Source organism: Xyrauchen texanus, chromosome 18, assembly GCF_025860055.1.
Source record: "Xyrauchen texanus isolate HMW12.3.18 chromosome 18, RBS_HiC_50CHRs, whole genome shotgun sequence".
In the NCBI taxonomy this organism is placed as follows: Eukaryota; Metazoa; Chordata; class Actinopteri; order Cypriniformes; family Catostomidae; genus Xyrauchen; species Xyrauchen texanus.
The window spans coordinates 34,689,090-34,933,673 of NC_068293.1; the positions used below are offsets into that span (position 1 = coordinate 34,689,090).

Sequence of the window (244,584 nt, forward strand, 5' to 3'; positions counted from 1 at the left end):
ATTTCCCTTGGCATTGTAATATAGTAATTGTAAAATTTATTTTGATTAATAGGATTTTGTTTAAAATACAAATTGTGTCTGGGCATCTGGGTGCCACATTCTTTAAGAATGTGGCACCCAGATTTTTTTTTTTTTTACAAAATTATAAACTGAAATCTAACAACGAACATGTCTGTGATTGGTTAATGCTCCAGTGCTGTAAAAATATGTAGTAATTAGAACTTTTTTTGCACGACAGGAGTAGACCTCAGCTTTTGACACTTTACACGATTAATTCATTGTGACAGCTGTAATTATAATCTCAATCATTTATTTGGTTAATTGTGCATCCCTATGCCACATTAGCTCTTTGCATGATTTATCAGTGAGTGGTGTCCTATTATCATCTTGGGGGATTCTTTTTTTTTTTGGCATTTGTAATCCAATTTTGTGTACTAATGTCTTAACATTTGGCAGTCTGTCACTGTCCAATTAAAAATGGGCCATGACATTACTGATATTGCAAACGGTTCATAAAAGGTAAATAAAAGGTCAAGTCAAGCGCATTGCTTGCAGTGTGTTCTGTTGTATGCACATTTTGTTAAATGTAGGAGGTCATCCGGGTATTCCATATGTACAGAAAATATGACTTTATAATGCACAAATATGGAATTGATGTGGAACCATAATAACAAAAATTATTTAATTCATCCCTCGTTTATTTAAAGAAAACAAAAATTGTGGTTACAATAAAGGCACTTATAATGGAAGTGAATAGGGCCAATATGGCGCCATAACAGCACCAACCTGCATCTCAGAATAGGATTCTTCTCACCACAATGAAGCCCATCTGGCACCAACAATCAATGATCCAAACTACTGAGATCCTATTTTTCCCCATTGTGATGGTTGATGTGAACATTAACTGAAGCAACTGACCCGTATCTGCATGAGTTTATGCACTGCGCTGCTGCCACATGATTGACTGATTAGATAATCGCATGGATGATTGTTAGTGCCAGACAGGCTGGTTTGAGTATTTCTGTAACTGCTGATCTCCTGGGATTTTCACACACAAAAAACATCCAGTGAGCGGCAGTTCTGTGGATGGAAATGCCTTGTTGATGATAGAGGTCAACAGAGAATGGCCAGACTGGTTCGAACTGACAGTCTACGGTAACTCAGATAACCACTCTGTACAATTGTGGTGAGAAGAATAGTATCTCTGGATTCATTACATTGTGTATTTTTCTGCAGATGTGGATGAGTGTATGAATAATCCGTGCCCACAGGGTTCAGTGTGTGTCAACACGGGTGGCTCTTTCAGCTGTGAATGTTCCTTGGGCTTTGACCTAGAGGATGGCCGCAGCTGTGTGCAAGGTAGGCTATCAGCTGTCTACAATCCTGAAAAGACATCTCAAACCAGCTTAATGTGGTTTGGACTGATCTGGTTTAATGGTTTTAGAGGGTTTTGGGGCCCTTGTTAGCTGGTCAGGATTGGAGATCAGCTTATACATACTTGGCCAAGCTGGGAAAACAGCTAGTCCAGCTAAAACCAAAAAAAAAACACCTTATGCTGGTTTAAGATAAAATATTTTTTTCATCATGGATGTCTATAATTAAAGAGTATCCAGAGCAGGAAAAAGAATATTTTGGTGGTAGCCTCACTGTTTGTACTTTTGCTTTTTCTGCAGTGAAGACATATTTGGGCACCTTCATTGTGAACAACTCTATGCACCTCAAGAGTTCAGGTCTGCATGAGCTCCACAAAGAGATCCTACAGCTGGTATGCAAAAAGATGCTCCATCTCACTCCTGAACTCTCCATCTAATCGAAATCAAGATACAGTTGGTTGAACGTGATAAAGTGATGTAATGAAAACTGTTTGATGTTTGTGTATTGGTTTTTCAGCTCAATGCCTCTCTATCAATTTTTCACGGTTACAGACGCTCAACTATGGGTAAAAGGTGAGTTTCTGTTTTGTTAAGTTTACAATTATTCTAAAATGTGGAAAACAGAGTGACATTGTTAACATTTAAATTGGTACATGGTCAAAAAGTTTAAATGAGGCTTTAAAAGGTTTCCTATCTGAGACTAAATCGAAGTATATTTCAGGACTTGATTTTTCATTGTTGTGTTTTTGTGAATGCGTAATTTCTGTGCAGAGATGGAGATGGTGTTCGGATTTCAGTGGTGAACATGTTTTCACTCTCTGCCAATGTTACCAGCACTGATGTCAATAACAGCATCCAGATGTCCCTGAGCAACTGCAGTCGGACGTACTCGCACTGCACCATTAAGCTTCAGCACCAGCTCTCCTATCACGGTACCACTCCGCACTCGCTGCCTGAATCCTCCTCTTATCTCAAAACCAGTCCCTCTTTCCTTATTCTCCAGTCTACCCCACCACTTCAGAGATATGATAATACCAATCACAATACACACAGATTACACAGTCTTGTGGAGGGCTCTTGCATGCGGCCTTTACAATAATATTTTGGAAAGCTCTTTGAATTTGAGTCTAGGCACTTATCTCTGGGAAAACAAATTCTTGTTCTGTATCGCCTCTTTCTGTTTAGTGGAGAGCCTGTGCTTGGCCCAGAAGACCAAGTGTGATTTACAGTACTCTGTGTGCGTGGATGCTAGCGGGACCCCATACTGCCAGTGCCACCCAGGGTACATTAAAAAGAACCCAGGGGACATGACCTGCAGAGGTATAGCATTCTCTTGTCTCTGTTGAATTGGATTGAAGCCATAACTGCAGGCCATTGATTAGAGCCCTTATACAAATGAACAGTGGCAAAGTTGGTTATTTAAATTCTATTTTTATAAATATTTTTTATTCTCTATATATTTTAGACTGTGGAGATGGACTCAAGCTTGTTAATGGCAACTGTGTTGAGTAAGTATGCAAGATTTATAAATCTATTTTAAGAAACTATCAGTCAATATTAGTATTGAAATTGGCCTATGCATTTTAGTACTAATTTTTCTTTTTAGTTCAATACAAGTTAATCTCAATCAACAACATTTTTGGCATAATGTTGATTAAGTAATAAATAATGGCAAAGTAGTTCTACTCGCAAGAGCTAAAACCCTTAATGACGTCTTAAAGTGTGGTAACTGTGGTATAAGCAGAATAATTGTCTCCTACCTGTTGAATTATTGATAAATAAAGCACTCCCGAGGTGGTAATGCAGCCACGACGTGCATGCATCATTTTTCAATAATTCAACAGGCGGTAGTCAATTATTTTGCTTATACCACAGTTACCACACTTTAAGACATCGTTCAGGGTTTTAGCTCGACACAATCACCCCTAAATGCTGTTGTGAGTGGAACTACTATCTGCTGCCACACATTCAGCATTGTTTTAGTACCACTAAAGCCTTTGTTACTAGTTAAAAAAAAATGTAATTTTAGAACTAGCAACAGAGGCTTGTGCTACTTTACTGGAGCATTTACTGAGTTAACACGGGTGTGCTTGCATGTGAGTGAGAAAGAGAGAAACTGAAAGAGATCGCGTGTGGGATTACCTCTGTTTGTTGCGGCTCTCATCATCAGTAACATCACTTCAAATCGCAAAGATGTAAAAGTATACTTCTCAGCAGCAGCGAGTGTCCCTATTCGTGTAGATAGCTTTTCCTTTTTTCCAAACAACTGTTTACATCCCCACTGACATGAAGGCTGTGTTGAGTATGTATTTGAGATAGAGACGCGCAAAGGTGCTTTCCACAGATATTAACATTATTTAGGATAATATAGAAACTGCTGTATTGATCAAGATGCAGAGGTTCATTTACATCAAGGCTCTGTTTGTTGGTCTCGACTCAGTGTGTGAGAGCGCAAAAACGTTTTTTTTAACAGAAATTGAAATAAATGTAGGAAATTGGAGACATTGTCATTCCTATCTGATGTACTTAGACGGTGTCTTTGTTTTATTTGGTTATTTTGTAGACTATACTGCTCTTTGAAATAACTGAAATCATTTGTCAAAGTGATATTGAACCATAATAACACAAATTATTTAATTCATCCCTTGTTTATTCAAAGAAAACTTGCGGTTACAATAAGGCACTTATAATGGAAAAAGTGAATGGGGCCAGTCAATAAACATTAAAATACACACTGTTCCAAAAGTCTGATGATAATATGTAAACATTATGTATTAAAATAATTTGACTGAAAAAAAAAAAAATAAAAATCACTTGTTAACCTCATCTGTATAAAGTTATGTCCAACATTTCAACTTCGCGTCATGACGATGTAACACCGGCAAACCCTGTAATCAGGTAAACACCATAATGCCAGTAAATCCCTGATTTTCTTAAACTAAAATCATGGTAACACAATGTTTGGCTTATGACCATACTTTTAAATCAGTGTTTATTTTAATGTTTATGCACTAGCCCATTTACTTACTGTAACATTTGCTGGAATGTTGGAAGTCCCAAGAGCTGGATATAGGTGTGGCTAAAATATCATTTTATTAAATAAACCAAGTACAAGGTAACAGTGTGAGCAGAGCGAAAGCAGAGGAAACCTCTATGATGGCCACTGTTACTACAAGGGAGGTCAAAACACATAACAACATACAAAGAACAAGCAAACAACAGTGCATTATATACACAAAGACTAACAAGTTAATGAAACACAGGTCTGGTCCACAATCAAGGACAGCTGGCAGTGATGAGGGCAGGGAATTATGGGAAGTGTAGTCCGGGAGGAACATATGTCAGGGGAGAAACACAAGGCAAACAACAGTGAATCATGACACAAATATATGTGTCAAAATTATTGTTTTGTGGTAAGCATGATTATGTCACAAATGCTGTTGATTGAACTTAACTTCTATAAAATCTGGAACATTTCTTTAAAACCCTCTAATATTCAAAGAATCTTTTTTTTTTTCTCCCCTTTTTTTTCACAGGTGCATGTTTGGATTTGGAGGTTTCAACTGCAACAATTGTAAGATTTTAATAACATGTATTTATATACTGTACCTGTAAAGGTAGATTTAAAGTGATGTAAAAAAAAAAACCATTAAAATATATAAAATGTAGATTGATAGTGTTTTTGAAAAACATAGCATTTATTTAAAGTGTATTTTTATATTTACTTAATAGAATATCTTTGTTGAAGTAATCTGTTTACATGCAGTCTATAAGCTGATAGCTGTGGTGGTCTCTCCAGCTGGGGGAGCTCTGCTGTTGATTGTCATCATTGCTCTTATAGTCACCTGCTGCAAGTAAGTTCATCAGACAAATGTGCAACATTCTCTTTATTTGTTTTTCCAATAAGAATATTAAGAATTTTCTTTGCTGCCTCCACAGAAAGGACAAAAATGACATCAACAAAATCATCTTCAAAAGCGGAGACCTTCAGATGTCACCCTACGCAGAGTTTCCGAAGAGTAACCGTGTGTCCATGGAGTGGGGCAGAGAGACCATAGAGATGCAGGAGAATGGCAGCACCAAAAATCTCCTGCAAATGACAGACATCTATTACTCAGTAAGTCTATACACTTATTGTAAGCTTTTAATTGAAGGTGCAATATGTAAAGTGTTTCATGTAATATTCGCCTTTTTTTTGCCAATGTGTGAACGGCTTGTAACGCATCTTAAAAAATGAGCCCTTCCCGGACTTCCTAGGTTGCCTATTAAAACCTGTAGACTGATTTTCATGCAAAAGGAGCAAGTCGCGTTTGCCGGGAAAATCCAAAGGATGTGATGTTTATGCACGCTCCCGAGAGCCTTGACTCGGTGAATCTTTTCCACTATTCAACAGTGACAACAAACTGCAACACTAGGGAACGTTATCTTAGAGATGGAATCCAGCAAGCGTCCGGCTCCCAGCACAACACTGACTCCTGCACAAACTCAGAGTAAGCCAAAAAAACAAACAAACAAAAATATATATATACTGAATCCCGTCTGGCTAAGCGGGAATGTGGTCGTGCGAAAACTAGAGTGAGCATCGGCAGGGCATTTGATTCTTTGAGGGACCTTCGTTTGGTTTTGGGGATCAAAACTGACCCTTAATTGGCATTCTTCTTATTGGACAGGTAAGCTTACATAATTGCAAAGCTTACATAATTACTAACTTGATCTTGTCTGCTAACGATGCCAAATTGCCAGCTACCTTGCTTCGTAAATTTAAAATAATTTAAACGATCTTCTCTTTATACTAAATTCAGCTTAATGTCAATGTTAATCTGTAATTATTCAGCAAGGTAAACTACAATAACACATTAAATTAATGCTAGACAATGTTCAAGATAATGAAAAAAGCTCCATTCATTAGTGTAATGTAACTTGGTTATACAAAAAAATATACATTCTATTATTATAAAACATATATATAATAGCTCATCGATATATCAAAATGATAGTTGTGATGGAATCACTTCAATACTGAATTGTGTCAACATAGTTATAATGTACAGTCTATTTTAAAAACCGCTACTGTCATCATCCACCAAATTTAGCTAACAGCTATTGATGAAGCTGGCTAGCTAGCTAACGCGACATCTTATAAATGCAGTCAATGTATCATGCAAAGAAAAGTAATTACTTCAAAATACAGTCTCACATAGTCAGACCTATAATCCACACTTTGTTTTAGCCCTGTTCCAGCACTGGAGAGTCAAATATATGCAGTCTCAAAGTCTGTTGTAAAACAATCATAAATGTGTGATTTTAATTATGCTACCTCATCTGTCAGCATGATGTCGGTGAATGACATTCAGCCTCTTTGTACGTTACGTGATTGTTTTGGTCGATGCTCGCTCATTTCCCTATGGAGTGTGTGCACAAGCACGAGCAACAGGTAGTTGGCTTCAGTTCACTTAACGGCCACAGGTGTCATTAATAACAAGGGTTTCTGAATCTTACATACTGCACCTTTAATAATATGATATCAAAATTAAACCTATTAAACATTTACTTAGCCTTGTGTGACTTTTTTCTTAAATAAACACAAAAGGAGACATTTTAAAGATCATGCTTTTTGGTCTTGTCTATGCAATTGCAATAAATAGGGACTGGTGCTTTCAATGTTCAAAAAGGATGCAAAAGCATCATAAACTTAATCCATGAAATATTTGCGCTATATTCCAAGTCTTCCAAAGCTATATGATAGCTTTGTTTGAGAAACACATCAAAAGTTACGTTGTTAAACATCCAGACCTGTAACCCAAATGTTGTAGGTTCATATCCAAGAAATGGTGTTTCATGATCTACCACCATTGTACACTTGAGCAAGGCACATAGGTTGCTCTAGGGGAGCAGTACTGTATTCTTAAGTTGCTTTGGGTAGAGAAATGTCTGCATCATGAAGAACAATAGCAGCTCAGGATCCCAAATTAAGCATCTTTTCCCACTTTCCTATAACTATGCATGATTAGTACTGCTTAATTATGGAATCTCTTTCCACATTATAAGATTATATGTGATTGCCATTGTCTCTTGTAGCCTGCATTGAGGAACTCCGACCTGGAGCGCAATGGGCTGTATCCCTTCTCCGGCCTCCCCGGTTCAAGGCATTCCTGTATCTACCCAGCTCAGTGGAACCCTTCTTTCACAAGTGATGATTCACGGCGAAGGGACTACTTCTGATGGCCTTATCCAGCAGGCCTGAAATAAGCTCTCTCTGCGTGGTTTGACCCAAGATGGATACTGACCACTAAAGGCATCTGATTGTGAAAATGAACTGGCAGAAGACAATTATCTGTAGAACTGGAAGAAAGCCACAGAGCTCTGTCGGGTCAGTTTAGCATTTTCTAGGCCATGCCTCAATGAAACTTCAGAGTTGAGGAGGACAACATGAAATGGTGAGATTTCATTGATCTGTGTTCTTATAGCTCCCAGCTGAGCGATTATTCTTCGGTGAAAGTCTGTTAATTTAGTCTAGATTGATGGAGAATAACAGAAAATGCCTGATCTACAGTATAACTTTTTACATTATAAAAGTTAGCACTATAAACTCCTCACACAGATCTTATCTCAAACAGCATAAGCCATAAATGTATCATATTTATAGTTTGGATACTGTGTTACATTTTCGAGTGTGTAAAGCAGGGCCGGCCCTGGCCAATTTGCTGCCCTAGGCAAGATTTCACCTGGTGCCCCTGGAATCACAGACAATTCCACCACTGATCATTGTGTTCATACACTCACACAGAAACAAACTGCGCAGCTTTGTCTTGTTTTTCTTTATTTTGAAAATATTTTGGAAACAAACACACACACACACACACACACACACACACACACACACACACACACACACACAACTAAATTATAAATATAATATAAATACATTTATATTATAAGATTATTGCGGAAAAAAAAATACAGAAACAAAAAGATACACAAAAAAATAAATAACTATACACAAACTGCAATGCAAAATGTAGCAAACGTTCTACAGCCTTACTCTCCTTGCCTTTCTAGCAGCAAAGTCATCTATGATATCATCATAATACAGCTGTTGGGAGACCACATGATTTATGCTAATGACTGAAAGTCCACTGAGACGTTCTTGAGCCATTGTAGATCTCAGGTAGTTTTTAATCAGTTTGAGCTTAGAGAAGCTCCTTTCAGCAGCAGCGACGGTAACAGGTAGAGTGGCAGAGATTCTCAGAGCGACCCACATATTGGGGTAAATTTCCGTCAGCTTCTTCTTGTGCAGGAAAGTCAGGAGCTCAATGTTTGTCATGTTTTTTGATGGCAGATTTGGAAAGTTTACATTTCCAATACAAGTTCCCTGCCATCAATATCTGGCTGTCCATCATGTCTTAAAGCTGTGCTCAGGGTCTGACAGTGCTCTACCAACTCTTCTTTGGACATGTTGGTAAAGTTGAGGAGCACTCCAAATTTAACAACAATAATATCTTAATAAAAACCTAAAGTAATATTGACAAACTATATATCATTTGAAACCTCATGTTTGTTTTCATGCCAAGAGTTCAAAAGATAACACCAATTCAATTTTATGAGGAAAAAAAGGTCTGAAAATGTTTTAAATATAAAGAAAGATATTATGGATTCTCGATTTGTGATGTGGTTATGAGCTATAACGCACATATGTGCTCTTTTATGCATTTATTAGAGGTTGAATTCAAATCAAATACTAAATACTACAATTAAACACACAAACAGCAAGAATAATTACATCTGGTATTCATGCACAAAACTGTATTGAGCACTTCTCTAGCATACATACAGTAGTTACATTTTCAAAAAATTAATTTTGAAAGTGTTTGTTTTCCAGTAACAGTTAGATGGTAGCAATGTCCTACTAACTACACATTACTAATTTAGCCAATTCAATTAAAAATACCTTAAAATAGTGCACAAGTTCAACTAACTGTCATGATAAGCTATTTCAAATTAGCAAACGTTACTAGCATCGATCGTCGAACTAACTGCTAACTTATGCATAATGCAACATAGATAAACAGATACATCACATTCATTACCTCTATCTTTATCCCGTTTTTCTTCCTCTTCTCTTCTTTTTTTTCTTCCCTGGGCACCAGAGGGCTTCGGTCTTTTTGACATAATGATAATTTATTTGTGAATTCGGCCATCCGTCACAATATCAAACAGGTAATGGATGTCTTTAAGTGCAGCAGGGCGGGGGGGGAGATTGATACGTCACTCGGACCGGGGTGGATCGGGATCAGGCGCCCCAAGGGGTGGGCGGCGCCCCTAGCATTTGCCTATTCCGCCTATGCCACGGGCCGGCCCTGGTGTAAAGGGTATCTGGATGTCCATTTGAGGACACTACCAGTGAAAAGTTTGGGCACACTCATTCTTTATAATTACGATTTCCCATTATATAGGACAAAAGTAATGTCATCAAGACCATGAAATAACATACATGGAAGTATGTGTGAAGTATTGTTTTGGTTCTACAATGTAGCTGCCCATTGCCTAGATTACAGTTCTGCACACTTTGAGCATTCTCTCAACCAACTTCATTGTTTATCCAGCAGGGATACTTTTTAAACAGTGTTGGCCCATGTATGAGGCATACTGTATATAGGCACTATTCATTTTTGTCTTCAAAACAAAGCTTGATCATGAGAAACATTTCAGTCAAGTCTGTCCAAACTTTTGACTGATTGTGTATTTTCATCATGAATGAACGCTTTGGAGTGGGGTAGTGTTAACAGAAGATAAGTGAAACATTTGCTGGAGATTTATCCTTGTGTAAATGATTGTGAAATGCAATATTAATGGGTGCAGTGGTTTTGAGAAATGTGTCACGTTTAAATGTGTTTTTGTTCATGTTTTGTTTTCATGCCTTTTGTTTTTAAATTAGTCATGCTTCCTATTCCTGTTTCATGTCATGTGACCCTCTTTTTTCACCATGTTTATTAGTCCTGTCTTTTCATTGGTTTATGTGTCTTGTTTTTTTATTATCAGTTCTGTTTTCTTATTGGTTCCTGTTTAATACTCTTGTTATCATGTTCATTAGTTTAATCATTGGTTGTCTATGTCATGTGGTTATCCATGTATTTGAGCCCTCATGTTTGCCATTGTCTTTTGTCAAGTATTGTGTTGGTGTAAAATTGTTTCATTTTCATGCTGTTAGTCAAGTAATTTATGTTTGTTTTCAGTATAGATTTACGTTTTGGATACCAGCACTTTGTAAATAAAGCTGCATTTTGGTTCTCACATCGTTGCCCTCGTCCGTTCAGCCCGCCCGCGAAGTGGTGGTGGTGGTGGTGTAGTGGACTAAAACACTAAACTGTTTATCAGAATGTTGCTGGTTCGATCCCCACTGCCACCACCATTGTGTCCTTGAGCAAGGCACTTAACTCCAGGTTGCTCCGGGGGGATTGTCCATGTAATAATGCATAAATGTCTGCCAGATGCCCTGCCTGCTCTGTAATGTTACAGAGCAGGCAGGGCAGGCTGAACACAGGAACGGAGGAGGAGGAGGAGGATGATGATCTGAGAATCCAAGTGCAGTTTTATTTACAAAGTGCTGGTATCCAAAAACTTGAATCCAAAGTGAAATCAAACATAAATTACTTGAATAACAGAATGAAAACTGACACAACGTTACACCAACACAATACTTGACAAAAGACAATGGCAAACATGAGGGCTCAAATACATGGATAACCACATGACATAGACAACCAATGATTAAACTAATGAACATGATAACAAGAGTAATAAACAGGAATCAATAATAATACAGAACTGATAATAAGATAACAAAATAACAAGACACATAAACCAATGAAAAAACAGGACTAATAAACATGGTGAAAACAAAAGGGTCACATGACATGAAACAGGAACAGAAAGCATGAATAATTTCAAAATAAAAGACATGAAAACAAAACATGAAGGAAAACACATTTAAATGTTACAAAATGTAGCAAGACAATTCCAATATTGTCATTTTTTTTTTACAACAGTAATAATCACAAAATGCAGTACTGCCTTGTTTTATTTTTTTTTTTCTAATTTATTATATTTAAGATGTCCTTTTCAGATAAAGATATTCTAGTATTACCTGAGGACCTCACACCAACCCTTAGTGAGTATGTATTTGTATGGATGCTTACTGGTGCATGAGAGAATGGACTTCACCTGGTGCCAGGTGTCCGTTTGATCTAAAGTGTGTTCTGATGAGGCATGCTTTATTTGTAATCGTTAATATCAGAGACATCTTTCCCAACTTATTTGTATTTTCCCTTCCTTTGAGGATGGTCACTTAAATCTGGCGTTGTAGTCAGACTTGTATTTTAAAATGAGAAATAAAGATTGGTTTCTTAAGTTTTGTGTTTGTTTCGTTTAATAGAAGTCTCTTTTTTTCTAGAAGCATTTGTGGAACAGATGTCAATATTCATGTTGCTGCATTTCAGCTTTCAAAATGCAAATAAAAGTATATTGATGAGGTTATGGTTCATAAGGTTTTACAATGAGCTGTGTATAAAATAACACATTAGAAAGGATGTGTCAACAGCAAATTGACCACAGTGAGTCACTGGATAAGGAGGAAATTATTAAAATCAAACTACTTTTTCCTTTTCAAATGAAAATACAATTGTAGTTGTATAGTAGTAAAATAGTATTTTATTAATTGTGCCTCTTTTATTTGCCGGAAATCTTTTTCTCTTTTTTAAATAGTTGTGATTGGCAATTTAGGACCATCTTAAATAATTAATGTTTTTTTAATTTTTTTTTTATTTTGTTTGTGAAAAGTCAATCGAAAGGATATGCCTATAATACATTATTTGTTAATAGAAAAAAGTGAGTTAGGAAATATATTCTTTGGGACAGGTACACTGGAGTTGTGTATGTTCTGTTGCTGGCCAAAAGCCTTTGGGTAGAGCTGCCAGATTCATAAAAAATCTTCTGGATTTTCTTTTTATTAGGATATATATTATTAGAAGTTTGTAAGAAATTCCTTAGTGCAATTCATTAAGAACATTCTTTAAGCTTGGTCACATTTACTTTCGCATGCCGAAATTCTGCAGGCAAAATAAAGTCATCTCGTTGGGGATCTCCACAATCAGCAATTTCGCCTAATGGACTACCGGTGGCGAAGACATTTCCTTTAGGGTTCGAGTTTAGTAAACTTTGACACATGAATTTACAGCCTTGACCAAAAGGTGCTTGGTTTATAACTGTATTTTCCCAGATTCTGAAGCAAATGCAGCATAAAAAAAAGGCTAAATGACTAGTTTTTGTAGGTTTCACACTTGCATAACATCTGCCTACACCTTCTTCACCTGAACTCAACTCTGAAAATCTGGTCATCAACTTGGGGCAGCAATGTCCATACCAGAAGATTTGCAGTGGTTAAAGGGATAGTTCACATTTGGTAGTAAATTTGTATGTGATCCCATTTCCATTGTAAATATGGAAACTGATCCAGTGAATTGCCCATAGTTTTCATAATTATACAAAAATGTCAGGTTTATTAATCACTGGGATGCATAAATAGATTAAGCGAGTGGGTTTATGAAAAGTACATTACATAATATAAAGGACAACAGAATGATCACACTGCAACAGTAGGTCATGTATTTTTAGTTGTAAACAAGGGTGTAGTCAGAACATTTATTTGGGTGTGGGGGGGGGCTTCAGTAAAAATGGAAGTTTGAATTGATGCAAAAATGTCAGATGGGGTTTGGCACTTCTTAGTAATTCAGCAGAATGGGGCTGATTGCAGGGTAGACAAACATAAAGTAAGTTAAAAAACTCCATACATAGCTCAAGCTAAATCACAATTTAAGTCATTTTTCCAATATTTTCAGAGGCCCCATTCTTTTGCCAGATGTAGACCACTGAGTTTTCAGGTCTAATGGCTTCTAATCACAATGCCATGGTCTACTGCACAGGATTTACATCAATCTATATCACACCTCTCTTATGGTCCCTGAAAGTCTTAATGAGATGTTGCTTTTGCCCATTCTATATGCATTCAAATTATGGGGTGGAGCCTCCAGTGTTCTTAAAAGAAAGTTGTTGCTCTTTGTGGCCAGCGGGAAAATAGAATCCTACAGCATTAACATGAACTTATTGGAATTTACCATACTGACTGTGCCTGTTTCTGGCGCTACCATTCTGATGAACATGTTTTTTGTGTACTGTATGTTTTTTCCAGAGAACGGAACAAAGAACAGGCTGAAGCCGCCTCTTAATGTTTTACTGGGATCACTTATTGGGTGCAATCTCACGCTTAACGTTTTTAACCTGTTGTTTGTGTTGTTTGACCATTTTCATCCAGCTGCGTTGCTGTACTCCATTTCATACGCTGTTACTCTGTTTGCCATGAGGACCAGTTTTAACTCCTCTCTTGGACTAAATGTGTTTTACTACTTTCAGATCGTTCCTGTCCAGAAGTCTTTTTTGGTTTGGGTGAAGACGCACATCAAAGTCATTATGTACTTGACATTGTTTTTTGATAGAATCTTCTTTTCTTTTGAATTTGTTCTAGAAATTATGTACCCATCGGAACATGCTGTGCCTGCAGCGGACTTGAATTTAACCAGTGTTCAAGTGAACATCACCAATGGAAACATGGATTTAAAATATTTACTGTTAACAACAAACTTTTGGCTTCTCTGTGGTTATTTTTTCCTATGTGTTTTCATTATGCTGGCATCAAGCAGTGCCACCGTTTTCTACTTGTGGAGTCACATGAAGAGCATGAAGGAGAACACAAGCTCTTTCTCTGCACTTCATCTTGAGAGGCAAATGAGAGTGACCATCATGGGTGTTATACAGACAGTCCTCTACTTTCTCTCCTCTGGATCGCTTGCAGCAGAAGATATTATTTTTTACTATTTTGTTGAAAATTTTGATGAAGGTGAATATTTGTGTGACTCTGTTGTGGCACTATACTCTCTTGGAACAACCATCATTTTAGGTTTTTGTCAGACAATATTCCGGCTTAGGGTGATAGATATCTGGAAAAAACTTCTGCAAACCCTGAAATTTTCATCTGACTGAAGACACAAACCTCTTTCCTCATAACTCACTTTAGGTCAATGGACTTCTGGCATCAGATGCATTTATAGGCATTGTTAAATGAGGTTTATTGGAAAGCAATACTGGGGTAGCACTCAAACTAATGTATGAAAACAAAAATATTATTATATAACATGAACATGAAAAATCACATTAAGATTCTATTCCATTTTGTTCTATTCTGGACATTAAATTAGAAAAGCTTATGTTTGTGCATTAAGTTTATGCATTGTATCCCAACCCTTGTGACTGAACTGATTAATGAAAAGAAACAATAGAAAAGGACATATGATTAATTATGTCAGCTGTCATAGTCTAGCATATATGAAATATATTTATATATATATTTCAGCCCATATTTCATTGGCTATATTTTGTTATTGTAACAGCCAAACAGTTTTCCTTGTAGGCTACTGTATTTTTATATTGCATGGGTCAAAAAGAGAGGGGAAGCTTGCACACAATGTGTAGAAATATATTTAATATATATTCATATGGATATTCATAATTAAAGAATAAGTTATTTTTTGAGAGGCCAAAACGTGCTCAGTGCAAAGTCATCAGTGTCCCATTAACAATAAAACACCTTATTCCATTTATAAAGAGGGAGTATTTACCATAGTTGTCCTAATAGAATAGACTTAAACTATACAAATGTTTGTTCAATGAACCATAAACAATTAATGTGCACCTGCACCTGTGGAACGGTCATTAAGACACTAACAGATTAAAGATGGTAGGCAATAAGGTCACAGTTATAAAAACCTAGGACACTAAAGAGACCGTTCTACTGACTTTGAAAAACACCAAAAGAAAGATGCCCAGTGTCCCTGCTCATCTGTGTGAATGTGCCTTAGACATGCTGCATGGAGGCAAGAGGACTGCAGATTTGGCCAGGGCTATAAATTGCAATGTCCATACTGCGAGACGCCTAAGACAGCGCTACAGGGAGACAAGAAGGACAGTTGATAGTCCTCGCAGTGGCAGACCATGTGTAACAACACCTGCACAGGATCGGTACATCCGAATAACACCCCTGCGGGACAGGTACAGGATGGCAACAACTGCCCGAGTTACACCAGGGACGCACAATCCCTCCATCAGTGCTCAAACTGTCCACAATAGGCTGAGAGAGGCTGGACTGAGGGCTTGTATGCCTGTTTGAAGGCAGGACCTTACTAGACTTCACCGCCAACAACGTCACCTATTTGCACAAACCCACCTTCGCTGGACAAGACAGGACTGGCAAAAAAGTGCTCTTCACTAACGAGACAAGGTTTTGTCTCATCAGGTGTGCTGGTCAGACTCTCGTTTATCTTCAAAGGAATGAGCGTTACACCGAGGCCTGTACTCTGGAGCGGGATCGATTGGGAGGTGGAGGGTCACAGCATCATCGAGCTTGTTGTCATTGCAGGCAATCTCAATGCTGTGTGTTACAGGGACGACATCCTTCTCCCTCATGTGGTACCCTTCCTGCAGGCTCATCCTGACATGACTCTCCAATACGACAATGCCATCAGCCATACTGCTCATTATGTGTGTGATTTCCTGCAAGACAGGAATGTCAGTGTTCTGCCATGGCCAGCAAAGAGTCCGGATCTCAATCCCATTGAGCATGTCTGGGACCTGTTGGATCGGAGGGTGAGGGCCAGAAATGCCCTCAGAAATGTCCAGGAACTTGCAAGTCCATTTCTGTTAGTCACATGTCTGTGAAACTTGTTCAGTTTATGTCTTAGTGGTTGAATCTTTTTATGTTCATACAAATATTTACACATGTTAAGTTTGCTGAAAATAAAAGCAGTTGAAAGTGAGATGTTTCTTTTTTTTTTTTTTTTTGCTGAGTTTGTTAGAGTAACAAAGACAAATTATCAAGAATATACGTGTATATATCAGGAGATAGAGAAGGACACAAATTACACATAGTATACATAAAAACATTTTTACCCATTATATCACAACCATGCCAGTAATATTCATTATTCAAAGAAGTGTTGTATGCACACAAATCAGTGAGGAATTATATTTTGTGTCATATACATTTTACTTCAAGAAATGTCAATACAAAAATTGATCATGCATAATCCAAAAACATGGGCATAGTATAACCATCACCCGAGATTCAAAAATGTCTACACGTATTTCCAAATGTAAACTGTACATAGTCATATTTGCAAATATAACTATGTTCAGTTATATTAAAGTGGCGTGCAATTGTGCTAAATCTTTCCTTCTCACGGCACTCATATGCTCAAGTATACGTGTTCTAATTTGTCTAATGGTTTTCCCACATATTTTTTGTTGCATGGACAAGAAATTAGATAAATGACATTCTCAGAACTACAAGTGACCAACTGTTTTGTACTGTACATGCTGTACTGTCAGTTATACAGCTCCGAAATGAGCAGATTTTCCTGTTGTTATTCTTGCATGCGATTCTTGCAATTAAAACATGGGGAAAAAACAATGGATTCATCCAACTGTCCATCATTCTTATTACGAGTGAAAGTGTCGCTTTAACCAAAAAAAAAAAAAAATCTCTAATATTTTTTGATCTATAATGTGCAAAGAGCGGAGGTTCCTGAAAAAGATTGGATTAAATAGGATCACTCTTTAAAACATATTAATGTTTATTTGAACATTTCTTTAATTTCTTGGCTGTGTCGAGAAAAGTTTTTTTTCTATTGCTTTTGGGCAAAGGAGGAATGGTACAAACCCTGTAAACTTAAAGGGCATAATCTAAGCCACTTTTTAGGATAGCCCCTGAGGCGAAATTGCTTATACATTTTTACTACCTCTGTCTCAAATTCCAAATCCATTGCACAGACAGTTTTCCTAAACTTGACCAATCAGTAGAGTGTGTAAAGATGATAGGAAGCTGTTGTGTGTGTGACAGAAGCAAGTAATTGTAGCATAGATGGAAATAATGTCCAGCGACGTCATTGGCTGTAGTGAAAAGCAAGGTTTAGATAGTTTTTTTTTTTTTTTATTCCTGACACATTCAGCGATAAACGGCTTAGAAAATACTTTCCAAAAATAGTGATACTGTAAAACATGTAAACCTTTTAATATTCTTCAAGCTTGTTTTTATTATTTTCATTCTATAGTTTCTATGTAAACAAGCGGGATGCCAGTGCATCACCTATCTTCTTGAATGGGGAAAGACCAAAATCTAATCTCCAAAACGATGGGTCTAGATTATGATCAAAGAATATTTCTTAAATCAGCAGTAAAATCTGACTATACTGGTCAGATATAATATATACTAAATTGTGCTTCTTTACCTCAATCTTGTTTAGTTAATATGCGTGCACGTTCTCGAGTTGATTGACAGGAGATATCTGTATTTAAAAGGGGATTGACTCTTTTATCTGAAGGTGGAACTTCCGTCCTACATATGTTGACCTTTGGGCATTCCAATTTCTCCCATTTATTTTAACAGAAGTGATTATTTTTTAATAGAAATTACTTTATATAGTCTCTGGGCTCACAAACCACACAAACCTAAACACCTCCTAAAGCAGAGTGCATGATATATATTCACTTGCTGGTAACTGTTGTGAAACAGTGGCTGCAGCGAGAAGATGCTCCTTTATCCCTTGCCTGCAAATGTGTCTGAAATTGTGGCATGTCAGCACTTTAAAATAAGCCAAAATTATACAAAATCTAAATCTAAAAATGTAGTTTAATAAATGTCTTTTCAAAATTTTCCTATGGAGAGCACACTCCAAAAACTTGCCTATATTTCAGATTTATGATTAATTTATGATTTCAGATTAACAAAACTCCATGAAATTTTAATCAAGAGTAAATGAATAAAATCTCAATATATTTAAATTTAATTAATTTTTTTATTAAAATAAATTACATTTGTAGGAATTTTGTTTGTTTAAGTGAATTAAATTCTGTCAATTTATCAACCTAAATAATGTTTAAGACAATTTAAATGATCCATTAAAGAAACACAGCAATAGGTAATAAACTGGTTTACTCACAATTAGAACAACTGAATGCATCAAGTGCTAGTGTCAAAACTCTTGTCTTGAGGACCGCATCTCTCCACATATGTATGCACTTTTTAGTTACATCATTCATTCATCCTTATCCTAGGTAAAATCCTTTTCTTAAATCCATTTCCTTCTTTTAGCCTTTGAGCCTCTGAGCTCCAACTGAATTACAAAGTAGAAAATATTTTTCTAATTTGGAAAAGAGAGCAGTAGGCCTAAATTGGCTAGACAGCATAACTCTGTCCCCATCTTCCATTTGAAATGTTCAATTACTCATTATAGTTTTTAGAAAAAGCATTAATTTGCTTTATTTATTTAAGAATGGTGAATGGTGTAATTTAGCTATTGCAAAAAGAAGGTTTATATTGGACATGCAGTTCACACACCAAGCTATTATGAAAGATGGGAAAATTGCACTTTCTCTACGGTCCCTTACTTACCACTGTGACAGGAGGACCTCTTCCTGGGGTTACTCACATTGCTACGGCTTTTGCAGACAAATGCTCATAATATCGAGTGAAAATAAAGAAAACAAGCTTGAAGAATATGATTAGGTTTCCATGTTTTACAGTATTACTATTTTGGAAGGTATTTTCTAAGCCGTTTATCGCCGATCGCTAAACTTGCTCTCTCTGAGTCCGTGTCAGGTGAACTGTCAAGAAACCAAGAGACTATCTGAACCTGCTCCTCCATCAGACTCAGCATCGCCAAAGCTTTGAAACAAGGCTAAAGCCTCTGTGGCAGTCAATCTCTTTCTTGCTGACATTTCAAATCTAAAGATAGCAATAGCTTAGCAATAGCATATAAAAACAACTAGAAAAATTAGTTGCTAAGCAACAGTTAATGCGCTTGTTAACATCTTCGCGTTTTGATTTGCGCATATCCAAAATTAAATCTTCTTTGCGAGACAATCAGGGCCGTCGGACTGGGGGGGTAAAGGGTACCGAGTACCCAGGGCCCGAGGCAGGGGGGGCCCCTTAGAAGTCAGTTTTCTATACATACATATTTGGTACGGGGGCCCAGCAAGATGGTTTGTACCCAGGGCCCAAAATTTGGTGCTACGCCCCTGGAGACAATAGCCTACTTTTCTCTACAAAACTAATTTTGTATGTGCGGAATAAAGGTCCAAATATAATTCCATACCAGAACATCACTGATGATTTTAGTGAGCATCACAAGATTTATGTAGCCAGGAAATAGGCTATCAGAAATAAGACATTTGGTAAATAATAATGTCAGTGATCCAATATTTCTATTGTAAATACAAATGGAAATTGACCCATTAAATTGCACATAGTTTTCATAATTAGGCCTATACTAACATGGTTATCAGATTTATTAAGCACTGGAATGGACACAGCGTGTTTTAACCCTCTTGTGATGTTCGGGTAATTTTTGACTCATTTTGATTTAGTTTCTTTAATAAAAATGGTGTCATTTATCTGAGTGGTACAATATTTTGTGACTTTTCCTCCATTAGCTATCTAAACCAGTGTTTCCCAACCTTTTTTCTACCAAGGCACACTTTTTACGACTAAAACATTCTATGGCACACCACTATCCCACATAGGCTAACCATCGTCAATATTTTTCCTTTTCAAGAACTTTTTCTGTCTTGTTGTAGCGTATTTACTTGTAATGTTTAATATTCGGCTATGCAAAAAAAAAAATAAAAAATTTGCTAGGCTGCGTGAGGTTACAGGTGGCAAGAGTGCTAAATGTGTAATGCATATTTTCTAATTTTTAGATTTGTTCTTGCAATGCCACAACAAATTACAGGGATGCAAACTCATGAGGGGCGAAAAAGAGAAAAAAAAATTCTGGGGATATATATAAAAGAATAAGCTAAAAGCATTAATTCCAGCTATTTTAGTGATTCAAATTTATTCAAGTTTACAATTGTGCAGAATTAGCTGCAAAATAACGATTATTTTGGCTTGATTGTGTTTCACAAATCTGTTCAATTTTATTAACTGATTAGTTGAGTGACCCCTTCTGGAAATGTCACTAGGTGGCGACAAATGAGCGTTTTAGGTGCTATAAAATCATTTTGAGTCATTCATGACTGAAATCTACCAAGAGACTTTACATGATATAAATATCCCTTCTAAATGTGTGCCCATATGTCAAAGGGGAGAAACTTGCAGGACTATATGATTTCCAAAAAATCACTGAACCCTTCAGACATGGGTTTTGTGGTTTGTAAATGTTAACACATTTCATTTCATATTTCTGTACCTTATGTTGTTGGATTATTTACATTGCTGATAAAATACATTTGAATTACAACATTTCAATCATAGCATTGAATAATGTTTTGAACCAATAAATAATTTCAATATTGTGGATTTGGGTAGTTGACATGAAATACTTTTGGAAGGTTCTCCTGCTCTGCTTGAACTCCCTTTAAAACTATTTCAGGCTGTTTTTTGTTTTGTTTTTGTCAGTTCTTTAAGAATTGGTATTCACCCAGTTTTAATGGCATAAGTGAGAGATTACACTGAATAGCTGTACTTAAAAAACACATCACTAATGATTGTAAAAATGTTATTAAAATGGTGAAAAATGTACTTTTATACTTTTATATACATGTTTAAATATCAACCTAAATTGTTGATATTATGTTACGTGTACTTCTGTGATTTTTGACAAAAAAAAGAAATTACTTCCTGTTCAATGATAATGAAATCTTCCATGTTTCTTTCACCAGCATACCGGCTATATCAGAAGATTTTTGCAGTTTGCAGCGCTTCTCCACAGTTCATTTGGATCTTTTGTCAGACAACAAATAACCTAAACTAAGTGATTATGAAAAAGGTTTGTGCCTTCAGTCAGATGAAAATTTCAGGGTTTCCAGAAGTTTTTTCCCAATATCTATCACCCTAAGCCAGAATGTTGACTGACCAACACATAAAATGATGGCTGATCCAAGAGAGTATAGTGCTGCAACAGAGCCACCTACATGGTTTTTCTGATCAAAACATATGCCAAAATAATAAATCATGAGATCTTCTATCATGAGCCACACTGAAGAGAGAAAGTAGAGGACCATCTTTATGATGCCCATGATGGTCACTCTCATCTGCCTCTGCTGATTAAGGGCAGATAAAGGGCTGGTATTCTCCTCCATGTTCTTCGTGTGAATCTGCAGGTAGAGAATGGTTGCAATGGTTGATGCCAGCATAATGACAAGACAAAGGAAAAAATAACCGCATCTAAGCCAAAAGTGTGCCATTGATAGGTTATATTGTACATCTATATTTCCTTTAATGATGTTCTCATGAATACAGGTTGAATTCAAGTCCACTTTAGAAATAGCCTCTTTCCATGGGTGCATAACTTGGAGAAAGAATTCAAATAAAAAGAAGATCCCGAGTACATAAAATGCTTGATGTGCATCTTCACCCAGACCAAAAAAGGCAGCCGGACAGGAACAATCTGAAAGTAGTAAAATATATTCATTCCAAGAGAGGTGGTAAAACTGGTCCTTGTGGCATACATTTTAACTGCTGATGCAATCGTGTACATCCATAGTTTGGGATAAAAACTGTCAAATGACACGAATAACAGGTTAAAAACATTAAGAGTGAGGCTGCACCCAATAAGTGATCCCAGTAAAACATTAAGAGGTGGTTTTATGCTGTTGTCTGGTCCTGTCTGTGGATAAGACAAACAGTACACAAAAAACATGTTCATCAGAATAGTGGCACCAGAAACAGGCCCATTCAGTATAGCAAATGCCAATGAGCTCATGTTAATAATGTAGGAATCCATTTTTCCATTTGCCACTAAGAGCAAAGTTTTCCACAGCTTTATGCACATTGGAGGCTCCACCCCCTCATTTAAATGAATCTTGAATGGGCATATCAGTAAGACTTTCAGGAACCACATTGGTGAGCTACAGGTTAATGTACTGTCGATACTCTGAAATGGAGCATGGCATTTGGAGCAGAAATCTGAAAAACTGATCCACAACAAGCAAATTAAGTAGTTAGTCTGAGCACTATGTAGGCTGGTTTTCGAGTTCTTTGCAAATCTTCTTAAACTAAAAGCCCATAGTTAAGTCTCCATCCCAAGTGTCATATAGTGATTGATACTGTAAATGATTTTATATCCGTGCTAGTATAATTATGAAAACTATGTGTAATTTACTGGATCAGTTTCCATTTGTATTCAAAAGGGAAATAGGATCACTCATTATTAAGTAATGACTCATGTTTTATTATATAAGCAAATAATGTCTTATAGGCATCTATGTCTGCTTTACACATTTCAGAATTCAGAAACAATTTCTATTCTTCTTATAGAAATTGTAACTTTAATAGAAAAATGTATGGCTCATTGTGGTCAGTTTTCTGATGACACATCCTCTTAAAGTAATTTTTACTTGCACACAGCTTACAACCATGACCTCATCATGCTTGTATATTTGTATTTTGAACTGAAGTGTAGCGATGACAGTGTGCATGAAATATTACGATCGTTGGAGTGAAATCTCTAAATTCCAACATGCACGAGTGAAATAATTAAATTCTTTGAACGTGAGGGAGTAGATAAATGTACTGCATCAATTAATCAATAAAATAAAAAATAAAAAAGCAATATTTTTGTTTCATATGAATGCACTTCTGAATATAAAGCAAAGACCTCACACCTCTAAAGAGTATATTTATATAATGTAAATCCAATGGCAATGACAGCATGACAACACTGATAAAAGAAAAACTGAGGCAAACGATCAAACAATATATTAATATTCTTTTAATGAATATAGACAAACACAACAGCAATTTGGGAATCTACATTCATACATATACAAAATGTATAGTCATGGTAATGTAATCATATGACAGTGTTCTTTACATGGTGGAAATTTAGTGAAAACTATTTGAAACATAAATATAACAAATATATTAAATATGATGCAATTTCCTAATTCAATGTATGCTCTTAATGTGGACAAACTAATTGGTTTGGTTCCTTGATTTGCAAAAATCACTGAACCCCTTGAACATAGGGGAAGAGTGATTATGTGGTTTGCAAATGTCAACACAATGATGCAAGCAAAATCCTGCAAAATATGTTCTCAATTATTTATATTGGTAAACTGACCTCGAATTACATCATTGCAATCACAGCACTGATATTCTGTGTTTTGAACAAAAGTTGGTATTTGACAGTATACTGTGATTTAAAAAAGAAGAAGAATGTCACGATAAAACGTTTATTCTTCTCTTACCCACGTTCACATTGCTTCCCTGCCAGAATTGCCTAAAGTGAGTTATGAGGAAAGAGGTTTGAGCTATTCAGTAAGATGACAATTTCAAGGTTTGCAGAAGTCTTTAGAGCAACAACTTTTGTATATGCACACTGAAGGCTCCTCCCCTCTAATTTAAATGCATTTTGAAAAGGCATCTTATTATGACCTTCAGGGATCTCATTGATTAATTGTGTGCTTCAGACTGATGTACTGTAGATGCTGTTTTACCACTTGAAGACTCAGTGGTCCACAACTGGCAAAATAATAAGGCCTTCAAAAATCTAAAAAGAAAACACTAATTCAGGATCTAATTTAATTTGAGCTGTCTTTAGGCTGGACTTGGAATGATTTGCTTTACTTTCTGTTGTGCAATGTTATTTTATTTAAACCACTCACTTGATTTATGTGTCAATCCCAGTGATTAATAAAACTGATGTGACCATTTTTGTATAATTATGAAAACTGTGGGCAATTTACTGGATCAGTTTCCATTAATATTTACAAGGGAAATAGGATTGCATACACTATCGTACCAACTGATTTTCTCTTTCTGATATTTCTGGACCACATGTAAAGAAAGCATCAGTGATGTTTTCATGAGGGGTGTTTCGGCTTCTTCAGATATCAAAAACCCTCACTTAGGGAGAAATGGTAATTTTTTTTATAATTACCACCTTATTGTATAACTTGTTGTGGTACATATGTTACATACATTCAGAGTTATTTTTTCAATGATTTGCAAAAAATTGCAAATTTGTACATATAGGGGAAGGTTGATTAAGTAGTTTGCAAATTTCAGCACAATGATCAATCAGAATTCCTGTAACATATTTTCTAAAATTATTTACATTGGTGATTTGACTAAGAATTACAATGAATCTGTTTTGAACAAAATTAGCATTTAACTTTTTTCAGTGTTTACTGTGACTCCAAATAAACCAATAAAAAGTCAAGAAAAGCATCCACTTCTCTGTCACCCATGTTCAGGTTACTTTAGAAATTTTTTTAGATCCATTTGGATTGAGTGATGCACCAACATTGCTTCCCAGTTAACCCTTCCAACAACACCTATGTACAAATTTCAGGGATTGAAGAACTTTTTTCCAAAAATATATTGCCCTAAGCCGGAATGTTCTCTGGCCAACACCTAAAAGTATGGTCGTTCCAAGAGAGTAGAGTGTTATAAAAGAGACGATCACATTATCATTCAATCTGTCCACAAAACAATAGATTAAAAGATCGTGTGCCATGAGCCAGCCTGAGATGAGAAAGAAGAGGACCATCTGTATAATTCCCATGATGGTCACTCTCATCTGCTTCTGGTGATGAAGGGCAGAGAAAGAGCTTGTGTTCTCCGTCATACTCTTCATGTGACTCCACAGGTAGAGAGCAGTCGCAGTGCTTGATGCCAGCATGATCACAACACATAGAAATAAATAGACAAATCTCAGCCAAAAGTCTACCCTTAATAGGTTAAAATGAAAAGCATTTCCATTGGTGACATTAACTTGAGCAATGCTTGAGTTCAAGTCCATTTCAGAAATAGCATCTTCCCCTGGGTTCATAACTTGAAGAATGAATTCAAATAAAAAGAAGATTCTGTCGAAAACCAATGCCAAGTACATAAAGATTTTGATGTGCGTCTTCACCCAGACCAAAAAAGGCAGCTGGGCAGGAACAATCTGAAAGTAATAAAACACATTCAGTCCAAGACAGGTGGTAAAACTGGTCCTTGTGGCATACAGCACAACTGCTGTTGAAACTGCATATATCCTCCAGGAAACTGTGAATAAATAATCATATGACACAAATAAAAGGTTACAAAAATTAAGAGTGAGATTGCACCCAATAAGTGATCCCAGTAAAACTTTAAGAGGTGGTTTTAGGCTGTTTTCTGATCCATTCTGTGGAGAAAACATGCAGTACACAAAAAACATGTTCATCATAATAGCAGCACAAGAAGTAGGTACATTCAGGATGGTAAATGCGAAAAGGCTCATGTCAATCAGGTATGAACCCATTTTTTCATTTGCCACTTATGAGCTATACGTTTCTTATATGCACACTGGACTGGAGGCTCCACCCCCTACTTTAAATGCATTTTGAATGGGCATCTCATAAAGACCACATTCTATCATAAAGTATTATATAATGGACCACATTTGTAAATGTTGTTCTACATACAGCAAATGCTGTGTAATGAATAATGGCTCATATACCTGACGACTCAGTGGTCCACATCTGGCAAAAGAATAGGGCCTCTGAAAAACTTGAAAACCACTTAAAATCAGGATCTAATTTTGTTTGAGCTGTATATAGACTGGATTTGGCGTTCTTAGTTATACTTTCTGCTTTTTTTTTTTTATTAAACCCTGTGCGGTGTTCATTTAAGAGTCACACTTGTGGCATTTGAGGGTAAAAAATGACCTGGTAATTTATTTGTAATATTTTCCTTTTTTTTTCCTTTTGAAAGATATGTAAAAAATAAATAAATAATAAACAAAATCATTATAAATACTAAATTACACCATTCACTTTCATAGAAAATAAGCACATTTTATGTTATCTTCACTTCAATTAAAAACTTTAATTTCATTAAATTGAAAAAAAAGGGGGCAGATCTTCAAAACTAGTGATGTGCACATGCTTCGGGATGGTTAGATTTAAGGGTAGAGTTTGGAAATAGAAAATGTCATTAGCTATGAGGTCTATGAGAGACCACTAATATAGCCAAACAAATCTGTATGTGCGTGGGTGTGATTGTGTGTGCATTTATTTTCGGCATTTTGCATGTTTTATAGTCTCACCCCTTCATTTATGTATGGTTGTGTTCTGAATTGTGTCTGATTTACTGATGTTATTTTTATTTTTTGAAAAATAATAAAAAATAAATAAAAAAACTCCAGTATTGCCCATTCATGGCGGGTTAATTCTGAACCGAACACCACAAGTGTCGCACAAGTGACCAGTTAGACTTTTTTGTGTGTATATTTAGATCAGTGCTTCCCAACCACTGTGTCGTGGCACACTAGTGTAAGATGAAAGATTGTCAGGTGTGCCATGGAAAATGATCTAAATTCCACAAAATAAATGCATGGAAAAAAAAAATAAATTCAGGGATCAAAACTCCTCACCTTTCAGAGAAATTTGCCGTTTTGAAACCATAATCGGTCACTTCTATGATTCTGAAGAACAATTATTAATATGTAAAAGTGACTGATATTTATACGTGTTAAGAGTCTTTCACATGACTCGCATCAGCGCTGCAGAATACATTGAAGTCTATGACATCAGCTGAAAAGAGTTTTTCACACACACGTTTTTGCTTCACCAGTAATGTCTTTGAGAGTATTAAGCAGCAAGAAATATTTAAAAACTGTCCAAATTTGTGAAGAGACATTGAATGTCTCATAATTTCTTTTAATTCATATTAATTTAATATTACCTTATCGTTTACGAATATCAGAGACCCCAGTTATTGAACTAATTTAAATTCACCAAGAAAACACTTAAACATAAACAAGTCCTTTTATTACTTTCTGCTATCAAAGCAATTGCAAGCTTCTTTTTTCTCTCTTCCAAATACAGTAGATGTTTTAAATGTTTATTGTGCACACCTTCCACTTTTTTACGTGGCAAACTCGTAAAATCGACCCTCTGTGACACTTTCTGCAACTCTTGTCATGTAGAGGTCAATGTGGCGCATGATGCTGGCGTTGAACGGAATGCACTTTACAATGACGAAAGAACATTATTGAAACTCAAAATTATTATTATTTGTCTATTATTGTGGTCTTTTCTGATAAAAGCCATGCTCAGCAGTTTAAATACTTTACTGCAGGAAAATTATACCTTGGTAGCCATGCAAGTTTTTGTAGATTGGTAGCCATGCAAGTTTTAATAAAGGAAAAGGTAGGGATGTAATTGAAACTCACTATTATTAGACTAATATTGTTGTCTTTTTGGATGAAAAATAATGCTCAGACTGCAGGAAGAATATAGATCTGCTTTGTTGTTTTAATGCTTAAAGCAGGGGCGATTCTAGGGTCAGAGCTTTAGGGATGCTGAGCACCCAATGAGCCCCACTGCCACCACCCACCCTCTTTTCACACAAAAACAAAAAATATGTCTATTGAAAAATAACTTTATCATTTTAACATTGGTTCAACTAACTCCAAAATCCAGATTTTTCTTTCTCTTTTTTTAAGACCTTTTCAGAGCACCAGCTTAAATGTGAGAGTTCACACAGTTCACACGCCTCCTGTAACAAACACAAAACCTTCTTCACTCAGCTGGTTTTCCTGACCGTTAACTCCATGTGCCTCCTTTTGTATCAACAGTCATCAGATTGGTTAGATTAGATTCAACTTTATTGTCATTGAACAAAGTAACAGGTACTTGGACAACAACATGTAATTCATCTTCTGTAAATTATTTACAAAAAATGGTTCTTGAAAGTCTCTTTTTTATGCCAAACTGAGTATGAGGGTATTGAGACAGCTTTAACTGTTTAGGACCAGTGTCCTTATCCCCTAAGTCTGAACTGCTCTCTTCTGTCTCTGCTGCTTTGGCTTGGTGGTCTCTATGTTGCACTCCCTCTGTCTCTTCATTTCTTTCACTAGTCAATTTCCTCTCATCCCTTATGGACTCTCCCTGTTGTTCTTCTCCTCCTTTATTATGAAAAAATGTGGTGTAAAATAATGTTACAAAAAGTAAATGTAATATAGGCTACTTAATGCCAATAAGTTAGTATAGGAGTATGAGTAGTTACTGTTTTGCTTGCCACTATTCACTATATGTCAATTTATTGTTGTTGTTTCCTCACCTAGTTCTTCCTGCATGCTCTCCCTTTCCCATTCTCCTTCTCCCTCTCTTTCCCTTGGCACTGACAATCATACACAAATATATTGTAGGCAGGAGAGTTGAGGTCAGTTTGTCATGTCACAAAAATGTTGTGGAGACCATTTACAGATTCTAAGGATATGATCAAAAGGCACACAGAGGCGTAGCCATTTTAAATGTCTTTATTATTATTATTATTGGGCTTAGAAACTTTTTAAATCACAAATTCCTTTCACAAGAGAAGCTGTATTCTCCATTGTGGGTTTGAAATAAATAAAAAAAAATATAAAAGCAGGGGACCATTGCCTAGATAATTAATTTGATACAACAACAGATAGCTGGTTTGCATTATCTGTTACTTTAGCTTAACACTTTTCAGAAGAACAAAAAAAAAAAAAAAAAACAAGACAGAGGTCATTATGGACTGTCTCTAGTCTCTCACCTGAATCTGTCTTTTTACTTTTAAAGAACTGTCGTATGTCCATTGCTCACTGGCAGGCCACACACACACACACACACACACACACACACACACACACACACACGCACACACACACACACACGCACACACACGCACACACACACAGCACACAGAGAGAGAGAGAGACTTTTGACTTTTAAAATCTCTTTATTTTACAAATAAATAATATAATCATAAGCAAAAACAAACACTTTCCTTCTTATCTTTAAAAGTGTTAATCCAACACTATATATATATATAAATATATATATTTTACACACATTAGTAAATAAAACTAAAATAAAAAACAACATTGATGTTACAATTAATATTACAAAATTTTCAAGTAACTCAGAACATTATTTGAAAACCTTGCTCTTCAATAGGCTGACACAGGACACCTTCAGTGCCCCACATTAAAAAGAAAGAATCAGTATCATTAACCATTTCATAATACGCATATTCCAGCATCAAACGGCCCTTTATAAAACCTTTTAACATGTATACTGGATCAACACCAATCAAATTAAGAGTCTTGTTTTTCCTGGTCAACCAAATTGCCATCTTTACTTTGCCAAAAATGAAATTCAGTAAAACCACTTTTTGTTTGTTTGTGGCACTATATTTTGGCCCAAAAACAAATAAACTGTTAGTAAACAAAAAACCTAAACGTTGGCTAACATCTTTTAACAGACAGAACAATTCTCTTAATCGTGAGCATTGAACAAAAAGGTGATTAACCGTTTCAGAGACCCCACAAAAAATGCAATCTTCTTTATGCAACGGATTCAGATGTGCCTTGTATCTGTTCATAGCTATTGCCCAATGTACAATCCGCCACTGAAGATCTGCTATTCTTTTTTCAATAGGCTTCTTGTAAATGGACCTCCAACTACCTTTCGGGGAAGAGCCTAGCTCGACTAAACCAGTCCATTTTGATTCTGAAAGTGCTCCAAGTGCTCTTAAATTAAGAGCCTTGACACAAATAATGTAAAGTGCTTTCTTTGAGACAAGTTAAAAATTTCCAAATTCTGGTGTTTTAAAAGTTTCCCTTCAGTCTCCTCCCAGTCTGCCACTTCTGCTGTCACATGAATTTCAGGGAAAAATCCTTCAGCGATCTCAAATTGTGATGACTGGACAGATAAAAAATGTTTAATTTCGTCCAGCAATCTTTGCAGAATCCGAAGAGATTGAATATCTACTTTTTTAGACAGTTCATCTGCTGTAAGCCACTGGTCATCTTTCTTGAGATGGCAAAATTTGCAAAAGCCTGCTCTTATCAAAGTAGAACGTAGAGTTTCTGAATTCAGCAATTCAATAGACAAAAATTTATTAAAAAACAATGGTTCTTCCAATGTCCAGACATTAACTCTTTCCACAGAAAAAATTTGCCACACTTGTAAAACTGAAGAATAAAAAGTTGTAAGTCCATTAAGGTCTATATTCTTCAAATTCATTAAAAATAGATGTCTGTCAAGACCAATGCGACCAACTCTCCTCAAGAGGGCACAAGCCACTTCCATCCAGTTCTGATCCTGATGATAAAGTAGTTTCTGGACAGACGAAAACCAGCAACTCTAGACTTGATGTCTATCAGTCCTTGACCTCCTTCGTAAACCGGTAAAAACAAAATTGCTTCCTTCAACCAGTGTAATCCAGACCAGAAAAAATTAACAAGCACTCTCTGGATGCTTACGAAAAAATTCATTGGTGGGTCCAAAACATTCAGCCTGTGTCACAGGGTGGAAGCGACCAAATTGTTAATAACCAGCACTCTTCCCCTATAAGATAGCTGAGGCAGCAACCATTTCCATTTAGACAACTTGGCACAAACTTTATCCTTTACATACTCCCAATTTTTTTGTTGAAACTCTTCACTTCCTAAATAAATCCCTAGAAGTTTTAAACCTGCCTTTCCCCATTGGACATTTTCAGGGATAATTGGTAAAACTTCAGTTGTTTTTTCATTACACCATAAGGCCTCCGTCTTACTCCAATTTAGCTTTGCCGATGATGCTTTTTCATACGTCCAAAAGCAATTCTTAATTATGTTTAAATCATTTTGATTTTTAACAAAAATAGTGATGTCATCAGCATATGTAGTCAACTTAATTGCATTATGAACACTGTCACCAACACATATACCAGACAAAGTTTTCCTTAATAAACACAACAAAGGTTCTACAGCTAGTGCATACAACTGACCAGACAGAGGACACCCCTGTATGATACCTCTTTGCATTTGTATTGGTTGACTTAAACCTCCACCAATTTTTACTAAACAAAAAGCATTTGTATACAATATCTTTATCCAAGAAAGAAAAACATTGCCACAACCAAAAGCTTTCAGTGTTTTGAAAAGATAATCATGATACTCGATCAAAAGACTTCTCCTGATCTAAAGATAGAAGACCTAAATTAATTCCATTTAGTTTGCAATAATCAAGTAAATCTCTAACAAGAAAAATGTTATCATATATAGTTCTATCTGGAATACAGTAAGATTGATCTTTATGTATGATATCTCCCAAAACACACTTCAACCTATTGACCAAAGTCTTTGCCAGCAGTTTATAGTCAGCTGTAAGAATGGAAACAGGCCTCCAATTCTTCAGGAAACGTAAATCTTCTTTTTTGGGGAGAAGTTCAAGAACAGCCCGCTGACAGCTCTTGGGAAGGATTTTTTCTTCATAACATTTAAGTAGAACCTCAAAAACATCTTTGCCTATAATTCCCCACATGGCTTTATAAAAGTCCACCGGTAGACCATCAATACCTGGTGCACGACCAGGTTTCATCTGTTGTACAGCTTCAGTCAATTCTTGAAAAGAAAGAGCATTGTCCAAACTTGCACGTTGTTTATCGGTAAGAGTTGGAATTTGCTCTAATAAGTCCGATGCACACTGAGAATCAGAGTACAAATCCACAGCAATTTTTCTCATCTTTTTTGGGTCAGAAGTTCTAGACCCATCTGGGGATCACAGACAATGCATGACACTTTGTTTTTTTTAAACTTTTTCAAGATTAAAAAAGTATGCAGTAGGTGCATCCATATCATGGACTGACAAAAACCGTGACCTTATAAGCGCCCCCTTAGCTTGTACCTGTAGTAGAGAGGAAAGAGTATTCTTTTTCTCATGTAGGGTCTCAGCCAATAAAGTATAGGCTTGCTGTACCATATTAGAAACAATCTGAGATATTTCCTTTTCTATTTTAATTATTTTTTGTTTAATCATAGTGGTAGAGAAAGAAGTAAACTGTTGACAAAAAATTCAAATTTGCATTTTACCTAATTCCCACCACTGTATTATGTTGTCATAGTCCTCTTTCTGAGAAACCTAAACTCCCCAAAAAAAGTTTGAATTTCTCATAGAAATCCTTATCCTGCAACATTTGTACATTAAATTTCCAATAAGGACTCCTCAACTGAGTCTGCGATAAAGAAAATTGAAAAGTGACAAAATGATGATCAGATAGACAACATGGTACAATGTTTGCAGCTAAAATCCTATTATTAATCGATTTATTTATATAAAATCTATCTAATCTGGCTGCACTAATTCTCCCTTGTGACATTTTTATCCAAGTATATTGTTTAACGTCCAAGTTCCTCTATCTCCACACATCTAGCAAATCATGTTGAGTCAGAAGGCTTTTTAAAAAAGCAGATGAAACATAATCTGGTTCAACATTATTTCTATCCATGGTGAAGTCAACTGTACAGTTCCAATCACCTCCTAAAATTAATAAATCATCTGAATGTATATTTTTCAAATAAATCTCTCAATTTTCCAAATAAAACAACTCTATCTGCACTTCTATTAGGGGCATAAATATTAACAAACATGAAAACATGATCGTTAATTTTAGCTTTTACAATAAGAAGACGACCTTTTTCCAATTCTAGCTTTGACATGATCTCTACATTGAGGTAGGGTGAAAAAAGAATAGCTACACCTGCACTTAAATTCGTTCCATGGCTAAGAGAGTATTTGCCCTCCCAACACAATCCCCAGTCTGTCTCATTTCTATCATCACTGTGGGTTTCTTGTAAAAATATTACATGTGTGTCTTTAAGTTTATGAAACTCTGATAATAAAACTTGTTTTCCTCTATCCCTTGCACCATTAACATTTAAAGAGCTTACTCTTAAAACTTGCATGAGAAAAGATTGAGAAAGAAACAAGAAAGAAAACAGACAGATAAAGAAATGGATGAAAGCAGGACCCATAACCATGTGAACTTATTTTTCTTTTTTTGACATTTTCATCTTTCCTTTTTGACTCTTACGTACAGCTGTAGAAAATTCTTTCAAACGATATCGCTTTTGTTTTGATATAACATCAAATCCCACACTTTTCTGTAAATTCATCACTGACTTCAAGAATTTTACAGCATCAGGGAAAAAATTTAAAACATCAACTTTCTGTTCTTTATTTTGATCCAGAAACCCATTGATTTCTTCCACAGTGTACAGATCTCCAAATGACTGACTAAAATCAAATTCAGAAGCATCTGAAAGACTGTCACTATCATTCCTCAAATCCTCACCGCAAATTCATCATCATTCAGTAGACTGGTTTACAGTCTACTTCCCACTTGCTTTTTCGATTTCCATTTCATTGCCATTTAAAACAAACTGACCTGCACCTTCCTTTGAACCGCCAAGCAAATTCAGAAAATAAAGATCACTCACCTCTGTTCTCGAAACTGACTCCATATCTGGCACAGCTTGCCCTTCTGAACCCTCAATCTGGGATATCCCATGGGCATGAGAAGTGCACTCGCTGTTAGGACTTTCATCTTCTATCCCTTCTTCTTGAACTTTTTTTTCTCAGTGGCAGGTGTTTCCTTTGCCAGCGTAGATCTTTTTTCCGATTTATCACTAGTTCCTCCTTGATCTAACTGATTAATCTTTTCAATGTCACAGGTCTCTGCATTTCCCTCTTCTGCTTGTTTTCTGTGCGGACAAGAAAACTTCTTGTGACCTACACTCACCTAAAGGATTATTAGGAACACCTGTTCAATTTCTCATTAATGCAATTATCTAATCAACCAATCACATGGCAGTTGCTTCAATGCATTTAGGGGTGTGGTCCTGGTCAAGACAATCTCCTGAACTCCAAACTGAATGTCAGAATGGGAAAGAAAGGTGATTTAAGCAATTTTGAGCGTGGCATGGTTGTTGGTGCCAAACGGGCCGGTCTGAGTAGTACACAATCTGCTCAGTTACTGGGATTTTCACGCACAACCATTTCTAGGGTTTACAAAGAATGGTGTGAAAAGGGAAAAACATCCAGTATGCGGCAGTCCTGTGGGCGAAAATGCCTTGTTGATGCTAGAGGTCAGAGGAGAATGGGTCAACTGATTCAAGCTGATAGAAGAGCAACTTTGCCTGAAATAACCACTCGTTACAACCGAGGTATGCAGCAAAGCATTTGTGAAGCCACAACCTTGAGGCAGATGGGCTACAACAGCAGAAGACCCCACCGGGTACCACTCATCTCCACTACAAATAGGAAAAAGAGGCTACAATTTGCAAGAGCTCACCAAAATTGGACAATTGAAGACTGGAAAAATGTTGCCTGGTCTGATGAGTCTCGATTTCTGTTGAGACATTCAGATGGTAGAGTCAGAATTTGGCATAAACAGAATGAGAACATGGATCCATCATGCCTTGTTACCACTGTGCAGGCTGGTGGTGGTGGTGTAATGGTGTGGGGGATGTTTTCTTGGCACACTTTAGGCCCCTTAGTGCCAATTGGGCATGGTTTAAATGCCACGGCCTACCTGAGCATTGTTTCTGACCATGTCCATCCCTTTATGGCCACCATGTACCCATCCTCTGATGGTGCAGGATAATGCACCATGTCACAAAGCTCGAATCATTTCAAATTGGTTTCTTGAACATGACAATGAGTTCACTGTACTAAAATGGCCCCCACAGTTACCAGATCTCAACCCAATAGAGCATCTTTGTGATGTGGTGGAACGGGAGCTTCGTGCCCTGGATGTGCATCCCACAAATCTCCATCAACTGCAAGATGCTATCCTATCAATATGGGCCAACATTTCTAAAGAATGCTTTCAGCACTTTGTTGACTCAATACCACGTAGAATTAAGGCAGTTCTGAAGGCGAAAGGGGGTCAAACACAGTATTAGTATGGTGTTCCTAATAATCCTTTAGGTGAGTGTATATCTCCACATATCTCAAAACATCGCATTCTGTCCGTTGTTGCGAAGATCATGAATGAACAAAAAATTTGATTGTGAGCTCAGAAACATGAAAACTTTTCTCCGAAAAGACATTACGTGTTTCAGCGCAATGTTCTTACAGCCAAGTGGGACCATTTTAATTGCACTTGCAAATTTTCCGAAGCGGCCAATTTCTTTTATGATCGCTTCATTTGTAATGAATGGAGGTACATTTGAAATCGTTACTCTTGTTGCAGGTGCACGCAAAGGTGTCACCTGCACAAAAGTGTCAGATATCACAACTCCATTCTCCACAAGAACGTTCACAAAATGTTCCTCCTTCAGAAATACAACAACCGCCTTATTCATTCTTGAAGCTGAAACGATTTTGTCGTGACCAACAGCATTTCCCATGGCTACAAGAACATCCTCCACAGTACAGGTTTGATCAGGAAAACATTTACATCCATTTCTAATAGAGAAACCCGGCGCTCTCTCATCAGAGAGTGACGCCATGTCCATCTATCACAAATGGATGCAAACTAAAAAATAAAATGTCAAAAAGTTGTAATAATTTACAAATAAATCCTCTGAGTAATGCTAGGAGTTCAGGAGTTAAGCCTGGTTCAGGTTAAATCCTCTGTGTGTGAGGAATTAATAAATACAGCAAAAGAAAAACAATAAACTTTCTTTTATTGTCTAGTTTGATAGTCAGCCACAACTGAAAAATAACAGATATAAATCTAGGAATGAATAACAATTCATTTAAAAAGCCACAGTGAGTGTTTTCACACATACTGGTGGTATACAGTGATATGTTTGTTTTCACTCTGGTCCAAACGCCAGGGCTTCATGTTTCCATGACGACTGACCAGAAAAGACGCACGTGATGTCATGTTTACATGACTCCCGATTATTAAAATGAGTATCAAATTAACGATAAAATTTAACAACAGAGACACACGTACGCACTACACAGGTACGCAGTTTATTTGTCACGCTGCTGTTTTTGTTTCACGCTCTAGCAGTTAATAAACGGAAGAACATTGTAACCGGCGCTACTTCTCTCCGTTTATGACTATGGACGAGTCACCCAGGTCCTGTGCTACTCCACAGCGGCGGCGACCCGCTGGACTAAAATAGTCCGAAAATAAAAACTTATTATAGCTGTACCATGGTGATTCAGGATACTGACTCCAGTACTCACCGATATGGTTTCGGAATCGGAACAACTCTAGGTAAAAGGAAAGAAGTGTGAGACACAGCTTTGGAGAAACTTAGTTGATTCACAACACTACATAACGGATTCTCCCTCTGCGTGTGTTTCGCGCTGGATGACGGTCGTGCTGAGCGGTGCAGGTACAGAGGAGAAGTAGAAGAAGAGAAGAGGATGACACCATTTGCTAAGCGGGGATGTTTTCATTTTCATTCTTAACACATACATTTTAAACCACAAACTACGGAGTATGTTTTGGATATTATTTAACCTTGTCAAAGACGAAGAAAAATTTTAGAATAACAACATTTCTTACTCCAAGTTTTAGGGCCCTTGATGTATTCATTTATTTGTTTGCATTTTAAATAGTTTTCACTGAATTGTTTTACCATGTGGCAAATACTTTATATCCAGTAAGATTTCATTCCTACATGACTATACGTACTGTGCATGCAGATTTGTAAAATGCTTAATGTTATGTTTTGTATGTTCTCTATATTTTTTGTGTGTCTATAACATGTTAATTTATTCTTTGACAATATGCTTAATTAATTGTTAATTTGAATTGGTTAAATGTATATGGTGTTTACATGCTCATCACTTTCTATTTGCCCATGCTGACATAGCTTGAAGTTTACATTATATAAAACATTACATAATTTTTTTTTTTTTTTTTAGATAATTATTTATTACATAAAGAATATTCTATAGGCCAAGGTCTTCAACATTTAGATTTGCAATTACATGAAAACTCGGAATGGAGAAAATATAAAAATGTGTGTTTAAATAAACACACTTTTGAAATGTTATATCACATGGTGGATCCATAGCAGTACTGTAAAATGTGCATAGCCTATTGAAATATTTGTGTTTGAAGAATGAATGACAGTAAACCCTTGGGCACTTATTGCATCAACGCCTAACACGAACTGATACAGTCCCATCTGGTGGGCTGAATGTATATTGCAACCAATTTATGTTTAGCATTACAGCACGTGAGTTTTTCAGAGCGTGTCAGGCATTTACAAACATGCACAGGGCAAGAAGTGAAGAGAACTGAGAACTGTTGAGGGACAACGGACAGGGGAAACCCTCCTTCTTTAGAATTCATGATTTGGACACATGAGAGGTACTTCACAAGGAATAGCAGACCACAAATCGTGTTTATTTACCTTTACAGAAAGCATCTGATAACCACGCATTCCAATCAGCGAGTTTGTTGTTTTTGTTTGTTTGTTTGTTTTTTTGGTCAATTTACTGTATAAGCAAAGGAAATTGGGCAAATTGCAATGGATTTTTCCCTGCCAGTAAAAGGTTTGTCACAAATGTGACACATTAAAAAAAAAAATATTTATTAGTATGTTGAAATTAACATTAACTAAGATTAGCGCAATAGCCTACATGCTGTGAAATAATTGTTAACTGTTACTTCATGTACTAATGTTGATAACTAAAGTTAACAAATCGAACTTTTTTTTAAATGAAAATTAATAGAACCGTAGGCTAATATTGAAACATATGACTACGTAACCAGTAGTGCAACTAACACTCTCTCTCTCTCTCTCTCTCTCTCTCTCTCTCTCTCTCTCTCTTTTTACTTGGAAGTTACGACGGATAAGTAAGGATATTAATTATATTGGATAGGTGACTTGAAAGTTTTCGTGAGGTGTTTGGAAAGTGGAACCTGGCGTAAATGTAGCGGAAAATTTGGTTAATCTTCTGATAAGCAACGGTGTTGTGGTAAGTGGTACTTATATTACTGTTTCACCGCTGGTTCCAGGGGCGTATCAAGCTTTTCAAAAGTGTGGGGGATGGATGTGGTTTGTTTATTAACAATAAAAACGATGAATACAATGACAGAAGGGTACAAAAGTTATAACATACAAGATTTAAAAAGCTTCCCTTTTAAATGAGTGATACTAGAAAAGTATAAAAACACACGCAGAACACGGAAAATAAGTCAAAACTCAATACAAAACAGTAGACTTTCTAAAGAATCAGAAATACTTTAATAATCCCAGGAGGAATTTATTATTTTTTTTTTTACAAACTCCAGATATACAAACAACATATATTATAGAAACAACATATATTAAGAACAATATATATATATATATATATATATATATATATATATATATATATATATATATATATATATATATAAATGCAGCCAACAACAACAACCAACTGACCAATGAACATATGACCCACTCAAAAAAATGATACGTTGACTTTAACTTTTGTATGTCAACAGGTCCCACATAACTGCCTTACGTTAAACAAACATAATTTGGTCATGCAACTTCAACATCATGGAATTAAGTAATTTGAAGCGACCCAATTAAACTCTGAGCAGAGTGTTAAATGAACACTGAAGCAGTGTTAAAGTTTGTAAAGTTAGTAAAGTGAGATAATTAAGTGAATAATTGAGTGATGATTGGGCATTATTGAAGACACCTGATGTTAATAAGCAGAATGATCATTTGGATTTCATTGAAAATGCTAAAAATGGTATGCTCTACAATGACAGTGCTGCTATAATCAATAAGGTAATCTTAACTCAGAAATTATGCTCTCAATGAGTTCAGTCAAATAATGATTATGTTAAAACACAACCAACACCATCAGATTACCTTTTCTATTTGTTCTTCTGGCTGTTATAACTCATGTACAGCCGCCAGACAAAATGTAAAGTTAATGATGTGAGGGTCAAGAGCCCAACAAAAACAAACACTCCGGTTTTCTCCTTCAGTGATTCTGCTTGTTACCATCAGGAGTCTTCAATAATGCTCAATCATCACTCAATAAATCACTTAATTATCTCATTAACTTTAACACTGCTTCAGTGTTCATTTTTCAATTGGGTCGCTTAAAATGACTTAATTCCATGATGTTGAAGTTACATGACCAAATTATGTTTGTTTAACGTAACCCAGTTATGTGGGACCTGTCGACATAAAAAAGTTAATTAAAGCCAACATATAATTTTTTTGAGTGCAACTACCTCTCATTTAAAAGAACCAAAAGTGCTCTTTCTGCCCTCCTTACAGGAGACAAACTGTTCTGCAATCTTTTTTCTGTTTACCCAGTCCAGCTTGTCTTTATGTACATGGCACACAGCAACACTGTTGGGGCGGGTTTGGGTCATGGTGCTGCGTAGCCATGTTTTCAGCCTCCTGAGGCTGCTGAAACTCCTTTCTGACTCTGCTGATGACACAGGTACAACTAGAAGGAGTTGGGCAACTGTTTCGACTTGGTCAAAGAGACCACGGACCTCTGGGGTCATCCCTTGAAGAACAGCAACAATTTCAGTACTAGACTGGAAGCTGTACTTCATTCTGAACAATGCAAGCTGAACTTTGAGGATGTCTGGGTTGATTTCTGGGTACTGTTGGACAACACCATGTATATTTCCAGTTAAGAGAACTTGTTCCAGGTGCCTTAATATTTGCATTCCCTCCTGCTCAAATCTTTCTCTAAACTGCATGTCAGCAACATCCAGAACTTTGTAGAACTCAGTCCTGTAGTAGTCAGAAGGGGACACGTGTACATGTGCAGGAGCACTACCTGTGAAGCGCTGAGGTGGGATACGGACACGAGGAGAGGCAATAGGAGTGAGATGGAGTGTCTCACACATCCTTGTTGCTTTCATGTAAAGAGCCTCAAAACTCTCTGTGTTTCTCTTTTTGCTGAAACTTTCCTTAACACAGGCAACAGCTGAAAGCATACCATCTAGGGTCTGTGTTCTGCTCTGGAGGGACATATTCAAAACCTCCAACTCCCCTGTGGTCTCCAAAGCACACACAAGACCAAGGACAACATTTCCCTGCTGAAATGTCTCATACAGCCCCTGTGCCTTACTAGCCGCATCAGACTCACTCACTGCCATCTCAGCCAAAGCCTTAATTATGCGCTCGTACTGGTTTAGCACAGTGCGGACCATCCACCTTGTTGGACACAGAGGTCTTATAGTGTGACATGGACCCTCACCCTCCTCAGACCTTGCAATTACCTTAAATATGTCCTTCAGTTTCCCTGACTGCCCAAACAACACTCCCAACTCATTGACCCAATCCAGAGAATTCCGGATAAATATTGAGGCAGTACAGGACCTCTGTGTAATTAGGTTAACACAGTGGGCAGCACAATGAACATAGGGAGCCAGAGGTTGTATTTTTCTTACAATGGCCTGTGCTCCATTGTATTTGCCAGCCATATTTGCGGCCCCATCGTATGCTTGGCCACGCAACCCAGTGATAGGCAAGTTTAGGCGCTGCAAAACATCCATGACTACTTTTGCTCGATTTTCTCCTGTTGTCAAAGAAACCTCATAAAGACCAATGAATTCTTCACGAGGGACTGAATCCTTGTCAACATATCTCAAACACACTGCCTCTTGCTCTTTTCCATACACGTCTCGTGTCCCATCCATCATCTCAGAGTACTGCAGGTGTGGAAGTGATCTGATGTTTTCAACTATTTTGCGTATGATCATGCTGCTGAACAAAGTCAGGATTTCATTTTGAACCATAGCTGAAGTATATACATCCTTTCTACCACCTGTCAACCACTTGGTTAGAGAGAGGTCATCCTCTGATTTGTACTTCAGAACTTGTTCAAAATTTCCCTCACCACATTCATGGCCCCTAAAAGGTAAGCCCTGCCTAGCCAACAACTGCACAGCACCAATGATTTTGAAAAGACATTCCCTTGCTTCCTCTTGCTGTTTCACACTCGCACTAGATAGTTGAACCTGTACTGATCGATCTTCATAGATGTGCGTTGTCATGGCTGTCTTATGACTATCAGATCTCTCATGCACAGTAAATCGCTCAAGGGCTTTTTTCCAATTTTTAAACCCAGATGAAATGAATGCTGAATCAGCATTTTTGGCAAGAGGTGATGTCTCGAGTTAAAGGCTTTGGAGCAGTAAAAGCACAATACACCCTCAACACCAGGACTCACATGGAGCCATGGAAATTTCTGGTACCACTGAGTTTGAAAACTCAGAGTATATTTGGGCAAGGACTGTTTAGCAATTAATTTTGGATCTGGTTGATTGGGCTTACTGAACTGGTGGTGAGTAACAGCCACGTCTGAGTTATCTGCTCCTCTCTCTACCAGTTCATTTTCATCCTTATCCTCTCTGACCTCTCCCTCACTCTGTTCTTCTTGTCTGTCTGCTTCTGGTCTGTTTGCTTCTTGTCTGCCTGCTTCTTGTCTGTCTGCTTCTGGTCTGCCTTTTCCTCCCTCTTCATCTCTGTCTTCCTCATCCCTGGCCACATCCTCACATATACCCTAATCAAAACGTTTGAAATGAAATTGTGAATTTGATATAAACACACCAGACACACGCGTGCACCTGGGATGGAAATAAGCACCACCCATGACACAAACACACTAGACATGTGCCGATATTCGGTAATGCGATAAACATGGCCTCTCTTCCTTCATACTGTAGACCTCTTTCACAAACGGTAACATTCATTTCACCTGTGAATTTTCCTGTGCTCTCTCTGAAACTGATGCCTCCAGCAACTTCATCTCCTAAACAAGGGTGCAGTGGTAAAGGAATAGGGTCAAACAGTTACAGCTGTGGCACTAGCAAACCTCAGTGAATATTGAATAGTAATATCATGAAATAAATGCAAACAATATCTAATGGTAATAGGCTAACATTTTTTAACTTTCACTTACAAGATTTCTCTTGAAAAAGGTGTCAATCTTCTCCTGCCTCTTTCTTTTGTGCATCTTAATGATTCTGCGTGACAAAAAGACTGGTAAGCTTGATAGTGACATGGGTCTGCCAGGACTGTGACTGAGACTGCTAAATTTTGCTTATTTGTGCCCTGAAAAGGGGAGATATAAAAAAAAAACGCCCACACAAAGCTTTTTCTCTGGTGGTATAAATAATGTAACAATTTACTGTTTTTAAACATAAAATAATATACACTTTTCTTTCATAGTTCTTCAAAAGGTATGCAAACAATGTCATCATTTCTCACTTTTTTTCTCAACAGGTACAATCAAACACAACAGGTAAGTATCCACAAAAGTATTCAGCTAATCAACAAACAATGCTCAATATTTCAAAATCAATTACACTGGCAATAAACCCACTGCTTATACACTGCTTAACAATGGCAATTTGTCCCTCCTCCTCGTCAATTCCCTACCTTCATCACAGTAACTTTATACATTGCATGCCACATACATAATCGAATTTAGCTAGCTGCTGAACAATATCCCAATTAGCATTAGTCTAAAAAACTAAATATAATACCGAAAACACTCGACATGTCAACAAAACATAAACAGAACATCTTCCCAAACACACATCAAGCTTATTTAAAAACCTCGAAAGCATAAACACTCATTCAAAGTACCTGGAAAAGGGAGATGCAAATAACCATAACCATAAGTTCCTGCCTCCTCAGCACGAGCTAACCGATAAATCTAACACACCAAGAGAGGCGGGACTTAAGGTAGAACAGCCAATCATCAGCCGGTCACACTCAAAGCCGGTGTCATATTTGAGAGGGAGGGGGAGAGGAGGCAGCCGCAGTGAGCGCAGACACAGAGCGACCAGAGACACAGAGGAGTGGCTGTAGTAAGGCGTTTGTGCAAAACTGCGGCAAAACTGCAGAAAAAGTGTGGGTGTTGAACCCTCTCATCGGGAAAAGTGTGGGTGTTAAAACACCCACATCCCCCACGGGTGCGACGCCCCTTGGTAACACCCACTACTAGAGTGACGATATCAAATGTGCCGCCATTCATTAAGAATAGTGAAATTGAACGGGTTCTTGCAAGTTACGGAAAGTTTGCTAGTCCAGTAAAAATGAGGCCTTGAAGCACGTGTTATCATTCAGAAGACAAGTTTTTATGTTTCTGAATGAACAAGATTTGAATGTTTCTTTTAGACTGTGGCATGAAGGAAAATCGTATTTGGTATATGCGAGTACAGGGAACAATAAATGCTTTGAATGTGGAGACATTGGGCATAAGAGGGCTGCATGTCCACATAAGGCTCAGAATGTTGAGAATACGCAGCAGAATGTTGATGATGGAGATTGTGAAATAGATCGAGAAATACAACCTCAGGCTGTGAGTGAAGTACCTGATAGTGGCGTTGCTGTGGGTGATATGAGGCCTAGTGAGGAGCCTACTGTTAATGTGAACCAAAGCAGGGATATTGAGGGAATGATGAGGGCTGATGAAGTTACAGTGACAGCAGAAGTAAGTGGAGTAGGTGTAGAAACGGTGATTGGTGAAGTTGGTGGAAGTGAAATTGAGCCACAACCTGATGTTCAAAACATCACAGGGTTTTGAAATGAGTAATGATGACAATGAGATGGTGGATGACGATGCTTGTTCAGAAATTTCTGAATTTGGTTCCCAAGTTATGGGAGATTTGTATACATTGCAGGAAATAAATAATTTCTTGGATGTAACTTTTGGTAAAATAGTTGAAGTAAATGATTTCTTCCCAGATGTGGATAAGTTTATTTCTTCGGTTATTATGCTACAGAGAACGGTAAGCTATGATGAACTAAGTAAGAAGAAGAGATTTCATTTGAAGAAACTCTTAACGAAATTACTTCAGGGTAAATCTCGTGCTTCAAATTATTAAAGTAATGATTAAGTTGCACAGGGTGTCTCTCTTACTATGGTTTTTTTTTCTTCTGTTCTGTCCTTTTATCCTTTCATTTTTCTATGGAGTGTCTGAGGGTTGGCTCCTTAAATATAAATGGGTGTAGAGACAGGAAGAAATTGGCAGTGGTTTCAGAATTTTTGAAAAAGAGAGATTAATGTTGCCTTTTTACAAGAAACGCACACTGATAATAATAATGAAATAGATTGTGGTATGTGGTGGGACGGAAAGCTCGTTCTAAGTCATGGGTCAAGTAATAGTGCTGGGGTTGCTATTTTATTTTCAAGGAGCATGAATGTCAATATTTTAAATGTTGAGGAAATTGAAAAGGGGAGGGCTATAATAACAAAAATAGAGTTTGGAGGTTTTTTGTTTGCTTTTGTTAATGTATATGCCCGAACAATGGGTCAGAAAGGGTGAGGTTTTTTATGAAATTGAATGAATCTCTTAAAAAAATTGATGATGGTGGGTGTATTATTGTAGGGGGAGACTGGAACTGTACAACAGATTTCACTGTTGATAGAAATGGTGAAGAACCACATAATCAATCTAGTTTAGTACTATCCAAAATAATGGGAAAAAGAGGTTTGGTAGATATATGGAGAGTAAGGAATGGAAGGGAAAGACAGTACTTATGGGTTAAAGTGACTGACAATATTGTCTGTGGGGCTAGATTGGACCGGTTTTATCTTGGAAAAATATGGAACAACAGAATAATGAATATTTTTCATTCACCAAATGCCTTTTCAGATCATCATATGGTTGGTTTAGATCTTAACATGAAAGAATTGTCGAGACGTACATATTACTGTCATTTTAATGTTAAATTGTTACAAGATGTTTTGTTTTGTGAAAGATTTTCAGTGTTTTGGAATCAGTGGAAAATGAAAAAGTTTTTTTTTTGAGAATATTAGCCAGTGGTGGGAAGTGGGAAAAGCCCAAATAAGAGTTTTGTGTCAGGATTATACCTTGCATTCTTCATCTCACATTAAAGTAATTGTACAAAGACTGGAAAGAGACATTTTGCAGTTAGAAAAAGAACTCAATAATTCTGGAACTGTGCAGAAAGACTTTTTGGAAAAGAAGAGAATGGAACTTGGATCTTATTTACAGGAACAGATTAAGGGAGCACTGATTAATAGAGCAAAACCTTGCTCTAAAGACATGGATGCCCCTAGTTCTTATTTTTTTAACCTGGAAAAGAAAAATGTTCAACAGAAACAGATGTATCATCTTCGTCGTGCAAATGGAACTATAACCTCTGATCCGGTGGAAATCAGAAAAATGGCAGTGAATGCTATATTAAAGAATCATGTGACTCTAAAAGTACAGAGGAATTACTACATGATTTACCAAATATACCAGATTGACATAAAAAATTGCTGGACAAAGAAATTACTTTTAAGGAACTCACAGAGGCAATGCAGCAATTGTCTTCAGGTCGGTCTCCAGGAATAGACGGATTACCAGTTGAATTTTATAAGCAATTTTGAAATGTAATTGGAGTGGATTTGTATGAAGTATTTTTTAATTGTTTTAAAGAAAAATCACTCCCGTTAAGTTGTCGACATGCAGTCCTCTCATTGTTACCAAAAAAAGGGGATTTATGTTTATTGAAAAATTGGAGACCAGTGTCCTTACTATGTCTGCATTATAAGATACTGTCAACATGTCTGGCTAATAGAATTAAGCATTGTCTAGAGTTTTTGATTGATAAAGAGCAGACGTATTGTGTCCCAGATAGGTCAATTATAGACAATATTTTTGTGTTACGAGATTTAGTTGACTTTATCCACTTTAATAATAGTGATCTTGGTATTTTATCATTGGACCAAGAAAAGGCATTTGACAGGGTGAATCATGGGTATCTGTTTAATGATTTAAAACACTTTGGTTTTGGCGAAGCTTTTTTATCAAATGTAAAATTGTTGTATTCCAATGTGTTTATCATGGTAAAGGCTGGTGGGGGTCTTAGTGCTCCAGTACCTCTTGGTAGAGGGATCAGACAAGGCTATCCACTGTCTGGGCAGCTATATAGCCTAATGATTGAACCTCTCTTACATAGAGACTAAAAAAAGATTTACAAGGTGTGCTATTTCAAAATAGAAATGAAAGTGTAAAATTGGTTTTGTCCGCTTATGCAGATGATATTACAGTGTTTATCACAAGGCAAGAGGATATTAGTTGGTTAAATGGGGACATTAAGCTTTATGAAAAAGCGTCCACTGCCAAAGTAAATTGGGAGAAAAGTGAGGGTTATATTATGGGTCAGTGGGATATCCAAAACTTCCAGGTGGCTTGAGATGGGGAAGGGAAGGTTTAAAAGTTTTGGGTGTTTTTATAGGCAGTAGACAATATCAAATGAAGAATTGGGAGGGTATGCTGGATAAGGTGTCTGCCCGATTGTCTAAGTGGGAATGGCTGTTACCACAGTTGTCTTATGGGGGAGAGTTCTGGTCGCCAGTAACCTGGCAGCTTCTACACTGTGGCACAGGTGTGTAGTCATGGATCCACCTGAGGACATTATATGTGAAATTCAGAGGAAATTGATCAACTTTTTCTGGAGTGGCGTGCACTGGGTCCGAGCATCAGTGATTCTTTTGCCAGTTTGCGAGGGAGGACATGGCTTGGTGGATGTTAAGAGTCGTATCCATGTATTCAGATTACAAGCAGCAAAAAGATTCCTTTATCAAAAAGACTTATTATGGACTCCTACAGCATGTGCCATCTTGCAGAGGGCAGGTGGGCTTGGTCTTCATAAACACCTGTTTTTAATGAGACTGGAAGATATGAATTTGTCTGAAATTACACCCTTTTATCGGACAATGTTTCACGTGTGGAGGAGTGTTTTAAAGATGGCCAGAGATAGAAGTTCTGTTCACTTTTTAATGACATGATCCAAACAAGACTTTTGTCCTCCGTGAGTGTGCGAGCATGTCTGCTCAGGAATGGTATCGTGAAGCTGGGTCACCTAATGGATAAAGATGGATGGAAATCTGTCGAAACTATTAAGGAAGTGACTGGTTTACGATCACAGAGACTTGTTTCAAAACTGATAGAGGACATTTCGCTGGCAATACAAAGAACTTATGGAGAAAGTATATTAATAGGACACATGTCAAACCAGAGTGACATGAAAGTTTTCCCAAGGATCAGTATTTCGTCACAAATGTGTGATGAGAATGAAGGGGAAGTTGCCGATTCAATTTTGAGATTTCCAGACACCACTACTGGAGTATCTGGATTGTGCTTCAAAGAGAGCACTTTACCACACAGCAGTTAAGGTGATACATCAGAAATCACTGAAGAGACAAAAAGCTTCCAGATGGCTAGGGTTGTTGGGACCAGACTTCCTTGTAAAAGACAGGTGGAGGACCCTGTACAAACTCCCTGTAGAAAAACAAACTGGTGATCTGCAGTGGAGGATCAAACACGGGGCGATAGCTACGGACAGGCATGTGGCACACCTGAACCCAGCAGTGGGGGGGCGGTGAAGGTTTTGTGGTGTGGGTGAAGATTTAGTGCATCTGTTTTTAAAATGTAATAGATTAAATCTTTTGTTTGAATTACTTGCAACTTGGTTTCAGGGGGTTGCAGAAGAATTTTCAGACAAAATATTTATTGGGGGTTTGAAATATAGTTTTTTATTAAGAAGGAGTGTATATTTATTGAATTATCTAATAGGAACAGCAAAATTGGCCATATGGAAGACAAGAAAGAATAAGGGCCTAGAGTTGGCAGCAACGAATTCTAATGCAATGTATATGAGTCTGGTGGCAGCAAGATTGAGAACGGAATTTGAATATTACAGTCTCACAAATAATGTACCTGTTTTTTGTGAAATTTGGTGTATTAATGAGGTTTTATGTGTTGTACATGATGATCAGTTGGTCTTCGGTTTTTAAAAAAATATGTTTTTTATTTTTTATTTTTATTCCATTTTCTCTCTCTCTCTCTCTCTCTCTACAGGGATCGGTCGATTTCTGCTCATTAAACTGATAGTATTTTTTTAAATTATCACTTAATAGACTATATGTCTTGATCATTTACAAACAATAATCTATTTCTGGTATTTGTTGTGCGATGTTGTGGTTGAAACGAGCTGCTGTTAAAAGTGAGACGCAATGTTAAATTTTTCCTATCATAATTAGACAGCTCATCTTCAATTTAAATTTTGTGATCGCATGTTATAGATAAAGTAAACCTCACAAACATTATTCACTTTCTAACGATCATATCGTTTCTTTATCTATCATAATGGCCTCTAATAAATGCCTCGATAACATTAAGGTCTTTTAACAGAACCTTTCTGTCATTCCACAGTACTGTGCAACTGGAGAAGCCTAAATATCCATCACTGTCATCTCACTGGACTGGAATGACTCTATCTATCCTCCAAACATCAGACCAGAGCCCATTAAATCCAGCTTTCATCCTCTGTTTTGAGGGGAAATATGGACTTTAGCAGTGTTTCACTGGATGTGGATGTGAAGAATACTTTTGCACAGAAGATTTGGCTGAACCTCCCTTCCTTGGTCTGTCTACATCTCCGTTCCTCTAAAGGTTCACCTCAGCCTCCAAATATGTTCCTGTCTCCTGTATTTCAGCAGAATCACAGTGAGTATGATGATCTGGGGCTAAACAACCTACTTAATGGACGCTTTACCACCTAATCAAGTTAAGTGCTAAGACTAGAAAATAGGCTACAGACAAACATACAGTATGTTTAGATAAATGCTTTCTTAAAATTTGGCAGAGATGGAGATACATGGAAGACATTAAAAGTGGTGTCTGTAAATTTTTAATATGCAAATACTTTCTCCAATCCCATCTCTAACTGTAATGGGTGTTTCTTCAACTTTGTGCACTTTGAGCACTGTGAACTTCTAGAAAGTAAAGTCCTGTTAAAACATCTTTTTACACTCTCACTAGTTTAATTTTTCTACTAACAATGCCCAACACTATACAGTATGTACATGCATGACAGAAGAGTTGTAATTTTTGTATTATGTTTTCTTTCAAAAAAGTTGATTTAATGTAAATTTTAGTCCATTGTCTTGCTAAGAATAATTTATATGTATTCTAAATACTCACAATTATTAATAAATAATAATATTTTTACACTTTTTGCATAATTTGGCAAAAGTACAAAAGTGATCGGCAGCCAATATTCTGCGCACAATGGATATCGGTATCATTTTCCTGCAGTAAAGTATTTAAACTGCTGAGCATGGCTTTTATCAGAAGACCACAATAATAGACAAATAATAATAATTTTGAGTTTCAATAATGTTCTTTCGTCATTGTAAAGTGCATTCCGTTCAACGCCAGCATCATGCGCCACATTGACCTCTACATGACAAGAGTTGCAGAAAGTGTCACAGAGGGTCGATTCCACGCTCAAAATTGCTTAAATCACCTTTCTTTCCCATTCTGACATTCAGTTTGGAGTTCAGGAGATTGTCTTGACCAGGACCACACCCCTAAATGCATTGAAGCAACTGCCATGTGATTGGTTGATTAGATAATTGCATTAATGAGAAATTGAACAGGTGTTCCTAATAATCCTTTAGGTGAGTGTATGTACCACAACAAGTTATTCAATAAGGTGGTAATTATAAAAATAAAACGACCATTTCTCCAACGACCAAGAGAAAATCAGTTGGTACGATAGTGTATGCGATCCTATTTCCCTTGTAAATATTAATGGAAACTGATCCAGTAAATTGGCCACAGTTTTCATAATTATACAAAAATGGTCACATCAGTTTTATTAATCACTGGGATTGACACATAAATCAAGTGAGTGGTTTAAATAAAATAACATTGCACAACAGAAAGTAAAGCAAATCATTCCAAGTCCAGCCTAAAGACAGCTCAAATTAAATTAGATCCTGAATTAGTGTTTTCTTTTTAGATTTTTGAAGGCCTTATTATTTTGCCAGTTGTGGACCACTGAGTCTTCAAGTGGTAAAACAGCATCTACAGTACATCAGTCTGAAGCACACAATTAATCAATGAGATCCCTGAAGGTCATAATAAGATGCCTTTTCAAAATGCATTTAAATTAGAGGGGAGGAGCCTTCAGTGTGCATATACAAAAGTTGTTGCTCTAAAGACTTCTGCAAACCTTGAAATTGTCATCTTACTGAATAGCTCAAACCTCTTTCCTCATAACTCACTTTAGGCAATTCTGGCAGGGAAGCAATGTGAACGTGGGTAAGAGAAGAATAAACGTTTTATCGTGACATTCTTCTTCTTTTTTAAATCACAGTATACTGTCAAATACCAACTTTTGTTCAAAACACAGAATATCAGTGCTGTGATTGCAATGATGTAATTCGAGGTCAGTTTACCAATATAAATAATTGAGAACATATTTTGCAGGATTTTGCTTGCATCATTGTGTTGACATTTGCAAACCACATAATCACTCTTCCCCTATGTTCAAGGGGTTCAGTGATTTTTGCAAATCAAGGAACCAAACCAATTAGTTTGTCCACATTAAGAGCATACATTGAAGTAGGAAATTGCATCATATTTAATATATTTGTTATATTTATGTTTCAAATAGTTTTCACTAAATTTCCACCATGTAAAGAACACTGTCATATGATTACATTACCATGACTATACATTTTGTATATGTATGAATGTAGATTCCCAAATTGCTGTTGTGTTTGTCTATATTCATTAAAAGAATATTAATATATTGTTTGATCGTTTGCCTCAGTTTTTCTTTTATCAGTGTTGTCATGCTGTCATTGCCATTGGACTTACATTATATAAATATACTCTTTAGAGGTGTGAGGTCTTTGCTTTATATTCAGAAGTGCATTCATATGAAACAAAAATATTGCTTTTTTATTTTTTATTTTATTGATTAATTGCTGCAGTACCTTTATCTACTCCCTCACATTCAAAGAATAGAGATTTCACTCCAATGATCGTAACATTTCATGCACACTGTCATCACTACGCTTCAGTTCAAAATACAAATATACAAGCTTGATGAGGTCATGGTTGTAAGCTGTGTGCAAGTAAAAATTACTTTAAGAGGATGAGTCATCAGAAAACTGACCACAATGAGTCATACAATTATGTGGAAATGAATTTAAACAAACTACCTTTTCATTTTTCTATTAAAGTTACAATTTCTATAAGATTTGTTTCTGAATTCTGAAATGTGTAAAGCAGACATAGATGCCTATAAGACATTATTTGCTTATATAATAAAACATGAGTCATTACTTAATAGTTTGAGTGATCCTATTTCCCTTTTGAATACAAATGGAAACTGATCCAGTAAATTACACATAGTTTTCATAATTATACTAGCACGGATATAAAATCATTTACAGTATCAATCACTATATGACACTTGGGATGGAGACTTAACTATGGGCTTTTAGTTTAAGAAGATTTGCAAAGAACTCGAAAACCAGCCTACATAGTGCTCAGACTAACTACTTAATTTGCTTGTTGTGGATCAGTTTTTCAGATTTCTGCTCCAAATGCCATGCTCCATTTCAGAGTATCTACAGTACATTAACCTTTAGCTCACCAATGTGGTTCCTGAAAGTCTTACTGATATGCCCATTCAAGATTCATTTAAATGAGGGGGTGGAGCCTCCAATGTGCATAAAGCTGTGGGAAACTTTGCTCTTAGTGGCAAATGGAAAAATGGATTCCTACATTATTAACATGAGCTCATTGGCATTTGCTATACTGAATGGGCCTGTTTCTGGTGCCACTATTCTGATGAACATGTTTTTTGTGTACTGTTTGTCTTATCCACAGACAGGACCAGACAACAGCATAAAACCACCTCTTAATGTTTTACTGGGATCACTTATTGGGTGCAGCCTCACTCTTAATGTTTTTAACCTGTTATTCGTGTCATTTGACAGTTTTTATCCCAAACAATGGATGTACACGATTGCATCAGCAGTTAAAATGTATGCCACAAGGACCAGTTTTACCACCTCTCTTGGAATGAATATATTTTACTACTTTCAGATTGTTCCTGTCCGGCTGCCTTTTTTGGTCTGGGTGAAGACGCACATCAAGCATTTTACGTACTCGGGATTGTTTTGTGACAGAATCTTCTTTTTATTTGAATTCTTTCTCCAAGTTACGCACCCATGGAAAGAGGCTATTTCTAAAGTGGACTTGAATTCAACCTGTATTCATGAGAACATCATTAAAGGAAATATAGATGTACAATATAACCTATCAATGGCACACTTTTGGCTTAGATGCGGTTATTTTTTCCTTTGTCTTGTCATTATGCTGGCATCAACCATTACAACCATTCTCTACCTGCAGATTCACACGAAGAACATGGAGGAGAATACCAGCCCTTTATCTGCCCTTAAACAGCAGAGGCAGATGAGAGTGACCATCATGGGCATCATAAAGATGGTCCTCTACTTTCTCTCTTCAGTGTGGCTCATGATAGAAGATCTCATGATTTATTATTTTGGCATATGTTTTGATCAGAAAAACCATGTAGGTGGCTCTGTTGCAGCACTATACTCTCTTGGATCAGCCATCATTTTATGTGTTGGTCAGTCAACATTCCGGCTTAGGGTGATAGATATTGGGAAAAACTCCTGGAAACCTTGAAATTTTCATCTGACTGAAGGCACAAACCTCTTTCATAATCACTTAATTTAGGTTATTTGTTGTCTGACAAAAGATCCAAATGAACTGTGGAGAAGCGCTGCAAACTGCAAAAATCTTCTGATATAGCCGGTATGCTGGTGAAAGAAACATGGAAGATTTCATTATCATTGAACAGGAAGTAATTTCTTTTTTTTGTCAAAAATCACAGTAGTACACGTAACATAATATCAACAATTTAGGTTGATATTTAAACGTGTATATAAAAGTATAAAAGTACATTTTTCACCATTTTAATAACATTTTTACAATCATTAGCGATGTGTTTTTTAAGTACAGCTATTCAGTGTAATCTCTCACTTATGCCATTAAAACTGGGTGAATACCAATTCTTAAAGAACTGACAAAAACAAAACAAAAAACAGCCTGAAATAGTTTTAAAGGGAGTTCAAGCAGAGCAGGAGAACCTTCCAAAAGTATTTCATGTCAACTACCCAAATCCACAATATTGAAATTATTTATTGGTTCAAAACATTATTCAATGCTATGATTGAAATGTTGTAATTCAAATGTATTTTATCAGCAATGTAAATAATCCAACAACATAAGGTACAGAAATATGAAATGAAATGTGTTAACATTTGCAAACCACAAAAACCCATGTCTGAAGGGTTCAGTGATTTTTTGGAAATCATATAGTCCTGCAAGTTTCTCCACTTTGACATATGGGCACACATTTAGAAGGGAAATTTATATCATGTATTCATTTATTTGTTTGCATTTTAAATAGTTTTCACTGAATTGTTTTACCATGTGGCAAATACTTTATATCCATGTAAGATTTCATTCCTACATGACTATACGTACTGTGCATGCAGATTTGTAAAATGCTTAATGTTATGTTTTGTATGTTCTCTATATTTATTGTGTGTCTATAACATGTTAATTTATTCTTTGACAATATGCTTAATTAATTTGAATTGGTTAAATGTATATGGTGTTTACATGCTCATCACTTTCTTTTTGGCCATGCTGACATTGCTTGAAGTTTACATTATATAAAACATTACATAATTTTTTTTAGATAATTATTTATTACATAAAGAATAATCTATAGGCCAAGGTCTTCAACATTTAGAATTGCAATTACATGAAAACTCGGAATGGAGAAAATATAAAAATGTGTTTGTTTAAATAAACACACTTTTGAAATGTTATATCACATGGTGGATCTATAGCAGTACTGTAAAATGTGCATAGCCTACTGAAATATTTGTGTTTGAAGAATGAATGACAGTAAACCCTTGGGCACTTATTGCATCAACGCCTAACACGAACTGATACAGTCCCATCTGGTGGGCTGAATGTATATTGCAACCAATTTATGTTTAGCATTACAGCACGTGAGTTTTTCAGAGCGTGTCAGGCATTTACAAACATGCACAGGGCAAGAAGTGAAGAGAACTGAGAACTGTTGAGGGACAACGGACAGGGGAAATCCTATAGCAAAATGAAAGAGGATGAAATCAGATCTCTCTTTCTTTCTCTCTCTCTCTCTCTCTCTCTCTCTCTCTCTCTCTCTCTCGATCTCGACAGGGATCGGTAGATTTCTGCTCATTAAACTGATAGTATTTTTTTTTTTATTATCACTTAATAGACTATATGTGTTGATCATTTACAAACAATAATCTATTTCTGGTATTTGTTGTGCGATTTTGTGGTTGAAACGAGCTGCTGTTAAAAGTGAGACGCAATGTTAAATTTTTCCTATCATAATTAGACAGCTCATCTTCAATTTCAATTTTGTGATCGCATGTTATAGATAAAGTAAACCTCACAAACATTATTCACTTTCTAACGATCATATCCTTTCTTTATCTATCATAATGGCCTCTAATAAATGCCTCGATAACATTAAGGTCTTTTAACAGAACCTTTCTGTCATTCCACAGTACTGTGCAACTGGAGAAGCCTAAATATCCATCACTCTCATCTCACTGGACTGGAATGACTCTATCTATCCTCCAAACATCAGACCAGAGCCCATTAAATCCAGCTTTCATCCTCTGTTTTGAGGGGAAATATGGACTTTAGCAGTGTTTCACTGGATGTGGATGTGAAGAATACTTTTGCACAGAAGATTTGGCTGAACCTCCCTTCCTTGGTCTGTCTACATCTCCGTTCCTCTAAAGGTTCACCTCAGCCTCCAAATATGTTCCTGTCTCTTGTATTTCAGCAGAATCACAGTGAGTATGATGATCTGGGGCTAAACGACCTACTTAATGGATGCTTTACCTCCTAATCAAGTTAAGTGCTAAGACTAGAAAATAGGCTACAGACAAACATACAGTATGTTTAGATAAATGCTTTCTTAAAATTTGGCAGAGATGGAGATACATGGAAGACATGAAAGGTGGTGTCTGTAAATTTTTAATACTCAAATACTTTCTCCAATCCCATCTCTTACTGTAATGGGTGTTTCTTCAACTTTGTGCACTTTGAGCACTGTGAACTTCTAGAAAGTAAAATCCTGTTAAAACATCTTTTTACACTCTCACTAGTTTAATTTGTCTACTAACAATGCCCAACACTATACAGTATGTACATGCATGACAGAAGATTTGTAATTTTTGTATTATGTTTTCTTTCAAAAAAGTTGATTTAATGTAAATTTTAGTCCATTGTCTTGCTAAGAATAATTTATATGTATTCTAAATACTCACAATTATTAATAAATAATAATATTTCCACACTTTTTGCATAATGTGGCAAAAGTACAAAAGTGATCGGAAATGGCGGCCAATATTCTGCGCACAATGGATACCCCCAATCTTGAAATGGAAAGATAATTAAAGCGTTATGCAATATATACTGTAGATGGAGATAGAGAGGTGAGGGATGCCAGAAGAATCATTGTCAGAGCGAGGGAAATAGCTGCTTATATATTCTTTAAATATGATTGGCAGGTCTAGATGAACAAGCACCTCCCGAATTTACGTTTGGAACTTCATTAAATGTTTGAATTTGCTAGTGCAGATAGCTTAGTAATTATAACTGAAACATACAAAATTGATTACTCAGTCTAGTAGGAGGGTAGAATTAATCCCTATATATACAGTATTTGCAAGGCAGCAAAAGAGGAGAGGGAGAGAATTTTCTATGACACATTGGCCATGACTCTTGGCAGGCAGAAATAGAGTGGAATGACAAGTTTTAGAAAACAAACAGCAACATAGAATATGGAGAGAGGAAACATTTGGTACGGGCAGTGCCATATGTTTCTGCAGGAGCTTTACTCTCATACGCACAGAAACACTCCATTTCATACACAGCTGTTGAGAAATTGTCACCATGTTTGATCCCCATGTTGAAGATTTTTATGCGGTGTGTTCATGTGCAGCTAGCTATTCATCCGATCCTGTCTCTGTTCAGCCACAGTGAAACAGACAGCTGCATTTTCCTTTCCCTGGGATCAGTATATAAATAGAGATATTTCCCAGCCTATAGATCAGAGCTTTCATGTCCTTCTTTGCTTGCTATCTCTGCACTTACACTGTGAGATTGCAACATATGGCCAGGAAAACAGCCATTTTCAAAAGACACATCTTTGAGGGGACTTTAACCTTCTGCCAGCTCCTAGAAAATATAGGAGTGATTTAAAAGTTGTCATTTTTTCTATTATTTTTGAAACGCTGGCTACGTTCTTCATGGTTTTCAAGGGGAATCACGAAACTACATCGTGTAGCCTTAAAACCCAGGACACCCCCGGGCAGTCAAGGACCCCCTGGTAGTCAAGGGCACCTGGGTACTGGCCCCATTCGCCCGGTCGGTAATCCGTCCCTGCTAATATCTTGGTGTTCTATGGAAGAAAGAAATTCATACAGGAAAGCAAGTGGCCATTACTCTACATTCTCTTCTAAAGGTGGATAGGAGAACATTGCTACAAGAGCTTCAGCAGCAGAATTGTTTAAGGATATTTTGCATGGACTGCGAGACGGCTCTCAGCCAAACAAGTGCAGCACATCTGATGTCAGTACTCTCATTTCACAGATGCTCACTGTTTTATGTGGTTAGGTTGTGGTCACTTAATTCTGAAAAATCCACAGGGCCCAAAGCTATTGCAGAGCTTCAATGTCTGCTTAGTTGTACATGTAAAACAAATGCTAAACCAATTGTGCTTAAAAGATAGAAAGGTATTTGACCACATAAAAGATCAGGTCTGTCTGGACGCAATCGAGGTGTTGAGACAAAAGTTGTTTCAGTTGTTTTGATACATTCATTAAGGTCTTAGGATGTTAAATCATAACTAAGGTCTCTGGATGCTCATAAACAATAAGTTTAAAACAATAAAAAAATTATACGATGTTTAATATCTCCATAAATGTTGACAGTTTTTAAATATTTCTTGTTGCTGTATACTCTAAAAGGCATCATAGCAAAAAATAACTTTTGTGTAAAGTTGGACCTGTCTTTGCAAAGACAGACTTTTACATTCAAGTTGCCTGGTATTGATTGGCTGCTAATTGATACGGCTCCGTCCCAGAGCCTTCCACGGCTCTGCCCCCAGAGACTATTCCTCCCTCCCGCGGCTCCGCCCACTCCCCCAGAGACTGTCCTGTGGCAACCTCCCAGGCCGCCTGACCCAGTCTCGGCCCTGCGGCTGCCTCCCAGACCTCCTGACCCGGTCCCCACCTTGAGGTCATTCCCTTGGACTCCTGGCAGTCCCCCGGATCTGCTCTGGTCTCCTGGCCATCCGTCTGATCTGCTCTGGTCTCCTGGCCATCCGCCTGATCTTCCCTGGTCTCGTAGCCGCCTGTCTGATCTGCTCTGGTCTCCTGGCTGCCCGCCTGATCTGCTCTGGTCTCCTGGCCACACTGCCTGATCTGCTTGGGTTTCTTTGGTCTCCTGGCCACCCACCTGATCTGCTCCCTGACATTGCCCTGTTCCTCTGCTCCCCTTGTGGCCCCTTTAACTGCCTGTTTGCCCCTGGTGCCCCCTTGAACTGCCTGTTTTCCCCTTGTGCCCCCCTGAACCACATGTTTTCCCCTACACTCCATGGACAATTTGCCTTTTTAATTTTTTTTGGAGCATCTGGAATCCTGTAACATATTCTGTAACTGGTAACTGGTTGCTCTGTAACATATTCCCTGTTGTCTTTTGTTTTTGTGCTTTTATGTTGAAATTCTTGTTTAGAAATTTTGTTTTTTTAGTCTTTTTGTAGTTTCATTTTATGATTGGTTTTCCCGTGATTGTTTCCACAGGCGTTCCTTGTTCTCTTGTTTGTTCCCTTGTATATTTAAGCCCTTGTTTCCCCTGGTTAGTTTGTCAGTTCTCATATGTGTTGTCATGTTCTGTGCCTGGTTTCTTGCATTTTATTATATTCTGAGTTACCTTGTTTATCTTTTGTTTCATTAAAGCTGCACTTGGATCCTCATTCTTTGCCTGCCTTATCACAGATACTTAGAATAAAATTATATATTTTTCCATAGGCTTGCTAAGTAAATTAAAATTAAATCTCAATTCAGATTGGAATGGAGCACAACCCTGGTTGTTAAACAAATACAAGCGATTATACTTTAATTTGTTTATATATATATATATATATATATATATATATATATATATATATATATATATATTCTCAGACTCTAACATGCCAAATAAATATATTTCATCCTTTCTTTCTCAATCACTTTTGTTTTTTTAAAACAGATTCCAGTCTTAATGAATCTACAAACAAATATAGAACAATGAAAAGTTCAGTCAGAATTTATTCCTTGATGCTTACAAGTGAAGTGTGACAACTGTTTCACAAATCGGCCAAAGCCAAGCTCATTGGCCGAAGCAGTGCATGAGTTTGAGCTCCACCCCCTCAGGCCTTCAGAATTTCCACAGAATCCCTCAACAGTGCAAATGATTGAGCAACTAAAGTCAGATTTTCAGATTTATCAGCCAATCAGATTTAATCAAATTTTAACTATTTGTGCTTTTTTGACCTTCAGTGTTCTAGCCAAAATTCACCTGCATTGAATGCATCAATAGAGTAGAAATATTCTTCATTGATGTTCTGTCTACACATCTGCGATGGCATGAGGGTTAGTAAATTATGAGAGAATTTACATTTTATCCCCAATTCTCACAATAATTTTTTAAACAAAATCAGCAAAAATTAAAGGCAATATGAATGGAGTAGCCTACCACCAGAGACTACGCAGAGACGGGCCACTTCTATTAAAATTAATGGACTGACTTGCTAAAAAGACTTTGCTACCACTCTGATGTATAAATACTTTACATACAATTAAAAATATGTCATATATTAATAACAGCAGATTTGTAGCAGTAAATAATGTCATTATATAAAAAATAGGCAAAATTATAATTTCTTTTTTGTTTCTTTTGATTTTGGAGTAAAATAGACCAGGACATTTTCTTAACAGGTCTATGACAGAACTTTCATTTTTGGCTGAACTAATCTTTTAATAAAGCTATTTGGTGTTATATGTGTGTGTGTGTGCCAGCCCTTCATACATTGTGCCAGGACTCACACGCCTGGTGAACTTCCTTTAACCTTGTTTTTAAAACTTATTTTATAGCGGTCTGATTTTGGTTACCACAGTTATCATGCATTGTTTATGTCATAATGGTTGCCCTAGAGCACAGTTTGTCATAGTTTTGGCATTAGTTTGGATTGAGTGTGTTTACGTCTCTTTATTTGTATTAATACTCAATAGGACACATCAGCACATGGCCATTTAGATGCAAATCAGGCCTTTATCATCAAGAGGATTTGAACTACAGCTATCTACCTATATCTTCCCATGCCCTGGTTTTGCACACATTCTCTCCAATTTTTCTCTCTCAATAGGTCCTGGAGTCTTCCCCCTCTCTCTGTCCCATTTTTGCATCATGTGACCCTGCGACTGTAAGCACAGTCCTTGCAAGCCACTGCAGAAAAGAAAGAACAGCCTACATAGGCAGCAATGTGGCATCCTAACTAAAATGGAACCTCCATAAGTGAGTGGCATAGCTCAACATAGGCAGCAACTATGTGTGTCATACAAATTGCGTTCCTCAAGTGATTTGCATGGGAGGCACAACTAACAGTTGATTTCAAAAGAGTTTTGTGTTAGCATGTTGCTAAGCTAATGAAGAAATAACCTAATATGCATTTAAGTAGTACATTGATAAACAAATATTTGGTTATTGTGCATTTCCAGTTAGAATATTTACTGATACTTTTCTACACTCACATAAAGGATTATTAGGAACACCATACTAATACTGTGTTTGACCCCTTTTCGCCTTCAGAACTGCCTTAATTCTACGTGGCATTGATTCAACAAGGTGCTGAAAGCATTCTTTAGAAATGTTGGCCCATATTGATAGGATAGCATCTTGCAGTTGATGGAGATTTGTGGGATGCACATCCATCCTATTGGGATGCGATCTGGTGATTTTGGGGGCCATTTTAGTACAGTGAACTCATTGTCATGTTCAAGAAACCAGTTTGAAATGATTCAAGCTTTGTGACATGGTGCATTATCCTGCTGGAAGTAGCCATCAGAGGATGGGTACATGGTGGCCATAAAGGGATGGACATGGTCAGAAACAATGCTCAGGTAGGCCGTGGCATTTAAACGATGCCCAATTGGCACTAAGGGGCCTAAAGTGTGCCAAGAAAACATCCCCCACACCATTACACCACCACCAGCAGCCTGCACAGTGGTAACAAGGTATGATGGATCCATGTTCTCATTCTGTTTACGCCAAATTCTGACTCTACCATCTGAATGTCTCAACAGAAATCGAGACTCATCAGACCAGGCAACATTTTTCCAGTCTTCAACTGTCCAATTTTGGTGAGCTCTTGCAAATTGTAGCCTCTTTTTCCTATTTGTAGTGGAGATGAGTGGTACCCGGTGGGGTCTTCTGCTGTTGTAGCCCATCCGCCTCAAGGTTGTGCGTGTTGTGGCTTCACAAATGCTTTGCTGCATACCTCGGTTGTAACGAGTGGTTATTTCAGGCAAAGTTGCTCTTCTATCAGCTTGAATCAGTCGGCCCATTCTCCTCTGACCTCTAGCATCAACAAGGCATTTTGGCCCACAGGACTGCCGCATGCTGGATGTTTTCCCTTTTCACACCATTCTTTGTAAACCCTAGAAATGGTTGTGCGTGAAAATCCCAGTAACTGAGCAGATTGTGAAATACTCAGACCGGCCCATCTGGTACCAACAACCATGCCATGCTCAAAATTGCTTAAATCACCTTTCTTTCCCATTCTGACATTCAGTTTGGAGTTCAGGAGATTGTCTTGACCAGGATCACACCCCTAAATGCATTGAAGCAACTGCCATGTGATTGGTTGATTAGATAATTGCATTAATGAGAAATTGAACAGGAGTTCCTAATAATCCTTTAGGTGAGTGTATATTAAATTAATTACATTTATATTCGAAATTTTTCTCACTTTGTCTGCCAAGCTGGTATGTAATTACTTTTATGATTGCCCTCTTGCAATTATTAATTTTCATGCTGATAGGCAGGGATCATAGAAGAGAGCATAATCATGCACCTGAGTTTTGGAGCAGCCTTCCATTTGGGAGCAAACCGTATGATGCCTGAAAATGCTGCCAGCTCACTAGAATTTGAAACAGAGCCTTAGTGTCTTGGATAGTAGAAGAGTGTTTTACTAAACGTATTCTTGCTGTGGTAATGGGATGCTATGATCTTAAAGGTGCATTCAGTATTTTCTTTCCTCATTTAAAAGGTTTTACTTTTCATTACTAAAGAAATAAATTGTAATTTTGAAACATATGTATAAAATCATGATCATGCATTTGAGACGAAAAGTTCAGTCATAATAGTAACCCTATAAAAGCTCTTTTAATCTACATGGAGCAAGGGTGCCTCATGGGTGCAGGCATGTTAGCATCACATAACAAATTTGGCCTTGGTTGTTAGTATAAAATGTAAACAATATAACATGGCGGTGTCCCATTGAGTCCAAAATTTTAGTTCTTTACAGGACAATAAAATAAATTGTTTAAATGTGCTGTAAGCGATTGTTTTTTGATTTTTTTAAGTAAATTAGGGAAGCATTTTCCTACTCCCTTAAAGATATTAATGAAATAAGTGTCCTGAGATATCTGACCAGTCTCTGCAGTCAGCTGTAGACTTTGTAGACTGCAAACAAAATTACATCTGCGGACCGAGTTGAGGGTGCTATTGTGCTACTAGTTGAATTTGACAGCCACAGGAACAAACAATGCTGCTCTTTTGCACCCGTTGTACAAAGGTGCCACAGTTAGGTCCTGGGAGGCAGCAGATATCCTAACACTGCCCCCTAATCCTAACCATATGGCACCTTTCGTATGGCACCTTTCACCCATCATACTCTTTTGCTCAGTTTTGGTCTCAAATTATCTTTGGAGGGCAGGGTTTTGGAATGAGCGGGCATGGCTAATTTAACGGCGTAGTCACGTGAAAGCTTCAGAATGCTAAAATTGAATTTAATCAGTTTTATTTTGTATCTGTCGCCACAATGTTTAAGTGTATACCAAGACAGCCATTATTTTCCGTTTGTGTGTGTGTGTGTTATGTGGGTTAAGTGGTGAGGTAGGTTTTACTGTGTCTATTCTACTTTGTCCCTCAGAGACCCCATAACTTCCCCCATAATCTGCAAAAAGATGCTATGGTGAGAATTTGCTCCAGCAATCTCTTTTCTGAAAGATGGATTGTCCCCAAGTCTCTCTCAGCTCTGGAGGCAGAGTTTCTCGTACAGTATATATATATGCATGTACTGTATGTATTCTTTGTATAAATTTGTAACAGCGCTATACAAAATATTTGGGAGCAGGAACATTGTCTTGAGGGAGGCGGAAAATTGTCATGGACCATGCTCGACACGGATGGGTTGAGCTCTTGCGCACCGGCTCTAGTATGCGAGCAGGCTCCTAGTTGGGGTGGCAATGCTCATGACCCTTCTGGCCATGCCCTGTCTTAAACATCTTCAGCAGATTGGACAGTTATTAATGTAGAAGTAAGAACTGATCACTGAATGGGAAACTGCTGCGTAAGTTTAATATACAGTTATGATAAGTTGGTTTTTGGACCAATGAGAGTTTACAGTGGGCGGGATTAGCTAGCGTGACGGCGCAAATATAGAAACTGAGCGATCGACAAAGTGCCCTGCTGCTCATCATTGTCAGTATCTCTTTCATGTTAATCCATTTTCTTTCCTAATCAGTTGCTGTTGCTTGTCGCTTTATCATGTCAGATCTGTTGTTAGGCTGTGTAAAGGGAGTTCAATGGAAAGGAGGAGGCGAGAACCGGCTTGACAATATAAATAATATTTTAATGAATAACTTAAGACACAAACATCAACAAACGAAGGTCAGCTGCCCATAAACGATCTCTCTCTATCGCACCACCATCCACAGTTGGCCTTGATCGCTCTCAGAGTCTTAATTAGCCTGATAAGGGACCGGGTGTGTAAAATCACAACCCGGCTCCACCCGGTCACAGGCTGGTTTACCCTTTTTAGGATTTGGTTTAGATCTGAATGTGATGATAAAGTATGTAGTTACTCTGCAGTCTTAGTGCTGAGCTGGGATTGAAGTGAGCTGACATGTCACTGGACTCACCCACTCTAATCATTTATGGTCTAGCACTCCTCTCTGTTCTGCAATTGTCTGTCTGGGGAGACTAGTAATCCCGAAACAGCAATGCTATTCTTACCAGAGAGAGACTGTCAGAGTGAGTGATTGGACTGGAATGGAAGTGTGTTACAGGTTTCTAAAATAAAAGCACACCTCATGCTGTTTAGTTGATTTTCTGTCAGTGCTTTGCAGCCCCCCTGGAGTCAGTGACCAGACTTAAAAAACAACTAAAGCACTAAATGGAAAATGAATGGCAGGAATATTTCCTTCACACTCACCTCTTGGCCCATAAATCCCTCTTTCCTCACATCTCTGGATGCACATGTTCTTGTAATGCCAGTTCTCTTGAAAACCAGTGTGTGGGATGCTGTAAGGTATTTGTAGGCAGCTGGGTGGGTTTAGTCATAATGTTGTAGTGTATTGTCTTTGTTTATATGCAGTTCTGTAGCTTTCAGACCATGAGTGGAGACCAACTCAAATCCAACCAGCAGTCATGCATCTACACACACTCAAACACATACACCAAGAAGCTTTCAATGGGGCAAATTAAATGTATGAACTTGTAGCCCACTTGACTTGAAAATAAGTCATATTTCACACCAAAATCAAATGAAAAAAAAAGATATTTCACTTTAGATTTTTTTTAAACCATGTTATTTTAAAATATTTATTTAATTAAAATATAATTTATTTAAAAAAAGAAAAATAATAATAATATTAATAATAGTAAAAAAGGGAGCCTGGATAGCTCAGGGAGTAAAGACGCTGACTACAGCCTAAGCAACCAACTTAGCCCGGTTGCTAAGGAGTGTAGAGTCACATGGGGTAACCTCCTCGTGGCCGCTATAATATGGTTCACATTCTCGGTGGGGTGCGTTGTGAGTTGTGCGTGGATGCCGCGGATAATAGCGTGAAACCTCCACACCCACAATATTTTTGCTGTAATGTGCTCAACAAGCGAGGTGATAGTCTGGATTGACAGTCTCAGATGCTGAGGCAGCTTGAGATTCGTACTCCGCCACCATGAGGACTTAGAGCACATTGGGAATTGGGCATTCCAAATTGGGGAGAAAAGAGGAGAAAAATTTAAAAATACAAATAATAATAATAAAAAAGTGAATTACAGGCAGTACAACAAATAATACCATGAGCATATATACCAAAGTCTTTCTAACAAGTCAGTCCACTGTCGGCCATCTTTGGAACGCTCCTGGGAGACTATATCCAGTCATGACAGTGCATCTCCTGTCTACTTGAATGGGGGAACACAGAAACCAGCTTGTATGGCTAATCTGCGTTCATATTCTTGAGGTGATGTCTGTATCTAAAAGGTGATTGGCTCTTTTACCTGTAAAGCGGGATTTCCTTTCTACACCTGACTGTTGGGTGCTAGAGCTTCTTATTTCTCCCATTAATTTTAATAGCAGTGGCCCATCTCTGCCAAATAGTCTCTGATAAATACTTAACACTTTAAATAATATATTATTATATTTATTTCTAGGTTTTTTTTTTTTACAATTATTTAATGCATTATGGGGGGTTATTAATCATGAAAGTAATTAATTATTCATGAAAATAATGCAAAACATCTTAAATTCTCTGAAAAGCAGCTTTTCTTTTATTCGAAATTCTTTATAGAAAATGTAATTATTGAATATTTACTTATGAATTGGAATATCTTATCAATATGCATGTTGATGAGTAAGAATATGTCCTTGGGGGAATTTTCGATTACAGATTGCGATCACCATCAGAAAAACTGCAGGCAAAGGAGTCACAGGAGTGAGAGCACACCCATACGATGGCCATGTACCTGTCGAGACCACCACAAGGAGGGCAAGATGAGGCAGCACTGCTCTGAGAGGCCAAAGAGTATATGTTATAAACACTTTGCTCTCCTAATTCATTTTTCCTGATGTGGCCAAACACTTTGATATTGCTAAGTTTAAAATACTAATTTGTTTTAGACAGTGTATAGGCTCGGGTTTTATGGCCCAGTCTGATCTGGTCTCCCACAGTGATATAGCCTCATAGAAGATGTGACCATTGCTTATGATACACCCATACAACAGAGAAACTCACAGGTCTTCCCACTACCTTCTATTTTAGTTAGACGGCACCTTTTTTAAGTAACTGCTATAATTTTTTAACATATTTTTTTAGTTCCCATTGCGCAGAAGAAACGGTGAGAGCATTTTCAGCATTGAAGATGACATTGTCATTCCTGTGTCTCTGGTCGCCTCTGTGAGAGTGGAAAGACTTCAGTATAAGGACATTTTGACACCCAGGTATTAAATATGTAACACCGCAAAAATAACTTTGATTTAATAAGTTTGTGTTCATTAAGTTCCAAATAAAAATTAAATAATCAAATGAGATATTAAGTATCTATAAAGAGATATTAGTATCTATATATATATATATATGAATTTTTTCCTGTAATAAAAAAACACATATCAAATCTTTTCCTGCATGCGGATGTGTTCTGCGATTCGACTGTTTTAAATTTCTGGTCTCAAGTTTTCACTTGCATCAGCGTATATTCTTAGCAGGTAATGTAATGCTTAAGGTTTTTTTTTTTACAGGCAGTGCCTCACCTGGGTGTGTAGATGACATGATGTAATGGTCTGATGTTAGTTACGTTGATATCATTAATTATGACAGCCAACAACTGCACAAGTTGAGCCTGAAATTCATTTTCACATCAAGTAACACTTCAATGGTTGTTGTTCTCCTCTGTATTGCTTGTTTTGGCAGTTTTTACTTGGCGTCTCGAGACCAGAAATATGAAACAGGCAATTAGAATCATCATGGCGCCGCCCAGTGCTTGTTTAAAAAGAATTTAAATTTTTGGGTGAACTATCCTTTTAAGGGCTCTTGTCAGATCTGGTTGAATTTGTCAACAAGAAGAGAGGTTTGGAAGCCTTTCTAGTAATTATTACAGTGAAACCGTGATCATGTCCAACAGGGAAATATAAACCAAAGCAAGATCATGTTTTATTAATGCTACTTTCGCTATTTCATAGTTTTTAGCTGTTAGTTCAGTACAGTTACTGTTTTCAGTTTCGAAAGAATTTAGATAATTTGTTCTGTACAGCGGTACCACCGCTCCCTAAATGCAGAGTATGCAGCCGGCGTAGGGCACCATGCACAGAAATGCTGTCTGTTCACGCTCCAGTTGTCAATAATGAGATCAGCAGAGCAAAAGGCATTAACTTGGATGTTTACATAGATTTATCCAGTTAATCAGCCCGAAGTAGCTGCGATAGTTTCCAGTATACCTGCGAGAGCGCAATGTAAATGCGTAAATACAGCTTATGACATGCAGGATGCGGGACAAAGCGCACTGATATATTGCTACAGATTTAAAAATGTACACTTAAAAACTGTCACAAGAGCCAAGTTACAGAATCCCACTGAAAATGGCCATCACCATGTCACAGAAAAGCCTGCATTATTATTAGAGCCAAAACTTACCTCAGCTTGCTGCCTTAATTTGGAGCTGCAATTTTAATCTTGAAATATCTGCTTATCTTGGTGTTCAATGAAGGTATTGCATGATGAAACTATCCTTTCTTTTTACTGTGCAGCGCGCAGAAAGTGTTCACTTAGTTAGAAGAGCATGATGCAGCAGTGATGGACTTGGCTTCAGTGACAGTCTGTGACAGCACGCATCTGTGTGAACTTCCGCTGTTGTAAAATTCCCATTCAATAATCTCTCAATAAATTACACATGAATTAAAAATAAACCCAGTAATGTAACGACAGGAATGCCGCCCATTGTAACGAAGTAAAAGTACAAAGATTTAATTAGAAATTTACTTGAGTGAGAGTAAAAAGTACTCACTTTTAAACCTACTCTGAAAGTAATTTTTTCCCACAAAAGTTACTCAAGCGAATGTTAATGGAGTAAATGTAGAGCGTTACTATCCACCTCTGGTTCCGGAAGTATTTTTCTAATTCATTTCTTCCATAGACTTTTCATAAAATCCTTCATTAAAGAGTTCTAAGCCATGAACAAAACCAACCAGCTCCAAGGTTTTGCTTTGAAGCAAAAAATTATTTTAAAAATCACACAAAAAGACAAAGTTACAAGCCTGTTTACTTGCCTTTTTTGAACTACAAATCCATGAAGCATTGCGAATGACGTAATCTATTATAAAACGGTGGAAATATATAAATCTATTGATTTCAAGTTGTTGATAATAACTATAGAAACAACATAGTTTACTTTTATAAAAAAAAATCTGCTATATAAAAATGTAAAAGTGGAGGGGCCTGGGTAGCTCAGCGAGTATTGACGCTGACTACGACCCCTGGAGTTGCGAATTTGAATCCAGGGCGTGCTGAGTGACTCCAGCCAGGTCTCCTAAGCAACCAAATTGGCCCGGTTGCTGGTTCCACGTGGGGCACGTGGTGAGTTGTGCGTGGATGCCATGGAGAATAGCGTGGGCCTCCACACGCACTACTTCTCCACGGTAATGTGCTCTTGCAAATTGGGTAGAAAAATGGAATGGACCAAGAAATTACACCCCCCACAAAAGTTGTCAGATCACAATGAGGCAGAATCTCAGCCATCATGATGGCATTCATACCACCTGTCATTATTAGAGTTTAATGTGATCTTGTGTTACGTTAAATGACACCAAACGACTATTCGACATTGACATTTTTTGTAGACAATTTTTTTATTGCTGACGATAAGGTCGACTAATCGTTTCAGCCCTAATTTGAAGCAATACAGTTAACATGGATACTCACAATTTTCTGTGACAATATTGTGGGGTCCAATATAGTTGGCACTGCATCAACTTAATTTAAGTCTCTCTGCAAACTCTGCGTCAAACTGTGTCTTATTTGAAAAAGAATCCAATATAAAATGAAGTGAACAAGCAAATACTGTCTTACTGACGTGATCCGGGACTTCATTAAAAATAAACGTCAGCCACTCTTTCCTAATGTTAGGATCATTAGGAATCCAATGAAAAGAGTCTGTTTTTCCACAACCTGGCACTGCACAACGTTTTGCAGGCATCTCCAACCTCTTGTTGCTCCAATAATCCCTGTGTTTCTCCCTGCCGTGCCGACTTTTATCACCGCTCTAACCGCGAACCTGTGGGCGGGCCAAAGAGGCGATGATGAAGAAGTAGGCGTTGACCTATTTATGCAGAGGCAGACTTGTGCTGATATTTTCATCTCTATTACGTAACAGAGTCAAGGAAGTAGAAAACGAGTCATTTAAGAATATTGGTTTCAATAAAGCCTTTTTTGTACTAACAAACATCTCGGTTTGTTAGAGTTCTGAATCTTACAGTATGTTTTTATAGTACTATGACCTCATATATATGTCAAAAGATCAAGGACAATTAGATTTCTCTATGTATACACCTTTAAAAGCCCCAAAACGCAACTGTATTATGCATTATATTATTGAAAATCCCTCCACCCCCACCACACAACCCGCAATAGTTGGGCATGCATCAAGCAGGTAATAAAATAAATCTAAATCAGTCACAAGTCTGGCGAGGCCACAATGATTTTTCCTGGTGCTTCCTATGGCTATTCCAGCCCTGCGGAACCCACTTTTGTGTTAAGAGCACAAAAATGTAATATTCATATCAACCATATAGAGGTGCTGATGTGTCACACAACTACTCCTGAAAATTGCATTTGCATACAAGCCGTCTGTTAATGTTGTTCTCAATGGTAACATAGCTTGAACACTGAAAACTGCTTGATGATTCTTCTCAACTTTGCCCAGATAGGCTTTTCAGATTACTGTTTTTTGGAGGTGTATTTTGCTGGCCTGTTTCAGAAATAAAGTTAAACAGTCTGGGTTTGCGCATGGCCACAGTATTGATCAGAACTGCTCTGAGAGCTCATTGATCTGCACATCTCTTTCTCTCACATTCTCTTTTGTTATGAACTCTTGGGGAATGAGGGATCATTATTTATAGCTCCACTGAGACATGTGCTGTGATTTACTTCTACCTGCAGAGGGAGCTTCACAGGGACTTTGATGCAGTTCAATGAAATACACAGTACACTGGTGCTGCTTCATTATCACTTTATGTGGCAAACCTTGAGGAGCATAAATGAGAAACCCATTCCTCTCAAAGTCATGCATTCATCTGCATTACAAATTAATTACTTTATCTGATAGATAGGATTAGGAGAAATAAATCAATGAAACAAGGTCATTCCTCTTGTATATCCAGATGGACTATGTTCAAATGTATTTCCTCAAATTCGCTTGTGTGTGTGTGTGTAACCATCGTGCCGAAATTAACCTTTTTCTTCAAGGGCTATACTTGCTCCCGAAATGTATTTTCAGATGCATTTTTACTGTTATTATGTCAATTATTTTCTTATTTTTTTCACAGGTTTGTTTAACGAGTTTAACCACAAACGAGTCCAACAAAATGAGGCATAGATAAATTAAGTCAGTAATGGATGACAACAAGTCTGAGCTATTCATAACATCCCTAATGCCACAATCAACACATAATAATTTCCTCCCTAACCAATCTTAGATGTCCTAGCCAGGAACGAGCAAACAACGAATCTCTTGAATGTACTGGAAGAATGGACCCCATAATTTCCTAAATTTGTGTGAACCATTCCTTATGTAAAGCCTTTTTATAACTTAAGAAAATAAAGAATATCTCTTAACCATGTGAAGATAGAGAATTTTTGATTTCCAGTTAGTCAATATTATTCTCCTAGCCAGTGACAAAAGTGATTTTTAAGAATAGATAGGGAGGTTACTGAGGGGCTTTTGGTTCAATTCTCTCCTCAGTAATGTGTGACAAAGTATTTAAAATATATGTTCATTATTCACATAAACAAATTCAATGCCGATCTGTCGGATCTGAAAGATTTGATGGGAGGAAGCTGCCTGGAGCGATTTACTGCCTTTATCAACATGTTCAAAGTTGGTAAACTTGGTTTGCAGAAATTCAGTAGTGTGGTGGAAAGAGTACTTAAAAATAATACTCAAGTAAAAATACTGTTACATCTTAAAAAAATTTGTATGAGTAGAGTAAAAGTATCTGTCTTAAAATCGATTCAAGTAAGAGTAAAAAAGTAGCTCATTTAAAAGTACTCATGAGTAGTGAGTATTGAGGACCAAGTTGCAAAAGCAATGCCCCTTTATAATAAAAATTCTATGCTGCAATGTAAAAATGTAGCACACATACGCTAATTTACATTCCCTTTTATGGCTGTTTGCCAGAAAGAATAAAAAAATAGGTATTGTACAGGTGTTTGTGATTGACAACTAAAATACATCACTTATCTATGATACTGTAAACACTACATTAATCTGATTTAAAAAAAATAAATAAAAGGGCGACATGATTACAGAAATGAAAGATGAAATGTATGAAACCATTACATTAAAATCAGCTTATGTGTAGGGTCTACATTTTTCTGAATGCAAACTGAGAGAGTTACTGTTGCACATAAAACATGTTCAAAACATTGCAAGGAATGAACCCCCCCCCCACACTAAAAAAGCAGTGTTATGTTCCATACAATAGAGGGTGTAGAGCAATGGTTTGGTACAGGGGCCACATCAGGCTTCAAAGGGATAATTCACACAAAAATAAAAATTCTCTCATCATTTACCCACCCTTATGCCATCCCGGATGTGTGTGACTTTCTGTCTTCAACAGAACACAAATTAAGATTTTTAGAAGAATATCTCAGCTCTTTTGGTTCATAAAATGCAAGTGAATAGGTGCCAAGATTTTGAAGCTCCAAAAATCACATAATTCAGCATAAAAGTAGCCTAATCATGTGCCTCCAGTGGTTAAATCCATGTGTTCAGAAGAGATATGATAGGTTGAGTGAGAAACAGATAAATATTTAAGTACATTTTTACTATACATTCTCCTCCCTGCTCAGTCAATCTCCACTTTAACTTTCACTTCCTTCATCTTTTATTTTTGGTGATTCACGTATATCGCCATCTACTGGGTAGGGAGAAGGATTTCTAGCAGAAATTGACTTCAATGTTGATCTGTTTCTCACCCACACCTGTCATATACCTTCTGAAAGCATGGATTTAACCACTGGAGTAATATTTATTACTTTTATTCTGCATTTATGTGCTTTTTGGAGTGTCAACCTTTTGGCAACCATTCACTTGTATTGAATGGGCCTACAGAGCTGTAATATTCTTCAAAAATCTTAATTTGTGTTCTTCTGAAGAAAGAAAGTCATTCACATCTGGGATGGCATGTGGGTGAGTAAATGATGAGAGAATTTTCATTTTTGAGTGAAATATGTCTTTAAGTAGCACATGGGGGGCCACATTGTTCTCCTTTTGAGAAACAATGGCTGTGTCTCATTTGGAAGGCTGCATGCTAGGCAGGACGCATCCTTTGAAGGCTGCAGTATACCGAGCGTCCTTCTTTAAACAAGTCTCATTTAAACGAGATGGCCTTCCTAGGACAAATGGAAACGAACGGAACATGGTTGCTATGACAGCACGTCATTCTAACAAGTGCAAGCGCTTTGAGTGATAAGTGAACAATGTCCATCTGGAAGAAAACGTATGAGGTATGATTTAGGAGATTTATAATGATGTAAAGTGAAAAGAAAATAGATTTTACAGGTGTACTTTTAGTCTAACACATTATTTTAATTAAATATTAATATAATTACACATATGATATACTCTGCACCCATCTACTGAGGTACTTCAACTTGGGAATTAACATAACTTGCATTTGAACATCATATTTATGGACAAATTGGCATCATTTTATTTGAGACATTTCCGTGGAAGCAAAGAATTGTGGGTTATGAGTACCTATAAGGATACATCCTCCGAATTCCTGTGAAAGAAGGTTGCATCCAAAGGCTGCATTCAAAGTGTCCTACTTGCTTTTATGAAATGAGACAGCCTTGATGCCGTATGGGGACGACAAATGCGACATCCGGAGGACGCATCCTTCCAAAGGAGACACAGTTGTCTCACATGTTCCACATTGATTTAGTTCTTGTATCTTTTAAGCCCAGCAATAGTTGTGTTCTAATTCTAATGCATGATGCACAATTTTCTGAAGTTTGTGACTGCAGAAATTTCTGCCTGAAGTATTGCTCTACAAAGGTTGATACTTTTCTAGCAGGCATTAGAAGAAACATGATAATGGCTGAGCATTATACGACATGTTGATGCAAATATGATTTTTGTCCCACTGTTTACACTCACTGTAGACCAAACCAACTGCATTTACATTAATGACTCATCAAGGTGGCGAAAATATGAAGTGTATTTGATCATTTAGGCTCGAACCTGCATTAGCGCTCAAACATTAGCCACCTATCAATCAAACAGCACGCAGCTACAAATATCAGGAAATAAAAAGTAAATCTTTTATATTTTATCTAGATCAACCAACCAGTGGTTTTCTTACTATTGCGATCGATGTATTGAACACCCCTGTTCTAGATGTAGAATATAGACTAAGTATAGAAAATGACTCAAAATCTTATCATCGATATCACGAACATCTCTCTCTTTTTTTTTCTTCAGACAAACATCAAGATTGTTTTATCGCCCAGCCCTATTGATAACATTGCCTTAATATCTCACATCAACCCAATAATCTTAGTGATAGATAGCTAATTTAAAGACAGAAATATGAAATTTACCTTGATATATTTCTTCAAATTAGAGGCAGGATTAATGCTGATATCTGGCTTGAGCAAGTTAAACTCACACGATACAATAATGCAATTGGCCTTTTTCACTGCAAAACGACTTTCAGAGAAAAGTATTTTTTCAGGTGCAGCTGTGATGTTCAGGTGTTGAACTGTGCTTGAGGCATCCTGCACAGTTGGCGCCAAATCTAAAGCTGCAGTTTCAAGATTTGACGGGAGTCACGAGACTCCCTAGCCAATCTTGTTGATAGATAAAAATTAAATCAGGATGGGTAAGTAGTGAACACAGACGGTGGGAAAATAGCGCAGTAAAAGTACAATTACACCACTTAAAAATTTACTCAAGTAAAAGTGTACAAATTTTAAACTACTTAAAAAAGTACAATTTCTGGGAAAAACTACTTAATTACAGGAATGTGAGTATTTGTACTTTGTTACTTTACACCCCTGGGCGTGACATAAGAATGTCAAACTCAGACTGTAAAGGCACACACTCTGTATTTTCCAGGGATAGGAAAGTGGCATTCAAATTATTAAGGTAAGATGTGTGCTGCACCAATGTAGACTTTTTTTTTTAAGTCATCAGCTTCCTTTCATACCCAGCATATGAGATTGTTGGCAATTGTTTTCTAACATATACCACACATAACTAGTGTTGGGAGTTCTTCAGTTCTGAGGTTTTGGGTCTCTAAATTAAATTCCAAAGCTTAGAATGAGGGTTCCAGAATGTTGTGTTTTCTGTTTGTCCACTAATCTGTAAATCAGAATCATCTGTCTGTTGATATAACCATGCAGAGATGACAGACGTGATACACTATGCCTCCTGAATCAAGTACCAATGCACGCCCAATTTTCACCCCTGTTTGACACTATTCGAAGCACTGGGGCTGTCTCCGTAGTGACAAGGGCTCCTGAGTCTACACTAGACCTTCACTCAGCTTTTCTAATTTAAGGAAGTGGAGAGGATGGAAGTGTCCCTTTTCTTTGAGTGTCTTTCACACCTTCCCCCCATTATATATTTGTCTCTATGACAATATGACTCAAATCAGCTTTTATTTACATACATATCCATATTTTCATTGAAAAGGAATTTTATGCTTTTCTAATGTGAGGTCTACACGGTGGTGTTTGTTTGCCAAGCTGAATTGAAATCCCAATGTGACCATTGATGCAAGTATGTCAATTTTTGTAACTGCCCTCACAAAGTTTATTCACAATTTATGGATCACTAATCTCTGCCCGGAAATGAATGTGGCAACAAAGCACGTGAGACTGTGTTGCCTAACTTTTGAGACATGTAGTGGAGAAAAGTACTCCTAAACCTATCAGGGTTTGTGTATATGTTCTATTTAAGGTCTCATCTGTATTCATTGGAATGGAAGGTATAATATGCCAATAGAGTTCTATATCGGTAAGATCCAGTCATTGCTATCCTGATACAGGTAGAATCCAGTTAAAGTTTGTAACCTTTATCTAATAGAATATTCAGTACCACAGAAGAGATTAATGCATGATTGCACTGAAACAATATGTATTTTGAAAGCACTATACAAATGAAATTGACTTCATCTAGCATAGGGCTAAATCCCCAAAGTTTTACAAACAATGTCTGGCCAACACTAATTCTGTAGCTTGCCAAACGTTATTCATATATATGAATATGAGAGGCAGTTGCAATTTCGAATAAGTTTACTGTAATTAAAAAACATCATGTATTGTTAAACAAATTAGTAGTTTATGCACATTTGAACATGAATAGGCTATGCATGAAGATATATAAATATTATAAAGAATTATATTAAAATTTCATGAGATTTCTTTGTAAAGCTGCTTTGGAATAATGTGGATTGTGGAAGCTCTATACAAATACATTAATTTAAATGTAATAAAGTTAATCATTTAAATGTAAGTGCCACAATTTTAAAGCATTGGCCTATTTAATATTATAAATTAATGTTCTGGGTTCAATAAAATGTAAGCTCAATTGACAGCATTTGTGGCATAATGTTGATTAGCACCAAAAATAATTATGTCCCCCCCCCCCCCCCCATCTTAAAAAAAGAAAAAGAGTAAAAAATCTGGGTTCCCTCTCGAGAGCTCTCTCCTATTACGTAAGTAGCTTATGCTATGGGAAAACTCCGTTTCTCGAGAAATATTGAAGTCTTTATGTAAACGCATTGCAGCTGCACAGCAGACAGCAATGAGCCGAGGCAGCTCGGTCATTGGCTGTGCTGCGGCAACTTGCTCGAACCAATGACGGGCGACTCTGAGCGCGTGATCAATGGCGCTTCACGCCTGCGCTCAGAGCCCGCCAAGATTGGCGTGGCTAAGGCTATATATTAGGCGCCCCGTCATGAGAGTTCTTTAGATTTAATCTCCTTCAGCAAAGACCTTCTCTTCACTGGATCCTCTGGATTATTGGAGTCTTTTCGCCCGCCGTCGACAAGCCTACAGCAGGACTGCTACGAGGACGCCGGCGCCTTCAAAGCCTTCTGCTATGCCATCCGGCGCGCATCACCTTATATCCTTTACTAAGCAATAACTTTTCAAGTGTTCGCCTCTGCAACGCTTTTTTGTCCTTAGTAAAGAGCAAATTCGAGATGTTGTTTAAAATGCCTTCGACCTGCGCCTCGTGCAGAGGCCCTCTTCCTGACGGGGACCGTCACATTATCTGCGCTCGCTGCCTGGGACCTGACCACGCAGAAGCTGCTCTCACTCAAGGCGGATGCCCGAATGTGACTCCTGGGCCTCACCGAAGCTGCGCTGCTTCGCCTTGCCGCCATCGAGCGAGCCTGCTACCACCGTGCTGCCATCCCCTCTGTTCGAGCAGCGCAAGAAAAAGCGCCGCTCACGGAGGCCGCCAGAGCACGCGGACTTCAGTGGCGTCACGCCGGGCCAGTCTCGCTGCATCACCACCACCGAGGACTCCCTGCCGCCAGTTCTATTCACGCAGGCAGACCAGCACCCTCCGAGTGCTGGGTCTCATCTCGTTCGGCGTCAGGGGCGGCGGTGAAAAGGATGACAGCCTTTCCATTGACGCTGCATCCAAAGACTGGCTGGGCTCGGCCTTCGACCCAGCGCCGTCGACACTAGCGGACACGAGCAGGGGCACCAGCATGGACTCAGAAATCGTCCGCATACTGTCCAAAGCCGTGGAAGACCTCGGGCTCGACTGGTCTTCTCCGGAAGAACTCCGCCAGCAGCCGGCTGGACGAGTGGTTCCTGCAAGACGCCAGCAGGCCCTCGACATAGACCCTCCCTTTCTTCCCCGCAGTTCACGACTGAACTCACAAAGTCGTGGAAAGCCCCGCACTCTGCTTGCCTGAAGCCTTCTTTCTCTTCCTCGCTCTCCTCGGTGGGCGGCGCAGAGAAAGAGGCTACTGAGGAACCCGCCCCTCGAGGAGGCTATGGCCAACCATCTGTGCCCACCCTCCACCGCTAGATGGAAAGCCAAAGCTTCTCATCCCTCGAAGCCCTGCAGATCTACCTCAGCTCTCGCCGGTCGCGCATATGCCGCCGCTCACGGAGGCCGCCAGAGCACGCGGACTTCAGTGACGTCACGCTTCACCACCACCCGAGGACTCCCTGCCGCCAGTTCTATTCACGCAGGCAGACCCCTCCGCTAAGAGCGGGAAGCTTTATGAAAGTGGCGCGCGTGCCTATTACAATGTATGCACCCCCACCCGTAAACACTGTCGATACAGTTTCAAACATTTCTCCAGCTCATGCTGCGAGCATTATGGAGATAGCACGCGTGCCTGTAATCTCACACGCACCCCTGCACTCGGCACTCAACAAAGCTGCTCAGTGCACGCCCGAGCTTCTGAGAGCTGTAAGCTCGGTGTTAGCACAAGGCGATTCGCTGGTGGGGCCCATACGTCACCGCGACACGCCCCCAGCCAGCATTCAGCCCATATCTGTGCGAGCAAAAGCCTGTGAAAAAATTCCCGACATACCGAAATGGGTTTTGAACATAATAAAACACGGTTACTCGCTTCAATTCGCTCGCAGACCACCCCGCTTTTCAGCGGTGGTCGAGACGAAAGTGAGGAAAGATGTTTCACATGTTCTACGCACCGAGGTGCTCAAACTGATAGAGAAGGGCGCTATAGAAACTGTCCCTCCCTCTATGAGCGAGGCAGGTTTTTACAGCCGCTATTTTCTCGTCCGAAAAGGACGGTGGCCTCGCCCATCCTAGATCTCAGACATCTGAACAAAGCTTTAATGATTCAGCTCGTTCAGAATGTTAACGACCAAACATATCCTCGCCAAGTTCGCCCGGGATTGGTTCCTATCAGTGGATTTGAAAGACGCTTACTTTCACATCCCGATAGCGCCTCATCACAGGCCTTTTCTGAGATTCAGCTTCGAGGGACAGTCATACCAGTACACAGTACTACCATTCGACCTATCATTGGCCCCACGTACATTCACGAAATGTATGGATGCAGCACTTTCCCCTGAGACAGCGGGAGTGCGAATACTGAATTACCTCGACGATTGGCTAATCCTAGCACAATCAGAGAGTCAGTTGACAACGCACAGATCTTGGATTATCAGCCATCTAGAATGCCTGGGTCTGAGAATCAATTTTGCAAAGAGCGTGCTATCCCCAGCCAAAATATCTCTTTTCTGGGAATAGTGCTAGACTCAGTGCAGATGACGGCGCCTCTCATCAGAGCCTGTCGCTATTCGGCGCCTTGCAACATCATTCAGAGCGGCGCGCGACGCCCGTCAAGCGATTTCAAAGGATGCTCGGTCTCATGGCCTCGGCATCAGCTGTACTCCAGCTAGGATTGTTGCACATGCGTCCTCTCCAACGCTGGCTCAAGAGCCGTGTTCCCACTCACGCGTGGCACTCGGGCCACTTTTTAATCAGAGCGAATCACGGCTGTATAGAAGCCCTGACGCCCTGGAAAGCCGTCGACTGGTATCAAACCAGCGTGAGTCTGGGCGTGAACACACGGAGAAAAATGATCACGACAGATGCCTCCAAAATAGGATTGGGGGCCCTTTACTAGGGCAGGCCTGTCTCCGGCTTTTGGTCAAACCCGGAAAAGTGCCTACATATAAACTGTCTGGAAATGAAAGCGGTTGCCTTGGCTCTCAGAACCCTGCTTCCATACCTGAAAAACGAACACCTCCTGGTCCGAACGGACAACATGACAGTAGTATCGTATATAAATCGCCAGGGTGGACTCAGGTCGAGCTCCCTGCACTCTATGGCCAGGGAGCTCATCTTATGGTCACAGCACAACCTCGCTCGCTGAGAGCAGCGCATGTGCCAGGCGTCCTGAACCAGGGAGCGGACATGCTGTCCAGAGACAAAGTTCTCCCAGGGGAATGGTCTCTCCACCCCTGACGGCTCAGTGGTTATGGCAAACCTTTGGCGAGGCAGAGGTCGACCTCTTCAGCCTCCAGGAAAATGCGCACTGCCCTCTTTTCTTCTCAGAAAGCACGGACGCTTCGCCCAAGTCTGGCCGAACCGCCCCTTGTATGCTTTTCCCCGATCGCGATGCTACCTCAGGTCATCAGTCGGATCAGGGAAGTGAAATGTGCAGTGCTCCTGGTAGCCCCACTCTGGAAGAACCAGATGTGGTTTCCAGAACTGATGCAGATGATGCAATCTGCCCCATGGCCGATTCCGTTGAGGCTGGACCTCCTCAGGCAGGCCAACGGGATGATTCTTCATCCCGCCCGATCTGTGGGCCCTTCATGCATGGCCCCTCAGCGGGTTCCTGAGAACCTCCCCAGTGGAGTGTTGAGAACCATCACTGAGGCGCGGCGCCCTCTGAGGCACTTATATGCCCAAAAGTGGAAAGTGTTCAGTGACTGGTGTGATACCAAGAGCTTGAACCCCAAATCGTCGCGAGATACCAAGTGTACTCGCCTTCTTGCAAGAGCTGCTGGAGGCGGGCTGCACACCCTCCACGCTCAAAGTCTATGTGGCTGCCATAGCGGTCGCACAATCCTGACAAGGGGCGCTCATTAGGGAAAAGCGACCTAATCATTCGTTTCCTAAGAGGCTAGGAGGATGAACCCTCCTCGCCCCCCTTGGTGCCGATCTGGGACCTGGCCACGGTCCTGGGCGACTCAAGAGTGCCCGTTCGAACCTCTCCGAACCGTGCACCTTAAACAGCTCTCGCTCAAAACTGCGCTCTTGCTGGCGTCGCATCAGTCAAGAGAGTGGGCGACCTGCAGCGCTGTCATCAAGCTGCTTGCCTGGAATTTGGACCTAACGACTGCAGAGTTGTCCTTAGGCCAAAGCACGGGTATATTCCTAAAGTGCTCTCCACACCCTTCAGAGTACAGGTTATATCTCTGGCAGCCTATCGTCTCCAGCAGGCCAAGCGACGCTAATTTACTCTGCCGGTCAGGGCGCTCAGAGTATATTTGGAGCGTTCTGCCCTGTTCAGACAGGCGGAACAATTATTCGTATGCTTTGGCGGCCGCACTAAAGGTCTCGCAGTTTCAAAGCAAAGAATATCAGCTGGATAGTGGATGCTATAAGCTGGCTTATGAAGCCAAGGGCCTTCAATGCCCCTTAGGCGTCAGAGCTCACTCTACGAGGAGTATGGCCTCCTGCGTGAGCGTGGTCGAGTGGGATACCCATTGAAGATATTTGTGCGGCGGCAGGCTGGGCCTTGCCTTCGACATTTATCAGGTTTTATAACCTACAGGTCCCCTCATTGCATTCCAACATTCTATCAGCCTGACTGTAGTATGGACTGGAGTACATATATGCTGAGCATTATCTCCTCCCTTATAAGGTCCGTCTCTGACTGACTTAGGGAGTTTTTTATGCATATCAGTAAAAAGGAAAATCAGTACATAAGATATGTGCGTGTTTTTACAATGAGCCTCCCACCGTGGGCCACCTTGGGGCTAAGGCGCTCTGTATTATCCCATTATATAGCTCGCCGTTGGCCGGCTCGTTGAATAATCACTTTGCTTTAAGGCTCAGGCATCTGCCTCTGGCTTTATAGAGCTGAAGTCAGCACGCCTAGCGTTTTGCATGGTGTTCCCATAGCGTAAGCTACTTACGCTAATAGGAGAGACCTCTCGAGAGGAGCGACTTGGTTACTAACGTAACCTCGGTTCCCTGAGAGGAGGGAACGAGTATTGCGTAAGCTGCCATGCTTGTGCTTGGTCAGTCGCTTCAGTCGATTGAACCTAAAGAACTCTCATGACCTCTTTTTTAGGTAATCAAAATGATGCCACAAATGCTGTCGATTGAGCTTAACTTCTATTGAACCCGGAACATTCCTTAAAATACACAGTATGGTGGTAATGTCTGCTATATTTTCTGTTATATACCTTATTCACGCTAGCGCCATCTTTGATTTTTAACGGGAACGTCAAAGAGGCTGTGAGGGATAAACCTGCTAATAGTATCTTAAATGGGCTGTACTGCAGTTTTAAGTGTTTTCGATCCGCGGTCAAAACATTGACAAAATATCTGTCCAAGAACATTCAGTAAAGAACTCCAGACAACATGAGATCAGATAGGAGCTTTACACTGTTTGTGTCATCCAAGAGATGGTAAGTCTTTCCCTCACAGCCTCATTACCATTAAAAATCAGAGATGGCGCTAGCGTGAATTAAGTCTTTAGCTATTTTAATACGTCGTGTATAATCTTGAAATATCCGAACCGAACGCAACATGTGCACAGTTGCTTGGCCACGTTCACACTGTGATTTACGGTAATTATTCATCAGTGGGCGGGATTAGGCATCAGTGGGCGGGATTTTGTGGGGTAGGCGGATCTTCACCGGCGGCATTCACTGCGCTCCGAGAGGAAGCCTGCAGCGGACTCGCCACGCTGAACAGGTAAGCCGCTACATTTAATAATTTATAGAACAGCCATAATTTCATGTGCGAAGCAAGATTTGCACATGTATATCTGCATCTACACTGAAGTTATGTGACACGCGGGAATTTAAATTCATCTGATGCATAACTTGATCGATGTTAATAGAATAGAGCTTGAGAAAGGACGCATTGTTCCTCTCAGTGCAGTGGTGCTGATGTAGAGTGTGCTCTAATTTAAATTAACAGTAAATAGAATTGTAATAGAAAATATGAACTTTTTTTTAGAGTGTATGCCAACTCCCATTTGAATATCTAAGGATTGCTTACATTTTTCCACTTAACTCCCTGTCTAATGCTCCTTTGTGCTGAAATCCATTAATGTGGTTCATAATTTGTCAGGATGGGAGTGTAACATAAATTACACTAATCTGATCACCACATGAAAAGGAGGAGAACTGATCAAAAACATGGTTTGATGATTTTGTCGCAGAAGAGATTTTGCAGTCCAGCAGAGATGGTGCTGAACAACAGCTAACCGGTGTTTAACACTGCTGAGTTATTCTGCACCACAAACTACCTTTTTATCAGTAAGGATTTTAAATCCTATTGTTTTAAGTTTACTTCCAATGCTGATATGTAGCCTAGATATATAAGATGGGATGTGATGGTTACCGTTGATCAGTGTGATTTTCCATCTTTATACACTGCCATGCTGGCCATGCCGAAATTGATTATATTTTTCAGTTCATGTTGTGCACACCAGCACCTTGAGACAATGTAAAAGACTCAATGATTCATTAATGATGAGTCTGTGCCTGTTATTACGTTATGCATTCTGCCCAGTCTGCCGGCTTGAGCTTATTCATGAAATCTGTGAGGTTGAATGCAGCAGCCTGCGCTGGATGACTGATGTTTGCGCATTCCCCATGTTCTAATAGTATGTGCCATATAGGTGCATTGGCATCCAAGTATTAGTGTGTTTACTGTACCATTGGTCAGATGTTATGACCATCTGTTAGCATACTACCCTTTTCATCAAATACAACAGATGTACAAAAAGAGACAAAAAGCCCCCATACCCCCACCCCACACCCACACACACCATGACAAAAGTATAGCATGTTAAAAACTGATAATTAATTATTTGTAGGTGTTTAATTACTGATATGCAACAGAACCAATTTTTGATTATTGTTCTAATTATCTCTGCTTTTTGATACAACAATAAGTTATTAATTTATCTATAACCTCTGAAGGTGAATGAGAATAATACATTTTATTTAGTTGGCAATATTAATTTTTCCCAGGCTTTATACTTATACAGGGTCTACATATAATTTAACCTTTGTTTTTGAGTATTTGTCTAACTGTTAAGCTTCAAATGTGACTGATCAAGCATCTCTGGAAAGAGTCTAGGCAGATTATTTATGCAAACATATTATTTAAACAAACACAGCAAGTGAGTTAATTTATCTCTTATTTTCTGTTGTGGTGTAATGATTTTTGGACATTTATAATAATAATAATAATAAAAAAAAAATCTGTGTTAAACATACAATAACTGGAAAAGAAAAAAATTAGTTAATTTTCTTTCTTATTTTGTTATTTATAAATTTGCTAATATATTTGATAGCCTTAATATGTGAAACTCTACATCAAGAGTCATGTTCATTGCAAAAAAGAGCATCCCAATTACATTATTATTCCTTTGTTCAAACAATTCTTTAGCCTTCACTTCAGTGACTGTTGTCACATGAACATGTTAAATGCTAATTTTCCTTGTTCAGCAGTTTTCTGCTTGTCCTGGCTCAGAGAGCACATTTGTGTGAGTCTGTCCTCTTGGAGTTGTTGTTGTGCCCTGGTTTTAATATATCTGTTGTCCACACTGCAAAGGGCTCTTTGTACTGACTACTGGAGCACTGCCCCATTTTATGCAAAAATCTTCCAAAGAATAGGGTGGCTGCGTTAATCAAGAGTGAGATTCATACACAGGTTTGATTAGCATATTATGATGTTGTGCACATTGATTTCTATTGGCCATGCACACTTTGCAGATGCAATTAAATGTTTAACACATCTCTAATTTAATGGTAGTGATCTGGTCATCTTCCCCAGCACCTCACACTGGCTGGACCAATGATAATGGGGTACTTGGACATTCTCTCAGGAGTCAGGTGGACATGTGCTGCTCTGGTGCTGACATGATGAGTCCTCTGGGAGCCCTACCTGAACACATTGAATTTGGAGGAATCTGTGCTTTTAGCTTTGGTTACATGCATTATGTGCCCATTTACAGTACAGAACTTTACATATACTGTATGGCAGTAGTACTAAAGCAAGACAAATAGGCACATTCAATTGACTCAATGCAGACTGTTTGTTACAGAATTGCATTTAAGGGGTTGTTCACCCAACATTACAAATTTCAGCCTGGTCTCATGAATTGAATGTGACAATGGCAACATTTTTGCAAAACAAAATTATGTGCTTTATTACACGTTACGTTTCAGGTTTCTGGTGAAATGTCCAGTAGGGCTGCCAAAAGCGAGTGAAACATTGTCGTAATCATGTTTCAGCTAGCGTGTTTTACTGGTCTCGAACTACAGACTTCAAAGTCCACTTGAGCAAATGCGGAGCTTATCAGATTGGAAGAAGTGTGTAATTGTTAGTGGGTCTGTAATACAAGCTTTAAAATGTATAGTTTTTCAAATGATGCCTTATAGTAATAGTTTTGATATCATAACATAGCAGTGTGTGAGTAATAGTGCGAAAAATAAGTGTTTATTAAGTCATAATCAGTCTTTCAAGCTTAAAAATATTTTTAACAATTCAATAAAAATATTATTAAGTGATCCATATTACTCGTGCGCTATATTCCAAGTCTCCTGAAGACATACGGTAGCTTTGGGTGAGAAACAAACCAAAATTGAAATGGTTAATAAATGATAATCTCGAGAACTGATGCGACCAGATCATTGAATCAGTGAGTTAAACTTGAGGATTGGATCGGTTCAATTCATTAAAGAATCTGGTTTTGTAAACTGGAGCAATTTATTAATTATAAAGATTTGACTCAAAAGACCGTCCTTTTTTAACCTTGAAAGTCCCAGTTCCCCTTTTCTGTAATTGCATGGAAAAAAGTGACAAGCACATTCTTCAAAATTGCTCCTTTTCAGTTTCACCAAAGAAAGAAAGTAAAATGGGTTTGAAATTAGGACACAGTTTTCAGGTTTGGGTGAACTCTTATTTTAACCGATAACCACTTATCCCCTCCTGCTTGTGATGTTGTTGCATTTGCTCAGCACTGATGGCAGGAACAAGCATGTTGTTTTTACCTTACGTTAGCACAGCTTGAAATCAGTGTAGTCATGGGGACTTAAGTTAAATAGCTGTGATTGTATACTACCAATACAATTCAAATCACTGTTTTAAATAAGTGAAATATAAGGAATGCTGGTTCACATGTTCCTATGGCATTTTTGTGTAGTGTGTGGTTATCTCAAGTGCATTTTGACAAAATGTAACAAAAGTTACAGTTTCTTTAACAGCTATAAGCTTTTGTTTCAGATTAATTTACAAGTATTTCAAACAGATATAGTTGGTGGTTTGTGTTAATATTGATCAAAGTGTAAATGTGTTCTGGGGGTAGTGTTGGGCTCTGACTTTGGAAATGTTAGTGGAAAGTGAGCTGCAGTGTGGACACCAAAACAATGATCTCCCTGTTCTCTCCGTGGACTCCCTAAAAGCAGGTCACCACTACACCCAATTACCCCAGCAATCTCACACTAGGTAATGCACATATTACTAATGTGCAATGAGTGCTGCCTCTGCCTACACGTTTAGCATTTTTTTCCATTATGTTGTAATTGGGCAACACAGAAATAGATTTCAAATTGTTTGGATTTAATTTGTATTATTCATACTGGGCTATGCATGTGTGTTAGCAAGTTGCATGTAACGCAAATAATACTTATTATAATAGGAATAATAATAAAAAGTGGGCAAGGTTATAGGTAGAAACCGATTGTTCTAAAAGGTAGATACATGGCCAAATAAATACAATTAATAATAATAAAATATAATAATGTTAATAATATAAAAATAAATGTAATAAATACAAATATTGATAGTAGCTCAAATGCTATACAGATAAGTGAAAAACTAATATTAATATTGATACTAAAACTTCCTTATTTAAAAGCTAAACTGAGAAGATGTTTAAAATATTTTATTATTATTATAAAAAATGTTTTTTCACAATGTGAACCAAGCTTCACTGCCCGCATGTGCTGCATGGCAACGTGTCCACTTTGCTGGGAGTGGCTCAAGTTCTATGCTGTCAGTGAGGATTGCTCTAAGCTGTCCTAGTGGTCTAATCTGTCTGCCACTGTTTGACTCGGAGCTGTAATGGGCTCTCCCTGCTCCGTATCCCTCCCCCACTAAAGCCTGGGACAGAACAAAGGGCCAGCATTTTTCTCTATACCTTGAACCTGCTCTCTGGGCAGATGATGATGAGGAGACTGGTTATCAGCAGGGCAGCCATCATCCCATCTGGTCCATCGCCCTATATTTCCCCCAGGACTCAAGGGCAGAGTTAGAAACAAAGGTCTTTCACTCCCACTTCATAATCCCTCTATGTGTTTAACCTCAGAAATAGAACTCTTCTGTTCAGCATTGGATATCAATTACAGTTTAGACATGATACATGTATTATTGTCATAGAGGCAGATGTTCTCTGTAAACTCATCTGCCTAAAAGATGAATGTGTGTCTGTGAGTGTTCATGCTGCTCAATAATATACTGAGTTGGGCAACTGTAGTGAGTGACTCATAGCTTGGCTGATCTGACAATGGACATGAATGCATTTCAAAGTGCACCATTTACAGCCTAAGTGATATAAAAATCGATAGGTCATATAGGCAATGTACATGGATTGCTTGTGACTCCGGTAAGTTCAAGGCTGTCAAAACATTCACATTTAGAAGTGGAGGAGATAAAACCTATTTGAAATAAGAAAATGCACTATGCCACGAAAATTGAATTTTCAGGGCACCTAAGGGAAATTGAAGCCTTTTTGGTCAGTTGCTACATGGAAATAATGAACTTGAGTCTTGCTGTAAGCAGTGAAGGCAAAGGCATGCCATCCCAGATGTGTATGACTTTCTATTTACAGCAGAATACAAACAAAGATTTTTAGAAGAATATCCCAGCTCTGTAGGTCCATACAATGCATGTAAATGGTGACCAAAACTTTGAAGCTCCAAAAAGCACATAAAGGCAGCATAAAAGTAATCCATACAACCCCAGTGGTTTAATCATTTTCTTCTGTCGGTTTCAATCAGTTTTGTGTAAGGACAGACCAAAAAGTAACTCCTTTTTCAATGTACATCAAACAATCATGATTTCAAGCTCAGTTACACTTCCTAGTGCCTGACCCATGCACTGAGCCCTAGAAGTCTAGGAAGTGCAATAAAGTTTAAAATCATGATCACCAAGGAGACTGCTGATGTCAATATTTATAATGAAAAAGGTGGATATTTTGGTCTGTCTCATCCAAAATCAATTGAAGACATGGATTAAACCACTGGAGTTGTATGGACTACCTTTATGCTGCCTTTATGTGCTTTTTGGACCTTCAAAGTTTTGGTCGCCATTAGTGAGACATGTAATCGACCAGTCACGGTTCGTTTTCTTGTTACGTTCCACTGTGTTACTACAATAGTAGACTGGTGTGCAACACAGTCTCACTTAAACAGTCCGCTTTTGAGTTTATAATGTTAAAGTGCTTGCCTTTTTCATCCTCCCTCTCTCTCCTCAACAACCCTGTAACTTTGAACTCCCTTGTCTAATAATAAAAAGACAAATATCAATAAAACCAATATCATATACCGTGTCTTGTTTAAACAGATGTAATATCCAAACCTCACAAAACTTGAGCAGATCCAGCATCTGGTTGAGTGCTTAAAAATTTGATGACTAAACAGAAATCTGACAAAACTGTTATCTACTTTTTAAAATACAATATAATGTTTTTATATAATTTTTTTACCAAGTTAAAATTTTGTGTGAAATTATGTAGATATAGTGCTAAATAATAAGAGTTTATAAATATTTTTATAGCAATTTTATGTTTGTTATTTGCTATATTCAATTGTGTGATATATCATCTTTGTATGGGCCTATCAGCACCCTGCTTTCTGGATATCAGCATAGGCAATTAAAAAAACCCATATTGGTCGACCATTAGTCACCATTCTCGTGCTTGTACAGAGCTGAGATATTCTTCTGAAAATCTTTGTTTGTGTTCTACAGAAGAACATAAGTCATACACATCTGGGAAGACATGAGGGTGAGTATATGATGAGAGAATTTACATTTTTGGGTGAACTATCCTTTCCTGGGTTTCATCTAGGATCCAAAATGAATATGCACCAAATGCGAGTACAATTTAACTTGTGCTCTAATAGGTGAGCAAATAAAACAGAATTACTGGTCTTTAGGGCTACACGATGAATCACATTTTTAATTGGGAATACAATTACAGCTGCCACAATGTAAAAGTGTTGATTACAGCTTTTCATTTAGGTCCGCTCCCATTGCATCAAACTCTTCTATTTACTTGTGGGGGTTGAGCATTGTAACAAATCCCATGTAGAATGTTGCTCACGCTTGGAGTATTTCCGTGCTAATAAGATGGCCAATGTGAAGTTGTTATTTTTTACCAAAGTTTTAGTGTGGAAATGGTGTGTATTGACTGTGGAGTTGCAGAGTGAAGCACTCCAAACAGATCAACCTCTGGCTGTCCCTGTATGTTATGGCACAGATTTGGCACAGATTTACGTAACTTGTGATAGTGACATACAGCTAATCCATACACAGACACTCCCTTCCCTGCTTAACTATAGCCTCAATGATCCCTTTCACTGCCAAAGTCTTATGTCATGCTTTGTGTGTGTGTGTGTGTGTGTGGTGGGGGGGGGGGCAGGTCATTGTGGGAGGGCGGGGGCAGGTCATGATGCTACACACCCGTGTATTTGTGTCTCACGTGTAAGAAAGTTTGACCACAGGTTAATTGGATGGTAAGGGTCATTCTGGTTGGATACTCACTGTAGGTGTGTTTGACTTCATGCAGACTGAGTGGCATCTGCCATGACGCATTATACAGTATGCTGGTAAGAAATATTCACTGCGTCCAAACACCCACACTTCCCAACTATATAGGAAGCCAAAAACTAGAGGTCGACCAATAGTGGATTATCAGGCTAATCAAGCCTCTGAGAGGGTTAAAGGCCAACCGGAGATGGCGGTGCGACAGAGAGAGAGATTTACGGGCAGCTGTGTGTGTTTGTGTCTTTTGGTTCAGTTCTTCATTAAACTATTATTTATATTGTCAAGCCGGTTCTTGCCTTCCGCCCTGCCAAAGTCATATGTTGTGGAATGTTTTTTAAACCTAGACATTTATAAAATTGCATTATTTTCTTAAGGAAACATATCAAATACTCATTTCCAATCACAGTTTACAAAATATTGTTAAATATAAAATATTTAGTATCTTATATTTAGTCGGCCATATTATTGAAAGTGTTTTTTGTTTTTAAATGTATTTACTTAATTTGATAACAACATGGAACACACCCAACCCAACACCCAACCAACTCGTTATACATATAACTATGTTATACATTTATTCATAAATAATTAATTTATATTTCTAACTAATAACTGTAAATGTTTCATAATTTCATACTTTTTCGTCAAAGGCAGATACTAATTAAGACTTGAACGGCAAAGTATGCAATGTTTTTAATTCAAATGACAGAAAACCATTTGCAGTCCCTGAAAACAGGATTGGTTTTCTCTCTGCTTTCTCTGCAATTTCATCTTCACAAAATCTGTCTAAAGCTGCCAAGAAATCAAATTAAAAATGGATCTAGAAATGAGATAATAAATATTGTATGGTACTTTTTCTAAGGGAATATCATAATTAATAAAGTAGAAACTAATAGTATGTATCTTATATAAAATCTATGTTGGATATAGATTATTATGTACTTATAATATATTAATGTGTCACAGCGTTAAGTTGGTATCCTAACTGAAATCATTTAGCAATCTCATAGCATATAGCATTAGTTTCCTTGAAGCAAAATTGCATTAGATGCCTAAGACTTAGCTATTTTATCCCTTTAAGTATAAGTCTAACAAGTGATGTTTAAGCTGAAAACAAGGGGAAAACAATGTGGCTGTGGGGTAAGATAAATAAACTTAATTCAAGATATGTTGTCTGAAACAAATTTGTTAATAAGTACATTTCTTATTTTAAGGATGTTTAGTTTACTAGAAAACAAGACAAAAATACTGATGATCAAAATTAGTTTAACATGATACATTTTAGATGGATTGAAATTCCCAGGGCATCCTTTGCATGCCTCTGTTGCTCTCCCTTTCTCCTTCTCCCCCTTGTTAACACAGCTGATACTGCTGGTGGTTTATGGAGTGCTATGTGGAAGTTGGTTAGTATTAGAAGAGGAGCAGGGTGAGGCAAAAGCTAAGCCTGTCAGTGTCTGGGTTCCAGACAGCTTTATCTGCTGTAGCTCAGCGTTCCAGGGAAGGAGCTTACATGCAAGCCTTTTGACTGAGCTGCCAATCCAGCGGATGCTAAGGCCAGAAGCATACTCTATGCAAGTATACAAATGCAGACACGAATGCTTGGTCAACATATTACAAGCACAGGGTGCAGTTGTACAATACTTGACGTGCTTCCTTACGATACTACGGAGGTAAAAAAACATCAGTACTCAAGGGTGTGATAGAGTTACCTTTAAAAGTCTGTGCCATTAAAGTGGATGTTATTTTTCAGGTAGCGAGCTATAAACATGTTTATAAGATCTAACTTGCTCAGCAAGATGTTTTACAAACCTTTGCCCCGATACTGTTGATCTGAAAAAGAACACTGTCTGTAGATGCCAAGGAGGTCTGTAATACATTTCTGGCAAAATAAACTCTAGAGGCTCTACAACAGCAATTACTTTTATTTCCTTCCACACAAATCATGAGAGAAATGGCAGATTTTTTCAAGGGTGTTAAGAAGTACTCAGAAATGATATTTAAGTGAAAGTATGGATACTGAGTGAAAATATTACTCAATTAAAAATTGTCCTTTTATTACAAAATTAAAAAGTCACTTTTGTCCTAGCTAGAATTAAATCAAGAGAGGAGACTGTGTGAGAGAGGACATTGTTAAATTTGATTTGTTTGTTAAGTCGCCTTTCTATTGTCTCCGACTACTGTCATATTTCTCCCCCAGTGACATTTGCAACCTGGTCAAAGAATAAGTTTACAATAAATACATTTTTGCTAAAAGATTCTTATGTGGCCTGTTGTACGTAACATAGCAATTTCCTGGTGAAATGAACACTAGAGGCTCTACACAATGACTTTTATTCACTTTCCCCAAAATACGAGTAAAACAGCAGATTATCAATTAATAAACGCTTACTTTTAGCTCTGTTTCGCACACAATGCTATCTTATGACATATAAACACTTGCTATCGTGCATGACTCATTTTAACATTTGCATTACATAAGCAACTACATTTACAAGCTTGTTCGAATGTGATCAAATTGCATGGTAGCTCAACTGATAGAGTGTTGCATATGAGATACAAAGGACCAGAGTCCTGAAGAGCACACGAGTCGACACGTGAGCCGAAAGTGTTATAGAAATTGAAAGAGCTTCAGAAATTGTGATTTTTTTATGTCACATTTGCTTTTGATTACACTATTTTTAGGTTTAAGTTTCAGGGTAGGGAGGTCAGTTTTGTTCATTTAAATCTTGATAGAACATTAATCTCATCTGTTTGGAAAAACATTTCACCCTCATTTAGCACCACACAGTGGACATTTCCCTTCGGAACTACCTTCAGATGTGTAATGTACCACATCATTTAATCTTGCTAAAATGTTGCCACAGTCACACAATGTTCGTTGCACAGGAGAGGGTCTCACAATTTGCAATGTCAGAGTACACAACCCTTTGAGACATAGAGAAAGATAAAAAAGGCATTTAGAATAAAGTTTAGGGCAAAAACCGTTGTGTTTCTCACTTCGTACTCATAGTTTTGAATGAATATTTCACATTCATTCAGGCGGTCACATAAGGTCTAGTCGCACACATATTTCAATGTATCCGAAGCTTAAATCAGATCTGAAATTCCACCTCTGCAGATGGACAGAACTCCACACAGCCACCTTACCATACTCAATTTGAAATGACTGACCTCTGGTCTGACATCTGTCGTTTGTCGGATACAGAGAAAAGGCCGAAGGATGAAAGTCATTTTCAAGTTTAAATAAAATTGTAAAGTGTAAAAAGTTAAAAAAAAATTCTTCAGAAATGTAAGTAAAAGTGCAGGTATTACATTTAAATTGCAATACTTAAGTATTATTGTATGGATTTTGTTTAGTTCATAACACTTTTCACCCTGTTCCTCACACAATGCTATTTAATGACTTCAAAACACTTAATAAACTAATATTGTGCATGCCTTGTGATACATTTTAACGTTTGCATTATGTAACCAACCACATTTACAAGATTGTTTGGACTCCATCAAATTGTACGTAGCTCAACTCCATCAAATTGTACGTTGCTTTTTATGACACTATCAGTTAGGTTTAAGGTTTTAGTTGGGAGGTTATGTTGATTTAAAACTTGATAGAGCATTAAACTTAAAAATCTCATCAGTTTGGGAGAACATTTTACTATCTTCTAGTGCTACTCAGTGGACATTTTACACTGGATCTGTCGCGATACATGTAAGGAATCACGTAATGTAATTTTTCAAAAGTATGACCGCAATCACGTAATTTTCTTGTAGAAGCATCTACATTCATTTATTTGTGTAGAGTATGTTTCAGGCCTAATGTTGGAAGTCTGCATAACATTTGTGTGTATGTGGTGTGTATTGAATGGAATGCAATATTCTCCTGTAACAGCAATGATAATGGGTGTTAAAGCTTCACCATACATTCTGAATGAATCTTGTCTGGAAACATTGCTTGTTGCTTTTGAGTTTGGCTAATCAGTTGGTAAATTGAAGATTCCCTTCTGATTAACATTCTTCATTATTTTTGTGCTGTAATAACCTCATGCAGTTCCTTAATTATCAGCCTTTTTCATCTCATTGTTGTGAGAACAGTTCTGCTTGGCAGGTCTTTTCGCTGCAAGTTGAAATGCTCTTCGTTTAACAGCTGTGATGCATGGAAAGCTCAACTTTAAATGGAATTTGAAGGAATGTAAAACTTTTTCTTCCTTTAATGAAGCCCTTTAGCATTTAAACATTAGAGTCATTGTTTAATGGCACAAACTGCTAATGGATTGAATGTACTCTAGGCTCTTCCTCACCATAGCAACCACCTCCATGGACACCGTAACCATGTGACTCTAGAGTAATAAAGATTGTGGTACACACAAAGTGGCTCTTCAAAGATCTGTCTATGTGGAAGTAAGCTGTGAAGGCCCAGCACAGCATTTAGTGTCCTTTCTCAGGATTGGGCAGCAGAAGATGGATTTTAGGTTCAACAAGAGAGGAAAGTGCTAGGTTGGGTTCTGGCATCTGCAGGTCACTGGGGAAGTCCTGCTACTTAAGAGGAATGAGGTTGAGGCATAGTAAAACTGACATTTGTGTCCCTCTGCAGATCCACACGTCTATAATCCAGGGACTTTGGGTGTTTTTTCTGTAGACATGACTGCTTCAAAGGCTGCAATACTAGTCTTGCTGCAAACCAGCTTTCCTTTTAGCACTGTACTGCCAAAAGAATGAAACCTAATTTCTAAACCAATAAAAATGTCTAGATTTGTGTGAGAGAAGATATCCTCCAGAAATAATATTACACTCCACTATTCTCTCTCTCTCTCTCTCTCTCTCTCTCTCTCTCTCTCTCTCTGTGTGTGTGTGTGTGTGTGTGTGTGTGTGTGTGTGTGTGTGTGTGTGTGTGTGTATATATATATATATATAGGTCAATGGAGAATAGCCAGACTGGTTCGAGCTGACAAAAAGGCTACGGTAACTCAGATAACCCTTCTGTACAATTGTAGTGAGCAGAATAGCATCTCAGAATGCAATGTTGAACCTTGAGGTGGATGGGCTACAACAGCAGAAGACCATGTTCGGTTCAACTGAAAAACTGGGGCTGCAGTGATCCTACCATTTGTGTACATCAGCAGGAATCCAGATTTGTCAGACGAGGCAATGTTTTTCCAATCATCTACTGTGCAGTTTTGGTGAGCCTGTACCCACTGCAGCCTTTTTATTAAAATATTTGGTTTAAAAAATACATATTTTTCATTTAAGTACATACAGTGCAAGACTACCACTGTGTCTGTACAAAATTCAGAATTAATTAAAAACATAAAGTAATAATTTAGAAAGTCTTACATTGATTTAAAATTATTACCCAATTATATTTGCATTAAAATATATGACACTGTCCAAGCCACAACATAAAAACTCAATGAAAGCCACAAGTCACAAGTTTTACCATTTTCTAATTCTAATCTGAGGGTGATAATGCTCTACTTTGTGTTTTATTGATCATTATCTTAGACAATATCAAGTGAATTTTAGAAAAATCTATCTCAAAATCTTGCCAGATAACCATATTCATTCAATTCCTTTACAATATACACACATTCACTCTTTGTCTTAAGATTGATATGCTGAAAATGTCCCTGTTAATGTTTTCACATTTAAAATTGTGAATGACATACGATCATGTACTCCTATATGTGACATATTTTTAATTCAAAATGACAAATTTCACCAAATGGTGAATAGTTTGCATCATTGGAAATAACTGTCGGTCTGTACAAAATTTAAATCATAATATATTGGGAAATATGGCATGTATAGTTACAGTATACAGTAGATACAGTATACTGAAATCTTACATGACACTAACACTCTTAACCTGAACTGCTGACGCTGATGTATGAGAGCTGTGAGGTGATGGAATAATCCACAAGGTTTCCGCTCAACTTCTTTAACTTGAGTCCCACTTTCATCGATTTGATTGGCTATATCAAATGACATTGATGAGCATGTTAGACTACTTAGCACGCTAAAAAATCACAGATTTTTTAAACCATTGTGCTATTCCTACAACTTAATGACAATTGGTGCCAGATGGGCTGGTTTGAGTTTGAGTATTTCTCTTAATGCTGATCTCCTGGGATTTTCACACCAACAGTCTCTAGAATTGACTCTGAATGGTCCTAAAAACTAAAAACATCCAGTGAGCGGCAGTCCTGCAGATGCAAATGGCTTGTTGATGAGAGAGGTCAACAGAGAATGGACAGACTGGTTCGAACTGACAAAGTATATGGTAACTCAGATAACCACTGTACAATTGTGGTGAGAAGAACAGCATCTCAGAGTGGCGCTGTTTTGGCGGCATGAGGGGGACCAACACAATAGGGGGACCATGCAGGTGGTTTGAATGTTGTGGCTGATGTATGTATGAATGTATGTATGTATGTATGTATGTGTGTATGTATACACACACACACACACACACACACACACACATGTTGTGTTTCCATGTTTTATGGGGACTTTCCATAGACATAATGGTTTTTATACTGTACAAACTTTATATTCTATCGCCTAAACCTAACCCTACCCCTAAACCTAACCCTCACAGAAAACTTTCTGCATTTTTACATTTTCAAAAAACATAATTTAGTATGATTTATAAGCTGTTTTCCTCATGGGGACCGACAAAATGTCCCCACAAGGTCAAAAATTTCGGGTTTTATTATCCTTATGGGGACATTTGGTACCCACAAAGTGATAAATACACGCTACACACACACACACACACACACACACACACACACACACACACACACACACACACACACACACACACCCTCTAATCATACTGACCAATATCACCTGCTAGACCAGCACCAATCCAGCTTGTGCCAGCATAAACATTAATGGTGGTCTAAACTGGTCTTTTCACAGGATTAAAAAATAAATTCTTAGCCATGAACTATTATATTTTTTTAAGCATAAACCTCACTGTGTTGTTAGATTGATGCCTAAAACTTGAGAAGACATTTAAAATGGTGATGAGAAAAAAAAAATCAAGATTTATTCTCTGAAAACAACTCTTTAACTTATGCTATATTTCTTCTCAAATAAAGTAATTTTATTGGGTGTTTAGCTGTTTTTTTTTGTCTTCTAGTAAAAACAAGATAAAATACTGTGTAAGAGAACTGCACAGAAATGATATATGCAGGTATGGCACAGACAGTTATTCCAAAAACACTCCATCAACATGCCAAGTAAACATAAAAATCAAACTCAAATTCTCTGTTAATAGGATCATCAACAATAACCTGTCATCTTTCACTGACGGAAAAAGTTAACTCTGGCAAGAAATGTGGTTTCCAGTTGTTTTTGGCAAATAAAATTACCACAAACTGGCACTTTGTCGATGTTGTCATACCATTATCCACCAGATGGAAAAAAGAAGCTAATGTTTGGATCTTTAAAAGCTTTAAATAAAGAGCACTTTTGAGACCTATTTATAGTGTAAAACAAATTATGGCACAATAAAATAAATTTATATCCAAAGTGAACACCGAATACAAATGGCAGAGAGGGCAACATTTATATGGTTAAATGCATGATTTGTATAGTGTGGTAACACAGACCTACTATTGAGTTGAAATGGTTGTATAAGCTTTAGGGAAGCTTTTAAAGGGCTAAATAACCCAAAAAGAAAATTCTGTCAAAATTTTCTCACACGCAGGGCTATTCTTCATTAAAGGAGATGTTCAACAGAATTTTAGACGTTGCACAGCAGAGCACTTGAGAAGTGGTTCATCTTCACACACTCTCAAGAGAGCTGCTCTTGTGATGTCCACGGTGCGGTTCCCTGAGATGCTCGGAGTTCAACTGAATGAGACACAAGTGCTTTTCCTGCGTGCTCATGGGACAGCATGCAGGGAAAGACGAGGCTGAATCCAGCTTCTTAATCAACTGCTTTTTATTCAGTAAAAGGGCCTCGGTGCTTCGACACTACACAACTCTATCACTGGTGAGGGAAATGTTAATATTTACTTTCCAGTAGCTAATAACAGAAATGTTTTAGTCGCATAGTGCGAAATGTTCTTGCAATGTAGAGGGCTGCTTCTCTTGAAACGCTATTGTTTCCACAGTCGTGATCATTTCTCAAAAGCGAGAGGAAGTAAGAGATTTGGAAATATCTCCCCTCGCTTTTATTATGAAAAAATACATTTACTGTGTTATGTGACAGACATCTAAGAGACTGCAAGACATTAAGGAGCAGTGATGGCAGGCGTAGGATGATCCTTAAGCAACAGGAACTAGTTGATTATGTGTGGGCTGAAGACAGGTGCGTGTGTGTGAGGTAGTGTGTGGACTGAAAGGAGCCTTGTTCATGTTAATGTTACACACTGTTTGTCTATGTGTGGGTTGAGAATAGGTTTAGGTAGGTAAGTAGGAGGAGCCAAAGGGGTAACAAGTGACCACAGTGACTCATTGTGCCATTACCCAGAATTCCTCTGTCTCTGATTCCACACGGTGTGGCCAGAAGTGGTGTCAGAGTTGTGCTGGGAGAGGAAGACGTGATGCCCATGTGTAGGCAGCAGTATGTGGGCTGCTGCTCTCTAAGTGTGTATTGTTAAGGGGCCAGGCCTGTGAGATTAACTCTCGATCTTCTAATGAGGGCAATCCTCTCACCATGCCACAAGCTCAAGATGTCTTGAGGTTTCTGCAAATCGTGACTGATTCTTCACTAGGGAACAACATCTAACAAGAATTTGTTGAGAATAAATGCTCTGAAAACTAGCAATTTCACAAGCTTCCATTGGAAAATACTTTTAGCTTTATTGTGTCTGTGAAGGGGCTGATGGCGAGACAGTAAACTGCTTAATGGAGCATTACTCAGCTCTCTTGTGTTTAATAAGACATGTTAAGCTCACTTGCTTGATGCACAGATAATGCTGTCTTTTGCTGGTTGTGGCTTATGTTGTTGGTAAATTATGCACGTACACGTTTGCAAACAGTCTAGGGCCACTAGATGCTCGACTGTTTCTGACAATCATATCCGTTATGAATACCTTTTCATTTAAATGCATGTGTTCAGAAAACTAGACTTTTACATTTTATGAACAAATGATGCTAGGGTTTTGCTCGGAGGTTGCTACTGGTTCTTAGATATCGCTTGGATGTCACCTTCAATGCACAGTACATTTAAAAGATTTTTGCCATCCTATCCTCCTTTGTGTAAATTATAAGTCAAGCCACATTATTTTAGATATAATTCATCATGCTCGTAGCACAAACAGTGCAAGACAAGTTATATGCCTGTGTTTAATATTTATGTTTAGGGATTTATTCAGATGTTACCCATCCAGTGTTCCACGTGAACTCAATTTTCCGGGTGAAATGTCAACATAGGGGCACCAAAAGCGAGGCTGTACAGGGTGTAATACAGTATAGAGGAATGCATATTTCATAAACTGTACCCCCCAACCAAAACCCCAAACCTAACCATAAGTGGAGGAACATTTAACGTTAGAGGGGAAAATGCAATTTCCGTATAGCGCTGTTCACGGATTATATGAACACGATTACTTTATGGTTTCAAAGCGGGATGCGAATCTGGCTCTCCCTATCTGTTAACACAACACGCTACCGGTCGCAGCAAGGTAAGGTACACAACATGTCAAATTCCAAAAAATTTATTTCCATAATTCCATAATCACAAAAATGTGTGATTATGTTGAGTTCACACACAAAGCTATTGTATGGCTTCAAAAGACTTGGAATATATAACAAGGAGTTCTTAGAGTTCTTAGAGTTGTCCTTTTTGGAGCATGGCCGTACAAATCACCATCTATTTTCCCTGTTACAAAATCAGAGGTGCAGACATTCTGTCAAATATTTTTTGTGATCCATGAAGACAGAAACTAGTACAGGTTTGGAACAACATTAGGATGAGTATATTATGAAAACTGTTTTGTGTGGAAGTGCCAAACGTTTCTCGAAACTTAACTTATAAATATGATATAGTTATTGTTCCTCTAGTGGTTCTGGAGGATTATATGATTTCATATAATTTTCAAAAATTATATGAAAAATTGTAATTTCGTTATTTTACTAACCCAACTAATGACTCGTCGGCGCTTTATCAGTTGGTTGCACGACACGTGAAGCATTTTTTTTTTTTTAGCTTTCAATTAAGAAGAGTTGTGCACTATTTATTTTAATATATCTCTTTACATAAATACTATTTTCCACTTAAAAACTATAATTTCATTATTTTACTCACTGATGAGCAAAAGGTCGAGGCAGAAATGACCATGTACCTGCAGGAAATGGCCATTGATGGGGAAGAGGACTTGACTTGGTGGAAAACGAACGACAAAAGGTTTCCGTTCATGGCAAGATTAGCACAGAAATATCTGTGCATATGTGCTACCAGTACTCCATCAGAGCGGGTCTTCAGCACAGCGGGTAGTGTAGTTACTCCAATCCGCAGCTTATTAAAACCAGATAAAGTGAATATGTTGGTATTTCTGGCCAGAAACATCGAAATTTAAACATGGTCTATGGTGAAAGATATTAGAGTTCTTTACGCATTTTTTTTGCATATTATTTTTTAAACGTTCATTTGTGTAGTTCATATGACCACTTTACAATATTTCAGTAACATAATTTATTTTGTAGCCTGAAGTTTTTGTAGTGCTGAAGTTAATTGTGCTGCTAATTATAAGTGAAATGTTAATGCCGAGTTTCGGTCTGAGTGTTGTTCCCGTTTTCTTGTTCTTTATTTGTTGTTCTTCTATGTTTTAATAAATGTGTGTTATTCATATTCACCTTGTTTCTTTCATTTGATTTGACATTATGGATTTATGGCCTTAGGAAATTTTTCTTTAAAAGTATTAACCAGACAAAAGTTATTTGACGTTCAGCTGGTCTGGGTTTATCTTAAACTGCCACTTCAGTGTATGCAAGAGCTATGTGACAATGAGCAAGATTTTCTGAGACACTACAACTACTAATAATGAATTAATAAAGGCTATTTTCTTGTAGCCTACAACATAAAATATTTTAATCTAAATGTACAGTGTAAGACATGTAAAAAAAAGACAAGAAGCTAACAATGTCAAGATCAATATTTGTGTAGCCTGCCTGACACGGTATTTTCACAGACTAACACGTCATGTCTCTGGCATATACTACAGTATTTAAAATAGCATATATGCATTAGTTATATTCTCAATTTAATTTACAGAGCAATCCCTGCAAAGTTTTTAGGTTAACTATAGAAGAGACTAGGATTAGTGAGTCACACTAGCAAGACTCGCAAAAGGGGGCGTGGCATCACGATGGTGGCTCTACATCGTGATGTTGGTGTGTATGTTCCCTTCCCATTACCTTCTGTAGTCTTCTACAACAATACAAGGGGTTGTCATCAACATGAACCTGGTAATACAATAGAAACTATCCCTGTAGCTTCTCCTCCCTCATAACTTTGATTGTATGGCAAGCAGTTGCTGAAACAATCAGAGCTGCAGTGATGTCGCTGCGGGTTATATCTAAAACCCACACTAAAGCCCAGAGAGAAAGAAGATAAGATGTTATTTCCCTTATAATTGGGTCTCTGAGGTTCACTGAAGAAAAAGCTTGTTTGAAGTGACTGAAAGTTACTTGAGTTAAGAGCACAATGGCGTCAGTTTTGTTTACCACAGACAGAGATAATTGGTAATACTGTAATAATGCAATACTTGATTTAAATGGATAGTTCACCTCAAAATTACAATTCTGTCATCATTTACTTACCCTCATGTTGTTCCAAACTAATATGACTTACTTTCTTCCGTGAAAAACATAAGGAGATGTTAAGCAGGATGTTAACCTCAGCCACCATTAATTTTCGTTGCATATTTTTTTCATTTAGTGGAAGTGAATGGTGAGGCCATCATTCTGCCCAACATATTCTTTTGTGTTCTATGGAAGAAAGAAAGTCATGTGGCTTCGGAACAACATGAGTGCGAGTATGATGATAGAATTTTCAATTTTAGGGCCAGACACATAAACCTAATTTTTTTTCTTCCTGTTGCTGTGGAAGACTATTACATCCTTTAGAAGGGTATAAAACCAGCCTGTTTTGGGTTTCGCACAGGTGAAGACATTTCACATTGTTCAGTTAAAATCACTGCTGTGTGCTCCGCTTGGTTTCCTGGCTGTGGTTATTGACATCCCAGAGGTTTGGAGTTTGACAGCTGACAGTGCCTCTCATAGAAAGAATGAATCTCTCAGTGGAACACATATTAAACTGGCCCTGGGGTCTCAAGGACCTGTGACCTTATGATCTCAGGGCACATGTGACTCATGCTACCAGAAGGAAAATATCAGGTAATCTGTTTCCTGTCCCGTGAGGTAGTTTTGTACCAAAGGGTGTAAATGTTTTGAAGAGTTAGTGCACCCAAAAATTTCATTATTAACTATCTTATCTCAATATACGTTATATATCATTGCCATTATTTACATAATTGTTTGTAGAATATTTAAGCAGCTCTTTTGAGTGAAAGTTCCATGGCGGTCAACCTCCAAAAAGTGCTATATTCCAAGACGTGTGTATTTGTGCAGTAATGTATGAATATGCATAAGAATGAATGACATTTGAGGGTTACTGCTAAGGGCATGGTTTTTAGTGAATAACTATAAGAAATTTGGTCAGTTCTTTAAACAAAGCTATGTTGTATGTCCTACTTTCATGTTACTGTTATGTTTTTTTATTGGTCACTATGAACTAGGACTATGCAATATGGGTGAAAATGTTATCACTGTATTTTTTTCATATCGTTCAATATTGATATTTATCACTATATAATTTCATACCATTAATGGGTTAGAAAATGCAATCTGGATGTTTGTTAGACCTCAGGAATGAATGTAAACAACTTGTTTGTTTTCAGGTAAACCCCAGAGGGTAAGCTACCTTTTTAAGTATACTCAATTTAGGATTTAATCTTTCAAAAGGTAGGTCTTTTCGATAAAATTTCACCAATTTCATCATCTTCAGCAGACATTTGACTCCACTTGTAATGTGGAGACTTGGAGGCTTTGTTTAGAATCCATATGTAATACTATTGTAGTAAATGAAGTAACAGCATGAGGAGAATAAGAACAGTTTACAGCTAGGTTGATGTTCTGCTGTCATGATATAATCCATAAATGGGTAACAGGCAGAGGTCAAACACAGTAAAGTAGTCCAGGCAATAATCCATAAACGGGTAACAGGCAGAGGTCAAACACAGTAATTCAGTCCAGGCAATAATCCATAAATGGGTAACCGGAAAGAGTCAGGTACGGAGAAGCAGGCAGTAAACCAAACAACGCTCAGTTGTGTTTGCGGGGCAAAACAAGAATTTGCACAGAGCATTCGCCACACAGTGTTTATATAGCCCAACGCTAATGGGCTAACAGGAAGCAGGAGAGTGAATAGTCAATACTCCATTGAGGGGGACCTCTGGTGTTGCTCGAGGGTACCAGTTTGGCTGGCAGGTGTAGCACCACTGAAAGATGCTCTTGTGACACTCCACACTTCTACTCAGTATGTGGAGGTAATGCACCATAAACTGGATTGCCAACCACCAATAAATATCACAACAAAAAGAAACACTTTCTTGCTTGTGACAGCGCCATGCATCATAAAAAACTTGATATTTAATAGGACATACAGTTGAAGTCAGAAGTTTACACACACACGTAGGTTGAAGTCATTAACTAATTTTTTAAACACTCAACTGATTTCATATTAGCAAATTATAGTTTTGGCAGGTCGTTTAGGACATCTACTTTGTGCATAACACAAAAAATTATTCCAACAATTGTTTACAGACCGATTGTTTCACATTTAGTTGACTATTACAATTCCTGTGGGTCAGAAGTTTACATACACTAAGTTAACTGTGCTTTTATGTGGCCTGGAAAATTCCAGAAAATTATGTCAAGCCTAATTTAGCTTCTGATAGGTTAATTTGAGTCAATTGGAGGTGTACCTGTGGATGTATTTTAAGGTCTACTTTCAAACTCAATGCCTCTTTGCTTGACATCATGGGAAAATCAAAAGAAATCAGCCAAGACCTCAGAAAAAAATGTGGACCTCCACAAGTCTGTTTCATCATTGGGCGCAATTTCCAAATGCCTGAAGCTACCACGTTCATCTGTACAAACAATAGTACGCAAGTATAAACACCATGAGATCATGCAGCCATCACACCTCTCTGTCTTGACATCACATCTCTCAGATGCATTCTGTCTCTTAGGCATGAATGTAGTTTGGTGCGAAAAGTGCAAATCAATCCCAGAACAACAGTAAATTATATTGTGAAGATGCTGGAGGAAACAGGTCGACAGGAATCTATATCCACAGTAAAACAAGTCCTATATCAACATAACCTGAAAGGCTGCTCAGCAAGGAAGAAGACATTCCTCCAAATCATCCATAAAAAAAGCCGGACTACAGTTTGCAAGTGCACATGTGGACAAAGATGACCATTGTTATATTTGGAGGAAAAAGGGTGAGGCTTGCATGATGAAGATCACCATCCCAACCATGAAGCATGGGGGTGGTAGCATAATTTTGTGGGAGTACTTTGCTGCAGGATGGACTGGTGCACTTCACAAAATAGATGGCATCATTAGGAAGGAAAATGATGTGGCTATATTGAAGGAACTTCTCAAGACATCAGCCAGGAAATTAAAGATTGGTCGCAAATGGGTCTTCCAAATGGACAATGACCCCAAATATACCTCCAAAGTTGTGACAAAATGGGTTAAGGACAACAAAGTCAAGGCATTGGAGTGGCCATCACAAAGCCCTTACCTCACTCCAATAGAAAATTAGAGTAGGTTACACCATGTGACTCCACCCTCCCTAGCAACCTGGCCAGTTTAGTTACTTAGGAGTCCTGGCTGGAGTCACTCAGCATGCCCTGGATTCGAATTCCAGGGCATGCTGAGAATTCTGACTCCAGGGTTGGTAGTCAGCATAAAAACACGCAGAGCTACCCAGGCCACCCCGTAAAAAACTGAGTTTAAATGTATTTGGTGTATGAAAACTTCTGACTCTAACTGTAAATAAACAGCAATGGTGTTGATGTCAGAGTTGCTGTATATTAATTGCATTGTCAGTGCTGTCTTGTTCGTTACACAACGGTATCATCTTAGCCGGATAGCTAGCTAGCAGCTATTGAGTCTAATTGCCGGTTTTAATGACAGCAGGGCAAGGTAGCCGCTAGCCTGCTGTGACAGGGCGGAGGGCGGGGCCGGGTCGTGATTATACACACCCGGTCCCTTATCAGGCTAATTAAGCATCCGAGAGGGATAAAGGCCTATTGTGGACGGTGGTGCGACGGGAGAGAGATAGTTTACGGACATGTCCGTCGTGTGTGTGTGTCTTTTCTTTAAGTTAATCATTCAAATATTGTTTATATTGCCAGGCCGGTTCTCGCCTCCTCCTTTCCATTGAACTGCTTTACACCTGCTAATACTTCTTTACAGGCTGATTTCATGACTGTGATCCAGTTAGCTAGTTGTGTGTATAACTTTGCCGAGCTCTTTGTTTCTTTAGTGCCACATACCTGATCCGATTGCCTAGATCAGTGCTTCTCAACTTTTTAGGCCAAGAACCACCTTCGATCAAATCAGAACATTCAAGTACCACCTAGTCACCGCCAATGTTCACTCAAATATTTTTCAGTATTTGGCAGATACATATTTTTGGAGGATTAAGGATTGTGAGCAAGATACATGCCATATTTATTCCTGTAGTTTACACAATCAGCAAGAGTTTCTAAAATCAAACTTACAATAGTAACATTTAGAAGTTTTGCAATCCAGTAAAAAAAAAAAAACTACTATATATATTTAGAAATTTGGAGCTTAGGCATGGCTAGACCCTGTTTTTCATCTCAGCCCCCCTAAAATTAGGCAGCTAGCATCACCCTTAAAAATATGTGATAATGTGCATGTGATCTATGTAAACAGCATCTGCAGTAAGCTATCTGAGGTTCATTTTACTCTGAATCATGCCCTTACCAGCCTTTTACTTTAAAACTTGTCAAACTAATTCAATTCTTTTCCTTACTTCTCGGTCATAGGTGACATAGCGGCAATGTTCGTCACATAGCGCTGCCTTGTGCTCATCTGTCTGACGCACACTCCATTTCTCTGTTCTCCATTCACATCCGAGCAACTGCCAAATACAACTCAGTGTCTTTGAGTCAAAAGCACTATTTAAGATCATAGACTTTATGGAAGTCTGAGAATGTGTCAAATAAATGGAATAATATCTTGCCTCAATCACATCAGTAAATGGTTGGGGGCGTCGTCATGTGTTGGTCTGCAGGAGATTGTGAGTGGTAAGGCTCGTCAACTGGGTTGTAATTATCTTCATACCACCTGAAGGCCCTCCGCGCACCACTGGTGGTTTTTGATAATTATTGATATTGTTTTTGTTGCCCAGCTCTACTATAAACCATTGTGAATGGAAAGAGCTGTGTAAAGATTCTTTGAAAAACTATTTTGTGTTTTGTACGAGTAAATAATGAATAATAACTTATGTTAAATGTGCTAACAAATAATTCTAGCAGTTAATATTGGTGTCTCCATGCATCTCTCTCTGTGGAGGATGAGCCTCCGTCAAGGTGGAGTAGAAGGTCGGAATTGCATGTATAAAGGCAAGAGATCAACAACCAAAGACACTTTATGAAAATTGCTTTAGACGAAAGCACCACAGTGGTAATTAGCAGTAATGCTATTGTGAATTTTTAATGACTTCACACTATTACTTATGACTAGGCACACAGGAATCATAAAGAAGGTATTACACTGGTCTCACTGGCTTTCAGTGCAAATACCAAGGGATGACCTCGCCAGATACAATCAAAGAGATATTTGTTGACACACGTGGACTGATTTCCATTTATATAATATGAAGGCAGCCTTGGTACACACAAAGGAATGTGGAATGTGAAATTGAAACAGATTCAATGTACAGAATTTGTTTAATAGCAATTGCAGTCTGACTAGCAGCTGAATGGTAGATTCTTCCAGCCAAGCATCAAAGCAAGCCATCGGAGGGCAATTCGGAGTCTGGGAGAAAAGCTTCTCATGCAGTTCCTACTGCCTGAGGTTTAATTTCCATCCACTCTCTGAAGATCTTTCTAATGCTGTTATTTGTTGCCATAGAGACTGATTCTCTACAGGTTGTCCTGGTTACGCAGTTCTGGTTGCGAGCCACCCACATATTGGAGCTGAAGAGAGTCTTTGCAGAAGCCAGTTTGCTCAGTATTTAGGAAATGGTTAGTCAGCATCTAAGCAAGCCAAATCAAACATGAAAATATTCCTCTGTTAAAAAGGAGTATGAAAGAAAAAGACCTCACTATGCTGCTATAAAGACCCCATGAAAACAATCACAGTCTTGACATATTTCCTATTGAAACAGGAAGTTTGGTCGGGACATATCGAAGAGCCTTTATATAGTCAATAGGCTTTAGTTACTGTATGTCCCAGTAATGAACCATGTTTTGCCATTTGTCATTTGGTTGTATTAGAGGGAGGGACATTCTCATTCTATAGAGCATTTAATTAGACAAAATATGTGTAGTGTAAGGTGAGACATTAATATTTTTGGTCTGTTTTCCCATAAAGGAAAGACTTCATTCATATGGACTCAATGGCACAAAACTCCCATTTTGGTATTATTTTTTAATTTGAAGATAATATTCTAATTTCTCCATATCTCCTTTGAAATCTCCACATTTCTGTTTGGACTCATAGAATAATTTTAACAGATCTATACATTTTTGCTAAATGTGTTTTATGTCGCTCATTGGAAGTATTACGGCAGACTCCAGGTGAAATTAACATTGGAGGGGAAACAACAACAATTATAATTTATTTTTCCCATTTCACACAAATCACAAGTAAAATTGCAGATTTTGTGTTCACAACACTTCACCATGTTCTTAACACAATGCTATCATAAGACCTCAAAACACTTACTGCAGCACGTAACTTGTAAGGAAATACTTTTCCACTTTTGAATTTAAAGCTTGTTCAAACAGGATCAAATTGCATAGTAGCTCAACTAATAAGAGCCTTGCACTTGCAAGCAAGGGACTGGGGTATGAGTCCTGAAGAGCCATGTGAGACAAAAGTGTCATAGAAGCACCAAAAAATTACTTGTTTTTTTTCAGCAATTTAGTTTTTCAAGGTCTAGGAAGTTTGCCACAAGCTGCAATATTTTGTTATTGCTGGCAGGCTTTCATTGTTCTTCAGTCACTTGTTTCTCTAAAGACATATCTTTTAATGATTAGCCAAATTTAAATTAAACTAGAAAGGCTGTAGGCAGGTGATGAATGTTAGACATGCTGTGTAAATGTAGACTGCTGTGCAAATGATATCCCAGCTGAGCCTGAGGAGAAGACATGGTAAGCACATGCCGCCTGTGGAGAGCAGCACCAGCTGCATGGATGGATGACCGGGTGGAGGGAGTCGTATAATTTGGATAGTTGTGTATATATCCTGTGTCTTGTTTTAACAATTGGGAAGCTGCTGTCAGTGGTCTCTCTGCAGATGAGGTACAGACCCCTCTGTCCCTCTGGAACACTCAATGCTCTGACCTCTTATATAAAAGGACACAAACCTCTGTTTCACTTACCCTGCAGAAAAAGACCAGCATGATCCAGCTGAAAAAAGCTTGACCAAGTTGGTGTTCAACTGGTTGGCCAGCTGGTGTCCTAGTTGACAAATGCCCAGAGCCGCTCTAAAACAAACTAACAAACCAGACTAGCCTGACCAAACTGGGATATCAAACAATATCAGCAAACCAGCTGGATTAAGCTGGGGGTTTTTTCCCATCAGGGAATTTCCAGTTGAATTTCCAGGGAATTTCCATGCTAGTCCAGACTAGTTAATGCTGTTTAGTGTTGGTTTGGTGCTGGACTATCTAGTGAGGCAACATAACTGTGCAAAATGTAATTTCCTTGCAGGTCCTTACTGATTTATGCTGATTTGGTGCTGGTTTAACACAGTTATACTGGTGACCAGTAATGCTGGTCTTTTCAACAGGGTTGTGTGGCATCAGTTCTGTTCAGCTTTGTTACAAACTCACCAAAGCACAATATAGCCCTGATAGTGTCACCTCTCTGATTACTTCATAATGTGTGATATGCTAGGAAATGTTTTGACAAATGCTAATGATCTCACGAGTTGAAGCGTTATTGGCTGCCTACATGTCAGCGAGAGGAGACTTCATTAGTTTGGCAGGCTGTAATTGCACAGCTTGTTTATGCCGGGTTCTGGAAGGCTTATAAAAAACTGTGAAATATCCTCCTCCACTATAATGTCACACACATGCAACACCACTATGGCTTAAAGCTTTTCCCATCCCCTCATTTTGGCCTGGTTAACGTTCTGAGGTCCATAGACCCTGAAGCTTGTAGTAACATTCACAGAACCTTGACATGGCAATGTGGTAATGTTTAGGATCTTTCTACGAGCAAACATGTTCAATACCCCTGTGAATGGTCAGGTGTGCAATGAGAAGCACAATTGCATAGAAGTTTTAAAGAGTTGTGTGATAGTAAAGAAATTCAGCAAGGCAGACAAAATCCCCTTCTAATGAGCATGTTAAATTATTTATATGCTTTTTATAGTGTGCTTCATTAATCTGATTGTTTGTCAGGATCCGTCATTTACTGTATATCCTTTAAAGGGGCCATGCCATGTATTTTTTATTGTTTAATTTTGTTCCTTGAGGTTCACTTATAATATTAGTTTAGTTTAATAATAGTAATAATAATAATTTTAGTTTATTACGTTTTTTGTTACATTTGTTTTTATATTGTCATAGATATTTTATTTTTATGGCAAGTAGGTATATGAAAAATACTGTGATTTTCAGCATATTTAATTTTATTCTGGAAAGGAGCCATTGATTCAGGTACGAGGGAACCATCTGAACATGTTTAACCACTGATCAAACTTATTTTTAAGGTTGGCAATGTTTTAACTGTCAAACATAAACACAATGTTGTTTACTTGCTACTATATGTCTAAAACAAACTTTTAAATACCTTAGAAAGATACAGTGCCAATAGTGTTGGAAATTAACGGTGACTCGGGGCAAAAATGCCACCGAAATTGACAAAATGATGGGGGAAAAAAGGCCAATGCAATGAGTTCCAGTGTTTTATTAATAATATCTGATATACAGTTACATACATTATGATCTTCTTTTGACTTTTCACGGAACATAATTTTTTTCCCGCCGTCCGGTTCCTCACACATCACTTTCACAGGCGGGTTCTCCCTTTTATCAATCCGTATCAGTCCGGTATTGCTCTACCGCGTTAAATTCCATAATCTTTATTTGCAAAATAAACTGTCTTAGCGGGTAACACTCTCTCTCATGGTGCTGTACTGTATTTCCCTGCCCTGTGCTGCTGTTTATCTGTCTGAAAAGCCTCACCTACTAGAGGCCAAAAGTGTGCAAGGAATGGTTGTTATAGAAAGAAGGCATGAGAAATCACAAAACATAATGTAAAACAATGCTACAATTTACTTAATAATAATATCTAAATATGTTAAATAACCATAATGTCAATTAAGACTTTATTATTGCAACTGCAGTGCAATAATACATATACAGAACAACCATTTTTAGTGTTTGAATCAATCATATCTCTACTAAACACTGTGTGAAATGTTTATTTTTGCCATACAGTTTGCTTAATAATCTCATTCCATATCTGGATAATTGCTGCAATATCATAGAGGATACAGTTCCTCCTCTATGATACTGCATTAGATTTGTTTTTTGCAGTATGTTAATTTAATAGCCTAAATACTTGGACATACATAAATGAGAATAAACCTGAAATAGGAATGTGTTAGTCACAATGCACATTATGTCGTTTAGAGACGATTTAGAGAAATTAAGAATGTTACAAATTGCTATTTCTGTTTAAATAAATGTTGTATTCTTAAAATGTTCTGTTTGTCCAAGAATCCTCTTGCAGCAATGCAGGTATTTGGCATTTAGAAGCTGCTAGTTTAGGACCTGTGAGGAGTCTAGTTTCTCAAACTAGAGACTACGATTTACTTGTCTGTTTGTTGTGCATCTGGTTTGCTTACTTCCCTCTCTATCCTGGTTAGAGATTCTTTTTTCAAAACAGTAATGCATGGAATAGCCTTCATCTCTCTAAAACAACTGACTTAAGGAGAAACTAGAATTTCAGGAGAAATGTGTTTCTTTTGCAAGGATAAATCAACTTGTAAGAACTCAACACTTCAGCAAAAGGGGGGAAACAAACTGTATTGTGATTTCAGCATGGTAGCTCAACCATTTTCAGTTGTTCTAATAAGAAGAAAATATTCTTGATTACCAAATCAGCAATTTAGAATGCTTTTGTAAGGAATAGGTGACAGTATATGTTTTCAATCGCGAAAATGTATTTGTGTCTTAAACCTTGGTTTGACGCAAACTAAACTGTAACTTAAGTGGCTAATCACTAAATCCGTTGGATTAATCACCATTTGGTGGAGCTACAGAAGTGCTAAGGTGAGGTTGTCTTTGATGTGTTGTGGAAGAGGTCAGATGCAAATGTCTACCACAGTGTGACATCACAATGTGGAGGTAGTAGAGATGAGTTTTTAAGCAGCTTGGTTTCAACAAATACTCTTTTTGCAGTAAAGAGGAAGATTGGAGTTCTGAAATTTATGTTTTTATAGTACAATGACCTCTTATATGTCTAAAGATCTAGGGAAATTTGATTCCTAATGTCATGACCCCTTTTATTAGCCCTTATATAATTAATTCAGTTGTGGAACATTGGTAATAATAGTACTTGTGGATCTGATGTTTATTGTAGATTGGTAAATGTCTCATCACTGTCATGACTGCTATGTTGCTCGGAACTGCACCCAAGACTTTCACCCACTGTTGCACTTGTGTATATGGTTGAGTGACAATAAGTGATTTGATAAAGTATTGGGTGTCCCTGAAAAGGTCCTGAAGCATTTGTTGTAATCTTACTGGTTGTAAATGCTCTCTCATCTTGCCTTTGACTTTGATCTGATGGCTGTTGGATATTGGCAGACACATCAATGAGATGCAGGAGATGCCAAACACTCAATAGCTTGATCAAGCACATCCTTGAGTGGTGACTCATAGTTCTTTCTATCTGTCTGTCTGTCTGTTTCTTTGTCCGTCCTTCTGTCATTCTATATAGTTATATCTAGGCAAATTCTTTATTAGAGAAAATTTCTATTCTTTTTAATTTTAGACTTTGTTTGGACTTCTATTTTCCCACAGGTTCTTGTCTAGCTTCTGAAACGTGTGAATTTCTCTGTATCTGATGAATGAAAAGATCACTTAAGAAGAGGGGGCAGCAGCCAGTTTTAATTTCTGTTCCTTTGTGGGAACTGTTTTCATCTGTTTTCATCACCTCACCAGATCTATAGTGTCTGGGACTTCCTCTGTCAGGAATGAGCTATGGCTGGTGAAACCCCTCTCCCCGGATGTGTGTCTGGGTCTGTTAAACAAGAATGATCTCATGTTTTTGCTTTTTCTTCTTCTTCTTCTTCCTTTTCTTCTTCTTCTTCTGTTTTTGGGAGTGTGTGAAAGTTGGGATGATTTACAATTAGGGAGGAATTAAACACGTTCCCAAACTGCTGATTATGTTTTTTTTGCTAGTCTATCCAATGGAGCCATTACGGCTGGTCAGATGAAGCCCTCTCATGTAACATGTATTGACTTTATTCAATGTTGTTTGATGAGATGTTAACAAATTAGTCAGTAACTATTAACATGTGTGGATTCCTATTGCATTTTGGGTATAGATAAGCTGATTGCGTAAATGATCAAATTTTAATCTTAATATTTGGGTATAAAGTACGGACAGACCCACGGTAAAAGAAAAATCAACAAGTCTTATTTGTGTCGATATTTATTTAGGGAAACATCTATAAAGTTGATACATCAACGAAACACAAATGAGACCTACTTTTAAGCAATACAATTTTCCTCAGGAGATAAATAACTAAATAACTGATAGAGGTGAAGAGGAAGATTTCAGGCCCCCTTCTGTTTCATTTTCCCCAACAACAGGAAGGCGAGTTGAACTTTAACCTTTACTTCTTTACATATGCCTCACACAGTCGTATTCATGGACTGCAATCTTAAATAATTCTGTCCTCCATGTCATTCTTTCTTCCTCTTTGTGCCTCTTTCAGTCGTGTTCTTCTACATCCACCCCCTCTCTTTTTTTTCTTTCACAGCCTGAGTCTCTTTCTCTCTGCCTCTGTTTGAGGGGGAGTCCATATGTGAGGGGGGATATGAGAGGAGCTCGGTGTTGAAGCCTATTTTGTTGTGAGAAGGGCGGCTGTTTACGAGGGGAAAACAGACACTGACACAGACACATGCACACACACTTCATATACTGATATCTTGAGTCAAAATACAACACTGCAAAATGAATGTTCTAAATCAGTATTTTCTTGTTTTCCCAAATAAATATCTAAACACCATGGGAACAAGAACAGTTAACAGTTACTCAATTAAAAAAAAAAAAAAACTAAGTTAAAAGGAACTATAACTTGACATTTGGTTATCTGTGTCTGAGTATCTGCATTTTCTGGACAATTGGAGTTAAGTGGGTTAGGAACAGCAGCCGGGTTGGGGTCACATTTCCTGGTTGGGTTCTTCAGGACAAAGCTTACATCACATAGACAAAAATAGTCCCCAATTTCCCTGTCAAAATAACAGTGAGGATAATGTAAGCCCACGTATGAAATTACTTCGCTATTTTGAGGCCAGGTTGTGAAGTTTTCCCACCAAGGAAAAGTTGGCGCTGGGAGATTATTCTCGATCTAACGCCTGTGAAAGTCAGCGGAGTCAAGCATTGGCAGTCTGGTGATTTGAAAAGACAAGTTTTGTTTGCAAACAGTAAGTGCAAAAGATGATTCAAGTAAATATTGCAGTAAGATTAGACTGTGAAGTGCCAGGAAGACACGTTCATTATGGATGCAGTTTGAAGAGATGAGGGACTTGCCTGTGTCGTGAAGTCTTTTGAAGTACTCAAGATTTCCTCGGAAGAAGAGGACAAATCTCTTCATGTTCCTGAATGAAAGCGGTGTTTAATTTTTACATAGCATTTTAAGTAATAGTTTTTGTCATTTCACAAATGTGTCCTTTAGATTTTGTCTAAATCACAATTTATATCATGCCATATTCGTTCATTTTAGCCCATTTTACTCTGTTTGAAATTGTATATAATTTTAGTTGACGAAAATAAAATTTAAGTTGATGATAATGTGCAAAACAAAGACAATGTGTCAATCTAACTGACCAAACTGATTTGAGCTACTTAACCAGCTAGCAAAGCGGACCAGTAAACCTATTTTACATTGTTAACATTATGTTAGTGCATTATGATACCTTGAAGTGTTTTTTGACAGATTAACCCTGAATAAAGGTGAATGGAACGAACGAGAGAGAAATGTGGAAGAGAAATAAAACAGGAAATACTGTGATGAGAGGGCTTCCTGAACAGAGAGTTAATCAATTTACATCTTGAAGCCAGATGCTGTGTTTACTTGGTTGACAAAGGATGTAAGTCACATGGTGTCTTTCTCTACTTTCTTTCTATTTGACTCAATCTGATGTGCCCTAAATCAGATCTGTTTGACTTGAGTGAAGCTTGATCCAAAACCTAGTAAGCTGCTTAACAAGACAGCATTTTAAGGCAGCATAGGCATACTCCTGTCTTAAATGCTTTTCCAAACGCTAGCAAGCAACTCTATGCTACTTCTGAGATTCCATGTTTGGGCCAAATTCAAAGGCTGCATCGCAAGTATCCTTTGCAGAAATGGCATTCGCAGAACACATTGCAATGTTTACTATAAATATAAACAAAAAATAAATAAATAATTAAAAAAACATAAAAAAGAGATACATCAATTTCACCCACAAATTGTGTGCTATGTATAGTTTATGCTTATTAGAATTGTGTTGTTAGCTTAGCAACCTGCTAATATCAAACTCTGTTAAAATCAAGTCTCCATTGCGCTTTATGTGAGGAGTCAGTCACTAATGAGGTTCCTTTTCATTTAGGAAGCTGTCTAAGAAGGTAGCTAAGGCAGTTCACATGTTTTGAAACGGAGCATATGTCTCATTTTACCCTTTGAACAGCTCTGAATGGCAAATTGGCAAGATTTTGATGTCTTATTGCAGTTGTCATTGTGTGGGTGTATGGGTGGCATTCATATTGAGTTATTTAATTCCAGGGAATGACCTGTTACGAGTTGTTGTATTGAGCTGCAGAGGTTGGGCCAGCTGGGCAGTGCTGCCGGCCACAACCTTGAGTTCACTGATGTGGTCAGGGGTGGGTTTACGATATCTGAGGCCCCAAGCAACTGAACAACCTGTGGCCCCATTTCGAAAATGTTACTTAAACATTTTTTTAATTTATAAACAAAAAAATAATTTTAAATTCATCCTATCAGCCGTTGTAGCCAAATATTCAAAATTTAATGAAATAAAATTCTAGTTCAAGATAATTAATGCATGTTTTCCAGTTTTTTCGGCTATACAGTGGAAAAAAAAGTTATATTTACCTACATATAGTTTTACAAAACACTTTTTTTATGAACAGGGTGTGTAAAACTTACTACTTCACTCACTAACATTTTGGAATTCAGTTGTTATTTATTATTATTATAATTATAACCTAACAATTATGAATTGTTGTCCAGTTTTCCATTATAATTTTACTTTGATGATTTGTTGTATACGATAGTAATATATTTCTGTCTTATTTACTTTACTTTCTCCTGTAGTTTATATTCTGATGCTGCAGTGTATTGTTCACTATGTTGCATAAGGCTGTATTTTATGTAAGCATTTTAGGCAACATTCATAACAGTAACCAGCCCCAGTAAATATACAATGCACGCCGGCCCCTCAGCACACTGGAGCAGAAGGAAAAAAACATTGCCCTTTATCAAGCACTGAAACTTTGCTTGGTGCAGAATAATCTGGAATAATGTTAATCATTGTAACAGTCACCTCTTTGCAACCTGAACTTGTTCAAAACGTTAAATCTTTTTGACACTTGCGCTAAAAAGAATCTAGAAGCAGCTCAACGAATGAAACAGAACACAGGTGTCTCGTCATGTGTTTTTGAGACCGAAGTTATTTTTAACTTGACACTGTGTCTAAAAATGTGCTGGTTCTGCGTGAGACACTGAAGAAACATCGAGACCTGGTGCAGCAGTCAAGGATGTTCGTCCAGCACGTGTTTACATAGAAATACAATGGAAAATCAGAGCAGATGCACGCAAAAACACATTCGGTTGTTTCACCCCTAACTCATGGGTGAAACAAGTTCAGAAGTCCTGTATTTCATAAATTACAAACCCGAACCCAAGTCCAACTTGTAAAACTGACCCGAACCTGGCCAACATCTAATGTGAACCTCTCTAAGAGCACTGACAACAGCTTTTTTGCATGTGTACCCAAAACGACATGTCACCGCTCAAGTGGTTTTTGCAGAGCTTTCCCCCTACCTCCAGGTTCCCATGCAATTGTGTGGTTTGTGTAGTGGTTAAAACCGCTACTGGATGTGGTCAGGGTGAATGCTGCTTTGACCATAGAGGCCATAACGGTGCTTGATGCTTTTTCCACTGCTCCTAATAAGCAAATAATGGTCTCAGGAGTATACCTCCATGCTGAAAACCATCTCAAACCAGTCTAAGCTAGTTTGCTGGTATATACTGGTCCCCCAGCTGGAATGGTGTTCTAGTTTTAGAAGGGTTTGTGGCACTTGTGAGCTGGTCAGGTTTGGAACAAGCTGAACCAGTTAGCTTGGCCTGTACCAGGTTAAACCTGCTATTATAAGACTAGGGCTATTTTCATCACATATGCTGTAATTGTCTATACACATCTACATATATCTACATTTATAAAGGCAATATTTTTACTTATGTTTTTTGCTTTTTTCATCATTTTGTTCCATATATCCCTCAGGCATTGCCCTTCTCTTCAGGCTCCCACCCTTACATGTATACGTCTCTGAACTAAGCCACCCATGGGATGAGTATTTCACATGAGGAATTTCCTGTGCACTTCACAAAAGCAGAACGGAGAGAGATGGAGATAAAATAGAACTTGGATCTTCTTTTAAAGCCTTGGCTTGGAATTTGTGCTGTCTAATTGACTCTAGCCTAGTGCTGGATTTTGACCCAAAATTTGTTGCAGGACAGTTCTGATAAGGACACAGATAGCAGGGAAAAAATATGGTAAATGCAAACTATAAAATGCAACTAACAATTTATGTGTGTATTGTTAGTATAGTAAAATAAATTAGTTTAAATTAAACATAACATATTTTGTTGTTGACGTCAATGTCCGTGCTTCAAATCAAACTCAATATTTTTGTCAGTCAGTTAAAAATGCCAGTGCCCTGAGCGGGATTCAAACCGGCGATCCCCAGCATGGAATTCGGACATGCTAGCAAGGAGGCTAGAAAAGCCACGGCTCTAGCCTCAGTCGCTAGTGTGTGCGTCTCTTAAGGCCAGGAGAGTGATGTTTACACAATGCACAGCTATCAATTACCCACTGTCTACAGTTACATTCACCCCCTAAACCTCACTCCCATCCAGGTCATGGCACCAGTGTTGCTGGTCATACTTGACCCACCCCGAGTGTCATTTGAACCGGTGATCCCCAGCATAGGAAACAGACGAGCTAGCAAGGAGGATAGGAAGCCATGGCTCTAGCCTCAGTCTCTAGTGCTTCTCATAAGGCCAGGAGAGTGAGGTTTACACACTGGTTAATCATAATACATTTAGTTTTTTGATTTTAAGGACATTTTGTTACAATAATCAATTTTTATATTTTGTTGAGTAGCACTTGATATCCAATGTAAAATCTGGTTGCTTAAGCAAAACCAGTTGAGTACTGATGGTCTGGTCATATAGCTATTTCTCTTTCCCTTTTATATATCTCTTTCTCATAGAAAATTGTAAGCTTTACAGAATTTACATTAGTGTAGCTGTTGTTGCTGTATAGACCGGTTTCTCTCTAAAGCTTGTTGACCTTTGAGCTGCCCTGTCTCGGCCAATCTTTTCGTTCCTGTCTGCTCACTCTCCCACTCAAAACACTTCAGTGTTCTCACAGCACTGGCTCTGACTCTGTCTATCTCATTCAGTTCACTCCTACTTTTATATCTAAGACATTTAACTGTTGCTTCAGCTTAGTGGTTAAAGGAATAGTTCATCCAAAAATGAAAATCCTGTCAATATATACCGTACTCATGTCATTCAAAATGTTACGCCTTTAGATGCTTTATGTCAGGTTTGATGTCCATGACCTGACTCTGTGCATATAGAGGTAGAATGGTACATGACAGATGTAAAAATACTGTTGAGTTGGCTTGGTGACATCATGATCACACGGGAGGTCAGCTTTTTTTTTCAGATACTTCCGGCACCCTAGGATTGGCCACATTATGCCGACTCACCGACAAGCGGCATCTCCTATCAGTAGGGGCAGACTGGGAAGAGAAATCGGCCATGGATTTTACATAGAAACCGGCCCAAAAGTTGTTTTCTGCATATTGCGAACCCCTTCGGCATATCCTTTTTGCGGCCATCTTCAGCCTGTTGCGACCCGTTCGCCTGTTTCAGCTTATCGTGGCCTGCTTTGCCCCGCTTCATGGCCGGCCCACCGGGAAAAGTACCAGTTCTCCATATGGCCAGTCTGCCCCTGCCTATCAGATACGTTTGCATCGGCTCCAGCATGTTTACCTTCCCCTGTGGTGCTCGTCACCTTAGCAGTGTGGGAGACTCTGTTTCGGATACTGCATTGAAACCAGAAAGTAATTTCTTTTGCATAATCAGTGATGAGTGTAATTTTAGAGGTTATATTTTTCCCTCTACTGGAAAATTTTTACTACACTGATGGTTGGGTTTGGGTTTGGGTTTGGGTTGTACAGTTTATAAAACATCTTTACTGTATTACATTAGGGGCAGTGTTTCAAATTTCGGTAAGCACAGACCGATTTTAGCTAAAGAAAAGTCAACCTACTGTTTCTGAACTATTTCACTGCGAGATCAGTCTGTTGGTGATGTGGTTGCCAGAGCCCCTGTCCAATTATTGATGTGCATAAGCACCATATTTGTGAGTGGAGGGGTTACACTGAAAACATTGTTTCAAGTGAATTTTATGCATGGTTGCACATAATCAAAACAATATGTTGACTATATGAGACGTGAGGAGCATGAAAAATGGGTTTAAAGAGGGTCACACGTCACACCTCTCTACAGTTTAAAATAGTCTAATTAGCCTGCAACTAATTCAATATAATTAACAGTATGCATGTTAATTTAGCTAGTCTTGGATATTGTTATATGGTGCTACAAGGGATTTAAAAATAAATAAAATGTTTGAACTGAATTGGGCCATTAGAGTTATTGTAACACTTTACAGTAAGTTTCCATTTGTTAATATTGGTTAACAACATTAATGATCTAACACTGAACAATACGTGTTAAGCATTAGTTCTTAGTTAATGTAACTTTCAACATATACTTATATGATAGATAGTTATTTTATCATAATAAGTGTTGTTATGCCTGTGTCTCTCAATTTAATGTTAATCATGCTGTGGTATTACTTGTTGGGCTTGTGAGTGTTACAGAGCTGATTTAGCTGTGGGTTTTATGTTTATTTTTTTCTTGTTATATCTGCCATGTAGTCTAACATCATTCTCTGGCTCCTTGGAATTTTTCACAGCTCTCAGCCTTGATTGCGGACCATTTATCTGAGCTGATGTTTATTTCTTTAGGGCTGAATCTCAGAGACTACAGGACTCCAGGCAAAGAGTCGAAGGTCTCAAACCTTACTGTCCTTGTTTAAAGTGCATTAAAAATCAAAAGTGCTACCAAGTAGCTAACGTTTAAATTTTTTATATATATAATTATCATAGTATAGAATTTCAAAATAAGGTTAGTATTTATATGGGACAAAAACAACAAAAGCTACACTATTTTGAAAACATCTCAGTCACCTACTTATAAATGTCCTTAAGTTGGCTGATTCAATACTTTATTTTTACTCCCCAACAGTACTGAAGTGGTTCTGGTGAAGTTCTTTTTCACAAAAACAAAGCTTATTGGTCTTTTAACCATTCTATTTTGTTGAAACCGTTTGATCACACTATAAATTTGGCGACAGAAGATTGAAAGTTCAGCTTCTGAAATCAGTCTGTGCATACAGAAATTTGAACCAGTGCCCTCAGTGGCCAAAAGCAGCAACCCAAATTCCAATCCTAGATAAATGCGTGAATTGAGTAAAATTTATGTTGTGTATCCAGAGCCAGCCCTGCCTAATAAGCAACACATGCAGCTACATAGGACCCCGCTGCCACCAGGGGCCCCCCTACCACTGGTTCAGTATAGCCATATACTTATTTACATTAAGTGAAAATAGCACAGGGCACACATACCAGCTATATGCATGCCAATAGTCTAATGGAACCTGTCAAAACTATTACAAATATTGCATACACTTTGAAGAAAAGACATGGAGAAATACGTATGTGAATTTGACCTCCCTTAGCCTCCCTTACGAACCGGGTAAAGTCCACCTTTTACCTACTTCAGTAATTTCCCCTTATCAGTTTATGTAAGCAAAGACATACAGTACATGCCATTGGAAAGTCAATTATTTTCAATAATAATGAACACTCTAAAGCCGCTCTCGGCATTTGAAGACAACAGTGACGAGGTACCATTATGTGACACATCAGGTGCATTTCTTCCCACTGCTAGTGATGTTGTTAAGTACAGTCACAATAGCCTACTGATTAGATTTTATACTGTTTTATTAAACACCAGGGTGTAAATAACATATGCCACTATTTACAGCAAGTGTTCTGTACCATACCTTAATTTGGTATTCAAGTCTTTGCTTTCGCCCACAGAACTGCCGCTTGCTGGATGTTTTTGTTTTTCGCTCCATTCTCTTTAAACTCTAGAGACTGTTGTGCATGAAAATCCCTAGAGGTCAGCAGTTACAGAAATACTCAAACCAGCCTGTCTGGCACCAACAATCACGCATGGTCTAAATCACTGAGATCACATTTTTCTTCATTCTGATGGTTGATGTGAACATTAACTGAATCTCCTGACCCATATCTGCATGATTTTATACATTATACTGCAGCCACATGATTGGCTGATTAGACAATTAGATGAATATGTAGATGTACAGGTGTACCTAATAAAGTGGCCGGTGAGTGTATTTATTTGGCTTTAGATGTGCTTTTTCTGACAATTTCTTATTTTTTTTTTATTTTTATTAAATCACCCAATTAATTCTGTGCTGTTTGTTACCTTTTAATAAACAGTACTGCAGTCAGATGTTATCAGCAGGTATTAGCTATCTCCACTTAAGCTTGATGTGATCAGTTATAGATGACCACATTAATTATTCAGATTCCTGTGCATTACTTTCAACATGATCTCACTGAAAAACAAAGAGGCATCTGAATATTTATTTACCCTGAAAACATCCTTAAACTGCCAAATTACTGACAAGCACCATCACCCGTCAGACATTTTTGCATTCAAATGTGTTAACCTTTGGCATGGAGCTCTCTCTCTCTGAACTTGTTTGAGTTGTGCCTCTGAAACTACATTCTATGTATGAGACATTTTCTTTCCAGGCACTAAACTACAAGACTAGAATCACTCTGGCAAGATTGATTTAGTTAAAAAGAAGGCAATTTCAAGAAATGCTCTGTTCCATCTTACTAGCAGCTGCGCCCAGACAAGAAACAGTCATTTTCTATTTGAAATGCCAAACAAGGGGATATCAAGGCAGTCTTTTGGGAATGGAAGAATGTTTTTACGAAGAGTAAGAGGAAGCAAGAGGGAGGGGTATTGCAAAACTCGGTATGTAATCTTATTATCTTGGGGTCCCACTTAATAGAGACATGTAATAACCCTGCCGAGAGTCACTTGTTTGACAAGTCTTCCAAATGCTTTAGTTACATTGTGTGCATTTTTGCGTTCAGTGGCTACCTCACCCTTCAACGTAATGTTCAATGCACTTGAGTTGTCAGGAGTCATTAAATATTTACTCGGCCTCTTACTCGGGGTCAAATTGTGCAGGCTTTTTTTTTGTGTGTAATATTTATTATCAAAGTGAAGTAGAATTACAGTTTAACTGCATAAATACATTAATGCTTTGTGACCCAGTCAAATTATTTTTTATTTATTCATTTATTTTCATTTTTCAATTATGTTCAAATTTACCAAAGTATTTTAACACACCTTTTAAGGTATAGTTCAGCCAAAAATGAAAACTCTGTCAAAATGTACTAATGTTCAGTACCCGAATTTCTTTCTGTGGTGGAACCTAAGCAGAATGATAGCCTTAAGGCCTCTATATATTTCTGTAGAAATTCTTCTTCATTCTTCGTTCAGAGGTAAACAGAAGTTCTAAACAGCCGAACAACAGTATGCTGTGCAGACACCCGCCACACCGATGTGGGAGGCATTTAGAAGTACATTTAAATATGAGGTGATACATGTAAAACCTTAAAAATGTGTTATCAAAACTATCACCCCTTGAGTCGAGAGTTTGAATCAAGGGCATGCTGAGTGACTCCAGCCAGGTCTCCTAAGCAAACAAATTGGCCCGGTTGCTAGGGAGGGCAGAGTCACATGGGGTAACCTCCTCGTGGTCGGGATCAGTGGTTCTCGCTCTCAATGGGTCTCTGTGGTGTAATGCACAACAAGCTACATGATAAGATGCGCAGATTGACGGTCTCAGAAGCGGAGGCAACTCCTCTACCACCTGGATTGAGGTGAGTAACTGCGCCACCACGAAGTCCTACTAAGTAGTGGGAATTGGGCATTCAAAATAGGGTGAAAAGGGGGATTAAAAGAAAAGTTTTATCAATTACTTTTTGCCTCATTCTGAGTAGAATTCACATGATGTCAGTAAAAGAAGCAGTTTTAACCACTCGGTGATGATTTAAAGTAATATATTTGCAGAAAGTCTTTGTTTTTAATTTGTCTTGTTTACCTTATGAATTCATGACGCTAATGCGCTAACATGCTACACGCAGCCATAATATGCACCGGTTAAACTCTTTTGTTGTAATTTAGTATAATATCATTGCAAATATGAGTGTATAAAAGTGTTAATGTGTAGAACAATGATAAAACAATAATTATAGAGGCATATATTACTTTAGACAGTAGTACTTTAGCAGTAAGAAGGTGTTCAGCAGCTGTTAAGAATTAATAAATAAAGTTCGACCCGGTGAGTTGTTACGAACCACCAAAAAGAACGGCAAAACATCTTCTTGGCCAGATTTTGTTCTAAATGATGTCACACCCATTCGTTCTTCGGTTTCGTCAGAAGTATATTGAGGCTTTTAATCACCATTCACTTTCAGTGCATCTTTTTTTTTTCTCCATACAATGAAAGTGAATGGTTACTAAGGCTAACAACAAAACGTAAGTTAATAATGACAGAAACTTCATTTTTGGGTGAACTAGTGTCTACAGGATATAAACCTACAACCTATCGATCACCAGCCAGATAGAGCCAAATCCTGGAATACAATTCATTTTAATAACATTAACCTTCCCAATCATAGATAAATATAATGAAGCCCACCCACTCACTCAAAACCTTTTATTAAAGGGTCAAAATTAACTAAATAAATCACACAAATTTGCTGGGAATAAAATGCCCAAATACTTAATGCCGTGATTGGGCCACTGGGAGGTGCCCGGTTGAAAAGCCGTTACTGGGAAGTATGCTGTCAGAGCCAAAGCTTCGGATTTAGACCTATCGAACCTGTATTCTGAGAATTTAGAAAAGGAATTAATAATCATGTGGAGGCAAGGCATAGATCTAGTGGGGTCAGAGATGAATAACAAAATATAATCTGCATAAATCAAAAGCTTATGTGCCACACCTCCCACCATCACCCCTGGAAAATCCTCCTCCTTTCTTATCGCGGCTGCTAATGGTTCCAGGGCAAGACAGAACAATAACGGGGAAAGAGGGCAACCCTGCCAGGTGCCCATATCCAGAGGAAGATTAATCCATGCAATGAAAGTATTTCCGAACCTGTATACTTTCAAAACCCCCAAAAGACAATCTCATTCCACCACATCAAACGCCCCTCAGCGGCAAGTGAGACGGCAGCGACCGGAGCCCGACCACCTGCCACTGACCACACAACACTGATAAAATGCCCAACCCCACCAGAAGAGCTATGCCCCCAAACAAACCCCACCTAATCTACATGTACAAGTAGCCTTAGGCCCTGCTTGCAGGCAAGGCCCCGACCAACTCACCAAGCTCCCCCAAGGTCACCCTATAATCAAGAGAATCCTCACCAATCAGCCGTCAGCCCAGGGAGATCCAACAGCTTTGATGCAGAATTTGCATATTATTGTATTAAAGCCTCTTGTGCTCTTCAATTTTATTCAATCAGGGTAAATTAGTCTGCCAGAAGACAGATCTCCCTCCCTCTATGCTTTGTGGCTGTGCAGTTATTATGTGATTGTGTGCAGTTAACCTGTATGTATTGAATTAAGGTTTGGCTTAGATGAAAGCCTAGTTATGTTAATGAAGGCTGTCGCTTTTTCTCTCCTCTTTCAGAAGCTTGAATGCTAAAACACCTCAGCCTCTCTCTCTCTCTCTCCATCCATCCACACTCGCCAGAGACCAGTTAGCATTTGTGAAGACTGAATGTAGATATGCTTGCTGGCTATTTTGAAGGACAACTTGGGGGACTGTCTTGGCTAAAGTTTAAATTAGTGGGTAAATACAACCACTGTGTCATTTTAGCCCCAAAGTCCAAACGCCAATCTATTACACTTTTGCAAATGATATGTAATTTAGCCTACCCATAGGAAAAAAATAACACAAAAATTGTTTCTCCAAGAAATTAGCTTTAAACTGAAAGCAATTGAGACTTTGGTTTAGTTTCTTCATTCTCAGATTGTTTCTCTGGGGAAAAATAAACAAGAAATCTCTTACAAAAAATCAAAACTTGCCTCAAACATGTTGTTATTTTCACATGCAAATGAGCTTGTGAATAGCAGCAAAGGTTTACCAGAATTTTGCAGTTATTCACTGGTTATGGTTAACCTCCGGCAAACCTTTGGACACAATGAACATTTTGCTGCAAGTTTGCCGCAAACCTTATTTGGACGTGAACATTATCTGTGGTGAATTTGCGGCAAATTTTCAGTGAAATGACAGTTCAATTTTGTAAGTGATCTTATGTGTGTCGTCGAGTTCCAGTAGAGATCTTAACAATGTCACACACAGTAGTCTGATTTGCCAAGATTAAAAAAATAATTCAAAATATAAATCCCTGCAGGAAAATCCAGTTTAAGCTGTTAGCTGTCATTTGGAACATGGTAACTGGTATAAAGCTGGTCATGAACTGGTACAAGCTGGTCACTATCTGGTCCTTAGCTTGTCGAAGCTGGTCCTTTGTTGGCCCAAGCTGGTCCTTAGCTGGTTGAACAGCTACCATGTTCCAAAAAAAACAGCTTGACCATCTTAAGCTGGTATAACCAGCTTGGACCAGCTAAAGACCTGCTTGGACCAGCTAAAGACCAGCTTGGACTAGCTCATGACCAGCTTGGACCAATTAGAAACCAGCTACCATGTCCCAAAATACAGCTACCAGCTTAAGCTGCATTTTCCAGAATCGTGATACAATCTTCATCACATTTTTCAAAGACCAAATTCTCTTCGTTTTGAAACAAAGTTGATTCTTAATTGAGTTCACAGTTATGTTTCATTTCAGTCTACGGAGCTATAAAAAATTGACCTCCCATTTCTTCTGGAAACTTCTTTGACATTTTATTTGTTTAGTTGCAGAATGCTAAATATTTTAAGGAAGATTCCCTTTTGAGTTCCAAATGGAATGTCATGTGGCTCATACTACAAGAGATAAATCAGAGAAATATTCACAAATGGGGGTCTAGGTGGAGCGCTACAAAGTGCAAGCAGTTAAGAGACATCCAACCCTGGATATAACAAACATGCAGTGCCGATACATGAAAGTATGACTTGCTTTTCGATGGACTAAATGTACTTGTGATTTTAATTTTTACATTTGTAAACAAACAGAAAAAAGTTTTTTCTAGGTGACACCACTGTAATATTAGACACCATTATCAAAGGCAACACTGTTCCAACCCTTACAAAAATTTTGTTAACTGCAAATTTGCCACAAACTTACCTCAAATTTACCACAAATACTGTAATTTTCACATGCGAATGAGCTTTGTGGCAAACTTGCTGCAAATTGTCCATTGTTATCAAAGGTTTGCCGGAGGTTCACCACTACCGGTGAAGAGCTGCAAACTTCTGGCAAACATCTGCGGTGAATCACAATCTCATTTGCATGTGAAAATAACGTTCACGTTTGTTGTACGTTTTTATGCAACGCAATATTCTTAAATATTGCATAGCTTAGCTTAGCCACATGCTACTGTCAAACCAGAGACTATTTAGCATAGACAGGTCACTTCTATTAAAATGAATGGGCGAAATTGGAATGCCCAACGGTCAATGAATGTGAAAAGGAAGTTCCGCCCTAAAGAGCCAATCACCTTATACAGACATCACTTGTCAATCAACTTGAGAACGTGCATTAGCTATATAAGCCGAGAAAATGAATGTTTTTTGCATGAACTGAGGTAAAGAAACACAATTTTTGCTACCAGTGTTATCTGAATTTTCTGATGTTTTGAAATATGTTCTTTGATCATAATCTTGACCAACTGTTTTTGAGATTTAGCTTTTTTCATGATTTGAGTAAATTATGCATGTTTTCAGAAAACAGCCCTTAAAAAAATTAAGAGTTCACTGCAATCTTACGTGCAAATGAAATTTGCGGCAAACTTGTGGCAAATTGTCCATTGTTGCCAAAGGTATGCCGGAGGTTCATCAGTACCGGCGAAGAGCTGTAAACTTCTGGCAAACATCTGTGGTGAAGCTCATTTGCATGTGAAAATTTTGTCTTTGAATTCTAGTTTAGATTTTTTGTAAGGGAGCTGCCCGGGAGCATTCCAAAAATGGCCGCAAAATAAACTGACTTGCTAAAAAGACTGGTCAAACTCAATAGGTATCAATTATGAGCCATGTACTTCGTGTGAGGAGCGTTGTTTGTGAGGTGCCTATGAGGAGCATTCCAAAATGGTTGCTAATGATGTTCCATTTAGTTAGGATGCAGCCCTGTCTATGTACTGCAGGCAGAAGACAGCAGCTCACTAGGTATTTGAACAGAGCCATGGTCTTTCAATAGTGAGGTAGATCCTTACAAAAAAGAGTTCTGGCAAACTAGCTGCAATCTTGCTACAAATTTGCAGCAAATTTGCCCTCATTATTTTCACATGCAAATGAGCTTGTGATTTGGTGCAATTGTTTGCCAGAAGTTTGCAACTCATCATTGGTAGTGGTGAGCCTGAAGCGAACATTTGGCAACAATGGACAATTTGCCGCAATCGTGCTGCAAAGCTAATTTTGCATGTGAAAACAATCAGTGGCAAAATTGTAGCAAGTTTGCGGAACTTGATTCTTGTTAGGGTGAAGAGACCATTTCAGTCAGGTGGTGTGTTTGATGGCTTTCTCGTTTGGACAGCGCTGGAGGCTGTAAAGTGGGATTAGATCCAGTCTGCAGCTGCTGTTTGCTGGTTACTGGATTAGACGGATTAGACGGTCTCTCACACTCACCCCGCAGGAGGCCTAACCCCAGGGCAGCTAGTCCGCTTCATCCCAATCTGGTGTTTGTGTGGGCTGGGATAGCCATCAGGCTAATTAGGATTTATCCAGCATAGCAGAGGCATGGTTCAGTCTGTATACATGAGCATCTGCTGTGGGGATGCTATGATGGGATGATATAGGGAAGATTATGACTAGATCCTTTTTTTAGAGAAGATATATTTGTATATTTTTTTCTAATGACTGAGATAGTCCAAGGGAGATCTGGCTTGATGGAATAGTTCATGTTTAATATAGCTGAACAGTTGCAAAAATACACTTATATGAAATGGGTCATGGATTGAATTTTAGATTTTTAGGACAGTGTAATATCTGAAAATATATTTTTTATTATTCTCTTTTTAAGTCTTAAGGTCCTAAATAGAAAGTTCCCTTTACAAAAAGCTTCACTACGATGTTGCGCTGCTAAGCGCTACGGGGAACAGCTTTAGCTGTGAGCCGAGCTGAATAATGTGTGGAACACGTCAATGAACATTGACCGGAATTTATAGCCTCGGCTGATGTAATCATTAGATGCACCTGAGGCCAAGATATAAATGGATACGTCACCAGGTGTCGTCAGAAACTCTTTTTTCAGAGCGATTCTGTTTCTGTGTGTTTCACACACCCTGTCAAAACTTTCTTTCCTCTGTTAGGAGATAGAATCAGTTAGGCAGTGTGCAGTGAACGTTGTTCTATTTTTCTCTTCTGTTTAGAAAATATTATATATATATATATAATTCTAAAAAAAAAAAAAAAAAAAAGAGAGAGAATGACTGAAAGTCACGAACGGTGCGTGTTCCCTCTTCTCGCTCTATAGCTGAAGACTGACACACATCAGTTTTTGCTGTTTGTTTGGGAGCACGCTGCTCGCGTTGCAGCAGGGCGGGTGCGAGCACTGCGATTTGCTTTAACAGGCAGAGTGCGCCATGCTCGCCTCGCTTGCTTCCGGAGTCAGCACTCACGTAAAAGATCGTTCGTGGGGCTCGTGGCATGGATTTGGCTGAGGAGCAAGAGACGGGTTGATCCCTTTCTCTCACTCTCTCCCCAAACCCAGCTGGTCCTTCACATGATCTCGGCGTGTTCCGACGCTTCTTCGGATCATGAGGTGGATCGCGATTCTCTTCCGGCCTCGAAGGCTCCGTCCACGATAAAAAATCTACGGAGGAATTGCTCGATGTTAGTTACTCGTGCGGTTGCCAGATTGGACTGGCCACGCTAAAAAGAGACCCCTAAACGCTCCAAATTAGGGGATAGATTTTATCTTCCAGTCTAAGAAAGGGAACGCCTCATGGGGCCCTTCCCTTTCTTTGATAACCTCCATGAAGAGCTTTTTCAGCTCATGGAGAACCAAAAAAAAAAAAAAAAAAAATATATATATAAAAAAAATATATATATATATTATCTTCCCGTGTTCACATACCCTCGACATCATTATATTCGACTATTGTGGGTGCTGAGGCACGGGGGTATTCAGTGATGCCGCCGGTCGAAGAGACGCTTGAGGGCTATCTCTCGCCGGGCTCGGCATCGTCACTTAAGAAGCCCTCTCTCCCCTCAAAGCCTTGTAGGACAACCTCCACTTTAGTGGGAAGGGCTTATCAAGCAGCAGGTCCGGCTGGTGCTGCTCTGCACACTATACTGTTTTTCAGGCGTACCAGGCTGACCTCCTGGACCACCTGAGTGTGGGTTCTGCGCTTGACGAGCAAGCCTCAGACCCACCTCGGTCCTGACTGAAGGGAGGCTCAAGCAAAGCGTGGCGAGTCGTGCTCCTCCTCCCAGGGATTGGGGACAGTCTCGCCGCCCTCGCCAGCCCCCGAAGCAAGACCTCAGGACTATAAATTCTAGTAAGAGAAAACCCTGACGGTCTTGCGCCTAGATTAGGGGGTAGCTCCCCTCGGGACGGGGCGCGTGCTTCACTTCACCCCTCCTGGTACCCCCTCGAAGCCCCTCCATTCCTGCCACCTCTTGGTGTTTCGGGTTGCAGAGGCTTCCGTCAAAATTGGGTGTTTTCGCTGTTCCTGCATTTTATTCAGGACTCGAAACACCCGACAACCCCGCAACAGGAAGTGTTAAAATATAAAACCCATCTCAGAGATCCTGGCAGCGTGGAAACTTCTGCCGGATATATTCTTTTCTGTGGGTCTTATAAGGGCGTCAGGATTTAATTCTCTCGCCGCTTTTCTGTGTTTCAATGGCGTGTTCTCACTGCCGTAAACCAGATTTCTTTTTTATGTAAAAAAAAAAAAAAAACTCAATCTCCTGGTTAAAGGGGCCATGGTATGTGTTCCCCTTCCAGAGAGAGAGTTAGGTTATTACACTAAATACTTCCCGTTTCCCATGGAGGGTGAGGGGTGGAGTCTGGCTTAGATCTTAAAGCTTGAACTACCCGTGGGTGTTCAAGTCCAAGATGATGCCTGTCAAGATGGTCGTGTCTCAAGCCCTGCAACTCGTTTGGCTGGTCACCATCGATCTTATGACGCACTTCTATACTTCATTTAGAAGTTCTGCCACAACATGGAAAGTTCCTGAGGTTCACTTCCGGGGGCGAAGTCTTCCAGGGTCAGGTTCTTTCACTCAGCCTAGCCCTTTTTACCCGCACATTCACAATGCATGATGTAGCGCTGGCTCCTTGCGACTCCGGGGCATCTGCATTCTGAATTACGTAGACGACTGGCTGATCCTAGCGCAGTTCCAGGAACTGGCAGTTCAGCACAGGGACATCGTCTTAGCTCATCTGTTTCTCTGGGGTTGAGGCTCAACGCCAAGAAAGCGTCCTCTCTCCCACTCAGAACACTGTCTATCAGGGCATCGTATGGAGTTCAATCACAATGCGGGCACAACTGTCTCCCGCTAGGATTGAGTCCATTCAGATCACCCTGAGCAAAGTCAGGCTAGGTCAAGGTTGCACTGTTATCAGTATCAACGATTTCCAGGTCTCAGGGCGAACGCGTCCACGGTGATCCCTCTGGACCTTCTGCTCATGAGACCGTTTTTGTTGTGGCCAAAAGCCAGGGGATTTCTTCCAAGGGCCAAAACCCTGGGCTAAATAGGGTTACACGCCTCAGGCTTCGTTCCCTTTCTATATGGTTCAGACCCCGGTTTTCTGCCTTGGGTCCCACTGTAGGTGCGTCTTGTTGTTGCAGACTGCTAACGACAGACGCCTCCCTGACAGGCGGGGTAGCGGCCTTAAGTGGTCGTCCAGCTTAAGGGGATAGGAGGGTCGTCATCTCGGTTGTCACAGTCACTGTCTCGGGTTGATGGCTGTATTTCTGGCCCTGAAATACCTCCTCCTGAGGCTGCCATGTCTTGGTGCGGGTGGACAATACAGCGGTAGCCTCTTACATAAATCTTCAAGGAGACCCACGCTCTTGTCAGCTGTATTTCTGACACGTCGGATTCTCCTTAGGGCCCAGGGTAAGCTCCTGTCACTCAGGTCAGTTATATCCCTGGATGCCCGTATACGGGAGCAGATTTACGGTCCAGACAGGAAATACCAACGGGGGAGATAAGAACTCCACCCTAAGGTAGTAGTTGCCCAGAGTTCGCCAGCAAGGGTTTTTGCCTCTTACTGATAGCACCGCGCTGGCCGAACAGGGCTTGGTTCTCGGAGCTAATCTCTTCCCTCGACGACTCGCCTTGGGCGATTCCAAACAGGAAGGATCTTCTATCTCAGGCACAGGGCAATATTTCATCCCTGCCCCGAATTGTGGAATCTTTCATTTTTGGCCCCTAAGGGTACCAACTGAGGGACACAGGGCTTTCTCCTGAGGTTATCGAGACCTTTTTAAATGCCAGGCTTTTTCCACTTGGAACAAGTTTGGGTGAGATCTTAGGGCAGAAGAGGACCTCTTCGCCTCTATGGATAGCGCAATGTCTCCTCTACTTCTCCCTGAAATCACCCAGCCCCCTTGGGTCTGGACGTTAAGACACATACATGACCCAGAATGCGTCTGTATGTATTTCTTTCCCCGGTTTCTCTGCTCCCGGGAGTCTTGGCGATGTTCACCAGCAAGGGTCTTGCCTCCTATTAATGGCACCGCGCTGGCCGAACAGGATATGTTTCTCGGAGCTAATTCCTCTCCTCGACGGCTCGCCTTGGGCGATTCCGAACAGGGAGGACCTTCTCATCCTTGGCCCGAATTTTGAAACCTTTCATGTCTGGCCCCTAAGGGTACTAAATGAGGTTCACAGGGTTTTCTCTTGAGATTATCGAGACCATTTCAAGTGCTAGGGCTCCCTCCACTTGGAACTGATCTGGGTAGATTTTACAGGGCAGAAGAGGACCTCTTCGCCTCTGTTGATAGCGCAATGTCTCCTCTACTTCTCCCCGAGTCGCCCAGTCCCCCCCCCCCCTGGGAGGGGCTGAACGTAGTAACGCAAATGCGCCTGCATGCGTTTCCTTCTACTAAAGTTCTTATTACAGAACCAGCTAACTGCCAGTTTGCTTCAGTTCTGGATTTTCTGTAGAAAGAACTGTCAGTGGGCACTTGCCTCGCCACTGCCAGGTTCTATGTGGCCACTGCGGTTTGCCACGGCTTGGTGGGCGGGGTGCCCTCAAAGAGGCATCCTCATTATTGCCCGGGCCTACGAGGCGCGCGGTCAAGCTTCGCCAGTAGGTTTCAGGGCGCACTCTACCAGAGGGCTCTCCTCCTCTAAAACCTTGGCTAGAGGTCTCCCCCTGCAGCAAGTTTGTGATGCGGCAGGTTGTCCGCACACATTCATTAGATTTTTATAGTTTGGATGTTTTGCCACTCCGGGCTCTTATGCCCTTGAGTCGACATCTCAAGCTCATGTCTGGACAAGTTTGTGATGCGGCAGGCTGGTCCTCTCCGCTCACATTCATCAGTTTTTATGACAAGTTTGTGTTGCGATAGGGTTCTCTTCGCACACATTCATTGAACTTTATGGGCTAGATGCTTTGCTACTCCGGACTCTTATGTCCTTGAGTCGACATCTCAGCTCATACCTGAACAAGTTTGTGATACGGCAGGCTGGTCCTCTCCGCTCACATTCATCAGTTTTTATGACAAGTTTGTGGTGCAATAGGGTTCTCTTCGCACACATTCATCGAACTTTATGGGTTAGATGCTTTGCTACTCCGGGCTCTTATGCCCTTGAGTCGACATCTCAGCTCATGCCTGAACAAGTTTGTGATGCAGCAGGCTTGTCCTCTCCGCTCACATTCATCAGTTTTTATGACAAGTTTGTGTTGCGATAGGGTTCTCTTCGCACACATTCATCAAACTTTATGGGCTAGATGCTTTGCTACTCCGGACTCTTATGTCCTTGAGTCGGCATCTCAGCCCATGCCTAAACAAGTTTGTGGTGCGATAGGGTTCTCTTCGCACACATTCATCGAACTTTATGGGTTAGATGCTTTGCTACTCCGGGCTCTTATGCCCTTGAGTCGACATCTCAGCTCATGCCTGAACAAGTTTGTGATGCGGCAGGCTGGTCCTCTCCGCACACATTCATCAAAATTGGATGGTTTAGATGTTTATGCTACTCCAGACTCTTATGCCCTTGAGTCGACATCTGAAGCTCATGTCTGAGACCTCTCGCATTTTTGTGATTACACTGCACAACCGTAGGGGTCCGGACAGCCCCAAGTGCGGCGGCGTGGGTATTGCGTTCCCCGTAGCGCTTAGCAGCGCAACATCGTAGTGAAGCTTTTTGTAAAGGGAACGTCTCGGGTTACATGTGTAACCCTTGTTCCCTGAAAAAAGTGGAACGAGATGTTGCGCTGCTTTGCCGCACTGGGACATCCCAGGACTGCTCTTCAAAAAGAAGTATCTGACGACACCTGGTGACGTATCCATTTATATCCTGGCCTCAGGTGCATCTAATGATTACATCAGCCGAGGCTATAAATTCCGGTCAATGTTCATTGACGTGTTCCACACATTATTCAGCTCGGCTCACAGCTAAAGCTGTTCCCCATAGCGCTTAGCAGCGCAACATCTCGTTCCGCTTTTTTCAGGGAACAAGGGTTACACATGTAACCCGAGACGTTCATGATATTCTTTCCAAACAGTGAAAGCATTCAGTGACCAAGAGCTGTCAATCTCCAAAAAGTGCAAAAAAGCATCACAGTATTAGGCCAAATGGTACAGGCAATATATAAGTATTCTGAAGCCACACCATAGTTTTGGTTGTGGAACAGACCATAATTTTAGATGGAACTGACCAATAAAGTTGTCCTCTCATATCTCTGCACTGTAATAATATTTTTTGCTTACTCTTTCTTAGTCACTTGTATTAGGTTCCACATTCCAATAGAGTTCTGTAAACACTGTATATTGAAGATTAGTGTCAGTCACCAGTCACACTCATTGCATCTTTTTTCCATAAAAGTGAATGGTGACTGAGGCTGTCATTCTGCCATACATCTCCTTTTGTGACCTGAAACAACATGACAGTTAGTAAATTATGACAGAAATTTCAGTTTTGAATTAACTATTCCTGCAATGTAAAAACTCTGAGGCACCCTTTGTGCAAAAGTGGCAGAAATATATAGTAAATTTGCCCCAGAGAGACTCTGGGGCGAATGGGCCGAGACATGTGTTTTTGAATTACCAATGCCCACCCTTATCCTACTTCATACAGTGCTGGCACGCCACACACAGCTAAGCCCATCAGACACACTATTTTGGGAAGGCAGACGGCCATCGTATCAAGAAAGTGAATTAAAATAAACAGGGCTCACAGTCTTGTAAGTTACAACCATGAAAGAGGATTCATTCAGTGGACGGGGAAAACCATCTGTTGCTGGGTTTGGGTTGGGGATGTTAGGAGGGGATTAGGGCTCTCCAGGTTTGGTTCGTGCCCCTCTGCCTCTTTGCACTGTGTTTTCCCAGATGATGATGACGATGATAGGAGAGAATGTGAACAGCCAAAGGGAAGAGATAAATGAAGACAAATATGTGTTTTGATCTCCCATAATAATGACAGTCAGCAAAACACCAGAGAACAGAGAGAGAGATAGGCCAACTAGAATGACAAAAAACAAGGTATTAAAGAGATAGTTCACCCAAGAAGGACAATTCAATTAATATCCACTCACCCTCATGTTGTTTCAAACCTGTATGACTTTCTCTTTGCAATGGAATGCAAATGGACAAGTTTAGTTTCTCTGATGTCCTTTTTTTCATTCAAGGGGCCTCATTCTTGAAACACAAGCTAAATTAATTTTTGTGTAAATCATTTGTAAAGCCTTTCTCATGTAAATTCTCACATTCATGAAAGTTTTCTTGTTTTCAAAATTTACAGCTGCTCCTGACATGAGTAAATTGTGTGTAAGACCTCCAGACAAATTTTTGTTCTTCCAGGCAAACTGCCATGACTACATTTTGAAGTTGAAATAAGTAATGAAAAAAGATGAGAATAAATCATTTTTTTTTTCTTTAAAAAAACAAAAAACAAAACATACTTAATAGAAAATGTGTTTTTGATTTCTGCATTTATTTCAGAGGCGCTTGGCATGGGGTCAAATTGGGGTTTGTGTTTAGTTTTCTCAAAGAAATTAATACCTTCTAACATGACTAGTTTTAACAGTTTAATCATTAGATATGAGCTCTGTACAGTAGTTGAGGTTTCACAAATTCAGTATTGCTATCCATAGATTACTGTGGCAGGGCGGAGGGCGGGGCCGGGTCATACACACCCGGTCCCGTATTAGGCTAATCAAGCCTCTGAGGTATAAAGGTCGACTGCAGAGTATCGTGCGGGAGAGAGAGATCGTTAGCGGACATGTCCGTCATTTGTGTGTGTTGATGTTGTCTTTTAAGTTTATCATTAAAATATTATTTATATTGAAAAGCCGGTTCTCGCCTCCTCCTTTCCATGAATACCTTTACACTGGTGCCGAAGCCCGGGAAGGAGGAGGGATATGCCATAGTAGAGTTCTCGCCACTACCGTCCACCCCAACGGAGCAGCCGCGGCCATCTGCCGGGGGACGAGGAGCCCAGCCGCCTGAAAGAAGACGATGGCCGGCGACCGCGAGGGGAGAAGGGGCTCCCAGCTGACCGCCTGGATTGGTCAGGGCCGCTGCCAGGGGCGCAGGAGTCACCTACCGGCCGCTGAAACGCGGCGGGGTTTAAGACCGCCGACCGCGAGCGGGGAGGGGCTCACTGGCGACCGCCTGGTGTTGGAGAACCGCTGCCAGAGGCGAGGGAGACCCCTTCTGTTCCCCTAGAACCCGGCAGGGCGTTCCGTCCACCAGGGGCTGGAGGACTGCCTCTGATCCGCCCGGAGAGATGTGGCTGTCGTCCAATAGAGGGTGGAGGAGTGGTCGAGGAACAAGCTGCGGCGTATCGGAGAACTGGCAAGTAGGAGTTTTTTTTTTTCATCTCTCTCTCCTCTCTCTCTGTCTCTCTCTCTCTCTCTCACTGTTGCTCTGCGTTGGCCTTTTCCCTCTTTTACATTTTAAATTTTTTTGGGGGGTACTACACTGTTACAGGAAGTACCCCCCATTTTAATTATTTCTGTTTCCCTCCCCTTGTCCCCTCCCTCATCCAGGTAGATTGGAATGACCTGCTGACCTGCCAGGGAAAGGGGGGTGTACGTCAGGCTGGGGGTCCCCATGTGGGAGCAGTGCAGTGCATAAAATCATTCAGATACAGGTCAGGAGCTTCAGTTAATGTTAAAATATTGATCTCAGTGATTTAGACCGTGGCATGATTGTTGGTGCCAGACGGGCTGGTTTGAGTATTTCTGTAACTGCTGATCTCCTGGGATTTTCACACACAACAGTCTCTAGAATAAACGTGGATGAAGACACCTTGTTGATGAGAGAGGTCAACGGTGAGTGGCCAGACTGTTTCGAGCTGACAGAGAGGCTTTACAGCGTTTTGGTCAAAGACCTTCTTCAGGCATTCTATTCTTTTTCGTAAGATTCTTCCTGTCGCAAGGCTGTTACCATCATGATTTACCTGAAATGTTTCACCAGTGATGCTGATGATGTGCTCAACTGTGCCAAATAAAAATAATGGTGGTGGACCTCCTGGACTGGTAAATTTTTTACACTCAAGCTTCATGTCAAATAATTACCTTAGATGACAGCAAGAACATGCAATGACCATAAATTCCTCACTTTCTGTCAGACTGGACACACCAATGTGTTTGATAAATCAATATTTTACATCACTTAAAAACACTTTAGTACTGTACTGCATAGATGTTAAAATCTTCCTGTTCTCATTCACTAGTGAGTCTGACGACTTCCTTAAATGGTATTTTCATGGCCTTGGATTATGATAATTGTGAATAAGCCTGCACGTGTGCCCTGTTTATGAATGTTTGGCACTCACTAACATACACAGGTTTAATTAACAAATCTGAGCAAACTTTTCGTGAAACTCCAATTTACTCACATGTACTAAAGTTTCACGAATGAGGCCCAATGAACGTAAATGGGAACAGATGATGTCAAGATACAAAAAAGGTATATAAAGCATAACCTTAAAGTTATCATAATACATGTCCATTCTCTGTAAATCTTATGCACTAAATACCAAGTTATTTACTTATTCTGTAATAGCTTTAAATAAGAAACAGATCAAAATGTATGTCTTTATTTACTTTTAACACCCTTTGCCATAGCATTTTACCTCATTCACATTCAAGCCTATTAACATACTGTACAGAACATAGAGTTCCTCTAGAAAAGTTCTGGATGCACAGTATACATCAAGCACATCAATTCTTTAAAAGGTTTTTTTGTAAATAATGAACACTTTTTCAATATTTGAAGAGCTATTCCTTTTATAAGTAAATGGGCATCATTATTAATATGTGTGCAATGTCTAATATGTTTTAAATGCTGACTTTCAATCATTGATGGTTCAGATCCAATATCGCTGCTCATCCTCTACGATCTAAGCAGTGCAGGGCTGGGAAGAGCTCTGAGACTTTGTTTGCATTTGCTCCAGTGTTAATTTGCTCCCATAAAGGCTTCATTCACCCCCACTAGTGAGCAGAGAGCTCCTTGGAAGAATTACTGCATTGTGATGAGTCAGTCAGGGTGGAGACTCCATATTGAGGTCCTCTGAACTGCAGTCGCTGTCAGATTTCCATTTAAAGATTCCTGTCTGTGATACTCTGGTATGTCATATGGTCAGTGGCAGTGGCCAACTTGCGAATACTGGGGAAAAATATATTTTGCACATGCACAGCAGAATATAATGGAGAAGATAAAATGGATTTTTGGTGTTGAAAGTCCCTGCCAATGTGGGGAATGGAATATTGCACATGGGGCTCTAATTTCATGAGTGCGCAAAGCGCCGTGCTAAGTGCAAAGACCGTGCACTACGTCTTATACAATTTTTTTGAGAGTGCTAATTCTAAGCACAATTTTCATGCCAGCGCAAAGCGCAAGTGGGTGTGGGAGTGTTTGCGCTATCTGTGGGTGGATGCGTTCAAACTGTGGGTGTGTTGTATGTAATTTAAGTGGTGCAAAGCGTTGGTGCCTAGACTTGGCGCATACTTGTACGAAAATACCAAAGCTTCATGCCCATGCTAGAGGTCTGCAACCCGAACCCGGATTTTGGGGTTTTCTAGTCCGTGGCCACGGACTTTGCACTTTTCACTTATAGCTTAGTGCTGCTTAGAGCTAGCATTCTTAAAATAGGGCCCATGAAATTGTGTCATGTTGCATGTGTAATTCAATGCGAGTGACATCCAGTTGTCATCTTGGAATAAAAACTGATGTTTTATTCATATAATGTGTATGAATAACACACATCTCATATTTTTTGGTTTCATGTATGCTGGCTACAACTCTGATCATCTTGGATATAATTTCATGTTCCATTATATTTTCAGAGTTTGGACATGGTTTTCAAACATCTTATTGCAGCAACCTATTTCTCAGTAAAATAGCAAATTTCACTTTGTGCCACTTCATTAACATACAATACACCCACAGTTTGCGTGCATACACTCACAATAGCGTAAAAACCTACCCACACCAACTTGCGCCGGCAAAAATTGCGTTTACAATTGGCGCTCTCACGAAAATGATATAAGATGTTGCATGTAGCGCTGCGCTTTGCACACTCACGAAAATAATGCCCTTAGTGTTCTTAGTGTACCCTAGATGTTTTTAATGCAACAACATTGCGTTTTGTGTGAACACACATTTATTGTAACTATTACAATAGGAAACTGCAACAAAACAAGTTACTGTAAGATACTTTAGATAAAGCCTTCATTGCTTTAAATGCAGAGTCATTCTTTACATTACATCATTTATGTAGCCTCCATCAGATCTGTGCGTCTCAGATCCTGAATTCTGGAATCTTCTGTACACTGATCCATGACTTCTTCAGTCCTGGTCTTGCTTATAATCTATGAGGCTGTTCATTATATTACAATTCTCAATGACACACACACACGCACACGCACACGCACACACACACACACACACACACACACACACACACACACACACACACACACACACACACACACACACACACAGCCCTCCCCCTTGGTCATCTCACACTTGCAGTAATGTGGCTGAATGAACAGTGTGTGCTATACTCGCACATGTAGGGTCCGTTGCGAGCTGGTCATTGACGAAGAGCGTACATTGTTGCTTTCGAGGCCACATGACTGGTATAACAGGACTCTGAAGACACCTTGGTCTCACCTGCTATTTGTCCCTCTGTCTCTCTCTCCAGATCCATCTGTGGTTCTTTCCTTCTTTCTCTGTCCCTGCTACACACCAAGATCAGGATTCCATCAGGTAGGCACGTCTGCTTTTTTATTCCTCATTTTTGTAGCTTTTTTGTCTTTCTCTCTCCTTTTCTCTGCCTCTCTGCTTGCTGTTCTGCAGAGATGCTGCGTCACTATGTGTAATGAGCTGGCACACAAGGTGTGCAAGAATCTGTCAGGCTGCTACCGGCAGTACCGGCATTCTGCTGTCTTCTAACATCCATCTATTTCTTAAGATTTCCTTATTTGTCCTTTCCCCTCTATGCAAATGGATTTATAAATGTCTTTCATTGTTTTGTGGATTAACAATAAATTTATTATATACAAGGACGTAACTGCATAATCAGGATTTGGGGGAGCCAAATGTAATAATTTGGTGAGAACCAAACATTAAAAAAATCCATATTGGTTTAGCTTTAATCTGAATATAGGTGGGATTGTGTGCCCCTTAATGTCTAAGGTTGTTATAGCCCTGATGATATATGGTTTGTGTGTGTGTGTGTGTGTGTTTGTTTGTGTTCATATGCTTTTGCAGTTTTTCAGAGACCTCCTGTGCAGCAGTGTACCTGCTAACTAGCTCATAGCTCTCTATACTGGACCTATAGAGCATATATGTGTGTGTGTGTGTGTGTTTCGGGATAACATGCTTGTTGGTGTCAGGATGATGTGACACTGCCTGTCTAGACACCTGCTATTAGCATCACCCCTTACCAGGTGCATGACAGCAGTGATTTAATGATTGTGTGTGTCACTAGGGGTGACACATATTACATGTATTGACTATAGTAAGAACAGTAAATTATGCATGATTACATATTAATAAACCTATACTAAGTACATGTTGTTAATTAACAGTACTGACTTGTGTAATTACACTGTAACAAGGACACTGTAATATAAAGTGTTACCAAATGTTCTATCATAGTACTAGTATATTAGCTATTTTTGCTGGAACAAGGTGTGCAAGAAAGATTGCAGATAAAGATGATGCAAATGATTATTATTTTGAAGAGGATTTTTTTAAATGATTGTTTTCCATTTTTATAATTTTTTATTTTGTCCATACTTCCAGATACAATAAGTAGAGGTGGTCACATGATATGATGTTGATGTAGTATTTCACAGCAATATATCAGCAGTGTTTAGTTACTTGCATAATTTAGCATTATGAGAAGGCTTGGTTTTATATCAGCAGAATTCTGATTTAATGAAAAATTTCAAGATTTTAAAAAAAATTATGGGAATCAATAAATTATGAACAATATACTGCCGTTGCTGGGTTATTATGTAATCATGTAATCTATAAAAATGTAAATGGAATCTGATTACAAGTATGTGATTTTTCTAATTTGTACGTAATACAGATTACATGTAATGTAAAGTAATGTAATGCACTGTCGCTGTGTTATACATATGTCAGATATGAAGAATTCAAGTGCTCTTCAGTGTCATGTAGGAGAGCGTGATGAGTTTGAATTGTGTACTGGGCAGGCACATAGTCTCTCTCTTCATTGGGATGCACTGCAGTGGGGAAAGCAATGATTTAATGCCCAAAGGGGGGCTTAGTCACCCCTTTCTGCTCTTGTCTGGGAAGGGTAAGAAAAGACATACAAACAGGGATGGCATGGCTCTCAGTCTGCTGAGAGTAATGCTGTCTGCCAGTGTCCCATCCTTGAGGGTGGAGAGGTGGGAGAGAGAGAGTGGCTAAAGAGCTTATCAAATCTTAGACATGTCTGCCCTCTGAAAGCAGGCTTGGTGACTCTGGCTGTTTTCTGACCAATATTATAATAATGTAAAAGCCCTGCTGAATAGATCAGCATGCCTAGTTTTGGATGCTGGAAAAATGTAATAAACATTTACTCATTGTGTTCTTGTGGGTCAGGGGTTTTCAAACTTTGTCCAGTGACCCCCAGAGGTCCACAAGGGGATACAATGGGGTCCACAGAACATTTGAAGATTTGTACAATTTAAGGGCAGTCAGTATTATTATTGTTTTGAGACAGTTGCTGTTTTCTGCTTTCTAAATTATTATTTTTGATAAACCTGAACTGTAAAAAGTGGTATTCTGCAGTTGTTAACTTAAGAAGGAACAGGTTGTTTCAGTGATGTTGAATATTGATTTTGATAATACTAGAAATATTTAATAAATATTAGGGATGGGACGATATATAAAATGTTGATATATCTCGAACCAAAAAAGTTACGAACCATATTGTGGCATAACTCAATATTTTTACATTTGAAACTTTGTTTGCTTCCACCACGCTTCACGGTTGGGATGGTGTTCTTTGGCTTGCAAGCCCTCACTCCAAACATAACAATGGTCATTTTGGCTAAAATGTTACATCTTTGTTTCATCAGACTATTTTATCTGGCTTTTTTATGGCGGTTTCTGAGCATTGGCTTCTTCCTTGCGGAGTAGCCTTTCAGGTTATTTTGATATAGGAATCACTTTACTGTGGATATAGATACTTGTCTACCTGTTTCCTACAGCATCTTCACAAGGTCCTGTGCTGTTGTTCTGGGATTGATTTGCACTTTTTGCACCAAACTATGTTCATTTCTAGGAGACAGAATGTGTCTAATTCCTGAGTGGTATAGTGGTCCAATTGTATTTATATTTGCATATTATTGTTTATACAGATGAATGTGATGCCTTCAGGCATTTGGAAATTGCTCCCAATGATGAACCAGACTTGAGGAGGTCCACAATTGTTTTTCTGAGGTCTTGGCTGATTTCTTTTAATTTCCCCATGATGTCAAGCAAAGAGGCACTGAGTTTGAAAGTAGGCCTTAAAATACATCAACAGGTACACCTCCATTTCAGTTCACCTCCTATCAGAAGCTAATTGTCTATAGGCCTGACATCATTTTCTGGAATTTTCCAAGCTGCTTAAAGGCACAGTTAACTTAGTGTATGTACATTTCTGACCCTCTGGAATTGTGATATAGTCAATTAAATGTAAAACAATCTGTCATGCACAAAGTAGATGTCCTAAATGACTTGCTAAAACTATAGTTTGCTAATATTAAATCTGTGGAGTGGTTAAAAAATTAGTTTTATTGACTGTATATACTGTATATATAAAGTTATTGAGAAAATCTAAAGAAATCAGCCAAGACCTCAGAAAAAAATTGTAGACCTTCACAAGCCTAAAATCTTTAGGAGCAATTCCCAAATACCTGAAGGTACCATGTTAATCTGTACAAGCAATAGTACTCAAGTATAAACACCATGCAGCCATCACACCACTCAGGAAGGAGATGCATTCTGTCTCCTAGAGATGAACATAGTTTGATGTGAAAAGTGCAAATCAATCCCAGAACAACAGTAAAGGACCTTGTGAAGATGCTGGATGAATCAGGTAGACAAGTATCTATATCCACAGTAAAACAAGTCCAATATCAACATACCTGAAAGACTACTCAGCAAGGAAGATGCCACTGCTCAAAAATATGCCATAAAAAAGCCAGACTACAGTTTGCAAGTGCACATGGGGACAAAGATCTTACTTTTTGTTGAAATGTTCTCTAGTCTGATGAAACAAAAATGTAACTTTTTGGCCATAATGTTATGTTATGTAGAACTGAAAAAGCGTGTGCAAGCAAGGATGCCTACAAATATGTCCCAGTTACACCAGTTCTGTCTAGAGGAATGGGCCAAAATTCCATCAACTTATTGTGAGAAGCTTGTGGAAGGCTACCCAAAACGTTTGACCCAAGTTAAAAAATGCAAAGGCTTTGCTACCAAATACTAACAAAGTGTTTGTAAACTTCTGACTCAATATGATGAAAGAAATAATATTTAAAAATATTTTTTTGAGTCAAACCAGTTAAGCATTTTGTCAGTGTAATTTTAAACAATATGAAACAAAAACAAACCTGCATATATATATATATATATATATATATATATATATATATACACTGATCAGCGACAACATTAAATCCACCTGCCTAATATTGTGTAGGTCCTCCTCATGCCACCAAAACAGTACCAACCTGCATCTCATTCTGAGATGATATTCTTCTCACCACAATTGTACAGAGCGGTTATCTGAGTTACCAACAACTTTATGAGTTCGAAACTGTCTGGCCATTCTCTGTTGTCCTCTCTCATCAACAATGGGTTTCCGTCCACAGAACTGCTGCTCACTGGATGTTTTTTGTTTTTGCTACCATTGTGAGTAAATTCTAGAGACTGTTGTGTGTGAAAATCCCAGGAGATCAGCAGTTACAGAAATACTCAAACTAGTCCATCTGGCACCAACAATCATCCATGCGATTATCTAATCAGCCAATCACGTGGCAGCAGTGCAGTGCATAAAATCATACAGATACGGGTCAGGAGCTTCAGTTAATGATCACATCAACCATCAACATGGGGAAAAAATTTGATCTCAGTGATTTGGACCATGGTATGATTGTTGGTGACAGATGGGCTGTTTTGAGTATTTCTGTAACTGTATATGTTAATAAACTGAGATTTCAGAAAATCGTGTGCACTGATTTGAATCTTCAAACAGGACAGCTGTGTGCTTCATTCTTTTAAACCATATTTAAATACACTTTTGTGGGAAATCCACCTCTACAAACAACCATCCCATGTTCTCTTAATTTATCCAATTTTTTTTTCTCTGATGTATCTGATGTTTATTATCCCTCATTTGTTAGCAAATAATTGCTTTGAGAAGAAAACTGTCTCCAGCTTTATTTCCACGCCTTCATCTGCCAAACGGATCCTTACAATCTCATAATTCAAAGACATGTCAAAAACATTATGAAGGCCCATAGTTCAGATAATATTATAATATAATGAAAGATAAATCCCACTTCCATCATCTGAGATTGCCATTTTTATTGGTTTATTATAAGACTATGAGATGAGATGAGGCTTTCAGAAAATAATAAGGCTTAATATTGTGATTTAGTGATATCTTTATTACGATTATGATTTTATGATTTACATTATTAAGGTGTTCGTCTTCTTTTAAGCCACTTAAAAACAAATTCCTCTTTATAGTGAGACACTATATACTGTAAGGAACAGTCTTCTTTTAGTGGTACACCAATCAGGCAATTTGAGGCAGATTCTGATCTCTGATTTTTTCAACGCTGATTCTGATTTTTTTTTTAAATGGCCCTTTGCCACACTTTTGGAAGTTATATGCTGCAGTTATATGCACAGTAAAATTAACACTTTACAAAAAGGTTGCATTTGTTAACATTATTTAACAACATTATGGTAGTTAACACGAACTGATGATCTTAATGTTAGTTACAACATATACTATTACATTTTTAATCTCAAAAGATGTTTTAGTTAACATTAGTTAATGCACTATGAACTAACATGAACTAACAATAAATAATTGTAATTTTACTAACTAACATTATTATTAATAAAGGCTGTAAAAATATATTGTTCATGATACCTAATGTATTAACTAATGTTAAGAATGGAACCTTTTTATAAAGTTACCATAATTACATTAAAATGATATTACTTGTGAATTGATAACATTTATTTGTTTTGAAGCAATTATTAATAGCTCTATTGTCAATTTCAAAGGGTCATTGTGACATATTGGTAAGCAGTAAAAACCATGAGAGCATCACACACAGCTCAAATGTTCAAAAATAAGAAAATATATCCATTACAAGCTCTAAAACTGCTCCAGTGAATAATCACTGATATCTACTGTATTGTTTATGGTCTTTGGCGTTTTGTAGTAACACAAATCACTAATTATTAAGCAAATGCATAAAGATGCGGTGCCATAATGCTGTGATTAGTGGTAATGTGACCAACATTAATCTGATTTAAATTGGCATCCTCACTGAATAGCACTGAGATGAGTGGCTGATGAGATATTGAGAGCACTCATGTTTGATTGACGCCACGAGTGAGCATATTGAAGGGAGTGTAGCTGAAAGTGCTCATACACTCTCTTTCGCTCAACACAACGTCTGATTGTCATGACTCACGTTACATCACGTATAGGCTACTCAGATTTGTATGCGCATGTTTATTTGTTGTTTAATTCGTTTTTATACTCGCTTGCAGTGTCTTTAGCCTCTCCATGCTCACAGTGCAGCAAGTCAGAATAACTACCATAATGAATCTAGAAAATGGGCAACTTAATATTCATTCAGGTGTATGTAGCAAATCCCTACGATTTCTGGAATGAGGAAGCGGGAGACGGTGTACTTCGTTCCAAAATACAGTCTTTATTCAAACACAAAAATGTATGCTTTCAAATCCACACACACTCGCTGGAAGCTCAGCTCTCTCCTTTCTACCGCTGTCTCTTCCCCTTTTATCTCAGTGTCACAGCTCACTGGAAATACAAACAAGTGTTAGCACAGGTGTAAATCCTTAACCACTCAGTTTCCTGGACCCCATCACACCCCCGTCTCCACTGTGTAATTCATACACATTTTAAAAAACAAACCTGCATATTCATCTGAATAACAGCATGTCTGAAAGTTTAAATTTGTGAATAATGCCAACAATTCACCCTCCACACTGTCATGCATCAAGGGCTCAGAAAGCGCTCATTCATTAGAGTAACAGTGTATGTGTGATTCCCTGCATGCTGCAAAAATGATCAGCCCTGATTCTAGGCACAATTGGCCGTGCACAGACTCAAGACGAAGATCGGCCAATTTAGATCGGTGGCCGAACGATCGGCACACCCCTATCTTTTTGGTTACTAAATTGTTCCTTTTTGCATTAGAATTGAAAATTCATGGGTATCCTCAATGGTGTGGCTCTAAAAAACTAACAAACTAACAAAAAACAAACTATAAGGGGGTTAAAGGGAAAGGAGGAGGCCAGAACCGGCTTAATAATATAATTCATATTTATTTAATTAAAAAGACACACACAAACACATACAGGGCAGCTGCCCATAATTCTCTCTCTCTTGAACTGTCGTCACCGGCCGCCTTTATCCCTACGCCCTCCTCCACTTTACACTCCTCCCACCATTGCCTCAGGCCAGGGAGCCCCCGGCATGACGTACATCCCTCCTCCTCTCCGGCTGGTCATTGCCGCCTTCCTCCACATTGGAGGAGACAGGAGGGGAAAAACAAATAGGCAAGGGAAAGGCCAACATGGAGCGACAGAGAGAGAGGAGAGAGTAGCAGCTCACTCACCGGTTCTCTGATGCGCCGTTGCGTTGTCCCCGATCACTGCTCCACACTCTCAGCCGCTCCTTCCAGAGTGGACCAAAGTAAAACCTCCGACCCGCAGTAGACAGAATGCCCCTCCGTGTTCCTGGGGACCCGTGGGGACACTTCTCCACCCCTGGCAGTGGCCCTACCACTCAGGGAGTCGCTTCCCTCCTCCCCTCGCGGACGGCGGTCTTCTCTCAACCCCACCGCGTTTCTGGGGGATGGCAGGGCACTCCTCTGCCCCTGGCGCCGCGGACGGCCACCATTCCCCGCGTGCGGGCGGTCGGGCTACTCCGTCATATGGCGGATGGCAGCGGCGCTCCCCTGGGTGGATAGCAATATAGACTAAAGCACAGATCTGGGGACTGAGACCAGAACTAACATAGAATAACTAGGTTGAAATTAGTGATCAACACTTTTGTGGTCAAACTGGGTTTTCATCACAGCTTGCGAAGTTGCCAGGTTTGCCTTCGCTACCTCACAAACATGATGCAGATGTTTGTGGAAAGAGTTCACATACTCTAACAGAGGAGTGAGTGCTAAGTCTACCGTAAGAAGCTTTACTTTACTGGTTTCCACACAATAAGTACACAGCATAGACTTAAGCATCTGATGGAACCACTCCAAAGCTCCATGAGATTAAGGATTATAGGCGCTAGTCATCTGGTGAGTTACAGATATTCCCTTTAATACCTGCATGAACAATTTGGAGGTAAAATTTGTGTCCTGATCCATTTGGATCATGCATGGTAAGCCAAACACAGAGCAAAATGTTATGAACTCCTTAACAATGGTATTCGCTTTAAGGTTGCAAAGCAGTATTGCCACGTGTGGCAGTGGACCTAAGCGTAAGAATATACTGGTGACCAGATTTCGATCTACAAAATGAGTTGTTCAAGCAGCTCTCCCATAACTGAAATGGGTTGCAAGGGGGCTGGTTAAATGACTTGATTCCGTTTAGCTGCAATTTGACATGCATGGCATGAATGACAGTATTTTGAGACAGCTGCTCTTAAGCCAGGCCATTAGAAACACTTAGCTACATGCTGGAAAGTTTTGTTAATGGCTAAATAACCAGAAAGAACATGATCATGCGTGAGTTTGAGAACTGGCAAATGGTAACCAGTAGGTAGTACAATTTGAAAAGTTGGGCTCAACTTAGCTGTAACAGGGGAGTTAAAATGGGAAAGGAGGAGGCGGGAACCAACAGTCAAAGTAATGTTTAATGTAAAATGAAAACATAAAGACAAAACATAAATACTTACAAGGCAGCTGCATGTGGCTCTCTCTCGAATTGCCACATCCGGCTGAATCGGGGCCGAGCATGCATAGTCACAGCCCGGCCCCAACCTCCTCCTCATCAAACTAACCTCTTTAATGACTTGAGACATCCACTTACGCATCAGAATGCCTTTATCCCAAAAATAGCAAACACTTACGTCATCGATGCCATCTAAAGTCACCACAGCCTCAACACAGGGAGCTAAGGAGGGATCAGACTTTTGCGCAGCACTAAGCTGCTCTCTGCCAACTTTCAGAGATGGGTTTTTAATGGTAGAACCAAGGTCAGCTTCCACAACACTGCTGTCTACAGATCGACCAAGCTCAACAGGGGGACCTGAGGAAGTGAGAAAAGAATCAGATCAATCACATCTTCATACTTGCACACTTGGGAGTGCATAACTGCACATGCTGGGAACGCAGAGGGGAAACACCTGGGCATGTCCGCCTCACATACAAGAGATTCAGCAAATACTCTGTAAGGAAATACTCTGCCAGCCGCTAGACCTGAGGATGAGGCTCACTCCCTCCACTGGCAATTTTGAGAAAACACCCACCTTCATTGGCCCAGAGACCAGATCAGAGTTTAAGAACACTGTACGGATTGGAACCTTAACACAGCCCAGTTCAATGCCATGAATTAATACATTAGTTCCTGTGCATGCCTTACTTGAAAGGGGCATGGTATTCTCAAGAACAAATGACTGTGCAGTGCCTGTATCTCTTAGAATTGAGATTTGCAGGGGAGTTAAGGGAAATACAACCCTTCAATAGAAAGGGATTAAACAGAGAGCAGTCAGACAAATCATGATCCTCCACACTAGGCAAATGACTGAAAACAGCATTCGCAACACTTGTAGTTTTAGGGGCGGCATTTTTTTGTTTCTATGCCTTGCAGTCAGCGATAAAGTGACTGGATCAAGGCAGTAAAAACAAATGCGTTTAGGAGAGAACACAGTCTAATGCATAAGGACATACTCATCTGCCAACACAGCAGCAGCAGAAAGAGATGCTACTTTTTGTTCATTCAAATGCATGACTAGACTATTAGGCAGATTATATAGATTATATAGCAGGTTTTGAAATCCTCTAACAGGACCAGTTCTAAGAATTGTGCGAATGTTGTTGTTTGGGAAGCAGCACACCACTTCTCTAATTAAGCTCTCTTGTCATAAGCAAACTCAACAAATGTCTGTTTAGCTGTTTTACTGTAACCACAATTGATTTGTCTATATTCCTCGGGGACCAGCTGATAGATTTTAGAACCACATCTTTACCAAGGTCATAATCAAGGGAATCTTCGATAGGAAGGACAGAACACACCTTCTGCTCTTTGCCAACTATGCTACACTGTAACATTAACGCCCAAGTATCTTTTGGCCAATTCAATTTTGCAGCAATTTGCTAAAAAAATTACAAAATCAGCATTGATTTCAGACTCTCTGAATGGAGAGACCAGTTTAATATACCTGCTAGGGTCAAAGGGACCGAAGCACCGTCAGGTGCATGGTCTGTGCCGGACTTGGCAGAAGTAGAGCGCGTGGGTAGGAGCGGAGGGAGGCGGAATTGCGGTACACACTGCACGCTCTTTCCTTCTCCATATGAATTAGCTCCAATTCATGCAAATGCAACAAACGTGTATCATGCTCTTGCCATTTGATTTGCAACTCCATCTCTTTCAATTTCAGTGCCAAATTGGGGTTGGCTTTAGGCGTTGGAGGACTGGCAGCCGGACCCTTATCTTCAGATGTGCCACCCTCCAAAGCCTTGCCTTTCTCAGCCTCACTTGGGGCTCTTCCAACCGAATTTTAACTCTACCAATTTGGTAAACAATTACGATTTAATTATTTGTTTCACAGCTGAAGATTGAACAGAAATTCTCAAGATTTCAGCAATTTGTAGTAAATATTTTTGCAGAATTTTTCAAATTGTTCTGTGGTCGGATTATTAAGAACGTAATCAATATCCCAGAAATCCATGTGGCAACACATATGTGGATTATTCCTGCAATTAAGCCACCCCAAATTAAAATATTTGAAACAAAATCACAGTGGGTTATCTTCAAGTTTTTGACACATGCAGTTTTACTGAAAGATGGAGACTAGTTTGTATATGATGCTACAAGCGTCCAAATGACCTATGGCAAAAATCATGGGTTTCATGTCCCATAAGATATATACAGACTATCTTGCCAGTACAAGAGCTGTGACGTGAAAGGCAGCAGACAGTAAAAAATTTAAGTCCAATTCATGCTGTCTCAAGTCTTCCCCCCAAAGTGGGCCCTGTCAAAACATCTGCGACAATATAAAGAAATATTAGTGAAAATATTGATTTTTTTTTTCAATGGAGTAACAAGCTTTTTGACTGCAAAATGGCATCCACCAGCAACTTTGGCATGCACTCCATTTATGTGTTTTTAGTGTTGACACATGGCAGTTTGTTTTCTTCTGTGTGGAGTTGTGTGTATTATGTATGCATCTAAATGCCATCTGCTGCTGCAGTATGTCAGATTGCTGGTTCCGGGACACATGCAGGGCTCTCTGTGCCTGTTAGGGTGGTATTACTCTTTCTTGTTTGAGTTCTCAGTATGAATGCAGCTGAGGGCTCTCCTGTTCATGCAGTGTGAGTCAATGTGTGGAGCGCTCCCATATTACCTGGTGGCAGAACGAAAATGCTGTGTTTTCCACCTCATATCCCCTGCAGCAGTCTGAACTCTGCTGTTCATTGCTGACCCCCACAAAAGACAATGGATTCAGAGAGAGAAGGAGATGGTCAGACGGACAGAACTATAGATAGATAGATAGATGGATGGATGGATGGATGGATGGATGGATGGAGGGTGGGTGGGAGGGTCATTCGTTTTTCTGCAGTAACCGATTGTAAATGCCAATATTAAATTGGCATTTAAATTGCCAGTTTATAAATACACACACACACACACACACACACACACACACACACACACACACACACACACACACACACACACACACACACACACACACACACAGTTGAAGTCAGGAGTTTACATACACTTAGGTTGAAGTCATTAAAACTAATTTTCACTCCACTGATTTCATATTAGCAAACTACAGTTTGGCAAGTCATTTAGGACATCTAATTTGTGCATGACATGAGTAATTTTTCCAACAATAGTTTACAGACAGATTGTTTCACTTTTAATTGACTATATCACAATTCCAATGGGTCAGAAGTTTACATACACTAAGTTAACTGTGCCTGATTAAACTTTCTATGTCTGGAGGAAAAAGGGTGAGGCTTGCAATGGGTTGCAAAACGCATATGGGTGGCAGCATCATGTTTTGGAGGTGCTTTGCTGCAGGAGGGACTGGTGCACTTCACAAAATAGATGGCAAAATAGACGGAGGAAGGAAAACTATGTGGATATATTGAAGCAACATCTCAATGTCTCAAATGGGTCTTCCAAATGGACAATGACCCCACGCATACCTCCAAAGTTGTGGCAAAATGGCTTGAGGACAACAAAGTCAAGGTAATGGAGTGGTCATCACAAAGCCCTGACCTCAATCTGACAGAAAATGTGTGTAGCAGAACTGAAAAAGTGTGTGCGAGCCTACACACCTGACTCAGTTACATCAGTTCTGTCTTTTTGAATAATGGGCCAAAATTCCAGTAACTTATTGTGAGAAGCTTGTAGATGTCTACCCAAAATGTTTGACCCAAGTTAAACAATTTAAAGGCAATGCTGCCAAATACTAACAAAGTACATGTAAACATCTGAACCACTGGGAATGTGGTGAAAGAAATAAAAGCTGAAATATTGAAATATATAAATCATTCTCTCTTCTATTATTCTGACATTTCACATTTTTAAATAAAGTAGTGATCCTAACTGACTTAAGACAGGGAATGTTTTCTATGATTAAATATTTGGCTAAGGTGTATGGTAACTTCTAACTTCAGCTGTTATATATATATATATATATATATATATATATATATATATATATATATATATATATGAAGGAAATGAAGGAAAAACAATGCCAGGGAAAATAGAACAAATATGCAGAAAAACTTTTTAAGCTGTTTTGGTGCAAAAATAGTAGATAGAAAGATGACAGGTAACCCCCGTCCTCTTATTAGAACATTAAAACATTGTCTGCTTTATGCTTACATCTCTATACTCTGTGCACATTTTTACATAATATACACTTTAACATTCAAGACATTTAGATACAAAATTTCTATCATTATTGAGACACTGTTTGTCTTGCTCATCCACAAGTGCCTGATGGACTTGTATCTGACTGGCAAGTTTCTAAAAATTGTGGCAGCGTAGTGGGCTAAAGCACTGAACTGGTAAGCAGAAGGTTGTAGGTTCGTTCCCCACAGCCACCACCATTGTGTCCTTGAGCAAGGCACTTAACTCCAGGTTGCTCCAGGGGGATTGTCCCTGTAATAAGTGCACGGTAAGTCACTTTGGATAAAAGTGTCTGCCAAATGCATAAATGTAAATGTAAATTGTTTAGGTGCTGCTGACTGCAGACCTACCTCTTTGCTGGTGTTCTCATTTCATGGATTTGTAGCATTCAATGGTGATCTTCTTGAGTTAAGATGATAATTAATTTCCACCACACAAAGAGGGCATTTTAGACTACATTTAGACCTGATATTTTTTTATTATTATTCATATTTATTGCACATTAACTTGTAATATCACTGTCCAAAAAAAGCACAATGGTATACTTAGAGTATCACGTAAGTATGTGTTTATACCACACGTTTTACCTATGAACGACGTATTCTCATTAAACTAACAAGCTCATTCTCTGTGTTGGGTACACATACTCCCATCCATATATATTTTTCTCACAAACTCATGAAACACAACACACACTTATAAAAAACTACACAGTATTGTTCCTTGAGCTCTCTCTCTCTCTCTCTCTCTCTCTCTCTCTCTCTCTCTCTCTCTCTCTATAACTGTGTTGCTAACAGTGTTTCTTCATTTACAGGTGTTTGTAGCACTGATTCCCTCTAAGAAACTCTTCAGGGCCCTGAACCCTCCTGTTAAACACGCCACCAATCATCACTGGAGACTCCCACCACCTAGACAGGTGCCAGACAATCCCTACAGCACATCTCCAGCACGATCAATCAGTGCACAGCTTTAAATGCCTTCTCTCACATTGCATTCACATGCAGCTTTAATCACACAAGTCATATAATTTTTATGAAAAAGTATGTATGCTGTAAGACTGTGTGAGCATTGAAACAAGCTACCATGCCATAATATTATGTGTGCATTTGCATGTAAGCATAACAATCTAGAGAAAATAATTGCCCTAAAATAAATTTTTTGCCTAAAAATTATTAATGGTTTCTCCTCTCCTACAGTTCTGGAGATTGTGGGCAATATTAGACCAAAAAGCATGCACTCTTCAAAAACCCACCAATAATAATGTATCATCTGGGCACCTTTTGCACACTAGTGATTTGTCACATACTATTTAAGATGGATGTTTAGGATCTGTCTGCTGGGAAGTTGTGGGAAACAAAGCTCCCAAACTGCTACATTGTTATTTCCGATTTCAGACTTATCTGCATGAAAAAAAACAACAAAAAAAAACAACAAACCAGCCTGGTCTCATGAACATTACGTGACCGTGAAATGACGCGCTTCATTACACATTTGGCTGACACTCTCGTCTGCGAACCGCAGTCTTCCAAGTTCAAATCTAACACTCAATCTGGTACTCTGGAATTGAGAGTAAATGTAGTTGAGTCTGTAATACAAGCGTTAAAATTAGGGCTGTTGATTTAACATGTTAATTCAGTGCGAATTAAAATTCAAATTTTTTAAATTTGAGCTACACGCTTATACAGAGAATAAACCACACTCACCGACAGCAGACAAAACAAGATGAAAACACGTTCTTGCGGTCAAATACATCTTGATGGAGCACAAATATGGACTCAGGGATCTCAATACATGTTTTTCTAAGCTTCAAATTATGTTTAACTTGAATCTAGGGATGCAAGGGTGCATCTGATGCAATTTATGATTTTGCATTGATTTTATTGGACCCTCTCTAGATTGTATTGGCTTGGTCTTAAAGACTCACCCACCTGCTGGCAATGCCAGTCAGAAGATGGGGACACAACCCATGTTTTTTGGGGTTGTGTCAAGATTCAGGAATTACTGATGCGCCCTCATTTCGTGAGTGGTGCACCAAGTTGGGTAAAGTGGCAGCTTTTGAGGAGATGACTTCCAGATGGCTGGGGAACCTTACAATTAATGGCATAAAATGGGGTAGTTATGTGTCTCATTTGTGATGGTTCTAGCGAGTGTCCTTTTTTTTCTTTTTTCCATCTGTTGAACTTTTATGTACTTCTGTATTTCTATTTGTGTGTCTGTTTATATGTGGTATGATGTTATTTTGTATTTGGTCAAGGTTATACGTTGATTCCGAATGCATAATTCTGTGGTTAAATGTATTCTTGTCTGTGTTAGAATCAATAAAAAATTTTAATAACAAAATTTGACACAGTGACCTAGAAACGGTATGTTTTTGTCAGAAACGAGACGCTCCAAAAGCATCTGACGCAGGTGTGCATTGATGTGTCCTTAGAAAAGCCCTCATAATAAATATATCTCGGACTGATTGACGAATTCAGTTGCAAAATTTATTGTGTGAACTGTAGGTCAATGATAGGCAGATGACATAAGTTCAATAATATGGAGATAAACAAAATATATTGTATACTAAAGCCACTTTTTGAAATGTCTTTTTGGTAACACTTTACAAAAAGTTTCTATTTGTTAACATTAGTTACATTAGGTATCATGAACAAACAGTTAGCGATATATTGTTTACAACATTTATTAATCTTATTAAAAAACAGCTATATAACTCAATTTATTTTTTCAGGGTTAACTACCCCTACTATTTTTGACCCTGTTTGTAACCTTCAATTTTAATAGTGAAAAACGATTGCAGGTTGTACTTACAGATGGAAATAAAGTGAGTGTGAATGTTTTAGTCTTGTCGCTAGAACACAGGACCAGTGAGTTGGATGAGAGGGAGGCAGAGAGAGCCCTTCAAGCCACAAACAAGCATGACACACACCCACGAAACACCAAAACAAAAGCCAGTTGAAAAGCAAAGCTCTGCTTTTGTGAGTTTTCCAGCAAAGCTCTAGCAAAAAGGCTTTACATTAGCTTTCCTATTTCTGCTTTTGAATGCACATCAGACTCTCTGAGACACAGAAAATGCTAAGACTCTTCCGATTGGTCTAATGAATGTTTACATGCTTGTGTTGATAGATGGGACATGGCTTGGCGGGTCGATGTTCCCATAAGCAAACACCCACATAGAGATGTGTGAAAGAGATGAGATTTTAGTCTTGTTTTTACTTCCTTTGATAGAAACATGTGCAGCTGTTGGGTTTATACATGTTTACATATACAGTGGGATTCAAAAGTCTGAGTGCACTTATGAACATGCTTGTATTTTGCTGCATTTTTTCTAATTGAATGCAGTTTTTTAATTTCAAATGTACTTGCACGCACTCAAGCTGGCACGGACTCAAGTTTGCACAAATCCTGATGATCCAAAGATCATCTTGTGTGCTTCAATGGAAGCATGGAAATCTGAACTTTTTGTACAAAGGGAGTTAACATAGTCACACATTTTCATTTGAGTAGTGATCTAGAAATAGTGCAGAATCTCATATATTTCTAATTAATTTGACATCATAATGTTTCTTTGTTTTTAATTGTTTTAAATCAGAAATATTTCTGTTTATTTCCAGGCTTAAATTAGAGTCCGTTAGGGTACAGTAAACATACGGGTAATCTTTGCCAATAAAGGCTAATCTTTTAATATTTGAAATTAAGCCACAAGATCTCTGACTAATATTATGAGTCAGCCATTAGTCACACATTATTGTAGTGATTATATTGGTCACTGTGAATGAAGATTTGAAAATAATATGGCATCTATACACCACATAACTCAATAACTCACTATTTGTTTTCATTTTAGTATCTAATAACCCTTGCTGCCATAAAGTGCTTGAAGTAGAAGAAAAAAAGTGCACGCACTCTCTGTGTTAGTATTAAATTAGACTTTTTTTGTGATATTGGAGACCTCTTTTGTTCACAACATATGTTTATTTTAAAATAAATACATTTGTGTGTTACTATACGGCAGGGCTCTTTCTTCGGGGGCAAGATTATCCAGATGAAAACATTATAGGGGCCATCCATTTTTTTTACCTAAAACTTACATTGTAACTTACATGTTAACATGAAAAACAAAACACTGTCAATAATGTGTGTTTGTTTACATTAAAATAGTCAGGGGTATTTTATTAATATTTTTTAGGTCTCGCCATAAATTCCTTTTTTAGATCTGGCTAAAGAAGAACATTGACCTAACACCCTCAGATAACCAATAGGTTTTGATTAACTTTACTTTGAAAATAAAAACATACATTGTAGGGTTATTGTTTATGAAAACAGAGGAAGAACATTTAGATCAGCTAAAGTCTGTATATCTTTGACAATATTAACCTGCATAAGAAAACAAACACAATCTAATGTAGAACTTTCTTTTTAGATTAAATAATGAAAAAAATGCAATGCATGATCTTCCTTTTCTCTATTATCCTCTGGGGAAAATGAGCCTTCGTTGTCCTGCACATCCTGTATGGGGAAATTGTGCAGATAATCATTGGTAAATGGAGAACAAACTGATTTGATGATGTTCATGCGATTGAGAACTCTGACACACACCTGATTATAGAACTAAACACTAAATCAGGATATATGCATGTATGCAGGTTTAATGATGCTTCACATTATCACTTTTAACGATCTAGCCCAACAACACCAAAGTGACTGCTCGAATCGCAGCCTTCTGGCAGACATCTCGGCCTGGATGATGGAACACCACCTGCAACTCAACCCAGCCAAGACCGAACTCCTTGTCTTTCCAGCCAACCCTGCTGTTGAACACAACATCACCGTGCAGCTGGGTCCAACTACAGTGTCGCCTTCAAAAACAGTCATAAATCTAGGGGTAACCATCACAAATTACAAGCTAAATTTCACAGACCACATCTCAAAGACTGCAAGATCACGTCTGGTCTTTAATGAACCAAAGAGAGCGCATGTTACACCACTCTTTGTCTCTCTCCACTGGCTGCCGGTTGATGCACGTATTAAATTCAAGGCTCTGATGCTGGCATAAAAAACAGTCACTGAGTCTGCTCCAGCATACCTAAAATCATTTATGCAGATCTACACTCCTGCCAGAAGCCTGCGGTCGGCTAAGGAACGCTGCCTTGTTGTACCAACACAAAGAGGCACCAAAACACTTTCCCGGACTCTCAGTTTCATCATACCACATTGGTGGAATGACCTTCCCAACACCATCCGTGAAGTTGACTCACTCTCTGTCTTCAAAAAATGGCTAAAAACACATCTTTTGTCTCCTTAAGATGATTCACTTATGTTTTCTTCTTTTGTAAGTCGCTTTGGATAAAAGCGTCTGCCAAATGAATAAATGTAAATGTAAATTCGCCTGAAGGGAATGCAAGGCAGTGCATGGTGTCACGACTACACTTATGCAAGCTTTTCTTACCGGGTTTCACAGCTGAAGCACCTGTATAATCCTGCCTGTAAGCTTTAATTACATGTGAAGAAGCAGTAGCAATATCATTTGTATTACAGATTCAATAGTCCCACTGCAAGTGTGAAATGTGAAACTCACCAACTCAAGTTAATTAATTAGAACTGAATGCCCCCCACAGTATTCCTTTTGCATCTGACAAGCTTAGCTATTTACTTTATTACTATATATTGTGTATATGCATGGGTTGAGAGCTCTACATTGCAGCTGCAGAGGGGTGAGCCAGGTATCCTTACACATACAGAGAGAGAGGGAGAGTAGGTGAAGGAATAGAACCTACAACTTATTTAACTGTGATAATAACAACTGTGGTATAAACTGCCAGCATACACATTATGTAGATTACTTTAAATGTGTAGCAGTTGTTCAGTGCTTGTCCTGGCAAGCCGATCATTCTTACCACTTGAGTTGGAATTTGGTGTATGCTCATGAATCATCAGCCAGATGATGCATGCAATCTAGTACAACAGAAACTCAAGTTTTTTTCCTCAGAGTTCTCAAATTATCCATGTCAATCACTTTTGATTGACATATTGTCATCTGTGAAACGGTCCTTGTCAAAGGTGCTGGTTTTTGTAATGTACCATATGTATTTAGTATTTCCATGTAGATTCTATTCATGTCCCTTTGAGTTTTCATTGAGTTTTAGATGTTGGTTAATTTGTTTTCCCACAATGACAGAAATAAAAGTTTGAGACAGAGGTGGAAAATGCCTTTTGGTTAAAATATTATGAAATATCTTTTTACTTAGAATAATGTGCTTGATTAATCATGCACAATAAGGCCAGGGACATTTATAAAATAATAAATAGGGCTTATTTAGATTTTTTATTGTCTTGTTGTGTAAAATTCCAATGCGTGGGGACATTTACCATTAACATAAAACTTTTGCAAAACAGTTATAAGTGCTTATGTATATACATTATCTTGAAACTCTATGTCCCATGCAATGTTATATTCTACGAATCCAAAATATTTTTGGAAGGCTTTTGAAGTTTAGAAATGTTTGATGATTCACAAAAGGGTTTTAACAGGGTTTAACTGGGGATTTCTATTGTCCTGCTTTCTATTGTTCGTATTAAATGTTCATCCAAGCAAAATAAATTTTTTCATGTATTCATATAATATATACTGTCACCATGTCCCATAGATTAGCTAATTCTAGCTGCTGTGGTTGGTCTATTCACATTTGTGATCTATCGGAAATTATTTAGAACTTTGAAATAGAAAAGTAAATTCTCTAAATGTCAATGCAAATGTTCATCATCTACTCATATCCCATAATGCCATATCCAGTGGGGTGTCCTGACAGTACAGTCTGGGGCCTTGACTTCACAGCTTCACAGACACCCCTAAAGGTTGCAGTGTTTGGATAGGGTGCACATATCACAGTGTCAACCCAGGGACATGTGAGGTCCAGGGGCGTTAATGTCTGCCAACTGGCTCTGGTTCACCCAGGGAGAGAAAGTGATTTTTTCAGCTTCCCTTTCTGAGGAAAATAAGGTCAGAGCTGTCACTTCCATCTGGGTTGACTGAAATGGCTCATCCAACTGCCACCCTCTCTCAGCCAATTGCTCATAACTATGACACTTCATCCACCAATCACAGCTAAGATTGCAGGGGGCATGGGGTTTAGGTTTGGCATGATACCAGCTACAGGCGGGTTATCAGCTACAAGTGCAACTGGGTAAATATCATGAAACATGTCAAGAGCATGTCCTGCTCATATTGCACCCCATTTCATTTTGCATTGTGACATTTCATCATAAACAAGAACTATATATATATATATATATATATATATATATATATATATATATATATATATATATATACACACACACACTGTATATATATACCTATCAGCCACAACATTAAAACCCACTGACAGGTGAATAACATTTATTATCTCATTACAATGGCACCTGTCACGGGGTGGGATATATTAGGCAGCAAGTGAAAAATTCAGTTCTTGAATTTCATGTGTTTGAAGCAGGAAAAATGGGCAAGCCTAAGGATCTGAGTGACTTTGATAGGGGCCAAATTGTGATGGCTAGACGACTGTGCATCTCCAAAATGACAGGTCAGGTGGGGTATGCAGTGGTCAGTACCTAACAAATATGGCCCAAGGAAGCATAACCGGTGAACCGGCAACAGGATTCATGGGCGCCCAAGGTTCACTGATGAGCATGGGAAGCGAAGGCTAGCCCATTTGGTCCGATCCCACAGAAGAGCTATTGTAGCACAAATTGCTGAAAAACGTACTGCTGGCCATGATAGAAAGTTGTCAGAACACACAGTGTATCACAGCTTGCTGCGTATGGGGTGCGTAGCCACATATCGATTAGAGTTTCCATGCTGACCCCTGTCCACTGCTGACAGTGCCTACAATGGGCACGTGAGCATCAGAACTGAACCATAGAGCAATGGAAGAAGGGTGTCTGGTCTGATGAATCATGATTTCTTTTAGATCATGTGGACGGCCAGGTGCGTGGGCGTCATTAACCTGGGGAAGAGATGGCATCAGGATGCACTATGGGAAGAATGCAGGTCAGCGTAGACAGTGGGATGCTCTGGGCAATGATCTGCTGGGAAGCAGAACATTGCCCAGAGGAACATGACAAAGGTGGTTTGAGGAACATGACAAAGAATTCAAGGTGTTGACTTGGCCTCCAAATTCCCTAGATCTCAATCCGATTGAGTTTCAATGGGATGTGCTGGACCAAAAAGTCAGATCCATGGAGGATATATATCCATATATATATATATAAAAATATATAATTATTTCATTAATTGTCATGCAAATTATGTGAAAATGCAATAAAGCCTAATGGCTCTTAAAATAGGCTTCAGTTTTCAATTTCAAGGGTCAAATCACAATTTGATCCTCTAGCAACCCCTAGTTCAATTTAAGTTAATTTAAGTGAACTGAATTAGCACAAGATTAGATTAAGCAGTTGTTGACTAGCACATCATTCAAACAGTTGGTCTGAGTTTGCACTTTAAGAGACAAAATGGCTTTGGATTTTAACATCCATGTGAATGGTTTTGATATCCTGTCATTTCTCATGATCAAAACTTTGAAGTCACACTTGTTTTCTAATGTTTTTTAAAAGCAATACTTGTAACCTCCAATGCCTTCTCAACAGCCTGGTCTGTGATGGGCTTAATCTCTATGAAAGGGACCAACAGGCAGGTTGGCGTCCTGTGGTGCTGATGTCTCAGAATGTTCCACTGACATTTGAGAGAGCTGACACTGGGGGAGGCATGATGGACAGCCCTGATTCTGCAGCACATCTCCTCCATACATTAGCCTAGCAGTCTGGGAATGGGAGGGGGTGCCATCCTTGCATGGAAACCAGCCATCCGCCCATCTTTCTGTGTATGCAGAAAGAGTCCCTGCAGTGTAAGAATAGCAATAAATAGGAATAGGCCGAAAGCCATAAACAGATACTTGTGACACTACTTTCTCTATTCCAGTTATTGGAATGGATATGGACAAATTAGTTTAGTTTCTGGATTAATAGTGTTAGTGCTCAACTGGTAGATCATGGCACTAGCAATGCCAAGGTCATTGGCCTTAGAAAACACATACTTATAAAATGTATTTCTGAAATGCTTTGTGAGTTGTTTTTGATAAAAGCATCGGCATTTAATCTGAGCACAAAAGCAGAATTTACATAAAAATGGAACAAGATGTCTACAAAATGTTAGTTTTGGCTTCAGTGAAGTCTCCTTTAAGACAAATTAGTTGACTTGGCATCCATCATAACTGATCCATCATCAGCCATGCATTTTCTTTTACTATGTTCTCTGTATGCATTTTTATTGCCTAAATATTTTTTATCAACAATATGCTATGTAAAAAATAGGCATATAATTACAGCACCTATTTTGAGTAGGGAAAGACAGAAATCTCCAAACCTGTTTGTCAAGATGACATTTGTATGATATACAGTGGGGGCAAAAATTTAGAGACTATTAGTGAAAATTCATTTTTTTTGTATTGTTCTAATGAAATACAAATTAAAGGGTTAGTTCACACAAAAATGTTAACTCTCTCGTCATTCACTCACCTTATGCCATTACAGATGTGTTCTTTCATCTGCTGAACACAAATTAAGATTTTTAGAAGAATGTGTCAGCTCTGTAGGTCCTCACAACGCAAGTGAATGGGTGCCAACATTTTTAATCTTCAAAATCTGGCAAAAAAAGGGCAACATATAAGTACTCTTGTCATCTCTGGTGGTTAAATCCATACCTTCTGAAGTGATTTGATAGGTGTGGCTGAGAAACAGATAAATATTTAAGTCCTTTTTCCTTCACTTTCACTCCTGTTTTGGTGATTCACATTCATTGTGCACATCGTCATTGTGACAGGGCGGAGGGCAGGGCCAGGTCGAGATTCTACACACCCGGTCCCTTATCAGGCTAATTCAGAGAGGGATAAAGGCCAATTGCGGACGGTGGTGCAACGAGAGAGAGAGAGAACGTTTACGGACATGTCCGTCATGTGTGTGTTTGTGTCTTTTGTTTAAGTTTGTCATTAAAATATTATTTATATTATCAAGCACGTTCTCGCCTCCTCCTTGCCCGTCTGAACTACGTTACAATGAGTTTTACAACTGGAGTCATATGGATTACTTTTATACTCCCTTTATGTGGATTTTGGAGCTTCAGAATTTTCGCACCAATTCACTTGCATTGTATGGACCAACAGAGCGGAAATATTTCTCTAAAAATGTCCATTTGTGTTCTGCAGAAGAAAGGAAGTCATATACATCTGGGATGTCAGTAGGGTGAGTCAATCATGAGAGAATTAAATGTTTTGGTGAACTATCCATCTGAATAAGGTCCATCCATCATCCATCTTCAACCGCTTATCCGAAGTTGGGTCGTGGGGGCAGCTGCTCCAGCAGGGGGCCCCAAACGTCCCTATCCCGAGCCACATTAACCAGCTCTGACTGGCGTTCCCAGGCCAGTGTTTAGATGTAATCTCTTCACCTAATCCTGGGTCTTCCCCGAGGCCTCCTCCCAGCTGGACGTGCCTGAAACACCTCCCTAGGGAGGCGGCCAGGGGGCATCCTTACCAGATGCCCAAACCACCTCAACTGACTCCTTTCGACGCAAAGGAGCAGCGGCTCTACTCCGAGCTCCTCACGGATAACTGAGCTCCTCACCCTATCTCTAAGGGAGAAACCCGCCACCCCTCTGAGGAAGCCCATTTCGGCCGCTTGTACTCGTGACCTAGTTCTTTTGGTCATGACCCAACCTTCATGACCATAGGTGAGGGTAGGAACAAAAATTGACCGGTAGATCGAGAGCTTTGCCTTTCGGCTCAGCTCTCTTTTTGTGACAACGGTGCGATAGAGCGAGTGCAATACCGCCCCCGCTGCCCCGATTCTCCGGCCAACCTTCCGCTCCATTGTCCCCTCACTCGTGAACAAGACCCTGAGGTACTTGAACTCCTTCACTTGGGGCAAAACCTCCTTCCCTTTTTGGATCTGAATAAGGTGAATTTCAAAATAAATTTTTTGACATGCCCTTTCTCACTTTCATGACAGAATGCACTCAAGGCACTGGCATGGAATGCACAATTTCCAAATTTTATTAGATCTTGAATCACTGATTTGCAGACTTTTGGATCCCTATGAAATCAGCATCTGACAAAAAACTAAATAAAAAATGTTGATTCTTTAGTCAAATCTGGCTTCAAATATCTATTTTTCAGGCTGGTCCAGTTAATGTGTTCTAGATCAATAAGACATGACAGTGCCTTTACTAATAAGGCAATTGTTTTTTAAACCAAAAGCTGTGATTTCCTTTCTTTCCAGCTGCCATATTGAACATTGTGATTTCTCCCATTCGCTTTTCTACAAGTCATATGTCTCCAACTCCTTATAATGTCTCTGGCTTTAGTTATGTATCCCAATTCTTTTGAGAACAGTTCTCTGACCCTGCCTTCAGCATCTATCACTGGTGGGTTGGGTTTGTTGGCTGGCCTCATTCCTGGCTCTGCCATGGAACCTAGCATACCTTCTGCAGATTAAAATCATCAGTAGCTTCAGCTTTGGCACCATGTCCAGTGTACCACACCTGCTGCCATTACAGTGCCTATCCAAGCCCCACTTTAAGCTCAGTTAGTGTTATTTCAACCTCTGTCCACTCGAGGGTGCTGTTTCTCATGCAGGATAGTGATGTGCAGAAACTGCAATATGCTCATTTTTAGCAATGCACATCTTTATGAGATTGACAGCAAAGCTACATCTTTGTGTGTGTGCAAGTCTTTCTAGATGCCCGTCACTGGTTTGAAAGTGACCGTAATCATGTTCATGTACAGAATGCGAAGTGTGAGAGAAACATAGAGCCATGGTCTGTTTACTGATTTTCTATGAAGAGTGCCTTCCTTTAACATCGCCAAATATAAAGGAAGTTCTGGTTAGTATGTTCACATATTCTGCAATTTGCAGTGACAAATATTCTGATACATAGATATGTTGGGTTTTAATTTGATAGTTATTCTCAATCAATCTTAAATCACAAATTCTTAAGAGGCAGAGGCAGATAGTTTTCCTATAATCAATGAGTTGCACAAATCCTAAAGGCCCATAACATAGAGAAAGGAGAGGGAGTGAGAGAGAGAGTGAGAGAGAGAGAGAGAGAGGTAGGTAGGGAGAGAAGGCGGCTTCCCTTAAGGAAAGAGGAGTTACTGTTAGTAAGATAGAAGGATCGAGTCCAGACTGATCAAAGCCTTCATCAGCAGCTGTCTCCCTGTTGTGAGTGCACAGAGACGCCCCTCCACCCACAGCAGCACACACTGAACACTGATGCTGCTCAACAACACCACAGAGCGATTAAGATCTCATGAATGTCTCTGGTGGGCTAAAATCACTGGAAAATGCACTTCAAGCTGAACTGAGAGAGAGAGAGAGAGAGAGAGAGAGACAGACAGAGGGCAGAGTGCGGACATGAGCAGACACTACAAATTAAGATTTACAAGCAACCATTGCACTCTAAACTGCAGCTTTAATTGTTGGCACTGTAAAGCTGTCTTATGTATGGAGGGCAAATGCCTTTGTTGTGACTTCTACTGTATTGTTTCTTCATTGCCAATGTTTTTTTAGTTTTTAATATTTACTATGGTTTTCATTTATATTTTATTACATTTTTTTCCTTTGAATTCAGTTTAGTTTACGTGAGTTTTCACCATATTACCAGGGCTGGACTGGGAAGAGAAGAGAAATTTGGCCCGGGGTGGGGCGGGGCGGGGCTGTCCTTTTCTGCATATCGCGGCTCTGTTTTGCATAACGTGGCGGCTCATTTCAAGTCAAGTCAAGTGGTTTTTATTGTTGTTCAACCATATACAGTTAGTACAGTACACAGCAAAATGAGACAACGTTCCTCCAGGACCAAGGTGCTACATAAAACTATATTGGACAAACACAGAACCACATGAGACAACACAGAGTACATAATATTTCAACATAATATTTCTACATAAAGTGCATGTGCAAACGTGTGCAAAAAAAGTACGGGACAGTATAATAAATTACTAAAAGGAACAGGACAATAGACACAGTAAGAGACAGTGCAGCTCCGACCAGTACACATTTGTAATGAATAGTGCAAAAAGATGACACTTTCTAACAATGCTAAATGTAAAAATAACATACTATGTTCTATGGACATAGCAGTTATTGAGGTGGCAGCCAGGAATAAAGTGACAATGAATTAAAGTGCAGCTCTGGACATGTGCAAAAGTTGGATGGTGTACATGTATGTGTGTGTGTGTCATACCAGTCTCTGAGTATTGAGGAGTCTGATGGCTTGGGGGAAGAAGCTGTTACACAGTCTGGCCGTGAAGGCCCGAATGCTTCGGTACCTCTTGCCAGATGGCAGGAGGGAGAAGAGATTGTGTGAGGGGTCTGTGGGGTCGTCCACAATGCTGGTTGATTTGCGGATGCAGCGTTTTTTGTAAATGTCTTTGATGGAGGGAAGAGAGACCCCAATGATCTTCTCAGCTGTTCTCACTATCCTCTGCAGGGCTTTGCTGTCCGAAACGGTGCAAGTCCCAAATGATGGAGTGATGCTGCTGCTCAGGATGCTCTCAATAGTCCCTCTATAGAATGTAGTGAGGATGGGGGGTGGGAGATGTGCTTTTCTCAGCCTTTGAAGAAAGTAGAGACGCTGCTGGGCTTTCTTGGTAATAGAGCTGGTGTTGAGGGACCAGGTGAGGTTCTTCCCAGGTGAACACCAAGGAAAATATTTGATTATTGCGGCCCATTCGGCCTGTTTAGCGGCCGACCATACCTGTCAACACTCCTGTTTTTCCCGGGAGTCTCCAGTATTTCACACCCATCTTCCGCCCCCCTCCTGTTTAGTTTTTTCCCCTGAGAAAAGTCTTGTAGTTTGTATGGCCCAAACCTTGTTATATGAATAATCATATCAATATATTATTCCAAGGTTGTCCAGTTGCCAGATCTTTTATGAAACGCATCCCACTCAAACAATCGACAAATCCTACAAATTTCAACCCATTTGTGACCTCAACCTGGCAACCTACAACCCAGTTGTGCTGTTGATATCTGTGCAAGTGGTAGACACAGGAAGTTGAATCAAGCATCACTGGTAGATGGGAGGAGAATACTCAGGTGGTTCTCCGGAGGGAAAAAAAACAAAGTATACATGTAAATTTAACAACAGCTGAACGGAAGAGATATGAAATCAAATTCTAAGACATATCGGCAATGCCCACGCCTTTTGCAATTTGTGTCGCTCTGATTTTAATATCGGACACGGTGGGGAAAATGACGATCACATTAAATCACAATGGCACAATTTGTATGTATTTATGTATAAGATTGGGGCCGATCAGGGGTGGGCTGGCCATCAGGAGAACCGAGCGGGCCGGTCGGTTGCACGAGACCACACTCGGAGGTCTCCCGTATTTTGGTACCCAAATATTGACAAGTATGCCGCCGACCCACCGACCCGCTCGGTTCTCCCGATGGCCAGTCCACCCCTGATCGGCCCCAAAGTGTGTCGGCCCACCGGGAAAATTCCCGGTATGCCAGATTGCCACTCCAGCTCTGCCTATTACTGTTAATTTTGTTTATTTATCTCCCAGTATTTGATCGTTTCTTTTTAGTTTTTCTGTATATATGAAATCACTTAAATATGTTTAAGGCTGTTTATTTTCTTAGGCCATTTAAAGCTGTTCCGGTTCATCTAGTGTTATAATTATGTAGTGGCAGGTTAACATTTTATAATATACTAATATACTTTGTCTTAGAAAAAAAGAATGTTAACATTAGTTAACATGAACAAACAATGAACAATACTTTTATAGCATTATTTCAACATAAACTAACAGGCCTACATTTTTTTTTTTTATATATAAAATTTTGTTAACATTAGATTATTACGGAAGAGGATTAGGGCCAAGCAATAATAAAAAAATAAAACCATCTCGAGATTAAAGTCATTATAATGCAAGATTAAACTCGTTAAATTTAGAGAAAAAAGTCGAAATACAATCTTGAGAATAAACTCATTAAATATCGAGATTAAAGTCATTATAATGCAAGATTAAACTCGTTAAATTTCGAGAAAAAAAGTCGAAATACAATCTTGAGAATAATCTCATTAAATATCGAGAATAAAGTCATTATAATGCGAGATTAAACTTAACAAGTTTTTTCTCGAAACACAACGACTTTATTCTCGAAATTTAACGAGTTTAATCTCACATTATAATGACTTAAATCTCGAGATGGCTTTATTTTTTTTTATTATTGCTTGGCCCTAATCCTCTTCCGTAGATTATGCACTATGTTCTAGTCTGAAATAATAATGAACAATTTATTTTTATTAACTAACATTGACATTACTGATAGTTCATGATGCCTAATGTATTAACTAATGTCAACAAATGTAACCTTATTGTAAAGTGTTTCAGACTTTATCCAGTTACGTATGTTTTAATATAGTTTTTCAGTAACGCTTTACAATGAGGTTCTATTTGTTAATGGAAGTAAATGTATTAGGTATTATGAACTAATAATGAACAATATTTTTTAAAGCATTTGTTAATCTTGTATAATGTTAATTTATGAAAATAAAATTGTTCATTGTTTGTTCAGGTTACTTCATAATGTATGATCTAATTTTAACATATATTATACAACTTTTAATTAAAAAATACTTAAAAATAGATATTAATAGAAGTTTATGAAGAAATTAACATTAACCAAATTGAATAAGTGCTGTAAAAGTATTTTTCATTGTTAGCTCTTATTGTAATATGTTTCCCGTTTTTGTTTTAGTCTTCTCTAATGGTAATGGCACTGAATTGTCTGTGGATATTAGATAGTCAGCAGGAGCTGATGGCATTTTCTACCATCACGGAGATGTACTATTCACAATTCAGAGAAAACAGACACATGTTCTTTCAAGTTTATTGCCAAAACACAGGAATGAATTTGCTGCTCTTTTGTCCTTCACCCTCATTTTGAGATATACGTTGTGACAGGCAAAAAAAAAAGATAAGAAAGTGCTCTCCATTCTGACATGCGGTTGTTCTTTCTCAAAACATCTGCTGTATTTGTTATTTCAGATATCTGATTTAGCGCAAATGATATCAGGCATTACTAATGTAGAGTCACTTTTTTGACTTGCGGCATAAAGTCTGGTCCAGCTCATAACTTATTCTGGCCAAAAAAAAAGGGGCAGGGGCAGGTTTATTAGAATTAGATTATACCACTATAGACCGTTGTGAACAAAATTAATTAAAGTAATGGCACAATGTACCTAGTACCAATGTACATTGTTTCACTCGATCATGATAATTTTTCCTGATCTTTCAGGAGTAAGGAGTGACCCCCTCCTCTCTGGTTCAGATGGCAGACGGTCGGCAGCCTGAGGGCAGAGCCCCCCAGTGGTCATCTCCAAGTGCCCAGGGCTCATCCTCCCCTGGTGGACACGGAGAAAACGGCTTCTCCTCCTATAGGGCGTGCCAGCTTGGTGGTGCCCACGCTGGTTCTACCACTTCCTACTCCAAAGAGAATGGCTTTAACGGAGACCTAACCTCTGGACATGCTGTGACTGCAGGTAAGAACCAGAAAATGCAATAAAATAGGTCAATAATGTATTTGCAATAATGAAAGGTTCCTGTTACTCAACTGTTAGAGCAGGGTTCTAACAACACCATGATTCTAGGTTTAATTCCCAGGGCACACACACACTTTGAAAGAGCATTTTAAATGGCTTTGTATAAATGTAAAATAGAACTTCAATATCATTTTATGAGACCATTTGTCTACAGAAATCTTGAATCAAATGAAGTGAAAGTCTTTCATAATTTCAAGAGGTAAGGGTCAACTAGTCTCACATAGCTGTACCTTTGACTAGCGGCTGAAGTCTGGTCCACATTGTAGCTTATTCTGGACAGGATCTGCCATCTTAAACAGAAATAGACCATCTGATGTACACGTAAAGCAGCTGCAGTTTTTTTTTTTTTAAATATTTTGTACATGTGGTTTAGGGGTGGGTTAATCTAATATACATTTGAAAAATAATAATAAACTGATGTGGAAGAATTTATAAAAAATTGCACAGCAGTCTCCACAAACAGTTTTACAGAAAACAAAAAAGAGAATAGTTGAAAGTTTGGGTTGACTTTGTGACTAGAATTTTTGTACATCCCCGCACTCTGATCTAAATTCTGATCATTTCAATCTTTGCCAATCCAGTGATTAGTTCTTCATTAAAGGCTTGTATCAACCCAGTACCTAGTTAGCATGACTTTGTTTCCTGATGGACTGATAAAAAACAAGTTTATCCAATCAGTATTTATTCCTCTGTGCATACAAGCTCAGTTATCTCCTTTACTACGTACACTACTGGCGAGACGTTTGATTTTATTTCAGTGGAAAAGGGCAAACCCCCCAACACATAGCAGCTGGACAAAAGAAGTAATGTCTTACATTGAACTTGAAAAGATAAAATACATGATTCGAGGCTCGAAATGTAAGTTCTGAGACATATGATCCCCCTTTATAAGATATTTTAAATAGTTCCCCCGCCTCTAGGAAGGATTAGCCTACCTCAACCTTCCCATCGTATTTTTTTATTTGATTTTATGTATGCATTTATTTTTCTTTTTTTTGTATAAGAATGTATGTATGCCTCTTCTTTCATAAAGCTTTGTTACTGTTATAACCACTAGTTTTAGTACCACTATTATTTTTCCTCGACCCTCGTCTGATTGTCTTTTGACCACTTATTTTTTCAATAAGTATTCTTACAGTGTATACTTATGTATTTTTATGAAGGCATGCCTCTTCTTCTTGGAGTCTCTTTTATGGTAAATGGTCTGTGCTTATGGAGTGCCTTTTTAACCTTAGCGGTATTCAAAGCGCTTTACACTGTCTCATTCACACATTCACACACTCACACATCAATGACGGCAGAGCTGCCATGCAAGGCGCTAGCCTGCCATTGGGAGCAATTTGGGGTTCAGTGTCTTGAGTGAAGGACACTTTGGCATATGGAGTTATGTGGACCTGGAATCAAACTGCAACCCTGCGATTAGTGGCCGATCTGCTTAGATTACCACCTTAGTCACAGCTGCCCCATATTATTATTGCTTAGTATTGCCATACCCATTATAGTTATTATTCATATGTTTCACAGCTGCTGTAAAGCCTTCCACGTTAAACGACAACTACGAACAAGCATGGGACACTTGAATTCTTCACTGTTAGTACTGAAAACCCTGGAATCTGTGTTGACTCAAGGTTATGTAGCTTTGAGTTTTTGAGTGGATTAGGGAAGGATTGTATTTTGGGGGTGTGTTGATTGTAATTGCTGTTAAAACTCAATATAGAAAGTATTGAAAGAAAAATATCGATCATCACACAAAAATATAGATTCTAAAAAAAAATTTTAACTAGGGATATTATTATTATTTGTTTACCATGAACATGAACAGAATTTATAAGCTTCAAAGTAAAATAAAAATGATTAGGCCATATTAGCAAATACTTCTATTTCTTCTACTATTTCTTCTTCCTTTTATTTTTTGTAGGTGTAAACAACACAAAAGTCTAATAATTTTCTGTTTGGGCTCACAAATGTAAAAAAAACTGAAAAATAAATGACTTGAATTATGACAAAATTTTTTATTTTAAAGTACCCATTTTATCCCAAGAAATCGAGAATAAAAATGTATAGAAGTATAGGTATCGATGATATTGCGCTTGTCTTTCAAGAGTTTATCTTAAAATGTAGAGCAGTCCATTCCAAAATTAAGGCGTACGAAAAGCATTGCCTTCATGACTGTTACACTGAGTCGAGATTTATCCAGTGTCCATGCTGCGTTCATTAATGAGAACACACACTCCACAGATGCAGATGTCCCAGGCAGGACAAACTCCACAACTTTGACTAAGACTCAGAAGTTGATGGTCTTGCTCTCCAGCTCATGAAAAACAACTGTCCATCTTTCAGACATGGCCGTCTTGTTCATGTTCCACTCAATGATGCAAAGAATGATAATGTTTTTTAAGCAAGCCCACTCATCAAAGAGCGTGGTTTCATCAATCAAACTGAGGGCAGGGATTCTGGAGTAGAAGTGTTCAAGGCTGTTTGAATGTCTTTGCACTCTGGGATGTCTCTCAGTAGGGCCCACTCAAGTTTTTCTGTGCTCTCCAGTGAGCCAATTTTGGAGGAAATCCACCGATGCTAAATAAAAGTTTCTCACTGCACAAACTAAATAATCTGCTTGCATGTCACCAGCTTCAACCAGGACATTCAACTGCTTTTTAATATCAGAGGGTATGAATGATTCCTTCAGCCTGGCCTGCAAGACTTTTCTCAGGTCTTGAATGTGCAAAGCCACTTCTGTGGCTGATATGTAGTCTTGCTCTACTATCTCCAGTAGAAACTTTGTGCATTTTTCTTGAGAAACAAAGTATGCACGCAAACCATTGAAAATGTGTAGTATTCTTTCAAGAGCTGGACCAAGAGAGAGGAAATGTGTGTTGCCATGCTGCAGTAATTTCTGGTAGTCCAGCTGCACAAAAGCAAGTATTTTTCATATGACAGCTTCTGATTTGGTGCATGCAGAAGAAAATTTCGGATCATACAATTTCTTAAACAATTTTGCAGTGTAGTCAGCTGACTGAAAACTATTGCCGTGCACAACAGACTGATAAGCAAAAAGTTATTCACTTGCATGCACCTTATCAGATTCTGAACTTTGCTTCACAAAAAGAATCGCTAACATTTGCCACATGCACACTAACTTTTAGCAGCATCCCCATGTTTTTTTGTATAAACATGCTGCGTGATGTCGTTGCGGCCTCCAGGGGCTATGGAAAAACGAGCTCCACAAATTTCACACCTCACTTTATTAGGCTCTGTCTGTGACTCCTTTTATAGAAATGTAAACTTTTTTTTGAAGATCCTCATTAAATGTACATGCATGCTTCCTTGGCATTATTCCAACTGCAATTTCAAACTGAAATCTGAAATTACCAACTGGACGTCGTGACAGAGAAAGCCACTTCAGAAATTATAGGAGAGGGCAAATACGGGACAAAGCGCAAAGTTTTTCAGAATAAGTCAGGACACTAGAAAAAGTGCTTAAATACGGGACTGTCCTGGGAAAAACAAGATGTCTGGCAACCCTAGGTATCGTAAAAGCAAAGCACGTTAGAGAATAGGCTTCTAATGTCTGACTGTCAGATTCGTCAGCCAATCGGATTGATTTATTTGTTCTTGGTGGGTGTGGTCTTTAGGTTATGTCCTGGTCAAGGCCTTCCAGCTGGCTTTGAGTGATGCAATCACGCTTTAAGTGTTGTACAGTTGAAGTCAGAAGTTTACATACGCCTTAGACAAATACATTTAAACTCAGTTTTTCACAATTCCTAACATTCAATTGAAGAAAACATTCCCTGACTTAGGTCAGTTAGGATCACTACTTTATTTTAAGAAAGAGAAATGTCAGAATAATAGGAGAGAAAATTATTTCTTTCTTTCACCACATTCCCAGTGAGTCAGATGTTTACATACACTAGGTTAGTATTTGGTAGTATTGCCTTTAAATTGTTTAACTTGGGTCAAACGCTGTGGGATGCCTTCCACAAGCTTCTTACAATAAGTTGCTGGAATTTTGGCTCATTCCTCAAGACAGAACTGATGTAACTGAGTCAGGTCTGTAGGTCTCCTTGCTCGCACATGCTTTTTCAATTCTGCCCACAAATGTTCTATTGGATTGAGGTCAGAGCTTTGTGTTTGCCTCTCCAGTACCTTGACTTTGTTGTCCTTAAGCCATTTTGCCAATCCTCTGGAGGTGTGCTTAGGTTCATTGTCCATTTGGAAGACCCATTTGCGAAGAGCTTTAACATCATAGCTGATGTCTTGAGATGTTGCTTCAATATATCCACATAATTTTCCTTCCTCATGATGCCATCTATTTTCATCTTCGGCATGCAAGTCTCACCTTTTTCCTCCAAGCCAATGGTGATTTTTGTACCAAACTATGTTTATCTCTAGGAGAGAGTCTAATTCCTGAGCGTTATGATGGCTATTTGGTCCCATGGTGTTTATACGTGCATACTAGCGTTTGTACAGATGAGCAGGCATTTGGAAATTGCTCCCAAGGATGAACCAGACTTGTGGACTTTCTTTTGATTTTCCCATGATGTCAAGCAAAGAGGCACTGAGGCACTGAGTTTGAAGGTAGACCTTAAAATACATCCACAAGTACACCTCCAATTGACTCCAATTTTGTCAGAAGCTAATTGGCTAATTGCCTAAATCCTAAATGCTTGACTTTATTTTCTGGAATTTTCCAAGCTGATTAATGGCACAGTGAACTTAGTGAATGTAATCTTCTGACCCACTGGAATTGTGATTTAGTCAATTAAAAGTGAAACAATCTGTCTGTAAACAATTGTACAAAGTAGATGTCCTAAATTACTTGCCAAAACTATAGTTTGCTAATATGAATCTGTGAAGTGGTTAAAAAAATTAGGTTTAATGACTTCAAGTGTATGTAAACTTCTGACGTCAACTGTATGTAATTTGAAAGCGGAGAGTGCGAGATCTATAGCTGACTCGTCAGCTGTCATCACATCATGAGAAAGAGATACTAATCGATTAAACAACCTGACACGTTCTGCATGACTGTGAGATTATTTATTTTATTAAATAGGATAGGAGGACTGATTTTCAATTCAAGTAAATTGGTAAGTTGGGCAATGTTAAAGCAACATCAGTAGTTTTTAAGTGTAAATTAGGCTGCTTGAGCATTCAGTGTCATTTAAAGTTTTTAAAAGTAATAGCGTACACTGACGAAACAAAATTTCTTGCAAGTAAAATTTAAATAGCGAATAGCTTTTTCAAGGTTTTATAGACCTTCTTGGTAGATTCAAGTGAAAAGTGATTTTTTAGTGTCAGTTTGGGAGATTCACCCGAACATTTAAATGCACATGTTTGTAAGTTTGGATAGACACTAACACATACAATATGGACATTTGAAAGCATCTAAAACATATTGTACATATATACAGCTTTAGAAAAGTTAAATATTAACAAATCCATTGTAACTGTATTTGAATACACAAATCTATTAGAAATATATTTGTAAATTTTTACTGTTTTATTGATATTTTAGATCCCTTAACCCTACCCCAACCTCTATTAATGTACAGTAGCAATCATTTTTGTTACAATATATAAATATATATATATTTTACAGCTGCTAATCCCAAACCTACTCCTTAACCTAACCATAACCATTTATTAAGCATATAAAAGACATAACAGGCAGATCAATTTAATCTTAAATTGTTAAATAATTCAGTACAAAAGTAGTCCAAAGGGTGAAGCATCTGATTTGCTCCCTGATGGCATACAATATCATTGTGTGATGTAGAGAGTGAAATTGTAATTATTGATTGTTGTAAATCTTCTCCTGATGCACTTTATAACGGTGCTGTCATTTCTCATTAAACATATACTTTAGAGAACACGGCATGTTACGGAACTGTCACGAGACACTTGAGAGCCAATGAGCATTTGACATCACTGCCGTATAACCGCTGGTCGTTATGCTTGAGGCGGCAATTTTGTAATTTTGAAAACAAAACCAACGCACGTTGACGGTTACAGCGGGCACGCCGGCACTGCCGCGGATGGAAATGGAGATCGTTGAATAAAAGGCTTGAATTTGGGTCTGTTTTTCATAGAAAGCAGTCTGAATATTTGGATTATAGCTTACAAATGTATGGATTAATTTTATTATTTTATGGTGCTTTTTGTGGTTTATTTAGGTTTTTGGCATATTCTAAAAACTCCTTTTGTGTCCCATGGCAAACAAAAATATAATTAAATGTTTAATAAACTATTAAACGATTACAGAGTTTTGATTCTATAAATATTTGTATAAAAGTTTAAAGTTTAGTCTTGGTTAAAGTTATATAATCCTTTAAAACATTTGATAAGGCAACAGACCTTGAATGAAACCATTAAAATTTCATATTATAATGTCAACTGCATTACATTTATGTGATGGCATATAACTAATCTCAGTGATTATAAATTAAAAAAAATTTATTAAATAATTCTATGAATTATTCAATATTAATCAATTCAAACAGTACATGTAAATGTAAGAATATGTGTGTTTGCTAGAACCAAACTCATGAATTCTCATGAGATCACGTTCAGCATTCAGTGTTATTTCAAGTTATGGCTTCCATGTGTGGACGTCCTTTAAAAATGTCCATTGGTATTTTTAGTTGGCTGTGATGTAATGTATAATGTCCATAGGCATAGGGTGTCTTATTCACTGTGAAACTGAGTTTTCTTAATGGCAATAATAGCATTGAAGGTCTGGACTTACTGCTCCTAGAAGTTGCGAAAAGTCAGCCAATCAAATTACTGCTGGCTATTTCAGACAGCATTTGCCATTTTTGTGTGCAATATGCATCAGATGGGCTGTGAACAGATGGTCTGTGGGCGGTCTGAGTCTGAGACTTGAGGTCAAAAACAAGGCATTTTGACCCATTGTTTAATTTTTGAGTGAGTGAGGGCGTAATTTAGTCTCAGACTTATAAAATTGGATTGCCGAAGGCTGCTTCACATTACTGAAATATTATAACTGAAAGTTCTGAGGAGGCAAACTGCATATTACCCACTGATAGTTGTCAATATTTGATGAAAAACAAAAAGAAGCATACCAGCAGGGGAGAAGCTCTTTGCGTTCTGTTCTGTATGGCAGCTATTAATGCAGGCGAAAGGAATTACATAATTAACTGTTTTTTCCATTGGAATGATAGATAAGCTTAATAACAGACTCTGTTACCATTTTAAATGTCACGTTGTGTTGCTCATTTGCGTGCGTTTCACCAAAACTGTTTAATGTTGTTTTAGAAACCAGTGATTGTAGAAATCTGTGGTATGAAGAAGTAGGTTTGGCCAGAGCTGTTTTGTCTGGGTACTATAAGGCCTCAGGGGAGTACTAGGAGAAAAATGAGGTGTTGCTTTTGTCATGTCGGCAAAAAATAATGTAAAGGGAAAGATTGTGGGGATGCTGAACAAAGGTCTAGCAGAGTAAATTACAGGGGACCAGCTGCCATGGCAACCCTGTGAAAGTGAGAGTTGGTGCTGTGAGCCCTGCTCAGGGGGAGGGAGTGGTGTTGTTAATTACCCCTGTAAAGACAGATCATAACTGCCTATTACACACAGACAAGCAATACCAGTGCTCCTGCACATTTGTAAGGGTACAAAGTACATGTTCACACAGGCACATGAGGAGATACACGATTACAGGGCAAATGAGGGTGAATCTCACAAGAATTACATTTTTCATTCTGATTACTATATTTTTAAATCATCCTGTCTTAACATGATGATTTTTAGTTTTATTAGCATTATTTGACAGTGAAATGTGTAAGTTTTGCACCAGTTTCATCATTTTCCATAGTTGCAAAACTGTTTTCAAACAGGTTTCCCGAAAATTCTGTAGTGATATAAAATATAGTTGTTAGTATGCAGCCATTGCCAAAAGTATTGGCAGGGACATACATTTTGTATTTCGCAAAGTTTTCTGCTTCAGTTGTTGTGGTGTTGATTCACGTTGTTTCTAGATTATTGTCAAGAGTTATCAGATGCATTTTAAATAATTGCAAAAAGCTTCTTTGTCCAAACAAATTTACTTCATTACCCTGGCACTAAATGACCAGCTAACATTATTTCATTAATCATATAGTAGCACCTGGGAAAGTGTGAACGAGTACTAGTCAGGTGAAATCACTCTATCATTCTGACTGGATTATAAGAGCAGACTGATTGCTATAAAAGGTGGGAAGAAGTGCTTCCACTCATTGTATTCTTGTTAGCAATGCTTACCTCTAAAGAAAGACATGTAGCCATCATCGCTTTGCATCAAAATGGCCTCACATGCAAGGAAATTGCTGCAAAGAATATTGCACCTGAAAGAAGCATTAATCGGATCATCAAGAACTTCAAGGAGAGAGGTTCAACTGCAATGAAGAACGCTTCAGGACGTCCCAGAATATCCAGCAAGTGCCAGGACCATCTCCTCCTGAGGAGTCAGCTATGAAATCGTGTCACCAGCAGTGCAGAGCTTGTCAATATTGGCAGCAGGTTGGTGTGAGTGCATCTGCATGCACAGTGAGGCGAAGACTTTTGGACAATGGCCTGGTGTCAAGAAGGGCAGCAAAGAAGCCACTTTTCTCCAATATAAACATCAAGGACAGACTGAAATTCTGCGAGAAGTACAAGGATGTGACAGCAGAAGACTGGTGCAAAGTTATTTTCTCTCACGAAGCCCCCTTCCGACTGTTTTGGTCACCTGGAAAATTGATAGTCCGGAGAAGAAAAGGTGAACTCTACCATGAGTCCTGTGTCGTGCCAACAGTGAAGCATCCTGAGACCATCCATGTGTGGGGTTGTTTTCATCCAAGGGAGTGGGCTCTCTCACAATTCTGCCCAAAACACTGCCATGAATAAAGAATGGTATCAAAACGTCTTGCAAGAGCAACTTCTCCCAACGATCCAGGAGTAATTTGGTGATGATCCGTGCATTTTCCAGCATGATGGAGCACCATGTCACAAGGCAAGAGTGATAATGAAGTGGCTCGGTGATCATTACATTGAAATTTTGTGGTCAACCCTAGTGGATAATCCGAGTGGACAAATTGTAATCAACTCTGAGCACTAATAATGCAAGAATGGATCGCCATCAGTCAGGATATGGCCCAGAAGCTGATATCCAGCATGCCAGAGCGAATTGCAGAGGTAATGAAGAACAAGGGTCAACACTTTGAATACATTTATGTCACTGCCAATACTTTTGGCCACAGCTGTACAGTAAGATTATAGAGCTATAAGAGTAATGCAAATAGCATATTTCAGATCGGATGGTCCCGGAAGAATTTGATGATATTTGAGTTCAAATATTTGAGTTCATATTGAAATCTAATTTTTTGAGATCTCATTTGAAACCTTACAGGAGACACCTGTGAAAGTCTCTATTCGCTCTCCATTTCATCACATTTCTGTCAAGGATATACGTACATTTGAGATATTAAAGAGATTTAGTTTGTTTAATTTTCTTTCATTTGGGTTGCATTGATAGTAGTATTCCTCAAGTTTCAGAGTGTTAGGAAGAAGGGTTGCATTCTGGGTGCCCAGGCAGCGGAATAATAGCCTCATCAGCAGAATTGTTCAGAGTTAAATAGATAGATGAAGGGATGACTGCACAAAGAAAGAGACACTTGCATAACAGGTCATCCTAAGTGTTTCATCTCTGCTCTCTGCTTATAGAGAGCATGCACAGACAGCTGCAGACAAGCACTCAGTGACACATTGATAGCTCAAATGGCTGGAAACAGTTTGGTGAATTTACAAGGAAAGAATTGCACCCATTGATATCTGTTTGCGTTGTTTTATCAACCTATTTAATCAGTGCATTATGCAAATCAGGAAACGTGCTGAACAAAATTTGCATGGCCCAATTCCCAATCTTGCAAATTGGTTCTGAGTGCTAGGTTGCAAATGCTCCGACATACTTCACTGGGACTGTAGCACATCACTCCACCACTGCAATCTAGACACCTGAGTGGGCTCTTTTAAATGCTGAAAGTGCACTCTATACTGCTCGTGGATCCTGTATATGCACAGGTATTACACACTTCTCCATCATTTCATTATCATTTGATGAATTACTGCAGCTGTGCTTGTTAAAAAATGTACACAAACATCTTTTTCAATAAAATTCCCTTTACCCCCTGCTTTCCGCCGATGATAGTAGCATGATATTAATTACGCTTGGCAGGTAGCGCTCCCTTCTGCAAATCAGACACAATCAATAACAAGCCTAATTTACAGGTGGCATTTTGGGCTAAAAAAAATGACAATGGCTCGATTTAAATACATCGCTATTTCACCACATTTAGTGCCTGTTTGAACTGGATTTCTGGTGGTTTGTCAGTAAGGTCTACTTAAAACATTTTTGTGCTGAAATATAGCATATAAAAGTGCCACTATTGTTTTGTGTACATGTTAACATGATTTTAGTGTGATATAATTTACACAGATAAGATAAGGGGTTTTATCCAGTTCCGGGATTACAAAAAGTTGTAATATTGGATATAATCTATGGATATACACAGATAAGATTAGTAAGCTATTTATCTCACTAAAACCATGTCAACATTTATAATGTTTATGTCTTGTGGCTATACATTGGAAACTGTGTATTTTCACGTACATGGAATGGCCCCATTCACCAGCATCATAAGTGCCTTACTGTGACCAGGATTTTAGTTTTTTTGTTGAATTAACGAGGGACGAGATATTTAAGCCACAACATTAAGCCACAAGTGCAGTTAATTGATCTTAACTTGTATTGAACCCAAAACATTCCTTTAAGGTGACTGGAGACACAGCAGAATCCGCTACAATCAAACTTCAGAGCCTCGTACCGAAGTCTCCACCTGGACAGGTTCACATATCATGGCATCGCCATGGGAAATTTCCCTTATTTAAAAAAATATTGTTTGAAATTGCATCTATTTTTATGTTCGTAGTAGCTATTTTGTCAGTTTGTTACTGCTCCCTTCCTTTACACTTTACTGAGGACCATACCAAATGTTTTCCCAGAAGTTATACGAGTATGGAATCCCTTCACATTCCAGTAATCTCTTTCCTTGATATAAATCAGCACAGTTCCCCTGTCACCCCCATAAGTACTTAATAAACAGCAAAGCCGGGCCGAATGCATCACGGCACCAATCTCTAAAAGTGATTGATGGAGATGGACTTCCCAGCATTAATGCTAATGATCCTTCAGCCAGTGTTGTGTTAACATCGCTCATATGTTTCTCATTAACAAACTTGCTGTTCTAAATCACTTTGAGCCAGAAGAACAACCTGCTTCTTTTGCATGGGTCTGTGTGTTTAATTATAGATTCCAAGCTTTTTATCACTGAGTTCTGTATTAAGGATGGGTCATGATGGTCATTTAGTTGTCCAACAACCGACGAGTCAGTTAGTGAGGCAGTAATGAGTAGTACAGTGGTTCTCAATTGGTTCTTTGTGACCGCATGGAAAAAATTATGCTAAATGAAAATAATTAAGTGCAACTCACCAAATAAATACTCTATGCATATATAGGATGCTAAAATAATTAGGCTTTTCCTATTTCTTGCCTATAGCAAATTCAACTGTCATCTGGTAAAAGCTAGACAAATTAGGCTGATGCCAACCTGGACAGGTTGCGTGACATACCCTTATCTTCAAACCATGAACAAAATAATGCAAGTTGAAAGGAAATATAATGCAGATTTCATCAAATTCAGTTGCAACAAAATTAAACGTGGTTATTGGTGAAAACATGTTTTGTGCAGTGAATTATTAGCTTACTGGTTTATATAGATTTTATTATTATTTTTATACCATTATTTATATACAAATGATAAATAAAAATAATGTTATTTACATTATATTACAATACATTACATTATATTATTTAATATATATTTTTATTTACTTATGAACAGTTTTGGCTTGTGTGTTGGTTGGACTAGTTTCTTTCTTATACTGTATATATTTTCTAGTTTTGATATTTTAACAGCTGTGCTTTAATCAATGTGCTGAAAGCTTGCTGTGCTTTAGCTGTTAGATTGTTTGCACTGTAAATTCCCTCTTGGGAAAAAGTTGCATTGCTTCACTGACGGGGCAACCATACACATTTGACATGCAACCAGACATCTTTTGCCATTACATTTTGTTCTGTTTTTCTTACATTTAGAAAAAATGTGGAAATTTTTTATTCTGTGCTGATGTGAGCTAACTGCCAATTGTAAAAAGAGGGTCTGATGATGTGTTCTTTAGCAGCTAGTGGGGCGTAGATTAGACTGGTACACAAGAGCCCTTCAGACACACAAGAGGTGCTAGACCGTAATGCTGGCTGTGTGACATATGACATTGCATTAGCAATGGGAGATTTTAGAAGGACAAAGAGATTACTTGCTGTCGCAGTCATTGGCTTGAATTAAAGGGGCTGTACTTGTTGAAATGTTGCAACTTGGAACAGGTAGAGCTACAGTATATGCAAACTTCTCTATGTTAGACTTACTGCTCTGCATTTTCTGTAGTTGTACTATGACCACGTTATTAAAGATTTGGGTTGGTAACTGAAAGGTTGTAGGTTAAAATGCCACATTCCACATTCTTGATATATACTGGATCACCATTCTGCACTGAAAAAAGCACTTAAAGTGATAACTCACCCAAAAATGAAAATACTGTCATTCTTCACTCACCCTCATGTTGTTCTAACCTGTAATACTTAACAATGACAGTCACCATTCACTTTCATTGTTTGGATAAAAAGATGCAATAAAAGTGAAGTGACCAAGGCTTTCAGTCCCTTACATTCTTCTCTTGTGTTTCATGGAAGAAAATAAAGTATGCTTTTTTTCTGGTCACAAATGTAATAAGATTGAAAATTGATGGAGCAACATAATTTGTGTGAAAAGACATAATAACCAAAAGTTGTTTTGATTAAAATGCAGTTTTTAAAAAAAGGTGGTGAGGGAGACTTTTACCCCACACTTGGGGTAAAAGGCCCCCAGGGGGGTTAAAGTGATATTGTGTAGATACCGGGGCAGTAGTTATAATGCACAATTTTGGGTAGCTCAGCATGTAATAATGCTTACTACCAAACCTGGAGTAACAAGTTCTAATCCAGGGCGTGCTGAGTGACTCCATTCAGGCTTCCTAAGCAACCAATTCACCCTGTTGCTAGGGTGGGTAGAGTCACGTTGGGGAAACCTCCTTGTAGTCACTAAAATGTATGGTTCTCGCTCTCAGTGGGGTGCGTGATGAGTTGTGCGTGGATGCCGATTAGAATAGCATGAGTCTCCACACGCACTAGGTCTCCGTGGTGACGTGCTCAACAAGCCACGTGATAAGATGTGCGGATTGATGGTCTCCGATGCGGAGGAAACTGAGAGTTATCCTCCACCACCCGGACTGAGGCGAGTCACTACACCACCATGAGGGCTTAGAGCACATTGGAAATTGGGTATTCCAAATTGGGGAAAAAGGGGGATAAAAAATTCAATAATAATACTTTTTCAGAAAAGGTTTTACAATTTTCTGTTAATTTCAAACACATTTGACATTTTATTACATCTCAAGTATTCTATAAACAAATTAATCACCATAATGATTGGATGAGTCAGTGTGAGCCCACTTTGAACATTTTACATAACAAATCTATTTGCCCCATTAAAAAACAAAACAAAAAACAATGTGTTTAATAGGGGCCTTTAGCCCCTGCAACAGGTTTTTTTTTTCACCCCAAATACCATTCTTTTACTTATGTGACAGCTATTGAAAATGTTTTAATTAATGACCTTACACAAAACTGCAAATAATAAATAAGTATTTCATCTCAAAAGAAATGTTGATTACATGGATTTTCATGAGCTACATACATTTACAACATTTACATTTTTTATCAAATTGCCTTAAAATCAACCTTTTGACACCTCAAGCAGTGCATAGTAACAGAGGTTTAGAAAAGTGCTGTGGTGGTTTTTGATGCTATTTAGTGTTTTGTGAGAATATAAAATCAAAGGAGCCTTTAGCCTTCTTGTACCCTACAGGTTTAGAACAACATGAGGGTGAGCAAATGATGACAGAATTTTCATTTGTGAGTGAACTGTCCCTTTAAACCTTGACTGCATCATCTACTTTGGACAAAGGCATAGTCAAAAATGTGTCATCTATAGACATTCATGACGAGTCTAGAGAAACCATATGATGGCAGCACAGGTGCATATGGCTGTGTGTCACTCACATAGCAAGGGCAGCAAAAGCACGGTATGCTGGGAGACCATTTAGATTGGGCCAAGGCTGTGTGTTGCTGTGGCAACAGCTCTTTGGCGGGGGAGTCCTGGCTTGGAGGGACCAACCTTCCCCCCTCCTTTCTCCCGGCTTGTTTGGCAGGCGCACACGACTAATAGTGCACAGACAAGCAGTTGCCTCTAGACAACCAGACCACAGACACTACACTTTTTGGTAAGAGCTATGATTTTATTTTATTTTTTTAATGGGTTGGATAGTCCTCTCTAGGTTTAAGTGGCATCTCATTACAAAGATAGGATGTTGTTAGCATATTTGGATTAGTCAGGTAATACAGATTGTGTTTATGTTGTAGCATCAATGTGCACTTGTGCTAGAAGTGTACTGATGTACCAACGCATGCAAATAGATTTCCATTCCTGTAGTTCAACTAATGCTGGCAACACCTTAGTCAGGGGTTTGATTCTCAGGGACAACACAATCTAACAAAATGTTTTATGGCCTACAAAGTAAAAACACAGTAAATGGCTTCAAAAGTACTTGCTGTAAGTGTGGATTTTGAAGATACTGAAACTTTATGCAATATGTTTTTCTGAGAAAAAACAACAACAGTATATTTTGACAAAATATGTAGTTACTGCATTTTGCCTTTGTACAGCTGTATTGCTTAACTGCACTGTAAATCACTTAATTGGATAAGCATCTGTCAAATGTAACTCTGACTTTGATTTTCTACCACCTGCTTAAGGTGGAAAATGTCTCTCCATGGGAATAATGCATAATGTATGATGCAGTATTCTTCACCATTATTTTTGTGCTATATTTGGAGTATTTACTGTACTTCATATTTGTGCTGATATCTCAGTGATGCAAGCTTTTGTGTGCTGGTTGCAGTCCCATTTGGTCAGCAGTCAAAGCACATCTCAAGTAGATGGGTGTGGACCAGCAGAGGGGGCTGGGTGTAGTTGTTGTGGTAGACATACAGACTCAGTTGTCAGACACAAAGACAGTGATGGACTGGCCAGGTTTGCCTTGAAATGGAATCTGGATTGACACCACATTACAGAAATGGCAAAACTATGAAGTTGGCGGTTAAGGATAGAGAGAGCAATCATATATCTACTTGAAAACAGAGGGCTGGTCATATACTATATTTACTGTAATGCTTTTTTTTTTTTTTTTTTTTCAAATATTGAGCAATATATATATATATTTAATCAGTTCTCTCTGGGCATGTTCCCTGCCTCCCTGTTGATTCATTCAGTAGTTGGCTGTGCAGATCTGCTTATTTCTAAAGTTCTAAATTATGTAATTTTCCAGATCAGTAGTTGCCTCTCCTGAAGATGAACTCTTAAAAATGATATTTTCCCCTATATAAAAATTCTGTTATTATTTACTCATCACTTACTTACTGTTGTTCCAAACCTACCAACACCTTCTTTCTTTCTTGGAACTAAAATAATGAACTTCTGAAGTGTCTTTATGCAGCTTGTTCCAAACCAGAACAGTGCATATTGACAGCACCTTAAAGAGAGTCCAACTGTAACTTCCGGTAAATACCAAACCTTTTGATTGTGTTTCTTTTTTTTTTTTGTCTTTTTGGCGCTTGAAAGCTATGGTAACTGAACTTTTGTTGTATGGAAAACAAGCTGTGTGAACATGAATTCTATCAGGAAGACTCGCAGACTTAAGTGAAATTTAAGATGACATTTTACTTGTTGAATATAAAATAGAAAAGTAATGTCTCTCTTTGGCGTAGGCCCTGTCTGGCAGTCCGAAGAAGTGGTACTCGGAACCGTCATATCCTGCCGGAGATAGGAGGCAGGGGCGAGGAGCCTACCCCCATGCAGTACGGGATTCAACTGGTGGTTGTGTTGTGGTGGAGGTTGCCGTGTTAGCACACTGAAACAGTAATGTGATAGAATGTGAGCAGATATATAAAGCAATGGCTTACATTTTATTGGCTAGGAATTACTCAGCTAATGGTGCGATGATGTACAGCTGCTAGTCTTCCCGCTAGAACTACGCTGTGCTTACATTTACCACAGAAAATAATGTCGACTTGTCTCTTGTTTAGTTAAAAAAGCAAAAATTGCTGTAACAGTAATACAATTACAATGGAAGTGAATGGTGCCTGTCCATCAATGTTAAAATAGACAAAGATCCAAAAGTATAGACGTAAACATTTTATATATTAACATCTTTTAAGTTTGATCAAATCTCCATTCATCATGATTTTAGTGTTATAAAATCTCTGGGGTTAGTTTCCACTGGGGAGAGAGAGAGAGAGAGAGAGAGAGTGGGAGTACCAAATGGCCCTAATCACTTTGCATTTCTTCGGAGTCGCTGGGGCTGTTTATCTCCTGGTTCTAATGTGTCTGTCTCATGTTGAGCACATGTTAGCTGATCATTGATGTGTACTAGGATTAAATTGAAAGGTCTTGCCTTTTTCTTGCTTGTTAAACTCTTAAAGGGATATTTCATCCAGCTTGTCGTCACAATCTTTTTCAACCACCCGCTATGGGTGACCATTACAACGCTAACCAGATCTATCTCGCATTTAATATTGTACGATTGATAGCATCAAAATTAAAGCTCTAAACTTCTGATGTTTTGTGCATGGTGTGTGTGTCTTAAAGAGCTGAGGGATACTTTTAATAGAGCTGTTTTAAATTGAAATCTATCCCTGGACGAGTGTTGCCAGCCAATCCGTGGGCTGGATATAGCCTGCTGGTTAATCTGTTGCAGTAACTGCTCATACCTCCCCAATCTGCTGTTACCATGACAATTTACTCTCTCAAAGTGCTGCCAATTTTCTTGCCATTTTGAGCTTTTTCTCTTATCTTGTGTTTTGTGTAATATTCACTGAGTTTAAATCAATACCCACTGAAGAAACTGAATTCCACTGAAGCAGTGTTGGGTTCGAGTCCACCTTGGTCAAGTCCGAGTCAAGTCAGATTCTTTAAACAATTTAGTCTGAGTTATGTCCAAAAGGGGCTGTGTCGGACACAAGACCGAGTCCATAACAGGCTGAGACAGCCCCTTTTGGGCCGAGTCCGAATGAATCTGTTCATGAATCTGAATACAAATTTCAATATTTTAAGCTTCACAACTAAGAAAAACAGTTTGTCAATATAAATGTAACATAAACACCTCTGTTACATTTCATATATACATTGTATGATTAGTTTCCTGCTGAACAGTCATCAAAGTAGTTTCTGAATGAATGCATATGCTTTAGGTGTATGAAGACAAAACTGTCCTGTTGACATTTCATGTATTTGTTGCTTTTCTCCTCCACTCAAACATAGACGAAAGAAAGTGAAAGCTGCTTTAGTCATTACAACCAAGGTTATTATGTCTCAAATTTTAATTTAGTTATTATTTATAATTCATTTTTCTGAAACTTTTTTTCTCTAGCTGCCGAGTGATTTGGGAAAATACAGTAAATACAAATGAGTCAACACAGTAGTAATTAGTACTCGATGAAATGTTATGTCTCAAAATTTGACTGCAAATGCTACATACAAAAACACTGGAAAAGCCCACTGATCATATTAGGACTATGTCATTACGGACATGATTTTCTAATTAATTTGTGGGATACCACACAATACAGGGCAGTTCTGCGTGCTGCTCGTGCACCTAAATCCCTGACGTGTCTGTGTGCGTCTCGCAGCAGCTACCGCAGAAGATTAAAAATATTAATCATTTATATTTGCTTGAGTGGCAGCTGCATTGGTCTGCAATCAGTCTGAAATCTTTAAATACCAACCAAAGAAAATTTCATTGAGCTCTCTTCCTCTTTAACCACAAAAACATGAATGATAATAATTTAAGGACAATTCATAAATTTAACAGAATTGTCCTTCAAAAGTGTCCGAGATGTAGGCTAAAAAAGACGTGCATAAGTTACCCAGTGGTTTACAATATAAATAAAATAAACCTTTAAAATACAAACAACTTAACCAACAAAATTGATCATGATCATCAAATTGACATGACGTTTATCTTCATCCACAAACTCTGTCATCAAATAATACATTTCTTTTATAGTCTATAATTCAATTATACACAAAACATTTCACTGCCCAAAATATCCTAATATTTTACTGTGCATGGTTGAAAGTTGTGAATGTTGGACAAATGCTGTAAAAGAATGTATTTTAAGCTGCTCGTCAATGCTTTGAAAATAGTTGAGCAATAATAAATAGGTGCTGTTTATCTGTTTAGAGTTGCTGTCTGCTTTAGCAAAAACTCCAATTCAAGCTGACAACACTGCATGGACAACAAGAGACTACAAAAGGCTACATGTGTAGATACATTATGCCTAAAAAGACTTAAGATATAGTATAGTATTTTTATTTCAACATGCTATTTAAGTCCAAGTCATTAAAATTGTACTTGTCACTCGGACTCAAATGCGAGTTCAAACGTGAGCACCCCAGCTCTGCATTGAAGCCTTAAATTAGTTTTATTTGCTGTAGAATTGTGTTTAATAATTTACTAGTAGCAGCTCTAGAGACTTATTCTTTGAAGGGCTCATATCATGAGGAATTAAGTTTTCGTTGATGTTTTGAGATGCGACAGTATGTTGAACAAAGAAATCTTACTGTAACTTTTTTCTTACTCACAATTTTCATACATTTCTTCCTAGTCCATACAGACTAAAAGCTGAACTGCTAAAGTGTCTCATTCTGAACTTCCACAACAAACAACTGAACTCATGAGTAAATGACCTGTTACATTTACATGGCAAAGCAGCCTATTTGGTGTTCAGAAAAATTACTCACCTCGCTGATGTAAGATCTAAACTGCAGATCTGGTTGGGAGATTTGGTGTCCGAATTAAGGCCATATGCTGTTTATTTTGAAGACTTACAATAACTATGTTGCACTGTACATTTGTAACACAAATTCTGTATGTTCATTTGGTTATTTAGCCAAATAAGATATAAAACATAGGCTACAACAGCATCATGTAGGTGCCGAAGCCTCTGAGATGTTGTCTCTCATATTGTTTCATACCCATTTAACATTTGATATTAAACACCAATAAAGACCTTAATTGTGTGTGTGGGCTACCGTGCGTGCACAACTTTTTTGCGATGCAATCTCTTTCTCATTGGTTCAGATCTCAATGTAGTCCAGCCCCTTTTTTTGAGGAATGATTTATTGAGTATAAAGTGGTTAAAGCATGATAAATAAAAATGGAGACATCCTATCTGGATATGTGAATATTTGCCTGTGTGTGTTGATGCATGTTGTGTATGTATTGCACAGAGCAAGTGTCAGCACGGATCGTGCAGGAAGTTACGGCTGAAGCAGTAGCAGTACTAAAGGGAGAGCAGGAGCAGCATCCGGATACTGCCGTCAGGCTGCCCTCAGGTAGGAAGGCAGGTGAGCACCCTGGGATACTGGAGGTTTTGCCATGCTCAGGTCTGCTAAAGAATATTCCAGGTTCAATACAAGTTAAGCTCGAATGACAGCATGTGTATCTATATGCTGATTACCATAAATAAATTACTTGAGGGAAAAAAAGGAAATATCATGGTCACAGTAGGGAACATAGGATGGAAGTGAATGGGGCCAATCCATGAACTCTAAAATACACATCATCTAAAAAGTATAACTGCAAGATTCATACATTGTATGTGTTAAGTGTGATTAAATCACTTACATTATCTATGTAAAGTTATATCTAAAATAACAACTTCTTTGCCATGCAATAAAAATGGGTAGCTGACATGAAAGACATTCTGTGGTTTAACAGGCTGTACTCCCTCTAAAATGATCCTGAATAACATTTAGTTAATTCTTTTAAAATTGTATTATTCATGCAGCTTTTTACAGTCTCATATTAATTGAGACAGCATGGAATATTTGTGCTTTTAAAATAGCATTTGTTACACTGTGGGACCATTTCAAATGGACTGCTGAATGCGTGATGTATTTAAAAATGATGAACAGTTCCATTACCACAGAAATTCACTTTCCCTTATACATTTGTATTAATTTTGTTATTTATGTGTCAAAAACCCATATACAGTATATATCTTATGTCAGTTATGTTGGCCATCAACCTCCTACTCTCTAGATATTGGTATTGGCAATAGAAACCATATCTGTTTACCAGTAGTCACTAGTTTATGTGTTGCGTTCATAACTTACAAGCAGTTCTCTGGAGCAGAATACTATGGGTTTTGCATAGACCATTAGTCAGAGCACTGTACCATTTTCATATAAAGATCTGTAATTAGTTTTTGCTGTTCTACCTCTATGGAATGTGTTCAGCATTGCCATTCTGTCTGTCCGTTCCTTAGTTTGTTTGTGTGTGTGTGTGATCTTATCAAAGCTGTGGAGAGAGTCACCAGGGCACTTTATTTGTTTTATAATGACACATTCGCCCTGACAGCGGGCCTGTTCCAGCTCCTCTCTGCTTGGGTTCTGCACCCACCCTGCCCCTGGCTAGCTGTGATTGTGCCAACATAGGGCAAAGATGGTCAGACTTAGGGTGAGCCTTGAGTGCTCTCTCTCTCTTTTTGTCTCTATCTCACTCTGTGGTTGGCTGGCAACATGGTAAAACGTGGTGGTCTTTGTTTTCTTTCTGGTTTCTGTGGTTGTGCTTCATGTCTTTTGTGATATTAATTTAAATGTATCTTTCATGGTTTTCATGTTTTCTTCTAAGCTTTCTTGGTTTTGAAAACAGAAACTCTGTGTTTCATTAGAAAGTGTGTGTTGCCTTTGTGACTTGAGTTTAATTACTGTAAACAGTGACTATTATCAATACTGTATATAAACTGTGCATTATTCATGACATTTAATGTTGTTAATGTATGTAACCTTTTATTAGACAACTGATCATAATTCACTTTCACATAATTTATTTTACAAGAAGACAGAATCAGTTTGAACTAGAGTTGTTGCTTGTTAATTTATTGGCAGCATGATGTAATGTAATTTCCTTCCACATTTATGTTTGAACTCATTAAGTCAAAAGTACAAAGTGCTCTCAAAGTCAAAGTTGTTAATTTGTTTCATATACACATATAGTAGTGCATAGGCCAGAGGACCAATTAGCGAACTGTGATAAAGATCCAGATCTAAGATGAATTCCATCCAGACCATCAATAACTTATCACATTTCATAAAATGAATGTAATTATATATATATATATATATATATATTTATTTATTTTTTCTCCCTTTTTAATTTTAATCTAATACTAATATATACTTACAATAATATGCAATCAGACTTCTTTTCCATTTGAAATGCAATCCAAGAGATCAGAGGCTTCATTGTTCGGCAAAAAAACAAGAAGATGAAGATATATATATATATATATTTCCATTATAACAGTAAATATATAACTCTGCTATATATATATATATATATATATATATATATATATATATATATATACAGGTGAAACTCGAAAAATTAGAATATCGTGCAAAAGTTCATTAATTTCAGTAATTCAACTTAAAAGGTGAAACTAATATATTATATAGACTCATTACAAGCAAAGTAAGATATTTCAAGCCTTTATTTGATATAATTTTGATGATTATGGCTTACAGCTTATGAAAACCCCAAATTCAGAATCTCAGAAAATTAGAATATTACATGAAATCAATAAAAAAAGGATTTTAAATACAGAAATGTCGGCCCTCTGAAAAGTATAATCATGCATATGTACTCAGTACTTGGTTTGGGCCCCTTTTGCATTAATTACTGCCTCAATGCGGCGTGGCATGGATGCTATCAGCCTGTGGCACTGCTGAGGTGTTATGGAAGACCAAGATGCTTCAATAGCGGCCTTCAGCTCTTCTGCATTGTTTGGTCTCATGTCTCTCATCTTTCTCTTGGCAATGCCCCATAGATTCTCTATGGGGTTCAGGTCAGGCGAGTTTGCTGGCCAATCAAGCACAGTAATACCATGGTCATTGAACCAGGTTTTGGTACTTTTGGCAGTGTGGGCAGGTGCCAAGTCCTGCTGGAAAATGAAGTCTGCATCTCCATAAAGCTTGTCTGCTGAAGGAAGCATGAAGTGCTCTAAAATGTCCCGGTAGACGGCTGCGTTGACTCTGGACTTAATAAAGCACAGTGGACCAACACCAGCTGATGACATGGCTCCCCAAACCAACACAGACTGTGGAAACGTCACACTGGACTTCAAGCATCTTGGATTGTGTGCCTCTCCATTCTTCCTCCAGACACTGGGACCTTGGTTTCCAAATGAGATGCAAAATTTGCTCTCATCAGAAAAGAGGACTTTGGACCACTGAGCAACAGACCAGTTCTTTTTTCTTTAGCCCAGGTAAGGCGTTTGACATTTGAAGCCCATGTCCAGGACCCGTCTGTGTGTGGTGGCTCTTGATGCAGTAACTCCAGCCTCAGTCCACTCCTTGTGAAGCTCCCCACACATTTGAATGGCCTTTTCCTGACAATCCTCTCCAGACTACGGTCATCCCTGCTGCTTGTGCACGTTTTTCTTCCACACTTTTCCCTTCCACTTAACTTTCTATTAATGTGCTTTGATACAGCACTTTGAGAACATCCAACTTCTTTTGCAATTACCTTTTGAGGCTTTCCCTCCTTGTGGAGGGTGTCAATGATGGTTTTCTGCACAACTGTCAGGTCAGCAGTCTTCCCCATGATTGTGAATTCAACTGAACCAGACTGAGAGACCATTTAAAGGCTCAGGAACCCTTTGCAGGTGTTTAGCTGATTAGAGTGTGACACTTTGAGCCTACAATACTGAACCTTTTCACAATATTCTAATTTTCTGAGATTCTGAATTTGGGGTTTTCATAAGCTGTAAGCCATAATCATCAAAATTATATCAAATAAAGGCTTGAAATATCTTACTTTGCTTCTAATGAGTCTATATAATATATTAGTTTCACCTTTTAAGTTGAATTTTTGAAATTAATGAACTTTTGCACGATATTCTAATTTTTCGAGTTTCACCTGTATATATATATATATATATACTGTATAACATGAGTGGTGTCACTATGTATGATATTATGAGTTTATTGCATTTTAAAATACAACATTTGTCCCTCCATGAACCAATTTTTTCCCTTGTGAACACATTGCTACCAGGTTTCATTTTTCTTGTTTGGACATTTAAAGATATTTTGCTTCCACAACATTAGAAAACATGTCACATCAGAGCTGTGGGCTAGCACATATGCTTTGACAAATTTAACAGTGGTGTCCATGTAGCCAATGCAAGTTTGAGTCTGGTTTGCATAATTGCAGTCCACAAAGAAAATTTCTTTAACACTATCTTGACCTATTCATCTACTTCTGTTGTTTGTCTGCAGTGGAGGACTCTGCAAACCTGCCACCCTCTCCTCCTCCATCCCCAGCAGCAGAGCATTTCGGGCCTTTGGAGCAAGGTAGGGTCATACTTCACTCTGTGAGTGAGTGTGTGTGTGGAGAGAGGTGAGGTGAGAAACACACTGAAAGAGCTTGAAAACCTTATTACCGCTAGTTTTTTTTGGTCACCCTCTGAACTTGGCTCAAATGAGGGTGTATTATCTGGGATGCCTGCTAATCCTGCCCCTTCCAGGCTGATTTCGCCCATGCCCAGTCGATCTGTGGGGCTGGTCCAGAGACTGATGGAGTTGTGTTTGCAGGATGAACTTTGCCTATTTCGTTGACATCATTCAAGTCGGCCTCCTCTTCCTCCTCGTCATCCAGCATCTCTAGCTCTTAGACATGGCCTCATCTTCATCATCCTAACTCCGGGAGCTTATCTTGATCAAAAGCCCAACACCAAAGAGACCCCTCCTTCTTCTTATCCTCCTAATCAATCAAACTCAACCCCTCCTTATGCCCCACGCAATCATGGGTATTGACACCACCCTGCATGTTAGCCCTCACACCTTAAACTGTATGCTGCTCTGTCTCAACTACAGCCAACTTGCTAATGTTTCTGCTGATGCCAGGCTGTTGCTGAAACCGTGTGGCATTCAGGTTGCTCATTCTCTCTCTAAAGCCCCTTTAGAGATCTGTGAATTGCTCCAAACCTCTCTCAGTTCCTCTGTGCGTCCCTGTCTTTAGATTTGCACATTGTTTCGTGGGTGCTGTTGACGTTGTGGGCTTGTGCTCGTTTGTTGTTTTGACTGTGTCTGTCTACTTCCTGTGGTTGGTCAATGCCATGCTCAGATCAGTCTTTACAGATACAAAACTAAACAATGTTATTAGCACTTATCCAACCATTAACAGTCTTCAGGAGGAACTACAACAATCACATATTTACACAATCCTTAGGAAGACACTTTGTCAACATGAAGACAAATCTCTTTCATTTCGTAAAGGTGACACCGTTTTTGTGCCACTAGTTGCACCAATCAGAATTGCTATCTTCTTAAAACTAGGTTCAAAATAGTTTTTTCTAAAATCTTGCCAATTGTATAGCAAAAGTAGTGTAATATCAGTGCAGTAACATTAATGGAATAAAGTTTGCCGCAGCTATAGCAAATAACAGTAGATTGGGTTTATGTCAAGATGCTCTTGATGGTGCACTTGACTATCCTGTTTATCTTTTTACACAAGTTAAATGATTTGTAAAGGCCTTTTTATGTTGACTCTAATCAAGCACTTCATAATGGTACTTTAGACAATTACAATGTCTTCCTGTTAAAAATCTGGTCATGGCATAGCACCACTACTGTCATACTTTGTGTTTCTTGACACTGTGTCTGTGTTGTGTGTGTATTTATTTTTTTTCATACACATTTTCCTTTTTTGTTTTATTTCTCACCATCTGACATTTTTTAGCTCTTTTTTCTATGATCTCTCACACTTTCTCTCTTTCTCTCCCTCTTCCCTTCCCTTCTCAAGTCACCTATAGCATATTCTGATTCACCTTTTACTTTCACTTGTGTTCCCTACTTCCTACATTACTTGCTACAGCGTTTCTAGCTTCCTTCTTCCTCTTCCTTTTCCTCTTTTTTCCATTTCCTTTTCCTGTTTTTCTCTTTCTTTTCCTTTTCTCTTTCTTTTAAATCTTCCTTCTCTGTCTTCCTGTTTCTTTCCTCTTCCTTTTCTTCTCTGTCTCTTTGTTTCTCTGTCTCTTTGTCCAGATTTCCCTGCAGTTCTTTTCCTTGTGTCTATTTGTAGATGTAGGGGATGAGGAGGAAGCAGGTCCTCTCCGCTGCTTCCAAAATTCTCGCGAGAGGTGCAAGTTCCTCGCCCCCTCCATCTCAGTGTCTGTGCCTGAGGATGACCCGTACCACTCTGATGAGGAATACTATGAGCACCCTTTATTCAGCCCAGAATGGACACGCTCTGGCTCTCGCCCCCCAGGGCAGGCCGCTGCGTTTAGACAGATCGAAGGTGAACCACGCATGGTTCCTGTCTGCCATTTTCTCCTTCCCTCCTTCTTCCCCTCTTCCTCTCTCTTTCAGTCCTCTTCTCTCTTTGGCTAAGCATCAACACCTCTCTCTTTCTCACTTGTCCGCCTCTTCCAGGCTTTTGTCTCTGTTGTGTCGTGCCCATTCCAAAGCGTGTCTTGTGGGGGTGGTTACTTTTTATACCTTGTTAGTACATTCCAGTTGCAAGTGATTTGGATTTCGTGAAACTTTAATGCTATGCAGTACAAGGCACAAGCATTGTTTTTACGCAAAATCCCTGCAGCTATGAAGTACTCAGTTAAAGGAGGAAAAACACTGGTTCTGAAAATGAAATCCGAATGGCTTGCACCATCAGCAGGACATTTGTGCATTCCTTGCACATTTACTCCTTTGCCTGTTTGCTGTGTTCTTGTCTCTGCATCTGTTTGCCCGTATGTGAGCCTCTCTGTCCATCTGTATTTTTGAATGTCACTTCATCAGGCCTGAAAACATACCCATGTGTCTGTAACCCACCCAACTCAACAGACCCCTCCCATATCTCCAGCCTGCTGATGAACACATGCTTAGATCACAGGAGGACTTTCAGCTCTCCACACAGCCATACACACTTCCATACAGGCATACATGGTCATCAGAATCTCTGACCTTAATGAATCAGTCAAGAAAGGTACCAAAATGTACCAAGAAAGGTACTCTTACTGTACCAAAATGAATACTCTGTGGATTGTTTCCCATTTAATTAGATTTGGGAATCAAGAAAAAGTCTGATTCATGAATTATTGATTCTTATGACTTGGTTTTGATTAATTGGTCAAAAACCCTAAAATGAATCGATCTACGAATGGCTTGTAGTTGTCTCTGTACCTTAAAGGAACAGATTACACAAAAATGAAAATTCTGTCATTTACACAACTAATTCACTCAATTTGAGTTTGAGTACATCACAAGTTGTACTGTGAACACACATGCTACCAGGAAAAAGCTTATCTCATACACTTATAAACATGCAACAGAAAATAAAATTCTCTCCAAATCTTTTTGAATGCCTTCATACATTTTGAATGCGATGCACTAATCGTATGGCGTACTTGTATGATATTTTTGGGTCCCTTTTTTATGCATTTTTCAAGTAAGGATCTATCCACTGCAACTGCATTGAAAAAAGAAATGGACCAAGATATTCATTGTGTTCTGAATAAGAAAGAAAACCATACGGGTTTGGAATGACTTGAGGAAAATTGTCACAGAAGTTTCCTTTTTGGGTGAACCATTCCTTAAAGCTGGGGTAGGAGAAGTATCTTACGTCACCTTTAAATCAATGTACTGATTGGTTGTCCATATGACAAATTCAATGTGTCTTTAAGGACACACATTCAGAACAGAGTTCTGAAATAAATGTAAAATAATCTTTCATGGAATCGTTAGGGAAGAGTAGTCATTAAATTCCTTAGGATTCCCATCCCTTCATTTGACATGAGTTTACTGGCCCTTTGTCCCACACTCCCTCCTTCCATTGCAGCACCCTGCTGAGATTGCCATGTCTTGTCTGGCTTCCAGCAGTGTCAGTTCACTTTCCCTCTCGCTCATAAGCTGCAGTCACACTATGTTCTCTTGTTTCATTTTCATTCTTATGTCTCAGAAATGCTGCTGCACCACTTATTCTCTCAGGCCTAGTCCACACTAATACATTTTTGTTTGAAAAAAAAAAAAACTTTTTCTCTCCGTTTTGGAGTTCCGTCCACACAGAGACGGCGCTTTTTGAAAAAGTGTATACATTTGAAAACGCCGTTTTCGCATTGCAGTGTGGACTGTGAAAACGGATGCTTTGGAAAACGATGACGCATTTTTAGTCATGTGATCTATCCAACCAAAACAATCAAGATGGTGGCGTTAAAATTAAAAAAATAAAAATAAATATCACTTTGTACAATCTTCACATTGCATTCCTTCAAAGGCGAAGGGAAGTTTACTCGGAATTGGTGTCAGGCGACAGAACACAAGGAAAATTGCGTTTCAGACCATACATGCAGTGGGGATTTTCTGCATGCACAGTGACACGATTTAAGCATTTTCATACGTTTCAGTGCGGGCGAGCAAGTTTTGGAAAATGCTTGAATACGTTAGTGTGACGGAGAGCGTTTTGAAACGAAAACGCCGTTTTCAAATGTATCCGGATTAATGTAGACATTGCCTCAGTGACAGTGCAAATGTACAATGCATTGTGAAGTGTGTTGTGTGCAAGTCATTTTTTCATGTTAAAGACTAAAATTGAACAAATGTTGAAAATATTTTTTTGGGAATTGTGAAAAAAGAACAGGCTACTGTGGCCCCAAAAGTATCTTTGGACACTTTAACCACACTTACAAGTGATTTTATTGCATGAAATAATATCAAACCAAATTATATTTTTTAAAGCAAATATACCACCTTTAAGCAAAGTGTTATGGACGGGTCTAGGGTGAAGCCGCAACAAAGCTTAAACATCGAAATGTCTTCAATACCAGACAGAAATGCAAACTCTTTATAAGGTTTATTTTAAAAAGTTTGGTAGCACAGATCTCTTCATGAGGATTCAAGTCCAAAATAATACTGATGCACAGTATTTCATACACAGAACGTATGATAGTCCTAATTGTAAAGAGTACATCAATATGAAAACAAAATAAAATCCCGGACATTTTTCAGGTCCAAGAAATCGGATATTTCCGGGAAAAAGATGACAGCGTGACGCAGTACAGCAGTCAAGGACGTTCGTCTAGCACGTGTTTACATAGGAAAACAATGAAAAACAAAGCAGACACACACACATACATGCATTTCAGTGTGAACGACCCCTAACTCATCAGCGAAACAAGTTTGGAAGACCTGTATATTTTTTCATAAATTACAAACCGAACCCAAAGTCCTACCCAGGGCCCCCAGGCCCCCCTCCCATGGTGGTTAAAAATGCTACTGGCTACCATTTCGTCAGACATTATACCTGTAGAAGTTTGGCTTAAATGCAATAAAGAAGACTATAAGTTATAATATGACAAAAAAAAAATATGTTTTTAGTTGCACTACACTGCTACTTTCTGAAAAAAGTAATTTGGTACTGTAAAAGCTACACTGTTTTAAAAGCAGTTGAGCAACTGGCAAGCTACTGAAAAATGTAATTAAGTTAGTAGTGTCGCTACTTGTAGTTAGCTACTTTCAAACCACTATATGTGACCACTATACCTCTGTATTCTTTTTATCTCATTGTTTTCACTTTAGATTGCTAATACTGTAGATATCAAAAGTCTTAAGTGAGCACAGTATTTGTTGTGTTAGATTTACATTGCATTCGTTTGAAATAGCAGTAAATATTGAGGCTGCTAAAGAAGAAACGCTTGCTTGCTTTAATTAAAATCTTGTTTGATGGAGTGTTTAACTGCATGACTGTCTTACGTATTCACCCTTATCTACCATCATTTCATCTGAAGGTCAGAGACAACTCCTCCCTAAGCATACTGCAAAACTGTCATTAGAGATGTCCTCCTAACTGATAGAGCTGAAAGTGTCCCACCTTTTTCTTCCCCAGTAACCCAAGTCTGTGTTGTCTATAGTCTTGATGTTTCCACTTGTCTCCCTCTTTATGAAGAAGAGGAGACCATAGAGAGTCTCTCAGCTGCGGAGGAGGAAGAGGAGGAGACTTCAGAAGCTGCAGCAACAGCAGCAGCTCTAGAGGAACAGGATGAGGAGGAGGAGTGGAGTGGGGATGACCCTGAGAAGGAACCCCCATTTGAGCTCCTAGAGCGGGCAGAGGTCATTGGCGAGACCCAAGCTCTGCCCGGCCTGCAGGCTGAGGCTGAGCTTCACACACAGGCAGCTACTGCTGCCAACGAGGCCCCTAATGGGAGAGCTGAGGAGGCAGGGGGGCAAGAAAGCCCTGCAGAAGGTGTGTCCATCCTTCTCAAGACCTGCATGTTTTCTCTCTCCCTTTACAAATAAGCAAAGCGAAAGCATTGTGAGAGCTTTCTAAGGGAATGTTGCTCAAATATCACCTCTATCTGCTGATGCTGCAAGGCAACACAGGCTTGATGGTGACCAGCTTCTGTGGCTAGAGCTGTGTGTGTCTGTCATTCTCTTAATTTTGCTCTTCTTTCTTCTTAAATGCTTTTTCCAGAAACCGCCATCTGCTAGCTACAGTATCTTATGAATCTTTTCTAAACCTTACTACTGCTTATTTCTTAATTGATGCTACTGCTGCCAGGTCTACCTCTTCCATAAATTGTCATCCATTGCTCAGTGTATTTTATTTGCCAGCTACATTGCCAGTTTATTGTTGATTTTTGTTGCATGCTCCAAATAAAACATGTGTGAGTTTATGTGTGGAATTCAGTGAGAATCCTCCATTTCTGTGAATCAGTGTGTTCTGATTTGTTTTCAAATACATTTGGGTTTGAAAAGGGAAAGCTTCTGGTTTGAGTTACATTTTTATTTGTATTTTTCCTTGTTTTTTCCTCCTAAAAATCATTTTCATTTCATCTAGTTTTCTTGGTAATGTGAATTGTCTTTGTTTTCAAATGCTTTTCATTATTTAAAATGCAAATAAATCTGTGAATAACTAAAAACGAATTTGTCTCATAGTGGCATTGTAAGACTAAGTAAATTTATTATTATGATCAGCCAAATTATATACTGTAAATTATACATAATTAGTCCCTGACAACCAGCTTCCAATCAAACAGTGCAGCCCACACATTTGTTGTGAAACCTGACAAACCACTATTAAATTATCTAATGAAAAGCTTAATGTTGATAACATTTTGCACATTTTCCATAATCACTGAATATTTATCTGGCAGGCATCTTTAGATCAACAACTCAATTTTGCTGCTGGCGCACTGACGTCAGTTAAGTGTTCGGACCACTTCTTTGGACATTTCATCCTCATTTTCTGGACCTCATCCTCCCAACAGTAAATGTTCTGGGTCTGCATTATGGTCCTCTCATACCATGACATCAATCCATCACTGATTTGGTATGTGTTTTTCATCTCGGCTGCTGCTTTTTGAAAATGGAAGTTCATACGACCAAAGAGCTTTGCCTGTTTGTGTGGTGGTTGGCCTGGCAAACGCGTGTACTGTGAATTATTAATGATGAATTACAATGCAAACTACTTAAGATTTGCTTTCAGCTGTGAAGATGGAAGCTGAGAGGCCAGAGAGTGAGAGGACAGATCCCATTGGCATGGACTTCACAGAATCTTCAATGCAACTAGATGATCCCCCGTCTTACCAAAGCCTTGCCAGAGACATAGATATACCAGAAAGCCCCTTTGATCGAACATGCCCCATGCAGGATTTTGAAGTGCCTCCAAGTGGCCAGAGTCACGCCAAAGAACCTTGTGAGTCTTCAACTCAAAAGCCTGATGGACAAAGTGTTGTTGTGGTTCAACCTTCAACTGAAACACATGACTCTATCAATATACATGAGGTAAAATCAGGGCAGGAACAAGACAAAAAAATAAAAATAGCTGCCACAGCAAAACCTGATAAAAAAGAAGGGGACGTGAAGGACAAATCTGGAATGTCTGCTTATTTTGAGACCACTACAATTAAGACAGATGCTAACAGGTCTCAAGGGGAAGGGTATTATGAGCTGAGTGTTACATCAGAAGAGCAAAAGGACTCTGTTGGTAACCTACCACTTCCTGAAATAAGCTACAGCATTCTGGCTCAAACACACTCTTTGGAAGCCATGACAGATCTAAAAGATACAGCAGAAACACTGAAGACCACATCACCTGTAGACAGAAAAGATGATTGTAGGCTATCTCCTGGAAAACTGGCTCTAGAGCAAAGAAGTTACTCTTTGAATATCACCATTGGGGCAATGGATCACGGTGAAACCCAAGGACATCCCAGAAACCTTTCTCCATTAGCCACTGACATCATTTCTCACACCAGTGGGAGCCTTGATGAATCTGATGATTACCTTCCTGTCACCACTCCTTCAGTGGAAAAGATCCTGCAATTTCCACCTCTGATCCTTGAGACTGCTTCCTCTGCCACAGCTCAATCATCTACACCTCCCCCGGTGACACTTAGTGATGTAAAGACAAGTCCACAGGCAGAGTCTCCAGAATCACCTGTCCCTGCTAAGTTCTATTACAAAAATGGCACTGTCATGGCCCCAGACCTGCCTGAAATGCTGGACCTGGCAGGCACCCGATCAAGGCTGACATCAGAAAACACAGACCCAGAGATTATGAGGAGAAAGTCCGTCCCTATAGACATGTCTTCTCTTGTGTGTGATTCTTTAGCACATTTGTTCAAAGGTGATCAGAGTCAGATGGCTGCAAAGAGAGAGATACAAATGGAGGAGCATGGATATTGTGTCTTTAGTGAATATTCTGGTCCTATGCCATCTCCTGCAGATGTGCACAGTCCAATGGATTCTTCTCCTCACATATTCAACACTGTGATAGAAGAGAAGGACACTGGTTCTGTTACAGGTGGACAGGAGTGCATATTGACTGAGGATCTGAAAACAACGGAGGTTGTTGCACCACAGGCAAAACTAGATGAAGAAAATTACAGAGAGGAAGATTCCTTTGAAAGAGAAAGTACAGCTGAGACTAAAAAAGGTGAGTTTGATCTTTTATCAGGAGACCTCAAGAGTGAAACTTTACCTGACAATGAGAAAGGACAGTTAGACATACAAGCCGAAACCTTTATCACACCGAAGGTGACTGTTACCCTAGACGATGCAAAGCCTGATCTTGATGCAGGTGCTAAACTTGCAGCTGAAACAGAAGCTGAAATAGCAGACTATGAGAGACAAATACGCAAATTGGAGATGGAGGACCGGCCTTTGAGTGTAGAGGAGGAAAGAGAGCTCCAGGAGCTCAGAGAGAAGGTGAAGAATAAACCAGACCTTGTGCACCAAGAAGCTTATGAGGAGGTGGACGCAGAAGATGCGTACCAGCTCACTGGAGCTGCAAAGGACAGGATTGCAAGGCCCATTAGGCCATCACCAGCATCTTCAGTAGAAAGTGGCACAGATGAGGAGATGTTGACAAGACCAAAATCACCAGCAGAGAAAGAGGCTCTTAAAACAGACCCTAATAGATTATCTCCCGTTGGATCTTTTGAGAAATATTTTAGAGAGGAGAGACCTTCTGAGCAGGAGGTAAAACAGAAAAATAAAAGTTTTGAGGAGAAAGATAAAACTGTGGACAAGAAAACTCTGCCAGCTCCATCAAAGAAGGAAGAGGCTCATTGTCCCACCATAGTACCTCAAGGAGTAGAGGAGGAGATGGAGAAAAATAAAGCTGAGGAGGAGAAGCCTCAACCAGCTCCTTCAAAAGCAGAAGAGGCTTCTTGTGCCACCAGAGTATCTCAAGGATTAGAGGAGGGGGTAGAGCTTGCTGAGGAGCCTGAGGAGATCATGCCAGAATCAAAACCAGCTCTGATTCCAAATCTGGAGGAGAAGCCAGTGGCAGATAAAGCCAAACCAGCTGAGGTTGCAGTTGAAATGGAGGAGGTTAAAATAGTAGAGAAAGAAGAAGTGGAAGAAGATGAAGCTTTGGAAGGGGCCAAGGCAGCAGAGGACAACTTTGAGCCTCGAGCTGCAATTGAGTCTGTAGTAACAGTAAAAGATGACTTTATTACAGTGGTGCAGACCATTGATAAGCGGGAATTCTCTGGACACAGTGTACGCTTCTCTGCCCCCTCTGAAGAGGAACCTCCACAACTCCTCCAAAAAGAGGAAGAAGAGGATATGGAAATAGTACAAAAGGTAGATATGGAGGCTGCACGCTTGGGGGAAGCCCTAGATGTCCCAAAACCTGTTGAACCTCCAGTATGTCCAGTTAAGGAGATAGAAGTACAAGAGAGTGAGGCCCCGACTCAAAGCTATGATGACTATAAAGACGAAACTACCATTGATGACTCCATCTTAGACAGTTCCTGGGTGGACACTCAAGGTGCTATTTTAATATCTATTTTGCATGAAATGAGCTCAGTAAATCACAACAATTTTCAGAAGTATCTAAGTCAACTTGATATCTATGTTTTAGGTTTAATTAAGTTGAAATACAGTTTGTCACACAATACTTTTTGTTAATTTATCAATACACTGTCCATGAAGGTCCATGCATGATTTTAGAGTAGATACGTGATCACAGGCTGGTAAAGCAGTTGCTTGCCTGTTTCACATCCTGTGCTCTGCAGATGATGATAAGAGCATGGCCACAGAGAAAATTGAACCTCTGCCCAAAGTGATGAGCCCTGTTAAGAAACCACCTGCAGAAAAAACAGTCAAACAGAGGACTAAAGGTGGCAGAACCAAAGGACGAATTACTACCCCTGAACGCAAACCTGTTCGCAAGGAGCCCCTACCCATCCATAAGGAAGAGCTGAAGAAGAAAAAAGGTTCTGTTGCTGGATTGAATTTTTTTTTTAATGATTTCTTTATTTTTCTTTATTTAAAAAATAAACCTTTTGCATGGTTTTCAACAGGATAAACTTTTAAAACTTAATGTTTATTTAACTTTGCTTAGTCATCATGTATATTATCATGTTTGAAACTTTATTAAAATGTGGTAATCTTTTATACTTTTTTTTAAGAGACAACACAAGACAAGATTTAAAGAGATACTCCACCCAAAAAAATAAAATCTCACTGTAAACCGTTTTTCCAAACCCACATGATTTGCATTCTTTGGCAGAATGCAAAAAGAGATGTTTGGAAGAATATTAGGGATTGACAGCCTCAGTTTCTATTTACTTTCATTCATCCATACAATTAAAGCGAATGGTGACTGAAGCTGTAATTCTCCCTAACATCTGCTTTTGTGTGCCACAAAATAAAGTCATTGGCGTTTGAAACTACATTAGGGTGAATAATGACAGAACTTTTATGTTTGGGTCAGCTGTACATTCAATTTGTGACAAAACTGTGAAAGTACATGCAATTTTACATACAATTAAAAAATGGAATATTTGAGCATTTTACATGCATCACATCACATTATCTCTCACTCTTTGCAAGTAAAAGTGTTGTTCAGTATGTGAATGTTAAATCAGGCATTTAGTAGATGATTTGAGGTGAGTGACTACAGAATATCATGTCACCCATTGTCCTGAATTTTACTGCTGTTGTGCCTGTGTTTTGACTCTGTGTCTTACTCTTGTAGCTGTGATTAAGAAGGCTGAGCTCACAAAAAAATCTGATATTCAGACGTGCTCTCCTTCCCGTAAGAGTGTTTTAAAGACTACCATAAGGCACCCTAGACCAACCCAACACCATGCGTGTGTTAAGCGGAAACCCACAGGTGATCTTTGTCACGAGGATTTTGTGCAATGTGGCTGGCAAACATGGGCATTGGCATGCCATTTTAAGAGTGATGCTTGTCTATCTTTTTGTGTGTGTGTGTGTGTGTGTGTGTGTGTTATTTTTAATAACAGGTTGTGTTGTATAAGTTTTGCACTCAAGCTGTATTTGTAATGAGGCTTACTTATGATTTATTCCATGTTTATATGTTTATATTATCATTATTTTTATTTTCTCATAGCTTGACCTTTTGTTTTGTTGTCTGCATGTATTCTTCCATTTCCATGCCAATACACCCTTGGTTTCTTTTCAATGCAGTGCTTAATATTGAATATTGTGAAATGTGGTGCATCCTTTCATTGTATGCTTGAGTATTGTATTGTAATTGTGTGGGTTAATTTTAAAGGATGTCCTTCTGACCTAAATATGTTAGACAATTTATGAGGTGCAGAACACAGTAATCACTATTTCCTCTCCTTTTTAAATGTTACTAATCTGTTATATCCTACATTCAGGGACCAATTGCACTGGTTGCCAGGCAACTGGTGGTTTGATTTATGTTCTGGGCTGTTGGTTTAGAGAAATGGCCTCCATCTATCCAGAGGAGAGGAACTTACTTCCACTGTTAGCTTTCTGGGAATTGTACTTGATTTTATTGTAGACATTGTATGCATTGTTGAAATGCCCCAGTTAGACTTTCCTAAAAAGTATCTTATGCATTTCAGTTTTTTGCATTTACAAATTCTGTGACAAGTAGGTTCAGAGCAGGGCTTTCAAGAAGCTTAATAATATATAAAGTTGTGGGTAATGATCAATTCCATATTTGGCCATACATAACACAATTACAACAGTGCAGTACTTTCTATGCTGTGCCTCGTGCATTTAGAAATATAAAAAAATATTGGTAATGTGTTTTAAACATGTTAAAGGATGTTTTTTTGTTGTTGTTTTTTTTGCCTGTCCACAAAAAAACTATAGTTTTTTGCTTGTCCACAATAATTGTTTAATATTTTGTTTTTATTAGAAAGAATATAGCCCAGCACTCATGTCCGCAATATGTATTTATTCCTTTTTATGCCCCTTTCTATTTCTCTCTTTCTCTTTTTCTCTGCAGTTTCTGCGGATGGGCGACTGCCGTTCAGTGTGGCTAGGCACTCTAGAGATCGGGTATCCATAAGTTTACATTTACATTTGATTTTACTCTTAGAAATATAAAATCGTTTGGTTACGTATGTAACCTCCGTTCCCCGAGGGAGGGAACGACACGTTGTGTCTTTCCTCCACCATGTCGCTGAACCGAACCACTGTTGTGGCTGAATGAACTCCCGTATTTGCCCCGCTTAAATACTCGTATGTCCGGGGGCGGGGTATGCAAATACTGACTGCTAACTCCCATTGGCCCTTTTCAATAAGATCAGAGGTGAATATCGGCGCTCAAGAGAGACCCCTAGTGTCGCTTCTCCGACACAACGTGTCGTTCCCTCCCTCGGGGAACGGAGGTTACATACGTAACCAAACGTTCCCCTTCTGTCGCTCTCTCCATGTTGTGTCGGAGAAGCGACACTAGGGGACCCATTCCAATCTTGCCATGCGCTGAACCTTGTACGTGGACTGCCGATACAGAGGCGGGCAGGGATTTCATCCAGTGCCACGCATCGTCTGTACCTGGCTGCACGTACCCTTCCCCAATGCCCCATAAGAACATCGAGTCCTTCTAGTTACCCTGGGAGGGAACAAGGTGATGTTTGCCAACATGGGAGCGGGCCAGCCTGGCTGGGCCTCTTTTCTCTCTATGTTTCTCGCATAGAGCAATCACGGCCGGGGCCCTTACACGCATATAGGGAAGGGGTCTTACCCAGACCCTGCGGAGACCACACCTGCCCTTTTTCTTGGGGAGGAAAAGTGGTAGAACACGTCACACGGCCGTCTTAGGGCTCGTGTGGAAAGTATGGTGCGGTGGTAGATCCAGCCTTGAAAGGGGGAGTTGCTACAGCACGGCGACCGAGGCAGCTGTAACTGCCTAAGGGAGACACGGGAGTCCGCTCGTAAGGGGACAGAACCGTGGAATTACACACAGGGGAGTCCGAACAGGAGGCCTTCTTATTTTACCTGTGGAGCCCCTATACCAGTATGGGGTGGCCATCAGGGTACCCGCAGTGGCTTGGGTCGGCGAGTTCCTCCAGCTGAACCGCGGACCTGGAGGGCTGGGGAGGAATCGACCAGGGGCCCGACTTCGGAGTGGAGCGCCCTGGGAAGAAGGCGTACTACTTTAACTTGGCGTCAGGAAAAGGAGCTGAAGCAAGCGATCCACCCGGCGGTCGGTCTACGTGTTACCGAGTTCTACGGGCTCGGACCTGAGAAAACACGAGGCGCTAACCGACTCAACGCGGAGGTTGTAAAACCTCGCGAAGGTGTTGGGTGTTGCCCAACCCGTGGCTCTACAGATGTCTGCTAGGGATGTGCCATTGGCCAGTGCCCACGAGGACGCAACACCCCTTGTTGAGTGAGCTCGGACCCGTAAGGGTAGGGGCACGGCCTGGGTGTGATAAGCCAGTGTGATGGCATCGACAACCCAGTGGGCGAGCCTCTGTTTGGAGACGGCATTCCCTTTCTGCCGTCCCACAAAGCAGACAAAGAGCTGCTCAGAGCGTCTGGTGCTCTGTGTGCGGTCCAGGTAAATGCGCAGGGCGCGCACTGGACACAGCAATGAAAGGGCTGGGTCTGCCTCCTCCCAGGGCAGCGCTTGCAGGTTCACTACCTGATCTCGGAATAGTGTGGTAGGAACCACACTGATAGCGCGTCCGCTACGACGTTGAGCTTGCCGGGGATGTGAGTGGCACGACTTGAGTCGCTGCTGGCTCCATAGGAGGAGACGGCGGGCGAGTTGTGACATGTGGCGGGAGCGTACGCCGCCTTGGCGATTTATATGCGCCACCACCGTGGTGCTGTCCGATCTCACGAGGACATGTTTGTCCCGAACTAACGGGAGGAACTTCCTGAGAGCAAGAAGGGCGGTCAGCAACTCCAGGCAATTGATGTGCCAGCGCAGCGGGGCCCCTTTCCAATGGCCCGCTGCTGCGTGCTCCGCTGAACACGGCACCCCACCCGGACCGGAGGCGTCGGTTGTGACCAGGGCGGCGTCAGGACACCTGCTGCAGGGGCACTCCTGCCCGTAAAAAGCAGAGGTCTGTCCAGGGTCGGAGTGTTTTGAGGCAGGCGGGGGTGATCCTTACCCGATGCGTGCCGCGGTGCCATGCTTGTCTCGGGACTCGAGTCTGGAGCCAGTGCTGGAGTGGTCTCATATGCATCAACCCCAGCGGCGACCGCCGTGGAGGACGCCATATGCCCCAGGAGCCTCTGGAAAAGTTTTAGAGGGACCACTGTGCCTGGCTTGAAGGAAGCGAGGCAGTCCAGCACCGACTGAGCACGCTCGCTCGTGAGACGTGCTGTCATTGAGACTGAGTCTAACTCCAACCCGAGAAAGAGATGCTCTGAACGGAGTGAGCTTGCTCTTTTCCCAGTTGACCTGAAGCCCCAAGCGGCTGAGGTGCGGAGCACCTGGTCTCTGTGTGTGCATAGTAACTCTCGAGAGTGTGCTAGGATGAGCCAGTCGTCGAGGTAGTTGAGAATCGCGGATGCTGGCTACTCGTAGCGGGGCAAGGGCCGCCTCTGCGACTTTCGTGAAGACGCGAGGGACAGAGACAGGCGAAGGGGAGGACTTTGTACTGAAACGCCTGGCCGTCGAGCGCGAACCGTAGGAAGGGTCGGTGTCGTGGCAGAATTGAGGCGTGGAAGTACTGCGTCCTTCAGGTCCACCGCTGCGAACCAATCTAGATGCTGAGCGCCAGCCAGAATATTTCTCTGCGTAAGCATTTTGAACGGGAGTTTTAACAAGGCCCGATTGAAAACTTCGCAAGTCCAGGATTGGTACGTAAGCCGCCGCCTTTCTTGGGTACAATGAAGTAAGGGCTGTAGAAACCCTTCCTCATTTCGGTTGGAGGGGCGGGCTCTACCGCGCCCTTGGCTAAGAGGGTCGCGATTTCCGTCGCGCAGGGAACTGCGTGCTCGCCGTGTACTGCGGAAAGCAGGCGCCCTGAAGGAGGCGGGAGCGGGCAAACTGAATTGCGTAACCGAGTCGAATGGTCGGTGCAGCCATCGTGATGCGTTGGGAAGCGAAAGCCATGCTTCCCAGCTCTGCGCTAGGGGCACCAAAGGGACGAGTATTTTGGGCGTACCGGCGGGGCCTCGCAGCGAGGCGGAACAGGTAATGCAGCGTCGGGCGGCCGTTGCGGCCTGAGGCTGAGGTGCTGAGAATAGACTCAAAGCACTTACCTTGCTCCGGCGCCCGGCAGGGCGGGTTCTTGACTGAGGAGGAGGTCTGATGTTGGCGTCCTCTGGACTCGTCTGAACCGGCCGGCCGGGGGACAGTCGTGGGCAGGTGGAAGGTGGGATTGCGGCGTCCGGTGTGCCGGGACTGTTGTGATCTGAAAGCACATTGCCGTGAAGCGGCATTTGTGGGCCAGGTGACCCAGAGGCAAAGGAAATAGCTCTTTTATTGAGAATGTGGGTACCACAGCCCCGTCAGGGGTGTGGCAAATGAAAAACAAAGGATTCTCCTCCGGCCCTCCACCGGGGGCGGAGCGGTCTTACCACCTCGGAGCTAGCGTCTTCGGCTCTGGGTCGGCTGTCTCAGGAGCGCTTGGGAGCCTTCGGGTCCTGGAGGGGTTACGTGAGACAGGGGCGTGCACCGCCTGCGTGAGTGCTTGACGCTGGGGCTGAGAGCTGGGCCCGGGTTGAGGCGGAGCAGGAGCTGGTTTCCTCGCAGGGGGCGCCCTCGGCGAGCAGGCGGGGCAGGGCCCGTGGCGGCAGGTCTGCGGCGGGGCATGATGTCGCGAAATGGCCTCCGTCTGCTTCTTCACCGCGGAGAACTGTTGGGCGAAGTCCACGGCGGTGTCACCGAAAAGGCCAATCTGGGAGACAGGTGCGTCCAGGAAGCGGTTTTTGTCAGCCTCACGCATCTCGACCAGGTTGAGCCAAAGATGGCGTTCCTGGACCACTAGGGTGGCCATCGTCTGTCCGAGTGCCTGCGCTGTGGCCTTCGTCAGCTCTCAGGGCGAGGTCGGTCAGCTGGCGCAGTTCCTGCAGCACATCAGGATCAGGTCCACCCCGTGCATGTTTCTGAGAGCTTTGGCCTGGTGGACTTGCAGGAGGGCCATCGCATGCAGAGGCGGAGGCAGCGCGTCCAGCCGTAGTGTAGGCCTTGGCGTTAAGCAAGGATGTTGTCCTACAGGGCTTGGATGGGAGTGCGGGCGACCCCACCAGGAGGTAGGGCTACCGGGGCATAGATGGTGCGCAACTGCCCTATCAACCTGGGGAATCGCGTCGTACCGTGGCGCTCTCCGCCGTCGAGGGTGGAGAGTGGAGCGGGTGGCACCTAGACGGCGGAGGCGGGGCTCTCCGCGTGAGCGTCAGCTCATCATGCACCTCCGGGAAGAAAGGGACCGGGGGATCGCGAGGCCGCGAGCGGCGGTGCCCCAGGAACCAATCATCCAACCGAGAAGGCTGTGGGGAGGATGGAGGGTTCCAGTCCAACCCCACGCTCAAGGCGGCCCGGGCAAGCATATCCGGACATCTGGCGCCGGCCTCAGCCTGGGCCTGCTGGCCCGAGCGGCAGTCCAGGGAGTCCTCGGCATCAGACACCGCACTCTCCGATGCAGCGGCGAGCTCATCTGCTTCGGACTCGGGAGGATAGACAGCCGGGCCGTGAGGCGAGCCGCTATCGCCGCTGGCGTGGGCCGGAGACCAGCGGCGTGTCGGGAGCGGGAGGTTCGCGGGGGCTACCGGCGAAACTGCACCGCTGCCGCCCCAAATCGCCCCAGCGCCAACCGCACCGTCCTTAATCCCGTGGGAAGAAGGAGCAATGCGGGGTGCAGCTGGGGTGGCTTGCTTTCTGTTGAAAGCGAGCCGCGACCGCTAACGTGGTCATGGTCATGTTCTCGCAGTGAGAACATGAACCATCCACAAGCGCCGCCTCGGTGTGATCGCGGCCTAAACACACGAGACAGCGCCTGTGGCCGTCTGAAGCAGAGAGCACTCTACCGCATCCAGGAAAGACACAGGGGCGGAAAGGCATCTTGAAAAAGACGCGTCCTTAAAAGGACGTTCAACGCCGCTGTGTTTGCTCTTTTAGAGAAAATTACTCTTTTAGTAAAAACTCTTTTAATACACAGTGTGTGTGTGTACGTGTCTGCGCGTCTGCGCTGTCGAAGCGCTCAGGGGCAACAATGCACGGCGTGCACTGAGAAGGAGAAAGCCGCTGTTGTGCGCCGTCAAGATCCAACAGCATGCAGATCGTCAGAGGAAAACAGGAACGTTTAAGTGGCGTGTAACTCGCAGCAAACTGCAGACAGACCATCGGCTCCGAAGACATTTTCTGAATGAACTCCCGTATTTGCCCCGCTTAAATACCCGTATGTCCGGGGGCGGGGTATGCAAATACTGACTGCCAACTCCCATTGGCCCTTTTCAATAAGATCAGAGGTGAATATCGGCGCTCAAGAGAGACCCCTAGTGTCGCTTCTCCGACACAACGTGGAGAGAGCGACAGAAGGGGAAATAAAGTTTCCTGTTCAAGCGTGAAACGAGCTGATTAGTAGGTTTTCAAAAGATCTATTCATCTAGTGGAGTCTGCATACTTGTAGACACAAATAATGCCTAATTCCCTAATAATAGGCCTAATAGTAAACAGACATACCTAAATGAGAAGGAGCTGTATTTGGAGTCTGTTTATGCAGTTCCTTTGTCTTCTCTCTTTGCATTGTCTGTACATCCTATCTCATCTTTATTATGTTTATTTTACAAGTTCACTTGGTTTATTACCATATTTATTTTAACCTTAAATTAATAATTTACCCCACAATTACAGTAATGACATTATTTTCCCTCATGTTGTTGTTGCAATCCTACATTGTTTTTTTTTTTTTGTTTAACACACATGTGAATTTTGTGAAGCTCTTTTGAAAGATTTTTCAAAAAAGTATCATTTTGTGTACCATGGAAAAAATATCTGCATATGTGGTTGAACATGAAGATGAGTAAATAATGACAGAATTTTTACTTTTGCATGAACTATCCCTTTAAAGATTTCTGTGTCCCCTCAAACAGTTCCATGGTCCATGTATTAACACTATATAAAATAATAATAATGAGAATAATAATGAGGGGAAAAAAAAACTAAACATGTTGTCCTTTTTTACTTGCATTTACTTTTTTGATAAATACCCTTGAATCTCCAAATCTGTGATAAAATGGAAGATTAGCATTTTGTTTGGTTAAATGGTCGGCATCATGCAGAATTTCCTATCATTTTCTGCTTATGTTTTTGGTTTCCTCATAATGTTTTACACATTTTTGTGTTTTTGTTTTCTTCCTTGTGCATAAACCACTCACCTTTCCATTTGACATCATCCTCTCATCATAGACCTCCAACCCTACAACACTAACAAAGATCCCATGCACCTCTAAAATGCGGGCAGCGGCCTTGGTGCCAGTCCGGCCAAACTCTGCCAACTATAAAAAGAGCCCATTGGTTGAGACAGATCTTTATGAGCTCCGCCCTTCTTCAGCGGGCACACAAGAATCACTAAACATACATGTAGTGAAGGTAAGCAGGGAGCAGATAGTCAGAGTAATTTTTTCTCAGCTCAAGATGAAAAACTAATCTAGAACTTTCCATTGTGACATAAAAATAACCAAATTACCGTTGCATCGAAAGCAAAACAAGTTATCGTAATTACAGAAATTCCCACAGTTGAATGCATCATAAGTTTACCATAATTCTGACAGGTTTAACGACTTTGTTCTTAGGATGCTGGTTCTCGGAGCCCGGAAAAGAGGTCATCCCTGCCACGGCCAGCATCCATCCTTACTCGCCGTTCACACACAGCTGAGCATGAGGAGAGTTCAACCTCCATAACCAGCTCTGGGTCCACAGCACCACGCAGGCCCACATGTAAGAGCCACTCTCTCGATTTCCCTTTCTCTCCCCCTCTAGATGGATGGACAGTATTATCGTATATTATGATATGTGTAATTTTATGTCGTGGTAATGGAATAGTTCACAATTGATTATTTTTGCTGGTACTTCAATGAAAAATTATTTATGTATTAAATAACCATTTAGTAAAGCCTAATAATATAATCCTTTGAATTACATTGAATTTAATTAACAAATATTTATTTGTTAATTATTTTCTTTTTAATTTGAAACTTGATTGACGTAAACCAGAAGATGTTTATTCATATATGCAGACACCTTCAGCTGCAAAAACACCTTCATTATGTAACACTTGAGATTAAAACAAAGGAATTAATTTAATAAAACATATAGCATTTGATGAGCCATGCCCGAATCTGTAAAATAGACCATATATGCACACCTGTGATTGCACATCTATTTTTTATTTTTGGTTTGAAACGTTCGGTTTTGGCCTCAGCTTCTCCTTTAAACTTCATTGTAAATGCCCACTGTTCTGATTGGCTAACATCGTGCAGCTCCTCAAAATTCATCCATATATGAAACTAAATTGGAAGAGAATAAGCAAGCTCTCAACAACATTCTAAAACTAATTTCAGGGTTAACACATAACGCACATCCAACACATTGCATCCAAATATATATATTAAAATGTTCACTCAAGCACATCAGCACTATAACTATCAAACAGTCATGATATATTAAATATTCATGAATGAAACTGTTTAATCATGATTTTGCAGTGTTTTAACTGCTCCATTCTTCAATAACATTTCCTTTGCGACGCTTGAATCATATTTCAACTGGTTTTGAAGCAGTCCACACTGATATTCACACATGCACAGTCCATAGCACAGTGAAAGATGATGCTCACACAGTGGCAAATTCTCAGGGCATGCAAAGCCTTCTCTGCTGGCCTAACATGTCTAATAAATAAATATTTTTTCATCCTTTCATTCTCATTCATCTTTTTGCCCATTTATTTTCCAATCGCTTTCCACTCCTAATTCATCTAAAAATGGAGAGCAAACAACAAATAGTTTATCCAGTCCGAATTTATTCCTTGATCCTTAAAAGTGAAGCCTGGCGACTGGTTTACAAATCGCATGGCCAAAGCCGAGCGCTTCCAAAGCAGCATGAATGTCTGAGCTCCACCCCGTTAAGCCTTCTGAATTTCTACAGAATCCCTCAAATGTTCAAGTTAAAAGGAATCTAAAGTCAGATTGTCAGATTCATCATCCAATCAGATAGATTTTTTTGTTCTTGATGGGTGTGGTCTTTAGAATATGTCAGAGTCAAGGCCTTCTAGCTGGCCTTGAGTGACACAATCACACTTTAAGTGATGTACGTAATTTGAACACGAAGAGTGCGAGATCTTTCTGATGAGTCAGCTGTCATCACTGCCGCTATCACCATTGGGAAAGAGATCCTTATGTATTTAAAAACCTGAGCTGTAAACAGGAAAGGAGGGCTGCTTTTCACTTCAAGTAAATTGGTAAGTGCTTTTTGCATTGCTATAGCAACATCAGGAGTTTTCAAAATGTAAATTAGGCTGGCTGGAGCGTTCAGTGTCAGTTTAATTTTGAAAAGTAACCATGTACTCTTACGAAACAAAAATTATTGCAAGCAACATTTAGATCGCAAATATTATTAGATAGCTTTTTCCTGGAATTAGGCTTTTGTGCGTGGAATTGTTAAAAAAATACATCTGTATTATTATTTGGCTGCGATGTAATGTATGATGTCCACAGGCATAGGGAGTCTTATTAATTGTGAAACAGTGTTTTCAAAATGGCATTTATGGCCAAGACTTAAAATGCACGGGCCGCCACTGTGCTTACACATAGGTGCACTGAGGCACAGATCACCAGAAATACATCCAAACAGTCAAAGACATCCAGCTAGTGCTTGTTTACATACACCAACAATTAAAAATCATGCAGATCGTCGCAAGAACAGCAAGATGTGGAGTAGCTGAATGAAACTGGATGGCATCTATGTTTCTGAGTTGTAACTTGACACCGCATTTTATAAAAGCGAAGTGATATGCATGAAAACTGCCAAAGCGTCTGTGTAATGCATTTTATATGCACAAAAAAACTTTTAAATAGTCCAGATGACACATGTTGTGGGGGGTGTAAATACAACTGAGCAATGTCTCATGACGTCACAAATACACAGTTTTCAATATTAGATGTTTCAGAAAGGTGGGAACTATAAATGCTCTTTTTAGACTGGGGAGGAAGTTTTGAGTTCTGAAATTTACATTGTGTTTTATAGTACAGTTACCTTTATAATGTCTAAATATCAAGGAAATTTAGATTTGCCATTTCATGAAACCTTTAACAATTTAATTCAGCTTTCAGACCTAACAAGTTCTTCCTTATCTTGGGTCCTGCTGTGTCCAACACACTCATTTATAAATGACATCTATAACTCCTGCCTACTTATAGCCTAGCAAACATATCTATGGTTGTATGAATGCTATAGCAAAATGGACACATTTCCACCTTTGCAGGGTATGTACTGTCATACTGGCAATCTCTATCTATGTTTCTGTTTCTTTCCTCCCTTTTTCCATTTTCACCCCAATCAGGTGTATTTTCAATATACAGGAAATGGGATATCGAATCTGTTACATTTTTATTTCAGTCTATGCAAGCTCTCATTAACTATTGATTCACAGCCCTCTCTCCCTTCTCCTTTCCGCCCCTTTATTGTGTAGCATTCCGTACTGAAGTCAAAGCTGAGCACAGGACAGGCAGGTCTGCTAGCATGACAGGTATAGAGTATGAGTCCACACTATTTCACTCCATACCCAATTTATTCTCATCTTCCATACCTGGTGACTTCAGCGAGGATACAATCAGCATGAGCATACAGTGCCAAAAAAATTGTATTCAACCATATTGCACATCATTTGGAACCATGAACTTTTGCCACTCATCTGTATAGGTTCTCTATCACAAGTATAAGGATGGTAAAAAATGTCATAGGCACTGCTATATATTATATTACCATTGTGCCCATCATACATTATGCCATAATTTTTAATTTTGCTTGTATGAGCACCTTTCTTTGATATGTTAATGTCCATTAAATCAGTTTTTATACATTTAAATTACAATTTTTGTCAATGTTTTTGTCAATGGTTTTGCAATTTGTCAAAATTGTATTTTGATGTGAGAGAATGTATGTAAACTGAAATGCAAGTCATCCTCACATACAGTGGGGTCCAGAAGTCTGAGAACATTAGTGAAATTCTTTTATTTAGCATTTTCTAATTTAATATTAATAAAAAAAATTCAATGAAAAAAATATTTATTTAAGCATAACCATTTGAGTGAAAAGTTGGAATAAAAAATGACATTGTTATTATTTGTTTATTTAATTTTTTACATATAAACGCTTACTATTTGGTATGTCCCCCTTTTGCTTCAATGACAGCATTGTCTCCATAAGTTTGTACAAAACCTGATGATCCATGTTATCCCAGCATGATCTGAGAATGTTTCAAATAGCATCTTGTGTGCTTCAATGGAAGAAAGGAAATCTGACCTGAAGTTAACATGGTCAATGCCAGTTTGATTAGTAACCTAGAAATAGTGCAGAATTTTAAATATTTCCTCTTCATTTTAAGTTAGAACTTTACTTCGTTGTAAGATATTTTAAAAAATTCTAAAACCTAATTTTCCAGGTTAATTAAGAAAAATTACAATTTTTAATGTGACCTCAGACTTTTGGATCTCACTGTATGTTTGGCTATGTTGTGCTGTTCTTTTGTTGTGGTTAATTCCTTCCATTCAACCTGAAATTTTGTTTTGAAGGCACAGCCCGCAGTGGCACCTCCACACCTCGCACACCCGGCTCCACGGCCATCACCCCTGGTACCCCTCCCAGCTACTCCTGCCGTACCCCGGGTACACCTCGCACTCCAGGCACCCCCAAATCTCTCAGCCTGCTGTCCCAGGAGAAGAAAGTGGCCATCATCCGCACACCTCCAAAATCCCCTGCGACAACACCCAAACAGCTGCGCATCCTTAACCAGCCGCTGCCTGACCTCAAGAACGTCAAATCCAAGATCGGCTCCATTGACAACATCAAGTACCAGCCCAAGGGAGGGCAGGCAAGTCTAAATGCTTACAATTCCATCTGATTTCACCCTGCATCCTCAAATGCTGCTAGGCACTATTCTGGCTCTCGTGGGCACACTGTCCTCTGTAGTGTCTTTCACTGTGGTCAGTGTGTCTTGCATTTATCACTTTTGCCTTGTGTCTGCATGCTCAAATTCAACATATGCATGCTAATGGATTCAAAGTTTTTAGGCAGATTCACTTGTTTTGGATTGACTTAAACCTTTCTCAATTGGAAGGTAATATGGAATGCTGTGGTATTTTTTGGTCTTTTTATCTCCCATAGGGGAATGGTAGAGACACTGTTGTATTGGAGAGAATGGTTTTGGAATTATATAATTTTATACTACATAAAAAGGAGAAAATTCACATATACAGGCTATATTGTCCACAGTGATCTGGAATTCTTAGGGGCTTTAGGGGTTTTTATTATTTCGAAACATTTAAAACTCAGAAAATGTATGCGGTAAAATGGAAAAGATTCCATTACTTTTTGTTAACTCATTTGTCCAAAGATTTCTCTTTGGAACATTCCCAAGTCATGCCGGGATAACATGGATCATCAGGTTACGCACAAACTTTTAAGTTCAATGCCAGCTCGAGTGCATGCTCTCATTATAGCAAATAATAGCCTAAGCAATTCTGAAATCAATTTTTAATTCAAATTAAAAGTTTTCACCCAAATTGTCATGCTGATTTGTTATAAAAACAATATTCAGTTATTTATAATATAAATATATTACATATATACACAAGTGGAAATTTGAACCCCACATATACACACAGTTTACACACATGCACCAGTGTATTTGTCCTCTCATATCATATGTCAAAAGCACACTGGCCTTGTAGGAGGTTTGTTTTCCATGATGAATAGACTGCCGGAGCGATGCAGGCTGGCCATGATGTAAACACCCCTGTGATTTTGGGTCATCTCTTGCAAGCTTGCAGTAATGACTGGAGTGTAGGCTGTGTGTTGGAGTGACATGTTTATGTCTGGCTTGTGGCAGAGTGCAGTAGTGCATAGAAAAGAATCTCATCAGCCAGCGGAAAGGAGTGCAGAGGAACGGGAGGGATTCTGAAGTTACTGCACACTGCGGACTGGGTTCGGGACACTGCAGTGATAAAATGAAAGGAAGGATGTTAAGTGACATTGGAACAAATAAGCTGCTGCATCTCGTGTGTCTTAGGGGCTTCTTCAGTTTGCCAGTTTCTATTACTGAGAATCGGATTTAGAGATGGAATGTTTCATTTTAAAGGGGTAATTTCATGAAAACAATTTTTTTTTTACTTTTACATTCATAGTATTGTCTGTTATAAAACATAAGGGCTTCAGTAAAGATACAGAATAGAAAGTCTTTGCAATACAAAAATAAGGGTAGGACTAGAGTTTATCCATCAGGAACTGATTGGATCATGAAAAGTACATACCCGAGATGGAGGGATTTGTGACATCAGCTGAAAGTAGTTTTTATAAAATATTACACAGATCTTTTTTTGCATTTGGAATGGGGTCACTTTTGATTTCATGAGAAGTAAGAGTTACTTTAAAGGTGCAGCAGTAGCAAAAACAGCCTGTTTAACTAATTTGAAAGCTCAAAGAGTAAATAGATAATGGTCAATTTATGACCAGTTCCGTGGTTTTTGGTGAAAGGAACCTTGCCTAACATTATAAGTGGGCCTCACGAAAACAGAAGTGCTGAAAATTGTGTAGTATACTGTATGGAACAGTTAAAGGAACAGTTCACCCAGAGATGAAAATTCTGACATAATTTACTCATTCTCATGTCATTTCAAACCCATATTACTTGCTTTCTTTTTCGAAAAACAAAAGAATATATTTTAAAGAATGTTGCAATCGCTAATTTCCATACAATAGCAGTTGACAGTGATTCTTAAGTTGTTCAATGATTTGATGATTTCATTTTTATGACATTTTTGGGTGCTTTTTAAGCTTTAAAGTGAGTCACTATCAACTACTGTTGTAAGAAAATCAGTGATTATGACATTCTTTAAAATATATAATTTTGTGTTCGAACAGAAAACAGTGATAGAATTTTCATTTTTGTGTTTTTAAGAAATTACTAATGAGACATAAAGGTTTTAAAGGAGACATAAAAATGTAAATTCTCTCATCATTTACTCACTCTTATGCCATCCAGATGTGTATGACTTTCTTTCATGTGTATGACTTTCTCAAATGAAGGTTTTTAGAAGAATTAATCAGTTCTTTTGGTCCATACAATGCATGAATGGGTACCAAAATTTTTACGCTCCAAAAAAGCACATATTAAAAGTAATCCATACGACTCTAGTGTTTTAATCCATATTTTCAGAAGCAATATAATAGGTGTGGGTGAGAAACAGATCAATATTTAAGTACATTTTTCACTTTCAATTCTCCTCCCTGCTCAGTCAGTCTCCACTTTAACTTTCAAATTCTTATTGTTGTGTTTTTGGTTATTTACATTCTTCATTCTACATTGCCACCTACTGTGCAGGGAGAATAATAAAAAAAAAGGACTTTAATATTGATCTGTATCTCACCCACACCTATCATATCACTTCTGAATATATTGATTTAATAACTGGAGTTGTATGAATTACTTTTATGCTGCCTTTATGTACTTTTTGGAGTGTCAAACTTTTGGCACCCATTCACTTGCATTGTATGGACCCTCAGAGCTGAAATATTCTTCTAAAAATCATAATTTGTATTCTGCAGAAGAAAGAATGTCATACACATCTGGGATGGCATGAGGGTGAGTAAATGATGAATTTGAACTTTTGTGTGAACTATCCTTTTAATAGCACCAATACAATTTCATAATTTCAAAGTTTGTCACTAGTTTAACAAGTCTGAGTCTGGTAGGCTTTACAGTGATGAATCATAGGTGAACTTTGTTGAACTTGCATATTTGAAGAGTTCTCTCCTAGTAGAAGTGCACTCAAAGGGCATTGAAGGTTCAGTTTGGGGTGATTAGTACACCCTGAAAGAGGCCTGTTGTATAATCAATGCCACAGCCTCATTCTGTCTGGACCCAAATGCTCTCTCACCCCTGGATGACAGCGGGTGTCTCTCCAACATAGTGACTCACAGAAAAGGTCTAAGACACAGTGACAGAAGCCACAATCTCTTAGGGTTGAATGACCGGGCATGTGCCATGGCCACTGCCACTCTGTGTTTGCCCAAGGGTGAAACTATGTAAGAGTGCTGTGCCTGTATGTGCCTTAATAACATAATATGTCCACTGAGGTTCACTGAAGCGGTTGTGGAATGTCTGAAAACGCTGAAGTGTCTAATATAGAGGGAACTGTGTGCATGTTTAAGGATGTCTGAGGAATTTCTTAGAGTACTGTAATGTGTGCTGTGGATTTATAGGTTTTAACCCATGTTTTAAGGTAATAAGGTGTGTGTGGACAATGGGGTGTTTGCAGTAGAGAATTAATAAGTTAAAAGAAAGATTGTTTTAGTGTAAAAGCTGCAGTGTAACAGGCAACTGGACAAAAATCTCCTTCTTATACATCGTCATCCATGATTGTATTATTTTAGTAACTTTTAAAAGGAATATTCTGGGATCAATACAAGTTAAGCTCAACCGACAGCATTTGTGGCATAATGTTGATTACCATAAAAAAATATTTCAATTTGTCCCCTTAAACTGTGGTGACAGTAAGACAATGGAAGTGAATGGGACAAATCCATAAACATAAAAGTACACACTGTTTAAAAAGTATAGGCACAAGAAGTTAACATTTCACATGTTAACATGATTTTAGTGTCATAAAATTGCTTAGTGACGTGGATCTGTGTGATATGAGCCTGATGCGATCATCTGTGTTCTGCAACTGCTTTCGGGACCTTGAATAACTTACAACGTGCAAGTAAGGGCAGCCGGTGGACTTTCTGGTGCCCTCCTAGGGTAAGATGGTACCCCCCTAGGGAGTTGGTACCCTACACAGACTGTGTAGTCTGCTTATAGGGAGTGGCCGTATTGCGCATATTATTTATGTCTTGTGGCTAAACTTTCAAAACAGTAAGTATTTAAACATTAAAAAACTGGCCCCCTTTTACTTCCTCACTGGAACCTAGATTTTTGCTTTTTTTAAAGAATAGGAGGGACCAGTGAAAATACATTTTTGTGGCAATAAATATTATGCTACAAATGCTGTTGATTTAGCTTAACTTGTATTGATCCCGGAATATTCCTTTAACTTCCAGTGTAGCCTATATTTTGGCAAGCCCAGATCATTATATACCTAAACTTTATGTATTTATTTTGAAATGCAAACAACAATGGTAAAAAATTGGCATGACAGAAAATTTACAGACTTGACTGTCAAAAAAATCTCTTTTTATGATGTTTGTGCTGTTTCAATAAATAATCTTATTTGACTTGGGAGGATTTTAAGTTTTGAGTTACTTTAAAGTACTTTAAAATATATTCATAGCACAATTAACTCTTCAATCCCAAAAACTTAAGGAAACATTTTTTCCTCATAATACAGTATGACCTCTTAAACATTCTGTATTGGTCTATATAATTAATATTTACTGTAAAATCAATGTTCTGCACATGTTTCAAGGCATTTACAACACTTCTCTAACAATTTCACAAAAGTCTATGTTGATTTTACCACATGTGACTATGAGACAGTTTGAAGAGTGGATGTGAAATATGGAGAGTTAAGAACGTTCATGACTCCAGTATCTCTTGAGACCAAACACAGATGCTCACTCTGGCTCCAATGCAGCTGTCTCCCCCTGAAGGGTCTTCATCTGTTCAGTTTTCTCCATCATCTCCTATGCATCAGATTAATGTGCACCTCATTCAGGTTTGCTGCATTCCCACCATCCAGTAGTCTCACAATAGACTGGTGTGTGTGTGTGTGTGTGTGTGTGTGTGTGTGTGTGTGTGTGTGTGTGTGTGTGTGTGTGTGTGTGTGTGTGAGAGAGAGATAGATAGATAGAGAGAGAGAGAGAGAGAGAGAGAGAGAGAGTGTTTTCAGGAGATTTTTGTAACATACACTACAGTTGTTCACTTTGACCTCCTTTCTAATCAAGTCCAGGTCCATATCCCTGTACCCTTATAAATGAACTTGGTCTCACAGAACAGCTGAGCTCAGTGAAAAGCATGCTATCACAACTGCAAGGAAGGCCGATCAACTGCTATTGAGATAGAAAGGAATGCCTGGTTGATGCTCGGCTACATTGAGCATGTTGATACAGGTTGCATTCATGAGATGTGGTGTGCCATTATATTCCAAAAGTCGATCTTTTGTGGCATTGTTGAGTTTTTGTCTAACCCATCCTGAATACTGACGGTTTCACCCATGCACGGCCATCAATTGTTTGCTTGTGCGTGTGCATGAATGTATGTGTTCCATCTTCATTAAAAGAGGCACATATCTTTGTATTTTTCTAGATTCAAATTTTAAACAAGAAGCTGGACTTCAGTCACGTACAGTCAAAGTGTGGATCCAAGGATAATCTGAAGCATTCGCCCCGTGGAGGCAATGTATGTACTGCTCCCTCTCTCCCTATGCCTGTATATCTCGCCAAATCTTCCAAAAGCCAAAAGACCTCCACCGGCAAGTTTTATGCTGTGATTGAAGTCATTTTTATGACATTATTTAATACCTACGTTTGCTTCATGTGGTTTTCATTTTTGGATCTGAGGTCATACTTACAGCATGTACTGGTTCCGGACATTTAGACCAGTAATTTCTGGATTCTCTACTGCACTGGATGCTCAAAGCTACAGAGAATCAATACCTTTACAAAAATAATGCCTACCTTGGCACAGAATCAAACATATACACTTGGGCAACCTTCCATGCACACATAAGCATCAGATATTTTACACACAGGCTAAAATGCAAAACTGAAGTCCCTTCTTGTTGTTCATCTTGTGAAAATATATACAACCCCACATGTATATATTTAAAGACTGTAAAGCAGGCGTTTGATTTTACCTATCAACACATGCGTCTTGACCGTATGGAATATTGTATACCATTGTTTTCAATTTATGTGCCATTAAGAGTCAAATTTACTTTTGAGAATAAACAAAATGGCAGTTTAAATTAGGTTAACCTATGTGAATGATTTTTATGATTATTCACATGCTGAAACATCTTTGCTCAACATACATGGAGCTGTATTGTGGATTACTTGTTGTCAACATTTGCGGCTTCTCTTCTTTACGTTTCAAGCTGTTTTTTCTCTCTGATGGTTTTTTCTGTCTCTCTTTCTGTCTCTGATCCAAAACCTAGTTAGCTGCCTTGTTGTCTGCTGCCTACATAGGCAGCTGCCTTGTAAGGCAGCATTCTAACTGAAATGGAACTTCATAAGTAAACGATCTGGAATGCTTTTTATGGGCAACAACATGCATCATGCTAGTTTTCCTCCCACAAAGTAGAGTAAGACTTGATGCATGCTAAAATGCAAAAACATTCGAGTACCACCAGCTTATTACAAGTCCATCAAGAATTACAAAAAGTAGTACAACTTTATTAGACCTAATTTTTACTAATAGAAAAGATCGAATCACAATGACAAGTATGATGGGTTTATCAGACCACAATTTGATACGGTGAGAAAATAAATGAAACAACGTTTACAACGACATCAAAATCAAAATAGAGTCAGGTTTGGGATACTGAAATCCAAATTACCACAGTTTGAAAGAGAGATGACTAATGCTGATTGGGGTAATGTCTTGCATATAAATTATGGGAATTTATTTGCAAGACTTTAACTGAAATAGTGACTAAATTGTTTGATAAACACTACAATTTTGAAATGCTCCAGAAAAAGGAAATAATTACCATTGCTAAATAGTGATATCTGTAATCTTATAAAAAAACAAGATAGTGCTTTAAAAACTGCATTATCTTCTAAATTAAGTACAGATACCTTAATTTATATAAGTCTTAGAAATAAAGTAGTACAAGAACTGCGTAGTTCAAAAGTATCATATTACACTCAGTTTATAGAGGACACTAATGGACAAAGTTAAATTGTCTGGAAACAATTGAATAATTTAACAAATAAAACCCTTTAATAATCAGATAATCATAGAACTGCAAATAAAGGGAGAGATTGTTAGTGACAAATCCACTATTGTGCACTAATTGAATACATATTTTAGATGCTCAGCAGAAGAATTGGATACAAATTTTACACTAATATTGTCAAAAGATATGAGTGAGGAAGAATTACCAAACCCCTTTTGTATTATGAAAACTGACAAAAGGAAAATAAGTGAAATCATAAAGAAGCTATCAAAATCTACATCAGGAGATATTTACAACTTGGATATTAATTTTATGATTGACAGCTCCATTATCTCACTTAATAAACTTATCAAATAGGGAAAGCATATTCCTAGAAAATTAGTAAAAAAAAAAAAAAGAAAAAAGAAAGCTATTAATACTTTTTAAATCTGGCAATTCCAATTTGGTCTCAAATTATCATCCAGTCTCCTGTCATGTGTAAGGTCTTGGAGAAGGTAGTGGCAAAACAATTAATAAATCACTTAAAGAGTAATGATGTCCTTCACCCACAACAGTTCGGTTTTAGGCCCCAGCACTCTATGGATTCTGCAAACTGTTATTTGTTGGAAAATGTAAGATGTTCTTTAGATCAGGGGCATATTGTTTGAGCAGTTGTTATTGACCTGAAAAAGGAATTCAACACTGTTAACCACGATATTCTTTTGTCTAAATTAACTGCTTTTAATTTTAGTAAACAAACTTAAGAGTGGTTTGCCGCTTACCTACAATAAATAGAGCAATGTGTGATAATTGAGCAGGAAAAATTATATTTTATTAACAATAAATTAGGAATACCCCAAGGTTCAATTTTAAGTCCATTGCTGTTTAGTTTATTTATAAATGATTTGCCAAGTTGCTGCCCAGATATTAAGTGTCAGCTTAATGCTGAAGACACCGACTTTTTATCAGCTAAGGCACCAGTAAAGGCTGCTGAGATTTTAAATGCCAACTTGAAGGGGATATCTCAGTAGCTCTAAAATAACCACCTCACTTTGAATGTCATAAAAACTGTTTCTATGTGTTTCTCTAATAGAAAACAAAAAGGAACATTGAAAATTAAGATACTAAATAAATAAATAGAAGATGTAAAGTTCTTCAGTATTATTTTAGATTCTGAACTCACATTTTATAGACACGTAAAGAAACTTAAAAAAAAGACAAATGACATTGTTTCAAATATATAAGATTATATTTGACATTTCAAAGCAGGCGCCTCAGCTCTTTATGCATGCAATGAAGACCTCATAAATTGCTCTTCCCTGTTTCCCCTTGTTACCCTCCTCATTTCCTTCCCTTAATATTTTCCTTGTGTTGGTCTAGTCTTTGTTGGTTCATTGACATTTCTCACATTTCTTGTGTCAGCTTAGCACTGTTTTCTGTTTATTGCCAGCAGATTTGATTCCAGTGCTTTCTGTTTGTTAGTGTTTTCCCTCTCATGGGTTTTTGTTTTCCCAGCCTGGTTGGCTTTACTCTGGGTTTCTGTTGTTTTTGCACCCAGAATTTGTGTTTTTGTTAATAAAATTAATTTTTGTTCAATTTCTGGTCTGCGACTGTGATCGTGACAGAATGAGATTGACAGAATGAACCGATCTTATTGAACCCAGCAGACCATTCACCATGGGAATTCTACTCCACCTGGCTCCTATCAGGGGAGGACTAATCCCCAAGACCCAAATACCTTCCCTGTGGTCCTAAACTGTCATCAGGAGGGTCGGCCTATCAGTATCTATGCTGAAGCCCTTTGGAAAGCTATAGATATGGTGTCTAGCAGAAGTTCAGATCAAGCTGCTGCTCCTCAGTGCCGTACCCTTGCCGCTGCCAGTGCTCCCGGCCAATGAGGCCATTCCTCTTCTGCTGTCAGCACTTCTGGCCATGGAGACTGTTCCCCTGCCACTGCCAGTGCTTGCCACAACAGAGGCCATTTCCCTGTCACCTACATCCTAGTTAAGGAGGTCATTGACCCCTCACCAGTGGCTGTTGCCCAGTCTGACCCCTTGACAGCAGCCACCACCCAACCTGTCCTGTACCCAGCATTCAGCCTGATCACTCCCCAGCGGCCACCACTCTGCCTGTCCACTCTCCAGCAGTTGCCACTCAGTCTGTCCAGTTCCCTGCAGCCGCCACACAGTTTGTTCAGTCCCCTGTGCCCCACGCTCAGTCTATTCATTCCCCAGTGGTCGCCACTCAGCCTGTCCAGTCCCCAGTGGTCTCCGCTCAGCCTGTCCAGCCTCAGCAGTCGCCGCTCAGCCTGTCCAGCCCCAGCGGTCGCTGCTCAGCCTATCCAGTCCCCAGTGGTCGCCGCTCAGCCTGACCAGTCAGTGGTTCTGTCCTTTTTATGCCAATTGATCTCACCTGTTTCCCCTTGTTACCCTACTCATTTCCTTCCCTTTATATTCTTCTTGTGTTGCTTTAGTCTTCATCGGTTTATTGTCATTTCTCCCATGACTTGTCGGTCAGCTTAGGACTGGTTATTGCCCTAGATTGGGTTCCAGTGCTTTCTGTTTTTTGTTTTTTTTACCTTAGTTAGTTTATTCAGTTGTTTAAGTTAGTGTTTTCCCTCTCATGGGTTTTTGGTTTTCCAGCCTAGTTGACTTTTTTGTTAAATTTCTGGTCTGCAACTGGTTTCATCTGTCCATGATTGTGACTACTAATAAATCAAAAACTAAAAGTTTTATTAACAGTAACAGTTACATTAACAGTATTTAATGCACTGTAAACTAACATGAACTAACAATGAACAATTGTATTTTTACTAACCAACACTAACTAAGATTAATAAATGTTGTTAAAAAAATATAATGTTAATTGTTTGTTCATGATAACTAAGGTATGAACTAATTATAATGAATGTAACATTATTGTAAAGTGTTACTAGTATATGTATATATTTTTGTAGAAATGCAACAATCGTGTGCAAGATGCTGAAAAAGCAGAAAAATTAGGCACAACAGTCAAAGATATCTATCTAGCATATAACATACACCCAGATGGGTAGAAAGACACATTCTGTGTGAACGGCCCCTTAGAATTTATTATAATAATGTTGCCTACTTTTTGGAACAGCCTTCAGGTCAAGAGCACGTATAGACCATTTCACGGATGTAAACAATAACAAATTAATTAGAAACCTACTGGCCTCTGAGCATTTCCCAGGCCATTTCCCATTCTTGTATCATTAAGGAATCCTTAATGTGTAACATATTTTCTCAAAGAATATCAAAGGTTTACCTGAAGTGACTTGTCCAGATGTGTTGTTGATACTGAGTGTCTTTGCGAGAGAGGCGATGAAATTGTATCATAGTTTAGATGCTCATAATTATATCCTCATTGGAGAGATAGTGAATATTGGATAGCTCCTATTAAAATCAGTGAAGCCGTACTATGAAGCTGTCTGCATGACCTGTGGACAAGGTAAGATTTATTTATTTATTTATGTGTGTGTGTGTGTGTTCTTAATTTGCAAGCCATTTTGGAAAAGTATCTGCCAAATGACAAAATGTAATAGTAAATCATTTGGGCAGCTTCATTCATTATAATTGGAGTGGTCTATTGTCAGTTTTAGAGCTCTATCTCTAAAACTTATAATTAGTTGGCATAAATTTCTTTCACCTACCAGAGATAAGATGTGTGCTACATTTGTTAGTACTGCACGTATCCAGCCATCTAACTTCACTGCTGCAGTTCATGCATTCATTTGTGGTAGTTTTTTTTGGCGATCTACTTAAATTTCCATTAGCTCCAGGTGTCCAGGGAGCATCCAACCAACGAACAACACGGTCTGCAAATGAATAATGACATTTTATGACAATCATGTTAAAGTCACTATGAAAGAAGCGCCTCCCACTGTTGTTTTGAATGAGTATAGCTACTAGTAGGAAATGTTTAAAGAACAAAGACGTCACTCATTAAACTGACGAATAGTCATTGGAATGGTCTATAAAATCTGCCAATGAAGGCAGCTCACAAGGTTTTGGAACACACTCTGTTCTTTCTGACTGTGCACATTGCATACTGTCAATGTCTTAACAGTTTTTTGTTTTTTTAATTGTCAGAGCTGATATCTGCATAGTCATGTCTGTACTTCAGTAAGATCTGCTTTTTCTGCCCCGCACAGCAGCAGCGGTCAGTCACTTTGAGCCACTATACATCACAACAAAGCTATAATGACCACATGTTTTCTCAGCTTGTGAATTTCAAAGGAGGATTTTGGGTTCATTATAAATTAAGCTGGTTAAGTTGGTTACCACAGATAACAAAATGTGTCTCTCACAGTTTGTAAAACATTGTGTGTACAGGAATAAGCGAACAATGGAAGAGCTTCAGTTGTACTGAGCCCGGAATATTCCTTTAATGGATGCCCCATGCACTGTAATATAAAAATGTTCATTTAGAGTTCTCAAATTAGATTGAGAACTCATCATGGAGCTCTAAGGATTCCCACTGAATTGGAACACTTATCATTAGCAAAGTTCTACACATCCCCCACCCCTAATACTGTATGCTGGTTTCTTAAATATTTTGACTAATTTGATTGTGCTTGAGCTAGCAATAAGACAATAGTATAAAACATTTATAAATGTTTTCAATGCATTCTGTAGATTTCTTCCCAAAATTAGTGCTGAAAATGTGAAAAAGTCTGCTGATTTCGTCTGGGACTAGTTATTATGATATTCAGTGCAGTCATCAGGTCTTTTTATGTTGTGTCTTATTCAGCATATGGATCAGTTCTGCTTGATTTGTTGCTCAGTTAGCCGCATTTACAGCATGCTCTGTTCAACTCGTAAATTTCTCTGTGCCTTATTCTATGTTTGTCCTCAACTTTATACTTCAAGCTTTTTTTTTTTTCAGTTTTTCCAGCAAATGTTATGGTTGCCAAAGTGAAAAGCCATTCCTAATACAGTCTTATTAGGTGTAAATGTGAAGCTAAATCACTTTTTGCTGAGTTGCTCTGGATAAGACTCTATCAAATGCTTATTTAAATGTAAATACCAGAAAAGGAAGGGGTTATTATTGACACTCCATATGTTTCTACATATGGTGCTTGCTAAGAATATTGTGACATGTCTAACTTGCTGATAGTAAAAAAAAAAGCTAAAATGACTTTTTCGCATTACTCTCCTCTTCCATTTGTTGCCAAATGGTGTAAGTGGTTGTAAATATTGTACTTTCTGGTGTTCCTCGCAGGTGCACATTTCAACTAAGAAGATTAATCTTAGTCATGTGACCTCCAAGTGTGGATCTTTGGACAATATCCGCCACAGGCCAGGTGAGCATGCTAATGTCTGATGGAACTTAAGGGCATCACATATTCAGAAACTGACTGTGTCATGCAGATAGTCATTGAGAGCCTTAAAGTGCCTGAGCTAGGCTATTGGATGTCACATCAGTGCCATCTTCTGGTCATATTTTTTAATCTTTTCCTTTTAATTCTTTACCCATATCTACTATTTACTAGATTAGAATTTAGGAACTATTAATTTTACAGAGTGATTTTTCAAGAATTCTACTTTTGTTTTCCATTAAAGAAATAAAAGCATATATGTTTGGAGGTGTTTATTGGGGGGGTTGTAGACTGCACCAGCAAAGATGCAAGAAATTGATTTTACTATAATTCTTTGTTCTATGACTCTCCTTGTGTCTCAGGGGGTGGCCATGTGCGCATTGAGAGTGTGAAGCTGGACTTCAGAGAAAAAGCCCATGCAAAGGTGGGCTCCCTGGATAATGCTCACCATGTTCCTGGAGGAGGCCAAGTACAGGTGAGTTTATAAAACAGAACATTTAAATAAGAGTCATATGCTTGTGTAAACAACTGCCTTGGTTTTACATGCCACATGATGTATGAAGATGTGCTTGAGTTAAAGGGAGAGTTCACCCAAAATGTTTTATTCTGACATCATTTACTCACGCTCATGTTTTTCCAAACCCATATGACTTTCTTTCTTCATGGAACACAAAAGGAAAAGTTGTGAATGAAATGACTGAGATTGTCATTCCGCCTCTCATTTTGTGTTTCACGGAAGAAAGTAAGTCATACTGTTTTGGAAAAACATGAGTGTGAATGAATTCGTTTTTGGATGAACTATCCCTTTAAGTGACAATTACTAACTTGCTATTTTCCTTCTTCCCTAAGATCGAAAGCCATAAGCTGGCATTCCGGGACTCTGCCAAAGCACGTGTGGATCATGGGGCAGAGATTGTGATTGAGACGCTCGGGCTGTCGGGAGGCACCTCTCCTCACCGGCACAGCCACATGTCTTCGTCTGGGAGCATCAACATGCTCGATTCTCCACAGCTGGACACGCTGGCTGAGGATGTGACTGCCGCCCTGGCCAAACAGGGCTTGTGAATCCCCCACCACATCCCCAATGTCTAGCAACAATGTTCAATTTCCCCTCTGCTCAATCTACCTAGTTCTAGTACCCCATCAGTGATTTAATGGTTGCACCCCATTTATGCAAGACATTGCAATTTAACTTCCCATTCACACCTCTACTCACTCTTCCCTCTTTATCAGTCAACAATCTCACAGAACCCTATTGTGATCTAAACTCGGAAAGAAATTATTATCTGTTAATTTTTGGTTAATTTTATTGAATAATGACTTGGCTAAAGAGCACCCTGTGCTTTTTATTACCCATGTTATATGTTTGACTTTTTATGGTGTGTACAGACAGTGGCCTCAAAGGCTGGACTAGGGTCAGCTTCAGGTGTATTGCGTGAAGTCGGTTGGCAGGACCAGGAATCGGAAATATTTTCTACATGAGAATGTAGTACGATGTTTCCATGCTGTGCGTGTTTCTTTTGTCCGTTCAGTGCATGGACTCGAAAATACACATTTCCACTGCAAACAAAACATACAATATAAGGTAATATATTTAAAAATCTACCAGCTATTTGTCTCAACATCTCATGCTCAATTGAAAAGAAAAAAATATTACTCCTTCGATAACTTATATCTGTACAATTGCATTATTAAAAGGAAACCTAGATAGTATGACGAGCATGTATTCAAGTGCACAAAAGAGGCTATTTTCTATTTCAAGTGATTTTAATAAGTTATTTGCTGAAACATTGGATCAAATGAGCACTTCATGTTTTTGTAGATACTAGCAACGTCGTTAAGCTTAAGTACATTATTTTAGATGACTGCACCGACATTGCCCATGGGTCCATTGTCCACCCCTGCCTTTGCTTTTGTAAGAAAAGTGGATCTTTTTTGGAACAGATTAAGCAGGTTTGTGCTTTAAATTACACATGATGGCTATATCACAAACAGTATTACTTTAAAGGTGCTGTTAGCGATGTTTTTCATGAAACGACTCACTGAAAGTTCCCCTATTACCTGACAGATATTACTGAAATATTATAAGTGTCTTGAAAAATCACACCTGTCTCTGGAAACAGTGGGGGAAAATGAGAACATAGGCCGCTGTCAGATTATTTGTTTAGCCAATCAGGAGACTTTGAGGCACTTTCTGCCTGTCAATCATTTAGCATGTTCTCAGAGCAGCCCAGAGCACCATATGGGCAGCATGAAGCTGAGAGTATGGTACATTCAAGTTAACCCATATTCCGCTTCATAAGCAGTGTTGGGTTTTCAAGTTGTTAGTTTGTCGTGCGACAAATCTATTTTGCAACAAATGCTTTTGGCAATGCTGAGATAATGCGCTGCAGCTCTCCAGCTCCATTTCTGACCACAACAGTATCACTGGTCATATTAGAGCAAGTTAGAGTGTCTAATTCTGTAACAAAGACTGGTGGAAATGTAAGCGTAAGCGTAGTTCTAGCAGGAAGATCTCGGGCATCTCATCCAGTCACAGCTGCCTCTCATTGTTCACATATCTCCGTGTTTTCATCCCACATCCCACAACATCTCCACCAGTTTAGGCCCCCTCCTGGGCGGGGGTAATGGGGCTTACGCCAAATGATAGAAGTATACTTCCATTCGCATTTATTCCAAAAATCTCAAGTCTTTCTGATAGAAGACTTTTCCAGACTGGCTAGCATGGCTTACAGCATCTTTAAACAAAGGAACAAAAGAAGGACAAGTTTATGAGTCATGGAGTTTTGTTCAAATGCAGCCATGTGTCTGGGTGTAACAGCTCTAGATCTGCTGTCTTGAAGTGTGAACCACGTATGGCCTCTTTTAGAGGCAAGATGACAATAGACCCACTTGGTTTGTGGCTGTCTGAGCGAGATGGGTGGTGCTGTGGGCCTAATTTATTCTTTAACGTAGGGAGCAGCTACTCGGGACTTTGTTGGTGAGTCATAGGCCCTGTGTTTGTCTGCTGAATTCTACTTGGATGCTTAGGTTTCTTTTTATTTGTGTGAGTGAACTTAAGAGGCGGAGCTTAAAACAAACGTAAAAAAAAAAGGATACTCACTCAGCTTGCATTTCTTTGAACATAGTACTTCAGTATACTTTTACTCTCGTCATTTGTGGTTCTACTCCCTTTTCCATAGAAACAGCTGTCATTTGTAGGCTTCTGTGTTTCTCTGCCCCCTCGAGTCTTACCCACCCTTCCCTTATTCCCAAAGCTGCTGTAAATGTATTAAAAGGTCGCATAGATGTACGCAGTTTTTTTTCTCCTGTTGGTATGATACAAATTATAAATGCCCTTAACAGTTATGACAATAAAAATACAGAAAATGACAAAACATGAGTCTGATTTGATTATTCTTACATGTTTGTGTTGTGTCATGTAGATGTGTATCGGCTAGATTTAAATAGGCTAACGTAATAAATTCTCTTTGACTAATTGTGAACAAATTCTGAGAACTGTCATAGTCATTAGTTATACATTTGAAATTGTTTACTGTTGAAAGAATAGTTTAAATGTCATAATTATAAATTCAGTTAGACACAACAGGACATTACTTTGAAACTAATATACAACTCACTTCGATGAAAAAAAAATCCTTTAAACTAATTTTCATTAATTATTCTAATGTTAACTTAATGTACATTTAAAAGTCAACATGAAATCAAAATAGATCCTATTATTTTCTCAATACCTATTCCTGTTCTTATTGCACACAATTTGGAATGGTGCATTTAAATGTACGGAAATAACTTGCTCTGCATCTGAACGACTTGTACGATGTCATCCTGCCCTCTTATTTTTTAACCCCTCACCTCTAACCTTGTCATGCACCCATTTTTTTCTCATTGAATATTCTGTTTCATTCGGAAATACAGCATATTATGGGCGAAATGGGTTGCAAAGAGTGCTTCACGTTGATTTTATGCAGCTCAATTGAACTTAAAGGCCTTTGATGTTACTGCTAATCTATGTAAATGATAAACTCACCTGTTACCAGTCTTTCTGCGCTGAATACAGGAACATTAATCACAACAAGGTTGGCACTTTGTGAAAAGTTTATTATGAGAATTGACAGAGGCAAAAAATAAATTAAGGCTCTAGGGAAAGGGGTCTTCCTTACCCCTTTCCCCTAGAGTCTTAATTTAGTCTTAATTTATTAAGATATGCAGCCAGTCCATTTATGGCAGTAGATTTAGCACCTTTAAATTTGCGATCCAGGCAGTGAGGGATCAAGTGGGGGGATTTCTGTTTTTTATGTGTAGTTATGATGCCTCCAACTAACACACCATCCCTCACAAATGTTCTGCTATGGAGATGCTTATCCCAGCTCGAACAAAAACAAAACGCCTTTGCTTGAAAAATATAAATGACTTCCAAGAATTAACAAAATAAATAGGATTCAAGTGGACAAAAAATAGGAATAACAAAAAAAAAACTAAAGAAATGTTTATGACTGACATTCAATACTCCTTTTATCCATGTCTGAGTTGGTGTTGGAAACATTGCGTGGATGTCCTGTCATCATGGAATCTGGAGAAATGCTTCAGTTTCCTCAAAACTCTTCTTAAACAGACATGATGTGTTTGATGAAAGCTATTCAGAATGGAAAGATTGAAAAGGGAATGTCCATGTGAAGCTTAGAACCACAGAACAACATACAAAAATGATATCTGTGTAGTAGATACCTTGTCCCCAGCACAATCATGAAATTAGGGTTCCCAAACTATTAATCATGAACAACTGGAAAAAACTAAATTTTTTCAAATACATTTTTAAAGATTTCTGGAGCGGATATCCATATTTTTAGGTTTTTAATAAGTATAGATTTAAACAATTATAATCTTGAATAAATTGTACTCTACACAAGCACTTGCAAACAGCATTTTCTAGAAAAATATTTCTAGAAAATGCAATATTTTAGAACACCGTAAAGAACAAATCGTATGCGCTGCATAAATGTATGACATTTCCCTGCATACTATTTTTCAGGCCATGGTTTTACATTTTTCCTGATATTTCCAGTTTCTCCATAACTGGGAACTCTAGCAATCACCGTTGAATTTTCAGATGTGATAAATGTGTACTGAGACAATAAAAGGACATGCTGAACTGACCCTCAAAGTTCACACTGCCATTTTCATCCTCCTGGCCTATCATGAGAGCATCAATCTCGGCTTCATTCATTTTCTCACCTAGAGGAGAGAGGGGAATATGTTGGTCAAGATGTGGGCCACAAACATTTCACATTCCATGCCCAATTTAAAAAGATTATATTATGTTACTACAAACAGTGTACCCAAAAGGCTTTAGACAAATAAGTAACCCTTAAAATGTGAATTTCACTACAAAATATCCAACCAAGTGGCATCTGCAAGCAAGTGATGCTAGAGATTTTCTCAGAACTAATTTAAATGATCTAAACCTTTTTGAAAGTACTTCAGAACAACTTATGTCTAGATTATTTTTTGTGTGTGCATGCACTATATGAGGTCAGTTTGTATCAAGTTAAAACTTCTTTTTGTGAAATGTTTTGCTTAAGGTGTTTATGCTATATTTCTTTAAAATAAATTCCACTTGGTTTGATATTTTATTATATAAAGCAAAGATATTCATTAAATACATTTTAAGTGTGGCTTAAGTGTACTTCTCGAGTCAACAGTAGTATTGCATGGCTTTTTGGCACTATTAACACACAAGTGATTTTAAAAAGGCCAAAAACAAATTTCATATATCTGTTTCATATAAATACACTTTTCATGGGAATGCTGATCTAGAATTGCAGTAATGGCATAAAACTGTTCGTTTTGGCCCCTTACCCAGTGTTGACAAGACAATACGCAGCTCAGCACCCATTACTGTTCCGTTGCCTTCCTTATCAAATACACGCAGACCCTCAACATAGTCCTCAAACGATGCCTTGTTTGGGCTGTTGATCACAAACTGCAGCATGGGCAGGAAACCCTCGAAGTCGACTCTCTTGTTTGCCATGTCTGTTAAGGGGTGAAAGGTTGAAGGTGAATGGAGGGTTCATGGGGCAGGGAAGGCAGAATTAGTCATGACACAAGCCTTCAACCAATTACAGTGGCATTTGAAATATGCCATGGTGAAAGCTTCCTTTCAATGCTAAGTTAGAAATATCCGGAAACTAAAGCAGCTACAAATACTAACACTAATGACAATGAATGTTTTGAATTAAAGGGATACTGTAGTTCACCCAAAAATTTATATTCTGTCATCCTTTTACTAAGTCACAAGGTTTTTAACAACACAAGGGGGAGTAAATAACAGATTTACTTTTTCATTTTGGGGAAAACTAAACATTTTTGGCCCCCCTCCCCCCTTACCATCAATACTGGGGTTGCCCAGGATATTTGCCACCTCTTTGTTTGTTGGGTTCTGTCCCAATGCACGCATAATATCAGCAATCTGGTTGTAGGCCACCTTGTTGTCACCAACTCTGTCGAAAAGTCCAAAAGCCTCCTTGTAATCTGGAATTGTAATGAGAGAGTCAAGGCTGAAGAGTGTAATTTCTGTGCCAATAGCATCAGCAGACTAAACTGCAACAATAATGACTGATTTCAAACAGGTTTCCCCAAATAAATCTAATGTATATAACATTACAATTGCACACATCACCTTTAATGAGGCACTCTAAATATATAATGCAAATATGTTCAAATGAAGGCTTATTTATGTTATTTTACATACTTTGACTTATACATTAATAATTTATTGCATTACATCGACAGCTAGGAAGATCCCTACGATGATGCATTTGGTTTGGATCTCGCAAACTAGGTGTCTACAACACTCTCATGTTGCTTTGTTAATCACAACATGTTAGGCCATCAATCTGTGGGTTCAATATGACTCAGTTCATTCATTTTATGCTGCTAATTCAAACAGACAGCTGCGTGCATGCCTGGGGAGAGCGACTACACTGAGTAATAATCAGTGCTCACTATTTCTATGGACTTTATGCTACTGGTCTATATGCTCACTGGAAGGTGATCTGCTGAAAGATTAATAGCTTCATCTGATTTCTACACAAATCCAGCTGCCACCAACAGAGTGGCAGGGGAAGACACTCAAAGAGTTGACTTGGAATTGATACGCTCACCCAAGAATATAACCCCCTCCTTATAAAGGCATTACCATGTGAGTCTAGAATGCTGACTGCAGTGTAACTAACACCAAGGCTGCTGAAAACCTACCCCTTATTAAGTAATGGCCACATTCTTCCATGTAAGATGCAGTCCTGGACAATGGTGCAAATTTACTGTGAAGATGCATTAAATTGCTTGAACTTTATGGTGCCAATTGAAGTAAATCCCAGTAAATCTACTTTAAACCACTTGGAGTTTTCTAGGCAGTTGAATTTTATATTGCTGGTGCCATTATCAAATTCCTGCCTGGGCACAACAACAACAGACAGATTATAATTAGTTAAATTAAAATAGTGTATAAAATAAATAGATCTATAATAGATTTTTTTTATAAATTATATTTATTATTATTTCAGGGACCACACCCCCAGAAAACTCCCAAAACAAAGTTTTGTGCAGATATGTGTGAGCAAGGGTTATAAGGTAATCATAATCTCACCTTCCATCTGGTCCTGGCTGAAATCAACCTACAGAAAAACAGAGGAACATTGTATTTCTATCCCATTCTGAATATTTGTATATTTAAACCCTATAATATAAATTACGAGAGGTAAGGGATATAGGAGTGCATATATATATATATATATATATATATATATACAAGGATGTCACATGCATACAGTAGCCTATACAATGGCTGAAAGAATGATGATTGTAGTGAATACATTTTCAACTACGATAATTCTCAAAAATTCGGACTGATTTACAAGACCTGATGAAATGCATCTCATCAATAACAATCCTTATGACCAGTGAGTTATTCACAAATACATCAACAACTTCTTTAATTGAAAACTGAAGAGTGAGCCCCAGATATTTGCATGCTTAATTTAGTCCCTCAGCTGCTAACAGCTGTAAGGTGAGTAGACAGGATCACCATGTTTGGCTATATGTGAACCTTATCCACATTTGGATAGGTTAAATCGCAGATGTTCACGCATCAACGCAATTAGCCAATCAGAATAGCGCAGGGGTGTGGCGTTTGATTAACAACCGATCTGAACTATCCGTGGTGCTAAATCATTCTCCATTAAATAGATCATTTCATCCTATGAGGACAAGAACAATGTATGACAGCACTTCCTATTAACTCAGCGCAAAGTTCCATGATATTTATATCTAATAATCCTCTGCAGTTCTCCCAACCTGATGTTCGCAAACGTCATTTTATCAAGCAAATCGATTCAGTGGCATCCTTTCTTTTAAGATACAGGTTGGTCACTGACATGCAACATTAACTATATTCTGTGCACGATATTTGAGTCGATTATTCGTTATTCTACGGGGCTGCGAAAGTTCACCAAATTATCATTTATATTATATTATATTAGACTATAATTTATGATACAGTACAGTGGCCTACAGTTGCATACACTTTAGTTTCAATTAACTGAAATAATGTTTTGACTTGAATAAAGCCAGTCCATTTAAATGTTACCATATAAAGCACACTTTAAGGTTTACACTTTTTGTTTTAAAATGTTGATTTCTGTTTAACGCCATCACACCATATCGTGTGGTCGTGTCCCGTTACCTTCACGGCAGACAGATCTACTGCGGCGGGTTTAGGTGGGGCTTCGGGCTCGGGCGCTGGAGCAGGTGCGGCCTCTGCCTTCTTTGGGGGATCGGGCTTCTTTGCGTCCTTCTTAGGTGCCATTTTTCAATAGTCTATTTGTCCACCGGAGGAGAGTCAACAGAGGGAGTGGATCACAGCTTGGAGGATACTCAGCGTTCTCAAGGCAAGTATAGACGTTTATATACGAGCATAATTTACCCCAGAGATGATGCCAGTACCGCACATGAGCGGATTGGGCCGTTGTGAACAGAGGGGAGGGATCGCGCTCCCCAAATGGAGATGGGGGCGACGCGTAAAGTCATTGCAATTTGGGAAGACAACAAACAGAAACTTTTCTTCACGATATTTATTGCAATATTGAAGATCAAAATGTGTTCTCAAAAGTAAGAGTTAGGAGGGGAACATGTTACACCATAAGGCCCTCTCTGACAGCCTGTGCGTTGTCTGCAGAACATGAGAATATAGCTAAACAGAGGAATTATGTATGGGGTTGGTGCGGGGTCACGAGGTACAGCGCGCCCCGTTTCCGTGGAGATGCCCCAGTTCGAGAGTTCAAGATGTGTTTACTCAAGTCTTTCTAGCAAGTCAGACCACTGTCGTCCATTTTTGGAACACTCTCGGGAGGCTATTTCCAGTCACTACAGTGCAGCTTCTATCTATTTGAATGGAGAAGGATCAAAATCTAAAAAACGGTTGGTCAAACGATCAAAAAACATATTCCAATCAGCAATAAAATCTGACAATACTGAAATAATAAATTGTGATTATTTACAATTTTCCCGGCTTGTAAAGATAATGTGCAAGCGCCTTCTAGAGTTGATTGACAGCAATGTCTGTATCTAAAAGGTGATTGGCTCTTTTAACCATGAAGCTGGACTTTCTTTCTACAGCTGCTTGGTTGCGCGTTCTAATTTGTCTCATTCATTTAAATAGTAGTGGCTCATCTATGCTAAATAATCTCTGGTTCACTGTTTACAGGTTGACTGTAGTCCTTTACCTACCAAGGTATACGTGACTGTAAAAAGTGAAATTTCGTCACAGGCCAGTTCCTTCTATGGATGACCAACTTCAGTTCAGGGTTTTATTGACTCACTGAATAATGTAAAAATGTGCACCATTAGGAGCTGTTGCTTCCCAATCTTACCCTTACACTTTCTAAAGCTATACAATCACATTTGGTGTGTAAAATTTCAATATTTAAGTACTTTTTAACTATAAATCACCACTTCACAAGTGGGTGGAGTTCAAGCGGCTCTTGTGTGACGTATTCGCAATGTCATTGTACATACGTAATCTCACGTTCTCCTCTCGGTTGAGACATCCAGAATGAGCACACAAATGCACCATTGTGAGTAAAGAAACAGATTAAAACAGATCTAAACTAAAACCAACCAAGCTACTGTACAGCATTCCTCCTTTTCACTTGTAAACAGCGCTGCTCTTCCGGCTGTGATGCACTTGCCTCAGTTCTCGCGTGTTTCAAATGCCAATGCGATTACGTCACAAGCGCTTACCGCTGCAGAACAGAAGCATGATTTAGAGTTCAAAATACACTTAAATATTAATTTTTTCTCACCAAAAGCGATATTGTCACATTAGAAGACACTTATTTAACAGCTGATGTCATATAGATGACATTTATGCTGACTGTCTGTGATTTTTGGAGCTTCAAAAGAGAAATCTCCATTCACATGCATTTTAAGGATCTTTTATATTACAAATATATTGGTTAGCTGACAATTTCTTTTTTAAATGTAAGCCTAGGCTTGCATGATTATTATAACAAAATGAATAACAATATGCACATATACAGTTGGACAGTTGGCTAGGATGCGACTACTTTCTCCAAAACCTCAGGGTATGTTCTTTCTTCAGTGAAAGGGGCTTTACAAAAACAGAACTTTGAAGTCGTTTGTAAACCAAAGCACTAGTTCATGAATTATTCTTTTTGAGATTTCCAAAAAAACGTACCCACAGTAAAATATACAAAGACTTTCTTTAACATGTAAGTTGAAAAATTACAGCCCATAAAATAATTTTTTTTTTTTATGCATTTGACCCACTGATCTATATATATATATATATATATATATATATATATATATATATATAGATCAGTGGTTTGACCATATATTGATGGAGAAGCAGCCAATAAGTGCCCAGCATGGGAACTCCGATCCTCTAAAAAGCATTTGTTGTTGCACCTCATAATTAATTCCTTTTTTTAAGTTGGTTGAGAGAATGCCCAGAGTGTCACATGCACTGTATACAAATTGGGTTTGATCATAATTTCTACTGAATGCTCAGTTATGTGTCATCTGAGCAGGGAGAGACTTTTGTCAAGAAGTGGAACTTCGTCAGTGTCCCTCATCATGTTATTAAACATAGATGTGTTTAGGCAAAGTGCAGACTTTATGTTGTCTGTGAGGAATGAGAAGCAGAGTTAAATCAGACTGTATGTTAAATGAAAGCTGATAGTATCAGTGAGTAGCTAAATTGGCTTTGTTCATCTCAGGCTAGACTTTTGGGAATGAGGTTAGGGGAGTCGGAGAGTCTTAAGAAGGCCTCAGCTGCTGATGCCAGTTACCTCAGAGGGTGTAGAGACTGAGTTTTCCCTTTTCCTTTCATACAAATCTGTCTTGTGGGCCCTTTCCCCACCCCCAGTTGAGGGCCAATGGTCTAGAGACCAGTGTTGGGGAGTTACTAACTTAAAAGAACGATGCTACTAACATACTTTATCTGTTTAAGTAGAATGCTCTCACCTAAATTAGATCCACATTTTTTTATGTCAGTTAAATACTGCTCTGATTGTGAAAATTAAAAATCTTTTACATACTGTATAATGTTGATGCCCTAAATAGCTTTAGTGTAGTCTTAAACTTCTTGCTGGTTACTAGCGTGTTGAGAACAACTTTTTCAAACAAGTAGCTTGACAGCAGCTTGTAGCTTGGGAAGCTACAATTTTAGTGCAGCTTCCCAAACACTGTTGGAGACATTCATTCACCCTCCTCACCCCCTTTCTTTCATCTTGCACCCACTTTCACTGACCTCGTTCAGTTGTACAGTAGCAGAGGTAGAGAAAACCTCACTGCCTCAGCTGTCATCTGGGCACACCCCTGCCATAAAGAAGCACCTTTCTCTAAAAGTTGCCTTCTTCCCACCCATCTACCTCTCCACCTGTCCACCAGAACCAACAACCCCATTCAACCCTTAATCATTTTAGCAGATCTTTTAGCCTACTCGGTTAGTTGGTTGTTAGGGAAGGGACAGAGTTGTTAAGTTTGACTGGAGTCACTACATCCCAAGATGCTTCTCCAGTATGTGTCAAGTTTGGTGCTTTATTGAACCAAAGACATATCAGAGTTTGAAATTAATTCCACACATGATCCACAGGACTATGAAGCAGCACCTGTTGTTGCCAAAGGAACATTTAAGAAAGAGTTTTTTGGCCATTTGGATTTTTGATGTCAATAAAGAGAGTTAAAGGAATAGTTCACCTTAAAATTATGCACCTATTTAGTCACTCCCACGTTGTTACAAACCAGTATGACTTTCTACTTTGGAAAACAAAATTATATATTTTGAATAATGTACTGACTGCTCTTTTCCATTTAATTATGAATGGTTAACTGCAACTTTCATGCTTCAAAAAGGATGCAACATTACCACAAAAGTATCATGAAAGGTATCTATTGGCGCCAATGGTCCTCTACGATCAATTTAATCATGTGATGCTTTTTGGAAATGCAGCCCAGTATGATTCATGAACAAATCATTGAGAACTGTTTTGTGAACCGCATCAACAAATTTATTGAAAAGAGTTGATTCAATTGAGCGTTTTGTAATCACTACTTCTCTTGTGGACTCTCATGAATGCACCAAAGAGAGCTAGCGCAGATGCCAAGATTTTTGGTGAACAATGACTTAAACTTTAGTCTGAGCACACTAAGTATGGCTTCAGCAGATTTGCAATATAGTGCTATTGTCCTTTTATGATGCGTTTGCATCTTTTTTGAGGCTTTAAAAAAGTCTTCTTTTGTGTTCCACTGAAGAAAGTCTTGAAAAATGTCTTGACTGTAACATGGACTGAAACTCGTAAAGATGAAACAACACAGTGTCAACCAATTCCTGCTATGGGTAGCTGTGACCCTTTTATATAATTCAAGCATATGTTACAGTGAAGGTATATCATGTGATCAAGACTGCATAAGAATATCATGTTTTCCAAATCATGAGACATAAACATGCTTTTCTTCTCCAACTCAGATATGAAAACACCCCCATCTTACTCCTCAAACTACACCAGCTAAATTAAAGAGGTATGTGTGCTTGTGAGTGATACAGTGAAGAGCATACAGAGATTTATACCAAGGTGATGCATGTCTCTGGATTAATTTAGGATCTTTTTCAAGAGAGCAAAAGGAAGGAGGAGCCTATAGAGAGGGAGGAAACAGACACTAGGAAAGGTGAAAAGGTCTCTCAGTGTAACATGTCTATGTGTGAGTGGCAGGGGAAATGATTGTGAGCGCCTGCGTATTTCTTCGATAGCACAGATTCTCCACCTGATAAATAACATGTGACTTATTTTTTTTATGATTTCCATTTGTAATCTTTAATCTCATTAGAAATGTGGACTTCCAATTATATAGAAATGTACTTCCAATTTCAGATCCATCTTAATTGGACTACACTGCAATGAGATGATAACATATGAAGTTGCAATGACTTGTAACATATGAAGTCCAACTGATAAGTGAGGCCCCTGGAGTGTCTACAAGATTATATGTAAAAAAAACATAGAAAAACATTTTGAGACATAATCGTAGGTGACATTTTGCAGTAAAAGAGACACTGATATGGGTCAATATCTTCAAGAACCTCTCCCTAGAATTTAAGCAATAGTACAAGCCTGGAAAATTAAAATATTAAGGATACACATTAGGTTATACAAAGTTAACTTTAACACCCAGGTTGTTATTATAGAGTTGAATAAAGGAGATACTGCAGGACAAAGTGCACTGGGTGAATGAAACATGGTGTCGCATTAGAGATATATTCAGATAACCTTAAGGTGGAGCAACAAAAGCATTTAAATGTAGAAGTCACAGATTCTACATAGTTTGGACCTCAATGGTTCTGATGTGAGCCCACATAACACTCATTCTCCTGGACCCCCTTTACAACTTCCACAAGGAATGGGATTGTAACTTAGCCCTTGGACATATGACCTCTATTTATAGGCCTTCCTGAAGAGGTGCATAGTTTTCTTGAGATCTTTCTTTGGGGTGGGGGGTATAGTTTCTTAAGGGGGTTGATTCAGTGTCACCTGCCTACCCCTAAAGTCCCCTCGTAACCTAAACATGGGTTATAAAGGGTAAAGCTAAACAAAGCACCAAATATCCTTGGAATGTGGCTATAAGTGCCTTCCAGTGAGAGTCCCCAAGCAATCTTAACTGTATCCCCATAAAAGATAATCTATTGTAGATTATTGGAATTAATATACACTACCGGTCAAACGTTTTGAAACACTTGACTGAAATGTTTCTGATGATCTTTAAAAGTCTTTTGATTCTGAAGGTTTTGATGACTTTACTATTATTCTAAAATGTGAAAAAAAAAAAAATTATAATAAAGAATGAGAAAGTGTTTCAAAACATTTGACCAGTAGTGTGTGAGTGTGTGAGTGTGTGTGTGTGTGTGTGTGTGTGTGTATGTGTATATATATATATATATATATATATATATATATATATATATATATATATATATATCCAATGAGCATCCAATGCTGAGCTGTAATATAAAGCATAGCATTTTTTCCATATTATTATTGCCAGAAGTGTCTTAGAATAGAAAAGGAGCACAGAAGCATTGCAGACTTTCTTAAGACAGGGAGGTGAACTACATTAAATTTCTGTTGTAGACACAGGGATTGCATTGCAGGACAATTAGATACAGTGATATAATCTCATCCTATACTTAAGATAAGAAACACTGGCTCTGAATTACAACACTGAATGAAGGTATTGTGCAGTGATGACAAAATGTAAATCACATAATATAAAAATTAATTTAAATTTCTGGAACTTTCTCAACTGATTCTGTTTTCTTGATCAAGGGAATTTATCCTCACTATAATAATGTAAAAGCTAAAACATTTCAAATGGAATCATTGGCCTTTGTGTCCTTTGTGTCATGTCTCATGTAATGTAACCTCGACAGACTAAATGCATTTTTCACAGGATGACCACTAGAGGGCAGTGCAGTGTATAAAACAAGGGGGTAGAGTTTAGTCTGGTGGATTCCATATGCGGATGGCACCACTGACGGCTATTTTAATGTAGCAGTGCATTCTGACAAAATATTTGTCAGACATATAAAGCTGAAATATGTAATTAAAGTCTAGAAATAACAATGCACGATTTTGTATGGTGAAATTGGCCTTCCACATCTCTTTCTGTCCTTGTTAGAGCCAGTAGTCCTTTTTCTTTGAGGACTGTAGTGTACACTTTTGTATGAAATCTTAAAAAATAAAATGTGTGGCAATTTTAAGAATTGTATAGCCTTTTTTTTTTTTGGCCATTTTTGAGCAAATATTGACCTTAAGACATGCCAGTCTTTTGCATACTGTGGCAACTCAAAAACAAAACACAATGTAATAATAGCAAATACCAAATAGCTTTCAACTGTGTTTGATATAATGGGAAGTGCTTTTCTTGTACCAAATAAGCAATTTAGCATGACTACTCAAGGATAAGATGTTGGAGTGATGGCTGCTGGAAATGGGACCTGTCTAAATTTTATAAAAAAATAGTGATATGCTGTTTTTTTACATCAGTAATGTCCGGACTATACATTGTGATCAGTTGAATGCCACTTTGGTGAATTAAATTACCTTCCGAAATAGCACGATCTGTAACATTTTCCAAACTTTTGGCTGCCAGTGTAAGTCACAAAGAGTCTGTGATACTATTTCTGTCTGTGTCTGCTGAATGGTGACACACATTAAACGCTGTTTCTGACAGACTGCTGAATCCAGCAGAGTGGCGGCCTCTGACACTGAGCCCTCCCAGCATGCTCAGCAAAGTCCTGCAGCAGCATTAATTCCCTGACAGGGGCACTGGCTATTGTAAGATGGAGAGGAAAAGAGAAGGGATTTGCTCATTCTAACAGTGGATCTGAGATGTGAAAGCATGGTTGGGAGGCACTGCAGTTTCATCAGAAGCTCTTGAGCATATTAAAACTTCCTTTGATAATGTTTTTATATATATATATATATATATACATATAAACTGTATGAAATTTGGTTGCCCTGGCTTTGCAATATGATGATGCAGAGTTTCATCAAGTTTGAAACATAGGCATGTGATGATCATAATTCATTGAAAATTAGTATCCTGAGCTGCATATATTCTGTTATATAATGATAAGGGTCAGAAAAACTACAGCATATTGAACTGTTGGAATGGGAAATATTTAATATACACAGTGCATCCAGAAAGTATTCACAGTGCTTCACTTTTTCCACATTTTGTTGTGTTACCAAAATTGATTATCACGGAGTGGTGGTGGCGTAGTGGCTAAAGCACAGGGCTGTTAATCAGAAGGTTGCTGGTTCTAACCCCACGGCCACCACCATTGTGTCCTTGAGCAAGGCACTTAACTCCAGGTTGTTCCGGGGGGATTGTCCCTGTAATAATTGCACTGTAAGTTGCTTTGGATAAAAGCGTCTGCCAAATGCATAAATGTAAATATAAATGTAAATGATTAAATTCATTATTTTCCTCAAAATTCTACAAAGGATATCCCATAATGACGACATGAAAGAAGTTTGTTTGAAATCTTTGTACATTTATAAAAAAGAAAAGAAAAAGAAAATCACATGTACGTAAGTATTCACAGCCTTTTTCATGACACTCAAAATTGAGCTCAGATGCATCCTGTTTCCACTGATCATCCTTGAGATGTTTCTACAACTTGATTGGAGGCCACCTGTTGTAAATTCAGTTGATTGGACATGATTTGGAAAGGCACACAACTTTCTATATAAGGTCCTACAGTTAACAGTGCATGTCAGAGCACAAACCAAGCCATGAAGTCCAAGGAATTGTCTGTAGACCTCCGAGACAGGATTGTATCGAGGTACAGAAAAAATTCTGCATCATTGAAGGTCCTAATGAGCACAGTGGCCTCCATAATCCGTAAATGGAAGACATTTGGAACCACCAGGACTCCTAGAGCTGGCCGTCTGGCCAAACTGAGCAATCGGGGGAGAAGGACCTTAGTCAGCGAGGTGACCAAGAACCTGATTAGTATGTCTGGAGGAAACCAGGCACTGCTCATCGCCTGGCCAATACCATCCCTACAGTGAAGCATGGTGGTGGCAGCATCATGCTGTGGGGATGTTTTTCAGCGGCAGGAACTGGGAGACTAGTCCGGATCGAGGGAAAGATGAATGCAACAATGTACAGAGACATCCTTGATTAAAACCTGCTCCAGAGCACACTGGACCTCACTGTCCATGACATTCAATTTTGATTCGCACTACTTGCACTAAACAGATTCCTGCAAGTTTGTTCTCCATAACTATTTTATTTTTCTACTGCATATTTGAATAGTTTTTCTATAAATCTGGAAAAAAGAAATGTTGCCATATGACAATTGTGTACTGGGGATTAACGTTAGCTATTTGCAAAGGTTACAATGGCTGCGTCCTCCGCAGGTCGCATTTTTGGCCGCCTAAGTCATCGAGGTTGTCTTGTTTCAGAAAAGCGAGTAGGACCCTTCGAATGCAGCCTTTCTTGGGAATTCGGAGGATGCATGAGGTGTATCCTTCGTGGGCACTCATAAACCACAATTCTTTGCTTCAACAGAAATGTCTAAAAAATGACGCCAATTTGCCCATAAATATGATGTTCAAACGCAAGGAATGTTAATTCCCAAGTTAAAGTACCTCAGTAGAAAGGTGCAGAGCATATTATATGAGTAATTATATTAATATGTAATTAAAATGGTATTAGACTAAAAGTACACCTGTAAAATCTATTTTCTTTACTCTTTACATCATTATAACTCTCCTAAAATGTACCTCATCCATTCCCTTCCAAAGGGAATTTGTTTTACGGTTTACGGCAGCCTTCCAAACGAGACACAACCGTGTGCCGATTTTTCAGCAGTCCAAGACAAATGGACCAATCACAGAACAACGCACTGTGTAAACGATTAAAAAACAAACGCCTAGTAGGTGAAAAACTAAAATGTAAGTTCTATTGTCCCATTCAAGACTACTTGTGCTTCTTACTGCTTGTATAGACTACATTTATGGTGGTTTGTTTTTTTGTCCTTTTTGGTGCTTGACAGCTGTTGTTTGGAAAAGAGCTACATAGATTCTTCTAAATTTCTCTAAAAATAAGACTGGTTTGAAAGAACATTAAGACATTTGCACACCAAGCGTGAACTTTTTCCATAATCAATTCATATTTTTTACTCCAAACAATGGATTCCAATGAAGCCATTCACA

At 39.0% G+C, this 244,584-nt stretch overlaps 5 protein-coding genes and 1 pseudogene across 19 annotated transcripts in view; 4 read left to right on the forward strand and 2 right to left on the reverse strand.

Annotated features, from left to right (window-relative positions):
• Nucleotides 1-9,344, forward strand: part of heg1 (heart development protein with EGF-like domains 1) — a 21,084-nt gene extending 11,740 nt beyond the window's left edge. The window contains exons 4-13 of one of the 2 annotated variants that reach the window (XM_052147872.1): nucleotides 1,237-1,359; nucleotides 1,674-1,765; nucleotides 1,891-1,946; nucleotides 2,145-2,305; nucleotides 2,559-2,693; nucleotides 2,839-2,881; nucleotides 4,910-4,947; nucleotides 5,122-5,227; nucleotides 5,313-5,490; nucleotides 7,452-9,344. In XM_052147872.1, the coding sequence (XP_052003832.1) occupies nucleotides 1,237-1,359; nucleotides 1,674-1,765; nucleotides 1,891-1,946; nucleotides 2,145-2,305; nucleotides 2,559-2,693; nucleotides 2,839-2,881; nucleotides 4,910-4,947; nucleotides 5,122-5,227; nucleotides 5,313-5,490; nucleotides 7,452-7,595 (1,076 nt within the window). In that variant the 3' untranslated portion in view covers nucleotides 7,596-9,344. The remainder of the gene's footprint in view (nucleotides 1-1,236; nucleotides 1,360-1,673; nucleotides 1,766-1,890; nucleotides 1,947-2,144; nucleotides 2,306-2,558; nucleotides 2,694-2,838; nucleotides 2,882-4,909; nucleotides 4,948-5,121; nucleotides 5,228-5,312; nucleotides 5,491-7,451) is intronic. The other variant, XM_052147873.1, reaches the window with a different exon arrangement.
• A 4,038-nt stretch (nucleotides 9,345-13,382) lies between these two features.
• LOC127658832 (uncharacterized) lies at nucleotides 13,383-14,465 on the forward strand. The gene has a single exon (XM_052148365.1). It carries the CDS (start codon nucleotides 13,383-13,385, stop codon nucleotides 14,463-14,465), a length of 1,083 nt encoding a protein of 360 aa, XP_052004325.1.
• Nucleotides 14,466-21,314: 6,849 nt separating this feature from the next.
• On the reverse strand, nucleotides 21,315-22,261 carry LOC127658833 (uncharacterized; annotated as a pseudogene).
• A 29,522-nt stretch (nucleotides 22,262-51,783) lies between these two features.
• LOC127658834 (uncharacterized) lies at nucleotides 51,784-52,743 on the forward strand. The gene has a single exon (XM_052148366.1). It carries the CDS (start codon nucleotides 51,799-51,801, stop codon nucleotides 52,741-52,743), a length of 945 nt encoding a protein of 314 aa, XP_052004326.1. The 5' UTR covers nucleotides 51,784-51,798.
• A 28,123-nt stretch (nucleotides 52,744-80,866) lies between these two features.
• Nucleotides 80,867-229,648, forward strand: LOC127658531 (microtubule-associated protein 2-like). Of its 14 annotated transcripts, none has more exons than XM_052147849.1 (19): nucleotides 80,867-80,904; nucleotides 137,507-137,571; nucleotides 151,001-151,102; nucleotides 166,549-166,792; nucleotides 186,376-186,492; nucleotides 190,432-190,506; nucleotides 192,236-192,451; nucleotides 196,091-196,387; nucleotides 197,630-200,422; nucleotides 200,670-200,870; nucleotides 201,635-201,772; nucleotides 202,886-202,938; nucleotides 209,252-209,434; nucleotides 209,638-209,782; nucleotides 212,532-212,588; nucleotides 213,634-213,932; nucleotides 226,183-226,264; nucleotides 226,642-226,754; nucleotides 227,129-229,648. In XM_052147849.1, the coding sequence occupies exons 4-19, from the start codon at nucleotides 166,582-166,584 to the stop codon at nucleotides 227,342-227,344; spliced, it is 5,196 nt and encodes a 1,731-aa protein (XP_052003809.1). In that variant the 5' UTR covers nucleotides 80,867-80,904; nucleotides 137,507-137,571; nucleotides 151,001-151,102; nucleotides 166,549-166,581; the 3' UTR covers nucleotides 227,345-229,648. The 14 variants fall into 14 exon arrangements, with proteins under 14 accessions (XP_052003809.1, XP_052003811.1, XP_052003812.1 ...); XM_052147851.1 differs by having other exon boundaries at nucleotides 196,094-196,387; XM_052147852.1 differs by having other exon boundaries at nucleotides 186,376-186,480.
• A 710-nt stretch (nucleotides 229,649-230,358) lies between these two features.
• LOC127658551 (myosin, light chain 1, alkali; skeletal, fast-like) lies at nucleotides 230,359-235,227 on the reverse strand. Its single transcript, XM_052147900.1, has 6 exons — nucleotides 235,023-235,227; nucleotides 233,928-233,955; nucleotides 232,667-232,810; nucleotides 232,139-232,312; nucleotides 231,437-231,514; nucleotides 230,359-230,915 (listed from the first exon to the last, which is right to left on the reverse strand). The coding sequence occupies exons 1-6, from the start codon at nucleotides 235,143-235,145 to the stop codon at nucleotides 230,887-230,889; spliced, it is 576 nt and encodes a 191-aa protein (XP_052003860.1). The 5' UTR covers nucleotides 235,146-235,227; the 3' UTR covers nucleotides 230,359-230,886.
• Between the last annotated feature and the right edge of the window lie 9,357 nt (nucleotides 235,228-244,584).

Bases quoted from the DNA above. Each gene is read 5' to 3' on its own strand.
- LOC127658832 (XM_052148365.1), top strand. From the start codon at position 13,383: ATGGTCCCTGAAAGTCTTAATGAGATGTTGCTTTTGCCCATTCTATAT.
- LOC127658834 (XM_052148366.1), top strand. From the start codon at position 51,799: ATGGATTCCTACATTATTAACATGAGCTCATTGGCATTTGCTATACTG.
- LOC127658531 (XM_052147849.1), top strand. From the start codon at position 166,582: ATGGCAGACGGTCGGCAGCCTGAGGGCAGAGCCCCCCAGTGGTCATCT. The intron at 192,452-196,090 runs GTGAACCACGCA...CTCTTTATGAAG, and splicing joins TGCGTTTAGACAGATCGAAG to AAGAGGAGACCATAGAGAGT. The intron at 202,939-209,251 runs GTATCCATAAGT...CTCTCATCATAG, and splicing joins CTAGGCACTCTAGAGATCGG to ACCTCCAACCCTACAACACT.
- LOC127658551 (XM_052147900.1), bottom strand. From the start codon at position 235,145: ATGGCACCTAAGAAGGACGCAAAGAAGCCCGATCCCCCAAAGAAGGCA. The intron at 233,956-235,022 runs GTAACGGGACAC...GTTTTTCTGTAG, and splicing joins TAGATCTGTCTGCCGTGAAG to GTTGATTTCAGCCAGGACCA. The intron at 230,916-231,436 runs GTCAGTTCAGCA...CATTCTGAATAG, and splicing joins TGGCAGTGTGAACTTTGAGG to CTTTCATCAAACACATCATG.